At 42.6% G+C, this 229,097-nt stretch overlaps 4 protein-coding genes across 9 annotated transcripts; 2 read left to right on the top strand and 2 right to left on the bottom strand.

The window, feature by feature from the left end:
- Positions 1-5,541: 5,541 nt before the first annotated feature.
- Positions 5,542-21,295, bottom strand: mylipa (myosin regulatory light chain interacting protein a). The gene is made up of 7 exons (XM_046417043.1): positions 21,058-21,295; positions 19,589-19,779; positions 11,426-11,611; positions 9,887-10,084; positions 9,607-9,771; positions 8,132-8,555; positions 5,542-7,288 (listed from the first exon to the last, which is right to left on the bottom strand). Exons 1-7 carry the CDS (start codon positions 21,142-21,144, stop codon positions 7,088-7,090), a joined length of 1,452 nt encoding a protein of 483 aa, XP_046272999.1. The 5' UTR covers positions 21,145-21,295; the 3' UTR covers positions 5,542-7,087.
- A 116-nt stretch (positions 21,296-21,411) lies between these two features.
- On the top strand, positions 21,412-25,445 carry LOC124074296. 2 transcript variants are annotated; one of them, XM_046417045.1, is made up of 2 exons: positions 21,412-21,561; positions 24,035-25,445. In XM_046417045.1, the coding sequence occupies exon 2, from the start codon at positions 24,090-24,092 to the stop codon at positions 24,945-24,947; it is 858 nt and encodes a 285-aa protein (XP_046273001.1). In that variant the 5' UTR covers positions 21,412-21,561; positions 24,035-24,089; the 3' UTR covers positions 24,948-25,445. The 2 variants fall into 2 exon arrangements, with proteins under 2 accessions (XP_046273001.1, XP_046273000.1); XM_046417044.1 differs by having other exon boundaries at positions 24,032-25,444.
- Positions 25,446-32,390: 6,945 nt separating this feature from the next.
- dtnbp1b (dystrobrevin binding protein 1b) lies at positions 32,391-81,089 on the top strand. 4 transcript variants are annotated; one of them, XM_046417049.1, is made up of 6 exons: positions 32,391-32,520; positions 40,620-40,705; positions 40,910-41,113; positions 75,362-75,529; positions 78,707-78,850; positions 79,285-81,089. In XM_046417049.1, the coding sequence occupies exons 3-6, from the start codon at positions 41,110-41,112 to the stop codon at positions 79,608-79,610; spliced, it is 642 nt and encodes a 213-aa protein (XP_046273005.1). In that variant the 5' UTR covers positions 32,391-32,520; positions 40,620-40,705; positions 40,910-41,109; the 3' UTR covers positions 79,611-81,089. The 4 variants fall into 4 exon arrangements, with proteins under 4 accessions (XP_046273005.1, XP_046273004.1, XP_046273002.1 ...); XM_046417048.1 differs by lacking the exons at positions 32,391-32,520; positions 40,620-40,705; positions 40,910-41,113 and adding an exon at positions 53,673-54,043 and having other exon boundaries at positions 78,716-78,850; XM_046417046.1 differs by lacking the exons at positions 32,391-32,520; positions 40,620-40,705; positions 40,910-41,113 and adding an exon at positions 53,673-54,043.
- Positions 81,090-82,169: 1,080 nt separating this feature from the next.
- On the bottom strand, positions 82,170-185,307 carry jarid2b (jumonji, AT rich interactive domain 2b). 2 transcript variants are annotated; one of them, XM_046416676.1, is made up of 18 exons: positions 184,669-185,307; positions 136,425-136,548; positions 129,036-129,165; positions 114,921-115,144; positions 104,549-104,767; positions 99,245-99,489; positions 92,671-94,132; positions 90,786-91,357; positions 88,218-88,310; positions 87,816-87,934; positions 87,556-87,626; positions 87,321-87,435; positions 87,110-87,215; positions 86,786-86,968; positions 85,736-85,866; positions 85,396-85,582; positions 84,977-85,084; positions 82,170-84,751 (listed from the first exon to the last, which is right to left on the bottom strand). In XM_046416676.1, the coding sequence occupies exons 1-18, from the start codon at positions 184,711-184,713 to the stop codon at positions 84,515-84,517; spliced, it is 4,371 nt and encodes a 1,456-aa protein (XP_046272632.1). In that variant the 5' UTR covers positions 184,714-185,307; the 3' UTR covers positions 82,170-84,514. The 2 variants fall into 2 exon arrangements, with proteins under 2 accessions (XP_046272632.1, XP_046272633.1); XM_046416677.1 differs by lacking the exon at positions 184,669-185,307 and adding an exon at positions 175,906-177,324.
- Between the last annotated feature and the right edge of the window lie 43,790 nt (positions 185,308-229,097).

Here is a 229,097-nt window from a genome sequence, read left to right as displayed (position 1 = left end):
GTACACTTGTTTTTATATTTATCTTTGCTTGATCAAGTGTTTTCCTTTCAAATTGTTAGTGCATCTCTTGATCTGTGTTTTGCTAAATGTTACTGCTGTTTTGGATCAGAGTTTGATCCTAGAAAACCTAAACGGGCCAAGATGAAAGTGTAAAACTTTTAGTGTAAAAAATTAAATAAATACAGTACTATCTGTAACAAATACAAATTCTGACTAACAAGATAGTCCTGAAAACTAAAAAGTCATTATAAAGACATAACTGGCTGTTCAACCACATCCCAGAAGAATATGAATGTCAGTGGTTATGAGCAACTTGAAGAAAGTGCTTTCAAGTTATCGAGCAGTTAACTTTTAGTATGTCTGTCTGACTTTGTGTTATCATTTTCATAGCAGCAGATCAAAGGAACGATTCCAAAGTACTGTACATGAACATCAGTTTCTCAGCATTTATTTTTTACTGTTAGCACAAAGTGATACCAGTAGATGTCAGCACAGCTGAAGAAAGCAGCTGGTAAACAAAGAGCAGAATGAGCACCAGGGTCAAAGCTCTTCTTAAAGTGTTTCCTGGCAACAGGAGGTGCCTTTATGATATTTATGTGTCTGTCTGTCATTGCTTTTACAGCTCAGAGGGAAACATTGTTTTTAACCACAGTTTCTTTGCGTTCAGTCACCACAGGAAGCAGCTATTCCTGAAACCACAAATTTACGAAAAAGAACATTTTCTACATAAACATACTCTCATTTCCTGCCTTTTTTTTAGTGTTTGGCAGTGGATCCACAGGTATCTAACACTATTCTTCATGTGTCTGTGATCAGACTAGTCCCCAGGCAAAGCAGTTGCTGTAAACCCACTGCTCTTTAACCCCTTGTGCACGTCACACTGAACTCCTTTGATAAGAAGGTGCTGAATAAGGTTAGACTTTAAAGCCTTTTAAGGCAATAAAACTGATAAGAAAAGAACAGTCTGGTAACCTTGTGCACATCTTGTATCTCGTGTCGGCTTGACGCGGTCACAGCTGGAGTCACAGGTGTTCGTCTGAGTTGCACGATGAGTTAGGAAGTAGGTGAAAGAGCAGCAAGCCCCTTTTTCTGTATGGACATGCAGGTTTTATTGCTTGTATGGCATGAGTCACTCTCACTGCTCAAACCAACACACAGTATCTATAATGTTTAACTTTGTTTTCAGACTTGTCCTATACAAAAGTCTGGGGTTATTAAATGGATGTGAGTGCACCTTTTTAGTCCTTATCTCCACAGCTGTTGGACCTTTGGTAATTCATGGTTCCAAGATGATAAATCCCAATAAATCCTTTGCAGATCCACTGATGTTTCCTGTAGCACCGCGATTATGTTCACATTTGTGGATTTGAGCGAAATGTTGCCCACTGGTTGAATTTGCTTTTCCCACCATTACCCATAATTTGGCCAATACTTTGGTTTATGAGCAAATACCTGCAAAGCTGATTACATTCCCATCAGCTTCGCTTGTACTTAGTGTCTAGTGAATTCACAAATGTTACCATACAAACATGCAAAACTAACATGGTAAACATCAGCATGTTAGCATTTTCGCTGTGAGCATGTTACCAGGGCTGCATCAGCTTTTATATCAAAACACCATTGTGAGAATAGAGCTGCTAATATGTCTTTAGACTCTTAGTTTTGTTCATATGCACATATTTTTATTTATGCAACATTCACTGTGTCCGCAACTCATCCATCATGGAGATTTATACGCTTATAAAAAACACATTTTCTTACTCACAAGAAAATGCTATCTGGCAATGCAGATGTATTTCTTGCTGCATTTCATTAGCTAACCTGGACAAAGAAAATACACAGAGAACGTAGGGCCTTTGCTGTCTGTAGCAGCTCCAGACTTCACAATAACATGGTGAAGTGGACCTGCTAATGACAACATTCTCTGCATGGAGAACATTGTGTAGCCCAGCACTGGCATGCTGTTTACACTCATCTAAAACTTTTGAGAGAACACGGAGGCATGCACACACACACACACTCTATAGACCGTCTGACCCTGTATCCAGCAGCTGACGATGGCATCCAGAGGTGGGCTGCATTTGCCTTGAGGAAACTTATCTCAAAGACATTCAGAGGAGCTGTGTTTCCCCGTGTGTGTCATTGGGCTGAGCAGATGTGAAAACCACATGGCGGTGGGTGGGAGAGGTTGGTAAGAATCTTTGATGTTTTCTTTCTGGCATGAGTTGAAATGATAAGAACTTAAAAATTCTATTTGTTTTCCGTGTGAGCGGCTCAGGTGACGAGGATGAAGAGGAATCCTTTCCATCGGGGAATATGCGCTGCTTTGTGAGGTTTGCAGTGATGAACTAGAATTTGAAGCCAGGAGACAACGTTGAGCTAAATGTGCAGCGCTTCCTCTTTCTCAGAAGGCCCTGGATTCTGCCTGAGCTATACTTAAACAGACGTAAGTGTAAAAAATAACAATAATAGGCTCAAACTCCAGAGAAGGCCAAATGTCACTCTGACTTTAAGGAAAGCATGGCAAGCTTTCAGAGTCAGTGTGACATGCAGAGGAATGGAGCAGACTTGTTTATTTGTAGATCTGTTTTGCTTCATGCTCTCCTCTCCTTGGTGCCTTATAAGAACAATGTTATCCTGTTTATTAAAATAAATATTGTATAACTGGACTATAGGCTATATGCTTAGTTCTAAAGTATGTTATGTAAGTCATGAACGAGCTGGGGTTTCCACTAACTAACTGGATTATTTCCAGTATCGATTAAACTGGAGATTATTTTCACAAGTAAAGAATTTATCATTTCTTTTGTACAAAGTCATAACATTGTGATGAAATTTCCCACCAAAATGACAAATCGCTTATTTTATCCACAATCTCATCTTCATTTACTATCAGAAATGATAACGAGAAGCAGAAAATGCTTCCATTTCCGCAAGAAACTGGAACCAGCAAATATTTGTAATTTTTGCTTTAAAAAAATGCCTGACGTGATTAATCGATTATCAAAATAGTTTAGAATTAATTTTTCTTTCAATCAACTGACTGACTGACTGAGGGACTAAAACGAGCAGTCAGTAAGGGACAAAGCACAAGCTTGAGACGGCCGATGCCCTCATACTTTACATCACTCACTGCCGTCTGAAAAGGTAGAACTGAAAAATGAAATTTTGAGGCTCACTGTGTCCTAAATTGAACTCCCATTCTTTGAGCAGCAACACTGATGGCAGTTGTGCAGGCCAGTGGAAAACCTCTGTCTGGGATTGATAGTGCGTGTGAAGGAAATGCACTGTACAGGCCAATAAACACACGAGGAGCCATCTGTGCAAACTGTCCGATATGGATCTGAGATGACATTAAGATTAGGCTGACATTTCATAAATTCAAGCATTTATAGTACAACACTCTCCCTCTAGCCACAAATCATATCCCCCCTGAAACACCTCCCCATGTCTCTTTTGTCTGTGCTATAAATTATGCTCTTTCCCATTTTTTTTTCTATTCACAAGTAGCACAACCTTACCAGTAGTTCAGTTTTGAGAAACTCTGTATCCATCAGTATTAAAAATATACAATAACTCCCAGTGCATTATAGTGACAAGTGTCTGTTATCTTGATGGAAATGGGTCATGGAGCACACCTCCATTAGGTTTTATTGACTCTCACTCTTTTGCATTTGCAAAATAAAGCCAATAAAACCCGATACAGTGAAAAGAATGGCTTATGAATATTTCTGGCAGAACATGTGAAAATATGTGTGAATCTTCTGTGAGCTTCCTGGGTTTAAAAAGGAGATTTACATATTTTTCTCGAGAAGTGGTGAACCTCTCCTTTAATTGTTTCAACAAATCATTAAAAGGGTTGTAAATGTCACACATTCCGGGGGAGTTTTATTGAAATACAATTCCTGTAGAACATAAATATGCAACAGATTAGGCAAATCCACTAAGCCTTTTTAGTTTTCTCTTTCTATTATTCTGTGACACCAGCTCCACATGTCACCTCCCACTGCAAAATCCATATATTGTTGGAAATTTCTCAATAAAGGATTAATGCAGTTTTGGATTTAGTGTGACAAAAGAAAACATTGTCAGATTTTGTTTGCGTTTCAAAGAGCTTAACATCTCCGCAGTCTTTCCATTTATCACTGCTTTCTTGAGCCATGTATCACAGTACCATAAGCTAAAAATCCACCTTCTTCCTGACGTGACTGATAGTTTTCCTGTTTGAATGCTTCAACGACATGTCACTTTGTCGAGACAAAGCATCAGCCCTGTTTGTGGGTACATGTGCACAAATGTGATCTGTGCCAAGAATGCAGACAGTATCTTCAAAAACTGGTTGTCATTCAGCAGACAGCATGCATCACTGCTCTGAGACTGCAGCTTGTCCCCTTTATAGATCTTTTTCACTTTATTGCAGCCAGTATGGTTTGCAAGTTGGAAAAGAACAACACAATAACCAGCATCAGACAGAACAAAAAAGAATTACCTGTTGCTGGCTCCTTGGAGTCTTAATGAGAGCAAATAAAAAAATCAAGAGAAAAGGGGGACAAAAGACATTAGCGTTCTCATTCAGGAAGTCATGAAAAGACAGAGGGATTCAGAGAGGAAGAGATCAGTAAGGCAGACTAATCAATAGCCGCTGTACTTCAGTCTTATTTGCGGACTCCATAATCACAGTCCAGTGGAGCTTGTCATTTCTCATCGACTTAGAGAAGCTCTTTGCACCACAGACTGTGCAGCTCTCAAATTCCTTTTCCTTGTCTGACGATGACAAAAGACACGTTGACCTTTTCAGTGTACGATACACCTGGGGAGCAGAAGTGAGGACTTAAGTCATGGCAGGTAGTCACTCCACACAGGAGGCCAAAAACATTCTGCCCTTTTTCTTCTCACCATGTTTTCAGCTGATGTCTCCGAGGCCTGACTATTTCAAGACAGCAGGTTCATCTATTTACCTTGACAACTCTGTAAAAAGGACAAGTCTTGTGAATGGTGATAACAACTCTTCAATTTGAGAATTTATTATCTATCAGTAAATCTGGAACAGTAGCCTGAATGTCATAGTGTCGTGAGGGAGATGACTGGTCAGCCTAAACCAAGAGTTCCCAATGTTTTTGCTTGGTTATCTCTTTAAACCCCTCATCAAAAGGTCATGGCCTTAGTGGACATGATGTACCCTCTTCTGACATTGTTGGAGGGACTTTTGGTAAGGAGTGGTAAAAAAAAATCCCTCCAGTACAAGAAAAAGGCACAAATTTAAGGAAAGTAAAAAATAATTTCCCTGTTACTCATCCGGTGATGTATTTCATGGTCTTCAGGGGTTCCCAGGCTCCAGGTTGGGAACTAATGGCCTAGTGGATCCTCTTTACTCAGTGTACCAAGTAGCATTTTTTAAATTCGACATATAGCCCAGTCTATGAATTAGAATTCCTAAAACTGATTGAATTTTTGGTTTTACTTGTCTCCTCTAAATAGGGTGTCAAGTGTAAGTGCTTTCACATAACATACAGAATTCTATCATGTCCCACAAAACCAGAGTTTGTTTTTAAAAAACAACTTTATTAATACTTTCTCTTTTGCTAAAAACAGAATATATAAAAATTATTTAACTCTAAGAGTCATTTTACAGAGCATAGTGGCTTTTGCTTCAGAAAACAGAAACAAATCGCTACTTGTACAATGTGAAAAATAAAAGTACTTCCCCTGCAGTGACTTAGCTTAATGAGTCAGCATTAAAGAAATTAAGTTTTCCCAGAAAGTTTATAATAAACACTGTGTGTTGCTGCTACATTAAGGCCAAACTCTCTACAGGCATGTGGAAAACTTCCTTGGTAAAGTGACAATGTAGTTGCTGTTTTTTTTTTCTTTTTAAATACAGTTTTTGAAATTAAATAAAAAGTTGAAAATGAAAAGCTTTTCAAAAAAGCAAGCAAGTATTGCACGGACAGATCTCCTAGTACCCTTTAAAATATCAAAAGGAAAGCACTAGTACACCCAAGAGAAGAAATTTATAGCTGAGGTTTTCAGAGGAAGCTGCTGCTGTAAAAATATATAACCTTGTGGTTCTTTGTCTATTAGAAGAACATTTTGTGTTCTCAATTTCTAACTCTCTGTTGGCATGGAGATAGAAATGTAAAATGTGCAGCAGGCGAAGAAACCAGACTTGTTTTGGATGAGTGGCAGTTAATCAACAAGACCCGTTTTGAGGTGAAGGAGATTATGGGAGTGTCAGCATGATACTGCATTTCACGTTCCCGGTCACATTGCCGGTGGGCTGAAAGAGCCTCCATGGGCCCTGTTGGCCTGATCGCCTGGTGTGTCTTATTAGTATGCAGAGCTATACCCAGAGCAGCGCTGCTTAGCCTCAAAATAACCCCTAACTGACATGACAAACACAGAACATGAAAAAAAAACAAATGAGAAATCAAATATAAAAACAAAAGCATCTCACTCTGTTACACCATAAAATTCTCTGCTCAAATCAAAAACAGAATGTCAGAAAGTCTTTAAAAAAAGAAGAAAAAAGAAAAGCTCTTATGTACAGTGTTAAGCTATTCTCAAACACATACATTCATCATGTGGATATGGTTCGGGTTCTGTGGCCAGGAGCCTGATATGGAGCAAAGAAACAAAACAAAACAAAACCTAAACACACTCAAAGCATGGGTCAAAAAAAAAAAAAAAAAAACCAAAATGTTTCTATTCAGTATCAGGTCAACTGATGCAATAATTTAAATAAGAACTTAATCTAAAAATAATGTGGCAGGGGAGAAACTGTTTAAAACGTACAATATTTGGACAGAATGACACACATTCAATAGCAGTAATAACAGTACTCAGAATAGATCAAGACAAACTGATAGTCTTATGGGACAAAGTGAAAAAGCACACACAAACACACACACACACACACACACACACACCAGATGAGGGAGTGGTTTTGTCGATCTTTGATTATGCTCAGGAGTTTCTATAGGTTTGGTAGTTCAAGGAGTCCACGCAGACGGACGAGAAACGTTCCTTCTTCATGAAACCAGCTTTCAAGTGTTCATAGTAGAGTTTGATGGGTTCAGTGGAGTTGACTTTATGTGTGGTAGATCTTGTGGTCATACTCTGTGGCAGAGCGGCTACGAGAAGAAGCCATTTCTCTGTGGATGGGCGCAGGAATGCCGCTGCTACTTCGGTGCAGGTGGTTGTCAGTCAGCGTCAGGTTTAGCAGGCTGGTGCAGGTGGGCAGGTAGATGTGCTGCACGTGCTCCACATCCGACCGACACACCGGACACAGCTGAGGGAAAAGGGAGAAGTATTAAGCGCAGAGTTCCCACATTTCTGGTTGAGTGTGATACAAGGTCAATTATTGCTTTTAACCAAGAGGTGTCAAAGCCAGCAAAACAAAAAGGTGCAAGTCATGAGAATATGCAACCACAATCACATCGTACCACGGAAAGGAAACGTGCTCACTCATAAAATGAGCTGGGGAGAGTACAGCTGCTGTCACTCAGCTCATATGACCAACAGATCAGTAAAGATCAAGACAAATGAAGTCATGAACCAGTTGAATGGACAGCTACGTGTGAAAACTGTTTCCACACTCACGCTAAAAGCAGAGGAACTTCTCTTGTCTTAAGTTTCTACTGACTCATTCACTCGTCTATTATCTGGGCCACATTTCTTAGTTGAGTTAATGGAAGTAAGACTTGGCTGGCTGGTATAATCCCTTCATAACACACACACACACACACACACACACACACACACACAATCTGCTTTCACAAAGAAGGGCAACATTTAGCTGATTAAGTGGGGGGACAGTCAGGTCAGCAGAGTGTAAGCAAAGCTTTGGATATTGTTTAAAGGACCATAAAAAGGATCAGAAGTTATAACTTAAGTATAATTAAAGAGCTTTCAGTGTAGCTGGAGGCTTAAAGTAGGCTGAGGTTCTTTGAGTCAAGAACCAAACAGAAAACAAATCAATTGTTGCCCTGTCATCTAAACCACTTTTATAAAGCACTGCTTCTAAAGTCGTGTTGACATCAGCTTTTTCAGTACAGCAAAGGTCAGCAGCACTGCCATGTCTCATACCCACACACTGTGACTGATTTTCGCAATGGGTGAAGATGAGTCTCACCTGCAGCTGATTTGCGCAGGTCTGACAGCACACCATGTGGCCGCAGGGGCAGAACGCAGCATCTATCTCCTCCTCGCAGCACAGCATGCACAACAGAGCCTCTCTGAGCTTCTGCAGCCGCTCCTGCAGGGCTCGGCTCTGCTGGCAGCTGCCGCAGTCCAGCCCCTCGTCATGCTGCTCGTCTCCGCTTGGGGAGCGTGACGGAGAGGAGCGCTCGCCACTGCCGGATCGGGACATCAGGTCCACAACGCCGGAGTTGTAGAGGGCACGGCGGGCGTGGTCGTACACTTCCTTGGAGGTACGTCGGATGTCAAAAACGTACTTCTTGCCCAGGTTGATGTTTTCATTGAGGAAAAGAGAAGCTAGGTGGCCCTTAAAGTCTCTGCTGTACTGCATCATCACTGCATTAGTGACTGTGTCACACCTACAAATTAAAACAAGACATGATTACTAATGTCAGCAAAATCAGAGCATTATGATCCAACAACCTACCAATTCCAAAATTATTGGCAGCAAGACATCGACCTCTTCTTTCCCTCACTGTTGTGTTGTTTATTTATTTAATATCCCCCTACACTGCAGATTAAAGCTACACTTGATGTTCATCCTGCTGATGATGCCTCAGTCACCTGTGTGAGATAAGTACTGTTTCTCAGTAAGCAGGATGGTGTGCCTGACCACAAAAGTGCAAACTGTGAACTAAAAGCCATTCCTGAAACAAAAGGACGGGGCTGTCTTTTGTACTATTGTGACTGACTGAGAACAAATTCATCCATCATCCATTTGAATTGTCCAAGCTTGCTGCAAATTTGAGACACACAAACAAAACCACCCACACACTGTCTATGGAAAGGAAAAATGCTGTCTTTACCCAGTGAAGAATGTACTGTCCAATCTATGATCCCATCCTTGCTCATTTGGGTCAAGTACCTGTTTTTCAGTGGCTTTGTGTACCACTTTGCATGCAATTCTAGCATAATAAAGGGTTTAAACGAAACAGGAGCAACACCTATTGTGTTCAAATTTGGGAGAAAGAAGTTAGCTATTAAGTAAGCCAAGCAGAGCGCAACGACTCGCAGAACTGATTTAGGTCATGTTTGTTCATCATTTACTAGTTTTTGACGAAAGTGAACAATTAACTTTTATTTCACTAAAAACATGCTACATTGCATATGATGGTTGTTCAAAAGCAGGCCAGATTTGTGAATGACTTACAGCTGGGGAAAACACTGTTGACATTGACCCATATGGAAACACGGAACTCAAATGAGCAGCCGAGTTTAAAATTAATTTGAATTGCTGTCTTGTCTCAACGCACAAGGTGAGCTACCGTCTGTAGTCGACCACTAACTCTTCTCTAATAATTTAAAGCAGTATTGACTTGCAGCAGGTTATTAGATGGCTTGAATCCACTTTTATTAAAATCCAGTTGCACAGCTATATAACTGTAGTGTGTGTCTGTGTTTAGCTCTCACCTGTAGAAGGCGTGAGTCTCTGTGATGGCCCGGTACAGGCCACTGGCAGCCCGGTTACTGATGAGCTTGAACAGAAGCACCACACTGTCACTTGTGTCCTTGGTAACTGTCAGGTACACAGTCTTCCCAGACTGAGTGGCAATCTGGATGACTGGATAGCTTACTCTAAGATCAAAAAGAGAAGAAACAATTATATCTTCATCTCAACCTGTCGACTTCTACTGCAACATACCATCATGATAATAAGAAAATTCATTTGCAGATGTCGAGGCGAGCATACCTGTTGACTAGGCTGAAGTCCTCCTTGCAAATGGCGATGCCTTCAGGGCCGACTCCTATGGCAAGCCGCTGGCCATTTGCGTCGCGAGCCCAGTGCCACTCCACCCCATAATGCTCCAGAGAAGAGACTAGCTGCAGGGCCTGATACTCCACTGAGCCCTGGCTTGAACCGTCCAGAGCCTTGTGTCTGGATACGATGCTGCACAAGGGAAGAAACACAACCACGTAAGTTTATTTGGCTCCAAAGCTCAGACTAGAAATGACATTTTCTCACACAAACTTTATCATCAAGACGTTTTAACTCAAGAAATTGTGACGGCTGTATTATACAAGCAGGATAAACGCAGCTCTAGAGTGTGTTTTAGCTGTCAACCTCAGGCAGAAAGTGCTGATGTTAAACTGGGCCTTTTCTGACAACTCTACTTAGGAGCTTGATACTTTGGCAGCACAGCTGAGTGCTTCTTTACGCGAGTGAAGCCTGCTGCTTTCTACAGACTGCTGTAGAAAATGTCTAATGGCCCCTCTTGCTATTTATTTTAAATCACCGATTTTACTTGAGGTGGAGTATTGTACTGCTGCTGCATTTTAAGAAAAATATCGCCAAAAAGTGATTAACATTATGAAATCTGACCTACCTTTTACATTTATCTTGAGTAAAAGTTTTTGAACAGTACTTTCATTTGAATATAGTTTTCTAGTACTCATTCCACCTCTGCTAATAGCACATGTATATCATATTTATCCACAGTAGAGACATCATTCTATGAAATGTGTATAAAATAACTGTTGGGACATGTATGCACCTGCATATACAACAGGCTGGAGTGAATGTAGGTGTAGCAGAGAACAACAATGCTTGCTGGCTTCTGTACAGCAGATGAACAAAGAGTTTAATGTGGCAGGTTTGGCAGATGGGATTTGATAATGTATAATTTAGGAGTCTCAGTGTTTGGCGAACGGTGCCATGCGAACAACAAATGGTTCCAGGAGGTATTGATTAGAAAATGGAGACGCTGCAGTCTTGGATAAATTCCCAACAGATGCAGGTGGGACAGCGTGGTGTGGTGTTCGCATAATGGGACCCACTAAAGAACTTTGCAAGAGCGAAACCAACCCTCTTTTTGTTTACAGAGAAAACACCCATGATGTACAATGGATTCTGTTAGTGCAAACACATGCTACATGGTTTCCTGCCAGCCGCTCTGTTTGGCTGATCTTTGTTTGTGTGCATGTCAAACAGCCTACACAAACTGTGTCGCTGTGTGAGGTGTACTCATAGCTCAAGTCTGTGCACAGGCTACAACTGGCTATTACAGCAATTTTCAAATTCCCGTTATCTTGTGTAAACGAAATCAGCATCATTAGTGGCGGTTTGGGGTCGCGATTGGGTATTTGTTACGGTTAGATGTGGAAAGAACAAAGAGATTCTGGTTGAGTGCTTGAGAAAAGCAAAACAATAATGAAACAAACATTTTGCCTTACAATTAAACCATTTCAATCTCCTGCTGCTCTTGAAGCCTGTGTAAGGTTTACCATTTACCTGTCCATAGTAGCAGTGCTGGGCTCTTCCCCGCACAGCTCCGAGTACCAGTACTGGGCGGTGTTTTGGTTGTAGTCGCCGAACTCAGCCTGTGCCAGCAGTGCACTCAGCTCCTCTGCTTGTTCTGAGCCCATGCGTAGGTGACCGTTGTGGAGGTCCTCCTTCACGTGCATGAAAAAGATGTGCCTGATGGACAGAAAACACAACGTGTCAACTGGGAAAATTTTCAGCTTCCAATGTGTCTCAGTAGACAAAAACAAACAAAACATTTTTGTGCACCCCATTACAAACAGTGCCCACTTTCAGCTGACTTTTTCATGGAGTAAGGACGCCTGGAGCGCAAACAGCCCAGAGCAGGTGGTCAATGTAGGGATAGAATTTCACCACAGCACAAGCACAACAGGTGTTTTGTGTGTGTGTGCGCAGAAGAAGGAAAATGGCTGTGCCATTTGTTCAATAGCCACAATGACTCACTTTCTCTTTTTCAACCTCTTCCTCAAAACAAACTTCCTTCATGTGAGAATTCACCGGAGGAAGTGGATGTTGAGAGGGAACAGAGGGCATCAACAAGCACTTGAAGTATTTCTGCTGGCCACCACTGTGCTGTTGAAGTCTGAATGTTGAACACCACAATGTCACAATGACCAGCACCGTGCTCTGTGTGCATGAGTGTGATGATCACTGAACCAGATCATCACACTCAATATGCCCATTTATAGACAAACTGAGTTACCACTAATCTTGTTTTGCCTGACATTCCTCTTGTTGGAAGTAAAGTGAGTTTGTGAAGTGAGAGTTAATCTTTGATATTTCAAAGATTTATGGTGGACAAAAACCATTGTTGCTGTTTGGATTGAAGGATTAAATGAAAACACTGAGCTCTGGTGTGGCCAATGAAAACACCTAAATGCTCAAAAAAATAAGCCATGGCTGGTCCTTTCCATTGTTTTGACCAGAAGATGTGAAGAATCCTTTCTTCTGGCAGCATGACACAAGAGGAGTCACACGAGGAGTAACACCCTAACCGGTTCGATCCGAGCAGCATGAAGAGCGCTGAACTAAAGTAACCTGAACAGATCCTCTCTTGTGATGACCTATGGCACAGCAACCTTAAGGAGATTGTACATGCAACAGCCTGTTTGCAGTTTCCTGCTTCTGTCCAACAAGTCTGACAGCTTTCCACTGGTTAATGTTGTTGACTGGCTGGGATCCTGTTAATGTGCCTCATGACTCAATGTCTTTCTTTTTAAATGACTTTTCATTTTTTTTCTCCCATGCATTCCCTCATATTAGAAATACAATACAACTATTCCATTTTTGGTCTTCGCACATAGTTGACGCAAACACGGGCCATGCACGCTTCCTCTGTGATCACACACTGTATACTAAATATATTCCACAATTGACAATACCAGAAATGAAAGTATAAGTTTGGCATCCTGTGAAGAAAGAATTCTAGTGGTCCTGGGTATTCTGTGTTTCCATCCAATTCTGGTACAACAAAACAATCTTTAAAATTGAGTGTTTTAGTCTACCACATCCTGATGTGGTGTGGTAGACTAAAACCAGACTGTGCCTGAAACTGCTTGTTATTTTCACTTAGAAAATCTCCCTTGGGCTAGAGTTCTCTTTGAAGCATGATGCAAAGAGAGACATTTTTCATTTGTGCAAATCAGGTCAAACTGTGACTTGAGGATGTTTGAGAAGATTTAGAGGGACACTTTGATCGCAGGGAGGAGGCAGCACTCGTCTCCCCTTTATGGAGTTTACATGAACCCTTTGCATTTTGTTTAGGAGATGTCTAGTGGGAGCCACGGACGACATGGCACGGAGCTGGAGGGGTGACGCTTCCTCCATCGTCTTATGGGACCAAAGAATCCAGACGCTCAAGGGAGTAGCACATGACTGGTGGCAGAATATGCACACTTGTGTAAGGTAACTGCTGGCACAGTGTGCAATAACACAGACACACCTCATCCAACACACGGTGCTTCAGAAGAGAAGCAACAGTAGCGACAGGCAGCTGTGAGGCACACAAACAAAGTCGGCCTACACCGCCCTGATAAAGCCAGACCATAACAACGAACCCCTATAGCTGACTAGCCTCAGGCATAACAAACAGTGCTTTGATATGGTGTTAAACATCCCATTCCCTCCAACACACACAAACACTGCACTCTATTGTGTCAGGCCCAGCAGGCATCATGTGATGGAGCGCTGCTAGTTAGCTACCTGCCTGACACAAACAATAGGCCCGGCTTTTTATGACAGGGTGCCGACTAAAGGTTACTATAGGGCAAGCCGCGGAGGTTACTCTAGTTCATGCGGGGATTGGCAAAAGGTTACTGTCGGTCGCTGTTCCAGTGAGCAAGGCATTTAATATCTCAAACGTACCTCTGCACGTGTCCTGTCCTGTTAGTTTGGTGTTGTCACGCTGACACCAAGTCTTCTCTCAGGTTACTTACTCTGAATTTAACCTCAGCTGTTGTTCCATTTAACCAACCAACGATAACAATGCGGATCGTGGCATGCAACACTCAGCGAGACATCTGACTCGTGCATTCCTGGTGTTGTGGGAAGTGCACATGTGTAAACAGGTGTGCGTGCTTTGCTGAGCTCAAGCCAAAAATTCAATTATCATTTCGAAGAACACACAGCTCGCCCATAAGCCCAATAAGTGAACAGGTAACTATAGTTCACTCAAAGCTGTTCCTGACCGACCTCCCTGAGGCTGCATGAGAGGAGTCAGTTACGCACTCTGCCAAACCTGACAAAAACAGGACCTTAGTCACACATTACCAGGTGTGTTTTTATTTAGGGGGAAAGAAATACCTCTAAGCTTTGCCTCTAAATTAGCTTGTCAGACATTAGTCCTAAGATCACCAAAGACCAACACACATTTGCTATTCACACACAGTTGCATCAAAACAAAGTCATCTGCGAAGTGTGTTGCAGCCATCAGCACAGCGTCGCCTTGTTCCATATACACAGACTGAATGCCAGGAAGTCGGTGTCAAGACCAAAGTCTCCCGGCCTACTTTTACCATATTACATTGTATAAACCCTCATCATTGTTTGCCCTTCACAGAGATAACCCATAATCACAGCCATAAGAGGCTTACTCATTTGCAGTCATAATACCAACGTGAATGTTAACAGAAGGAGAAATAAAAACAGTGCTTCAAAACAGTGGTTAGGGAAGTGATCGTGTGGGGTGCTGCAGAAATGTGCAAATACTTGATTGCCTGGCTGGAATAATTCAATTAAAGCAGGCCTGAACTGAGAAATAATATTTGAAAACAGGTCACAGGCTACAGAGCTATGCTAAGGGGATGAGATAATAAGGTCTCCTGCCCAGTCCTGAAATATCCCAGAATGCTGTGTTTGTGTTTTAAGCAATTCAGTGTTGAACCATTTTGATCTTTATAGAATAAGACTCTTGTGCCGGAGGAAAATCAAACAAGAACTGGCATACTTTTTCTAGTACATGGAAGCTCATAACCAAGTCCACTAAACTTTCTCCGCTCAGTTCCGCCCCCTATAAAACCATTGTCTCATTTTAACGTTTTCTGCCTCAACCTCAGTGTCTACTCCCCCAGTAGCAGAATGTCAGCTCTACACAGAAGAACAAAACGTTCTCACTAGAGTGAAACCTAACACCTCTGCCTGGAGACTGCAGCTCATCCAGCCAATCACCAGTAGAGTTTCAGACCTCATCGGCTGTGCGCTCAACAATGTGGTTTGTGAGTCAAGCAACACACAATGCCAGGATCACTGTGCTGTAAGGTTACTATCTGTCAATGAACTATAGTAAACTTTGCTAAGCATCTTCTCTCAAGGTGTGGGCTGCATGGAAAGTCAGACACAGTTGCTTATTGTCGTTTTAATTGTGTAGTTTACCAGAAGGTTGCAAAAAATAACTATTTCAATTGCTAAATATAACACACTCTGCTCTGTGCACAGTTGGGCCGAAAGCTTTATAGCAATAAAACAAAGAAGCTGTTTGTATGCTGAACGCTGATGGTAAAATGGTGATTAAAGCCCAGGACTCACCCGAAGTTCAGTTCAGGCGCCAAACAAATATAACAAAGCGGTCATTCTTGAATAAGGGCTAATGTTGTGACTTCAAACAAGACAAACCAGGACTAAGTTATTCGAGTGAGCAACAAACTGCGAAGGAAAGAAACACACAGGGAAAGCGAAAGCATCTAATCACCGACAGTGAAGCACGCTGATGATAATTTGGGGTGGTGTATTTGAACATTTGAGGACCCACAGGCGTCCTGTGTGCTCTTTGGCTTGATTGTCTCCGTGGTCCGCCACACTGAGCTAGAAATGATAGCTGATGTGCGACCTGAATAAATTACCCCTAACGGTTTTTTGCAGAACATCCAGCTGAAGAGGCCGTGTAGGAACTTTGTCAGATACGTAATTCTCTTATCTCACTTTTCATGGGGGGGTTTTTTGTAAAAATTTACAAATACTGTAGTATATCACAGAAAGTAAACTTTTACTGTTAGCTGCTTCTTAATGTTGGCTGCTGTTTGATTATCTTTTTTTGTGACACTGTTGATTAAGGTGGGGAAAAAAAAAAAAAAAGAGGCAAACTTGTCTTAGAATTACTAAAGAGACATAAAGATTAAAATGATTAATTCCTAGTTAAATGTTGTTGGCTTGGCTTCTGGTTGGATTTAAGTTAAAAATGAGCTCGACACCAAAGGGGGGTAAACAGGTTAGCAAAGCCTCCAATAGCTGTGTGTATCCAGTGTTTTCCTGATCAGAATGTTAAATGCAAGGGCTAATGAAGGGGAAACATTCACATATTTAAACCAGAAACACCCCCTAGCAAGGGTTGGTTAATGATGCAGATAACACAGGCTGCTGTTCAGAGCCTTGGGTCAGGCTCCCTTAACCAATAAAAAGTGTTACTTCCCATAGTTGTGCAGCTACATCACATCAACTCAAGTTTTACACCTCAAACAAATAGGGCCTACGCCTTCATCGCATGCATTACAAAAAAAACCCCCAAAACTTTTAATGATTACATTGGGAACATTTTACTGACTGCAGGATATTAACCATACAATGAGCAGCCAGTATCCGCGCTCATTAATTACCATGAAAATGTTCCCATTTCAATATAAGATTTCCAGCACAAGTAGGCCCTGCAAAAGGGGAAGATGAATTAACACAAAGTACACAAATCGTCAGCTGCATGAACAGGCATGAACACCAGAGTGACCTGCTAGGCTTTACGTGGCAGCAGAGCAAACAGCAGCTTATATAAGCAGCTCTGTGCCTGCTCAGTTCAGCGCATGGTTATGTAATAAGGCCTATAAGATGGGCGTAGACAAAGAGGCCCACCCCGCTGCTCAGCTGAGAGTTGCGGTACCACAGAGGCCCCTTTGCTTTGTCCGTATGCTGCTGACAACATTTAGTCCAGCTCACACTCTGCCTGCTACTTAAGGAGCTACCGAGACACACTGTGTGGTTACAAAGCAAGAGTGCTGAGCGACTGACGGTTTCAATAACACGTTTGCTGTCTAACATTGTCTCTGATTTTTGTTTTTGACAGTAAATACAGCAAACATGATGTGTGGAGTGAATTGTTTTTACGTAGGCCGTGAGTAATAAAAATGTGCAACACAGGGAAGTTTTCTGTGTTTGCAACGATGAGGCGTGCCTGCAGGCAGAACAAGCTGAGCGGAGGATGTGGCAGAAAGTAGGTTAAAGGTGACGGCACAAGACATGAGTGAACTGGGACTCTGCCTCGTTCTTCAAGTGCTAATTTCACTCCAATTATGAACGTACTGGCTACAAGTTAGACATTTTAATTCAGAGTTTTAAAGTTGGGACCACCTTTACTCATACATAACATAAAATATACGTGACAGCAAATCACAGAAGTGCCAGATATGATTTCATAACCCTTCTACATGACGTTAGCAATTTCCCACAGCTGTGTGTTGGTCCCCAAAATGCCACCGCTGTGTACTGTCAACATCTCTCATCTCTAAACCTGACGCCAGTGTGTGTTCCCCCACTGCTTAAATTATATCACGGCTGAGCAGATGGATGGCATGAAGGCTGTGCAAAAAAAAAAAAATAAATTAAAATTAAGCATGTTGCTGTGTGCCATGTGTGAGTATTTATTAGCAGCAACCCCTCACGCCCTTGTCTGCCGTCTCACATCTTTATTTCACCTTTTTTTTCACAACCCCATGACCTCCACCTGACGCCAGCCATCTGTTGATAACCCCTGCTAATCTGGTGGAGGTCAGAGCGCAGGCAGCCAAGTGTCCTCCATGCTCACACTCCCACCCTGCTGTCTTTCACTTTCTTCTTCAAAAGGTTTGCCAAATATGGGCCAGAGTGGGGCGGGGGTGGGGGGTCGTGCAGAGCGATTGAGAAGGAGAGAGAGGAAGTGTGAGCAGGGACAGTTTATATCAGGCAGCGATAAAAATATGGCCAAATGGCAAAGCTGATATCTTTATATTGGATCAAGCACAGTGAAGGGAGGGAGTGAGAAGGTGGGGCTGTGGGTGAACTGGACAGCAACCGAGAGCTCAGCGGAATGCCAGACAAACTCAGGCCAAAGCAGATACATGTCAGTTTAATGAACAGCTCGAGTGGCGTGCTGCGTGTGTGTGTGTGTGTCTGCATGTGAGAGCTAGAGGGCAAGAGCAGCGTGGCGTAGCTTAAACCGACACCAAACAAATTTCCCCCCTCAAGTCTGCCTTCCCTCCACCATCCATGGCTCCTACCCCACAATATCAAACACTTGTGGCACCGCCTGGGGCGAATATAGCATCCACGGTATCACCCTAGACACTGTGTAAAACAAGTCTTTTGGACAGGTTCCGAGGGCTGCAAATGCACTTGCTATTTTTAACTTCAAACAAAACTGGGGCTGGGGAATACTGAGTCAGGATCTAGACTTGTCAAGGCTTGTTGCTTTGTTCTGACTCATGTTTTTTTGTTCCCATCTGCTGAAAGAGGAGACAGAGTGGGGGGTCAGAGTGACTCCAGTAACGCACTTGATTGAACGGGTTCTTTGCTGGTCATCGCGTCGAAAACATCACATTGTCACAAGAATTCCAGATGCTTTCAAAAAGTACTGAAAACCAGCTGCAACAGTGGCTCTCCAGGATGAGGAAACAAGTTGTTGTTTCTACTGTGGGGAAATTTCCCCAGAGACTAGAAGCCCTTGAAGGAATTCAGGGTGTTTACTCAGCAGGGACCAGGATCTAAATTAAAATCCAGGGACATTATTTTACCACCCAAAAAGTACTTTTGAAAAGTACAGAAACTTCACAGGTAAGGCTGCACTGAACATTTCTTGACTGGCTCAGTACTCGCAGCATTTTATTTCAGCCACCATCCTCAAAAATCAGTTTATATTTCATTCAACACATGCACACGCATATGATAGAAGGAATGACGACAAAGCACATCGATTGTTGTGCAATATAGTTACACATACAATTTTTCCAAACTCCAGTCGCCAGATTTGTCTGATATTGGCAGGGCTTTAGACCACAGTGGAAAAGCAGGCAGCAATGGCAAGAAAATGATTTTAGTTCCTGGGACTAAACATTCTGGGTAGAAATGCGATTTATCAGGGAAAACACCCTACACTGTCCTGTAACACAGTTTCCAAAGAGCATCTGCAGAATTGTTAAATGGAGGGCTGTGCTTTTTGTTCAGACAAAAATGGCCACAAACAATTGAAACAAAAAAGCACAACAAAAGTTATTTAGTGCTGAATGGAGGCAGTGACAGAGGGCCTGGCTGACACACAGAGGTCTCTGAGGGCAGGCACAGAGCAACCCACAGCCCCAGAGCTGCTGGATCACATTTCCTGCCTGGTGCTCAGCCAGAATGACCTATAATAACCCCGGAAGCTCCCAGCAAGAGGTTACTACAGGGCATTTCACTGGTATTGAAAGACAGCAATATGATTTAGCTCAGGTAGCTCACCAACAGTAGCCCCCCCCCTTATTTCTTGCCATAGGGAAAGGAAAGTTACTTATCTAATAAACTGATTTAATGTATGTGAACGTATTTGGTAGAGAATGTGTTATAAACAGGAAGTGACTGAATACAGCGATACTTGTTTAAATAGCCATAAACAAAGTTTTTTTTTTGAGTTGGTAAACATACCTCGTCTGTTCCTGCAGAATCAGATGAGGCTCCACAAAGAACTTGACGCGCAGCCTCAGTCGACAGGGCGCCAAATTATCCATCTGCTGGCAGATGCGGTTCCTCAGATTCAGCCACAGGTTCTCTCCTTTGCTGCCTGTGTACTGCAGCCCAAAGTAGTCCACTTCTATTATGCCCAACTTTCTGCAAACCTGGAGAGAGAGAAAAAAATTGGGTTGTAAAAGTGGATTTTGGACAAAGAAATTCAAAAGGACACCAAAACCAACTGTGTGGGGAAATGGTGAGCAAATTATTTAAACAGAGCAGGCTTCTTTTCTTTGAGTTGTGACGGCAGGCTAAAATGTTCTTGAATAGAACAATCCATGGCTATGGACTGCCAGAGGAGGGTGGCACAAATCAACAGAATTCCCTGACAGGAATTAATAGTGTTTCACAAGATCTGCGCGAGGCTACTATCAAAATACACAAAAACATATCAAAAACACTTTTCTTCTGAGGATTGTTGCTCCCCCGGCACTGCTCGAACACAGACTTAAAACCCATCAGTATCCTAAAGCTCACGATAAGATGAACTTGGAGGCTCTCCTGGGGTAAAAGAGGGCTAATCAAACCCACAATCCCACGCCCCCTCAGCGGCGGCGGCCAAAAGGTTAGTACACAACTTCTGGTGGACGTCTGCAGGGAGTCCGGAAGCTGAGATAAAACCCATTCATCATACCCATGGCAAGCTGGAGGATAGGCCATGCAAGTGAAATAACTTTGCATTTTGTTCGCGGAAAAAAACACTTGAGGCTACTGATGATAGAAAAAGTTCTCATGCCTCCCTGTTCGTGTCTTCTTTGAGGGGGGGGGAATCTAAACAACTTTATCTCATAGAAAGTTTCGGTTTGAACGGAGCGAGAGCGCTGCGAGCGTGCAAAGGCAGAAGAATGAACTCTAGTAACCTTGACAAAGCCATCTGCATCTGACTAATAAGCCATGTAGGTAGAGGCGCCCGCCAGCAATTCTAACACTATGGTGGCAAAACTTTTCTGCGTGGGAAATCGAGTCAAACATTTCGACAAAAAAACTGACATCTCGAGGATTCATTCTTACAAACAGATATGTCTTTTCCCTGCAACAGAACATTTTGTTTCCGCCGTCCCTAAGTGCAACACAGAAGCAGATGTGTCGATAGTTTCGTTGCTGTTGTGTTTACATGAAGTGAATATCGTGCCAAGCAGCAAGTAGAGTATATTCCTCGCCGTGTCGAGACTGGGATCAAATACTCTATTTACTATTTATACCCTATTTACCAGAATACTTGAGTCGCAAATAAGCGACGAGTCGTTTTAAGTTTAGGAAAAGTGGGCAATTTAAAGTTTTGCAAGACGAGCAGAACACTGTTGTCATGTCCGATCACGATCACCGTGTCTCGTACAGGTATCCTAATAACAAAACGTGATGTGTATTCCTCCACCACAGCCTACCTTATTCAGACAGTCTTCACCGTTCGCCTTCGCGTCAACTTCCACTTCCATCACCACCGAATCCGGACGGGTAACGTGACAGAGCATTTTGGCTGCGTCTTCTGTAAATCTTTGGTGTGCCACTCCTAAAATAACAAAACAATTCTCGAGCCCTCTTCAAACCCCCTACATCAAGCCTTCGTCACTTTCTCAGCCCCTCCACTCCGTGTGGCTGATCCGTAGCCACCAGCTGGAAGCTATATCAATGAAATACCATGAACGGTACCGCCTACACACAGCTGTCCAATCATGACCAGCTTCACATCATCGCTGCAAAATTACAACCAATCGGAAGTCGTGTTACATCCGCATGCTGTTCTGGCTCAAGCTTTCCTCCCGTGCCTGCAAGTGTGAGGAGTCCACTGCGCCCTCACCTGGCTCGCTTGATGTAGAGACCTAAAATGGCTTTCAACTCACCTGCTCCTAATGAATTAGACATTTTAGCGAACTTCAGCAGGCCTCGGGGTGAGTTTAATGGCTTGTATACGCTTCTCCTCTCGGTTTGTGTAAATAATGTATGGAGATACAGCCCAGAAATAGCCGTTAACGGGAATACATTCCGCCTTGCTAATCTGCTGTCCAAAGCTTTTATGTTTTTTTCATGATGGCGGCCCGGTTGTGTCTTCAACCGTTTCCTAAGTATACCTCATTGTGTAACACTTGGGCCAGCATATTGCTCTTTGTCCTCGAAGACACGTTTAAAAACTGAAGTGACACATTACTTTTTTTTTATTTAAGATGTACCATATCAAGGTCCAAGATGAAAGCAAATTTCCCGTCTTCAGGGTTGCTATGAAGTGTAATCTAATCATAATAAAACTGCAGTGATGAAGGTTGTTTGGCATCTTGACGCCCCGGACTACTAAAGTGTTGTTTGGCTCTGCCTTGGCAAGAGCCAATAATAATGAAATGTTTATTCAGTTTCATCTTTTTCATGACACCTACTCTGTAATAGTATAGTATTCAGCAACAGAGTGTTGTAATTTCCACAGTGGGAGACAGCCAACCCAGAAGACACTGCAGAAAACTGCACACTCCCATGCATACCCTACAGAGGCATGGTGTTGAGCCAAGCCCTGTGTTAGTCTGCCAGGGGACATTTTAGAGCTGAGGCTGGGTGCCTCTCTGTGTTTCTGTGCGTTCTTTCCACTGCACCCCTGACGTATCATCAGAGACTCCCATACAGCAGGACCCAGAAGGAGCTGCTAAGCACAGTCACCTCAGTTACTGTATTGATCCAAATTTTACATACAGCATGTGAGAGGGTGCCTCTGTTCTGCATGCCTCTTTGTCTTTATGTTGTTAATCAGCTTGTCAAGATAAGAAAAAAAAAAAACTGACAGACTGAGCTGAAATCATTTACAGGCAGCCTTGTTTTAGTCTGTAATAGTAAAAGGTCGGTGGTTTGTTCAAATTGATCAGGTTCTTAAATGTTACCTGTGGAGTTTGAGAGTTAAAGTAACTTTGATTGGTCAGTGGAGAGGTTGTGCATTTAATCGTTTATCGCATTCAGATATCAAAAACATTAGTGATTGTTTTTTAACCAAGCAGTGGTTAATGATTATGTAAATTTAGTGAGCGACAACAACTGTTAACAACTTCACTACTATGGCCTCATTCCCACGAAGAGAGGTGTGACATAGATACAAAATATACTGTACTAGACATAATTATAATTATACCAAGTTATACTCCAATCATAAACCTCTTTTATTTCTACCAACATGGCCCTCAAAGCTTTATTTTACATACTTTCACTTTCTTTAAGAGTAATTTGTCAGTCATTAGAGAAAAATCTGTGCCAGAATGTCAAACTAGTGTTTCCTAGTGTTGTGAAATGTTAATGTCCAAGAAAGTGCTCCCAAGCATTTCAAAGACTTTCTGTCCATCTCAGTGATATGCAGCCCCCTACGTACAATAATTGACAGATCTTATCAGCTGCAGTGAGTGTGTGTGATATGGTCAGCCAGCCTGGAGTCGGCAGCAGCTAGTGTCCTTCTGCCCTGCTGTGATGTAAGAAAGTGACAAGGCAGATGTGCACTCTGAGCAGCCCTTATTACCATAAATGGCAAGCAAGGATGATAGCGAGTGACCTGAGGTCCACTGTCGACGTGGGGTCGACAGAAACACACGCGCACATACACTCGTGTACTACCAGACATGGAGCACCTGCAGGTACGCAGTAGGTGGGAATCTGTTTTGTCTGTTTTGTCCCACAGCCCTCTGAAATACAACAGCAGGCATGCATGCAAGAGTAAACGGATACATGAACAACTGTCTGTGATTCAATGAAAAACATCTGTTTTGAATAATAATTTTATTTATACTAGATTTATACTGTATTTTGTAATATTTTTATTGGGCATACTATAGAGCAATGCTCATCCAATAATAACAGATTTCACAAATTTCTCTTGTTGCAACATTTATGGAATTTAATACGAAAAACGAATGAAACAAAAATAGCAAGAACAACTAGAATAAGGTGAATAGGAAAAAAGTGCTTTTATCTATTAAGAGTCCCTTCTTTCACATCTAGGTCAGTCTTTTGGGGTAGGGCATCTTTTTTTTTTACCATCTGTACTCACAAACACAGACCATTTGCAGACTCCTCATTTGTGGCTATGTATGACATCATGCAATGTGACATCACTTCCCTCTGAGGCAAGTCACCGCTCACTCGAATGGAGCGTGAACACATAGCCATGCAGGGGTTTGTGTGTGTGTGTGTGTGTGTGTGTGTGTGTGTGTGTTTGTGTGTGGGCACATGACATCACAGCGTCATCGCTGCCCATCCATAGCCAAAGCTGTGCCTCTTGAAGCAGAGATTATGTCAGAAAGTGCCATGCTAGCAGGGCTGCTGCGGCTGTTGTTGTTGTTATTTTAGATTTGATTACATTTCTTCCTTTGAATCTCTGTCTTGTAAACCTGTAAGAAGAGCAGCACTAGGCAGCTGACTGATTAGGCAAAAGCAAGGACCTGTTTGCTCAAGTATGAGGAAAGGCCAGAGGATGAGCAGCTCCTCTGAGTCCGAAGAGAATCAACGGCTGCAGTCAAAGGAAGATCAGCGGTCACCATGTGGATGCTCATCATCAGATGAAGAGTCATCGTCATGCTCAGATGTGGAGGCAGAACGTGTGATGAAAAGGAGCCAGAGGTTCAGCAGCTCTTTCAGCTTTGGAGAAGATCATCAGCCACAGTCAACGAATGAGCACAGAGAAGAACTGTTGTCCAAGAACTCTAATGGAGTACCCATCACTGAAGTGGTGGAGGCAGAATTGGCCGCGGAGCGTGTGCGATTGCAGGAGCGAGACACTTTTTGTGAAACAAATCAACCTCCAAGGCCAGGTTTATTCAGGCCTCAGGAATTATGGCTGGCTGTGACGAGATGTCTCTCCCTTCGATGGCCTCCTTGTCTGTCCATCAACAGACAAAGTAACGCCAAACTAGCATATCAAGTGGACCTCGACCAATCAGAGGACACGTGGTCATCCATCAGCTCCAGATCAACCAATGAGAGCTCTTCAAGTACATCTACTTTAAATGACAGAGATATAACACTGGCGAAACCTGAGGAAGAGGAAGTCAAAAACAGGGGGGTTAGAAGTGCTCCACCCCCTTGCCGTGGGGTTTCTCGTTCCTCCCCCAGATTGCCAAGAGTCAGACAAGCCACAGAGTCGATGTTAGCATCAGTGATCTTGGAGAAAGAAACATTCCTGAGGATAGAGTTGGTAGATTCAGGCGATGAGAAGGAAGATTTACGCTACCGGGCAGAATGGAGGCTGTCAGAGAGAACTAAGGAACTGGCAGAGGGAGTCTGGCTCTCTCGAAGCAAAAAATTGATGGATTGACCTGTTAAGTCAGACGTCTGGTTGCATTTGATGGAGTATTTTTTTTTAAAGACATATTATTCATCCATCCATCCAGTTAGATTGCTTGTTGCAACCATCAGTAAATTGGTTATTGTAATCATTTTGATCTTAGTTTGTGTGACTTCTGATTAGAAGTGGCCTAGATGTCAGTGAATAATAACTAAGATTGGTGTTGCATGATGGCTGTGTCAGCTGCCATGTCCTTGTAGAAACTGTGCTGATACAAATGCACTGACTGTAGCTGACTAATTAGAAAGGCTATTTTCAGAAACACAGTGCAGAGTTAATGTTTGTTTTTCTGCCTCTCTGGGTCTCTCAGAGAACATTTTATACATGGCTGGTTCCATGTGTGGGAGGCAAACGAGCCCTGATAGAACATGTCGTGTTTATGAATAAAAACCTTTTCTGTGATATGTTTCATTTTTAAAAAAAATAAGAATTAATACCGTGAGAAATGCAGGTGGATTGCATATAGTGATGTCGGAAAGGGCCACCCCCCATTGCCAACTCATGCTCAAATCTCCCCAGGCAGTTCTGTGTGAGGCAAAGTTGGTACATTTAATTTTGTTTTGTTTTGTCTGTATGCTTATGCCTCATGAACATTGGAGAATTTTAAGATAACATAAGAACTTTATTGATCCCGCAGGAAAATTGTTGAAATTTTACAGCAAAACAGGACTTATAGTCATTGTATATCAGAACAATAAAGGAAAAGCAATGTGTTTTCTATGTAGACCAGTGCAGCGCTGGTTCAAAAGGAGCCTGTTTGTAGGACGTCGATTGTTTGGCCTCTGGTTTTGCTAATTGCAGCTTTCTCTGCTCATCCAAACTACTTCACACTCAGCACTGACTGCATAGGGTCATCAAAACATTAACATTAAAACTCCAAGTAGCATTAACCAGTACCTCTGAGAGAAAGGGTCACCATGTTATAATGTGTACTTAACAATTAGGTTTCTATGAATTAATCTAATGCATGTTAAAAACACTTCTATAATATTTAAATATTTTAATCAGTCACCTAATCATCATCTAATTTCTTCATCACTGCTGTGTTATGATATTAACAATAACAGACCCTATTTGTTATACAGAAGTATTACAGTTAAGATCACTTACAAGTATATTTTTGGGCCAAGTAACTGAAATTATTTCAGTTAGTTAGTTTAAGCCATTTTCTCACCCACACATGGCTGTTTAATGTTACGTTACCATATCAGCAACAGTGCATGACTTTTAACATGCGGGGGCAATAAACAGACATTAGTGTTGTGGCTTCGGAGAGTGTCGCAGCCCACACTCGATTAGTCAGTTAGTCGACCCAAAGAAAATTAGTTGCCGACCGCCGTCTACTGTAAGCCATCATTGCCAGCTTTATGTTTTCTGTCTAATTTTTTCATATTAGAACATGGGATGTTAAATTGCACTAGAGTCTCAAGGATGCATGTCCTTGGGTCCCCAGCAATACATCTCTCAAGTGTGAAGTAGATGGGATAAACACTTCATGAGATATTTGGAGGACGTACAGACACACAGATGTCTTTTTTTTTCAACACAGATTAAGATTTCATGGTCAGTATGTGTGTGTTTTGTGTGTGTCTTTAGTAAATTCCTCTGACTTCATTTTAAAACTCAATTTGTGTCTCTGACAGCGTTTTTAATGCCTTTGGGGGTTGTTTGAGTAAGAACATTATTTAAATGTAGTTCATGTCTTCCAGAGTAGCTTCATTTCAAAATTGCTTCAACAGTCTGTCAGCAGTAGTGAATTTTAAGTGGAGTTTTTTTAATCAAAGCTCAAATCTAACAGCCTTTCGTTATGCCATTATGAGAAAAAAAAATTAATATAAAAAATTCTCAAATTCCTCAAATTCTGACCAGTCATCATGTGCAATATGACAACATTTCACAACAAGAGTTATTATTACTGCACAAACAGGAGCATCCCTCAGTGTTTCTATACATAGCTGTAACCTATTTTCAACATGCATGCCTAAGCTTAACTGTTAACATGACAGAGCTATGCATTAACAAAGGTAATGAGCAGGGTTATGTACAGTATGTGGAGAGAGCAGCTGTGCAATATGCAGTAGTAATTCATTTGATTGTGCTACTACAAGTACAAAGACATCATTCCAATTCCTCATTGCTAGTGCAGTACATGTTTTAATGCATCTCAAATGCTGTAACTGTAAGCTTATGTATTGTTATGGCTTTCCTGTAATGTTTACATTTCTGCCTCACTCACATCCTGTTTCCGTATACAAATTCATTCATTCATTCATTCCTTCTGACAGTACACCATTGCAAATGATACCTTATAACAAAACCCCGGCAACAATTTGTCCTGTCACTGAAACAAGTTTTCATTTTCTCAGTCTTGTCAAAAATTAATTTAAGTGCATAAAAATGGAGCGTATTTGTATGGGAGACCAGGCATGGGGTGTGGAGATAGTTGCTTGGCTTGACGACCAGCGCCAGTTACCCTCATCACTGTAATGAAGGATGCCAGGGGGGCTTTGTGAGGAGCAAATAGATGGGAGTTAAAACAAAAAGGCCTATTTGTAAGCTGGAAATATGAACTAATAATTACCCAGACTATTTTTTGGCTTGTTTAAGCCAGTCACTAATACATAATCTTTGGACTGGTTTTAAGGACACCATCAACTTGGTTGTGCTATTCATGATGTTATTCTGCTGTGACAGTGCATGAATTTCACTTATCCGTTGCTGCCTATTGAATCCCCATGTATGTAGCAAACTAATTTCAGTCATTATTTATACTCAATACCTGTCATATCGAAACATACTGAAGATGGAAAAAAAGAGAGGAAGGGAAAATGTGTACATATGTGAAAAGGATGAGAAAAAGCATGAACTCATGAGAAGTTTCATTCCTCAGGCCACCCAAACTGGCCACCCATCATCACCACAGTGTAACTTCTGAAGATTAGTTTATCAGCTTTAAATGATTTATGCATTGACGTGTCAATTAATTCAGGCAATTATTAGTTACTGTTACGTTTTGTCAGGTCCATTGTTCCTAGCTGATGAAGTTATATACTGTTAAAGCGATAGTTAATCCCTGGGGAGAAATCCATTTGCATTTAAATCATTTCAGAAATGTAGAAAGAAACTCTCAGCAGAGTTTTCAAGCTCCTGAAAACTGTAAACTGTGCTGGGAGGAACCGTCCCCAAAGATGGTTACATAACGGTGTGATGGGCTGCAAATCCCAGCAGAGGACACACGTTTCAGTTGCCTAAGGACAAATGTGACTCCATGAAATTTTGAGGTCTTAGGAGGTGAGCCAGACAGTAATTGCTTTATCTCCTTGGCCTTTCAGTTATATTCTGTTAGATTTAAAGTGTTTTAGAAAAGCCATTATGCTCTACCTCCAAATGTAATCCTAATGCTGCTCTTTAAATGCATTTAAACATAACACTTTATACCCTTCTTTAGTTTATCTAATGTCCAGAATGATTTTAATCTCAATGTGTATGGAAAAGCAAAGACTGACAACGATCTTACATACTCAGATATTTTAAATGTTTGCCTGGGACTCTGAAATCTGAACATCTGGAGAAAAGTAGATAGATAGTAGTAGAGGTAAATTAGAGCTATGATTGTGACTCAATTCCAGGCCCCAGTCCTGTCTGCATGGGAGTTTGTGTTAATATGAGTTTGGTGTAGTTTCCTTGCAGACATGCAAGTCAAATGGAGTAAACATTCAAATATTTTGCACATTGTATATATTTGTAAGGCCTGTAATGGATGAGTTATCATTTGTTGTGTTCTCCCTTGTACCATTCGGTGTAAACCAACCAGTGTTGTCCAGAGCGATTGTATTTTTCATACAGTTGTGCTAAGATTTCCTTCTAATTGCCAGTATTAGGTTCCACACGAGTACTGGGACACCTGACTATTACACCAGCAGGGACTTCAATGACAGTGCATTCTAAATACAGACGGATATAGACAGCTTTGCAGCTATAACAGCTTCCACTTTCTGTGGGAATCTTTGTCTGTTCCTGCAGTAGATCATTTGTGAGTTCAGGCGCTGATGCTCACAGTCTCCGTTCCAGTTAATCTCAAAGATGTTGGATGGGGTTGAGATCAGCTCCCCGTGTGGGCCAGTCAAGTCCTTCTACGCCAAATGCCATGTCTTTATGGACTTTGTTTTGTGCACTGAGGCACAGTCATGCTGGTAGAGAAAAGGGTCTTCCCCAAACTGGAAACAATGGAAGCATAGCATTGTCCAAAAGGTCTTGGTATACTGAAGCATTAAGATTTCCATTCACTGGAAGTAAGGGGCCGAGCCCAACCCATGAAAAACAGGACATATATGTCTGTATAGTGTTCCTACTGCATTTTCATACAGTGTTAGCATCATGGAACAAAACTATGAACTTTTCAGGAGAATGGAGACATTTTTGAAGTGGGAAATCACACGCTCGCATTCATAAAGATATAGGCTATATGTGCATGCATGCACATTTCTTCACTAGTATACGTCCAGGTATGCCATGCATGTGTATTCCTTAGGTTAATTTGAAGAGATTTAGTGGCTGATAATTCCCCATTTGCACCTTTTATATACATTTTTAACCAGCAAAAGCGTTTTCAGTTGTGTCAGTAAATGGAGGTTCACTGTTCTTCCTTTATGTATTATAGATTTATCTTATCATGTGCACTTGTGTGGAACAAAGTATGCAGATGGGTCTCAGCCTCAGGTGTGAGCTTGCTGAAGTAAAATAATACCAATAGTGTGACAGAGAGGCAAAGGGGACACTTGGCAAGATGAACACTTGACGATGATGAATTAGAGTTTGGAGTCGATAGTGTGTGTGTGTGTGCTTACATGTGTGATGTGTTTCTGAGGAGGACAGAAAAGAGTGTGATAGATGATTCCAGTGGGGCATTTGTGATGACGGCCAAGATTAGTCAGCCCTGGACACACACACGTACACACTCTCACCAGCAGGCTTTGCAGATGGCCAGATGTACTCTGGTGACATCACTGGCTATTTGGGATTCTTGTGAGACGTTTGTCCTTGTGCGTTCATAGTCTGAAGCATACTGACTCTATAGTAGGTGTAGGGGTGTGTGTGTGTGTGTGTGTGTGTGCACATGCTTACAAGTGATAAATGCCAATACGAAGGTGGCATTATGCTACAGCACAGGGCTCATTGACTGTGTGATGGATTGTTATCATGAGACTCTTCAGTATTCCCTCCTTGTCACTTGCACACACACACACACACGCACACACAGTCCTTTGACAGCTTGCCAGTAGTGTAGCATATAATAATTTCTGACTAAAGCTGCAAATATTAGTTGATTAACTAATTCGTCGATTGAAAGATCATTTGCCAACTATTTTGATAATTGACAATTTTAGTCATTTGTCAAGCAAAATTGTCAAACATTTGCTAATTTCAGCTTCCTAAGTGTGAGCATTTGCTGCATTTCTTTCTCATTTATGGTAGTAAGTGAAGAGTCTTTAGGTTTTGGACTATTGGTTGGACAACAGAAGTAATTTGAAGATGTCATTTGAAATCGCGCTGAACATTTTCCACAATATGACATTTTAAAGAATAAATGATGAATCTGCTGCAGTCGTTACCTGAACTTCCCTTGTCGGAGAAAGCTTTAGCTGCAGATTGTGTACCTCCAAGCCATACTGGATGTAACTGCTGAGTGGGATGGGTCTGAAATTTATAACTTTTGACAGTTTTTCTTATGTTTTGCTGCTTTGTCATTGTTGGTATCCACCTGCTAAGTAAGTGACCGAACATGAACTTAAGTGCAAACATATGATTGATTTTGAAATGGTCTATGATAAATATTTGTTAAAGTATGACAGTGTAATATGTAAGGGATTGCTCATGGTGATGAACCTTCATATTTAGATACAGTCTGAAGACATTTGTGGACTTAACATAGATGGTGATCTATATCTTTAGTAATTTTAACTAACATATAATGAAAACAATGTCAGCTATTCTCAGTTTAAGCGTTGAAAATCCCTTTGAGAATGATATTTTATGGTTCATAATAAGCCAAGCCATGATGATCAGTTCTGGTTAGTAACTCAAAGAAAGACTTTTTGTGTGTACTATTTACATTGATGTGCTTATGTGATCATTTACAGAGTTCTCTGTCAGCCAGTGGCCACAGTTTTCTTAGAAATGCCTCGAGAGGATTTGCAGTTTCACCACAAGTGGTAGTGAAAAATTAGCCATGTTACACGGTGATACTTCACATTGTTGGGGACATACATTGCTAGACATTACTGAACCTCTACACAAATGTTCCAAAATGCATGAAAAATAAATAATAATAATAATAATCTCTAGTTCATTGGCTTGGGCAGAACAATAATAATAGGACGCTGAAGAAGAGTTTGCAGTGAGAACTAACCTGACAGGTATTTGCTGTTACAAGAGTGTGTTATGTTATATGACAACGTGCAAAAATAAGTTAGCACAAGTAGAGAAGACTGCAAGTCAGCCAGCTGGCTCAGTAATGCCAGTTACTTGGTACTGTTAGTCGTACTTAGTACCTGACCATATGAGACAACAGCAGTAAAACCCCTGAGTGTGTTGAATTGAAGATCATTGCATTCATTTCTTATAATTTTCAACTCCTCTTTTTAAATCAAAGTTACACAGGCTCCATCTAATTAATTTTAGCAGAACAGCATGTCTTATCGAGTGTCCCCTATTAGAAGGCAGAAAAATTAATCATCTGTTTGTGTGAGGTTTCAAGACTTCTTTTCTTGCTGCACAGCTAAGAGGTCATACAGGAGGCTGCAGTCATTTATGTGAGAGAAGGTCAGCGTTCTGTGCTGCAGACACGGCTCATCTTGCATGTTTCAAACAAAATGCTCACATAGGTCTATATGTTGCCAAGCGTGATACCCACGTCACATCTGCATGTCTATGCTTTTGCTTGCCTCTGTGTGCTATTGCGTGGCTTCATCACCGTTGAATTTCAGCTCGGGCCTCTTTAAACATGTTCACATCTGCCTCACTGTACCCTGCTTTTGCATGCCTCAGTGAACAGTGCACAGTTCAGTGCATGTTACATGCACTGCCTGAGGGGAATTCTGGCATCCATGCTGAACACCTCTAACCCCAACCACGAATACAACATAACAGTGAGATGCATTCTTTTAGTGAGATATAAGAGCTAATGGAGTGGTGTTCAGTGTCATTACCTCTTTATGTACTAATATTTATTGTGTTTACAAGCGTTTTAAACATGGTTCATGTGATAAGTGAGGAGAAATGTGACTGTGGCTTTGAGCTTTGTGTGAGAGAGGGTGGATATTATTTTTAGGTGGAGTTGTGTAATGCCTTGTCTTTTTCATTAGGACTCCGAGGATCAAATGACATGAAGGACTGGAGTGATGGAACATGGAGAAGTGAACAGAGGAAAAAGACCAGATGGTGCCAGATAGCCTGACAGACTTTATCCACGTCATTTCATGGGTGGCTTTCTTCAAGGACATGGCCAACAGAGGTGCGGTCTGCAGAGAACAAGACTAGTAAGGTTAGTTTAACCTGGACTTTACAGTGTACATCCTAAATGAGGCTGTTTACAGAAGGTTCACTGTAGCTCATCACCCACCAGCGGGAGCGTTTGTTTGTCTGGTACAGCACAGTGCACTCTGGTTGTTGCAGGTTTTCTCCATTTTGAGCAAAAGGCATTACCACAATCATTTTCCTCTGTTTTCTCTGATCACATAGCACCAATTCCAAAAATATTTTTGTCCTTCTTCATAGTAGACAGCCAGATTTCATGAATTACTTCTGTTGGCTGGTGGTTCGCTATATACCAGCAATCACTGTAGCAGCTGCAATTACGTCATATTACTCCATTTTACTGAAATAAAGATGCTTTTGTGGAGTTGTCCCAAATATGAATGTTACAGCTCCAGACTGTGTATCTTAATCCTTTTGGGCAAGGAAGTGAAAGTGCTCCATTAAGTACTGAGATTGATGCAACCTTTTTGCAAACATTTCACTGAAGAAACTGGATGTTTTTATTTATTTTATACATGCTGTGTGTTACTCTTTTGCCTTGTTCAGTATGTAGCAGCAACCTGTTCTAGCTCACAAGGCCAGAACCATGAAAATACCGATTCAAACACAGACAAATGCTTGCTTAATGGTTACCCTGATTGTCTAGGTGACAGAAAGGTCAAGTTAAAGGATTGTCAGTGTCCAAAACACCTAACATGACAGTCATGCAATTTGTTTGATGCAGAAAGCATTGCATTTAAGCTACTTTATGAAGGATTAAACTTAATAAAAACAAAAGTGCACAAAGCCACTAATTCAGTTGTAGGCAGATACAGCACATCCTTTAACAGTATTAACAGAATTATTTGCACACTCGCTCAAACACCCACACACAAACTTACACTATCAGCTCAAACACTTTCTTGCTGATACAGTCTATTTGGAGACATGCAGCCTCACCCAGGTGTGCAGTTGAAAACGTCTAGTGTACGTTATCTCACTATCTGAGAAATACCTGCAATGCCACCAGAATAAATGGTCTGTCACAACGCCAAGTCACATTCTGTCAGCTAAGCAACGTCATGTGCAAAGCTGAGAAATGCCGGGGGCAGGCAAATCAATCCACATTTTGTGTTGTTCCCTGTGTGTTTTTGTCCACATATGACACTAATTGGAAAGCTTTGCTAAAACTTTCAGAAAAGCAGCGATCTGGTTGTTACAGAAGGTAAGAATGAACACTGTGAACTACAAAGATAGGTTTAAACATGCAGGAAAAAGTAAGGCAAGCTTTTTGCCATCTTCAAAAACGCATGCGACAGCTTTCATGAACTTATAAGAAAGCGAAATCTCCAAGAGATAGCAGGCTGGCTTTATCTCTAAATGCAGCCATGGTCCAGGCCCAAAGGCTCTGGGGGAAATCAGTCTCTAGTGTGTGTCTGTGTGTGTCGGTGCCACAAAGTCATTGTCAAAAGTTTTTCTTTCTGCTATCTCTTCGACGTGCTCTTCCTGTCTGCCTCTCTCTTGCTTCAATCAAACTAATCATTTTCCTTGTTAATTGCTTCTATACCCTGCAGAGCTGTCATGTCTCAGACAGACAGACTGTGAGCAGAATAGTGAGTTTCAAGATCTGATGTGTTTTGTGCTCCATCTCATTGAACCACCGAGTCTCATTCTCAGGACAGATCTGCTAATTTCTTCTTCACATTTAACTATAACCATTCCAAAACAGTGGCTCATGCTTTGGCATGGAAAAAAAAATATCTAGGTTTGAGTTATGTATCTTATTTTTTTAAAGCACAAAAAAGAAAGCTTTAAGCCCCTTGCAGGGTATTCAAATGTAAATTCTTTTGTTACATAACTCTCCCACTCATGTATATTGTCCGTGTGCAGTTATCTTTGACAGATAAGATGGTACTGTTGGCACACTGACAACTTCCATGTCATCAGTGACTTATGTAACATAATCTGAGGTCCAGCCATAGTCTCCTATCAATTTTAAATCCTGCTAAAAGGAGTTTGCATGATTGAGCAGGCAACTGTCCAAGATGTAGCATGCAATAAAGGCTTTTAATTATTAAATACTAGAAATTCACATAAGGTCTGGCTGCAATGCAAGCAGCTCTTTTTTTTAAATTTTTTTTTTTTTTTTTTTTTTTTTAGGAAGTGAGTCTCATCACTTTAAATAGTTACATAAATGCAACTGTTCTGTCTCAGCATCTCATTCCATCTCCTGGCAGAAATCCCCTTAGACTGCTTTTCACAAGAGATTTATTGATAAACAGAAATCCATAGACGCACATTAACTAAAGCTGGGACATTGTCAGCTCAGTGTGGATTATTATGACCGTTTGAATTGTGGAACACACAAATCACTGCCAAAATAGCATCATCTCTGAAATCTGCAGACAGCAGTGTTGCAGAAGCCAAAATTTCAGCTCTGACTGTGTGTGTTCTGTGTGTGACAGTCCCATATTCACTGCTGTTTCAAGGTCAACCAAATCAAGAAACTTTTGATTTTCACATACATACATCACACACTTGGCAGAGTTTTAGCCATTTGGCTGACACTGTTAGTTCAGTGTGTGAGCAGGTAACTGGTCAGTGTGTAGCCCAGGGAGCCTGTCACATCACATTAGTTGATGTCAGGATTAATCCCGAGACGTCTCAGTCACAGGTCTCAAATCAAAGCCGAGTCATCACTTTCTTTTCCGACAGACGGATCGAGAGATGGGCACACGTCTGCACAAGCACTGCCTTGAGACTGCGTAAGGTGCAAAGACACATGGGAAAATCTGTTCTATGGACCTCTGCCCTGCAGCCAAACAAGACATTGCTGTCATATCTCACCACTTTATCTATCATCCCTCTCTTGCCTCTTTTCACATGCCCTAAGTACTTCACAAGTGTGCTGTCAGCCCTGGCTTTGTTGTCTTTGGCTGTCCTCACAGATATTTGGAGCGCAGAATCAATTTAGGATAAGAGTTTTCTAATGCTGGCTGATGGGGGAGGAAAAGATGGTCAGGCAAGTATAGTTCAAAGCTGACAAGCTGTGTCTGGATATGCATTAAAGCTTATTTAGTGCTTTCTACGTCGCCTTGCCTTAGCATACATAGAGAGAGAGAGAGAGAAAGAGATGGCCAAGTATTCATGAGTGGATGAGCATCAGGGAGAAATGGAGCAGGAACTGGAAATAGGTGAGGCACTTAGTCTCCACACAGCTGTAAGACTTTTTTTTAAATCAGGCATTAATGTAATCTGGTTATGCTTACACACCTTTTTACACCAACAAACCATATCAGTTTGCTGATTAGTTAGCACACTGTGCCTTCAATGGTTATTTATTGGTCAAAATGACAGCAATCATCTTATTTTGAGGCACAGATCTGAAAAATAGTTAGCACTGACTTTGAGTATGTTTGTTCTCACCAGACAACAATCACATTCACTCCTTTCTTACATCCGATCGCAGAGCCTACCTTTTGTAGAGTAGTTCATACTTTACCAATAAGAAATGGGATGGTACAACACAGTTTACTCTCCTGTGCTAAAGGTCAGTGCTGTCAAGATGTTTTGCATTTGTTCAGCAGTGTGAATTTAAGTGTTTAAGTCTTTGCGAAAGCATTGTGCAAATTGATTTGCCTGAACAAGCAAATCCATTGAAAATAATTCATTTCAGTCCAACATTGTTACAAATGCAGGTATGACCCAGTTTTTAATGGTTCAGTCTCAAATGAGTAGGATTTTGTCTCTGGCTTTTACAGCCAATACACATTTTTTGCTGCAGCATCATTTGAACTTGTATTCTGTGCATCTTTTCACCTCAGTCGTTAATGGAAACACAGGCAATGCTTTGCTCCCAGTTGTGTGTCTTCATTTCCCAAGGAAGCTGAAAGTCTAGTCTGCAATGAAGCCAGTATAAACAAAGTATTGTTTTGTACATCAGTGGAGAGGAGGATGCTGCATCAATAATACAATATCTGCAAATTGACAGGAAACAGGGTTTTGCATCTGAGGAAGTGTATGTCTGATTTTTTTTTTTTTTTTTTAGAATGTAAATTAGAATAAAATAAGTAAACGAAAAAAGTACTGGCATTTATGATGCTGTAAAGATACTGAGCATTTAAATGCTGCCTTAGGTATTGCAGCTAGTCTTCATTAAGTGACGTTTTAATTAACTAAATATCTAATATGTGTGAATGAACGCAACTGTCTTTTTTTTTCCACATTTTGAACAGTAAATAATCAAAATGGCTTGTAAAGCCTGGATCATTCGCAGCATAGCGGGCTCTCTAAGAGGAAGGAAAAGGATACTACTGATCCCGCACTCAACACAAAGGAATAATGAAGTGGATAGAGAAATGATCTGCCCATGAAACACAAATTATGAAGTCCTGGGCAAGTGGATTTATTTTTCATTTATATCCCAGCCCCTCCAGATGTATTGCTGATGTACGTACATAACATCTTGATCATCCCATGATTGGAGAGGGGGACAGTAATTGTGCTGTGCCTGTCTGACTTGTTGTTGTTGGCTCAGGTTCAAATCAGACACACACATACACACACACACACACACACACCCACCCAGTGGATGTGACAGCTGCCAACACTGCTGCCCATAGGGCTATGTGATATGCAGTGTGGACTTCAACAAAGCATAAGGTCACATATCAATCTTCTCACATTGTGTTAAAATCCCACAGCACATCTCCCCTACGGGACACTATTGTTTAGCATATCACAGCTACACAGCTACAAATTATAGTGGACAGGCTATGCTAATTGGACAGCAATTAAAGACCAAATTAAGGAAGTGTCATGCAGCAGATAGTAAACACTCCTGGATTTTCAGACTGACAGCTGTATAACTGAACATGTTCAGGCTTAAAGGACTCGAAGGAGTCCTGCAAATGTACCAGTGATAGTAGTAAGTGATTAAAGAAAATTTAGGCATAAATAGACCATGGAATATTAAATAAAAAATTGATTGATAGCTGCTCTATCTACAGTTTACATAATTGCATTTTCTTCTATCATTTTCCACTATCTGTAAGATTATTTATTGAAGTATTCATATGCCTCTCCACTACGAAGCTCCACTGCATTGTGGGAAAAGATGGAAACACTGGTCCCAGGGAAGCCATGTGTCCTGCACATGATCCCTCTCAGAGCCACTGGAGCCTGCAGTCTTTACTTGACTGTATCGGGCACAAAAGCAGGAAACATTTTCGGTAGATCGTTCCATCCCAGAGCTAAACAGAGACAAAACCTCATTGTTCATTCACACTATAAATAACTTCAAGTCACCACAAGTTAATTTTTTTTCCAGTTTAATATTTACTACACATATATATATGTTGATACATATCATTATTTACGTATTGCAGTATTACTGGGAATCACACCATAGCTGTTGTGAGTTTACCGAATTGTGCCGCCTTGGGAAATTATTACGGCTGACTTGCCATAATATTTAATTCATGCTGATCTATAATCTGGAAACACAATTAAAATTCTATTCGGTGAAGCGCTTGCATTTCTTGACAGAACTGACCAAAAATTCATTAGCAGGCAACTTTCTGACATTAACACATCACTGGATTTGTAACCGCAACTGCAATTTAGGTCACGCTTTCTCATGATGAATAACTTCAACCTGTTAAATATTCTTTTTTTTTTTTTTGCTGTATTTGGAGGGGAAAAAAACCACTTCTGTCTCACCATCACTTCTTACGCATTTTGCCTAGAGTATCGAGTTCTGACAGCAGGCAGCAGTTCAGATGTTGTCTCTGTGAACTCCTAAAGTGAACTATTGCCATCGACATCTTTTTCTAGCAGCAGCAGCAGTAGTCCAAAATCTTTCTTGACGCCTTTTGCTGAGTATATAAGGCAGCTGTCACATTACTGAGCTTGCATCCCTGCTAGTACTGCGGAAAAGTTTTCTTTTCAAAACGAGAGTAATTGCAGCTGAGTGGGTAAACCTGCCCCACATTCCCCAGGATGAGCAGCAAACACAAGTGCTTTACGACATATATGGAGTAAGCTTCACTTTGGATCCGAGTTCACTGAGTCAGGAGGATATTTCTAGGTCAGTGAAACAGACAAGTAGTAGCATACATTTCAGATGTAGTGTAGATTTAACCCCTCTCGCAGAGATGGGGAGAACGTGTTATGCTTTATTTAGCCACATTATCTACCAGCTCATTGGAGCAATCTTGTCCTTGTTTCATGTTTCATCTCATATTCATGACTAAACCAACATGCCAGAGGTAAATATTTCATTCTGTAAATGAGGAATTCAGAATGAACTCTATTTTTAGCCAGGATGAATCAGTTAAACAGCGGAAACACTGTTCTTTAAAGCCAGCTCATGTTTAAATAAGTGTCTCGTGTTATTGGAAGAGTTCTTTGTGAATTTAAAAAGTTGCAGGTCACCACACTTTAAGTCTACCGTTGCCAAATTTACACTAACTAATGTGTTTTATTTGTACATGTGTTTGATCTGCCAGACATTTAAACATATCACATATTGAAATCAGACGGTAAATGTTTTGATTTCTTCATAATACTGCTGCAAAACTGCAGATGCAAGTACATTTTATGGAAATAGCAAGTATGTATTCTGCTAGCAGAAATCAAAAGCATATGGATTACTTGGTTTTATTTCCCAGGCGTAAACCACTGGACCCATCAATCTACCATCACTGACTTCTGTCATCCGAAAATGAATTGTAATTGATCCAGAAAGGGACCTGATTATTCTGGATAATAAACCTCTTTTAGAGAATATATGAGTGAGATAGAGAGACGCTGAGATGATGGTGTGATTGAAAACAGCAGGTTTTATTGAGCTACACTGCCCTCATCAGGGATCCAGAGCGAAGACCCGATCCTCTTATAATCGGAGGCTTGGCCTTCAGGCTGCACACCAGACAGACTGTGAGCAGTGTAGTGGCTGCTTACTTCAGCAGACCGCTTAGCTTGTATAGGTGGTAAACTTATTGACGCGAGTCTCACTGTAGTATGATCAATTCCAAAGAACTCAGGACTGTGCAGGTATCTTGAACAAACATTTATTGATCACTCCTCAGTTACAACAGGAAGTCCACATTAATGTCTCAGCTCGAACCACTATGGAACAGATGACATATCCATGATAATGCAAATAAAAATATAATCCTAACACATAATGAAATATTAATTTCTGTAGATGAATTCAAGTACACCATAGCCTTACATATGTGATGTTCTTAAATGGCTCTTACAAGCAGTATTCAAAGTATATGATGGGTAGAGCTTGTTGGGCATCCAAATGAAGTACAAAATGCTTTGTTCAGGGTCACAATATGGCTGAAGGAGTGTTTTGTGATGCTGAGCTGGATGTGCTTGGAAAATGTTGCCTATACAGGGGAGTCACCCTCTGCTCGTCACCCTCTGTGGCACGTTACAATAGATTTTAGCACATTTCGTGTTCTTCCTTCTGTCTTTGGATGTATTTGTTTGTTGTCCTTTTATTAAAATAACTTGGAAGAGAGTTATAACCTCCTGTATTGTGTTTTCACATTACAGAGGGTGCAGCTTAAAAATAAATTTGTAACCAAACACATAAAAGAAACACTGTAGGAGTATACATAAGATTTCAAAGATGAGATAAAATATTCCAAAGTAGACAAAATGGATCATTTTCGCTGAACTTTTTGCACCTTTGCTGCTGTAACCTGGTTAACCCCCCGCTTGCTACAACATAACACCACTAGATGGAGGCATTGATTCACTTATATCCAGTGAGCCAACATCATCTGAGTATTATCTGTTAGTTTCTATCATCAAACAGAGTTGAGCTTTTATATCCAATTCAAAAGATAAAACTAGATTACAGTCAGTGGGGGGTGTGTCAGGTTTGACACTCACTGAACTGCTCTAGTTTTATGTGTCCCAATCCAAAAGTATTGCTCAACATACCTAGAAAAATTATGATTACCACTTTGGGTGCAAGTCTTAGATCATGCAGGTAGTGTCTCAAATAATGTTCACATGTGAAATTAAAATGTCCATCCATCCATTCATTCATACTCTATCATTGCTTATCTTTTTTGTTTTTTTTTTTTTGCATGGTCATATGGGCAGGAGCCTGTCCCAGCTGATGTCAGGCGAGTGGTACACCCTGGACAGGTCGCCAGTTCAGTTACAACGTATTTGTATAATAATAAAAGGTGAGATTTCCATCTTTCTATGTTCAATGCAAGTCTTTGAAATTTTGCTCAAACCTTTAACCTCTCTTAACTGCCTTTTGAGTTCAAACAGTAATCCAGCCTGTATATAATTTACTTTAATAAACTTTAATAAAGTAAACTGAGCTTTACTAGGAAGATGAATAATGACAGGAGTCAAGGATAACAGGCCCTTTTCTATTCCAGCATGACTGTGCCCCGCTGCACAAAGCAAAGCTCCATAAAGACGTGGTTGGATGAGTTTGGTGTGGAAGAACTTGACTGGCCTGCACAGAGCCCTGACCTCAACCCCATCAACCCCTTTGGGATGAACCGCAATGGAGATTGCAAACCAGGCCTTTTTGTCCAACATCAGTGCTTGACCCCACAAAGGCTCTACTGCATGAATGGGTAAGACTTCATAATCTTGTGGAAAGCCTTCCCAGACGAGTGGAAGCCGTTATAGCTGCAAAGGGGGGGACCAACTACATATTAATGTCTATGTATTTAGAAAGGTGTAACGATGAGGTGTCCCAATACTTTTGTCTTTATAGTGTAGGTCTAGACCAGCAAAAAGAAAAGCTTTGCACATTGACAGAAGCACCGCCTTGACCTCTTTTGTCCACCCCTCCTGACTTGTATACCACACCATAGATGGTCTCCCACTTCCGTCTTTGTTCCCTTGTTTCTTTTAGAACCCCTGTGCCTGTTAGCATTACTCTGTGTGTGGTGCATTGTGTCTGATGCCCTGTGGAACAGTACATGCAGAGCTTTTCATTCAGATTGTGGCAGGCCAGTCTCAGTGGAATACACTGTGACAGACCCTCTCCGACTGAAGAAAAGATGGAGGCTGCTAGCATAGAAGAGCCCAAGGGACATTTTTTTTCCCCCCACTCGCTCCACTTTTTTCCTCCGTTTTCTTTTTGCTTGGTCATATTGCTCACACACTGCGGGAGTCTGTTGAATAGCACATTCTCTCCCAATACGGGAGTGTGCACACACACACACACACACACACACGCACGCACTCTCCTAATCTCCCTCTCTCTCTTGCTTTGAACACTGACTTTATCCCATCTGACTGAGTGAATCTTTATGCAGCCTCACAGTATGCATTACCATGGGGGTTGGTAATAGGAAAAAGTTGATTTCCCTATGAGCTTTCCACAGCAAAGGGTGGAGTGCGTGGGGAATATACTGCCTGTGGATGTAATGTTTCAATAAGTCAAAGAAGTGAATATGAGGATCTGATTCCATAGCTCCAACATCCTGCTTACTTTTTTCATTTCCCAATTCCCTTTTTCTGCTTGGGAATGAACCTATGGTATGGTATGGTTTGGTTTTGCCCGTCGTGTTCATAAATTTATCCCAGTGAATTAGGTTGAGAATAAATCTTTTCTTTTAGTTGCCAAATCATTTGTTCTTTGTCAGTTATTCAACTTCACTTCACCAGTCTGGAGGCAGTAAAAGGCAGAGCAGTTTTCTTCATCTGCTTGCTGTTTATGGGTTGCAAGTACTTTGCAAAATAGCAAATGATGAGGTGTTTTTCGCTTGTGTCTGGTAACATAGGATATTTAACTTCCCATAGCAAGATGTCACCAGCTGGTCTTTGAATTTCTAAGTAATTTTCAGGCCAGTGTGTAGCTGTATAACTACAAACCTACGTCTGAAAGTATTTTTTCTTACTTTAAACAAGTGAACAGCTCCCATTCAGTCTAAATGCAAACACGAGTCAAAAACACAGATGTGTCAGGCAAGAGACAAATAGAGCCTCATTATATATCATTAGCATACAGCAATAAATCACCATTTATTAGGCTGTCTTTGGATCAAATTGGATCAACTGTCAAAGCAACCGGAAATGAAGTGCAGCTGCCACCGAGTGTGGTGGAGGCATGGAGCTTCTTGTTGTGGGCAGCATCACATGTCACATACGTGAACAATGGCATGCATTTCACATGTGCTTCTGTCACGTTTAGGAGCACAAGCAGAGAGGCAAAAGTAAAACAGATTACTGTGACTTCAGTTTGGACGAAACTCACCGCCATTTCTAAATTCAGAGAGAGAAATGCGTATCTGCTGTACATTGGCGAGCCGGCCCACACTGTATGACTGAATTGTCCGCTGTCCATTGTACTGCATATATGAACTGCACCTGCCTGCACAAGACTATAATAGACAATTCTGTTGAAATGTTCAGTGCCTCAAAAGTTGTCAATTTTTTTCAAATATCAAACAGAAGATAGCTGCTCCAGTTTTAATTAACCTACTGCTACTTTAAAGATAAAAGTAATGTTACATAACATACCAAATCTTGTCAGGGGAGAATATCTGTATCTTAAATGTGTCTGGTGTAGTTCCAGCCGTGCTTTCTGGAAGAGCAAACATGCATGTAACGTATATGTTAATGGCAGAGCTGGGCCACCGAATGTATTGTGCTGTGGCCATGTACCACAAAACGGTAAAACTGCTCTGAGGCCACAGAGTCAGTCATGATCTAATCCTCATTTTGGCAGCTTTGCCCGAATGACAATGCTGGATTTCGAGACCGCAGCAGGGAAAGCTAATCATTCACTCAATTTTGTATTCACTCCACTATCTTCCCACAGTTGTCTCTCTTGCTATTTGCATCTTCTGTCAAGTGCTATTCTGCTCTCTTCTCAATCTCATTTAACAGTTGCAAGTTAAGTCATTGAAATTCATTCAAAGTTTTATTAATTTTAAAGCAAACATATCTTCAGTTTATGCTTTGGTACTGTTGAGCTTGTGAAAATTTGAATATACAAATTGATACACCATATTTTGGCATAAAATACCGCATTGTAGTGGTACATTTTGACACAAAATTTACTTCAATAATAAAGTAAGAATTTTATATTCTATGGATATGATGCTATTTTAAATATAGTTGAGGACCACCCTGGGCAATACAGAGAAGTTGCACTCTACAATTTGTTAATGTTAATGCACTGTGTTTTCTTTACACTAGATGTGGCTGTCCTTTGACTGTTTGTCATAAAATAGCCAGATAATGTGCAGGGTTTGTCACTACATTTAAGCTGACTGACCCAGTGATTTTTTTTTTGCATGTTTAGCCTTCCAAATGAAAATTTTACATGCTTGACATAACTGATATTTATCCAAAGTTTACCAGATTTTTGATTTTGGATGACAATTGGTGACAATTTATATTTGTGCAGCTAAGGGTTCCTATTCATCCTACTATGGTTTGAAAAACCATGCCTGTGAATAGGAATCAACTGTGAGCAGTGAAAAACAGTCTGCTTTTATTTTTGCCAAAGTTAACCTATGCAGCTATGTGTGACTTGAATACTGTGCAGTGCATTATGAAACTCTTGTTATGCAACCTCTGATAATAATAAAAGGGGACACAATGTCATTGTGATGGATCGTCTATTTCAGCAAGCCCAAAAGTCTCTGAATGTTACAAAGAAACACCTGTTCCAGTTGTTCAATTATCTGAGCTGAATAGGCCTATGCCGTCAGCTCCGCAGCAAGAGACTTTTCCATTCCTTAGACACACACAGCGTGTTCTTTGTTTTGTATGTGTGTCCAGGATGATAGTCCTGAACCTGATAGGGAAAGCAGGATACAACACCTTGTCTACCATTTCAGAGCCATTAGCCCAAGGCTTTCTGTACAAGTCATCCAGAACTGATGACATTAACTTCTAATCAAACATGTTCAGTGGCTGTGCAAGTCAGAAACCAATATAATAACAGAGGGAGAAGGAGAGAGCAGCTCAGACCAGACTGAGCAAACAGTTTCCTATTAGCTGTGTGCTGGAGGTCAGAATATTGTTTGGATAGCATCAAAGAGGCATCAGGTAGAACAAGTGGACTAATTACGTGAGCTTATCCTCACACTCTTCTTTTTAGTGAAAACCTTAAAATTTGCAGGAGGCCTCAAGGGCTTACTTTCGCAAAGCTCAGTGAGCTGTGGAATGAGAGTAATTACCAAATCAGCTTTTTCTTTTCTTGCTCCTTCGTGAAGAGACCTGGGACCTGTGTTAAAGAGCAAATTTTATGGTACGGCACAACGCTGTTTGGACTGTGATATTTGCGCTGATTTAATTAGCCTTCTTCAGGTTTTATCAGCCACCAGGACAAAGAATAAAATGCAGCAGCTCATGCATTTTTCATGAGCGGTAGTAATTGTCTCACATTATAGAGTCACGTTTCTCACTGTTATCTTTATATACTTGGGATAAATTCATGTGAATGGAAATAGCACTTTGTCTGCTGCGATCTGGACTGAGTTGCAGCCCTGTCTTGAAAGTCACCTCTCTAAGTTGAGCTAATATGGCAGTTTGGTTAATGATATGATATATTGTCAATCCTGTCAGCCTTTCTTTTAATTGGTTCTTTTGATAAATATAAAAACATTGGACGGAATTATGATGCTTGTACTGTCACCTGAGCTTTTCACATGATAACTGAACTGGTTTATTCTTATTTAATCAAATTAGTTAGTATAGTAGGTACTTAGTGGTGGCTGCACTGTGCCATCTAACATTGTTCCCACCAAAATTCTGAAATCTTCTCTAGGGGAGGAGACATAAACCAGCAGGCAGCTCTTGGGCCTCTTTTCAAAGGGAGGCAACACGAGGGGGGGAGGAAAAGCCGTCTAAAAAGCTGACTTTTTATGATCTAATGTAGTCTATCAAAAAGGCTCCCTGTGGCATGCAATAGGGAAGATTCAAAGTGATAACAAAGGCAGTGGCACAGGTCAGTCATTGCCTGTAGCAGTTGTGGTAGGTAGCAGAACATAGACATGAGAGGTCACTATACTTTAAAAACATGAGAGGGAGAAATTGTAGGGAGGTGTTGAGTGGGAGCAACTAGCATGTGAAACTTAAATATTCACTGGAAAACCACGAGGCCCAGAAGACACACACAAGTCACACAGAATCCAGGTCATCATCTTTTCGTTTAAGTGACCTCCCTATACACTAAAGCAGAAATATAAAACATAAAACAAATCTAAAAACTCTACCATAGCTTCTTTTCCAGACATACAGTGATGATGTAACTGAATGAACTCGGATCCGTTAATCAAACTTTTAGGCAAGTAGTCCTTGAATAAGGGACCAAAATGACTCAGACAAATGAAATGGTAAATACATATTGACGTTTTGAAGTATGTCTGATAAAGAACTTGCAACTCATACCTTTCAGCGGTTCAAAATCAAATGTCAGATCCTTTCTGATATAAAGTTAAAATTATGGTGCTGTAGAATAATGTCAACCATGACCAACTTTATGTTTCATGCCCCAAATCCTATAAAAGCCTTCTCAATACCCACTTCCCAGTCTATAGTACTGTTTGTAAAATGGCTACTGAAATATTGCTTTCTTGAACAGATTGTCATAAACAAACTGCCCCCACCCGCCCCTCCCACACACACACACACACACACACACACACACACACACACACACACACACACACATCCATTTCCCCCATTGCCTCATGGCTCATTTTCAATGGAAATAACGGAGGTTCATGATTAACATGGGAGCCATATTGCATCCTTAATGATTTCTGAGTTTGTGTCTCCTCGAATTGGCCGATGCCAGAACAGATGGCCCCGCGGGAGGAATCCAGACGCGCTCACTGTGCCTGTGACAACTTTGAAGAGTAAGTGTGTTTGCGTGAGTCAGTTAACGATGGAACATTTGTGTATATGAGAATGTGTGTTCACAGTGTGTATGTGTGTGTTTTTTCCCAACAATTTGCTCCTGTAGGCCATTGCTTCAAATCAGAACATGCTCATAGTCAGCCAGTGTGGTTATATAAGAATAGGAAAATTCATTGTGTTTGCAAGGTTTATGCTACGCCACTGTTAAAACTGTTTACCTTGGGTCTCGGGAGATTGCGTACACTGCTTGTCAGTTGAATTTTGCATCTACATCAAATGCAAGCGAAACTGGCACAGGGGTCTCTGTTCCATGTCCTGTACTTCTCTGTGTGCCGTCTGCTAGTAACATTCCTGTTTGACAGAAACAAAGTGTTGCACAACTTGTTGTTCTAGCTTGTCGACATGCCAGACATGATGATGACCAAAGCTAAAATGTTGAACTCTCTGAACATCTGTTGCTTACACCTATTTCTGACTTTCTGTCACATGCACACACTGGCATGTGTACACTGGCATGTGTTAAATTTCTATGTGCTGGTCACGTACTGCTCTCACTGGATAATAACGTAGTTCAGATCCAAGGCTTATGGGCAACAGTGCAATAAGTAAATGGATGCTGAATGAAGAAGGGAGACCTTTTAGAGGAGAGCAGGAGAGAGGGTTGTATAACACTAAACAGAACTTGTAAGGAAAGTGTTGATAGAATTGGCGTTGACATTCACAGAGTACATATCCAAACTCTGGAAAATTGTTAAAATTTGAGACTCTGAATCAAATATGACCTTGTCTCAGTCTTTGAAAACAACTTTGGTTTTTACATGCAGCATTGTAGTAATATTTTGTATCCCAAATGTGATCTGAATGGTAATGTGTATTAAGTCTCACATCGTTGTTTTATTTGAACTGTTTTTTATGGAGTGTATCAAGGTTCTCTCCTTGAGTTTTCCTTCTGTCATGGACTTTTCTGTCATTTGCGTATCCACTGTCCCTGTCTTGCGTGTTCCACCCACCTTTCCCTGGATCCAGTCCCTGTAGTCCATGCCAACCTTCCAGGCATCTCCTTAATAAATCCACTGTCTTTTTTATGTTTGACTTCACCAGCAATAAGATGCTCTGGGACTATGAACCAGCATAAAACTGCTCGTCTTTTGTGGTGATGTCAAAGAAAGAGTGATCCAACAGGGGGAAAAAACAAAAGAAAATAAAGAGAACTGCCCGAGGTGCAGAGTTGCCTGGCAACAACCTCCCACCTTTTTGTGAGTTAGCCTTCATCAGATTGCAGTGAGGACATTTAGAAACACAAGTTGGCTTGTGCACACTAGTGTTAGAAAGGAACAAAAGAAAGTAGAGGGGAAAATGTAAGTGACTGAGAATTTGATTGTCAGGTTTTGGCATATAGCACAGGCAAAGGCCTTCTGCATCTTGTCTCTTTATTTTTTTTCCCTTTATTTGACTGGATTTAACCTTATGGCATTTTACTGTGGCCTTTTTAAAATCTGAGGTGCATGAAGATGGATTCATCCAAGATGCATTGGACTGCCTTTTAAACCTCTTGCTTCTCCCCAGGGTGTCTTGTTGATTGCCTGTTAGCTTTCTTCCTGGAGCTGAAGGAAGGTAAACTCATCCCAGAGGCCTCTGGTTACTAGCTGAGGGTCAGTATACACTTGGGTCACAGACCCAGTGAGGATTCTCTCTCTATTTTCAAGTGGAGAAGAGGACCTAATAGTTCATACTAACTTGTCAATTTCCCCCACGGTCTCATGCAATTTATCATGTCATCAGCTACTCATTATTGGCCGACGCGGTGCCTGTCAGCAGAGTGAACGGTCGAGATTGCTCTTGGAGGTTGACGGCTGTATCGGAATCACAAATGGGTATTTGGGCCTGTGCTGATGAATAGGAGAGAGTCCAAGCGCCCAGGGAGGAAACGTTGCGGGGCCGCTTTAGTGCTAGGTGTCCTCCAAGGTCGTCTGGGCATGGCTTCTCTCCTGTATGCATCTCTGCTTTTCCTGCTGTTTTGCTTAATATAGAGGCTTCTTATACCAGGTGTATTTGGCTTCCTCTCACCCTTGTTTTTCTTTTTTCCCCTCCCTTAGAGGATCATAGGCTGTTGCTGTGCCCTAATACATTGGTGATCTGATTCATCTGTAATTATGACCCTTTTTTCTGTCTGCCACAAACAAACAAGCAACAAAGAAGCAAAACAATAAACCGCTTGTTAAGTATGCAGGTAAACATGTCACGTACAGTATGTCTTATCAGCTCTCTGTAAAGTGGGGTTAGATTGAATCATTAACTGAGCTGTTCTTTTCTGTAAATTTAGTTGTGCTATTGCTGAAGCTGTCAGTTTCTGTCTCATTCCTTACTACAAGGGTCGGCCAGCTATTAGTTCACCCATCCAGTTTCAAGTCCCATCAGGGTCATGGTGGCAACAGATCAAGCCGAACAGCTTTGATGGACTTGTCCACACTGATGTCCTCTAGCTCCCCCTGGTTATTCTCAGGGCAAAGGGGATGTGTAATCCCTGTGGTTCTGCCCCAGGGTTTCTTTTAGTTCAGTCTAATAAGAAGGCTTCTGGGAAGCACTAGGTGTATAAACCACATCAAGCTGATCCTTACAAGTATCGAGAAGCTGTGGCTTGATGCAGAAGTGCTTCAACGTTGGTGGACATCTCACTGTGACAAAAAGTTAGGTTTCCCTGTGGAGGAGTTTAAATATTGGTCACTAAATCTGTGGACATTACTGCACCTACTGTGGGCAATGTTTGTGACTGTAGATGTGTCATGTCATTCAGACTGAATTACAACTTGATATGTCAGCCTCCAAGTCTGAGGAAACAGGATTTCCTGACAGCTAAAATGTCTTACTTGGTACAAAGAACTACAGATGTGTCAACAAATATCAAAACAGCAGCTGTACAGCCGTTGTACATCTACATGCACTGTATAGACAAAAGTATTTGGAAACACCTTTTTATTATTGAATTCAGGTATGGTATGGGGCTGTTTTTCAGGGGTTAGGCTCAATTCCAGTGAAGGGAAATCTCAATGCTTCAGCAAAGCAAGACATTTTGGTCAATGCTATGCCTCCAACCCTGTGGCAACAGACTGGGGAAGGCCACACTTCACTCCAGCATGACTGTGGCCCAGCACAGATATGCTTGACAAAGACATGGCAGGATGAGTTTGGTGCAGAAGAACCTGACTGACCCACACAGAGCTCTGATCTCAACCCCATCCAATACCCCCGGCACAAACCTGGATCAGAGACCAAAAGCCCCCAAAATTGCATGGAAGACCTCCCCAGAAGAGTGAAAGCTGCCACAGCCGCAAAGGGGGGACCAATTCCACACCAGTGTCCATGCACTTAGAATGTGGTGCCACCAAAGTCCCTGTTGGTGTAATGGTCAGAGGTCCCAAGCTTTTGTCAATATAGTGCATGATTCAATGTTATGTCAATACTTTCTACTAAAAGAAGTTTTGCACTCTTTGTATCTCATCTGATAAATGGCGACAGCTATATAACACCACAAAATGCACTTATGTATGTACATATACTTAAATGTGTTTTGTTTTCAAGCATTATTCATCACCTTCCGGTTTCCTATGAGCATACGCTCTCTCAGTACTGTCCCATTTAATGTTTATACAGAGACAGTGATTATCCAGTTATTGATTCCACAGCTTTTTTACCAGGCAGCTCCAAGTGGGGCAGTAATGGGTGGTTAGGTGCTTTGTTTAAGGGCAGCTTAGTAGTAGCTGATGAAAGGAGGTATGGTTTTGTTTTGGGGTCATGTTCGCAACACAAAGTATCCTAAGGTCAAAAGTAGCGAAGTTGTTAAGTTTACGATACGTTAGTAAGGGGCCAGTAAATGCATTGATGGATATGTTTTAGTGGAACTTGCCTTGGGTTAATATGGAAAGATGAATGTTGTTATTTTGTATATTTTCTTAGAGTAGATTTGGCAAGTTCCCTTGGCAATTGTGTGACATCACTGGTCTGGCTACAGAGACCGGCAACTTTTGTTCAGCTTTTGGACAAATCAGTTGAAAAGTTTATGGATGGCCTGAAGGATTTGGCACATCTACTCACAGATTACATAAAACTGGATTGCAGGATGTCAGTTTCCAAGGCAACTGTATTTTGGTGTCTTTGCTCTCATTCTCATCTTTCAGTTTCTCTCTGTACACTTGGCAATTTTTGTCAATTGAGGGCTGTGTGTAATTGTAAGCTTTAGTAATGGTTGGTTAAGTGTCAAATGGAAAACATGGCTGTGATTTCACAGAAGGACATGAGAAAGTGGAAATGAGTTTTGTCTTTGTGCAGCAATAGAAAATGATGTGACTGATGCACAGCAAAGGATAGAAAAAGAGGAGGAGAAAAGGTTTTGTGCCATTTTATTTTGGCCTGTACTTCCCTCTCTCTCTCTCTCTCTCTCTCTCTCTCTCTCTCTCTCTCTCTCTCTCTCTCTCTCTCTCTCTCTCTCTCTCTCTCTCTCTCTCTCTCTTTTTCAATGCTACATAATAACTTGTCCAACAATTGTGTCACTCTCTGACTTAAAGAGGGGAGGTTTTAAAACTGAGATTGAAAGAAAATAGCTATTGTTCAGCAACTATGTTTACTGTTTACTATGCAACAATATTTACTGTGTGCACTGAAAACTGGCCAGTATTGGTTGCTGTTGTAATTCAGCTCTGAACACAACTGAAACATTTCCATTTTTAGCTGAGCACATGAATATTAATATAGTTACATAGTGGTTTAACAGTCTGATAGGAAAGTGGCATTTGTGGCGCTCATAGCACAGTATACACAATTTACATAAGTTACATATTCAAGTTTACAATACGGTGAAGTTCGTTTCCTCTGTACACCCTCATATTTTCACAGCATTGAGTGTGTTGTCTCGTTGCAAACATCCTCCATCTCCTTTGAGATGAACTTAAAAAATGTGAATGGTTGAGGAATGTTTGTGTTAGAGCAATTGGACTGTTTCAATTTTCACAGTCTCTTGGATATTTTAGTGAAGCATCAGCACAGCTGCTCTGAGTTCGTGTGTCAAGGGTCCTTTCCTCCACCTGGCTACACTGTAAACAGTAAGATGTGGTCAAAGATGCTACTAGATGGGACTATCACAAGGCAAGCAAATATGAATGGTTGCTCTCCAGGGAAATTAACTTGTCTCTCCCCTCGTAATTGTCAGGCAGAGCTTAAAGCGATTCCTTTAATGTAAGCACACATTGCCTTGGCTGTCTGGTCTACATTGTATTATCTTATGAATTAGGCTCAGTGACTGAAGAGAAATCAAATGCAATCTAATAAATCTTTTTGTTGGATGAGCAAAAGTTAGTTCCCATCCCATAGCTGATGAATCATGCATTTGCCCCCCACATCCTCGCAGGACAATCGTGGTTATATTACACTCCGGTTAATATTTTCATACTTTTTGGACCAAGGCATTTTTCATTAGTCAGTGATAAAGAGCGCTGGGGATAAATGTCCTTGGATGCATGCTGCCATCTCTCATGTTTCAGTAATTCTAAAGCAACTTAGTTATAACAGAAGTGCAGTGTCCTCTCCCACGTTCTTTGTGAGATTCAGATAATGAATGTGGGAAGTGTCATGGTCAGAAGGTGCTGTTCTTTATGAGAGATCTGTGAGAAAACCACAGTTAAACCTTGAAATGTCCACGTCTCACACAGCTACAGCACTGTTGAGCACACATACCAAAATCTCTGCAGGCTTTGGCAAGATGTTCAGCAGAGAGTCAGAAACTGTTTTCTAACATGCAACCTTTTCAGTGGTTCAGGTTTCAATATACTAAAAAAGCCAATAAGCCATACCAGCTGCGACACACCATTGTACTGAAAAATAACACTACTTGCTTAAATGTTTACTTAAGAAAATGTTTATTTAAAAAAAATACTTCTTGAAAAGCAGTTAAACAAGGCGGTCTCCAAGCAACATGTATTTGTGGTAATATTGTTCAGTAATATCTGAATTAATTGTTACCTCAAGTCCTATTTTAGGTGTTTTTCTCAGGCTGCTAATGTGAACTGAGGGCTCCAATTGTCTGTTTAATAATTTTTCTTCTTGTACCGCATGCTGTCATGTTCCGGAAGTCCATCCTGAAGTCCAGCCGGTGCACTTTCCACCCCTCCCACAGCTCATTCTGTGTGCGCAGTTATAATCGCCCATAGCTAATTAGGGAGCTTATGATATTTCCGTTGAGTTCTCTGCAGTGTGACTTGTGCAGCTGTACCCAAATGCTATTGATTGTTGCCGCTAGTGATTTGTATCTTATTTTTTCAGCACAGCAGCCCCTCGGCCAGTGAGGGCTATGATGTGCCATAAAGATGAAGGCTAAGGCTGACATTATGTGGATTTGGTTTGTGTGTTTGTGTGTGCTTAAGCTTGAGGCTTTAATTTCTCTTCAGAATGACTCACTACCATTTTTTTGACTTCTAAATAATGTGTTCTTTGATTGTTTATCTATTTTAGGCCTATTTTCTACTAATATTTCTCATTTACAAAATCAATAAAGCCAACATGCTTTATTCCGAAGCAAGAGACGTGTCTCTGTTGGTCCCCATCAATTGCACTTAACATGCATTGGAAAAGAGGGGGGCATCTCAGAGGGAAAAGGAGAGGGGAGGAGTTAGTGAAGGACAAGCGAGAAGGAGACAGAGCTAGGTGGGACTGTGATGCTCTTCACAGCGTCATGCTAATGAGGAGGATTATCATGTTCCCCCCTCAGGCAGTGGAGGCAGACCAAGTGGGTGTGGGCACAAGTGTTTCACTTTGGACTGTGTCATTTGTGTCTATGTATGGTCTTTGTGTGTGTGTGTGTGTGTGTGTGCACGATACAGAAACAAAATTTTAACCTTTTAACAACAATTCTGTTATGATGTTGACATCTTTACCCCGAGCCCACTTTATTAGGTACTCATGCCTGTTTATGAAAATAGCTTGCTCCTCCAGCCACTGAGTCATATAAACAAAGGAGGTTTATGAAGTACGCAGACTGGATTCAAAGGCATTCATGTATGTTCAAAGGTCAGAGGCAAACATTGTCATGGGTTACAGAAACATGCGACACCACACACACAAACTCATAATCATCTGTGCTCCCTATTTCCCTTCCTCCTTGCACACACCCTCTCTCCCTCCCCCCATCCTCCCCCTCCTACCTCACTCAGCAGCAGCCAGTGGTATGCTCCGCTTGTCTTCCCTCCTCTCCCTCTCTCTCTCTCTCTCTCGCTGTCTCTGCCTCTCTGTCTCCCCCTCTCTCTCTCTCCACTGTCAGCAGCAGTCAGACACTGGTGCAGCATCGCTCCATACACACACACACACACACACGTGTGCGCTTCGTGGGTGCGGAGCTCTCGAAAACGCTCTCCATTCGAGTGTGTCTAAGTGTGCGAGTGGATCTGCATGAGAATGTGCGCGTGAACGTTTCTGGAGCATCCTTTGTATGGAGGAGCATGTGTGTGGAGTGAGACACAGTGTGAGGATGTGTGGTGGGCAGGTGTTGTTGTGATCGGTGGAGTTTTCGGTGTAGCATTGTCGTACTGTTTTCCTCCCCCACCCTCCCATTTGGTTATCTTGTGAGGGCAAAAAGCATCCTGTGGGGATGTCCACCACGCCTGGTGCAACAGACGGGAGCCAAAGGAACTCTTGTAAGTGACTTTTATTTCCCCCCTTCTTTTGTATTTGGGAGTGGTGGTGTGTGTATATGCGTCTGTGTGTATATCAGCCTGTCAAACGTCTGTGTGGCATTTTTGGAAGCGAACTTCCTTTTGTTCATTCAAATAGTGGGTCTTTATTTTGATGGGAGTGCTGGCCAAGACAGAAGGAGGAGGACAAGTAGTTCAAGGCAAAAGAGCAACAAATACATTTTATTATTAATGTAGACATTGTGCAATAAAATACTCTTTTTAGTAGTATTAGTAATGTCAGGGTGTGCGTGTGTGTGTTTGTACAGCAGCGAGATGCCAAGAGTTTGATTGTGTAACACTGTATAGGGTTGTATGGTGTATATGTAAGGAAAGATGAAGTGCACAGCAGTTAAAGTAAAGAGGGATAATGTCTGCTTCTGTGTACACACTTGTACGTGTTTACGTGATGGTCGGAGAGCTCTGGTGGGTGTGTAATATGGGGGTGCATAAGTTTATATGTTTTCTGGAGCGCCTCCAGCTGTCGATCTGTTGGGAAAGGTGCTGCGCATCAATTGACAACCGAGCCAGCTGTGTCTTTTCAGAAAGAGGAAGAGATCAGATGACTTGCTGATGTCTCTCACTGCTGTTGAACTGATGAGTAATTCACAGCTTGTTTAACCGTAATCAGTGTTCAGTCCTATGCCTTTATTTCAGTTTTTCATTTTTGTCATGTTTTTATTTAGCTAGATGAATGACTGAATAAGAGTGAAACACTGTTCTGGCTTCCTCTTTAAGTGAGTGAGTTTACTTCTGCTTGTTCTGTGTATGAGGCAGTAACTTTGCAGGGATTATGATGAAGTAATGTGACCGTAACATTAGTGTAGTGTGAGTATCAGCTATTCAGTGGGTGAAGTGTGTGGGACTGCTCTGCGGTTTTAACGTTTGACTTCATCCTGGCCTTGGGCAGCACACACACACACACACACACACACACACACACACACACACACACACACACACACACACACACACCAACCTAATGATTACTGTACTGTAAGTGGGTGATTGATAAAATGATGTGACTCATTTTGACTCATCTGGGAGCTCAGTGGGCACGTACACTCAGAAAATCTCCCACTCACATATCCACAGACACACATACACGCACGCGTGCATGCACACGCAGTGACTGCCTTGACTGAGGCACAGATCACATCTGGGAAAATGGGTCTGCTTTTATTGCTTTCATTATTATTGCACCATCCCCCTCTTCTCGCTTTCATTCCCCTTCTCCTCTCTGTTATTTTCTGGATGTTACTTACTGCCCAGCCTTGCATGTGACTCGCCTAGAAACCTTTTGTGTGTCGGGGTGATGTGTTAACGATTACACACTGACACACCCACTCACAGTAGATGCATATTATGTGTTTATGACTGTTTTTTTAGTAATTAAATTATTGTGTGTTCACTTATTTGGCTGAGTAATACTGGTGCTTATTGTTGTATAACTCCCACATCACTCTCACATGTTCAGTTCTTGGCTGCTTTGCTTTGTACTCAACCAGTTTGTTCCTTGTCAAGACACATCCATCACATTACCTTCTTATAGAGCAATGCCTTCAAGTGGAAATATCAAGTGACCACAGGCTACGATCACTGATTTACAAACCATAATGTTACATAACCAAATTCAGCATCAAACAAGCCAGTAGTCTCAGCTAAACAACAGCTCTTAAGAAAAGAAAAATGAAGATTAATGTAGTTGAAGACTGCACAAATGAAGAAAGTGATGTAATCATGCAGAAGAATATTTTTTTGAAATTATTTTCCATTTTGTGAGTCCTGAATAGTCCTTTGCTGTTTAATGTCAAAGTAACATACCCAAACAACACCAGATTAGTTAAAATAATAATGATAATTTATGACATAAACTGATTAAAACATCAACTAAAAGGCTTATGGTGCTTATTTTGCTGCTTAAAATAGCAAAAAATAGGATATTGTAATTACGTAATCCTACACCTATTGATACAGAAATAGAGCACATTGTGCACTATTTATGGACTTGTGTTGAAAGCCATTCGTTTGTAAGTCATATTTTTAGATAAGACAGTAGTTTTGTTCTCTTTTGCAGCAGTCGACTCTGTGTTAATATGACGGGTGGAGCAGGGCTCTCGCTCCCTCTTAGTTTGTGTCCTCTGTAAAGAAGCAACAGCAGGCACCTGCCACTGAGATGGATGTGCTGTGTCATCACTTCTCCTGCCAAATGATGGCTTGCCTCACCTCTACTCTCCCCCTCCCTTCCTCCTCCCTCTGTCTCCACCTTTTTTTTTTCCTTCTTTCTTTTTTTTTCTGCTCCTGGTTGCTGTACACATCTGCTCTCTTCTCTGCTGGTGTCTCATCTGTTCCTTAATCTCCTCTCTTCTGCTTCCCACTGCACTCCTCCCCTCTTCTCCTCACCCCTCTCCTCTCATCCTTCTCTTCTCTGCACTCCTCCTGTCTGGTTTATCTGGGTTCACATGAAACTTTAATTGCATGTAAATCAAAGCGCTGCAGATGTGATTAGTCTTTTGTGCTGCTTTAATGAGTGTGGTCTGGACTATTGAAATATGGTACAGTAGCTGGATCTTGCTCCGTTTCTGATGGCTAAAGCCCATTTTATAATGACTATTAGCATTCACTTCTCATTATGATAAGAGACTGGCAAGAAGAGGAGAAGCAGGAAAGGTAGCAGGAGTTTCTGAGTTGTGACATTTAGCAGGTGGCAGCACAGAAGGTGTTTAAGTGTTTTATGTTCAACCAAATATTTGCTTGTGCTGAAAAGTTTAAACACTTACTGTAAGTGACACGGTTGCTGCCAAATGAAAATGTTTGAATCCTGTGTTGACTTTCCAATGTCTCCCGTGACTGAGAGTCGTGTGCGTGTGTGTGTGTGTGTGTGCGCGCCTGCGTGTATGGTTTAATCTGTGCATGCATACATTTCTACGTGCACCTCAATCTCATGTAAGCAAAATGAGGTCAGCTTGCTAATTAGCGTATTCAGACGTTGCTTGCATAGCATGTAAACACAGACGCCGTGTAAACCGTCTGTGTCTCAATTCGTTGTGCTCCCTTTGAAGCCGCCAAAATAGGGCTGGGAATGACGGCATTTATTGTCTTTAAAGATGGATTTTGATCCAGAGGTGAAAGAATTTGTGCTGTCAAAAGTTAAATTAAAGGGCAGAGGACGATTTGATTTTCACAAGGCCTAATAATCACATGTTTTTAACTTGACTGACTGCACTTTTTTGTGACAAGAAAAAGTATGTCTGTGGGCTACTCTTTTTATAGCATGCTGTGATTGTTGCCAAACTGATGCACGTGTGCAGTTGCATAAATGTCAAGTTGTGCACGTGGCCACAAAGATGCACACACAGTTGGTCACATGAGCAATAGCTACTTTTTTTTCTTTATTCAGGTTTTGATGACTCTAAGAGTCCAGCCATCCATTTATTCTGCTTTTATTACCCACTTATCTGTCAGGATTGCAGGTTTGCCAGCCATAGATCAGGAATTTTATTTTGGCGTTACACATTATGTCTCACTTTACTTCTAATATGTTATCACCTTTCCTGTCCTCTCTCTCTCTCTCTGTCTCTCTCTCTCTCTCTCTCTCTCTCTCTCTCTCTCTCTCTCTCTCTCCCCCCCCTCTAGCTTATTTTCCCTTCACTCTGTCTTGCCAGCAGTGTCCACCTGGTCTAACAGGTGTTGTTGGCAAACCCTGAGCTTTTTGTCTCCTCTTTTAACACTCATATTGTTTACTCAACTGTACCACCTCTTGGGTTTCCCAACAATCTTTGCACATCCTTGTTCAATTAGGTTAGGAGGAACAGTTTTGCAGCAGCAAGGCTTTTGGGATTCAGCGTGTTACAAAGAGTACCACAGAAGGAGAAAGAAAACGAGGAGACAAAAGGAGAAAGACTAAAAGAAAGCGGAAGATGAGGGGGTGGTAAAAGAGGGCACAAAAATGAGGAGAGGAGATGACATGAACAATGAACAGGGTAAGAGCAAAGAATAGGCAGCAGAGGAAGAAGATAGCAGTAGAGCAGAGGACGGGTAGAAAAGAGGAGGCATAGATAACAGGTTGAGGATGAAGGAGGGTGGGTGAAGAGACAGAGAATAATAGTAAGAGAATATTGGTAAAGGGGATGAATTAAAAAGACAGAGTCGAACCAAAAAGCACAGATAATGAAAAAGAATAATAAAGTGACATAAGAGAGTAAGGCAGGCCTCAACACTATCTGGCAGTCTGCTAATTGGTGGTGGTGGTGGTGGTGGTATGGGGGTTGCACAGTGATCACAGACTGCAGCAATGGAGATTCTCTATCCTCTACTATCTGGAAGACACTGTGTTTCATTCTTTTTTAAAAATAAATGACGGTAGAAGCTGAAAAACTAAGACCTCAACACAGACAATAGGTGCTGTAATCATTTCAGCTTTAACATATTGTTTTCAGTTTTGGGCTCCATGTGCTTAGTGAGTGAAGTGCAGTGATTAACATTTAATATAGGAGATATTCAGTACTGTTTTATATGTTCAATATGCTTGTGTCAAGTTTACTATATGATAGCAATTATTGTTTATTGTTTCGTGTTGTAACATGTAGACAGGGTATACAGTTGTACTGCAACTATTTGACTGTCTGTTGGTAAACCCCTACGAACAGCTTATTTTCCAATCATAGCTTAGTAACTGGGCACAGCAGACCTGTGAAAAGTGAAAATGTACTGTGAAATGTATGAACACACTGTGGAGATGGAGAGTGTTTCCTGCAACCTGTTAATCTTAGCCCTGAGAAAGATATCATGCATGTAACATTAAAAACTCGGCGTTTCCAACCATCCCAGAGAGCTAAAATTTGTTTAATTCGATAAATAGCTAAAATCTGAGAGCAACAGTTGTCATTTCAGGCGGTTAAATTGATGTTTGCCAGCTAACGAGAAGCCTTTCTACTATTATGATCTGAAATCTTTTTTTAATTTATTTCCAATTTTGATGGACAGACGATCAATCTGCCACCTGCTGTCATTTTAAATGCATAAGTGCTGTGCATGAACGGAAAGTGTGACAGGCACAGCAACAGAAACTAAAGTATCACCAGACGAGCTACGCTTTCCATCCATCTTTCCATTAATTTCATATAATGATGGAGGTGTAGAATCTGCACATTTTTTTTACACGTTTACATGTTACCCTTTTTTTTTCTTTCAGTATCACTGCTACAAATAAACTCCCACTGCTCATCACACTGACGAATTATATTCTGAGCTGTGCAGCACGACAAAAGAATAAATACTTGGACAGATCCACGAGGGGCGTAATGATTGTAATTAAAGGGACAATAGTGACTGGTATATAATTTTACACACAGCACTGTGGCAGTTGTTTAGTTTTCAGTGTGTGCCCCTGTTACTTGAGTGGTGAAGTAAGAGTCAGAGAGGTGAATGTGAATTTAAGTCTGTCAGATTATTTCAAACACCACCGTAACTGTGCCTGGGGATGATGTTAAACTAGGGGGCCAAGATGACAGACTGTCTTAAATCATATTGCACATGCTGGCATCCAAAAAATGTACTCACAAAGATATGTTCATACACAGATGAACAGAGACCACCGTGCATTCTTGTAAAGACAACTATCTGTCGAAGCACACAGTCTGTTTCATAGTCAAAAATTGAGCACATACGAGACAGATTTGAGAGAAAAACACAGATTATATCGTCTGTGTTTTTCTCTCAAATCTGGTCACAGATGGTTTAGAAATTGCATTTTCCATCCCTGAGTGATGTACCTCAGCAGGTGGGTTATCGCTTTTTTTTTCTCTCCTCTCCTCCCACTCCTCTGGGACATGGAGAAAGAGAGGATGGAGAAAGAAGTGTGGTGTGGTGTGGTCAGACAGCCAGAGAGCTGCTCTAATTAGGTCTGTGGTTGAACAGACAGTATTTACAGGCTCAGACAGAGAGGGAGTCTGTTAAAGGGAGTTTATGCTGTCAGTTCCTGCCAGTGGATGTTTTTATTTATTTATTTATTTATTTGCATTTGTGCTTCTGTCACCTTCATGCTTATGCAAGTGTTTGCATGTCTGAGTTTCTTTATTTTTGCTGTGTGCAGTGCAGTTTGTCTGCAGAGGCCATCAGTATCTCTGTGTTTCGCTGCTCAGACTCCTTTAGGCTTCTTTCCAAGGTTTTCTCCTGCCTTTACTCTCCCTCTGTCCTCCAGCCCCCTGCCTGCTGCCTTTATGTAAGAGTAAATAGCTCAGGTCAGCAGGAGACAGATAAACCCCTGGAGGACCTCTCATTTGGACTGGGGTCAAGGAACACATCTTTTCCCTCCTGTCTCTCTATCTCCCTGACTCCCCATGTCTGTGAACCTATCTACCTTACTCTGCAGAGAGGAGACTGTCAGGCCATGTGCACATACATACATGGGGATATCAGTGAATGAATCTGCTCTTGGTCTTTGCTGTGTGTTCGAAGATTTATAAGTGGTGTGTGAACGAACAAAAAGGAAAGGTTGCTGTGGTGGAAGAAAGGCTTTCCCGCTGTGCGCCAGGTGACTGTGTGTGTCCCAACTGAAAGTGTGAAACAAACAAACAAAGAAAAACAGCAGATGGATGCACAAAACTGAGCCCCCAATCAGGTGTTCTGTCCCACGGTGTGTTGCTATTGCTGAAACGTCCTCATACATAAATATTTCAGATACTCCGTGGAGATTGCTTATATAGCTGCCTATACAGTATGTGAAGGACACAACAATAACTACTAAACATTTCAGTATTAAATAATATATTAAATATTTTATAAAACAGTAACCTTTGTTCACATCTTTAAATAATGAAGAAGAAAGTCTGAGTTACAAGATTTCAGCCATAAAAAAGCCATTGTGTCAAAAATTACTTTTGATTTAGAAGTGAAATACACATAACATGGACATACAAGGGCAAAGCTATACATATTGTGGCGGCAGTACTGAACAACATGATCATGAAGCAGCATTTGTGCTCGAATGTCCCTTAACATGCAGTACCAAGTATGCTCTAAGGCATGAGAGAAAGAAAGGGAATAAAATAGGGTAGACGGGATATTATCAAAGAAAGGAGTACAGTACGGATTAAGACATGCCTAAGAGAGTGTGTGTGTGTGCGCACACATGCATGCAAGGGCACACTTTGACTGCAGATAAAGAAAAATGTGCAGTGACAATGATGACAAGTGGAGCCTGGCAAAACAAAGAGACGTTGCTGATGGCTTGTGATATCTCTGTAAGGGTTGAACAGAAAACACCCTTGAAATATTTAGGAGAAGACTGTTACGCTGATGAGAAGAACAAGCTCCCTGCTGGATGGTTCGATAGAACTTAAACTGTTGAGGTTTTTTACTTCAGTTTTCTGTTTAGTATCCCATCATTGCTGTGACACCTTCATGTAAATTACCGGAAGAGCTCAGAGTGCAGAAGTAACTAATGCAGGCCTGTCAACAACTGTCCAAGTAGACAATAACATTTTCCCATGGCAACCTCAGTTTGTGGAGCATCATCATGTTCATCTTGGCAGTGTGTTGTATGCACACATATATATATATATATATATATATATATATATATATATATATATGTATATATATATATGTAAACATTTTTCCAGACTTTAGGAATTTGATTTAGATTGTTATGTGACTACTGAAGCCTACTTGTTTTATTGTTAACTGTTGTGCTGGTATTTTACATACTTAACCTGAACATGACCTTCTTCACTGAACTGAAAATCTTCAACAACTGATTGGATACTTTCAATGGTTTTTCATGAGGGAATCACATTTGTATATTAATATAATAGATCCATTATCCCACTTGGCTGCCTCTTAACCTAAATCTGTCCATGCACTTTCCCAACTCCACCCATAGCTGGAGGCGTCCCTGTTGTTGTTGAGCCATGCAAGTGGGACATGAGGTTGCTAAGAAAAGGCTAGAGATGGCATTGTCCAAGAAAGAGATATAATCAAACACTGTAGACACAGAGAGAGCAACATTGTACCATCAGATGCCAAGACTGAGGCATAAAAAGTCATTGTAGTAATTTTTAAAACAAAAAAAGAGGAGGAAAAGTATATAATGGGGGCTTATCATTGAAAAACTGATGAGGAGTTTAATAAAAATGATGAAACATTGGATGGAGTCACTGTGATGTCACCCATAGGTTACTGAAGAGTCATATGTGGAGCTCAGTGACGGCTCTGGCTGTTTCCAACTAAGCACTGACAGACTCCACTTAACCTTCCAGTTAAATAATAAAAGAGGTGGAGTGTGGATGGAGTTGAGGCAAGCAATTGGAAGCCTGGTTATTGAAACATGCCCACCTCGCTCAATGCTATCGAGCTAGCTAAGACCAACAAGCTAGCTGTGTTCATAGATGAATGAGACGCTCCAGGCACTTTTTGTGTCTCTGTCCTCCAGATCTCACCAGCAGCTTACAGCAGCTGTCTGGCGCTTTACGGGGTTGCTCATTACCAGGCTGTAGCCATGTTTATTACTGCTGTAAAGCTGAGCTTTTTAACATGGAGGTCTATGGAGACCCCCATGTGGAGATCTTCCCGTGGAGCCACCCTCTTAACTACTTCTGAGTTTCAACTCCTTTGAGACTTTTGTAAACTTCAAAACTGAACTTTATGAAGTCATTAAAACATTGTGCAGAGATTTATTTTTAGGAACAGTTCACAGAAAAGTCAAAATGACTGTACATGACTTTATAGGACAGCAATAGCTATATAAGCAGTAACCATGGGAATAAAAATGTGGGATCTATGTGGTTTGTGAATGTGTTGTTCTCATCCATCTATCTTTTAAATATTAAAATATTAAAAAACATAAATCACACAGGTTGGCCATCTGACTCATTCCAGTTGATCCCCAACACATACATTTCTTGGCATCCAGCCCACTTGATTAAATTAACATCAAATAATAAAACATCACATTTCACATATGTCTGAACACCTGCTTGAGATTTTTACTCCGGTTCTACAAGACACCTTGCTTGTAAACTAATCTATCATTTATCAACTTCTCTAAATTAAAAGACCCGTGAACAGTTCTCGTACACATCCGTCCTGACCCTCAACATGAGTACTGATAAAAGATTGATCAAAGGGAACATGTGTGGGCCACAGCGCCGTTACCGCACTGTGTATAACAACACATGTTCTGTGCTGCGATGATGAGAGGCTCATGCACAAGGAGACCCATCTTGTTCTCAGGAATGTTTCACAGATAAACTCCAAGATTGTTAAACAAAAGACATTCCATCAAGTTATATTAGCTGCATTTGTGAAACATTTAATTTTGTCAAGGTTATTGAAACTGGCTCCACTCGAGACTTTGTGCAGCTCTTTCCAAGGAGAGTTTTACATTTTAATGCTTTTGTCATCCCACGATGTGCACACACTTCAGTGGTCTTATGCCCTGTTTTTGTGCTGTCTTTGTCATGCATGTGTAACCCTCACCGTGCTCTGCTGTCTCCCACTTGATTGTTCTTGTGTTACAGCACATGCTGTTCAAAGCAGGGGTTTTTTAATACCATATAGAGTATACTAACAAGTCGATGTGCCAACACCATGAACCTGATCTTTTAAAATTTGTTGTATAGTGAGTACTGCAGAGCTTAGTTATTATTCATCACATACAGTATACTGCATACACTCATTCTCTAGTCTACTTGTGTCAAAGCTTCTACAGTGTTGAGAGTTCAAATTTGGCTTCACAGGCTCATAGGCATGTCATCCTATGTCTCTATATCACTTTGTCTCTTCACTTTCCTCTGCTTAGTAAAATAAAGAAATAAAGGAGGGAGCAGATAGGTCAGTCTTGAGAGGTGTCTCCACTAAGAGCTTGCAGTGTGTTTTGCTGAGGTAAGACTGTATTTCTTGCTGTATAGGGAGAAAAGAGGAACATCCCTGCATAATACATCAAAGCCTGCATGAACCTTCTAGAAATGTAAAATCTCATGCAAAAAAAAAAAAAGAGAAATTGACGAAGTTGACCATTTTAACCATCCTACAATGTCCCATTGTGAAGAGCTTTTGCCTGTTCAGAATATCCCATCTGTCTGAGTTAGATTGCACAGAACACCTGAGGGCACATGTGCACTCTGATTTCCTTTTTCTGACTCTATTTGTTGTGTTTTTTTAGTCACCGTGGGGCCTTCTGGAGATTTTCACTGCTCCTTGTTGTGAGTATCAGATTGGCCATGTTTCCTAATTTAGAAGCTAACACAGTCATTACCACTCTACCCGTCGTTAAACAAGGAATCACCCTTATCGGTGTGAGTAAAGCTCCCTTCAAGGCAAGCAATTAACCTGTTAGAAAATGCCTCACATCTGCGCTTTTTCCTCTTCACCTCCTTCTCTAACCTCCTCGTTCAGCCCCTATTAACAGTTCACAGAAGTTTTGGTGATGTAAGCTTTTTTAATTGTCTCCGGGGGAACAGGGTAGTTTTTTTTAAATGACATAGCTGTGCTATATGTGCATATGGTTGAAGCCATTGTGAAGGTAATAAATTGTATCCAGCTCCGGTTTAGTTCGATTCCTCGTTGTCAAGTGCTTAGTGCACATTGGCTGAACGCTGATTTATTTGGCAGCCACAGGATTCCTTTTCTCCCATATTTATCTCTGAGCACAGGGAAGAGTATGGGAAATTTAATTTTTCATTATTCATTAAGACACATTTAATCCCTGTTTGAAAGGATTGGTTTAGCTGCATTTGAATGAAGCAGGGACTGGGACTGCAAAATTTCGATTAGCTCAAGAATTCAATTTCCACAAATTAGGTAACATCATTTATCACCCATGCCTCAAACATTAGTTACAGTAGGTACTCAGTATAAGAGTGTGTGGCATGTTCAGTATCCTTGGAAGAATCGCAGGGAGCAGCCACAGGCAGTCATCTAAGAGGCATCAGCAAACATGAAGAGGGTTCATGCTGGCAGAACATTTTGTTGGCAAAGGAAGAACGACGTTTTTGAGCAGATTGTACGAGGTGGGCAGTTTGACAGGCTTGCAAAGGGATGGCCGACCTCAGAGAACATGTAGACTTCCCCTCTCCTCCTCTTGCTCCTTGATGGATGGGCCCTCTGTTTGACATTGTTCTGTCAGTTGCTGTCAGATAAAGAAAACCTCCCTTTATCTCTCTGTCTTTGTCCCTGGTTATCAAGATGCAGGTTTAAGGCCACAGAATCGCATTAGACACAAGCGTTACGTTGCACAAATTCAATGTGACTTAAGATCACAAGGCTGCTACACTTTGTTTAATTAAATTTCGTCATTGTGAAGAGAACAGAACTGTTCTGTTTTCAGAAATTAATCATGTAATTGATTTGTATCATCTGTTTGTGTTACTTGATGATGATGATGATGATGACATGTATAGTCTGTTTGTTGTTGTAGATAAATTGAATATATACGACCAGTTTCCTGTTTGGTGTTAATGTACATTCATATAAGCAGCTAATGCATTGCCTGGATATGTTCCATAGTCTTTATCTCCTGTGCTGCTGACCTTTCTAACCATCTGGCCCCTGCTGGCGTAAACTTGTTTCCCCCAGCCTGTCTGTCATGTGCCTGCGTGCTAGCATATACATGTACTGTGTGCTTGATACACATTTAAAAAGGCTAGGTGCCTTGCAGCAATGGCAAACTTTTAAGGTAAATGTCAGCAGACAGGGTGAAAGAAAAAAAAAAGTTCACGTTGCTTCCATGGACGTACATTCGCTCACGTTCCCCTCTGCCGCCTGTGCTTCAGGCAGTTCTACCCAGAATATTTAGATTTTGAACTCATTCAGAACACAACAGGCAAACACGGCCACTCATCCCAGAGCTGAAAAGTATCAGTGCAGCCTCTGCAGAAACAAAACAGTTTTCATCTAAACTAAACATATTATCACTCTACTGTCACTGAGGTTTTGTTAAAAAAGGGAGGAATATCTCAAATCATTTCAAATCATTACACCTTTTCTCTCGCTTCCCTGCTGTGTCAAATCAGATTATAGCTGGCCAAATAAATGAATGCACCATGAGATTCAGGATGCAGTTATTGTCATGATAATATGTCTTATTATGTAACTATCGCTGTGTGTGTGTATTGTTAGAGGATTTAACAATTTTTTAAACAAAATCTTTAAATTATGTGTCCACTATTGCACAGGTTGGATATTTGGACAGATTTGACTTTCAAGACTTCATTTTTTCCTCACCTAAACTGTATTTACTTTCTACCTCATCGGGCCTAAACAACTGATATTGCTGCTGCTTTGATTACTTTGGAGTCGAAATGCTCTGTTAGCCTCCTGGGTTTTATCAAATCTGGCTTTAAGCTCTTTAGATGATACAGTCTGAGGCTGCAATTTAAATCCCCTGCAGTGCATTCACTGTAAAATTGCCAGAATCTCCCCAGTGTTCAGGCATCAGCAACATTAGAGCTGAGGAGAGGCCAGGGTAATATCGACGACCAGGAATGTGTTAGCACTGGGCTAATGAATGAAGGCGTCTCATATGGCAGTGAGTATGAAAACTTTAAAGTTGTCCACTAGTAGCATTGATTTCAGCTTGCATATTGGTCTTGGTTTCCAAACAAGCTCACTCAGGTTACAAGCCTCACACTTACAGATGTGACCTTCACCCCCTCACATCTAATTGGTACATTCCTAATCCCACTGTACAGCCTTCTGCTGTGAATGGTAAGGCTGCTAGCTGACACCTTTGATTTGCTGCAAGGCCAAGTCGTGACCCACCCACTCTGTGTGTGTGTCTGTGTGCCTGCACACATTTCAGCCCGTCCAAGCAATTTATGTCTTACTATCCATTTGCTGTTTTTGTGTGGCTAATTGACAGACAGTAAACCAGGTAAATAACAGTGGCAGCTTGTTGTTTTGACACATTAGTTAAATATGTAAGGAATTAATAGGATCACTCTGAGCTGTGTAATGGGCTATTACACTTTGTATGGGTTCTCCGAGGCTGTATGTTATCTTAGTTATAATAAGTTCTTATTTGTAATGAAAAATGTTCTGGTCCTCTGGTGATGCTCAGACTGGGAATGACTTAGCAGGAAGAAGCCCTCCCACTGAGCAGTTGCCTGGTTACATGTGTAGTTAGCAAAACTGATTTAATGTGCTTTTTCTCCCACACAAATTAGATGATGGTTACTGATGGAGAGAGAGAGAGAGAAGCTTCGATTTATCCAGTCATGAATCATGTGCACTAAACAAATATTTAGCAAACTGCTGACTTTTGTTCTTATACAAGTGCCCACATCTTTATCTTCAAAACACGGATTGAAGAATAAAGACTGTATGAAGTGCAACGTCTCCGCTCACTCTTTCCTGCAACACGCCGTTCCAGACAGATCTACGACTCAGTGCTGTGTGAGAATCCATCTTGTAATCAGCAGAATTTACACTAAATCTAAAACTCGACATGTTATTGCAGTATTCTGTGTATTTTACTGTATTAATTTCCTCTCGATGCGGCCCCTTTAGATACCCATCCTTCACTGTGGCGTCAGTACAAACACCCGTTTGATTACAAACCGATGAGGTTTCTGCACATTTGCCAGTTGTGAATGCATGACACATAGAAAGGTCAGCAGCACACGAGTAGGCCCAAATTCACTGTAAATGTTTGAAGTGTATGTCCTACAGACTTGTTTATAGTATAAGGAAGGACACTACTGGAGATAAGACGATGGGATATATTATAATTGAATTGGGAAGCTATTCCAGAGGTTTTATTTTATATTTTGTGGCTTTTATTTTTCACTTTCCCTAACACTTTGAGCTAAATAGAAACAACGAAATGGGCCAAACACAATCTTCCACCTTCGCAGACGTTTGTGAGTGATCGTGTGAGTGTTAGAACTCCAGCAGGTGATGTTTTGCAGCCTGCAAAAAGCTGGAGAGACTTCTTGTGAAGCTGCCACTGCTGCACTTCAACAAAGAGAGCAAAGGTGAAGACAGGCAGATGTTATCGACAGGAAAAGATAGACAGACCATGAATCAAGAACAGTATATGTAGAGCAAGCTTGAGTTGTGAATGTGTGCTGTGGGTGGTGTGTGTGCCTCAGAGCATGAAGATGATCGGTTTGGAGATTAAGTCAATGGAAGGCCGACAGAGTGTGTGTATGTGTGTGTTTGAGAGAGAGAGAGAGAGAGCAGCTTTACTTTACAATATCTGCAGCCGTTAAAAGTCATCACAAATTCAAGTACGCTGATAAATGGCTGGATGGTTGACTCTGGAGGGTACATTGTGAAAACCACACTTCGCATAAATAATGACTCACCGCTCCTCTGTTTTTCTGTGTAATGTGACTCGTCACCTGTGGACACCTAACTATGTCTCATTTGCACATACAAACACACGTTCATCCAATACACAGTTTCTGTATCGTGCATATTTTGTCACTAAGCAGACAAGTAATTTTGAGGGGTGTGTGGTGGAGACAAAGAAGCAATTGTGTGTGTGTGTGTGTGTGTGTGTGTTATTTACAGCATGGGGGCTGCCTTTGGCGGAAACCTGAGCACTTGAGAGACACAGCGAGGCGGACAGAATCTAAAAATACCAGGGCTGAGTGAGCAGGGCTTAAGAGGAAGAAGAAGATGAAGAAGAAGCAGTGGCTGTCTCCACTGTCAAGCCTGCCTCTTAGTCTTCAGGGCTTCACGCTGCTGTCTCAGAATGAAATATTAGGCCCTTATAAGCAAACGGAAACAAATCCATCTGAGACCAGACAGCTAATTTAAAGTGACGGGTAGAACAAGGAGGGGGGGGGACATGAAATGGCTATAATGAGATTGTGGATGGGGTCGTTGCGCATTAGTCAAAATATGACCAAAATAAAAACTAAGCCCATGATATTTAAACAATAATAATATCCAAGAGTGGATTTAAGGCAGCACAGCCCTTGACATCACATAATCATACAGCATCAGTGTTTAAAATTTTGTGACCTCTTCAGCCTCAACTTCAAGGTTACACCCTGTGGCCATTGTCCCTGTCGTTTAGTCCTCTTTCCCTATGAATGACACGCGGGTGAAAACTTTAACCCATTACGCATACTGACTCACCGCCCATCCCACTTCCTGCTTCTTCCTTCTCTGTGTACCTCCTGTCAGAGGTGGGACCGAGTCATTGCTTTGCGAGTCACAAGTAGGTCTCGGGTCTTACAAAACACAGAAGCCCCAAGTCAAGTCCAATTTCTTAAACTTTTTAAGTTTCAAGTCATCATTCGCTCTTCTAGCAATGCAAAAATATAAACTTTCCTATTTTAAACAACCTTTGTGGCCATTTGAGTGTAGATTTCAGATTGATTTAGATAGTAGATAGAATAGATTTCTGATTTCAGAAGTCTTCCTGCCTGTGTGTGCATGAAATTCTGTGTCAGACAGCAGAGAGGACAGAAGCATCGCTCCCGTAAATTAATGACACCAAAATACGGTGGAAACTCTCAGCAGAGTTTTTTTATTTCTTGGTTATTGTGGTACAAACGTCCACCCATGTGGCCTTCCAAGATTTACGCTTGTCTGGTGTTAAATTAGAGCCCATGGTGTTAGCGTTAATTGATTCAGGAAATGAAGGGGAATAATTGATTAGAGGCACAATTTTTAAAGAACATTCTTTTTAATCTATGGACTTGAGAGAGGGTATCAAGTATTTTAAAGTCAAAAGACTTAAGTCACAAGTCATTGCTGTTAAAGTCCGAGTCAAGTTGCATGTGTGTTTTGTATTTTTTCAAGTCTGACGTCAAATTTGTGACTTGAGTGTGAATCGAGTCCTAGTGAGGTGACTCGAGTCCACACGTCTGTCACTCATACACAAACAGCCTTAGAGGACCATGTTTAACACTGTGTGCACACACAGGTGCACAAACACTGGCTCTAGTCCAAGGCCTGTCGGCATTAAAGGCAAACTGGCCAGCAAGTCCACAGACGCTTTCATCTGTCCACCTGTCCGTCCATTCATTTGTCCACCAAGGCTTCAAACATAACCTTCCCTCTATTGGCACAGCCTGTGTTGCACCTGGTATGTGAAGTACACTACAAAGTGTAAATGACTGTGGACCAGGCTCAGCGGTGACTTGAACTGGCTGCCGATGACTCATAAAAGATGTATTTCCATTTGAAAAGGGAGCTGAGAGTGTTACTTGTTATTTATGGTAGTTTAAATTGAGTTTGCCATTGCTCTAACTCAGTATTTTTTATATCTAAGAAATCTTGCTAAACTGAACTCTGAAAGAGCTCTAATTACGATGAAATAAACGCTTGAAAATTCAGTTCACAAGGAGTCTTGAATGTCCTCAAAGAAATAAAATTAGTTCCTGTTTTCAAGTGAGCCCAAATTAGCATTGCATGTACAAAAGAGATGTGGTGGCCAAGCTTGTATGACAAACACTTAACAGTAAGACTTGCACTTTTGCTCTGCGAGCCAAGCTGTAAGAGAACTATTCCATTTAGTCAGATTTACAGCTTGAGTTGAATTCTTAAGAGCTGAATTAGCCTCGATGGCATGTTTCCTCTCTGCCTTTCAGCTGCAGCTCCAAGCTACTTCTCGCTATACAATAGCTGCAAATAAAGACGAGTACAGGCTGGTCTCTGCACTTCTATAAATGGACACACATTGAGATACCGCATGAAGCAGCGCTCACAGTTTTGCTTCCGTCACAGACATAAGCTCGCTCACTTGTAGAGAGCGAAGAGTGAAGCTCATCAGCAGGTAAAGGCGTCTCTGCTTGTTTTACGTCTGTATATGAAAGGGATACATTAAAAGATGCACACACAAGTGCATGATTGCCCACACATCTACATGAGCAAGCAAACAAACACACACACACACACACACACACATACACACCCTGAGTTACCAACCTGTTTCCTGTGGGTTCTGCTTCCTGCATTTGGAGAGCACATACCAGATCTTTTTCTACTCCTGAAAACAGATATGAGCGTAATTAAATTTGAAGTCTCATTTCATATCGATCCGTCCTCACAAATAGCCATATGAGCAAGCAGAACAAGATTATTTAATATAATTTATGTTTTGGTTTTTTTTTTTTATTTCCCCTGAGTTTTGGGTCACACAGTGAGGAGGTGAGAAGGAGAGCGGACAACACTTTGTGAGTACGTGTTTGTGTGCAGCTGCCTGCTGAGCGTCCGAGCAAAGGGGACATTATCACTTTTTTTGGGCTTGGATGATGATTGCGGGAACAGACGCAAGTACAAACTCAGGTAGTACACCAGGAATTTTCAGTTCTAGTGTTTCTTGTAGAAGTTTTTCAGTTTTCACTTTGGAAGCTGAAGTATTTCAGCTAATTCATTGCTGCAAACCTTCATTCATTTGGTCTCTTTTTGTCATGAAGGAAATTCCTGTTTGTGTTTATTTCAGAAGAGGTGGTGCTTCGGCTTTAGTTTGTGGCAGCTTATTCTACACGAGTGCCATTAAGAAACCTTTGTCTTTGTAATTGAACAAAATGATGTTATCTCATTGGACATCATCTGCTGTGACTAACGTGATTCAATTGCCTGAGCTCCTGTGAATCATCACCAGATGTGCACATCTGGGTGCACATGCATTCACCACTGTACGTATGGATCATGTCGCACAAGTTTGCAGGACATTTGTGAGGATGTGAATGCATTTACATGTGCTTCCACTTGAGTCTGAAGGTGCATCAGCATAAGTATGTGAAATGTGCAGCACAGCCTGCAAGGGTAAAATTTGTTGGACTTAATGACTTCTCAGTAAAGTCATCAGCACAAACTTAATCCTGCAGGCTGGATATGAGTAAGAGCTAAAAATAGTCCCTGTAGCTGGAGTAACGTGCGTAGCAGGATATGGTTGTCTGGTAGATGATAATGGAGAAAAGACTGAGAGGAGGACGGGAGAGGAAGGAGAGATTTGAGAGGAAAGAATTACACAAAAGGAAATTTGTACAACAGGTGGTTTTATGTTATGTTTATGTAAAGGAGCTTATAAAAATACTTAATGCTATAAAAATATCATCTCAGTATTTGAGGACAATACTGACATAAACATTGCTATCTATCTTAATATACTATCTAAATATTTAAAGGTTAAGAACTTTCTCTGGTTTAAAACAGTGTGGCATTTTTGCAAAAATGCCACACTGTTTTAATTGTTTTGTTTTGTTTCTTTATGTTTTAATCATTTGGGAAGCATTTGACATAAGCCATCTCCAACGTTGTTTCAGATAAATTGGCAGCATGTTCAACCAGCTTCACAACCACAGACCACATGTAACCACGCCAGCCCCTATCCACATCCGGATTTTTCACTAGTATGACTGTCTGAAACCAGCAACCCAACAGCTGGTGCAGCTGCTCATTGTCTAATAAATGTCTTTTTTCAAGATAAAACTGCACATTTGAGAGTTTCCTTTTATTGTGACCAGTCCACACACGTGTGCAGTAATCATGTTAGTTAATCATCTTGCTATGCCAGCATCTTGGCAAAGGATGAGTGCTCAATAACAGGGATTTGATCCAATTTATGCTTAAAATCTGTGAGAACAAAAACAAAAAGTGTTTATATTTTTATTCAGGGTAGATGGTCTCACAGCTGAAGTTAGTATTGGGTTGAGAATTTGAATAGATAGAGAGATTAAATAAAGACATGATCGTTAACGGTGTCTGTTCGCTCACCCTAATTATAACTAAACACGCCGCCCTTTTTTCCCCTCGCTCCCTCTCCATCTAACCCCACACAATGCTTGACAATCTGGACAAAGCTTCCCCGAGGCCCCTAATCTAATAGAGCAGTCTCAGCAAGACGTCCACACCCAAACACACACACATACACACCAGCCAACAGAGGGAGTGTAGGACAGAGTCAGGAGGGAAAGATGAGGGAGTGATGGAGACAAAAGAGGAGCAGTCAGATGAAGGAGATAAATTGGACACTGAGTGAAGAATGACAGAGAGGGAGAGAGGGAGCTATTCTGTACCAAGTCTCCCAGGGCTTTTGGTGTGATGTTTATCATGAGGGAGCTCTGATGGGACCTCATTGTTCCCTTCTTTGTGTGTGTGTGTGTGTGTGTGTGTGCGCACATGTTCCCTTCAGGGCTCAGCCTATTTTATCAGGACTGTGGTCTGTGTGAGGGTCCTCGCTCTGATCCTGCAGCAGAGTTAACACTCCTGAAGCAGTGTATTGATTTTGGAGGGCTGGTGGCATGGAGCAAAAACAGAGGACGGTGCCAAGCTGTGAGAGACAGGCGGTACAGCATGACTTGGAATGTAAAGGCAAACATAAGGAGGTGATGTTCAAATCACATCGGCATGTGAGCCAGCAGTTTGTTGCAGGAGAGAAGAGGTTCAGTCTTAACAATATGCATGAGGATCCAGTAGTTGTTTACCTGAGGACGAGGATACACTCACTTACAGACAAGTTAGAAATGTGCATTTTAAACCAGTTCATATTTTAGTGTGACTTTTGGCAGACTTGGAGTGTAAAGTTTGAATTATGTGTTGTTCTGTTCTGCTCCACGTTTTGTGTGACTTTCACCTGAATACCCAGTATTGCTTGTCAGTGTGTCAGTATTAACACACAGTGTGTTTACATCTGACTGAGCAGAAGTAAATATATGTCACAAATGAACGGTGTGCAGCTTTCAGGGCATACCTTGTTTACATGAAATGCTGTGAATCAACTCCCAGTGGCCTGTGTGGCAAAAACCAGTCAGAAGGTTCAGTCAGTGAAGGAGAGTATATGACATCCTGATTCCTTTTGTTGAAGACAGTAGAAACAAATGAACAGAAGTAAATTCAAATAGGCAAGACATCTTTTGGAACCCATCATTCCTTAAATTGGAGGTTTTTTGTTCCATATTAACCCTAGAACACTAACGTCGGGTGATTTTCACCCACACAATTTTGAAGTGATCGAATTTTACAACCAAATGAAGGGATGTGTTGATACTTTCGACCAAATGTGTGCTCAGTACAGCTGTGAAAGAAAAACCAAGAGGTGGCCACTGTGTGTCCTATATGGCATGATGAATGCTGGTGTGATAAACTGTATTTTATCCGAGATATTATATCGGGTAAAATATACCCAACGTTAGTGATGGTGTTACTAATTTTAACGTTAGTGTTCTAGGGTTAAACAAGGAAACAAGGATCTTGAATTTCCCTCGGGATCAATAAAGTATCTATCTATCTATCTAGGATCAAAGATGCAGGACACATAACACATTTTATACTTTGTGCTTGGACATCTGCCTCAGTAGTTAGTGTCACTGAATGGTCTTATATAATGTTGCCATCTATCAGAGGGAGACCAGAAAACTAGAGAGACAGCCTGTCAGAGACTCCAGGCTGCTGCCGTGCCCACACACACACACACACACACACACACACACACACACAGCATTTCTCAAGTCACAGGGCCATGCTTTCCATCACCCCGTCTCTTCAATATGCTTCTCCACCTCCCGCCCGATCCACACACACTGCCCAGATGACTTAAACCTCTAGGACAGGGCTGAGTGCTCTGTTCAGGCCAATCACAGTCTGTCCTTGTATGCTGCATAGACCAGTCAGAATGCTTGTCAAGGCCAGGCACATTTAAGAGTCCCTGTTCAGCATGTGATTCATCCCCTTATTTTCTATATGGATGTTTGCAAAAATAATTGTGCATTTTAAATAGGAGGAACTGCAAAGCCAAACATTCAGTATCTAACAGCCTAAACCCCTAATGGACGTTGAAGTCAGTGACCAAATAATAACTTAAGGACCGTGTAATCTTTAAATTCAAAGAGGAATACAACAAACACAGCAGTCAGTTGTTTTCCTAGACAGCAGTGAGCCTCCCTTTAAGGCCAATGGTTGCTGAGGATACACACCACAGGAGATGAGTCTTGGTTACTGAAGTGTGTGCAGCGCGGTGGGGTGGGGGTTACATACGTGAGACTTCAGTGATTATGGTCCCTCTCGTAACACACAGGGGACAGAGTATTGAGTTGCTGAGGGTGGGGTGAGTCACAGAGTGTGTTAGTTCTGTGGAGCACCAAGCCTGACGTTGTTCTGCTTCAGTGAAAATTGTCCCCAGCCTGATTTTCATTCATTTCAGAGTTTTGGTCGGAGAAATTTGTATCAAAGTAACTTCTATCTGTGTTCAAAATCAGTGCTTTCTACTTGCATGTCGCATGCCAGCAAGACAACAAAATTATGAAAAGATGTCGTTTTTTATTGCATTAATTTCCAGCTACTAACTGCAAACTTTCAAAACTTTTCTCTTTCTCCTAGTGGAACTAGAGGCAGAGCATGCACAGAGAGTGCCTGGGGCCGAACAGGGAGGAGTCCCGCCCCCCCAGGTTAAACTGAAAGAGAGGCAGAAGTTCTTTGAGGAGGCCTTCCAGCAGGACATGGAGCAGTACCTCTCTACTGGCTACCTGCAGATCGCTGAGAGAAGAGGTGAGAAGGAGGAGCGCTGAGGTCAGAAGTTCCTCACAGATCACAGTCATGCTCTTTGATGAGATTTAAACAGCTTGACGTGTTGCATTTCTTGTGGTAAATATTGAGCAGTTGAAATCTAGGATGTGGTGCCTGTAACTGATTCGAGGGTGAATGCAAAGCCATCCAGCATTCAAATGAATTAATTCCAGCATCCTGATATCATCGGCCAAAACCTTTACACGTCAGCTGCATATCACAAGATTGAACCATAATAGCTTTCTGCAGCGAGGTTCAGCTTTCTGTGTGCCTGTCGCTAAACACACAAGTAGAGCCATTACTTTGAAAAATGCCACCATATAAATGTAGTTTTCCACTGGGATTGGAACAGAATCCTGCTGCAGTTTACCCCATGTATTACTGCCAAAACCCTGTGCTAAAATACCCAAAGGATGTTCCGAAGTGAGGGACTGCATGAGATATGCACCATACACTGCAAGATGTATTGGACTGTACTGGCCTGGAGTTCATAATATGATTTTTCTTCTTCTTTTTGCTCATCTATCCTGCTCCCTTAATCTTTTGGAAGTAGCTTGTTAGAGAGGATTGTGGAGCAGTTAGGAAGGAGGAGAAACGGAGAGGAGAGAGAGAACGTGAGAGACTTTTCAACTTTTCACTGTCAGTCCTTTTTTTTTCCCCTAATGGACCTCCACAACAAAAACAATCCCCAAAGCCAGGTTTGACACAGCTCATTTTGCAAAGACTATACAGAATCTTGTGTCGCCTGCTTGCATTCGTGATTAAAAACAAAAAAAAAAAAGAGAGAGAGATTTTCATTTAGACATCACTTCAAATAATGTGCTTCGCAGTACAAAGGCAACCGTGTGGGCCAAACAACAGCGAAATTTGAATTACCGAGCCACAATTGCATTATTTGTAATCAGTTACAGAAGAGCCTCACATCATAACTCTGGTGAAACGCATCTGGAAAACGAGGCTACGGTGTGAGAGATGAATAGAACAAAGCACACTATGGCTCATTATCCTTCATGCTGCTACAAATCCCTACAGCAGGGTGGCGCCACTGAGGAGCAAAAGATGCAGCTGGAGACGCTGAGAGAGAGAGAGGGACAAGAGATACAGAAAAGAAACTGAAAGAAGACAGTCAAGAAAAAGAGAGAACAGGCTACAGATGCCATGAGCTTCTGAGCCATCAAAAGTCAGTCTCAAGGGTCTTATATACACACACACACACACACTCTGCAATCTCACTGCAGGCAAAAACAGACCTTCCCAGCAGGGGAACCTTTCAGGCAAGGTCACAGTAGAGCTAAAATGTTAGACGCAGTCACATGGAATTGATGTTCTCAACACAGTGCTTTCTGGACCAAGACTTTAACAACAGGCTGTAGTGTTGGTCCTTGTGTGTTTGTGTTTGTGTGTGTGTGTACACGTTTGTTTATTTTTGTTCGCATGCTGGAAGGACAGCTCCATTTGTGGCTGAAACCCAAACCAGCATCCTTCATACTGTTTTTTTTATGAGGCTGAATAGCTGCTACGTGGTGGTAATTGCGTGGCTGACAGGCGAGATATGGAAATGCACATGATGCAAAAGGGGCTGCACACTGAGAATTCATTAGCGAGCGTTAGACCGCAGTTCCTCTACATTGTGTCGCAGAAAACACCACTGCTGTCTCCACTGTGCTAGCAAGAGAGAGAGAGAGAGAGAGAGTGGGAAAAGTTTATACTACTGAAAACGTGTGCAAGAGAGATCTCGCATGTGTGTACATGTGTGTGCGTGTGTGCTGCTATTAAAACAACGGGAGAGGCTTTTGGGGCAGTCTCCACGGGAAATAACATCCCCCTTCTTTCTCTCTTTCTTCACTCTTCTGCTCTCCTTCCCTGTGCCGCCCTCCTCTGCTCTCCTCATTTCCTTGAGGTACGGTAGCCAATGGCATCTTCTCTCACTGCTGTGCGCCGGCCAGTCATCTCCCTCCTTCCTCTTGTGCTCGCAACTCTGCCTCCCCACCCTACCCAACTCCCTTCATCCATCACCACAGTGCACTGACTGGCTGTTTGTGACGCATGCAGCACTTCATGATAGTGAACCAGGGGGAAAACACACACCCCCCCCCTCGCAAGGTGGTGAATCCAGGACTGTGGTAGTCATTGTGTTAGCTGATGTGTAAGAGGAGTTCCCAAAGAATTTGCTCTATACTGTTTATTGAACCTCAAGAGTGGTTAGGGGTATTTTTTTAGGTAAACCTTCACTATGTGGCCCGATTGCATGGCAGAAAAAATACATCAAGAACGTAGAAGAGACTGAGACCAACCCGCTCAAAGAGTAATAGTAACAGGTGTGAGGGCTGAATCAATCACGAATAGAGCACTAGCTAAACGTTTAGGCAAATGAGAGAGTTTTAAGTTTAGATTTCAAGACCTCAGTAAGAGTCAAATCTTGTTATGTTGATAGGGGAGATTATTCCAGGGAAAAGGCCCTGCAGCCATCTGACTTCTTTTTAAGTCTGGGGGCAGATAGGAGCCTTCTCCAAACTGGCCTTGAAAATATCTCTTCCCAGTGCAATACCAATGTAAGTGATGGGAGGACAGTCCTTTAAAATTTTAGTTAATATGTATGTAATCTTTTTAGTATGAAATTCCTTCTTTGTGTTAGTAGCAGCTCAGTGAGGAAAAGATTGTCTATGGAAATACAAAGGGATGATTTTGCACTAAACTGATATTAACTTTGGAAGATACCCCCTCCTTTTGAGTGTTACAGACTGCTAAAGCTTCATGTTTGCTTTAGCTGAGCTGATTGTATCAGGACGGGATCTCAAGGAAGGATCAAAGCAACCATTTACTTTTTCCAAGTACACATGGGCGTTCGAGTGTTGAGATAAACTCTTGTACCTGTCCAATAATGATATTATAGGTCTTGCTTGTAGCCTCCATATTCAGCTGCCAATCCATCATTTGCTGTTAGGCTTTGGACCGCACGGTTAGCAGACTGTTCCACATACTCAGGCTTTACCCATTTCAAATGCCATCCATCTTGAATGTGCCCATTTGCTTATGTTTGGTAAATGTTGGAGCAAGACAAACACCTCAAAGTGCTGCTCTTCCTGGACTCAGCCCCTTGCTGCTGAATGCTTCAGTTTTGTGTGAGGCTAATATGTCCCTGTCTCATGTCGTGTCCAGAGCCAATAGGAAGCATGTCGTCCATGGAGGTGAATGTGGACATGCTGGAGCAGATGGATCTGATGGACATGTCTGACCACGAAGCCCTGGATGTGTTTCTGCACTCTGGGGGGGAAGACAACAGCGCTGCCTCACCTGTCACAGGTACGTATCTGACTTGGTTCCTTTAAATGATAATAACTCATGCAACACTTAGTCACTGAAGCAAAATACGTTTCTACAGCTTATACATATCAAAGAATTTGCTGAAGCAGAAGTGCGTGGCTCAGAAGATTGATAAGAAGAATGTTTAATGCACGAACACCATCTGTCCACATTTGCTTGGGAAAATTCTTGTGACAGTGAACAACCTACCGTCTCTAACTGACAGCTCATCATTATCTAAAAATAATTTGATGCAAGTAAATCTCTGCAGCTTATTTTATGTGTGTTATGTGTATCTATGAAGTAACTGCAACTGTGGACTGTGGATCTTATAGCGGCTTACTTAAACACCTACGCACATCCGCCCGACCTTTGCCCATATGTGGCTTTTTAAAACAAAGTCTGAATCCGTCTAAGTGACTGTTTCCTCCCAGGTCCAGACGTGGAGTCCTTCACCACGGAGATCAGTCTCCAGGTTCCCACTCAGGCTGAGCTACGCCACAAACTCTCTTCCCTGTCGTCCACCTGCACCGACTCAGCCAGCCAGGACACAGAGGCCGGGGAGGAGGAGGATGACGAGGAGGAGGAAGAGGCAGAGCAAGGAGGTGGCGTCGGAGGATCAGGGGGAGGCGGAGTCAGGAGAAGGCCCCCCGTGGTGGTGACCCTGGATGAAGAGGAGGTGCACCCCGACACGGCACTGGTGGACACGGTGGACCGAGAGGATCAGGGCAGTAAAGAGGAGAGCAGGCCGAAGGTTTGAGAAGAGATGAACTGGATTTTAACACAAACACAGAGCTGTGAAATCAAACTCAGATATACAACAACATTGGCTTCCTTCTCCAAATTCCTTTCATACGGAAGAGAATCATATGAAAGAAAATCCACTGAGATTGCACTAACTGCCACATGACCTTGCCTTAAAAGACCACTGATATGAGCTTTCAATTCTAATTGGGTCCTGTAAAATAGGTTTGAGGTTCGCGTTAGCATTAAAGCGGTCGTTTGGCTTAACATGCACATGAATATTCTGTTGCTGTGCTTGTGCATGTTGAGAACAGAAGAGGCCTGTTTCTGATAAGTGACAGAGAAGTATACACTAAAATCATCCATGTGCCCTCTTTGCTGTTCTTTGTTTTCATGCTCCAACACTGCGGCTGTTGTTATTATACTTTTGCAGAGTATAAATATATGATGGTGCTTTGTACTGTCATTCTTCGTAGTAAAGTAAAAGAAGATCACCAGCTCACTGTAGGCTACAAAAACAAAATGAGTTTGTGATAATCACTAAATAACTTATAATAACTAAACTAACTAAACAACTAACTTATTGGGGGAAGGGGGGATCTTACTTACATCTAGTGTTATCTAGACATGCAGATGTTTTTGGTTTTATTTCTCCTGGTTTTGACATGTCCATCATCATAGATATCTGCTGCTAAAACAATGGAGGTGAAAGGAAAATTGCTTAACGTCTTCAATAATAACATTTAAAAACTTCAACAGCAACTTGTCTTTCCAGAAAAAAAAACCTTCCAAGATATGCTTATTAACTGATAGACGTCACTGTCATAGGAACTGTTTCTTTGATAATATAAAACCTCGACTAATGAAGCCTATCACGTCTAGCGTCTAATTAGAGTGAACTGACCCTTCAGTAAATCAAAATATTTAGCAACAAAGCACATGACAAATGACCCGCGGGGGCACATGGATGAATTTTTTTTATGACATAGTGGATAAGCTGGAACCCCAAAGCTTGCTGCATTTCTTGAACTGTTTTACAAGCTAGATTCTGTAACATTTTAAATGTAAACTACCAATTAGATAATACTTTAGTGCCATTGGCTTTGTAAACATGACATAATAACTGGCAGGCACCTGGCAGTGGGTTATATACCCAGACAGTACTGTATAGTTGACGGACTGTTGGATCAGTGATTCAACACATACACATACACACACACACACACACACACACACACGAGAGTCACCCATTGCCATTCCTTCGACCAATAATATTTGGGTGAACATCTCTTCTTGAACGAGGACCAAATCCCTGTAAGGACTGTGTGCTATGCACTGGAGAACACCCAGAAAGCTTAACTGCATATATTCCGATTTTTTTTTTTTTTTTTTGTACAGAAATGTTGACATTTGTGTGATGTGTGTATTACTTCTTCCCTTTTTTCCTCCCCCGTCTACAATTTCTGACTTGTTCGTAATAAATGTTTCTCCCCCGGCATTGTTTAATTTTCATCTAAGCATTTCAGGAAGACGTTAAAGGATGAAATGTGAGCGGGTTTTAGGGTTTGAACATGTTAACAGCCCCTGTGTGCTCACTCCTGATTTACAGCCCTGCCTGAGCTCTTTACAGATGGAAAGCTAACCCGACGAGGGAACAAATAAATGGACAGAGTGAGTTCTGAGCGATGAGATACAGCAGTTTTTCTTCCCGGGGGGATGTTATTTTACGATGTATATGTTCTTTATTACAGTAAAATGTTTTTAACTGAAAAATAAGGAAAAGCAATACTAGTGTTATACTGAGAGTAAATGACATTTGAAGGGTGGATGTGTTGGCTCATTGTGAATCGTAAATTGCTGGTGTCGATGTGTGACAGTCACTTCAGTGCTGTATTTGTGTTTACCTAAAAGGGTCAATTCATCCAAACTCAACCAAAACTTACTTAAATCTTGTGGTATACATCCCACAATGCAACAGATAGTTTGGGAATCATCTGAAATGTGCTCACACCTTTTGAAAATGGAAAAACATCTAACTGTGATGCCTCTTTCCAAAAATGTCAGTTACTCCAGACAATCTACACTCAAAGAGTTAAAGCAAGGCGTCTGGACTTGTGAAGATTTGGCTTGAACAAGCCAATTCAAGCCAAATGTTCACAAGTCCAGACGCCTTGCTTTAACTCTTTGAGTGAATATGACCTGGATGACTGAGAATCTCCACAGATATGTTGACAATCTACAGGCCCTGCTGTTTAAATTGTAACAGTGATCTACCAAAATGTCAAAATGGCTAAGTTAAGCAACTGTCAATTAATTTATTGGTATCTATAAAACTGCTCCAAATTTCTCATTTTGTCTGAGCAAAAATGCAAAAAATATTCGACAGAGGACCTAGAAAACTCAAATATTGTTTCAGCTCGAGGGGTACCACTAGAGGTAAGTGAGAAAAGGGTGAAATGGCCCTTTTCTTAGTTATTTACACGTCTTACTAAACTCCACCAGATAAGTAGCTGTTGAAAACATTTCTTCTTGAAGTTGTGTACACAAATATAGACAGAAGCAAACTGGAAAGAAATGACAGTGAATTGTCGGTAAGTTTTTATTAAACCTTAAGTACAAACTGCAAAAGTAAAAAACTGTCAATATAACCAACATGAGAGTCTTTCCGAGTGGAGGGAAAGGCCGAGATGCGGCACTAATAAATTAAGTCAGAGACCCCACCGTGAGCAAGTAGTTTATACTGTAGAAAATGGAAGAAATAAACAAAAAGAGAAGTGAAAGCAAACCAAAAAAATCCCATCAGAATAAAATATATTGTAAGGCCATAAAAACTTGACAACCACTTTTTATTATGTTGAAAACACCCGACTTGGTATTTCATTAAATAGTCCTAAAACAGTTCAGTCTTCTGCGAGGGACGACAACCAACAAACTGGATTATAGGATTTTTCCTTGACAGTCACCACTGGCAAGCTCAGTGCAACATGAGTAGCTACTACATTTTTGTTGAATTTTCAGTAATGAAAATGTAAAAACCCATTTTTTTTTTTTGTGAACATATCTTTTTTTCCCTTTTCTTTAAAAAAGTAAAGCTAAACAAACAAAACTAGGTTGGGGGCAGTCATTGGCTACTCAATATCTTCTTTCTTAGTGATATAAGCAGCACTTAAAATTTTTATACACGTTTACCAGAGCAACCCTGTAAGCGTCAAACTCACACGGATGAAGAAAGGGAAATGTAAGGCTTTTTCTTCATCAAGCACTCTCCTCTGGAACTTTTCTCTCTTCTCTATTCCTTCTTTCCTTTCTCTCTTCCTTAACCCCAGAAAAAGGCTCAAGTATTTAAAGAAATTTACAGGATTATGTACAAAAAAAGTTGATGTTTTGTTTGTGTTGGACTTTTTCCTCTCTAAAAATCACTCATAATATATCTGGAAAAGGGAAAAAAATGCAAAAGCCAAAAAAAAAAAAAAAAAACCCAAACAAAAGAACAATTTAAAAAAAAAAAACAACAACAACAACAATTGGGATTTGATATTTCACATTTTACACTCTTTGACTAGTGGCTCTACTTGAGATAACACATCAGATCAACAAAAGTAAAAAAACACAAAATAATAATAATAATATAATATAATAATTAATGTTTACTGGTACAGATGAAACAAGAGGACTGGAAGAATGGAATGTTAACACGATTGCACATCTAGAACCAGAAAAGCCTGACAGCCTTTCCGCCCTGTGGGGTGGGGGCGCGTGAGCTAGCTGTTAGCCGTTAGCAGGCGCTAACCCCCAGATTTAAATTTTTGTGTTGTTATACAGTAATTATAACCAACAGCACCAATAAAATGGATCTCCTCGCTAAGTTTCAGGCACGGTTTTTTTCACTTGCTAGCGAAGGAGGGATCCCTCCATACTACCAGGAAGTGAGGTGAGCGAGGACCTTTCACAGGTCAAGCAGCTGTAGCTTTGCCCCCTCTCACGTCCACCAACGAACAGAAACATCCACAATGACGAAAATAAAATAAAATAAAATACACAGAAGACTTCTTGCAAAAAACCTAGCGAAAAACAAAGCTAAAATTCAAAATAGAACTTGAGAAAACATAGCCAACCAACAATAAACCAACATCATCTGTCTTTCAAGTTTTTACCTCGCATCACCACCCCCCCTTTCAAAAAAAAAAACCCCAAAAAACGACACAAAAGCTGCATCAAGAAAGAATAAAATCAATAAAAAAGGACTCCTCTTCCTCAAACCAAGGACAGAGAAACTTTGGGTAACTACTTGATGTCATTTTCATTTCAAAAACTGGGGAGAAAAAAAAAAGAAAAAAAAAGGCCGCCTTTTTATTTGTCCCATGTTCCCACAGCTGAGTGACGTATGATGAGCGGGGATGGGGTTCAGTCTCAGGGGCGAGATGAGGGCAGGAAAGAGTGATGCAAGAAGAAGGTAACAAATGTAACCCATTTCAGTTAAGGGAGGATGGGTGGTGGAAATAAAGGCTATAACAGGGCCCATCAAGTCTTCTTGCGAACGTTGCGCTTAATGCTTGTAATGTAAATGACGACTTAAGGAGGGACGTGGGGGGATTCTAAAATCATCCAGAATAAAAACAAATTCTTCTTTCACACTAGTGCAAAAAAGACATCTTTCTTTTTTCCTTTTTTATAAACAAGCCTGTCATTCTATGGGGGAGGGAGTGAATATTTTTTTTTTTAGAGAAAGGAGTGAGGTCAGGTGAGGGGATTTTCAAAGCTCAAAAACAATCGGTCTTAAACATTGGGCGGTAGAGGAGGGATTGATAATGACCCTGCTTAAGGTAAAAAGAAAAAATGGGGGAGGCTGGGAGGGCTAAGGGAGGGTGGGGGCAAGCGGTGGGCACAGCGCACCAGGCAAGGATGTCGAGGCATCCCCCCTCAGGACACAGCAGCGGCCTTGGGTATGTGGCTGGACGACAGGCGTGCCAGGGACACCTCCACGGTGGCACGCTTCCGGGGGCCTCGCTTAGCTGGCGATGCTTTGGCGGGACTTAAGCCATGGCAGGGGTCTCCTCCTCCTCCTCCTCCTCCTCTACTGACAACGACTCCTCCACCGCCACTGTTCTTCAACATGGCCCGGCCACACACCTGGTTCACCAAACTGTTGATTTGCTCCTGATTGGAAGGCAAAACAAAATACAGATTAAAAAAAAAAAAAAAAAAAAAAAAACACACACACATTTGTTCATGTTTTTTCACCTTCTCGCCCAGCTATAACACACAGCAGGAATCACAACATTGCCAGCACATGAACGCCGCTCATGTTGAACTCGAGCAGCGTAAACCTGGCCGATGTCTCCCCCGCCTGGACACAGCAGAAACAAAACAGCAGCGTCTCACCTCATCATATCGGTACATCATCTTAAGGCCTCTGCACGACTTGTGCTTCTCCACATAGCGCAGGGCACACTCCAGACAGAAGACCACATTGTCCGTCTCCTGAACCACCTGCAGACAGAAACGGAGACAGAGACATTACTGTGGAAACCAGACACTCGACGCAAAGTTCTCTCATTTCTGAGCTATTGAGAAACCTGATAAATCATTCAAAAGTCTTCCACTCTGACTGTAACAGTGTTGCATACATTACATTATTATGACATTCAATTTGAGAAATTCTTAAGTTTATTCAATTTCATCACTGCAGTTTAGATACTTTGAATGTAGCTAGTTTAGTTTCCATCATATGTGTCCAGACTATAGCATTTTAGAAGTGAATCCTTCACATTCTTAAGCTCCTGTGCTCTCTGCTTTCTCACCATGGACAGGTAGCAGAGATGCTGACAGATCTGGCAGCGTCTCTCTGAGGACTCCAGTGCCAGCCACTTCCCGCGGGGCTTCTTGCGTCCCTCACCGGGACCCAGGCTGCCGTCGTGGGTGCCGTAGCGGGCAGAGGAGAGCAAACCTGCTTTGTAAAGTTCCTGCCGTTGGCGAATCTCTATGTTCCTGTTGGACAAGAAAGATGCTCATTGTTATTCAAATCAAATAACACACAAAGAGATGGAAAACACAGTGTGATTATACCCTTAATGTCACATTCCTTAAGCCAATGATTAAAGAAGTTGTTATTTGCAGATAAAATTCAACACTGCATTCTACCTGAGGTCTTTGAGTAGGGTGGAGATGGTGGTGAGGAGAAGGCCATTGTCCCTCTTGGATTCAGCTGTGGCGATCTGGTACAGTAGCTTCTCCATGGAGAAGGGTTTGGCTATACGGCGACACTTCAGGTCCTGCACACAAAATTGTTGTGTCAATTTTTTTTAAAGTCTCCATATCAACAAGACAGCAGACCCCCCCCCCCCCCCATCTTCAATCATTTATTTCATTTCTTTTCATAGGTTTACACACATCCAAATACTGATTTTTTTTTTAACCAGGTGAAGAAAGAGAAAAGCAAGCTGACAATGCTGACAACATCCTTGTGGGTAAGAATGAAATTGTTTGCAGTGTAACCATGGAATCTGCAATTAGTGTTTCTTGATGGTTTCTCATTCTACGGCAAAATATGTTGGCCATTTGCACCACAACACAGAGCACTGTATGAATGTCATATTACCCTTGAGAACAATTGTTACTGCAGCTATGAATACGATGGCAATGCTTAAGGTATTCATACTTCCATCACCTTAACGCTCATAATGACAGTAAGGAGCATTTCCTTCTCCTCTATTACTACTATAATGAGGTCCAATGGTCCAAAGGCCTGTTCTTTTTAAAGTTAAAGGGAAAAAAAATGAATACACTCCCCAAGCAGACTTACAACTGCATTTACCTAAAGCTCAGCACTCTGACTGATTAGAGGATCAAGCTCTGGGTACTAAGTTCATTTATCTATTTTATTTTCAATTGTATCAACACAAATCAGAGCTTTAACTGCTACTGTCCACTGGGGGTCAGTGTTGTGAGGTCTTACAAAGCATGGGTGAAATAACATTTATGAAATATGCAACACGCAGACAAGATATTCATTACAAAGATGCATAAGCTACATTTTGATTTTACATTTACAGAAATTATTTTTATTCCTTATTGCACATTCTGATTTCTGCACACACAACACATTAATTAACTGATTAATAACTGAAGTGATCTGCCTGCCCAGATATCGATATCATATAGATACATATCATATAGATATCATATGCTGACCTTGGCGGCCTGGTACCCCAGGTTCATCCAGTGCGGTGTGGCAAAGTGCACCGTCTCTGAGACGCTGTAGCCACAGCACACTTTAGAGACAAAGGCACCGGGGTAGCAGACCACAAACTGGCCGCTCCGTTGGACTGTGCGGTAAACCTTGATGCCTTCGCGGCACAGCACCTCTGGAGAGATCTGGAAGATCAAGAGGGACGAGAGGGGGAGAAATAAAAAACTGTTACATTTCTTAACCTGCATATTTATGATAACGGTGTGACTTAACTTGTGATGAATACATGACAAATACATTTCAATTTGCAAACAGAAAACACTGACCATGATATTCTTCTCCAACATTTCTAGTCCTGGGGTGCCATTGGCCTGAAGCAGTGTATGGACCACCTTGTCCAGCTTAGCCTTCTCCTCAGCAGGGACAGAATACCTGCGGGACGATCAAACACAGATGAAGTATTTACATGTGAATTTGGTGTGATCACATGCACACTATGCCAGTGATGATAAGGAAGAGAGCCCTGTGCATACTTACCAAATGCAATCAGCACCAGTGTGTAAGTAATCAATATATGGAAGGCGATTTTGGTCTCGAGACCAGCATGAGGTAGAAAAGACCATGCCAATGTTAAGCCAGGGAATGGTCACCCCTGGGGAGACAGAAGGGTTTTAAAGGAAGAGAGACAGGAGCATAGATTATTACTCACTGAAAAGTACATAGTAACACTGTCAAAATCTAAAGAAGTGCTGGAGTCTTTACATGTCCTTACCAGGCACAGCACCCAGATGTCTTAGAATGGATCCAGAGTTATTGGGGAGGACGGTGAGGTTCCATCCATGTCTGAGGAGAACACAAGAGGAAATGGTTACTCCTACACTTGGGATACCAAAGAATACAGAGACATGATACCTCAAGGGCACATCAGTGGTCACACGAGTGGCCATCCGGTTAGAAGCTGAAATCTACAGTCTTGCAACAACGGCAGAAAACTTTGAAGTGAGTGTGCTGTCCGGTCTGTGAGTTACTTACTTTGAAAATGGTTCTGACTTTCCTGTAGGGAAACCGCTGCCATGTGTACTGGTGTCCACCTTCCCACAATGCACCGCCACGTGTCTGTCTCTCTGCTCCACAATCCTCCAGTACTCTTGCTGCAAGAACAAAAAAGGGAGGAATGCGGATCAGTGGAAGAATGTGGGAAGCAGGGTGCAGGTTTCAGGTGCGCCTCACGGTCAGTTATATCAGCTAACAAATTTTGCTGGCAGAGGTCTACGAGAAAGGGGATGACTAAGGTTTACGTAAACATTTGATCAACAGTTCTAACGTTTCATCTGGCAGCGAATAAATGTTTTATTGAGCGAAAATATCTAGCGTTAATGCAGAGAATCCAGTTTACATTCAGTACAAGATGTTCAACCATGTTAGCAAGCTAACCTCAACCTCAGCAGCTCCTGGCTCCTTGTTAAAGCACATAGTCATGGTGTTCCGGGCTATCCTGAAGAAGTTAGTCAAAGACACCGATTTCCCCTGCAACAAAAAGGCATCAAGCATAATGAGTCACAGCATATTAAGTGAGGGAACAAGAAAAAAAAACCTCAAAGTGTAACTCTATACATTTCTGGCTTTTGGGACCACATTTGTTTAAGTCCAAAAGTAGAACCATTACACTCAAAAAAAATGCACATAGTGCATGTGTGTGTATGTGTGCCTCTGTAAGGCTCAACCTTCTGCCATGGACACTCCTGCTACAGAGAACCTTTGAAGGTTATCATAAATCTGCTGGCCTCCGGGCCTGGAAATATACACACCCTGTCGAAACATGACCATGCAGATTCTTTTTCCTCACTGCGACAGTTTGTCTTTCTTTTCTTTTTATTTTTGTTTCCTTTATAGATGCCCAGATGTTTTCAAAAGTGAGTGACCTTATCGCAATTTCTAATACTACAGTGGCTACAGGGTAGTAAAATAATGCAGTTAAACAGTACTGTACAGTAGTGACCAAGTAAGCACTGACAAGAAGTTCTTTAGGCGAATCAGTAGCAGCACTTATCTGAGCCTTTCCTGCTGTAATTAGAGTTAATTATACCCCTGACATGCACTTTGTTCTCTCGATAGGAAAAGTGAAATATAACCTCCTCTTGGGGGCCACTTGTGATGAAATATGCATACAAATCTGAGCTGTGGAGAAAAGTGACGGGTCATATTTAGACAAATCAGTCCCGTCAGGGTGGTGACAGCCATTCACATGTCACAACGCTGAATGGTTCTTCTATAATTCAGAGGTCTGCGGACTGTGCCGGGTCAAGTCTGTTGACAATACATCAGCTATTCAGCAGGAGGTCATCTAGAAGAATATAGTTACTAAAGGAATTTGGAGGGACGGAGGGAAAAACATCAAATGGGAACCACATTTGAAATGGTTTGAGCATTGTGCAGCATGAGAGAGCCACCAACAACTTATTTACAGAAATAATTACCACTTCACACCATCAAGATGCTGCGGCATGACAAAAAAATGTGCACACAAGCTATTTCCAGATAAATATTGTATAACAACAATAAGTGCAACGTTTTTGCAATTGCTGGCCTTCGCATTGATTGATTGATTGGGGGTATTGATGCACTTGGGCTTGCCAGAGGCACTGGCAACAAGACTGGACATGACGAGACAAAAAAGACTGTCGGCAAGAGCACAGGAGACTTGGGCAAATAGCTAAGAGCAAGGAGCTAAAGGAGAGAAGCCATGGGGAGAGGGATGGATTAAAAGAGCCAAAAGGCTGGAGAGAGATGGAGAAGGCGGGGTTTGAAGGGGGCGGGACAGGGTGACGGGAAGGGCTGGTTCGGGGGCTGCCTTCTCTCTGACCTACATTTCAGCCAGCCAGAATCAACACAGCTGCCAGCAGACTGGGGAGGTGGGAATACATCTAATGTGCGTGAGTGCATACACATACACAAACACACACAAGCAGAAATACTGACCACCTTACCGCACACAGAGCTGCAAATGCATTTAATAAAACCACACGACCTACAAGGCACAAAGACTGCTGTCAAAAACCCTTTACAATGCAGCTACATGACACGTTTAAACGGCACGTAAACAGGTGTGCAAACCTCTCGTGTTTGCTTTTATAAACCGCAAACTACGAGTAGTTAATGGCACGATAATCTTGCAGAGGGAACTGATGAAGAATTTCAGTCGGCAGCAACATTCCCCCTAAGAGAGACCCAGTCGTAATACGTGGTGACAATGTATAGCACAGCTTTGCTCCCTTTGACGATAGCGTGCATATTTTGTCACTTAAGGCCTGGCACATTTTAAAACACTCAAATTTTAGTGGTGGTACTATGAAGGCTGTAGGTTGTTTACACCTCATGCGTGACGTTAGTCCTGATTCGGACAGCAGCGAGATGGAAGACATTTGGCCGAGCAATAATGAGGCCTTTAAACACCGCTCAGGCACTGACACCAAGTCACAAATAGTCTGGCAAACAAGACAACGCGCATATCGTTCTTGTTTTCAGTTCAGATATGCCATTAACAGATTGTTAGATGAAAGGACTAAAAACAACCTGATAATGGATGCTGACATCCTAATTCAACATGAAACAAATTATGACAGATGGCCCTTAAATATCACACCTTGTAACTTTAAATTTGCTGTCTTCTGTTTCAAAAAAAAATTAAGATGAATGCAATTTGTTGAGTGTCTGTGTGATGAGTCATCTTTTTGAGGATTAAAATGAACGCTTGGGCAACCACGGTTGAAGCGGAGGGCAGGGAGGAGCTAACATGCACAGTGCCACTGCTGAAGCAAAGATGGCTAACTGTAAGCTTCAAATGCTGTAATGAGGAACTCACGTAGTCAACAAGATTCAACACTGAACAGCACTTAATGACTTAAAATCAAAAAACATATGTTAGAAAAAAAAACTTACGTGCGCTTTGTCTGTATGCTTGAAATGTGTGGCATAAACACCAAATGTCTTCTTCATCCTCACCTTGTTAATACATTTGTGCTGGTCACTGAGAACTCCACTGTCCTCCTCCTCCTGCTGCTGCTGCTGCTGCTGCTGCTGCTGCTGCTCCTCTCCATGCTGCCTGTCCTCTTTGCCTTGTTTTTCCTGAGCGAAGAGCCGGCGCCGGCCCGCTTTGACCTGAGCCTCCAGCTCCTTCAGACGGTGATACACTCCATTAGTGCGGTGGTGCCCTGTGGCCCCTCCCACCATCCCACCTACGAGCCCATTTTTGGGCTCATAGCGTGGCAGCACCAGTGCACTAGGTGCTGAGGAGTCCGAGAGACCCTCCAGAGGGCCCCGGCGCATCTCCAGGTTCTTTTTCTCCTGCAGCACCTCAGCCAGCAGTCGGAGGCGCTCCTCGGCGCTAAGCGAGTCATAGGAGAGGATGTACTGGAGGTAAGCCTCCTGCAGCTTAGCCAGCCGGTCCTGCGCAGACTTGGGGATGCGCAGGAGATCGGCCAGCTTGGTCCACTTCTTCAGGTCCATCACCTGCTGCATGCCGCCCATGTCATTGATGAGCTGGAAAAAACGTGACAGGTCCACTTCACAGCCACCTGTGTGTAGCAGAAGGAAGAGAAAGTTCATTCAGGGAAAACATGATGAGTGAGCTTAGTGTGGTTAAATATAAAAACTGTGACAAGTTCCATTTGGACTCCATGTGTCTCTTGGGATCTCAGACACTAAAAATAAATCCAAGGTGAAGCTATTGTCATCTTCAAAAACTGAAAATTTAGCCACCCAGCAATGCTATGGATACACAGAGAAGCTGCTCATTTTAACTCTAAACTCAGGTTTTGGGGAGAAAAAAAGGACATAAAATCAAATCAAGTTGGCTGCCATCTTGGAGCATCTGTTCCTTTGGCTAAACATGCCATTTCATGCAAGCCAGTTCATTTTATTTGAAATGGCCAATTGAGCTATCACCTTTCAAAATGATCTGAACCGTCACAGTGCCAAATAGACATAAATTCTGCTAATGTAGAGCTGATCTGCTGGGCACAGTACAGGATGTCATTTGGAACCAGGGTATCGTGGCTGGCTGAAGTCATTCCACTGTGGCTCACCGGCTGCCAGGTCTCACTGGCTTACAGTTGCATACCAACTGTACTCAAACTGGGCTAATCTGAATACAGCTGTATAGAAAAGCAACAAACACAAGAGGAACTAGTGCAAAATTAATGAAATTCAACAAGCACATGTATGGTTGCATGGAGTGCATACATAGGCACATACGGGAAACTGAATCTTACAGTTCCTGTTTAAACCGGGGCTGTCTGAAGCCTCATAAAATGATGATGTCATTGTGAGAAATGGAAGGTGACATGACAGCCTGGCGGAAATGTTTTTGTGGCCCATCAGGCCCCTCACCAAGTTGTTCCACACTGTTATTGTCATCTATAAACAGGAAGATAAAATTGGGCGGAATGAAACTGAAGCTTTCAGAGCACCGCTGATACCAATGGAAATAGTAATATTTGTGATGTTTCCAAACTGGCTGCTTTTTTAATGGCTTTATAAAGCCTTGCACAAGTGACAAAACACCATTTACTGCAGGTAAACAGCAGTTGTTTTTAGTACATTTTGTACATTATGTTCCTTTGATGTACCATAACTGGTTTATCACTTAATTATCTTTACACTCACAAAAGGCTGCGACAGAGAAACAACCACAAGAGTAAACATGGCTGAGAGGAGGCCTCAGTTTGGAATAGAGTGTGGATTTAATTCACTTCTGTAAAATCGATAGTCCTGGTCCTCTGTTTCAGTCTGCAGGAAGGAACCTGTGGCTTATTGCTTAGTAAATTCAATCAATTCAGGAAGGGGTTTTGTTCACTAAATTGCTTCATGTATGGCATGGCTCACTTACCAATGACAGGTGGCTCATCCATGGTAATGCCCTGAGATTTGAGGTGCTTGCGGATGCAGGCCAGCCGCTGCACATTGGGGCCCCAGCGCCGACCCAGCATGTGGACCCTCTGCACCTGTGTGACAAAACGCATCTCCTCGCTCAGCTTGCACTCTGGCCGCCAGTCTGGTGGCGGGACCACACGGCACATCCCAGCCGCCTCGGCCTGTTCCCTCACTGCATCCAAATACACCAAGGGGTCCAAGAACTCCCGCGGCACTGGCCGGAAGACAGGGGCTTCACCGAGCGCTGCCCAGCCCTCTGGCCTGCTCCGCTGGCGCTCCCACTCCTTCTCCTGCTCGCGCTCTTTTTGGCGCGTCATCTCTTTCTCACGTTCCCACTCCTTATCACGGTCAGCAGGCCGCAAAGCTGCTGGTTTGAGCTGTCCAGGGTTGTTGGTCGAGGAAAGCAGAGAGGAGGTGGCGGAGGAGGACACAGAGGTTTGTTGGGGGTCTGAGGTAGTGCTGGCACAACTGGGGTTCTGTGGGTGATTCTGGCCTGATGAAGGGGAGGAAGAGGAGGAGCTCCGACCATGAGACCTGCTCTGCTGCTGCTGTGCTTGTCGAATCAACATCAGCTTGCCAGCCGATGCCCGCTTGGGTCGCTGGTTCACCGGCTCCGGATTGGCTGCTGGTGTAGAGGAAGTCTGATGAGGAGGGGGAGTAGGAGGTGGAAGTGGTGTTGCAGGTGGAGTTTGTTTAGGTGAGGGGGGTGTTTCTGTTTCATGTCCATTAGAAATAGGAGTGGTAGGGGTGGTGGTTTGTGTGGCAACTTTCTCTTGACTGGCCACCTTCTTGCTGCTGCTACGTGTCTCCAGAGGCGTGGGCTGAAGCTTCGCCTTCTTGGCCTCATTGCCAGTGGTTTTGGCTTTCTGCTCAACAACCCCTGTCCCCACTGAGTTGAGCACCACCTCCAGACGCCGCTTGGAGTTACGCAGTCCCTCTCGACCTGGGCACTCCCCCTGGCCCTGTTGGCGCTGGCACTGTCTGTGTCCATCCTCTTTGACCAGGGTGTTGTGTCGTTGCCCATTCAGCCTGCCGTTGAGGCGGGCGCCGGTAGCCACATTGTGCAGCCCATTGGATAGTAGCACCTGTTTGCGGGTTTTTGCATTGCTGTGGTGGGCTGGTGCCGCTGCTTTTCCTGAGTTGGCCAGCCCATTGCTGGCTGCTGGCTGGCTGTGCTGATTGTGATTGTTCGCTGACGATGGTGCCGAGGCGGCGCTGTTGTGTTTGTTGCTGCTGCTGAGTTTGGTTTTCTTGCCCAGTTCTTTCTGTTTGGCTTTGGTGTAGGTGACGTGGCCCTTGGACACGGTGGCTGTGTACTTCTTCACAGTTTTGGACGGCAGTCGGAAGTCGCGGCTCTTTTTGGCACCACCAACAGCTTGTGCCGAGCCTGCCCGCGTCAGCCCGTTCACTTTAGAGACCTGATGAAGAAAAGGTGGGAGAGGGAAGTACACATAAGATAAATAGGATGAACTGCTGTGGATCAATCATGTGTATGAAGTAATAAAAGTTTTTGCTGCCAGGGAAAAGGGGGTGGTCCTCTTTGATCATATCTCTCAATGTTATACATGTAAAAGTTACAAATATAATTACATCAGAAATAGTGAAAATTTCCCAAAATGAACACGCACAAATAAAATTCTACAATCTATGTGTGACCAGACACATGCAGGGGGTGTGGGCGCATCCACGCAATGCAGAGGACAAACTTCCAGATGCAAGTGCTGCCGTAAAACATTGACTGTCTTGATTACTACACTTTCATATGCAGTTTACTTTTGCAAACTGCACCTCAAAGTGTTCCCAACACAAAGGCTGAGATTTAGGAAAAGGATATGTGCAAACCAAAACCATGACATCCTGAGATAAACAACAGTTTGGAAAGGGTAGAAAAAAAAAAAGATGGTGGACATGTGAGGGAAAGGAGGGATGGTTCAATGGTTTCTGCTAGCAGATGGGCAGACAGTATGAGGTAGGAGGTGGGGTCACTGGAACGGAATAAAATCCCATCCGGGCACATAAAAACAGCCTTTTATTTCATGTGGGTTTTCTTAAACGCTATAATTCAATTTCTGTGCTATGAATAAAAGCCCAGCGTCTTCTGAGTGTGTGTGTGTGTGTGTGTGTGTGTGTGTGTGTGTATGTGTGCACGCGCACACAAGACAGAGAAAGAGAGTGCGTATGTATGTGCATGAACGTGTGTGAAGTCTCTGAGCCCCCCAGCTGTAGATCAGAGGTTTGGTCCAGTGGTGTCTGGTTCCACGGCTGGCTCACTGGCTACAGCTGTGGGTACTGATGGGTCAATACATGTTAAAATCCACTGGGTAAAATTATATTGTGTATGGGGACTTTGTCTAGCTATGTCTGTCTTTCACTCACTTCATTCCACTTATTTCCCCTGTATGCATTTCTCAGAATAACCACTTTATTCTTTTCCTGTCCCTTCCTCCTCATCTCAATGTTGTTTTCATGGCTCAGCTTCGGTGTTGCCCTGAGTTTCTCAGACCCCCTTCCTTCAGCCTCCCTTCTCCCTGATTGGCCTCTTTCTTAAAATACTCTAAAGGATGATTATTACTTATTTGGTTACATTTTATTTTCAGTACATTTTCTACATTTCTCAATACATTTTAAAGAGCAAATATGCTTTTCCTTCTATGTTTAAATGTTACATGCAAAGCAAGGGCATACAGACTGTGCATAAGCCACAATGGATCCCTGACTGCCATTACAAAACATAAATAAACTACATATGTAATCATCTTTCGCTGCCATTTATCTACATACAGTATGCGTGCGTCTTTCTGTTCAGACCAGCTGGAAGTGAATCACAGAAGAAAGAAAGGAGGAGAGATGGAGTTATCAATCACAGCCAGGGTGCCACAGGAGGGAGGTGACAGCCGGCCCATTGACAGGTTTGCCTTTGAAGGGCTCTGGTGTCACACTTGTGTGTGTGTGTGTATGTGTGTGCATGTGAGCATGCAATGTATTGTGTTTGTCTCAGGTGGCAGGGGGGTTGGAGGGCGTACACAAAGAGCAGGCCATTAAAAGATAAGAGGGGGACTGAAACCTAACCCTTCCTCCGTCAATCATCGGTCCCAACACACACACACACACTCACACACACACCTCCTCACAATGGAAAAAACACAAGGTGAGAAAGAGAGAGGGAGGAAATAAAAGGTGTTAGGGAGGAGTGAGGAAAGGAAGCAAGACTGAAAGAGAGAATTCAGCACCAACATGAGTGGATAAAGGAAGGCTGCGCAGCATGCCACTTGAAAAGCACAACTGTTTACGCATTACGTGCACTCCTCACAAATTAGTTGCAAACTCGGACACATAATCCCACAAAGTTCAAAGTTGACTTCAGTTTCACTGGCCAAAATATAAACAAAGTTCAGCGAAAAAGTTTAAGTTATGCTGAAATAGTAACCAAGTGCTAAAGCGGCGATTGCTCACTCAGAAAGCTACTATATTTGTCCTGCCACAGTTTGCTGACAAAGCGTTGAATCTGAGAGACACGTGTCATGCCCACTTCCTGCCACAAGAGGGCTCAGTGAACCAGCTCTGTTCACAGAGGGCTTGGCAAGTCTCCCTCACTTTTCTCTCTTTAATTATTTGGTCTGGTGAAAAAGGAGGATGGCAAGAGAGTGATGATCAGAGGACAAAATAATAGATGGGAGGTACTGGGGAAGGAAGGAGAAGAAAGAAAGAAATGTGTAAAAGAACATGGAAAGTCATGCTGGTAGCAGCCACTGACAGAGAGAATTCACAGAGAAATAAGAGGGACAATGAGTGGAACAAGAAAGACACAGCAGCCAATGGGAAAAAATAGAACACACACACTCACACACTAACAGACACACAGAGGCAAGCAGGTCTGGAGTGGATTTTGGTCGCATGTGAGCAGGGAAAGGGGAGGGGAGGAGAGGAGAGGAGAGGGGAGGGAGAGGGAGGTGGGTCTAGATGACATCATGTGTTGCTATAGCCCAGCTGAGGCCTGGCAGGAAGATTTTTAACAGGCAACATCTGCAAGAGCCGGCCCTGAGAAGAAGGAGGAGGGTGGAAAGCGAGTGAGAGAGGGACGGACAGACAGAGAAGGCCAGCCAGAGGATAGAAGAAGACAGGGGAAAGTTTAACCCTTGCAAAGCCCTGCTGACTGACAAAAGAATGGAGATGCAGAACGCGCTTGTGTGAATGCTGTGGCATTCTAGCATTGTTCTGTTCAGACCCATTTAGACACATCTGTAATATATAAGGGGACCATGAGAACTCTGATTGGTCAGCTTTAGCAATTTTTTGTTTGTTTGTTTGTTTGTTTTCTCCGATCTGTTTCATACAGTTATATAAAAGCTCAGTAATGTTTCTTTTTTGTCATCTAGCAAAAGCCATTTGCAACACAAACCTTCTGACCACGATGGCTCATAACGGCAGGAGAATGAAATCATGTAAACACTATAAATTTGGGAATATAATGAATGCGTGACACAGCTCGATAGCTGACGACACAAATCCATCAAACGTTACGGTGGTGCAATGACAATCAACGGGTTAAATCCTATGCTGAACTATAAATCAAATCCTATGCCGGAGTCATTTACGGCACGACTGCTAGAACACCTTGACAGCGAGGCATAAATCCGGCTTAAGCCTTCTTTCCCCTCTGCTGTCTTATTAGGGCACGATGTGATGCGGCCCTGGGCAGGTTGACTTTTAAGCAGCTAGAGAAAGGTCACTACGGCCTGGCACCATAACACACACACACACACACACACACACACACACACACACACACAGACAACCCCTTTCAGAAAGTAATGGGGAGAGATCGACACAGCAGCTGCTCATTCATTGGCTTGACAGGCGTGACAGGCAGAGAGAAGAACATCATGTAACCTTAAATGAGAATTAATTCTAATTGGTTTGTTTATTATTTTTTTTTGTAATGTCTTACATGTTATAGTACGATGACACAGGTTAACTGAGGATGGCTGAGGACAAACAGTTTAAGAAAGTGCCGAGTCCTTTTCAAATGATGCAGAGTCGGCTAAACGGTTTGGCCCTGGACAACCTCACCTGCGCTTGCTGGTGCGTGGAGCCGCTTTGCTGACATGCCCACTTTTGCTATTTAATTAGAACAGGTACAATCATATTATTTTACAAAAAAAGGTTATGTTATGGCGCATGTATTTTGTTGATACAAGTTGCTATTAAATTTGGGAGAACTGAATCACGATGAACTGAATTATGATAATGTCTTTACCCTCCGGTTTTACAAACACAACCTCTGGTTCATTTTACAGCTACATAATCACTTAACCTTTTATATGGCTTAGCCTGTATTTTCACAGTTGGTCGTGGGTATAAATGCGTGTGTCTAGGACGCTCATGGTTAACACACACACTGTTCATGCTAATTGAAGGGAGAGCAAGGAAATATAAAAAGGCACTAATCCTTCCAAATGATTGGAGCCATGTTGTCAAGGGCAAGATCCGTCTGTTGGACACAGGAACAGGGGGTAGGAAGAGAAAATGAGTGTGAAGAGAAAATGAGTGTGAGAGACAGAGAGAGCTGGTGATGTAACAAGAGAGAGGTGGAATGAGAGTGCAGAAGGCTAATGAAAATACACCGGATGAGAGAAGCCAAAAGAATAGAAGAAGAGCCATAGAACAAAGACTGCGGAGTGAGTGAGTCAGTGAGGATGAAGTTTGTCATGGCAGACAGTCATTCTCATTGAGATTCGCTACTGGTTTTACCAGACAATTCCAGCTGCTTTAAAAATGTGAAGGCATACGCCAGAGTCCACATTGGCATCATCAACAGCACATTACAACAACAACAACAACAGCGGCAACACTGACATTCAACGGGAAGGAAAAGGCAGGGGAGGAAATGGAAAAGACGGCAGAAAGGAAGCAAGCTGATGTGATCATAATAATGTTTTTTGATTGAAGCCAACTCTACTCCTTTCTCCTCTACTTTACGGGGTTTCTTGAAACCTGCTTAGTGCCACAGAGAGTGAGGCAGGCTTTCACAGCCCCTGGCCAGCGCTACTAAATATAGCTGCAGTCACGGCAGGCCAAAACACAATCATTACTCTCCCAGACACAATGGATGGAGAGGAGAGGAGAGGAGAAGGAAGAGCATGAAGAAAGCAAGGCAAGAACAAACCAGCAATAGGAAGAAAGTCCAGGAGGGAGGCAATAAAAGGCAAAGGAGTAGTAGGGAGAAATCATTGACAGGAAAATGAGGCGAGAGGATGTGGCAGATGGCTAAATGAAAAGGAGCGTCAAGAGAGGGGAGGATTTCAGATGGGCATAATAGCCCAACAAGCATGCCTCATCTCAAGCCTGTTAATACAGAATATTTTATGCTATTTTGAGTTATAACACAGCTCATGCAACCATTCACCTGCCAGTCTCCTACAGTCACATCTTCCAAGCTGCCCTTTTTCTTTAATGTGTGATATTTAGCATGTCACAGCTTTGTCATCTTATTGACATTCCAATACTGTGTGCTCCTGGCCATACGCTACCTGTTTGCGTAGCTCTTCAGCAGCTCTCCTCAGCGGCAGCCCGTTGGCTGAGCCTCGACCGCTGGCCAAGGCCTGCTGTTCCCTCGCATGCTCCCGTGCCTCCGCCCGCTCACTGCGCTCCCTCAGGAGGGGCGGAGGTGGAGGCGGAGGAGGTGGCAGTGGCGGGGCAGGCGCATCCCTGCCGTGAGTTCCCGCCTTGGGTCTTGGGCTCTCCCTGGTCCCTGCTTTACCATGGCTGTTAAACACTGGAGAAGAGACACAAAGGAATGAAAGGGGAGTTACTTTTTGTGATTAATTAACATGAGGAATGAGTGTAGTTTTCTCCTACATATTTTAACAGAACTACATGAAGTAACAATACTGCACTGAAAATTAGCTAACTGGGGGTAAACAGTCATGTCCTCATATACTTTCACAAACAGGCCTATTCCCCTTCGTTCGGCTCTGCCAGGAGTGCAGCAGCAGGACAGACTCTGCAGTAAAGCTCTGCATGATTCACTGCTGAGATTTAGGAATATATATGGAATATGTACACAATCTATTTATATAAATATATATATATTTGTTTTCACAAGTTCTGTAATCTAGTATAAACTCCTAATGTGCACAACAAGTCAAATTATATAAATAAAATAACAAATTAAGCCCCTGTAAAGAAAACAAGGCACTGTGGAAAGTTCCTATAAGGTAGCAAAGTATAAATACACTTAATAGGGCATATACTATGCTTTTTCAGGCTACCGTCTACCTATGCTGGGGCCAACATGTGGACATAGGTCTCAATGCATCCCATTCCCTCCCCAGTGGTGCAGAATGGCTTATAAACCCCTGGCACCAAACCACAACGACCAAGTGGAAAGCCCGCACAAACACTGGAGTGACAGGCTTTTGGCTGACTGAAAGCCCCCAATCAGTAAAATATGCATGATTTAAGTCCTGTATGAAAACGTCTTTATACTACATGTCAATGAATGAACCTGTTCAAAATGGACGCAGACTACATCAGTCCCCGGGGACGTTGCTAAATGAGTCAAATGGGAGCGAGGCAATTAACATACACATTCAACAGCTCTCTCTTCAGCCTTTATGAGGCTCAGTTTACAGTTTCAGGCGTCTTAAACAGGCAACGGGCTGTACAGAAAGAATGACAGGAGGCCACAGTAGACACACAGCATTTACAGTACATCACGTGATGCACAAAACACACAGCATACTCCATTGTTAGAAAACATGTATGTATGCATTTGTCAGCATCAGGGCATGTTCCTGTCTGCAAAAGCGCCTATACGTGAGCGTCCGCGGGTCTCCTGTGCTTCTGACTTAATGAAAAATGAGAGAAATCCTGACATTTTGAGAAGTGAGCTAAGCAAGAAACTGAGCCCAATAAAAGCTGTTTAATTTAGCTATGTCAACATGGCACACTGCCGGGTGAGAGAAAGAGAGAAGCGAGAGATGGAGCGCTGATGAATGGCCTGCAATGTAGGGCCTTCCCCTCCCTCTCTTTACCTCCCAGAATAAAATGTTTCTCACTCACTTTTGCCAGCTCTGTTTCCCCTTGTTCCTCAACTGCATCACCTTCCTCCTCCTCCTCCTCTCTAAGAGCCCATATAACACTGTTCCTGTTGGAGAGCGGCCCAAACTGCATATTAAAGTGTCACGTTGGACACCAATCTCAATACCGCAAAATGTACCGAAGTGTGTGTGTGTGTGTGTGTGTGTGTGTGCTTGAGAGCCGACACAGCATAAACACTGTCTCAACACAGGAGCAATGGCCCAGTCTTGACTCCGTGTGCAACGTCCGTTTTAGTGTCCTTAACCCCATCATCTCTACTGTCCTCCACAAAGTATCCCTGCCTGTTTGTCTCTTATCTGTTTATTTAGCATATCACAGCGAAGGCGCCAAGCTGCTTTGCAAACAGTGTCGTACAGGAGATAAGGACGGAGACTAAGCTGTCCTCGTGCACACAACAAGCCCAGATTCGTTCAAACAGGTTTCACTATCCTTCTGTTCGTGCAGCTGATACAGATACATGCACATGTGCAGCTCATGTTTCAAGCTACAGATGTTCTTGAAACAACAGGAGAAAAGTGTATGCAGCTCAGAGTGTGTGTCAGACGCTGTCAGCGAACTACACAAAGGCAGCACACATCTGTCAGAGTTCAGGGCAAGCAAACCTATGGACCTCTCTGCCTCAGCAGCTCTCTCTCTCTCTCTCTCTCTCTCTCTCTCTCTCTCTCTCTCCACATTCCACTTAAGAGGATGACAGAGGAAAGAGCTGAGCAAAGCATTCACCTTTTCTACAGACCAAGGAGGCAGGTCGAAAAGGAGATATGAGGGAGATAAGGAGATAACTATGAAATCCAGCCCTTGTTTCTTTGGGAAACGCCTGGCTGGAAGGATTGTATGTGTCGGAGGGAGAGCCTGTAGGTTGAAATTATTTTTTTATTCCTCTCTGAAAAAAACAAATAAAAAACTAACTAAAAAAAAAGAAGGTCCAATAGGTATATATAAAATAGGTATAATAAATACATAATGTGCCACCAATCTCCTTTTTATTAATTTCTATTCATGTCTGAGCCCTGATTTTGTTACTGATTTTTCCTAAAATCCAGTTTTATTCTTTGGGATAACAGAAAAAAAAAGATCTCTTGAAAAGATTTGCGCTGCATACTTTCGATGCTTATCAATGTTGGGATTATGAGTGGATTCCTCCTCATGGGCTCAATTGCATGCATGCACAAGTGTGTGTATGTGCATTCATCCACATGTCTATGTGCCCCAAGGAGTGTGCGCAGGCTGTCGCTGCATTTTTGTCTGTGTGTGTTGAGGGCCCCGGCCAGCTGTTGCAATGTGTGCATAAACACCTTGTTAGGGCTTAGCAAGTTAGGTGTTAATTGGGGTGGAAAGAGTCGATGTGCTGCTCTGCTATCCCATGTGAATTGCTCAGTCTCTGCAGTGGAAAACAAGAGCGCAAACTTTGGAAATTGCTCACGTTCATACACAAACACACACACACACACGTATACTGCTATGCTGTCTTCTGTCCCATGACTCATTCTGTGCTTCTGTTTGGCCCAGGTTTTTCTCTTCTTGCTGTTGCATTTCTCCATCCTTCATTCTCTCCGACTCTTTTTCCAAAATGGATCTTTCCATTCCTCACTAGCTATTCTGCTGGTGCATCATCCTTCACTCCTCTTCTTTTCCCATCATCCCCTTCTTTTCTCCCTCCCTCAGAGTGCCCTACATTTCTCTCCTCTTCACTCACTTTCATCCACGGCACACAACACTCCTGCGCCTCTTCTCTTTTGTTTTTCTCTCTCTCTTTTCTGTTAACTCCTCCTTCTCCTCAGACAGTAAACACAGGCAGGATGTCTGTGATCCATCTGAAGACATTCTGTCTTTCCCACAAAACTGCTCCTACACATGAACCACTGCATTTCCCATCTAGCTTATGGACTATGTAGGGAGGGGGTAAAACAGAGAGACAAAACAAGTACCGTATTTTCACGACTATAAGGCGCATATAAACGTCTTAGATTTTTTTCAAAATGTGCAGCGCGCCCTATCGTCCAGAGCGCCCTATCTGTGTGCGGACGTAGGTGAGAACCATGATGCTGCGGACGTGATAGAGAACATGGGTGCGTGATTTGTGTATAAAAGAACAGGTATGTGCTTTATGCAGAACATTGCTGTCTTAACAACCCTGAAAATGGCAAAGAGACACGCTTACGAAGCTCAGTTTAAGCTGAAGGCTATCAGCTACGCCGAGGAACACGGGAATCGAGCCGCCGCCAGAGAATATAAAATTAACGAATCAATGGTTCGCAAGTGGAGGAAGCTGGAGAACGAGCTGCGACAGGTGAAAAAAACGCAGCTGAGTTTCCGCGGACACAAGGCAAGGTGGCCAGAGCTGGAGGAAAGACTGGAGCAATGGATCGTCGAGCAAAGAGCGGGTGGGAGGAGCGTTTCGACGGTCACCATTCGGCTTAGAGCAGTAAAGTTAGCGGAGGAAATGAAAATTCAACATTTCCACGGAGGTCCGTCTTGGTGCTTCCGGTTCATGAAGCGGTGCCATTTCTCCATCCGGAGCAGGACGACGGTAGCGCAGCAGCGTCCGGCGGATTATTGTGAGAAGCTGGCGAACTTCCGCTCTTTCTGCAGCAGACACATCGCCGACAAAAACATCCAGCCGAGCCACATCACCAACATGGACGAGGTGCCGCTGACGTTCGACATCCCGGTGAGTCACACGGTGGAAAGGAAGGGAACCAGCACGGTAGCGATACGCACAACGGGGTACGAAAAGGCTTCGTTTACCGTTGTGCTCGGCTGCCATGCCAACGGACAGAAACTGCCGCCGATGGTGATTTTTAAGAGAAAGACTTTGCCTAAAGAGACGTTTCCAGCAGGCGTCATTATTAAGGCAAACGAAAAGGGCTGGATGGACGAGGAAATGATGAAGGATTGGCTGAGGCAGGTGTACGTACGGAGACCGGGTGGTTTTTTCCACACATCACAATCGCTGCTGGTTTGTGATTCCATGCGTGCCCATCTCACCGCCGACGTCAAAAAGCAAGTGAAGCAGATGAACGCTACGCTTGCTGTGATTCCGGGAGGTCTGACGAAGGAACTCCAACCGCTGGACATCGGCGTGAACCGGCCGTTCAAAGTGAGGCTGCGAGCGGCGTGGGAGCGGTGGATGACCGAAGGAGACCACAGTTTCACAAAGACTGGAAGGCAGCGCCGGGCGAGTTACGCCACAGTTTGTGACTGGATTGTAGCTGCTTGGGCTAATGTGTCTGCTGGCACTGTTGTTCGAGCTTTTGCTAAAGCCGGCATCATTTCTGGGGAGCCGCACGGCACGGACTCTGACTCTGACAGTGAGGAACGTGAACCTGCCATGTGTGATTTAGCGCAGCTGTTCAATTCCGACACAGAGGATGAGGACTTCAATGGGTTTGAGTGACTGTTACCGGTAATGTGCTTGTTTTAGTGTTGTTGTAATTAATACTTAAATAAAGCACAACCAAACTCAGTTTTGCTCCCGATCTATTTTTAAATATGCACGTGTGTGTTGTCAGGCGGGCGTACGTAGTATATGAATACACACAGGGGCGGACGTGTACGGTATATAAAACGTGTATATAAAACCCGCGCCCTATCTTCAGGTGCGCCATATCTGTGTGTTAAATACAATAATTGCACACATAACTGAGACTGCGCCTTTTCGTACGGTGCGCCTTTTCGTCGTGAAAATACGGTATGTTAGTCATATCATTTCCAAACTCTGGTCTGGTCCTCACCATGCCCGTTGAGCGGCTGCCTGGCGGGGAGCTTGCCCTTGCGGGGTGTCGAGTGGCAGGAGGAGGAGGCCGAGGCTTGGCTGCTGCTTCCCGCACCGTGAGAATGGTTCCCACCTCCGTTCCTCGCCTCCTCCTCCTCCTCGTCTGCCTCCTCCTCCAGGTCCTCCTCCTCCTGGGAGCTTCCGAAGTAGGCCATGTTGCTGGGCAGGGCTGATGAACCTGAGTGCAGAGGGGTGAAAGGAAAGGGGAGAGAGAGGGACACAGAGAGGGAAAATGAATAATAAAGAGGTAGGTTGGGAGGCGGAGGGAGGCACAAGAGAAAGGAAAAGGGGACAAAATGACAATCCGAAATAGCGATGAGGCTCTGTAAAACACAGCTTTACTGTGAATAAGGTCTGAGATATTATCCTATTTGACATTCCCCCCAGCTGTTTCCACGGATGGGGAAAAAAAAAATTTCTAATGTCGAACATTACAGATGAATCAAAATCAATATGTGAGTGGTGAAATATTAATGTAAAAATAGAAGTTGCTCAAGCGCCTGTGAATAATGGTGATTGTGCTGCTGTTTTTTCATCTGTCATTATCTCAGTTGGTGGCCTATTGATGCTTTGTAAACTGCTCTGCACACAGCAGACCCTATTGTTACATTCACACACACACACACACACACACACACACACACACACACACACACATCAAAAACGCACAAACATAATCAAGGACACGCACAGCACAATGTTGAAATGATTTGCAAGGTGATGACAGTTTTAGTCTAACAGCATTTATTCTGTGTTTGAACCAAGCGAAACCTCTATCATCTTCCTACATATGTATCTATGGATTTACCGTTTATTTACAGAGCTCGACCTGGTTTCTGGTTTTTGTCCTGCAAATGCTTCTTGTTAGAAAGTTTTGCAAAGACACAGCAAGACGTTAGCAGTAGTGGTGGTGGATCTAGCAGTATCAGAGGCTATATACAGTACAGGAGGAGTGGGAGGAGATGACTTGCAACATACTCTCATTCTCTCAGCCAGAACTAAAGGCAGAGCGCTGGGAGTATGGAACAGGCCATCTTTCCACAGATATTCTCAATGCTGACAGTTTTATTGAGACATATATACTGTACGTGTGCTCAAATATCTAACTCTGTAAAGGAGTTTTACTTAAGAAACCAGAGGAGTCACTGCTGAACTAATCCAAAATCTGCCGCTTTCATTCTTCCAGACGGGATTACTGTCAATCTCTCCTCCTATTGGAGAAAAAAACCTGACGATCTCGCCCTTTCCTCTTTATGTCACACTCAATCACTTTCATTGTCATCTCTGAGAAATCTAGCTCAGTACGTGCTGGAAGGAGGTAACTGTTGTTTGGCAGAGGATAGCCTGTAATGTTACCTCAGTTAGCTGAATGTAGACACACACACACTCACTCTCATAAAAAGGTCATAAAGCCCAAAGCTATGTTATTAAATCTCATAATGTTGCGCTCGTAAATCAGTGTGCAAACAGCTGGTTGAGTCATACAGATGCAGGAATAAAAAAAAAAAAAAAAAAAAGAAAACTGAGGCAGACCTGGAAACTGCAGCAGTAGTGACTGGCACTCGAAGTTCAGACAGAAATAGAAACACACACGCAGAGCTTTTTTTTGTTTTTTCATTTTGCTGCATCATTCCTCAGTGTGCTTTCAGAAACACCATCATGATAATCTTAGCAATATGTTGATCCATGCCACAAATGAAACAACCGACCAGGTGAACACTTCATTGCTTGTCAGTGTGTTTGTTTTTACATATAGCTTCTAATTTGACAACCTACAGGAGCCTTCCAACCTTGCACCACAGGTAGCCTTCTTCTTCAAAGTCCTGCTCCCCACTGGAGGCTCTATTTATAACCTCAAGAGGACTGACGCTGGGTTTTGTAATAAAAAACGAAGGCCTGTTTTGTTTCCTGAGCTCTGGCTGACGGCTGGAACGGGCTTTTGCGTGATACAATTGATTTTCTCCCTCATCTCTTACACTGGATTCATATGGAGCCATCTCTGCACGGCCAGCATGAAGAAGACATGAAGCATCCCTATAAATAGCTCCAGCATAGACACAACTTCTTTACTGGCAGACATGTACTGCTGAAAGATAAATGGAGGATGTATAAACACCTCCTCAGTCACAGAAGCCTGCGTATTTGCTTGCATGTGCCTGCGACTCAAAAAGGTGGGCGCAGTCTGCAAAATTTAATGAAATTGTTTGTTTTCAATTTGCACAATTATGTTTAGTTTTTTTTTACGGCCGTGTGTTTGTGATCGTTCATGTATAATTAAATGGAATTTGTGATTACACAACATCCTCATAGCTTTGATTAAATCTGGCTGTTTATGAGCAGGACTTTATAAACACCAGACGTTATAAATTTGTAAGTGCTTCAAAAAAAATAAATAAATAAAAAAATTGATAGCATAATATGAGCAACTACTGTGGTTTTTATTACCCCCTTTGAGGGACCACAGTGTTAAAACGGAACTGAGAAGCAATGCATGATTATATGTCAATTAAAATAAAGTTAATCCTCTGAAAATTGAGCTGAATTTAACTAGCCTGCATTAGGCTATAGTATTTAAAATGACAGAGAGTGAATTAAGAATTAGCCAAGCAAGTTATTTAATTAGCACTCTTGTTTTGGAGGGTGCTAAATACTTACAGTATCTTAGATTTAAGACACTCAATACATTATTAAATGACTTAATAAAAAATATGGGGATAATACAAGTACGATGGCACCAAAATTATTCAATTTTCTAACAGCCTTAAACAAGAGCTTTGTCTTACACAAGCCAGAAATTAGCAGCACAACTTATAGAGAATAAGCTCCATCATTAGCTCATCTGTGAATAACCTTATGTAACCCTGCCATTGCAACACGACACACAAACACATTTACACTATAGAGTGGACAAGGGAGCTCGGCTGTGACACACTAAACATTTGTAAGTGTACACGCAAGGCTACTCTCAGTACTTAAGTGACAGAGTTACTAAGCCTGGGCTTTTCTAATGACAAAGGAAAGGACACGGTGCAAGGCTTAACTGGTACTAACCAATACAACGCACACTGTTGCATACTGAAGGATCCTTCTTGAAACAGCCTACACTTCACAATGAACTAAGAAAATAAGAATAGAAAGATAAAGTCCTGGAGGGAACACTGAAGCGTGACAGCCAGAAAATCCCTCATCTACCAACAAACTGCTGTAAATTAACTTCTTAAGTGACGCTGATTTGATGGATTACTTTCTGCTTTTTTGTGATGAGAACATAAAATAATAAGCATACTGAAGTCATTATTCCAACTCTCCTTTCCGAAGCATAAGCTACGTCTTTGAGCACAGATTAATTCTCATTTTAAAGTGCACTAGCTGCTATTATTGGCCAGCCGGGGGACCTGTGGTTACCACATGTCACATTAAATCTATTTTGAAAGCTTAGTTTAAATTTCATACTCCTATCAAAGCCTTTCCAAACACTAAAAAATAGACCCTGGTAATAATACAGCTTGTTGTGCCTTGGATCACACTTTTCACACAGCAGCTCTGCCAGTTTCTAATTATCTCCTCAGAGAGCTGGAGAGAGAGAGAAAAAAAAAAAAAGAAAATCGGTAGTGGCAGCAGATTCACTGAACAGATAACAGTGGAGTTTTACCTGCCCTGTTTAACTTCTAAAGGAGGACTGTGGGACCAAAAGTTAGTGTTCAACAACACTGAAATATGGTTTTCATATATCAGTGGTGACCCACAAGGTGAAGGGGAGATTCTCACACCACGTCTGGTTAAAGAAGCCCTCATAACCCATGCCCAGTGTGTGCTTCTTGGCTTACAGCATCTGAAAACACAACTTTCTGGCTTTTAACCTGTAGATCAGGCCTCGTAGGTTGGGTGACCGTGGTTTACACATAACCTGAAACAATACGCAAAGTCTCACACATGCACCTAAAGACACACACACACACACACACAGCATCTCATTTATCTTGGCAACAGAGGTGACGCTCCTCTCTTAGACCAAACAAACACACCAGGGCGACACACTCACCGGCTCCAACAGCCTCTAATGACTTGCTTCATTTACTAAATGGATGTAATTTACCGGCCTGAACAGGGGTCAGGAGGCCAATGGCAAACAGACCACAGGGGTACACGGGGGTAAGAAATGGAGGGAAGAGTGTGTGTTTGTTTGGGAGTGCAGGGAGGTGAGGATGAACAAATGAAAATGGTCAAATACACGACTGTGTGTACCATTACAGTACTTCTGTCCTTCTGGGAACCATTTAAATGAGGTATGATCCAGGATTTTAAAATAAACATATTCTTTACAAAGTTCTCAGAGGCATATTAAGACAGCTGTTGAGATGGAGTAGAAACTGACAAGAGGAAGAGAGATGGACTGTGAAGGTGAGAAAGGAGACAGGAAGAAAATGCTTTTTTCTTGTGGGTTTTTCTGGGTTTCTATGGAGCTTGGTTGAAAACAAAGGCCAGAGAGCAGACAGACAGCGATGTAACAACAGCACAACTGTTTCCTCTAATAAATGTGTGAGACTGTGTAGAGAAGACAGAGCAGAAAAAGAAAGATGCACGGAGTCAGCCTGCCAAACGGATCCAGTTGTCCACTATTGACCACTGGCAACCCGTCTACTGCAGTGGCTGCAGTACCAGAAATCATGAATCCATTGGTCCCTGGAGAACACACACAAATACACACACATATGCGGTAAAAAAACAGAGCTCAGTCCTTCTTCAAGACCTCCAACAGGGTTTGAGCCCAATCCGCCAATTACATCGGCTTTTCATCCACCTCATTCCAACCGCAGACAAATCATAATTAGGTCTCAAAGAGTCTATTAGGATTGTCATTTTTAACAGGGCTCTTGGGCGGGTTTGGTGGGGGGGGGGGGATAATTACAAACCCCTTCTTTCTCTGGCTACCATTCTTTTGTCTCCCTAACTGGAACTGAAACAATGAGGACTATTTAAATAGTCAATCAGAAGTGTTTTTAGCTGCCATGGGGACGTGGACGTGGTGACACGGGGCAAAGCGTCACATGTGTGCACAGGAAGTACAAGTGCTGTCTTTAAAGCACAATCAGAAAGGAGGAACAATATGGGCTCTCTGCCATGGAGAGGAAAGTTATCTCCTACAGCTGAGCTCAGCCAAAACTCCTCCTCAGTCATTAGGGGAGGAACAGAGCGGGAAACCTGCTAAAAATAAACAATTCAATGCTTTTCTACTGCCAGCAGATGACTTTGCCTTTCTGTTTTTTCTTCTGCTGTCACAGTCAATGTCACAAACATGCCGGGAAACAGCGAACACGAGAAAGCAGGAGATCTTCATATGCCTCATCAGACATGCGTCCAGACGTTAAAGCTTAATTTTAAGAAGTCTTAATCAACAACATTCTGAACGAAACACATCGTTTTTTCCAGAGTTGATGATGGAAATAGGTAGAGAGTGAGCATTTGCGTTTCCCTCCTATACTCACACCTCAACATCGACTGAGCGATGCTCAAGCAACGCTAGAATGGAGACAGAAGTGTTTAACATGAAGTGTTTAAACGAAATCCTAAACTTCAATGCGCATAATAGCATTGTGCCAGAAAAAGGGAGAAAATCACAGCCAATCAGAGACGGAGCCCATAATTATCTCAAATCCGCAGATACTGCAGAGTCATTTGACACAGGAACAAATGCTGATTGTACCCTTTCCCACTGACAGCAAAAAATAGATGTTAGTGTGTGTTAGTGGATATTTTGTCCAGTGTGAAAGGGGCATGAGAAAGGATTAGGGATTACATCCCCAATCAACATTCCTTGATGTCAGCAAAGTCATTAAGATCATAAACAGTGGTTCTGCTCTTGGAGGAGAACGCAGAACAAGTCAGCGTTGCACTAACAACTCCTGGCCAGCATCATGAGCAACTCGAGAGTCACAGCTCTACTCAAACAGTTTCCAAGCTTTAATCAAACAGCAGTTAGACATGAGAGAGAGAAAAGTACCTTCTCCCTGAGGGAAATTCAGTTGTCACAGCAGCAAAGCACTTGAGAGACACACAAGAAGCTGTCGCACTTGAAATCCTAATCTCAACAGTGAAAATGTGCTTATAGTTAAGCAAGATCCTCAGACAAAAAATACCATCCAACCAAATCAAGTCTGACAATCTAGCTACAAGGATAGAGTTTCAAAGTACAATTCTCAAAACTGTCTCTTCTTAAAAACCAGATGTGACAGGATCCCATTTGTCTCAAACGTGTAATCACATACTAAGTATCTGAGGTCTTTGGTTCACTGGGTCAGGGCTGGGAGATTATGTAAGCAGAGCAGGGAAACTGGCCTCGCTGAACCTGAGAGAGGCACCACATGCACTGGGGCTGAGCGGCAAGGGAGAAGGCCCAGAGGGCAACGCGGTAAACACAGCAGTGCACACATACACAGCATAGTGACACGCTGATCTATGCACACACTCCTGGAACTTTGTCTTACGCAAGAGACAAATTTCCAGGAGTGTGTGTGCAGACAGTTATTCATTTACAGCCTAATCTATTCTTATCTCATCTATGTCAATGCGTACACTGTGCATGTGTGTGTGTGCGTGCGTGCGTATGCATGTGTGTGCCTATGAACAACCTTCAGTAAATAACTTGAACAAATTCCACAAAACAAACAATTCCTCATATTGTCAAATGCTTTAAAGATGAAGGCTTGCACAACAATCATTCCTGAAACAGCTCTTCAGTGTGAATCTACCATACTTGATTTTGCTCTCAGTGCTGCCCCCACCCTGCCAACAGCAGCACTACACCCTCTGGGTTACCAGAGGCAGACAGAGCCAGAGGCAGACTGTCTGGCTACCACCCAAATGGCTTTCTCCATGGATATAAACAGCCCAACTACAGGCCTGGACCACACATAAACACCATTCTGAGAACACAGGCAAAGACTGAGCACTCAGCTTATGTGCAAGGGTGTGTGTGTGTGTGTCTGCAAAAGATGAGCAGTGAGATAAAGACAGAATATAGTCCCTAGACAGTGTGGGTGGTGAGTGTACATAGTGTACATCCTTCTATACAGTAGAAATCCTGTTTTTCCACTTCTCTGTCCGGGTTACTCCCACGTTGCATCAGAATAATCAGACATCCCACCTCACTACCCCCCTGATAAATTAAAAATACATTTTCCTAAGACATAGCAACATCGCTGCCACCAGTGCAAATTAAAATCCCATAAGAATAAGATGTTGTCACTTACAACAAACTGGATGCAAAGGTACACGAGTAACAGGCAGGATGATGGAAAACTGAGTTGTGACTTCACAATATGGGGGCCTCTTTTTCTTTTTCTCGCTGCTAACTTTGCCACTTCAAACCCTTCAGGTTTTAACTGCTTTTATGTAGCTGTCAGAATGAGTGATGGATGGAAGCCTTTGGGGTGGATGTGTAATGTTTACCAGATAAGAAAAGCAAACACTGCAGTGGGTGTGGGGGTGTGTGTTTACATACTGAACATTTGACCTGGGACGAATCCCAGATATCTCCACTGATAGGGTATCTGGTTAGAAATGTTGCTAAAAGTCCTTTTAGAACTTCAAAATTTGAGTCAAAATCAAATAGAAAAGAAAGAGAATTGTGGAGATCACGGATCTGAGATTTCCATAATAAAGCTAGAGATCCTGTCAGAGGTATTTTCGTAGCACACATGAAGCAGCATAGTGTGTGTGTGTGTGTGTGTGTGTGTGTGCATGGTGGTCAGATCACCAGACACGCGTATCAGAATCTCAAAGGGGATTGGGGGTTTCAGACGATTTCAAAGACTTGAGTTCCTTTGACAAGATTAACCAGGTTAACACGGTCGTCCTCACGGGCTGCGTCTTGTCCTGTGGCCTGAATGTTGTGCGTGTGCAAACACACACACACACACACATAATGGCAAGCAACACATGAAATAAGCAGGACAGGCTACATCAGTGGTGAGCGTGGATTTGCAATCATGCACACGCTTGAACGCACACACTAAGAGATGCACAACCTCAAGGGCTGTGCTGACATTCTCCCATGTCCCTCGCTTGGTAAGGGTCCCTGCATATGGGTCATATGAGAGGCCAAGGGGAAAAACAGAGCAGAAGAAGCCCTGCACAGGAAAATGTCATCCTCGCAGCATGGGTAGTGGAGACACACACACACACACACACGTACACGCGCACACGCAGCTAAACCGAGTCTATAAATACAACAGTAGAGCAGGGAGCGGCAGAGTGGAAAAAGCCCAGTGGAAAACCATTCAATCGTTAGCTTAGCAACCTAGCTCTAAAATTAGCATTGGTAGCGCAGCAGAGTACAGCAGATCTTACACACACAAACAGACTAGAAATCCGCTTGCAAAGCATCATTGCTAACCTTAATTATAACAAGAGAAAGCAGCAAAACCAGACCGGACCAGCCATCTACACCTCATTAAGATAGCACTCCAAATGTAAGAGAGGGGTAAGCTTAGCACCCAGACCCCAGAATTATCTCAACTTCAAAGTATATGGGCCTATGTAACACACATTAGTCTATGTAACACCTTGGCCTATATATGCAAATCAAAGCCCCCCTCACTGAAATCTTCAGCCAGTTTTAGCAACCTCCAATTATACGTTCCTGAATGAGCCCTGAAAGGTTAAAACGACATTCCATAATGGGAGTATTCTCATCAGAATAGCAACCTATAGCCACCACGTACCAACATACTTGAATCTAAATTTGCCTCTCATGAGGCTTTAGCCTATTTTGTAAGAGGGGCAGAGGTTAATCATGATAACAGTAAATTAATCTGAAGCGAGGAGGGTTTTTGTCTTCCAAATGAGTTAATTCTGAATGTGAGGACACGTTTAAGAAAAGGTGAGAGGGATATTTAACAAAGGGTAACATTAAGATGGCGAAGAAAAGTCACGTAACAACCAAGGTTGTTTGAGAAAAAGGTGTTAAACTTTATTTTATTATTCAGGCCTTGACTGTGTCACTCGCTCTCCTTTCATATTTCATGTGAGAAAAGGGACGACTCAAGACCATCACGAATGGAGGGTAAAGCTTATGATTAATTCAAGTGTCAAAGGGTCATACTTCTTTAGCTCTAATGCACAAATCTAATTATACACGGGATGTGTAGTCAAAACTGTTATTGTTCTAATCAACAACTCACATGTAAATTACCATGGACCTTGGTCTTGAAAGTAAGCAGAACTTTCGAGCTTTAAGCAGAAACTTTTTGCAGCGTCCTGGCAGTGGACAAGCCTTCTCTGTTTGCTGGCCAGCAGAGCACAGATTATAAGTAACATGAATCCTTCATTAACTTCAGAGGGAAAGAAAACAGGACTCTGATGAAGTGTGAGCTAAGTCCATTTATTATAGATTTTTAGCTTTTTGCTAAGCAGTGTCCCTTTTTTGGCAAGGTAAAAGTCTAAGCACTTGTTTCTGTTTTTGGTGTCACAATCTATATCCTTGGATCCAAAGAGTACCTGTTTCTTGCTTCCTGCATTTGTGAAGCAGCACTCCTTAGCTAATCCACTAGCATCTATCTTCTCTACACAGAACAGGACTTGTTTAGGCGGGCAGTGTATATGGATGTGTGCCCGTTTATATCCCAAATAATTTTCTCTGTTTAGACACCCCCAATAAACAATGTTGATGTGTGTGGCACAGGAGAGCTCGCACGCACACACACACACACACACACACCTCTAACTCTGATGCTAATTACCCTGCCGTGGCTTTTACAGTTCATTTGACATCAAAAGGTGCAACATAGTGTCAATGAACCTATGTAGTGTTTGTAGTGTTGGGTGGGTGTGACTGTGTGAGAACTAAATGCACGAACAGCTGCTGTGGTAGAAGCTGATGAGCAAGGTGTTAAAGAGACAGAGCTGCTGAAAGGTAGGAGGGAGAGATGTGTAAACTGATGAAATGCAGGATTATCTCAGCCTTGGGCAAGTACTCAGTTATTTGTAGTTTGTGTGCGTGTGGTTTTGTGTGTGTACAAGTGGGTGGAGGGCGATAAAAACTTCACTTCACCAAACTTAATACTCTTGAATTGCTTATTTATGACTCTTTATGTGCAAGTGTGTGTCTCTATAATAAAGAGCAGGGCAAAGTGTTTAGGTTTCCCTTTAGACCTTTATATGAGAACTGCGTCTACTGTGTGACAGGTCGGTTAGACCTGTATAAAATCCTCTAATATTACAGCAAGGCATATCTGCAGCTTTCTTGTTCAACAAAATCCCTCCACATCTACCTCTGTTTGCAGGTGTGCATGTAATTATGTCTCCATCTGTTCCGTTCCGCTGCATTTTACCTCTGAGGCAGAGGAAGGTGAGGAAGTCCTCCGTCTTAGGCTTGCGTCTGGACAAGTCCTGAATGGAAGAGGACAGGGACGAGGAGGAGAGCGATGAGAGGGATGTGGAGGGCACAGTGGCCAGGCCGGTGTTCAGGCTACCTGGGTCAGCCACTTTGACGGGAGTAGTGCTGGGTGAGTTGGGCTGTGACTGGGCAAACTTCCTCTGGGCCTGGAGCCGAGGTCTGAGAGAAGAACAAGAAGATGAGACAGTGAGTCAATGATATGTAGTATTACTGTGACACCTGCTTCAGATAATAATAATAATAAGTTAAAATATTTGGTCAGATTTTACACCCTAAGCACTGAATCAAATACAATCATACATCAAACCACATAAAAGTACACATGCAGAACAGTGTAGTTACAGCAGACTTTGTATACCCAGTATATGTTGAGTACTAGTACCTCATATGGGGTACTGATGTCACTCATCCTCATGCATCTCAGAAAAAATTAAGCAGTTACGGTCTGCTGCTTGTCAGAAACACAGCACAGCAAAGCACAACCAGACATACACAACTTAGGTAGGCCCTATAGGTAGAGCTGCAATGATTAATTAATTAATTAATTAATCAATTAGCTGATTGAAAGAAAATTGCTTGACAACTATTTTGAGAATCAATTCATCGTTTCAAGCAAGTCATTTCTTAGTTCCAGCTCCTTAAATGTGAGGATTTGCTGTTTTTCCTTCTGTCATTCGTGAAAGGTACAATTAATCCAGTAATTGTTCCAATAATCTGCAGATCAGGTCACAGCACTGAGTGAAAGATAATTAAGGTGTTTCAAATGCAAAAGCAGCAATGGCAGATTACAATAACCAGATAAACAAGAATCGTCCGCAAAAACAACCACAAGCTGCCAGAGAACAGCTTAAGTTTCTTCATCTCGCCATCTTTCTTTCATCATTTTTTCTCGTTTATTTCTGCCTTTCCCATGTGGTGCACAAAACCTCTGAGATGTCTCTCTCATTTTTCTCTCTGCTTGTCTCTTTTCTCTCTTTATTTCACAGTGGGTGTCAGTGAAAACGAAGGAAGGAGGAGAATATTAAAGAAGAGAATGTCTGAGAGAAAGCGATGGACTTACTTGTCACACCCGCCTCCCTCATACACAAGAGACACACAACTGGGTTTAGACACTCACTCACTCACTCACACACACACGGCACATGCAACCACACATACACAAACGATAATAGCCCAAGACTTTCAGGGGTCACATGAACTAGCAAGTGGCCTCAATCGATTAGTGCAGCTGTGTGTGCATGCGTGCGTGTGTGTGTGTGTGTGTGTGTGTGATCTACGCTAGAAATGTTGAGAAGCGGCAATAGAGGCAATGTGATATCCTGGTATTATTTGTCAATTTGCCACGGAGCAGACTGAAGTAAGGGAAGATAGGATCATGTCTGGAGAACACCCACAATGCATTTGGCTCACGGAAAAGGTGCAGAGTTCCGATTACACTTCAATCAGGGAACAGCACGGTGTCAAAACGTGTCAATTTCCTGCCGTGACATGGGTGTAAGCTCAATATGGGAGAAATTGAGAGATGATTGCACGCACGTTGTCAGATTGCTGCATTTGGACCCAATGTGGGAGAAAACTGAACAAACAACTGTTCAAACACGGCCACTTTGTTTACAGTCAAAACACTACGAAAGCACATTTTAGAAGCTGAAACAGAATTAAGTGGCTTTGACTTTTAATTACCACACTTATTATTTAAAGCATTTAGTCTCCAAACAAATGTGGCAATTAGAAGTTTAATGACTAATTTTACTGAATATCAGGGATTACAGATTTGCCTTATTAAATATTCACGTAAAGACTAGGTTCGTACAGGACGTATTGTTTTCCCCTGGTATTACAGAACAAAGAACGTGACGATTCAATAGGCAGAACAGCACAATGGGGACAGGTGTCACTTCACGCAAGGCTGTGATTTGCTTGCAAAAGAAGGAGGAAAAAAGATTGAGGGCAAGAAAGCAGCACATGCATGAAAGACCCGAGATACAACCAAAGGATGGAGAGAGACAGAAAAGAGAAAAACTGACAGATAAAGACAGAGGCTGAATTTTGCTGAGGTTGGCAACCAGTTTAGATGGATGAATTGCTTCAAAGAGAGGGGAAAGGACAAGGAATAAGATGGGACATGACAAAGAGAGGCGAGCATATGGAGAAGGAAGTAAAATTATTTTTTTAAAAAAAATGAGAAAACGGAAGAAGAGAAAACAATCAATGGACCAATGAAAAATCGAAACTCATTCAAGGCCAGTTACACACAGTGTGATAAACACTCTTTGTTTCTCACACCAGCACTGTGTCCTCTAGGCTGGCCCTTTGTTGTTGTCTGACTGGAGGGACTGCACATGTACAGAGATGCAAACAAACACACACAAAACATACACCCACACACAGATTAAAGACACATATACACACTTATATTCTTGCCTGCCCAGCATCAAGTCTGTCCTTATAAAACATTTACCTTTTTTGGTCTGCACGCATACCACATGAAAACTTTAGTTGGGATCACTAGGGATGGAGAGTGTGGGGCATACTGACAGAGAGAAGTACAGAAAAGGATGAATCCAAAGCCAGAAAGTGAGATGAAGTGATGGAGGAGAGGGGAGGAAGGGCCTCTGGGTGGGTAATGTGCAATGTGTGTGGAAGCGGGGAGGATGGCGTGACTGCAAGACTGGGCGAGATGTGGTGAGACGGGAGGAGAGGGGAAGGAGACAGAGAGAGAGAGAGACACACACACACAGTACACACAGATATACTGCAATCACAGTTACTGTGCCGCCTTTAACCACTAAATCCATTTTGACATACACAAAAAGTATTGGGACACCTGGCGCACAGACAGACACTTAACGCAACATGAAAAAAGATCACTCGTATTACAATAAAAAAAGTTGACACAACTTCAGATCAAGTGCAGGGAATTTAAACAATTTAATTTAAAAACAGGTTTTCGCTGGTTTGTTTTGTACGGTGTTGTATTAAATTTTTTTTATGACATTTCTACAGAACAGTTTTGTTTTTATTGCAAAGCTTTAATAAAACGAGTCAGCTTCACCGTCTGTTTGCTATAAAGTCTGTTACCTAAAGCACCTGTCCAAACAACACAGAGCCAAGAAGTGTTTCCATCTCTCGCTTTATATCACAGCACAGCCTATAATTTGTACTACTTCTTATTATAATTGGTATTTACCATCTACATTACTACCAGTGGAATTGCTTAAGGAGGCACCGCATTGGCTACATGTACTGTGCTGTGTTTTACAAGAATAAAACTTCAAAAATTATTTACAGAACAGTTTATTGAAGCGTTTTCCCCTGCACTCCCTGTCTCGCTGTTGGGCCAGCCTCTCTTTCATGTTCAAGTGCATTCTTTGTTCAGCTGTGGTCTTTCCTTTCCAATGGAAGCCTAATTCACTCCCTTCTTTCTTTCACCCACGCTTCTCTTCTAGTTGAAATTTGAATGAATATAGAAAAGCTTGTAGTGTTAAGGGTGCGTGTGCTGTGTGAGTACATGTGTCCTTGTAGACTTTAATGGACCTTGAAGGGACAACTGTTACACGCAAACACAAAACCTCACACTGCCTCAGCTTTATTTGACTAGGGATTTTAAATTAGGAAAATTTTAATGCTTTTACATAGACATTACCATGGTCATGTGTCAGCACCTGCGGCCACTTGAACCTGTCCCACCACCTAATAAGTTCAATCGTCTACAATTCAATTCTGCAAGAGGAGGAAGCAGCGTAGACTAAGCTGTGCAACAAACACTTTCTTTTAAGTAGTAAACACAGAAGAGACTGAGTTCTATACAAAAGCCTCTTCAGTAAGCTAAACCCTTGATAGTTTTATCACTCAAGCCTTAGATGGTCAATTTTCTATTTAACTGCATAAAAAGATAGAAAGAGGGAAGGGCTGACACACACACACCAAAGAAAAATAGGCAGTATGACAATACAATCCCAAAGCCACTGAAGAAACATTTGTGGTTACAGTCACAGTAACAGGTAACAAACACAGATCTGCCTCAAAGATGATGTGAGAACGCAGGACTTGGCAGTGGACCCAAAGGCAGAAGAACGGATGAATGAAACCACATCACACTCCGTTATGAAAGCCACAACTGCAGTAACTGATTATTTTAAAGATGACAGACAGGCCTCTTCTTCGGAAACACTGCTCAGGTGGCAAAACAGAATTACTGTTATTATAACTGTCGAGGCTGGCAGGAAATTAGAGCATGAAAAAAATAAAACCCAATTATAATAACATTTATTTAACAAAGTCAACCAGATTCCTCAGAAATTAAGCTCCATCCCTAAAGTTTTGCAAATATGTCAACGATGAGCCACATCTCTTTAGCTGTAATGAATGCCGAGACAACTGAGTATGCATGAAAAAGGCCTGAGTGTAGCTGACACACACTTTTGGTCCCACAGACCAGGTAAATATTGAGAAATCAGCATGGGAACAATTTGCAATGACATGCCTACTTTGTAAGGTCTGAGTCGTAACATGAGCCTCTGATTTAGCCCTCTGTCTGCCCAGCGGAGGGCTGCCTGGGTGTGCGTGTGTGTGTGTGAAAGTCAAGGTACACCATGTTCCCATGCATGCTGAACTACAGAAACTCATTGATACAGTACCATAGCAGGTAAGTGAGGCTTGATTGAAGGAGAATGAGAGGAGAGCTGGAGAGCCACGGGGAGGGAAAAGAGGAAACCGAGATCCAACGGAGGGAGAAAAAGCAAAGAGATTACAGCAGGATGTCCCCATTCATCCCTTTCTAATCCACCTTTCATCCATCCCTTCCTCCCTCCATCCCTTCCTGCTACCCCCCCAGCCATCTACCCTTCAAATGGCTGCTCTAATGTCTAATATTACACATGCCACAGTAGCTGCTAGAGCATTGATTATCTCTGAGACAGACAGACTGAGAAAATTTTGATGATCCTGTCAGCCAGCAGTCCCGGGAAAGGAGACGACAAGGAGGAAGAAGAAAGGGAGAGGATAAAGGGCCGTTTATGACTTGTCTCTCACTCACAAAATGAAGTAAGATGAAAAAAGGGAAGGAGGTGGCGATGAAGGGACATAAAGACTGGGACACAGATAAAGATGAGCTACAGCTGGCTTACTGTAATTTACTCAACCAAAGCCAGAACACGGATGCAGACAGTTGATCCTGAGCACAGACGTGCACAGAGGAGCCTGTCAATCAAAGACTTTCAAGCTCTCTTCGTCAGGCTCCATCTTATCGACACCTTTCCAGCGATGGTCGTTTCCATGGGAACTGCTGTGACGGCAAGACAATGTGGTCATCTCGACTTGTGCTTCAAAGGCGGTTGCGAGCACCCACTCTTCTCCCTGCTGAAGTGTCACTGAGCAAGACTCCTCACCAGCTTAAATGACCACACACTCATCTCTGACCCTCTCACACAAGTCAACAAAACGTGAATGTCTCCATCACACACAGTCAATAACCTCCAACCCCATCTGGATCCTCGCACTACTTTACTGTCAGCCAAAGCACATCAGCAGGGTGCAGAGTGCAAATAACTAGATGACTAAGCACATATGCACGTTTGTTTGTGTGTAGCGAGCTGACGAGGCTGATTTATTAAATCACACGTCAACTCATTTTGTGCATAAAACACTTATCATAGATGCGAGGGAAGAATGCCATTTGGGCAGGACTGATTGTCGAAGGCTCTCTTTTGCATGTTTGATTTATTGAATAAGCTGCTGGCTCAGCCTATCAGCATCCTTCGATTCTTTACATAAATCAAATAATGATGAATACAAGTGCAATTTGGAACAGGGGAGGGAACAAACAATGTGACGTGAACTGAGACAACGATGTGTTGTCTTTAACTGTTCAAGCTTGAGAAAACATTTTTATTTGGCAATTGTGTTAATGGGTGAAGATTTCCATCCTTAAATGAGTTATGAGACTGAATGACTGAACACCTGAATGTGTGGGAAGGAATTTAATCTGGAGTGTGTCTGTGGTCCTGAGGTCACACACTGTGCACTGTATGCTTTCTAGACGATGTCTTGGCTGTTATGTGTGGCAGCTGCCGTGTGGTTTGGTTTCAGACCTTTGCTATGCCATTGTAACCCGATAGTTGGATGAGACTGGCCAGTGAAACAGGAGCTAGTAGTCCCTGAGTTGATTTGGGCAAATGTGTTAGCATCTGACTTTTAAAGCACTCAGTACAGTGAAGATCTTTGGACGCAAGCAGTCCCCAGCAATGCCAAACATGCAATATTAATTGGCAAATAATTGTTTACCTTAATTGCATCTATTCCAAAACCCCCAATCATGCTAACAGAAAGAGAATAGGAACAAGAAAAACTGAGAGCAATGAAAATGGCATGGAAATGGCAAGGAAAGCATGCATAAAAGGCAAGCTTAAAGTGTGAAAGAGTCTTGTAAAAATAAATAAATAAATTAAAAAAAAGCAATTAAATGAGCTAATTATTCTCTGTACTGAACTCACATGTACTTGTCAGACTGTGGAAATGTGCAACACAAATAAAGTATGTAAGTTTATTAATGTCTGAATGGCTGTATATTTGTAAAATTTAAACAAGCTTCATTAATTAGAACTGTTTGTGGATTCAGTAAATACATCCTCACCAGTTTAAGTAATCCTCAAGATGTGACCGGGGACCTTGGGGACACCCCGTAGCTCACCTGGTAGAGACCCTGGCAGCGGCCTCGGGCTCCACTCTGGCCTGCGGTGCTTAGCTACATGCTCTCTCCTGTTCCCCCCCCTGCCCTCCTTCCCGTCACATCATCAGCTTTGTTATCAAAAGCTCAATAGTAATGATAATCATATATTTCAGACACTGAAGAGCTGAATAATATTTCTCAGCCTTTTACAGAAATATGGCACATGCGAATCAAGCTGTGCGTCTTAAGCTTGTCCAAAGGTCTGATAGATGTTGGCATGAGGGTGTGCTTGAGTCAGGCTTGGTGTTCCCTCCCATGGTAAAGGTTATTGTGTGAGGAGAATAGCGCTGATCCAGAGTCTGTACCTTGGGGGCTGTATTAATTGGCTCCAGATGGCCCACACGGTCCTGATAAAAGACTACCTCACTGCAGCTGGCTCTGGGAGACAGTGTGCATGTGCGTGTGCATGTATGTGTACTTAGTCCATTTTGTCCCGCATGAATGTTTATATGCAGGGATTAAGCATCACAAAATGTGTTTGTGTTTTGTCCCTGCCTGCTGATCTATCTACATTTATTTCTGTGTGTGTTGCCTGACAGTCTGTTCAGATCAACTCTATCAGCAGATAAACGAGTGTGTACGCAGTGACGACGCTAACTGACGTCATATGTTTGTGTGAATGTGAGCATTAAAGCATGTATATGAAAGAGACAGTGCTATACAGCTACAATGTTTTAGCACAGCCACCAAACCTTCCTTGTATTGCAACCACATCTCTGCACCACAATCGCTAATTCACTCTAGTTTTACACCTTCAAGACCTCCACGTGTATCAAATTAAGAAAATTAATAAGCTGACCTTTACAGATATTACTTCTTAGCCCACAGGGAGCAACTACCAGGGCTGATAGTGCATGATGATATATTCAGAGCAGTTTGCCAGCACGAGGCCTAAAATGGATGATGTGTGGTCAGTGTAAACTGTCGTAACTGCACACTCAACCTTACTCATCATGTTTATTGCTTTTCTATCTCCGTGCATGTGGGAGAAGGACAGCACTGCAGTGGACTGACCCACTGAACTCGTGACTTTCACATATGCAAACAGCCCCTGCACAGAGCCCAGTCACATATACTACGAGCATGTGCACATCCAACACAAATAAACACCATCATTAGTCAGTAAGCCAAGGCTGCTGGGAGGACAAATATGCACACAGTAGTCTACTGGAACAGGCCTTAATAACCATGACAGTAATACATAAACTGCAGTATTTCTGTGTATTTTTGCCAGCATGTGGTTATTAACACCCAACTGTTTTGTGTTGACATAAATATAAATGTGAGAATGTTATTCAGACTTGTGATAGCGTGTCTGTCTGTCTCTTAGCTGGGACAACTATATTCTTCATGCAGTGACAATACAGCTCTTATTCATTTAAGATTAAAGATATATCAGGGCCTGTGTGTATATTTAAATATAACCTTGGCTTTTCTCACCCCCGCCTTTTTGTTTGAATGAAAACAAGCAGAGGAGAGATGGCCTGATAGGCAGATGTGTGGAGAAAAGACATCTTGACGATAGATCAAGCTTAGTGGTATTTCTGTGAATATATAAATGCTATATGAGGTCAGATGGAAGTCAGCTATTGCCCCCTTTGTCTTAAACGTGCTTATGTACAAAAGTTACATTACACTTAAGTTAAATGCCATAAAATTAACCTCTAAACATCAATACAATTGAATCCAGATGCCAAAAGTTTTGAATTTGTGGCAAAATACAGAATAGATAGGGAAAAAATGAAAAGTTAAAAGTTACTTCCTGCTCTGCTTCCTTTTCACTCATGAAAAGAAAGAAAAGATAAAACACTGCACTTAAATGTAGGCTTTGTTAGCAGTCAAGGTTCACTGCTCAGGGCTATTTGCCCACAACCCCCCCCCACCCTAACCCCCACCCCAACCCACTCCTTCACAACACAGGCTGAACTCAAACTCTATGACCTCGGACCTTGCAGTCCTCTTTAAATCACCCCTGGGAGAGGCTGACCACAGCCAGGTTAGGTCAATAAACATAAGAGATGGTTCTGCATGTGCTTAGCAATCAGTCTAATTAAGCCAGAGTCCTGGAAGTAGACCTTGAGTGGACTCGAGGCCTTGGGCTGGAAAGACACAGAAGACCGCTCAAACAAAAGATCTGGGACAAGTCGAAGACAGTGGGGCACAGTTAAACGAAGTTCCAACAGGAAAGCAGTTTTCTCTGTTATTTTCATAATTTGTAGTTTAAGATATCTCAGTATGGTGAGGTGCAGCTATAGAACAACTACTATCCAACTACAGACTTTCAAGAAACTGAAGAGCATACAGGCATGGCGAGCTACGTGCTAAACAGACACATGCACTCGTGCACACAAAGACAAACACACACGGCTCTTCAAAATGACCAATCTCTCGCTGGTGCGTTTTCAATTTACAGAAGATGCCCGCGTTGAGATGACAAGACTGACCCTTCCAGTGGGTCGCTACACTCGGCAATAGAGCATCTCTTGTTCCATTCTGAAACATTTTCCTTTTGACACACACACACACACAGCCTCCAAAAGAGCTCTGGCTTTAAAAGCACAGCAAGGCATAAAGTTGCTTGCTTTTGGCTTATGCAGCAACATTTAAATCCAATACTTTCTTGCTTTTACTGGAACACATAACTTGACGCACTGAGGTTGTGGTTCTCACTGAGAGGCGTCATCTCAAAATGAAATATTCTTAGAAAGTTATATATAATTTTTAATATACTAATACAGAATTTTGAGTCATCTTAACAGCTTGGCTTACAAGGCTTCTGTGACTGGCAGCACCAGTTGCTCCAGATACAAGAATAGCAGTGTGAAGTAAATCCCATGAACCATTTAGATTTTGTTGCATTATGCCATAAGAAGCACCAAGCAAACCAGCTGCAACATGGTTAATCTGTACAACAATCGCAGTGCTAGCACTCGTATTTGACAGTGATTACGGGAGTGAGTTTGTGCATTGACTGACATTATGCACTGTGGCGGATGGTTAATACTCCTTCACCCTGCCATTTCAGCAGAGCGGAAGGCTTTCATAAAGCTGCGGCGACAACGAGAGCAGAGTTTAGAGGAGATTTTGGAGACTGACATGCTGATATGCAGGGGTGAATCACTGACAGGCCGACAGAGACAGAGTCAGACAGATAAACAAAGAGTGAGACAGTTTAAACTGGAGTAAGCACAGACACAAAACCCAAATGTAGTTGAATGTAGTAGAAAGTTTCTCTGGGTTTTTAAAGACACACAAAGCCACATAAGATGCCATTTTAATTGACTGGTTAAAAGCTCAGTGGACAATAAATGTATGGTTATTTGTTAGTGACTGCGAGTACTCCACTGTGCATGAATACAACATTAGGTGTCAGTAGTGCAGCTATGGGTTACATTACATATAGTGTTCCCTCACAACATCACCTTAAGTAAATCAATAGACACAGTATGGCCTTCTATTAACACACACTTTTATAGTGTGCATGTGCAGGCCTGCATGCATGTGATCCATCATAAATGCAAATGGCGATTATGCATTACTGACAAGAGCCACTGGTTACGCTAATGTATGTGTGTGTGTGTGTGTGTGTGTGTGTGTACACACTTGGCATTCATTAAGTCGAAACAAAACAAGCGGCAGCAGCTGAGTGTGTGAGTGTGTGTCTTGGCTGAGACAACAGAGAGAACAGATTCAAAGAGAGCCAAAAGTGGGGTTCAGTGAAGGGAGGGGAAAAAAGCAAAAGAGGGACAGAGAAAGAGAAGGCAGAAATTAAGTTAAGCAGTCTGTTTAAGAGGGCCACTCAACTTCTGATCCACACACACTTTACTCCACCCTCTCACACTGCTTCATAAGGTTTTTTTAAACTCACACACAGATGAACTAACAGCTGAGTTGCTGAGGGCTGCGAAAACATCTTGTAAGCACTGATCAGGTGAACTGAAATATGATGCATTGTGATCTAACTTGTCTGACTCTGATTTTATCCAAGACTCTAATCATCTTAAACCACTTTAAAAAAAATTAGAGGCTACAAATGCTGACAATATTAATAAAGTTTCACTTAAATCAAATCCAGAAACTCGGTGCCTACGCGTGCCAAAACATACACCATCAAACCACAAACATGTCCTGATCATGAAGAAGAAAACCACACGGCAGTCCTGTTTAGATTGTAGCCATGAGAGCAGAAATACTGAGTGAAAACACCAAGGCATGAGTTACTCATTTAATTTCTGACTTTACAAGATGGTGACTAAATGCCAAAATTATGACAGCTTACTGAAGAGCCCTCTGTAACAGAAGCATGTTGTTGACTAAACTTGAGACTTCCTGCGCAGAGCAACACAAAAGCAGTCAATTCAACTGCAAAAACTTCTAAGCCAAACAGGCTTTACAAAAGGATACCTGCAGCACTAACCAAGACAACAACTTTAAAAGCCTACTGTGGGACTTGTCTTGATACCTTAGTCACTTACAAATACACAGACACGCTTCAACCTAAATCAAAAGCGGGAGAGGAACAGAGGTGCAGGAACAGAACTAGGTCAGTAAACCATGGCAGCGGCAACGAGACCGTGCTGGGTTGTAAATATAAGTTTGTGTGTGTGGGTGCAGGGCCCAGTTTTGGCAGGTGAGCCCTTTTTGGAGAATATGGTCGGAGAGGGCTACAATGAGCTGGCGTGTTTGAGGGGATGTGCTGCCAGTCTCCTCCACCAATCTCAGGAGCATGGGAAGGCAAACACAGAGTTGATCTCAAAGACTTCTAAAGGGGAGCCGCTTCCTGCCAAAAATCACTCGCACCTGTCCTTCTGTCTCTGCCTCCCTGCCCCCGCCTCCCTCTACTGCTCCTCCCAGTCTTTGCCTTCTCCGTCTACCCTCTATCCCTTCATCCTCTCTCCACAGTGTGAAACTTTTTTTTTTTCTTCACTCGAAATTGGAACCAGCTACGCCATTGCTCCTCCTCTTCTGTTTTGGTTGGTGCCAGGTGTAAAAGCTCCTGGCATCATCTCAGTTAGTCCTGTTCAGGAACAGTGGAGGGCAGCCATGCCAGGGCACTGGAGTCATCCTTCACACATAACGCACGTGCGCGCACGCACATGCACTCGCGCGCACACACACACACACACACACACAATAACCTTTCAAGAGGGCATGAGGCATTGCCAAGTATTGGCTAGGCTTGTGTTTCATTAGCATCAGATAGAGAGCCTTTCTTCATTCAGTCCTGCTGTGTGGGTGTGTGTATGTGTGTATGTGTGTGTGTGTGTGTGTGTGTGTGTGTGTGTGTGTGTGTGTATAGTGGACTAATAAAAACCACGGATCAGGCTGGCCTCTAACTGAACTCAACACACAGGACTACAGGCCAGAAGGGCAAGAGAGAATTAAAGTGTGAGAGTGTCCTTGTTAGAAGTTATTCCTTCAGCGCTTTTCTTCCCCTGACGGTACAGAGTAGAGAGTCTATGCTTTGTTATAATAATATAAGCCACAGGGTCGCTTGCTTTAAATCCAACACTTTCTGTTGTTGTCAATCAGGCAGTCTCCAAGACTATTATTCTGTCAGGTGTGCAATCTTATCTCATTCATCGTGGCTGACTTCAAAATCACCTGTTAGCAGGAATATTTTTTTTCTTTGTGCGGGGAAAAAAGAATTCAAGTGTGCGAGACTTTTTAAACCTCTGAAACAGTCTCTTGAAAAACTATTCATTTCTTATCAGTTGCTTCAGAGGTCCACTCCTCTTGTAGTGACCGAACTCAGATTTGGATGTTACAGTATCGAATGACAGCAAGGAAGACTTAGGCAGGTGCTTGACACGCAGTGAATGGAGCCTGTATGGGCTGCTCATTACAGAAGGACATCTGCTGCCGTCCGGCCCCCAGACTCCGCCCCTAGCTCCACACTGATGCTTTGATGCCCTGTCAGTGTGTGTGTGTGTGTGTGTGTGTGTGTGTGTGTGTGTGTGTGAGTGTGTGAGAGACATCAGCGGCAGAACAAAACACCACACAGGCATGCACCCACGCTCACAAACACACTCACTCACACACACACACACACACACACACACACCTGCCACCTCCAGTAGACAGAATATAAAGTGGGAGTGAGAATAAAAATACCAGTAAAAGGTTTATGGCTGCTGGTTTGCAACACAAAAAAATTAAGCATAAAAATTTAAAGCATTGTGTGCTGTATTGTGTGTGTGTGTGTGTGTGTGTGTGTGTGTGTGTGCATGTGGTGATTTTGTGGCAGAGAAAAACATCACATCAGCCATTTTAATCTGCTGTACACTCTGTAGAGTGTGATTATTTGTAAATCATATTTTCCAGCTTGTGATTTCAAAACCTGCTTCATTTTGAATGCATTCAAAACATCACACATGTTGTTTTATTCCAGTTTCCAAGAACTTTTGTCTAAGACTGAGAGGGAGCAGGAAAATTACTCTATATATTATATACACTATATTTTTTTACTGATGGAATCCATCTTAAAAATTCACTCATGATGTAAACACTTTCTGTTAAAAATAAATAAATAAATAAATTTAGGCCGGCCAGAATGAACAGCTTACTGTACTCAAAGCGACAACTTCTATTTTAAAATGATTAATGTGGAAAAGCATGGCAAAGTTCCTTTTAACAGCTAATTATAAATGACTGAAATGGCATTTGCGTTAAAAGATGAGGGGGCGTGCTCATTAAGAGACCTCAGCGCCCTTTACAGGGTGGCACTATTTACACTTCTCTGTTGACTGTCACCGTCTATTACAGGACTAATGGGCAAGTTGCTGTTGTCAAGACCGAAGGGAGAGAAATGAGGAAGAGAGTGCATAAACTTAGTTCATAAATCGATGCAAATGACAAAGAACGAGCGACTTTTACCAGTTGATGCTGTTAGAGAAGACACATGGGAAGTATGTGGAAACAGAGAGAATGAATTACACAGAGAGAAAGCGAGAAAACGAGAAACATAAAGAGTGTGTGGGTGTGTGTGTGTGTGTAAACATCATAGGGAACTTGAAAGCTGCTGGTATCATGTGACAGCCTCTTAACCCTCAAAGTTCAGGAAATTCATCACAGTTAAGCCATGCTTGCAGTTGGTAACATGTGCGCAATGAATCTGGTCACGCCCGCAACCTCACACACACACACACACACACATACACACACACACACGTAGCAACAGCAGCAGCCTTTGATATAAACTCACATATAGACACCAACAGGCTCACCGTTCTACACCAATACTAGATTCATGGCTCTTAAGCTCTTTGACGCCCCATTGACTCACAAACAGGATTACACACACATAAACACCAGTCTCACCTTTTCTTTGCAGGCCCATCCTCACAGTACTTGCTGCCATCCAGGCCCTGAGAGCGCAAGGACCCATCTTCTTTATGGCTGCCCTTTGACCCAGAGCCATTCAGCTGCCCATTGGCTAGGAGAGAAGCACCTGAGGAGAGAAGCACCGAAAGGGTTACCGGCAAATAATTTTACTGACTGCAGAGTCTGCTATGGTCCTTTGTGGATGTTTTATGATCCAGGGCAGCTTAATAGTGCATAGCTCAAGTCTTGATGGAACAAACTATGTTTTCATATGACAGTGTTAATAAAGCTTTCTGTTTTTGATTTGATGCAGTGGCATGGGCCTGACGTCAGAGCTAATACATTTCCTTGGATAAGATTATGGTGGGTCTGCTTTTATCTGACAATGCACAGGACACAGAAAACAAAAGAAAGCAAAAGAGAAGTTAATAAACACAGAGAGGACACAATTTACCCAAGAATCTCAGACAAATACACAGAGATCCTGAGCCGAAAGCATCCGCAGTCAATGCGAGAACAATGACACGCTGTGTATGCAGCAAAAGCCCATCACATCACATACTGTCACAAGCTTTGCAGCATCATGGAGGCTGGTTTAGGAGTCAAGAGAGAAAGTTACTTATTCATATTTCTGTCCACATTTTTCTTGCTGAATGCAACTACTCTTCTCTGCTGCCATACATGATATGTGCCCTCTGACAAAGGATTAAATTATAGCAAAACAAAACAAACCAAAGGCAGTGAGCGAAGTGAACAGATATTGCTGGACGTGACATTCTTAGTAAGCCAAATTGACAGAGTCCTAATTAAATATTTAGCAAGCAAGTCAGACAAACAAAATAAGCCCCCAGACAGATTCTTAAATCAAAAGCAACAACAGGCACTTAGAATTCAAATTAGGTCAAACAGAGGAGTGGAAGTCAATGGTAATTAAGGGGGACAACCAAATTAAACAGATATTGCAAAGCTTGATTTCCTCATGGGCAGTTCTTGCAATTCTTGGAATGTGTCTCACAGAAGTGACTGATTCAACAAAAGTGTGTGCAAACTTATCAGGCAAACAATCGAGGAAGTTCAAAGCTTTCCAAGGCTTATTACAAAAAGAAGAATGCTGGAGCTGCCAAGCAGACCGACTGGAGACGGAGGGGCAATCGCATGTTTAAAACTGCTCTGCTGTTGCCAGGCTGAAATACCACTCTGCACAGCTGAATGCTTAAGATTTATATCAGTGTGTGAGTAATGCAGCTATCAAACACTTGACACTGACAATGATTATTCACATTTTATCCGTTTTGACAAGTATTCATGCCTGACTGGACTTCGGTGGGAATGTTGTTGTTAAATTATTCACGTTCATTTTGCAAAAACAAATGATGACTCACTTAACATCCAAGCTGTAGGTGGTTTGCTTAACCAAGAGCGTTGCTGTCACAAACCTTTCACCTGGTATGTTAATTTCTCATTGGCTAAGGAGAGCCTTTGTTTATTGCACAAGCAGTGAAAATTCCATTTGACTGATGCTTTGGAGGGATATGTCACTCAACCTGCACCGCAAACTCTTAATAGTGGGTGTCAAAAAGAAAATAAATTAAGATAATAACGACAGTGGAGCATGGGTCAGGATAAGAGCCAACTTGAATGATATCCTCTTAGAGAGGAGGCTACTGTTGAACAAGCCCAGGCACTGTGTCACCTGAGGAAGATGGCACAGGCAGGGGAGTAGAAAGATCAAATGACAGTGTAGGAGACAGGATGAAGATGAGCAGTTGTGCAGCAGGTAAAAAAGCGTTTTCAAACGTATGATTTAACTGAGATTTATAAATGTGCTTTGGGCTGAATGAGCACACACACAGAGTGACTTTCTCTTTATTGCACAGAACACACAGGCTTGTTGGTTTTCCCTCACACACGCAGGGCAGGTCAGTACCTGAAAGAGGAGGTACAGTCATCAGACACACATCGCTGCGGTCAGAGAGTTAACAAGCGCCGGCGTGATGAGTAAGCTTGTTGCATTGCTGTCAATGCTTTATGTTGGCGTTGGAGAGTCTGTAAGTCTATAGGACAGGATGAATCACTTCCTTGCAATGTCTTGGTTAGCACGAAGGTCTTACATCCGTATGTCTTTAATCAATGAAGAGTTTCACTCTGAACACTTTGAAGTTTCCCCTTTCAAGGTAAAGCAGAGGCCAAATGGAAACAAAAAAAAAAAAACTTGTGTGAAAGTTTTTGTACTCTACTCTATACTTATTTTTCTACTTTTGCATAGATTTTTTAGATATTTTTCAGCATTTAATTTGTGACCATGAATATGATGTGTGGGAACTGATAAAAGTTAAGGAAGTACAAAGAATTTTATCAGAACCCAGTGAAAGTTGCACCAGAAGAGAAAAAAAATGAAATAGCTCATTAACTTTAATTGTAATCAGAAAATGAGTGATGCGTGATGTCCCCACAGAACGCAAACAAACAGGCAGAGGCCCAGCTCTCCGCCCCTTCTTCTTCGCTTCTCTGCTCCCTCCCGTCCATTCCTCCAAAGACTTGTTTGACATATGCTGGTTGCACATGAGTGCCCATCTGAAGGGTAGAGCTGGGAATCTTGGGAAGGCAGAGGGCCGGGGACGAGCGAAGGTGGAGGACAGAGGCATGGGATGGGATGGCGCAGAGGTGGAAAGAAATGCTAGTGTGTCATTCCAATAGCTCCGATGGTGTGGGGGTGATCTAATCAGATTTATGCGTGCTTAACTAAGCCCATCGCCTTGCTATGTTCACCTCAAAGAAGTCTCAAGGGAGCAGGAGGGAGTGAGCAGAGGTACATAGCGTAACATGGCATATCAGAGGGCTGAGAGGAGCCTATTAGAGTGAATCACAGTAATAAGTGGAACTATAGCAGAGTAGTCATGCCATAAGAACAAATCACTGGGGGGGGCAGAGGGTGCCTCGTAATAGGTTCTTGATTACACTGAAAAACACAGGCTGAATGTGAAAATGACTGTGATGCCATACTTTGGGGTCTGGGAACAACATAGGAGCTGTGAATATAGCTTTGATCAAAAGCTTTTTTTTGTTGTTTCTTGGTTAGCAGATGTATGGTAGCAATCTGACTTTTGAATTCCTTCCCACAAATCCTCATAAATTCTGTACAATTTGTAGTCTAAATTCTAATGTTATACATGACTACAATCGCTCTTTCCCTCTTGTAAACAAGGGCACTAAAAACTCTATTTCATGCACTTTGCTCAAGAAATCCTCTGTGCCTGTATACAATTAAAACTGCGGGATAATATAAAAAGAAACAATGGGCAGTTTTATTTTTGGGAAACTCCCCGTAGTATCCATTCCCAGGCGTTTTTTTCAGAGTAGAAGCAGATACTAAAAATGCCTGCCTGGCGAGAGGGTTTCAAATGGCTCCAAATGCATTGCTCTTCCTTCCAAAATTGGACGTAACAGCACTGCATGACACTTACCACAAGCCAGAACAAAAGCATACAGCAATGTGCAGTTCAGAAACATGGCATCTGCTTTGTGAAATTCAAGGCTGTAAATCTAAAGCTTCAAAGAGAAAGATGAGGTATTGTAAAGGCTTGAGCTTTTGTGTACAAAGAGCGTGCAAGGACAGAATAGATTACCAAAACTCTGCCTCTTTGGGCTTCTGTGATTCTCTTATTCCCCACCTCCCCACCGTATCCTTTTCTCTGCTGTTACTCAAGACAGAGAATGGAGGGGCCCACACAGTGCTGTTGCTGCCACTCTGGCCGTGCAATGGGCTGACGGCATGGGAAATACAGAAAGACAGCAGAGTGACAGCAGAGCGAGTGCTGGAGGAAAAGGGGACGGCGTGCAATAAAACGAGTAGGGACGGCAGGTCCTGAGACGTCCAGACAGACTGGGAGAAAGAGAGGTAGCAGTCAGAGAAAGGGGCAAACAGGGAGCCCTCTCTTCAGCTCACATTGGTTTTTTGGCAAGCTGCCAGCTCCTTCATCAATAGCACTCAGGGAAATGGAGAGGGAGAAAAGGAAAGGATGGGGAGATGAGAGTTATGGACGAGTATAGCGGAGGGAGATGACGAGCTAAGGAGGCACAGAAGAAGATGCAGCTTCGGCGATGCTGCGATGGGAAAGGTAAGGTGAAAAAAAGATGGAGGAAAAGGACAGAACGGTGGAAATGGATGAAAAAATGAAATAAGAGAGAGGGAAGGCTTGGGTGACAGACACTATAAGTAGTTAAAACAGATGGAGGAATGACAAAGAGGAAAACTGGGAGATGGAGAGAAAAATGGAGCCAGAGAGGGATGGAGGAAATGAGGGGGGAGAAAGAGGCTATGGTGAGGAGGACGGGGGTGTGGAGATACATAATCGAGGAGATTGAGCAGCGGGAGGGAGAAAGGAGACAGGCGCTTGTGGAGAGGACTGTAACCAGAGTCCTATTGATGTGTAATAAAACCCTGCATCCGGGGAGAGACAACAGGAAGGACGGTCGGATGGAGGGAGATGGGGATGAGAATAGGAGAGGAAGAAGAAGAAGAAGAATGTGGCTGTGATGGAGTGGGACAAGGGAACAAGCAGAAGCCAGGACGCAGGAGGGCATAATGTCATTTGTTAAATAATGCAGGCAGGGAGTGGGAGAAGCAGGAAGTGTGATGGACATGGAGATGGATGGCTGCCAAAAGAAAGAGGTAAAATGGCTGGGGAGATGGCATAATTGCTGGCTATGGGCAGGGAGAAGGCTGGGTGGGTAAAAAGACAGACTGACACACACAGACACACATACAGCTGACTGACGGACTGCCACACCCCCTTTAAAACAGATAGCCACTGCTGCCGCATGATGAAGCAGGAGGGAAGGGGAGGTTGGGGATGAATGGATGTATGTGGGAAGCCCCCCTCGCCGGGCATCAGTCTGGGGAGGGGGGTAAATGATGTTTCATGAGGGCTTAATTCAGGTATTGCTTCAGCCTTCAGTCAGATGACAGCTATTTTCCAAAATGGTGGATGCTTATGTCAAAATATACTGAAGAGACCACAGGATCAGATCCTGTGTGTCAGTTTCAACTAACAATTTCTTAAGCATTATTTCAAAAATAATAAACAATAATAAAAAGAATTGTTAGTTGCGGACTTACTCTTAATTATTTTTTGCAAAATATAAAAAATGACATTATAAGATACTGAAAAATGCTCATCATATTTTTCCATGCAAAATTCTAAATTACTGAATTTGAAATGATGAAATCTAACTCACATTCAAGAAGCTGAAACCAGAAAACGTTTTGCTTAAGCAATTGTACAATAAAATTTCTTAACTTTCTGACAAACAATCCATTAACTGACTAATCATTTAGATTAGTCAGTTACCCATCCATGACCCATCCATATAATCCATCATCCTTCTTTAACTTTATCAATTACCTATCTAATGATCATGTGCATGCACGCTTTGGCGCTCCAAAATGGCTGATAGTTTCACAATAATGCCTGTGTGAGGCTGAAAAGTGTGGCACATGTCTGGCTCCAACATAAGCCCAGACCCTCTAACCCATAGTCCTCTAAAACAGCAGGGGCTGCCCATTCAGGATGTAGCACACGCTGAGTGTGATCCTCCAAAATGGCTGACAGATTCACCATCACGTCTATGTGAGACGGGAAACTGTGCCACTCGTACAACCTCCAAAGCCTTGCTAACCCACGGTGCTCTAAAACAGCAGGGCCTGTCTATTCAGCCCGGCTCCCTTTTGTGTCAGCGCGGGCTGCTGTCGTTACCCCCGGCACGACGGGCCGCCGACGCTTTCTAATGAGTCATTTTTATTCAGGCGATAAGGTCAGCTACCCGCGGCGGCTTAAAAGGCCCCGAGGAGCTCTGGAGTGGCAGCTATGAGATGCCAGACAGACACACTGAGATACACTAGCTACAGGGAGGGGGGCTCTTGGCACAGACGCAAAGAGGAGAAATGAAGGCGTGGAAAAATATATAATAAAGAAAACATGAGAAAAATCTGGAAATAAAAAAAAAAAAACGGCAGGTATAAAAGATAAGCTACATTTCAAAAGAGACTTCCCTCCTGTCTGTCTGCCTGTCTGTCTACTTTCCCGCCTGGCTGGATGACTTTCCTTTCTTTTCGGTGTCTGGGTTGTGTTAATGTCAGCTGAGAATAGCTTCTGAGGCACGTGTGAAGTTCAAATCTCCGCTGTTGGCTGGCTGAGGGCTTTTTTGTGTGGGAGCACCAGTGTCAAACAAAGACATGGTGGCTTGGTTAAAAACAAGCTGTTCATTCCCCGCACCCCCACCCCCACTCCACGTTCTCACTCTTCTTGTGTTTTACAGGTTTACATGGCACTACTGTTACTGTGGCCAGGTCCCACCTGGAAGCTAACTAAGCACCTTCAGCTGTTTTAATCTGTACACCAAGGTGAGTCTAAGTGTCCAAGCTGAAAAAGAATAACACTTTTACATGTTTTTCTCATGTGTCACGTGTCTCACTTTGGTAGATGTCATCAGATTCCTTTTGATTGATGCATAAACGAGATTTGAAAGTGAATAGGAAATACTTTCAGTTCAAGGGTTCCTTTAAGAATGTGACACTGAACGTGCACAGCAAAAGACTACAGCCCACTGCCCACTGACACTCAACAAAATGCAAAGTAGAGTCCTTGATCATCTGGTCTCATTGTATTCTCTCCATTTTAAGTGAAATCAGGTTCCGTCGTCAAAAAGAAAAGCTTAGCCTTCACATACAAACAGACTAATAAAACCGTCGACTACAATTAAATGAAAGAAGAGCTAGACTGAGACGCTAATGTCAGCCAAGCCAGATTAAATTGGCAACGCCGACGTTCACGCCACAAAATGCTAGTGCTGCACTTTCTTTTCTTCTTTCATTTTGGCAAATCAGAGTGAAAGTTTTCAACATGTCAAATTACTACATTTCAAGATATCCTTTAATTGCTGTAGGCCTGTTTACAGCACACTGTAAGAGATATGATTCATTTATTCCATTTAAAGTCTTTGCAAAGTTCTCATTTTGGCTAAACACAGATTGCCAAGCACTGTATGGCTGACAAATATGTCATGCATTCAGTCTAAACTGATGTCCACTTTGGGGAAAAAGAAAAAGTTAAATTAAACCTTAGACTGGCGTGCAGCATGTTGAAACTTCTGATTTAACTTGATGTGGCAGAATTTTATATTCTAACTTGTTTTTGTATTCCAGTGGTTTGAACAAATCTGGAAGTGAATGAGGTCAGTTTACAATGTTTTGTTATTTACCAGGTGGTACTGAATACACAAAATTATCAAAATACCACACTGGGGTGAAGCTGGCAGCTATCTGTATCAGTAAAAATACACAAGTGGGAGGACGGGATACACGGTGGGACATGGATACGAACTTACCATTGGAGTTTGTGGTTCCGTCATCCAGCTGCCGTTTCTGTGCACTCCTAAACTCCTTTAGAGAGAGGTAAAGCACCTTCCGCATAACCCGCTCCTCCGACCATGGAATCCCATCACTGTCATCCTGTGGAAACATCCAAAGAAAGAGAATGGATCAGTCGCTACTAACTACTGTCACAGGCAGAACCCGTAATTATCATGTTATATTTGGAAAAATCAAAGCCGTCAGACTAACAACATACAATCCACACAGGCTGCAGCTTTGCGACTTGGACTGTTGTTTGTGATTAGCTTTTGTCTTTGTATCTGCTCTCAGACAACAGCATGACCATAAAGGCATGACTTACAGGCCAGTTGTGTCGAGGGGCCTGGAACAAAATCTTAAAAGTCAGCAGAGCCTGTCCATTTTCATCATCTACAGCCAATTAGGAGTTACTCTGTCGCTTGAAAAAAATAATTATTTACATCAAAAACTGCATCCAAGTAGCACTTTAGCCATCTGAGGAATGTGGAATTGATTTTTTTTTTTATTATTATTTTCTAGTATTTGCATTCCATGTGGAAATGCATGAAAAGTTATGACAGCTTGAGTAAAAAGAAACAGACAACAAAGTTTTTGTAGAACAGGGAATCTCCTTACATATTGTTCCGGTTGCCATTTCTCGCAACATCGTGACATTAGCATGACACAAAATTAGCATAACATAGCATTAGCTTGCAGCAGGACACAGGGCAACAACATTAGCATTAGAATGCACGAAGGACTGCATCTCCACCACAATGCCATGATAGCAGAGCGTTATGGTGATGAATAGGTAGGAAGCAAATGAAAAAAGCATCATGGGACCGCGAGTTCATGTGGTGCTAATCTCTCCCAAGGAGACCGAGACAGAAGATGTTATTGTCGAAGAGGTCATCAGAAGTCACACACACACACACACACCACGTCCTTTTCCAAGACATGGCCATGTTTTTCCCTGCCAGTTTCAATCGAAGCAACAAACACACAATAGCAGAATGTGAAGCCCGTCAAAGCTGCAATTTATTCCAAACACTTTGTTGCACATACTGAGAATTTTAATAGCTTAATAGAAAAACATTTCACTACAACAAGCATTATTAAAAGGGTCTTTAGTGAGTGTCCAACAGCAAATCCCACCCCCACCCCCCCACACACACACACACACACCCACCCACCTTGCTCCCTTATACTCATTGCTCTGGCAGCTGTGTTTGATGTCGAACAACACTAATGACTAAAGGAAATGAGATTAGGACATGAGCAACAACAAAGAGGTATTAATAAATAATGGAAACTGGAAATAGCTTTTTCTCTAGTCAAGTCATGGGGTGAGTGGATTTCAGCTGTTAAGTTTGAGAAGAAAAAAAAACACGCTTTGTCTGCGAAAAGCTTAATGTATGCTAATTATTTGAATTTAAAAAAAAAAAAGAAAGAAGAAGAAATGTTTCTGATCCTGTCGGCTCATCCCAGCGAGTGCACTTCCTTCCGTCTGAGTCAAACATACTGCATGAAGCAGACGTGAGAGGCAGCGCGTGTGGGAGCATCCAGTTTGACTCAGATCATTTGAGTTGGCTCGGCTAAGTGGCTGGTGGGCATCACGGTGACATCAGCGCAGGCGGTATTAAAAACTCTCCACTTCACACGAAAATAAATCACTCTGAGATGTTTTATCGCTGTTGTAAAGGCAAGATAACAGTCACAGCATTCCATTAAGAAGAGCTCTTAAATATATACGTTTAAAAACGGAAGAATTCAGACGACTGTGGCTGGCGTAACACAGAAGCTGAGTCTGTGTGTCGGCCTGTCTGACTTTGTGAAAGGGAGAAAGTTAATCTCATCCTAATATTATGCAGCCTCCCACAGTCAGTGAATAAAATGCTACTGAAATGACTGCTGCTCACAAATGCCCTTTGAGTGCCGTGCAACCCTGGGTTCAGTATGCTCTATTCACACTCATTCAAACACACAGGGTACCAGAGATGTTGCGATGGATAAAAACCTGCCTTCTGATCAGCGCAGCTTATAACCGACGGCTAATTATAGCAGCAATGACAACAGAGTGAGTGCAAATGTGAATGTGGTTGCTTCAAAGTTTAGGAGTTCAGGACGCTAAGTTGCATTTCATAGTTCACCATTTAAAGTCAGATCAACTTTATGCCACTGCTTCCTGTCGTGACACTACTACTGTGTAGTAGTGAATTCAACTTCATTCAAATTTAGCAGAGTAATTTTTAGTGGATTAATTAAAATCCACAAGTTGGTTCACGGCACACCAGGTTGCATGAAGAAATTGGCTAATATGGTTTATTATTATCGTCTCCATGTGTTTGAAAACTTTCCGTAATTAGAACAAAACTAAAACGGCCTCATTCACTCACTTGATTCATTTCACAACTCATAATATTTTTTGACAGTATTGACAACACCTAAAATTTTGCTTGTTTATCATGCTTTCGTGGGGTTTTTGTGTGTGCGTGTGTGTGTTTGTCTTCAGCAGATAAAAATAAGCTTTTGCAGAGCATTGTTTTGATTTCCTGGGTCTGCTCAGGGGCCTTGGAGATGAGGCCTCAGCTGGAGGCAGGGGGGGGGGCAAGATTAAAAGCTGGGTGTCTCCACATGATGGAGCTGATGGGTGACAGCCAGTCACATCTTTCTGCATACAGTGCACATGCTGGCACGTACACGTACACACACACACACACATACACTTGTGAGTAGACCATTCAGTGCACTGATGGTTTGCAGCCTCTGACAGAGGTTGATGGGGTGTGTTTTGTGTGTAGTGTGCAGCCCCTCATTACACTGTCGCACACCAGCGCGTGCGTGAATGTGCGTGTGCGCACACATACACACCAGAAAGAAAGGTAGTGGTGAAAGTATTCAATTATGCCATTTTCTCCTGTAGTTAATGTCATCTAATCCATTCTATGTGTGTGTATGTGTGTGTGTGTGTGTGTGTGGGGTGTGTGTGTGTGTGTGTGTGTGTGTGTAAAAGCCTGCCAGGTAAGCACCAATTACCTAGACAGCTCACTGGCACTCTTTCCCTCCTGGTGTGTCACAAGGCCAAATGTACAGTGACACACACATAGCACTGGCAGTATCTCATGGCTGCAAACACTCTCACACATAAAGCTTGTGTGTGCTGAGACACACTCACAGCTGTACTGAGCGGGGAGAAAAACCTTCCCTACAAAACCTGACCTTAGTTCATCTGCATTTCTTTTTCACTCACTTTCTCTCTGGTTTTCTCACAGTCGTTGGCAGCGTGCCACAGATGTTTCCTGTGCTGTGTAAACATAGCAACAACAACAACAAAAAAAAAAAAAGCTGAGTGACTTTTCATCAGCTGTGGGCGGGGGTGTTAAAGCTCAGCTCTATTACAACTGCTGTACCTTGAAAGCTCACTAATACTTCATAACTTCAGACCATCGGGTAAATGGGTTTTCACAACCTTTGCTGAGCGGTAGGTTAACTGTTTGCCTGTCTGGAGAACTGGTTTGTTTCAGGCCCAGGCTGCTTCCACTGGATTTTCAGTCACAAAAGCCAGCTCCTGCCTGTGTTGGCGCGTTTTCCAAAATAAAGAAGTGATGGACTGCAATAGCATGCAAACTCTCTCCTAATACGTTCACACTGCCCGCCACAGGGTGTGTAGAGCATGACAGAGGAAGGGAAACTCAAATGAGCAATAAAACCAAATTGTGTTGCATCTCCATTTCTCAGTCAGACACTGTACTGTGTGTGTGTGTGTGTGTGTGTGTGTGTGTGTGTGTGTGTGTGTGTGCGTGTGTGTGTGTGTGTGTGTGAGGTATTGCCAGAGCTCTTTAGAGACAGCTCTTACACAGAGCAATGCCAGCAGAGCGCAAGCTGGCACTGACACACACATCCACACCCCGACCAGCTCCCATCAGACTGGTGGAATTCCACTAATGAGCGCAGGGACCTGTGTGTGTGTGTGTGTGTGTGTGTGTGTGTGTGTGTGTAACCAAGTGATGGAGTCAGGAACATGTGTGCCTGCTGTCACCCGGCAACCAACCCCAATCCCATCTCTGGAATATGCAGGTAATCCGACCTGCAAAAATATGCAAAACCTTTCAGGTGTCCATAGGGATGCTGTGCTTGAAAAGTACGCCTTCCTCTCTCATTTGGACTCCCTGTCTCACACACACACACACACACACACACACACACACACCAGCTGCACACCAGGCAGTGCTTGATAGCAGAAGTATAGCAACATAACACCTTTCACGCTGGGCTTCTTTGAACACGTTACCCCAATAAACTTCTCCAAATGACTAAATCCAAGAGGAGGAAATTTAACTTGAGACACACCAGAGATGCTAATTCTGACATTCCTGACATTATTCTGAAGCACAACAGTCATCTCCAGCTAGTCTGGGTTTATTTTTTAACTTAACCAGAATTTTTTTTGCTCTAAAATTATACTAAGATTGTACTGAAATAAGCACATTTATTTTTATGAGTGTCAAAAAAGATCAAGGGAATAAATACCCCACCCCCAGCTAGAAGGACATTTATGAACAACACAAGTGAACAAATAACTGAATTTTGAAAACAGTTCCAGGAATTGAGCAAACATCAAATTAAAAGAAAAAAAGCTTGCAGTTTTTTGCCAAAGAGAAAGAGTCAAGAGTCTGAGCAGGATTAATCTATCACTGCATCTGTCTCTGTTCCATCTAACTGGATGAAAAGTGGAGCTGGTTCCACTTCATAACCCCGGCCTTACTCAACAATCTTCTCTGTGCGGCAGGCAAATCCAATAACTGAGCGAGTTGATGAGGGAACAAGTGGATTGCACTGGCCATGTGTAATAGTGGATGCTACTGTAACAGGCACATGGATGTAGTATTAGATACGGGAGCAGTAGCAGCTGGTCAGTCCACCACTTAGCCCCCCCCCCAAAAAAAGTAGACCTCGTTAAGACTTTCTGAAGTTTACTTTTAAATATCTGAAATATATATGAATCATTTTGACGAGATGGTGGCTATTAACAGGTATAATCTACAATAAGTATGTAGATTAAAAATGTTCTATACTGTCTGAAGTTAGCAACAGCTCACGTTTCCAGCATGGAGCACAACAATCTTCGCCCATCTGCTCTCGCTCTAAGCTGTACCTGTGCAGTTCGCTCGTCTCCAGCACGAGAGATAGGAGCTTGTTGGGGCCTACTTTTTCGTGGTGCATCTGACATAAAATATGTCAGAATGAAAAATACTCTCATAGTGGCAGTGTTTCTCAGCAGCACTGGGCTTTGTCAACTTCAGACAGTAGCTATAAAAGGGCTAAATGTTTTGTTTTGTACAATATTTTTAATTGCAATAGTGCTTCAGATCTATCAGTCACATTTGTTTCTTCATATATTTGCATACCCCACTGCAGATGTGCAGTGTGTGTGTCCATTTTTTTCAGTGGGAAACGCGCACGGTGCCTTTAAGAGAGTCGCAGAGCCTCTGTGTTGTGCTCTGGGTCTGTGTGTACGAGTGTGACAGAAAGCCAACGCTAACGTCAGCTCTGCAGCTCAGACATGCCAGTGCTGACTGTACAGGAGAGGGGGAAAGCACCGATCAAAAAACCAGAATGAAATCAGTTTTCTTATGTTTGACTGCAAAGGTTGCAGTTTTTATTCATTAACTAACTATCCAATATATCGATTTTATAACGTCCAACACTAATACTACACAAACTCACGCATTCACATTTCTTTTGAGAGTCGAATAAAACATTCAAGTGAAAGCATGTATGCATAAACGCACATGGGAATCTGCATATACGTACATTTGTGTGTGTGTGTATGTGCGCGCGCGTGCTCACTAGCAGTTCTAAAAATAGCGCTGCGCCGCTGCCGACTGTGTGGATGTCACGGCAGAGGAATGTGGGCCACACGCCAGCTGCGATCTGCTCTTCAAAAAGGGCCCGAAAACTGTTATTCCAACACACATTTCGCTTTTGAAGAGGGACGGAGAGATGGATGGACGGATGGATGGGGAAGAAATGTTATTTTAACAAAGCTTGGGTTACTGTATCCAGTAGTCAGGACAGTCTTTACCCTACTGCTTTTCCCTTCCCTTTCTCCTTCCATATCTTGATCTTTCTTTTCCAGTCTTTCACCAACACGTGGGCCCCAGATGACTGGCTGCAGGGATATGGCTGCTCAGGGTTCGCATGCGGTGCAGATGACGGCGATAACAATTATTTCATTCCCAAATACATCACTCTAACCTTTCTTAGGGTCATGAACACACCATTTGCAGATTAAAAACATTGAAGGCATGTTGATTACGACCCTGTGGAGAAACAAAAACAACTGCAAAGCATTGAAGAAATCCCAGACAAGAGCAGCAAGAGGTCCTAATTATACTACCACAATAATGGAGGGCTCTTCAAAGCAATCTTGTGAGTGAAATATGCAAATGCAAATAAGAGTATCTCGGCAGCGTGTCTGAGAAGATGTGACTCATTAAAAAACTTTGACTGGAAATTTGGAAACTGACAGTAAAGCCCACTACCCACTTGATGTAAATGTTGGTTATTGTTTCCCTCAAAAGCACCTGGGCACCAACTGACAGCATGTGACAAATGCCTTTTAGCAGTTCTAACAGCGTGATTTGCAAATAGCCGGGGCGGTCGCTAAAACCAGGCTGACATTTTCTCAAGCGTGAAGCACGTGTTTGTTCCGAAAAAACTCACATTCCAATCCTAACTACATCCTGGTCCTGATGTCCCTTATGGCTTCAAGGAGACCGGATGCTTAGCTCAGCTTGGAGCTCAGAGAATAGGCAAATGGAACAAGGTTGTGGGGTTGCCAGGGAGAAGAGGCCCTATATAATCGCTTCATTACACCACAAGCTCACTGCATTGGAATGTGTGTCTGCGTGTGTGCGTAGCCACAGGGCCTTCCCTTTAAGATAGCCATGCTGGGATAGCCCCAGCGTTTAGACTAAAGGGCTCCAGTGCATTTAATTCTGCAAGAGAGGAGAAGATGAGATGAATGCTACCAGGGCTGAAGGTACCTCCTGCAATCGTGTAAACGACTTAAACCACAGTTTTTCCATAAACAGAAATGCCACTCAACAAAGCATTCTTGAGGAACAATATAAAAGAACAATAAAAAAAAATAACCTCACAGAGGTTTACTGAAAAAGAGCCATTCATAAACAGCTGACATGCAACCAGGGAATAAATAAAATATGTCCACATTCCCCTCTATTTCCTTCCTATACCTTCACATGCAGAGATAAAGGTTTCTCCCTCAGAATAATGCCGTCAGTTTGCAGCTTGGGCGAGATGGTCTCTCCCGCTGAGCTCAGTGTCATACACACACACACACACACACACACACACACACACACACACACACAAACCACCTGCGTCTGAACTGTCAGTCACATCAGCTGTCTGCATTTGCACACTCATGTACGCACACACAGTCTGAACCTACCTGAGCATACCTAAGCATACCCAGCGCCATTCAGCCCTGTCGAGCATATGACGCTATCAGGCTGGTAAAAAAAAAAAAAAAAAAAAAAGTAGAGCAGAGAGAGACAAACAAACAGAGAGACAGACAGACAGAGAGAGAGACAGACAGACAGAGAGCTTTTAAATACAGACTGTGACCGAGTTTATTTTGACTGAAAGAAAAAAATGTCACAGTGCTTTGAAGAGCCTGTGTGTTTGTGTGTGCGTGCGCGCATGAGAGCAGGAGACTCAAATGGCTGCATAATAAAAGGTTTAAATTGACTGGGTTGCCCACCCACACTGGCTATGTGACCAACTGACCCCCTGTTCTGACCCTTAACCCTAAAACAAACACACACACATACACATACTCTGGTGGAAACCTCCACCAAAAATAAATTCTCCAACCAGTCAAGTTGTACTTCATGAATTTGTTTAGTATTGTTTGCTGACAAGGTGCGATTTTAGACAAATGAAGGAAAAGCTGCTCAGTTGTCAGGTTGAAAACCCCAGTGGTCTGACCTTTCTCTCAAACGAACATCCCTGGACCGGCCCATCACCAAAATGTAATCAGTTGATTAGTTAGGCCATCTTAGACACGCGTTTATAACAGTCAATATTAATTTTTGTTGGCAAAAACTTGAAAACCAACTGAAAGAAAGATAAAAAAAAAAAAAAAAAAGAAACCCAGAATAATCAGGAGATGTATAAACCGCTCACTAATCCGTACAACTGGTTTGTTTATCACATTCCTGGAACGCTGACTGTTATAGCAGGATTGACAGATTATAAAACAGAACGGGGAAGGAGTTTAGCTTCCGGTCTCAGTGCATACATGGCACACAGCACCAGAGGAGCATTAAGAGTCGGGGCTCAAAGCAACTGTTTTCTGTTCGTTCGGTGTCATGACGCCAAGACAGGGCGGCGGAATTGTTGTTGGGGGAATTTTAAGTGTCTCTCAGAAAGTGTAATGTTAAAGCTACGCCGTGATATCAGCTTTGCTGCGGCGTCTCTGTCAGTTTCACAGCCCTGTTGCCATGGTTTTTAGGGCTCAGTTGAGGAAAATTCGTCATATTCTTAAGTTACGTTTGGCAGGCTGAGAGTGTGGACTATTCATGCAGAGGACTGGGCCACGTCTGGTCGTACAATACACAAAAATACAGGTCTTACTGTAGAAATGTGTGTTAAAACCTAGTATAAAGCTATTCTTGTGTGTGTGTGTGTGTGTGTGTGCACGTGATGTGACAGGTTGCATAACAAATGGCTCTCATTCAATAATAACAGCCTCATTCAACACCCTTGCCCTCCAACTCTGTCACAATATCATTTTCACTTTGGCTACTTGCCGGTAAGCAGACATTTGACTCAATCCCCCGCACTGCGGGCAAACGCACACCAACGCGGTCTCACAAGCTGCGTTCACGTGGGCCGCGAGTTCTGATCGACGTGCCGTCATTTATCACAGTCGTGGCGGCGATCGCTCCTACACCTCCCTGCTATTCCCTCGGGAGGCCTTGGAAGACCCCGCTGCTGATCCCGCTTAACGGAGCTGCACTTCTAGTTTTCTCTCCCCCACACACAGAAATGCGAGATACAACTTCTAACATCAACAGCAATAGTTTATTTACTTAGATTCATACGGTCAAAAGAATATGCTCCTCATGTGACACCATGTGTCTCTGGAGATTATGAAAATCCTTTCACGTCGCAAACACAAAGTCCCATCAGGTCACTTATCATTTAGACTGATGTAAAATTGTAATCCTATATGTCCAAATGTACTGTGTAAAACCTCACAATGTGTAAGAAATATCTGCGCTGCCAAGTTATTTTGTAGCTCTTTGTACGTATTTATTTATATGATGAAAACATATTTTGTCAAGCAAACTGCCCGCAGCTGTGGCAGTGCTAATGGACAATCCTTTAAGCAATTTTCTGTTGTTATTATAGTAGTAGTTATTATCAAACTAACTACTATGGGCATGCAGGGGTTGATGTCACTTTTTAGTTCATGTAATAAAACAAAGATGCATTTATTTCATATAACAGCAGTGATATGTTACAAGACATTAGGCTACAGCTCTTCCTGCCTTGTACTGAAATGTGAGGAATGACTTCTAACATCCAAGTATTTCCTTCGCGATTAATTAAGTTCTATCTTATCTTATCTTATATTGGCCTTTAAATGCAGCAGTGCTTGACACATCCTCTTGAATTTAAGGAGTGTTGGTTCAATCATGAGAAACATCTTAAAATGTTATGAGACCCAACATAATGTGATAAATACTTAATGAAGAGGTGTGTGTGCATACATCCACACACACTGTTTTACAGCATATGCTAGCTATGTAACAGTGTTTAAACAAGTCGTGCCACTGAACTGAAGCCCTCCCACTCCCACAAACACGAAGAGGGGACAGGAAGGCAGAAACAGGAAACCAAGTAACCTCATTAGCCTCGTCCGTTGTCTGACAGGAACACCCTGCAGGCTGGCAGGCTTATACACGTGTACAGAGAACCACTGGCCTCTGGTCAGTTTATACAGCATCTGTCTGCTGCTACTACAGGGAGATGCCATTTGTATGGAAGCAAGCTGGTGCGAGAACGACGCCTGAGGGGGTCTTCTAGAGAGCCTCCCTGTTAGCCTTGGACAGTCAGACTCATCAAAAAGACTGCAGGATTACATCTGGATTCCAGTTAGGTAAGGCTGTAAACAATCAGACAGGAAGAAGCACACAAGCACCATCACACACGCGCACACAGGCACCCCTGCACAACAACAACAACTCACAGCCTGAGGCTTTAGACTCATTTACCCTTGCAGAACTTTGCACAAGCTCAGACAAGCTGCTTTACTAGAAGGACTCATTAATTCCCCTTTCCACAACCAGGACATAAAAAGATATTGAGCGTGTGAAAAAGGCCACCACTTGCCCGCACAAGTGAGGAGCTAAATGGCTGCGTATTGCAAGACACGAGTTAGATAACGCAAATGAGGACATCTGTGAAAAAAAGAAGCCACTTCAGAAGCATCCTGCGCTCTGCGTAGGGATGCCTAAAATGTTGTCTGTGAGGATGTCTCTGTTTAATCGCAGCAAACGCAGAGGAAAAGAAAAACAGATGGGCTCCTCCACCTCCCCATGTCATCTCTCCCACCCTACTTGCGTTGCTTTCAACCAAAACCGGTTCAACCTGTGTACGGTCATTTTTAAGATACACTGAATGGCCAAGTCTGTTGATTTGAGTGCGATTAAATCTTTGGAAGATCAATAAAGGCTCTCTAGTAGTAGTCTTGGCCTCTTTTTGTGGCTGCAAAAAATGTCCCCCCAACTCTCTCCCACGTGCACACTTTTCCTACACAAACAATTTTCCCCAATCTGATCTACTTGGGCCTGCATTGTAACAATTTACAAAAGCAGCTATGTGGGTAATATAAGCCACATTTACTTTAAACGCTAGCAAGGTTTTGTTTGGGACCCAGGATTTCCTTTTTTAAGCAATGTCACACACTGCCAGTGCTTTAGTGGTTTTGACAGCAGTTTCAAGGGCCTTAGGCTCAATCAATACAAAAATCACCTTAACGTGTTTTAAACTAAATTATAATAAACACACTTTATGGTTTTGGAGGGATAAAACATGGGATAAAATGTCCTACTTTTTCCTAATAAACAGAAAACAAAACAGAGAATAAATAATGTTTAAAATGTTTTTTGGATCTTGCTGGGTGTTGGCCTGTCGTCTATGTTACATCCTTATGCTCTCAGTCTGACACAAAGCACCACAGACATAACATATTGATGAAATGTTATGTTAGGTGTGTGTACATTGGATCCTCTGCAACCCTCTCAGTAACACTTACCATAACTGTATTATAGGAGATACAATAATACAGCATGAGACTGTGGTTTAATGCAAACACATGTGAGGCTAATTACACAGCAGTAAAAGAAAACAGCCTTGACAGAGTGACGTCGTCAAGAAAAGTGTAAGAAGCAAATGGAAGGCTCTTAAAGCACCACTCCATTACTGGATCCTCCACTCCCTCTTTGTCTCACATAAGACAGCCAATGCACTGTCCACTTTTGTTTATTGAGATGGATGATCAGCCTCCAGTGGCCAGGATCCATACATTCACACTGAATCATATATACATGCATACACACACACACATACACAAAGGTTTAATAGGAGTCTAACAGGAAAAAGGCAGTGTAGACGGGAAAACAGAAGACAGAAGAGAAGACAGAAGAGCACAGTGGCTCCTGTGTGGCCGCTCTGGGCCTGGTGCCGATTGGCAGTGGTTGGCATCACCCCCTCTGCAGCTGGTGGCAATATTAACCCGCTTACTGGCAGACGGCTGGTGGGGGCACACGGGCAACAGCTAGCCGGGCTGGAGGTGCGGTAGCGCGCTGTGTATCTGTGTGTGTGTGTGTGTCCCGAGATGCCCTCTGTTGGCCCTGATGTGTGTGCACACTTGTTTTAAGGGTAAGTCTGACTCTTTGTGCATGCAACTATTCACACATGCATTGGGTGAGTGTGTGCGTGTGTGTGAGTCTGCATGCAGCTGCTTGCAGTGGTAGATGGCGTGAGGATAAACACCATAAACAAACCAAACCGAGCCGTGATGAGAACATGACAAAATATTGGCTCCTGCTCCTAAATCCCATTTGAAAATACAGTGAGAAGCCCAGGCCTGTGGACAACCTTGGACTGGAATAGAACTACTAAAAGTTCAGGCTCTCGAGCTCTCCCCAATCCAGAGTAATGTGTTTTTCACAACTGAACTGACAGCTCTGTGTGACTGCAGGCTGCATATGGATTGTATCAAACAGGGATGTGAAAATATGTCTTTAATACATAGAAAACAGTGTCATTGACAAGATTCCTGTCTGGTAACTCAACAAAAGTAAATGTGTCTCTGACAGCTCTAACATTTGCACAGCAAGATAAAAAGTGAAATTAAATTTAGTATGCTCGACTCTTCTTGGGAAAATACTGTGTGAATGATAATGTGTTTTGGCCTGACATCAATGCATCAGTGATGCAATTAATGTAATAACACTGGAAAAAAAAAATCTATGCTAGGTCAAAGCAAAGAGACCCATTTTCCATTAGAGTGACTGGGGCTGATGACAGCAACAGCAGAGTAGCTTGTACAGACCATGTAAGGTCAAGTCTCTCTCTGGCTGACAATCTCACTAACAAGCACGTCACAACACAACTGTCTTTCTGCACTGTACACACACACACACACACACACAGGTATACCCACACATATATAGGCTGCCTCTGAAGGACTTAAAAGCTTACACTATACAAGTGCTTGCCTGGATCATTATAGGCAGACTGTGTACTGTTCTGTGCACATACACACATAGCCGGGGCCAAGAAGTGCATATCCATCCCTTCTCCTCATAGCTGTTTCTGACGAGGCAGGCAACCCCATCAGCGTGCACATCTGAATGCATGTGCATGTGCATGTACAATTTGTGGGTTGCTAATTATATGCCTTCAAATGTAGCTTACATATGAATAAAAAAAAAAATCATCTGAGTCAAAGAAGCATGAGCCAGGAAACCGAACCTCCTCCATGTCATCATTTTCAACTGCCACCGCCTTCAAAATGCAGCTCATCCTGCAAGAAAGCTGAATGTCTGCACCCAGGAACATAATACAAACTAGACTAATTCAGAATATATGTCAAGTGTTTGTTGAAAAGAACGGGTACTCGGAAGCTGAAATATTTTTGATGACAAGCAATTAACAAAATTTTTTTTCGCATAACTTGCCAGTCAAATGAGACCATTCCAACAAAGCAATAATTAGGTAACATAACTATTATTTCATAGACAACATGATTATTTCCCAGTCTCCCATTGCTTAACAGGAGCAAAAATTAATCAAACTGTTGTGAAGAAGCCACAAATATCACTTGGGTGACAAGTTAATTACCCAGTTTAACAAAGCAAATAATTACCCTCCGGCTCTGGGTCTACTGAACTATTTTCCTTATGGAAATGAGACTCCATGTGCACACAGAGACTTGCTTTGCATGGTGGGGAGCTGACGTCAGCAGAGTTGTTCAGAGAAGAGCTATGTGAAGGCTCTGGGGTGGGTCAATAGTTAAGGCCTGTTATTACTTTGTTGTCTCTCCTGGTCATTGAGGTAATTCAATATCAAAGGAGAGAGGGGAGGGTGTGTGTGTGTGTGTGTGTGTGTGTGTGTGTGCACCTCGTAAAGCTCTTTTGTTTCGTCTGGCTCAGCCTTTGAGGAATGTGAGATACGTGTTTCTCACCTCATCTTAAACGTGCCAGTGTGCACATGTCATTTATCTTGAGCAAACACATTCACGCACACAAGAGTATACACACATGCAATGAAAAGTCTACCATTATAATCCCAAGCCTACATGTGCTGGCACTGGTCATAAACTACAGGGGCCACAGAAAACATATGTCAGACATGGCACACTTGTCGGGAGCCAAAACGGCTTTCATATAGGTGCAAACACTTCACAATGTAAGCCATGTATACATAGACACAGAGAGTGTTTTGTTCTGTTTTGTGGCCTCTGCAATCTCAGATACATAACAGTGAGTTTTTCCTTAGAAACAACAAAAACCAGCCTATGTCTTCTTAGTTATAAGTTGTATGGAAATAATTCAGCAAGTGGGCTAAGGTGTACCAGAGCCAAAAAAAAAAAAAATCTCATGAACTAAGTACTGACAAAATTACCAAAAACAGCCAATAAAGTTCAGTGAAACTCCAAGGAATCTCTAATATGAACATTGAGAGGTAAAAATATGTAAGCACGCACACAGACACATGTACACACAAACACCTAAAATCTTTTTATTTACTGCACCATTTAAAAGGCTAAGCTTGTCCACAGGCAAAGTGCTAGACAAGTTCTCTGTAATAAATCCATAACCGTCCATGGGGTAATGGAAAATGCAACCTTTACAGCACAACCTCTTATTCACGGTCCCTCTTGTTGCTTCACTCTCTTTATTTCAGACCAGATGCATTCTGTTTATTTACCCCGACACCATGGCCCAATTTAGCTCAAATGAGGGAAATTAAATCAGGCCTTGTGAAATCGCTACACTTCCCAGCCCTCGTTTCGTCCATTAAATTGTCATTGTTGGCCAACCATTTACGAGACACAGCAAAACAAATGTAACGTTCAAGGAGCGGAGCAGAAAGCCAGAGGACGTGGCGGAAATTGCAGCACACTGGGCGGGAGGTGGGGTACATGGGCTAAATTAGAAATCATTTGTTGAAACATTCAGTGAGATGGATCACAGAGTTTTTAGCTGTAAAAGTGGGTCAAGCAGGTATAGAGTGCAAACGGGGAAAACTTTAATGTGGACCGAGAGGGGAGGAAATGGGAAACGTAAGAACGCAGCTGTATTTATGTTTTATAATACATAAAGGTGCATGTATACATTGAAAAACACAAATAATATGAGGAAAATACTGATTAACACACACATACAATAACAAAAAAAAACACAAACAGAAACAAAACCAGCTAATTTTTTAGGCAACATACGGTTAAATCTCCACGTCGACCTGATGTCCTGTGCCTTTCCACACAGAAGTCCAGCTAAAGGTCAACGGTCGGGGGCAAGCAGGTGGCCGGAAAGGGTCAAAGTTGACCTCCCAGATGACACATCAGTGGGTGTGTGTAAGCCACTCTGCTCAAAGGACCCGTCAATCACAGTCACTTATTCACTATGCCTCCATCTCTGCTGGCCTCAGGGATCCAGCTTGCTATTTCTCTCCAGCCTCTTTACCCCCAACCAGAGCCAGATAAGGGCCTCTTTACATGACAAAGTGCTGTGGAAGACCCAGGCAGAGAAAAGAAAGAGGTTCCTTTCAGTTGCCGGTGGGGAGCAAATCCTCTGCCCACAAGAGGTTATGGTCACATGGTTCTAATTTAAAACTCAAAGGTGAAATGGGAACTTCGGCTTCCCTGGCCCTACATCATATCAAGTATCTTGCACCACCTTGATCTCAAATTAAAGTTAAGCTGCCATGGCCATGATGTCCCAGATCGCTGCTTTTAATCTTTAAAGCTTTGAAAATAATGTCCTAAAAGCTATTCTTTCATTTCTTTCCTTTCCAGCCAGTCACGACATAATAAGCACTCTTTTAAAGTCAGACTTTGTCACTGGAACAGCAAGCATTCTGCACACTAGAAACCAATTAGACAGGGCTGTTCTGAATGCTAAAACTCAGAGCCACTCTTCGGCATGTGTTACAACTTTAGCTCGCAGCTGTAAGCTCACTCACCTCACTCTGAACCTCACCCTTGCTAATGATGTGCAACGTGCTAAAGTTATCGCTGTTTAAAAGAAACAAGAGGACAGAAGTAAACCATTTCCCTTTTGTCTCCAAATGAGCGCAGAATCAGAGAGATGTTTTGGCAAGTGAAAGTGAACGTTTCTGAAAGAGAGAAACATGATGTGTAAAGGGGGAAGCCTGGTTTCCATGGCTTACAAAAACTGGCAGACAAGCAAGGCGTCTGTTATGAGCAGAATTTGAGAGAGGGGAAAAAAAGAGAAATATTAGTACAGGGAAGACAGAGGATTTAGGGTTTGATTTTGTTTTGAGTCTGAGTTGGAGAAACTCCCGATCAAGCCATCTGCCCGTGTGAAAGGAATCGGAGGAGTCAAGACAATTTCTGCCAGCCAAAGGAAAAAAAAGAAAAGAGAAAAAGAAGGGGTGCCACCGGGGAGTTGGTAGGAGGAAGGGAGGGAGGGAGGGAGGACAGGTAGGCATTGTGTCTCGAGTTCCCCTTTCTATTCATTCACCCTGGTTCGTTTTTGGCCTCTTGGGGGGAGGGTAACTGAAGAGGGTGTTAGAAATGTCTTGCCGCTTGGAAGCTGTCATCTGCAGATTGAGGGAAGTTTAAGTTTAGCATGTTAAAGCAGAGTGCAGCACATTTGCAGCTGAACGCACGCTGCCACAATGTTCAAAGGCCGCAGCAATGCCAGCACAGACAATGGCACCGTAGAGAGACGTTGATTATTCTGTAGCATTAAATAAAAGGCCGCCGAATTCCTGTACGTGTGCAGCGTCCACACACTCATCTGGTTTCTCTGACAGAAGTTCAATCTACACCGTAAGAAAAATAAATACTTGCAATTGTACAGAGTTGGTAAAATGGTGACTGCTGAGCACTGGGGGCGGGGGGTTATTTAATTTGAGTCGAGGTGAAGGTATGATGACAGGTTGTCCCAGAGGCCCGCTGGTATATCTCCTTGGGGAAGTAGATTTTATACAACACCCTCCCCTCATTCTCAACCATATTTCACATGGACTTTTCAACTGCGTGAAAATCTTCATCCATCAATGACAGCAAGGCAAAATAAACAATCATACCGTAGATCAATCACTGTCTGTTTAATGCTGTTGCAGTGCCAAGGCTGCAAGGTGGGGAGGTTTAACGCAGAGACGCGGCGGCATGTGTGCTCACATGCGTTCACGGTGTGTTTGTGTGCAATGTGCATATTGTTTTTGAGCGGGTGAGCAAGAGGACGCTAAACAACACAAAGCAGACACCATTTCTGTCTGTGACTTTGACTCTGAGCTCTGTGGCCATGGAATCTAACCCAACAACCACACTGTTGCCTCACTGTTGGCAACATGTGGCGAACCCCGCACTGCACAAGACATTATCTTTTTCGCATTTTGTGATCCGACACATTCATCTAAGCTTCGTCTCAAAGCATCTGTTTTTAAACTTTTCCACCATTTCTGAAGGCGTCAAACAAAGGTTATATTCAAATCTAGACTCTGCCGGCCAGTACAGAGAAATTTTTGACATCCATTAACAGGCAGAGGTGAAACATTAAACACGTCTGTAAATATGGCCGCAGAGAAGTGCATCAGGTCCTGTGCTGATAGCAGTGCTGCCAGTACAGATGCTGCCTTTAATCTAAACCTCAGATCTGGGCTCTCTACCGCCGTGTCTGCTTTAGAACCAAAGTCTACCGTCCGTCATCACCTGGCCTTCCCTCCTCTCATCTAACACTTCATAAAGACCATTCATCCCACTATCCTTTCATCTGTCTATACCAGGGGCCTCGTTAATCCTTCTCTCCATCCTGACCATGCACCACTCGACTGGACTGGGACAAACTTCAAAGAGAGAGAGACAGAGAGACAGAGAGCGAGAGAGAGAGAGAGAGAGAGGGTGGGTGGGCAGCTGTGTTGTGCTTGGCCTACACCACAAAGCCTTTCGAGGACAAGGGCCCACACACACACGCACACACACACACACACAGCTACAATTCAACTGAATCACAATAACACACACATAAATACATTATATTACTATGGACTACTACCAGTCAGAGCTATCGGATGAGAGGGACGGTGCCCTGTTTAACCAAATGGAATAGAATTACTACATGCTGCCCCAAACTCAGATGAAGAGAAATTAACAGGACTGGCACACAGTGTGCTGAACTAATTCCCAGCCCCATATGGGCTCCAATGAGCCTAGGAAGCACACTAACAGAGAGAGAGAGAGAGAGGCAGGGGTGTGATAGACAAGCCCCAGCTAAAAGTGACAGTCTGTGTTGGAAACAGACTCACACACATGCATCAAATGACACGCACACACACACACACACACACACACACACACATCGCTGCTGACAGCTAAGGGAGTCTGACATGACTGCCATTGCCACTGGTGGATGTATGTTTATTTTATTAACCTGCCACAGACTTGTTGGGAGGGGGAGAGGGAAAAGAAGGAGGAAAAACCAAATGTCTGTTTGCACACTGTGGCCTGTGAATGCCCATATAACATGAAATGGCTCCATTTACCCGACACGTTTTAGGTTATATGCCAATCTGTATTTCTTATGATTTTTAAAAAGGTTTTCTTTCTTCAGAGCCTAAGTGGCTACATCAAGTGTATGTTTTTCCCCATCGGAAAGTGTTTTAGACTGACATTTTACTTTGTGTCTGACTGTGACCTACTGTGTCCAGATAAAAACATGTTACAACTGAGGCCTGGCTTAACTGTTGTGTAACAAAAGAATAAAACGATGGAAGCAAACAGAATATGGCGCACAACTGGGAATCATTTTGCCAATATGTTTCCTTTGCTCCTTTCAGATGCGACACTTTTAAGTTTTGTAGCGTGCTCTTCAAAGTCCACAATCCAAACACCAAGTTTCTCAGGCAGTTTCTGACAAAGAAGGTTACAAGAATCATATCAACTGACCATGACTTCTCACAAGATAACAGACTTACGCGGAAACAAGCCACGCCTGCATCACCTGTTCATCTAGCGGAACCTCATCTACAGATTCGCAGTATCGACCGTAACTGCCTCACTTATCACTGGACAGGCTGGTAACCGACACCCAGCCATGTATGGCACACACTGTCTTGATACTGGCCAGCCCTGCTCTGCTTCTTGTTGATGTTGGCTCCTTTTCTGGCAAGATTCCACATAGAGGTTTTTTTTTTTTTAAAAAAAAAAAAGGAGCGCGTATGAGCTTGTGCCCCACAGCACTGTAACTCCTAATTGATTCATGTACTTTAATAAAAAGCTCAAACTTCACCCAGCCTGGAGAAATGCACCTGTCACATAAGATCAGCAGATGAAAAACAGAGAACGTGGGGCTTTAAAAAGAAAAAAAAAAAGAAAGGATAAAAAGGACCATGCGCCACAGCTACCAAAACACACAGCAAAAGAGCAGCACAAAGCGCGTGGCTCGGAGGACAGACAGTTGCAGCTGATGTGGGTCTGCACGAGAAAAGTGTGTCTGCAGAAAAACTGAGCTGAGGTCAGAGAGGAGAGAAGGAGTGTGTGTGTGGATCTTTGTGAGCCGTGTGTGGGTCAGCTGTTGCTCTTGGCCCGGTTTACCCGCACAGCCTGATGGCTTCACGGCACAGTGACACCCTGTACTCACGTACCCATTTCTCTCTTTCTTTCGCAAAACGTCATGATATAAGGAGTCATTCAGTGCGACAACAGCAGAAACACTCTCAAATTGTGAGGGGAAAAGGCTCCTTTTAATATGCTGAGTCAAAAAAAGAAAAAAAAATAGAAACAAAAACCACTTCTGGCTGACTAACTTAGACCATTAAGAGAGCTTTTCCATCTTAACACAAACACCTTTCCAAGAAATAAGGTACCATCAGTATAAGTACCTTTAATTGTGCCCAACGTACCATTTAAACCAAAGTTCGTGTTTTCACGTCTGGAGTCGAGCTGCATGATTTACAGAGCTCTCATAAAATGTGCCATTTAATTTAAGCCGATGTTCTGTTAGAAAACGCTCACAATCGTTTTCCTGTATTAGCTCAGTGAGGAGCCATCGACGGTTTTATTTCTTCTCTGTCGTTTATAACTGGGGATTGTAAAAAGAAAAAAAAGGAGGGAGTGAGTAAGAGGGGGAACACAGCAGAGAAGCAGAGGAAATACAGGGGCATAATTGCACGCCACTTGCAATCAACTTCAATTCTGCTTTTGTGCTGCTTAAAAAACAGAGAGAAAAAACGTGCTAAAGACATCAGAAATATGGAATCAAATCAACATTCTTCATTCAATTTTTTCAGCACCACTGCCACCCTTATTTCTTCTTCTTTTTTATTTTTTGTGTTGGAGTAGTTGCCAACTTACATTAAAGGCAGGATTAAAAACGAGAAGGGCCAGAGCAGTTAAAACAAAAAGAAAATTAGTTTATAAAGGATATAAAAAAGACTTTTTCACATTTTCGTGTGGTGGCTTGGGGTATTATGGGTGAGTGAAAGCCTCACTCTTTGCAAGGCTTCCACCATATTCTCAATATCGAAAATTACAAGGACAGTGAAATAATGGCAGGCTCTCATTTGAGTACAGCTCCCTGCCTCCTGTCCCGAAATTATTCAGACCTGGTATTAATAGATTTGATGGGTACAAGGCTAGACGTTGGAAACTTGACATAGCACTGCTTCTCTACACTATTCTGCTGATGTTGTCTGGGAAAAACTTAAGATGTTCGTTCCGTTTTAACACCCAGCAGAAACGTTCTGCATGAAAACGTTGCATTTATCTTAATACTGACTTTTTAAATGGAGGTCGTCTTGGAACAATTGACATAAAGCAATTCCTACACATAAAGAACAACTTCAACTGTGAGTTACAATCAAATACTAATTAATGCAAATCAAAAGAAAATGTCAAGATGTCACATTTTCATCAGTAATTAAACATTTTGCCGTAACACATTAGCCCTGACTATTCAAAACATATTACAACCGCTGTTTGAAAGAGGCCCAATTAGGAGAGTGTTAAAAACTACAACACAAGGGGCGTTCTCTGAGCCCAGACAAGGCAGCCAGAGACTTGTTTGCCAAATAACAAATGCTTGTTCAATTACTTTCACCTGCCAAAGAAAGGTCATAAATATTGCTGTAGGCAGGCAAAGCTGGCTAGGGAACAGCCTGAAGCTCTTAGGCCAAACAGGCTTCGTTGGCCTTCACAGCGTCTGGTTGTTTCTCCTCACCCTTTCTAAGCCTGAAAACATACCCTTGTTCATCTGACTGCACTCCGCTTTGCCTCTCCTTCTGGCTGACAACAAAAGCACATACTTCCTTCTACCTGCAGTAAAAGAACGGATCAACATGATCAAGTTGTTCAAGGCAATTTGAAATGCAGCTAAATTTCCATCTCTTGCCAAAGCCCTCGCCACTACATTTGGCCCCTGGATTCAGGAGACACACAGGGGGAAATCCAGCTGCACAACTTCCTGTCCAAATGGTCCAAAAATACGTACACTCTCACACACACACACTCAAAGTCTGCCAGCCTGGCGCCTGCTGCCAGAGGTAAGAGTGAAGAAGCAGAGGAAAAGGGAGAAGAGGAGCTAGACAAACAGAACATCCAGGAGGCGCCGCCACAAAGGGCTCTGAAGTGAGGTCATCTTTTTTTCCCCTGGATGTCATTTTTAACCATATCTCAGTCGGCCCCACCTTCCTTTAATGCCCTCCGTCTATTCCCACTCAGCACATCAAGATAATAGCAGCTAAATATAAGACAATTCCTGATAAGGCTCTGCTTAAGGAGAAGCCTACTACCACTACCACTATGACCACCACCCGTGGGGGGCCTGGGCTGCTTAATGAGATTTGGGAAATGCTGGAGGCAATGAATGAGCTGTGAAGCCAAAGCGACCAACCATTTTGGTTTCAATAAACCTCTTTCACTTTTGAAAATTTTAGCCTTGGGTTCTTGATAAATGAAGTGTCGAGCAGCCCTGGTGGCATTTCGTGTGTGGCAGAAAAAAGAAATATTCAGCAAATTTAGAAATTAACCTTCTTCGGAGCAGGCTCTTGCTTCAGGATTTTTAAAGGTCATGTAAATCACGTGGTCAACATAGCACTTGCAGTAGAATTTTGGAACCATTTTCAGATTTGTTCAACACAACAGATGCTCTTCTCATCACATGAATTTGACAGCAATTTTACTTAATTTCAGACTGATACTCATCATATTGATACTCAAATGAAAAAGGTAACGAGGCCTTGTGAAGCAACCCACGCAAACACAAGTATATACACATGATGCTGAGAGCTCAGGGCCTCTTGTGGGTAAAGTGGCCGCTATGCTTCATTAAGCACGCTGCGATTCCCCTGGCCATGCTACGTTTACCCAATTTAGACAGGAAATGACAATGTTTTAACATTGCTGAGCAGAGGTAAAGAGGGGTGTTGAGAGGAGAGAAAGGCAGAGACCATGCCCCCGTGGAGGAGGTGGGGGGGGGGGGGGGGGGGGGGGGTGAACAGACTATAAGTGAGACAGATTAGATTAAGAATGTAGGGAATGATCTATCATAAAGAGGGCATCTGGTAAAGTCAATTAGTGAAACAGTACACAGCAGAGGTGCGCAGACAAGAACTCCAGCTAGGCATTACCTCAGCTACAGTAGCAAAGAGGGGAAGTTGGGTTGGAGAAAAAGTTAAAGAGAGACAGGAAGACAAAGGAAACAGCATGCGGGAAGCAGGTACACAGGCCTAATCACATTAACACTGACTGGAGGAAGAATGGAGGGAAGTTGGAGGGAGCGGAGAGCTGTAAGACAAACCTATATTGGAAATCAAGTCTCGTTCTGAGAGCTAAAAGGTCAGTGTGGTCACAGCATGCATGTGTGTGTGTGTGAGTGTGTTTGTGTACTTAACAGGTGGAGGCCACTGGAGACCCCAAGGCCTGCAAAGTAGGAAAGAGGTCGATAGTGCATTACTGAGACAGAGAGAGCTGCTGCTGTGTGTGTGTAAGTACAAGGTGTGTGTTCATTTGTACTCTGCAGCAGCAAGTATCTCCACTGGGAGTCGACACCCGTCTGCATCAGAGTGTGTATGCACGGGTTTAGCGGGAGCGGCTGAATGAATAGCCAAGCTAAACAGCCCTCAGAGTGGCTTCAGGTGATATTTGTACATTGACACAATTTCCCAAAAATACTCAATCTAGTTAAAATAAGGAACCAAAGAACATTCCTTTGAGATACAGACACATAATCTCACAGCTTCAGTGTGCTTGTCGTTGCTCTGGCAGACATTACATCATGAGGCGTGGCCTGAGAATGATCTGGGAACAGTTCTCACATTCGTGTCCGGCCCTTGTCCAAATCCCAAATTCCCATCCTTCCACTTCAGCATAAACAACAAACCACATGGATTAAGCTGCAAAGTGAAGTTGCGCTAATGAAGCCGATCTGGAGAATGTTGCAATTAAACCCTCATTTACTTGCACAGAACATGCATTTCATTGATTTGATTACGATATTAAAAATGGAAAAAGACGAGTGGAAAATGAAGCGTGTGTGTGTGTGTGTGTGTGTGTTTGGGGGGGTGAGAAAGCAGAGGAGACAGAGATGTGTGGGAGTGTATTCACACACTGACTGGCAGCCCTGCTGAGGGCTAGCAGGAGGTGCGCACGCACACACTTATTCGCGCAAGCACGCTTGCACACATGCAGAGTGGGCCAAGGCATCTGTGCTGGAGACCTGTGTGAGTCAGGCTGACGAGATGACAAGCAGGCAGACAGAGAGGAAGAAAGACAGGAATCAGGCCTGAGTCAGGGAGAAGTGATCTTGATGTGCAGCCAGTAAATGTGGCTTCACAACAGAGATGCACAAGTACATAACTTGTCAGACAGATACACTCACTGAAACATACACACACACAGTGTGTAACAGCAGAAAGTCAATACTGTAGCAACAGCAGATTTATCCTTTCAATAAAGTATTAGTTCGTGCACTTGTACACCTCAATGCACCACACTTGGGACCATCTCCCCCTACAACACAGCAAGACATAAAATAGATGCAGAAACACACAGGGATGGCTCACCCTGAAATTCTGTACTTTACTGGTTTATTTCATAAGATCTTTTGGCATCGCTATAAACGGCTTTATATCATGTGGCACAGTATGAGTTACAGCTGTAAATTTGGGCAGCAGCTGCACGTTTGCCATTCTATACCCAGACATGTCATGGTCCCATTCTCTGCTACACAATCTGTGTCTTGTAAAAAGCTGAGCAACTTTCTTTCCTCAAAGCGAACTATTTTCAATAGCTACTTGATTTGTTATCTTTTAAAGAACCCAATTTAAGAGGACACCACAAACTCCCCTGTAAGTCCGAATGAGGGCGATCCAAACATTTTACATTCCAAAGCCAACAGAAAGCTTTAAAATAATCCTCCCTCGATACACTCAAAAGCTCCCCTGCCTGCTATAAATCCTTATAAGAACATCAGCGTTTCCGTGTCCGAGCGTAAACTGCATTCCAGCGCTGCCCTCGCACTGTCCCCAGTCTAAAAAGATGGAATACACACTGGTTCTGGCTGTGGTCATCAGTCTTCATTTACATTTACTCCACAGTATGGAATCTGTGTCAAGATATCAGATCTTATTCTTGCAGTCGTCTGTTAGAAAGGCCATATGCCTTCAGTGAATAGCTGGAAATCTCCCTTCACTACCAGCCTGGCCTGATGAAACAGATTTCCTCAGGCTATCATCCAAAGGCCAGACATCATCTCCCTTCATGCCCCGCAGACACAAATGCATTCTCACACATACCGACACAACTTCCTCAACCAAACTCTGTGACCCTTTGTTTAATCATCAGTCATGTGCAGGGGGTGGGGGGGTGGGGTTTACTAGCCAGGATCAAAGCAAGCTCAAAGACGGACCTAAATAACCGGATGAGCATGGTCGGGTGAGAGCGGTTTAAGTGCTGGGGGGTTGTGGGTGCGTGAATAAGGAAGACAAGCAGAGCAAGCCAGCGACAGAGAGTCCAGCTCACTAGTTTAAACCCAAGGCTGTCTGCACACTGTCATAAAAACTCTTCATATGGCGTCCCAACCACATTAAACCCTCTCGATTTATAGGCCGGTCACTTTATTGGGTCTCCAAAATGACTCCAGCCAAAAGTGCTCTTAATGAAACATGGCAGTTCAGTGGGAGAGACCAATGCAATGCACACACTCATGTATGTCGCTGGTGAGTAAGACGAGGCTGTGCTTTGATACGGCTGAGAGAAACACTAGTCTGGAAAATGAGAGGTGCAGCCCATTTGAAATCTTTCCAAAAGCGGATTAGTAGTTGGTGGCATCCCTGTCGTCACGTCTGACACAAAGTGTTTCTGTGACAAGCTACAAGAGGCAGATGCATTCTGAACCACAAATGAGATTTTGATGTTCACCACAGACCAAGCTATTACAATCTGTTTAATATCACCAAAAAACATCTTGGGCTGTGTATCGTCCTTTTCCTGTTTTGTTCACTGTGGTGCACCCACCTAAACATGGGCCTTTTAAGGCCATAATTACTGTCTTTCTTAAGCTTGGAAACTGTATACTCAAGAGGATGGGTCAAACCACAATGACAAACCACAGAGCTAATAATAATGAAAACAGAAAACACATTTAACCAAAGCCAGAGTTTCGTGTTCTTCTCCAAAAGAACTTTCTGTCTGGGCACGTCACACATACTTACCCATTACGTCATCGGCCCGTGCCCTGTGAGACAAGTCTGGGAAATACCTTAAGGGGTTCCTCGTATCTGTCTCAGGAAAATGACACTACTACAAAAACCACAACAAAGTCTTCAGCACGGATAAGCGGCACAGGAGTCGCTGTTCACATGCAGGAAATCATTTAGCTGACTCAAATGTGTGTCACAGTGACTTGGTGCAGTGACCCGCTCCAGTTATAAAGAAAATCACACACAGAAAGTGACTTACTGTGATGCAAGGGCCAGGGAAAGGGAGAACATCAGGGCGGTATGGAAGGTAGCAGAGGTGAATACAGGTCTGAGTCAGAATCCCCTGAATCACTCTTTCATGTCAGCGTCATTATTTAATGAAACCCAGGGGAGGTTTCTCATGAGAAAATGTTTGTGTGCACAAGGAAGGCAGGGTATGCTGCAATCAGCAAAACAGACTTGAGAGCAGTTTTGAGTGTTGTGGGGGAAAAAAAAACTGTGCTCACCGTGGCTGCGTGGGCATGTTGTCATTAAGCTTTGAGAAATAGAGTCGATTGGTTTTTGTGCAGGAAAAAAAGATGTTCCATTGGTCATGCATGTTGCTGCCAGCTCTTCAAAGCTGCCCTCATTGCTTCAGCATTAAGACCAAGCAAAAACTGCAGTAGTCACAATAAGCTAAAAAAAAATCTGTCTCCAGCTGCATGAAAGCATCTAGAGAACCAGAGACATCTTGGATGCAATCGAATACTTCCTTTGCAAATCTATCCTGTCCTCCCCCAACACTGTGGAAAAAAAAAAAGATTTGAATTCTTGATTTAACCCAGCAATGACCCCAACTTCCTTGTGATTGTTGTCTTCCTTATCGGAGGAGGAAACTTGCCTCTCAGTTCTTCCTTATATCTTCTTCTTCACTGTAATCAAGACGCTTTTTCTCTCTTTCCCTCTCTCTATCTCTCTCACCCACCCACAGAAGCTGGAAAAGTGCCAGAGCGTCGAGGAGTACATTCCAGCAGGCTAGAGCACATTTAGGGCTTCATATGATCACTTGAATGGATATTCCGCTCAAAGGTCACTTTGCCTTGGCCTTGACTTCAGACCGTTTCTGAAAAGCATGTAAAGACAATGAAATGTGTGCTCGTGCGAGTTTCGGCATGGGTATCCTTATCTCGGCTGAGCAGGAGGAACGAGTTAAAAATGATTTGCGGTGCATTTATCCTGCCCTAAAAGCTTCACACCCATTTGCCCATTTGTGTACACGCACACTTCTGTTTTTTTGCCCCAGACAAAGGATCACTGAAAGCAATCAATCATAGCATGACACTGAGGAAAAGTGTTCACATTCTTCTCTGCAGAAACTAATCAATCTTAATCTATTGTGTCCCTTTTGTTTCACATTGAGCGAGAGAAAAGTTAATCAATAGAAGAAAACTGTGCTGCAGCGACAATGACGTGGCATTAGGTGTGTGTGTGTTGACACACTGACGTTGAGGCCTACTCTGACATTCCTGGGAATCCTGAGGCTAAGCATTTGGTTTGACCTGAGAAACCTGACAGTGGAGAGGAAGAGAAGCAGAGAAAAAGTATTTCACAAGACAGCAAGAGCCGCAAGAGATTTAAAAAAAAAAAAAAAGAATACCAGCACATAAACAAACTCTCTGACATATTGGCATCGGGGTCGTATCACTGAGCTCGGTGTAATGTTGCGATGCCGAGTATGAACTCCACATGCCCTCTGAGTTGGGGGTAAGGCGGAGCCGAGGGGTGAGGGGGGGGCACTCTGGCCCTTTAAAACCACATCTCCCAGGAGGCTCTTGGGATTTATTGACCACAGGGCCAGTCTGGGAGTCTGGAGCTAACACAGTCTCTAACCAGACACACAGGGATTTTAAAAAAGCAGAATTAGTACAGGGAAAGCCATAGGGGAGTGACTGTGTGTGAAGGGTCTATGGGAGCTGGAGACAGCATCTCCACACAGCGGAAGATGGGCCAGAGAACTGCCACCCCAAACATCCGTTATTTAGGGAACAGCCATTGATCTCTCACTTTCTCCCTCCCTTCCTCTCTCTACATCTGTTCCCTCTCTCCCTGTCCCTCACACCTGCTCCCCCTCTCTCACCTCCTCCCCTCTATTCTCCTTTTGCCCACCACTTATTCTGCCTTTCCTCCTCTCACTCCCTGCCTCTCCCTTCTCTCCTTTGCCAAACTACGTCAGTCAGCAGCTCGGCCTTCAGGCACAAAAAAAATAAATAAATCACTCTTCACTGAATTAAAAGTGCTGTTTTTTCCTTGCCTTCCTCAGTCTCAGTCCCCCCCCCCCCGTAAGTGCTGGGCCTGTGCAGCGAGGGAGCTGAATCGACCCCGGCTAGCCTGATAGCCACACAAACTGAATACACAACATGAAAACGGTCCTAGTTTTTTTTCCCCCTCCTCTCTTCTACTTCCCAAGATTGTTTTCCCACACAATCAATTCCCTTGCGTTTCAGCAGAAAGATGTGAATCGCAGGAGACCTGTGTTTTTTCACCATAATTCACCATGTGGGAGACTTAGGAATTTTGACGATTGTCAGGGTTTCCCCGCACTTTGCAATCACTCACTTTTTGGGTCGTCTTTCCCACTGAAAGAGCGTGGGGGAGGGATGTTATCCTGTCAAAAAGATCCAAGAATTCACTGTGTGAGCACTGAGTACAGTGAGGACACAGTGAGGAGAGAGGCCGGTACACTGAAGCCATTGTAAGTCAGCCAGCCACCCACACGTGGTGCTAGGCTAGCAGATACACTCTCATGACTGGAGGGACAAGAGCTGAATCCCAAATCCACATCATACTAAACACTATTAACTATACACAGCTTCAGCATGCCGTTTCATAGCTGTTAGTACCCAAAATACGTCAAAGCACCTTGCTATAAAATGGATGTCAATCAAGCGGTGACTCTGGTATACAGCTGCCAATTAACATGATTTTCCAAAGCTGTGACAGATTGTGCACTGCTTCCTGAGACAATAGTGTTCAACAACAGTGCACTCAAAAACTAGTCAAATTTAGCATGCACAGTTTCAACAGCTGTCTTTTTCAATTGTCATTTCTCCTATGAATGTACCACATACTAAACCCAAGTTTAGGACTAGTGTGTTTTATGAAACTGGGTTACAGCAGAACAGAACTCAATATCCTTCAGTTAAACTATGATCCGGCTCTTTAAATAGTCAGACCAAGAAGCCAGTCTTGTAGCATCGCCTGTGTTTTGCCTTTAGCGCTTAGTCAAAAGTGTAGGGCTTTTGTGGTGCTTTTCATAATATCAGTACAGCTCATCATAATGGAGGAGTATGTGTGAGCGTGTCGCTTTGCATCATCTCAGCTTTGCTCGTCACGATGGAGGAGTATGTGTCAGTGCATTTACGCGCATACTCGCTGGCGCGAGGTCACATCCGCCACTTTCCTGGTAAAGTGAAAAGCTCCTGTGTCGATGGAAAGCCTATACAGTGAGAGCAAATCTGGCCTGCCACTGCAAACAAACGCTACTCCCCCGCTCGCACAAGCCTACACGTACTGCCACTCACTTTGTCTCGCATACACAAACACGAGTTCTCTGAAATCTGCAAGACATAATGATGTGGTTTGCTATATAGACCCAGCATGGTGCCATTTCTCTTTTGTTATACAGGGATAAGTGGGATCAAAGACAGTAACACCACTGGGGCAAATGTCAGGTTCTGTTACCAACTACAGCTGTAAAACACTGTGACCATGTAACAGCAGTGTGTGGTTAAAGTCACATTGTGTGAAGCTAACTGACTGGAGATCTGCGCCAATGGGGATCAAAACAAAAGTTACGTGGAATCGAATTCCTGGCAAGCACGTGTAGCACCAGATAGCTGAGTTTAAAGTCATGAAAACAAACAAAAAAAAAAAACACAGAGGTGACTTAACGAAGATGTTCCCCTCTCTAAGCGCTTGATGTTTGTTGGTGATGGAGGCTTTTCTTGCAAGTTTTGTCATAATGAAACTAATCTCAAATGTTCCTGTCAATATAAAGCTGAAGAGGTGGTGGTGCAGGGAAAAGTGTAAAAATGATGACGGTGATTTAAAAAAATATCTGGAAATGTTTCGTACAACAACACTTGACTGACTGTAGGCATTCAAATTAAAACACGCCTAGACTAAGGACACCTCGCAAAATGTTCTCTGATATTTAAAGTAACAGTATTTCGCAGGACCAAACAACAGGATGCCAAGCAGGAGGCCCCTGCTCTATCCCTGAGGAAACCCTGTGCATGTTTGCATAGCAGGCATCTCTCCCGCTGGTTTGAATAATTAACTTGGGGCCTGTTTATCCTCTGGGCTTATTCAGAGTTGCTGGACCATCGACTCACCCCTTTTAATTCCTTCAGGTTTTGGCTAGAGACGGGGAAACAGTTCTGGCTCTTAAGGGACAGCACTTAAACACACCACACACACACACACTTTCTCCTCTTCAGGGTGTGAAAGTTTGTGGTTTGTGGCAGCCAAGTCATTTCAGAAAGAAAACAAAAGAGAAAAGATTCCTTTGCAAGACAAGATGATGTACAGTTTCTCTGATGTGTTCCCAATTACCCAAAACACGGGGATTTCTGCTTCTTTTCTGTGTATGTGTTTTTAAGTGATGGGTGTAGGCACAGAGTATAATACAGATATGATGAGACATCTGTATAAGCAAGAGTGACAGTAAAGGGAAACTTTATAGTTATGAAAACAGTCACAACGTAAAGGAACATGCTGCATTATTTTAATCACTTTCTATATGTTTACCTACCTGATACGTGTTACTTACTCTGCATCAGACTGAAAGACACTGTGTTGCCACTTTTCGGTAGCCTTATACAAACAAAAACTAGTGGTAAATGTAGTTAGCCAAAACAAGTACTGATAATGTATATTCAAAGTTTTCCTGAGCTGAAATCGCTAAGAGGGGGGAGTAAAGAGTCTCAATGAAACGCCTGCATTTCCGAATCAATGTTTTATTGACGTGACTGGTAGCAAGCAGCAGTTTTTATTGTATTTGGCAGGCCATTGATTTGAACACACGCTGATCTCTCGGCTCATCTATATTCATTTGGACGCTTAAGGCATCTTAAAGGGACCAAGGCAGAAAGAGCACTAGTGGTCAAAAATAAAAAATATATAAAAAAAAATAAAACTGTTCTTGCTCTCTCAACTGTTCTTAACATTTTCAGAATCACTTGCTGGAATACTCACAGGGTGTTAACATTTAACAGCATGATGTCAACATGCATCATTACTATGTGTGTGTGTGTGCGTTCATTCAACCAACACCATACCAAGGCAGGAGATGAGTCAGTATCTAAAAGAAAACTGATTTAAGACAGAAACTTATTGTGCTTCTATACTACAGAGAGAGCTTGCACATTTCCAACTTGAAGTGTGTCTGCTTGTGTATACATTTTGAATTTTGTAATGCCTTTACAATTTCTGCTAAATATGCAAACGTAATTCAACAAAATGCAGCTCTTGTATAGTGTACAACATACCCCAAGGACATAGCTCAGCAGCCATTACAGAGCAGTCTCCAGCTCTGGTTTCACTTCCCATTAGCCATTCAGAGCCATGACAATACCCATGGGGAAACAGTGCAGCATTGGCTTTTCCCCTCTGCCAAAGCTCTCGCATTAGTCAGTTCTCTCTCTATATAAACCCAACCAGCTCATCCAGAAGTCCCACATTTTGCAAGACGATACTTTTTTTTTTTTTAACTATATCTCGCTAAAATTAATTTTCCTAACTTTCTCTTCCCTTATTAAGGGGAAGGGCACAAGGCAGTCAACCTCCAACCTTTAGCGAACTCAGGGAGGCATCATCAAGGCCACAGAGGTCATATCTGGAGATGGAATCATGCTACATACAATATTACATATATCAGAGAGTTAGATGTCGCATTAAGTGGTGAGAACTGCGTATCAAAGAATTCATTCCACAAAATGTAACCTGCAATCTGGTAAACAATTTTGTGACTGATATGTGGAAGTTCAAACTTGCACATAGTAAAATAGCACTGTGATTTGACTGCGCTGCCACAGTCTTATACTTGCACTGGATCCCTGTCCCAGAGGCCAAGTCAGCTGTACCTTACTTCCACCCTGATCCCCTGTCCTTCTTCCCCCACCACCAGTCCCAGATTACCCATCAATCCCATTTTATTTCACTGGCTCAGACAGCCCACCAATCACATGGCAGGATGGGAAGGAATATGATAGTGGATTGGCTCGTGGGGGGGTTGAGGGGTGGAGCAGCTCAGCCATCCCCTAACAACAGCAGCGTGCTGTGAAATGAGTGAGTGAGCATGAGAGACAGCAAACTCGCTCGTCAAATCTCTCTCCCTCTAGTGTTTAGCTCTTCCTCTCGAGTTCTTTACTTGCCTCTTACGCCAGTGCCCCTCTGTCTTTCTCCAGTCTTCCACTCTCAAAAATAGTACTCCCACCGCCTCCCACCCTCAGATGTCAGTCTGCATATGACTGCAGACGCTCTAGCTCACAGCAAAACTGAACAGAGTCGTGCCGGGGCTTCAACCATCACACACACACACACAAAATTACACACAGTTGCCTGACGTTGTAGGAGCCGGGGGAGGTCAGGCTGGTTCCTGGCGGAAGGAAACAAATTACACACTGTGCTACACATGCCCACACACTCACATGTAAGTGCATATGTGCACGCAAACATGCATGGGCTTGCACAAATGCACAAGCGGCTCAGCTCGGGTTGAATGAGGTCTTTTTGCTGACCTACTTCTTTCCTGTCACTCAGCACTGGGCACACTCGCACCCAGCATCAACTCTGCAATAAAGCTATTTGCATGATGTGACTGTTTAGGATCAAGAGGGGCTCTAAAACTCCCAGAACCCCCCCTCTTTAGACTATATGTGTAAATATCCAGCTAGAGCCTTTAGCATCCATCTCATCTGTTTCTTTGTGCATGTGAGAATACCAGAATTAGAGTAAAATTCACGCAGGCGCCTTTCATGCCTTCAGATATCCAATATGAATGTGAAAATTTCATCACAGCTTTGGACAGCTCACCACATTCAGACCGCTTTTGACCAAACATGACGTTGACATGCTTTCTCTGCTGCCTTACTGAAAGCAACTCCTTTCAGAAGAAGAAAACGTTTGCTCAATACAGATTCCACTACCGTCCAGTCAAGATAAGCAATTCTTGCATGACACTAACAAACTTCTACACAAAGGTTCTGTTATTCAGATCTCTCATCAGCAAAGAAAGCCCCTGGACTGTAGTTACACTTCTTTCTGTTGAGGAAGTCCTGGATGGACAGAAATTTGAAAGTTGTCTCACATTACACTTTCAGGAATGCAGGCCATGTGCAGAGTTATTTGGATGGACGCTCTGCACTAGAAGCCGGTTAAATGCCGAATTTGAGGTGGTTTCCAGATAAAACCTGATATATATCAAGGCTAAATCAATACAGTGTAACATTGCCATGGCAGCTGTGGTGTGTGTGTTTTTTTTTTTTTTAATGGCACTGTGGTTTGCCACGGTCATGGATGCATAGCTGGTTGATCTTAACTGTTTGTGCCATAACACCTGCAGCTAAAACAGGTGAATGAGAGGGGAAAAGAGGTGCTTCCCAGACACACAAAAGGCCTTATCATGGGCCTCCAACCATTACACATACACACAGCACACAATGCAGGAAGCCCACAGAGGGGGAAGCATGTGCCCATTGTCATGGGGTCTCACGAGCCCCCCTGCTCTTTCAGCCCTGACAATAGCTGCATTGATAACACCTACTAGCTAGGGAGATACAAAAGGACAGGGATAAGGCACAGAAAAGGGACAAAGAGAAATGGAAGGAAAAAGGGATCGCAGTCTGTCAATGGATATCCTTTCACTTCCTTGTCGTGCAGAATATTTTTCACCTCATACGGAATGCAAAGTCTTGTGTGAGAGCAACTTTTTTTTATCCTCTCATCAAACCAAAAAATAAAAATCTAGCCCTTAAAATAGCCGAGTTGTGGTGAGATGAACAGGAAAAAAGAAAGCAGTGAAGGTAGACAGAACTGGATAACCTTGCACTGGCAATCAGCCAGCCAGCCAGCCAGCCAGCCATTTAGTCAGTCAGCTGATGGGTGAGGTCGGGCTTGCTTAGAATAAACTCCACCAGTGAGTGACAACCACCTTCATAAATCAATCAATTTGACAAGTTACTCACAAATCAACACCCTCATTTATGGAAATCATATACAAACCCGCTGTCGAGCACTAGATGCATTTACAAGGGACTGATCCAATTCTCCCGCAAGATCATTTGGTGTTCTTGCAGTGCAGGCAAGCTTTTCACTAACAAGGTGAGAAAATGATAAATTGCATTGGCTTTGAGATCAGCAATTTAGGCAAATCCAGATGTTTCTCACTAAAGAAGTAGGAGCATTGAACAAATGGTAAAAGTAGCCAACACAGAAACATTGAAAACTGTGCCTGAATCCCTACTGAAATATTCTACTCTTTACAGAAGCAGAAGTTGGAGGAAAATGTGTTTAAACATAGAGCTTTAGAATTTTGCAACCACAGCCTTGGCTAGAAATTCCAGGCCTCATGTCAACAGCTCGCTGCAGGCCTGAAACAATAAATATCTAATCCCTGTCATGTTACAGGGCCCCTGTGCAGCTCTGGGCCCCCTAAATCGATCAGGTTTCCCTCCTCCTCACAAAGTGTCGCTCCCCATGACATAAGTGAAAGGAGTAATCAATGGCACGTAGCATGTGCTGCAGATGCAATATCAAGACAAATGAATAAAAGATTTAGTACTGCACAAGGGTTTATACAGTTTGAGCAGAGGGATGACAGACATATGCTCAGTGTCGTACTGTAATTCTCATGACATGTGGTGAGCGTGCAGAGTTCTGCATTCAGTAGAACATGACAAAGACAAAAAGGCAAACTGCGGCAAAGCCACAGTGGATTTGTGCACGGTCAACAGGAGGAAATGGCAGAGATGCTCAGCACACAAGCAGCTTCATTTCCCATTACATCACCTTGGCCAGTAGCTCCACTCTAGATGATATGCACAAGGCTAAATCGCTCTGCTCCCGTGCACACTCATTCAGGGTCAACAAGTCTTACCTGGGTAAACAAGAATTGCTTCCTCACAGTTGCATTTCTTCAGAATTACGTTGACTAATAAAAACACAGTTACACCCAACCACCGTAGTTTCAACATGGGTAAACCAAGATTAGTGTCATGAATTCAGTATCTGGTCACAATCTCCCCCTAAAGTTTACCTTTGACCCTTAGTCTTCACGTTATGCTATTAGGCATGTGCAATTGTCACAATTAGCACATGACTCCTTGAGGTATAGCCAACAAGTGTGTGACCTTGACCTTTGACCATCAACTTCTGATCACGTCATCCTTGAGCCCAAGCAGACATTTGGACCAGATGCAATGAATGTCTCTTCAGGCATTCCTGAGATAAAGCCTCAGAATGCATCCAGCCATGGCTGCACCCGCATGGAGGCACAGAAACACACTGATCATCTCAACAGCTTCTTGTATTTTCTGATACCACAAAGAGGGGTCTCCGTTAACCTTATAAACAAGCCCTTGATGTGTCACTTTTAACTACACTAATTCAATGCAGCGGATACACCACACAATTCCCTTGCTCCAGTTCCAACAGGATGGATCAGGAGAGATGGAACGTTATATAAGCCAAAGCCGAAGTCAAGACAGAGATTAAAAATTCAATATAGGCCAAGCCACTCGATATCACAACAATCATATTTCAACCGTGCTAATCAAATTCACGAGCGTGACCTCTGGGGTATATTAAATGTGTATAAAACATCTGTCATTTCTCAAATGTTTTGCAGGGGAGATATCCATCTACCCTGGTAAATACGGCATAAAAAGGTGAGCCAGCAGCAGCGGCAGTAGCTACAACAAATTCGCTCCCCATAAAAATGAGCAGTGGGTAGATTTCAGCGTGGAGCTTGCCAGAACCACAGGAGGGAGACTAAATGATTATGTTACAACAACACCGCTCCAGCTCTCCGAAAACAACAATCACGATCTAGGTAGGACATTGCGGCCCGAGTAAAATTAAAGGGGAGAGGGAGCGAGACAGACTGAGGGAGGGAGAGTGGGAGACCGATTTTATGGAGATCATCAGGGGTTGCAAGTCTGCGAGTGTGCCACAGAGCAAGCAGAGTCAAGGAAGTACCCTGCTCGGAAATTCATACATCCTTTCTATGAGTTAACAAAAAGAGAAGGCAAGAGAGAGATAAGCTCCCTCTATGTCCAAGTAGCTATGACAGACTGATCCTGTGCAGAATGCGACCCGTCAATCAAACTCTGCTGGAGCCTTTTCAACAAGCCAAAGTTTAAACCCCAAATGACAACACTTCCTCTCAACATACACTGCTGCGCCACTGGGGACGAAAGAAAAACTATGCCAGTGATGTGACCTTTAAAAGGTTAACCGGCAGCAGACTGAACCTAATGCAGATTGTCAGGGAGATAAGATTACCAGTTAGGGTTTTGGTTAATGGAAGCCACCACAGCCCTCCATCTACAGCTGACAGGAAAGGCAGCACCAGGACTTGACCACAGTCACACCCAAACCCCCACATCCGCATCGTCTGTGAGTACATCAGTGATGTGAGTTCAACCTGTCTAGACAGTCAAACACGAGTCGGTATCTACGGTGCTTTGATTAAGGATGACGCTTCAGTGTTACAGATGGTTAAATAACATTACAGCAAGTTCCTGACCTGTGTAGACCGTTGCAGATCAGTCTTTCAACTGCAACAAAAATCAATCTGTTATGTAAGATCTACAGAAATGGGTAAGTTGTGCTGAGTGTACATTCACTTGACAGTTCATATTCTTTGCTCCTTTGTGAAAAGACAGATGGAAGATCTATTGACCAAAGCAAAATGTGGCTTTTCCGGCTCAATTTCCAAAAGAGCGAGTGAGATGTCTGCATTTGATTTACACAACCATATCTCGTGTTTCACAGAAAAAGACAAGATTTAAAACCAGATTTCACTTGTCCATACGGAAAAAGAAAATTACAAAGGAAGCCTTGAGTGATAAGACCGTTTTTAGCTTACAAAATAGGGCTGCAGATAGCAGAGTTAGGACAGCTGCAAGACATTCTGGTGAGAGCCAAGCTGCTGTTGCTCGATACATAAACAAACTTTTTAATGAGATGCAAAATATGTGAGATTAAAAGGGCCAAACAAAAGCAGAGACGGCTCGAACTGTTCACAAATGTTAGTCAGGATCCCTGACAATATCAAACTGTTAGTGTGTGGAGAAATTCCAATTCTCAAACAACATCAAACAAGTACTGAGCCTCACACTGAAGTACACTTAATCTACAGTACAGCACAACTGCTCATTTACAACTCACCTAGACCTCATAGTGCTACATCCAAAGCCTATTTTCTCTGTATTCTGCTGTGTCCAACATCTTAAGCCTTTTTAAAGCCTCTGTGTGTGTGTGTGCGCGCGCTGCTGTATGACTGCAGATTACACTGTAGCCAGAGAACGTTATGAAACAAAGCCAGGGCTTAGGCAAGGGACTTCCTCTTCTTAGGGAGTTGTAGTGGAGGCCCAGGAGTCCATTCCCTGGCACAACCGCTGGCACAAAAAAGACAAGAGGCAATTAAGAAATGATTTTCACCTCACAGCTTGGGATAAAACCCTCATACCTCACCCCACCTCTTGCTCCACTCACTACACTATTGCACACAAAGGCAAAATCTCTGAGGCCTAAAGGGGCCCACAGAAAAAAGGGGGGGCATTGAGACCAACAGAATACAGAGAGCGAAGAAGTGAGAGACGACAAGAAAAGACGGACTGCAAGAACTGCGAGACAAGATAGAGGAAAGACTGTGTGCAGCAGCAGCAGTGGTACAGGAAACGTAGATGAGTGGAAAGCAAGAGTGTAAAAAAGAAGTGATGGTGGTGGAACAGTGGGGAAGGGGAACGAAGGTGATGCACGAGGGGCGATTAGAGGGCGTAAGTGTAGGTAGCTTGGAAAGAGAGAGACGGAGAGAACATCACTGGTAATTGACCTCAGGGGGAGTCTGATAGGACATAAATGTATTTGTGAAGAAGAAAGGAAGAGGTGGCTCACAAGAAAACAAAATGATAATATCGGTCTTTCAGATAAATCTATTAATGTTGTTGTCAGTACAGAAAAAAAAATCTGAAAGACTGTGTTAGAGTTTCATACAATTTCAAATGCAGTTATCAATGATTTATCAGGCAATAATGAGTCAAACCACTAGCTCATCAGTGCAACTGCAGCCCACCCTGATTGCTCAGTCTTACTGGTTGTGCGTTTTCCTGTAAAGACTGGCCATTTTAATTCTAAGAGTATTTTCCAACCTGTATGAATATGACTGGCTGATCTTGTGTCTACAGGTAATCCTTTATTGTGCTAACAACACACATGGTTTACCTCTTCAATACAGGAATATGCATGGCGGGTTTGTGTACTTAAAGGGTCAAATCACCTGGATCGTATTTTTCACAAAACATATCACATGCCTGTGCTGGTATCAAACCATGCACATGGTTTTATGCGCTGAGGTTTAACAGTCCAAGCAGCACGATACCACAAAGGGAAGGAGAAAATAATGTGATACATGGTGAACTAACGTAATTTACTTTCAAGCTGTCTGGAGCCAGCTAAGATGCACAAGACGTTCAGACTGTGCCACATAAAGATACGAGTCACAGCTACTGTAATCACTTCTGCTTTACAGACATTACAAACAACAAGAAACACATTGTTGGGATCAACTATCATCACAGAAGACAACAGACGTACATCTACATCTGTGTGTGAACAACACACAAACTGAATTCACATATCACCTCTCAGCCTCAGAAAGACAAACAGGAATTGAACACAGAATTACAAACAACTGTGATATGAGTGACAGTATGAGTAATATGAAATTCCATTCTTGATTTCAGTGCCTGGATGGTGGGGGTGTTTTTGTCAAACTGAGAATGTCTGCCGATAATGGTAAAATAACTGATCCACTGTCAGGAAATTGTGAAACATTACCTGTTCCTTACAACTACTGAAATTTACTGCCCAGACATCACAACAGCTGGGTAAAAAACAGATGACTAAATAAGGTAGCTTTGTCAGAAATGGACTTTTTCTTTGCTCTGAACAGGCTCTACAAATGATTATCCAAAATAAAATGGATGTTTTCTTTTTTCTTATTAATTTTACCATATGCTTAAATGCCCCACTTCAGTCTTTGGAAAAAAATTGAAGTCTTAAATTTGTACTTTTATAGAGGAAAAAAAAACACTCTCACAGAGGATACCAACTTTTGTACCTAAAATTTCCCTTCTCAACTACATTTTCTCAGTTTCACAGCTACACACTTGATTTCTCCGAGTCACATGATTGCAAGACAGATCTAGTGACTTCCCCTGAATGCAGTCAGGAACCAGATGCTCCAACAACAATCTAACTTTACTCTTCATATAGTTCCACACCCTCATGTGCAAGCTCTGAGACAAAGAGGAAGAGATGTTTGACCTGCTCAGAAACCTTGCCAACGTGTCAGCTTCTATAGAAATGTGGAGGTGGGTGGTATAAGACACACACAGACATACACAAGAGAAGACAGACGGGGGGGAATATACCATCTAGTCACCATGGTAACTTGCTGCTAGTTGACTTACAAATGATGTTTTCCCAAAGATTGTTTCAATTTTATTCCTAAGTGCGAAACAACACCAGCATTACTCATTTCAAATGTGTGAAAGTGAGCGTCAGGCTTGGATTCAACCAGTGGTTATCTCATTTCCTATCCACATTCTCAAACAATTAAATCTAAAAACAGCAAAGGCTCACGCCAGCCTTTGTGCTTTTGCAGGAGCTGCACTTTGTACAGAGTTACTTTGACAGAGATCAGTACACAGGCCTCACCTTCACTGCCGTCACTGTGGATATTCCACTTGAGATGGTGCCTAATTTGATTATTTCTATCCTCTTGGGATTTCTTCTCCTTGACAATCACAGGTTGTGATTTCCAGGGCTGGCCCTCTCCCCCTCGGGCCTTGTGATGTTTGATCCAGGGCCAGGGGAGGCCAGCCAGACATTCAGCCCCGACTCTGGCGCCCTTCCCTCAGTCTACCATGCACTCTAGCTCCCTGCTGTGAGGCCTGGAGGAAATCATGCAGCCCGGAGAAATATAAAAGCCTGCATCTATTGAGCAGAGGTTAAGAACAGGGGAACAATACCTTTGACTCACACTCTGCTTCTCTCTGTGGAGAAAACTTAAAAAGCACCTACTGCCTCCAAAAAAAAAAGAAAAAAAAATCAATAGACATAAAAATAAAAGAAAAATCAATATCCCTGTACCGACTTGTCGTTCGTACTGTTTTTCATGCTGCTTTTCATTTATGAGAATCAGAATAAGAACAACCTAAAGGACAATCCCAAAGTGCTTCACGTAACAAGATCACAACAAATAAACATTTAATACAAATTTAACATTTACAGTAAAAAATGTTTGTTAAAGACATTAAAACACTGAAAATGTGACCAATGGTTCTTCAAATCAATTTTTTTTTGCAAAGGCATTACACCAAGGACAAGATTTACCAAGAACAAAATGACAGCCCCAGAGGGCCAGATTATGCATGTGCATGCATGTTAGTTTGTCGGGGCGTGTGTGTCTCTGGCATGGTGGTGTTGGAGGGGGTTAATTCACACAGCTGTGTAAGATCAAACTGGAGAGGATTCCAAAGTTTCCTTTGGCAGACTAAATCAAAACAAAACGGATGGAAGAATGCGAGATGCCGACTGAGTGGGAGACTGAGGAGAGCTGCAAAAACTGCCAACAAGCTAATCACGTCGCTAAGCAGTCTGATCTTTCAAGCAAATGATTATCACATGCAAACACACACACTCGGTAAAATTAAGACTGAGTGCACAGATGAGAGAACGGATCCTGTCGATCACGCACCGGCTCCTCCTCTGCAACTGCAAGGCAATCTCCCCCCACTTCTTCTGTCCTCTCTCGAGCGCTATCCCACAGAAAGCTCCCGATGCCTCCTTCCTCTCTTTGTAGCTGCGCTGAGTAATAGAGCGAACGAGTTGAGAGGGAGGAGGTGAGAGAGACAGAGTGGAAGAGAGGGGAAAAAAATCCACTCAGTAGTCTATTACAAGACAAAAATGGGAGGGGGGGGGTAATGCGTTTCTCATGGTGGTTGGATGAGGGGGGGTGTAGGACAGACGCAAAGAATGCGTATATATTGAGCTGTGAATCAAATAAACCGTTTATTCTGCCTCTCACAGCCCTCAACCGCCCACCACCTCATCCCTCCCGTTTTCTCCCGCTAACACGGGAATCGGCAAATCCGACGACTCACCGGCAACACGGATACTCTTCCACCAGCCGTGCATCAGCATTAAAACATGCCCTTGTCCATTCCCCAAATACATTTTGGCAGGTGGAACTGGTACAGGTGAGGGTCAGAAGCAGCTAACACCTTTTCTGTCTCATAAATCAGTCAAAAAAAAGGAAAAACAAAGCACAAGATGTCCTATTCTGCCTCGAACCAATAAGCTTTGTATAAAACTTTTTTACAACACAACACCTTCACCACATCTTTAAAAAAACATTTTTTTTTTTATTCAGTAGGGGCTGAAAAGTAGAGATTAGGCAGCAACAGTGGTCACCCAGCCACTTTGCTTCACTGGCTCATTACTCCCTGGGTTTTGAGGGGTGGGGGGTCTGCCATCCTGAATTAAGGCCTCCCTCGCAAGGGACCAAATGCTCGGTGAAAAGGGTTGCATTCGAGAGCGCTTTAACAGAAGGGAGGTCACTGTTCCACAACTAACCATGCATGCTGGAGAGCCACAAATGGCTGTCATGAAAAAAAGAGAGATAATGATAGTCAAATATAAAAAAAAAAGAAAAGTTATCACAGGAAAATACCCTCATGAGAGATTAAATGAGAGCAATTCATCGGCCAAGGCAGCGCTGTGCCAAAGAGGACCCGAATAGAGTGGCCAGTGGCTTGCTGGCAGGAGGAAACAAACTGCTCCATCATAAAAAGAATGATTAATGGATTGTTGCACTTGATATAAGGCTTGTGAGAATGTAATACATAACAAGAGCAGTTATGAATGCACACCGAATGGCAAAACTGATTCCCAGACTGAAATCTGATGACACTGTACATCCAACTATAGTTACAGAAAACATGATCAGCGCACAGCATTTTTTTTTTTTAGAAAGACCACCGGCAGAAAGCCTCAAGATTTTCTAATCTTAGCATCACAGTGGAGACATTTTATGATGTTGCCTGCAGAGGCTTACTGGCATATATGTTTGACAATGAAACTGTGGTATTCCGGGCAGAAAGAGAGGGGGTAATGGAGGATCGATACTGACTGAGCCTCTGCTCTGTTGCTTCATCCCCCGAGGCTTAATTCACTGGACGTGTAAAGACGACAGTGTCACAATAGGGGATCAGATGGGATTGACCACAGGATGAAAATTTAAGGAGTGTTTATTAAACTGATGTAGCTGAGATGAAGAGTGGGGTGAGGGTGAGCGGAGATTGGTCAAGAGGTTGTCTAAGAGATGTACATGACGGTCATTAAAAGCTAATGCCAGTCTAAGCTGCGAAAAGCTTGGCGATTCAAAAACGAATGAAAAAAATGGATGAAAAACAACATAATGCCTCCTATTTCAGCTTACGGAGCTTAAAGGGAAGCCCAGGGCTAAGCTGAAACTTGAACTAGAAACAAAGGCACCTGATGATTTGTAAAATATCTTTTGTGGATTTTTCTAAAAATATAATGCAATGCCAAAGCATGGTAAATGAAAAACAACATCTGATAAATTGTTTTTTTCTTTCTACTATTATGAAATGTCCTTGATGGGCCCCCATAAAGCCTGCAAGGCCAAACCAAAGACAAAGGTAAAGTGTTGATTCAGCTTCATAGGGATCCTGAACGGATAAGCTGTGGCAACCACTCACTCATTCTCTCTCTCTCCCTCACACACACACACACACACACACACGCATGCATGAGTGAGCATGTGTGTTCACATATACAGATACGCACACTCACACACACACACACAGCCTCTCAGGGCCTGACCAGCTGTCTCTCTACCCCCATCTCCATCCAAACCCACAGGAGCAGGAGGATATAAATCACTCGGCAGAATGAAGACACGCACGGAGGGAACGCACATGGTGTACGTGAGAGACACACACACACACACACACACACACACACACACACACACACACACACGCCCCCGCCTGCATTGGCTGTCCACAACTGCACTGTGTCCAACCCCGCCTTGTGTCCAGCTATTGGAGCATATGCTGTAAACACACCTACAAAGGTCTATGTACACATTGCTCCTGACAGAAACACACAAATCCTATGACAAAGACAGTCACACCCAGTTTTACTCTGTAATAACCTACACTGCTGATATCCATAAGACATCTTGCAAGACTGGCCTTAAAACTGGTTTATCTCACCTACTGACTGCAGGTATGCACCTACAGATCTTTAACTGTATGTGTGTGTGTGCGTGTCCTGGTGCCAGAAAAGAGTCAGAGTTTGTGCTCAATGTCAGCAGCTGATAAGAGAAAAGGTCATATTGCATAACAGGAGTTTGTGCCGTGTGTGTGACATAACGATGTAGAGAACAGACGCCAGAGAAGAAGCGGGAGGCACAGACAGTAAAGGGTAAACAGGGAGGGAGTCTGCATTTATGCTGGAGAAAAAAGCTGAGTGGTGATGCATTTGGCTGCTGAACATCCATCGCCAGTCCAAATTGAAGCAGGCAGCTCACGAGTGCCTGTAATGATGCAGTAAACTCTCTGTTGGCGAAGGCAACTTTATTTAAAGGGGGAAAAAAAAGAGCTCCCTTCTCCTCATTTCATCACTTAATAAATACATAAATAAATAAGGCTGAATTTAAAAAGGCAGGGCTCGCCAACGTCGCTCCCAAAAATTTTTCTGGCAGCGCTTGTCGAGTGTACAGGCCCTGCGAGAGGAAAGATGAGACCAAGGGGACGTGAGGCAGTGCCTGCAGCGCAGGAAGGACTACTTCTTTAACGCTCAGGCAGGTGAAGGCAAGCGTTTCAGTTACTTTCCATTGTGTGTAAATTGCTGGCAATCCACATGAGGATTTCTTAATATTCTTGGCAGTTACTTTCATGCCATGCTGATACAGTTTGGCAACGTAATCAAAGTAACCTTACTTTGATGTTTCCCCATTGGTAGGTTAGAAAAAAAAAATGATGATGGTGATGTTACTCCCAAATTAAAAAGTCTTATCCCCTGTAGCCTTTTGCTTAAAGCTTTCTCTGCCACATCCTGCTGCTGGGTTCAAACTCATCGCTTTACATTCTGCACGTAATTCACGCAATAATTGTCTTGCCTAAAAGAGACTCACTCTGACAAAATGAGCAAGCACATATGGTAAGCACTTTCAACTTTCACCGAAGGGCCTTTCACAGGTGCCACGTGGAACGAAACCACAGCGAGCGTGGTCAAATAAACAGGCAGTAAAACGTTGCTTTTGCCACAGTACACTTTGGTTTGCCCTGGTAGCCATAGTGACGGAGAGGTTGCAAAGTGAACCCTGCCATGTTACACACGTGAGGAGAAGGGAGCTTATGAAAGAATAATTTGCATTGAAACACAAGGTTAAATGAAGCGCATTGAGACTCAGGCACGGTGAAAAAACAACCCTGTGACCCTCTCTTCATGGTCCTACACGGAGGCCCACATTTCATTTGGACAGCCCAAGAACGAGAGAGCGAGACAGAGACAGAGAGACAGGGAGATAAAGAGAGGAAAAGGAGGAGAGGAGGGGGAGAGTCTGTGCCTTTGCACTCCCCACTCTGCCCCCGCTCTCTATTTTTGTTTCCTCTTTTTGTGCACGCTCAACACACACACTCACAGTGCAATGGATTTTCAACTTGGCCCTCATCAGTTGTGCGCCTGATGAAACAAACACTGACAGCCTCTTTACATTTGTAAAGGCCCCTGCAGCAGCTGTGCTTGTCCCACACACACCATGCGTGCACACAAACACGCACTCACTCACACACACACACACACACACACAGCCTTTGAATGAGAGGCCTAGCCCCAGCTGGGGCCTACAGGAAGAGCCGACTCCGCACAAAATGGCCCTGGCTGCATTGAACTGCACTCCGTCGTGCTCTCCTGCTATTCTCACTTACAAGCACGCACACACACACACACAGACACAGTATGTGTCATGTTTCGTTAGACAGAACAACACTGCCGCACATTAGCGCTCGCTACCTCAGTCATTACACAGCACCAACCCTAAACCGCTACCTTGAAAAGGTACATTTGAAAAACGCCTTTTTTTAAAAAAAAATAGTCCCAACAGGAATGCAGAGAGACATTATGCTCACTTGCAAATGCAGTGTCACTCAACCTGATATTACTGACAAAGCAATCTTTGTGTGTAGGGGACAAAAACATGTAGGACTTATCTTTTTGGTTCTGTCCATATTGAACATTTGTAGCAGTAAAAGGTAATTGCCTTGTTTGCTCATCCCACTTTTTCAATCATTTTATGACTGAAATTTTAATATCAGTTGCAGATAGTGGGTGTTTGTTGGGCGCAGAGGGTGGGGTGGAGGGGTAACAACTCACACTCGTGTTTCAGGGGAAATGGTTAAGCCAAGCATGTATAATTGTCTTACGCTAATTAGGAGGGGGTAGGCAAGGGGGGATGGGTAAATCAGTAGGGGCCAAGAGTCCCGTCTCAAAGCTTGGGAGGGGGGATTTGGGGATCTGGACTTCTCCAGGTTGTTGTATAAATTTGTGAGTCTTATTTGGTCCGGGTCAGACTTTATGCATTAACTGCAGCTGCTGAAAACACATGACAGATGTGACACACATGCACATGTACAGAGGACAAGAACATGCACCCTGCAGTCGAGAATGCAGACAAACTAATTCCACAGTCCTGCTGTTGCTCTTGTGAATACTAAGTTATGAAAAACCAAAATTTAACAAAAAAAAAAAAAAAAAAAAAATCCCATCCAATTTTAGAGTGTGTGACACCACTGGTCACTGCTGTCTGGCTCAATTTTAAGTACAGACTTTTGTTTCAGTTAGTCATCATTCTGTGGCACGTCCTATTTCCTCAATTCAGCAGGAGATGTAGAAACAACTTCACAAAAGCCAAAACTTTGTTTTCTTTGCAACTCACTATTTCAAAGCGCTAAACAGTTGTCAAGTTTATACTTTAAATGTAACTCCATCAATTTAGTCACTGGAAGGGAAAAGTCACTCTCAGGGATGAATATTTGAAAAGTCACCTCTGACTATGTCAAAAGGACTCTATGGGATGTTAAACACTATTACAGAATATATTTAGTCCAAATATGATGTGCAAGAGAGCAGGCTGCAATTTACCATGATAGATTTACTTTCTCGGTCATTTTGGGGTGACTCACATTTGTGTTACTTTCCAGCAAATAAATGTTGATGCATTTCAACACAGTGTGTTACTGGAGATGATCTGTGAGAAACTTACGCTGCCATAAGGAGACATACAGATGTGTCAGAATGACATTATTTTCTATAGGGAGTTGTTCCTTTCCAGCAAGAAAACCGTATGCAACTGGCCGAACCATAGAAACTAAACTGAAAGTTGTAAATAAACTTGTCATATCCATTTTCTCACACATTTACCAGGACATGTTCAGTTATTATGAGGCCAAAACCTGAAAAATGGGCCCCACCACGCAGACTATCACAGGCACAAACACTCAGCCTGTGTTTAAATCGATTGCACATTAAATGCATTTAACTCTGCACTTGAAATAAACGGGCAAAATCCCCAGTTGAATTAAGCTGCATGCAAGAATGCATGCAAACAAACCTCTTTGTACTCAGCCTAATTGTTCGCTTGCTCCTACAAACCTGTTGCTCAGTTTGGGCCTTTTGCTGTATCTATTTCCTTTCAGCTCAAAATAAATGTGGCAAATCGTCCCGTTTTCGGTGCATTCAGCGCACTTAAACACACGTTTTAAAGCCACTCCACGTGTTGTTTGGACTGGGGCTGGGGGGGAGGGAGGGAGGAGGAGGAGGGGGGAGTTCGCTCTGCTGACTCCAGTGTTACCAGACATGATATGCCTCGTGTAATCAAACGCTATAACGTGTGCATCAGGCGAGTGACGATAACTCACTCACAACAGCCGCCTAGAAAGAAATACATACAAGAAGTGCATCAAACTTTAAAGCCCAGACACAAGAGGCCCGACGTAGTCGTCATAAGCAACGATGGTAACTTAGTCTGGTGATAAGCTGAGCCACTCATTTTTATTTTTTTTTTACAACATTAAAAGTCTTTGTTTCATTCATGAAGACGTTCACCAGACCCAAGGCTAACCCACGTCTGCATTTCTTTTTAACCAAGCTCGGGCTTAACTAGTTTATATCGCAGCCTCTTCCACACAAATTCACCACTGTTACTCGCAAAAAGAAAATGGTTGCTTCTTGGTATCGCTTCATACATGAGCCTCTGCAATGCGACTGAACACAGCCTCTTTAAAAAAGACTGACTCGTTCAGAAACACTGGGCTCAACCACGTCGACCAGCCAACGTGCAGTTTAATGTGGATTCGGTTGCTGGAGGACGATACCCAAACGCTTGTAAGCTAATCCCCGGCGGTACTGCAAATAAAAAAAATGGAGTTATCCCTCAGCGGGCTGCTGCAATATCTGCCCGTTCACAGAGGTCACACGGAGACCTGCAAAATGACTGGGACCCTGGCGGACTTAACGTGTACATGGGGAGGGGACTAATAGCGAAGACAACCGCATAACAACAAGCCCAACGGGGTCCACACGCCGTTTCAAGTGCTGGAAATTGGACGAATATGCTGAATCGCATGACCCCCTTTCCTCTCGCTCTCCCTCACTCTTCATGGAGAAAATTAAAGAACCACAACAGTCCGCGAAACATGTCGGTTTGGCCAGACCTTTCAGCACACAAAACCCCCCCAAAAAAATAAAATAAACGGGACACAACGCTATCCTGAACATAAAGTGCATACATGAGCTGCAGCTTAAGGATGAGTGTACATTCACAAGGTGCGAGCTCAGTCTAAAGCGGAGATAAAACGCTCAGCATGGGACGAAATGGAAGCCGAAATAGCTGAGCCATGGCCGACAGGCTAGTCTCCACGGCTGTGAATAGGAAGAAATGGGCAGCGAACAAAAGCCTTTTCTGGAAACACTTTGCCAAGACGTTCAATTTAAAACCTTTTATAGCTTTATCACGTAGCCAAGCCGCACCGTGCATCACCCCATCACGCGTTAAATCGACTCAAAATGAGCGAAGCAAACCACCCCAAAGCAGCCGATGTTCAAATAGCCTAAAACATGTCTGATGTCGAAGAAACGCCGCAACACAGACACTGAATAAACATTGCTGTCTGTTTTAATAAAACCATACACTCGCTGACACGGTGAGGTAACTTACAGACGTTACCTTTTAAAGCACATTTGACCCAAATAGTACACAAGCTGCCCGATGGTAACCTTCACAGTCCGTGATGAAAGTTTATGCATTTTCATCGAGCCGAGCCAGGCAAACTTGAATAGAGCAATCGCATTTGGGAGGAAATAAGGCAAAGGTGTGCTTTTACTTACGTATTTCTTTTGAATGATATTCCTCTTAGGTCTTTCCTTGCTCATTATGCAATCCCCCAAAATGTTTGGCTATAGAGAGAATGGCCACATGAATTTCTTTCTTTGACTCTCGCCTCTCCCGGAGCACCACCAAATGACGATTTAAATCCCCGGCTCTGTAGGAAAGGCTTGCTGGCTTTTGCAGAATCCTCCTTCGGTGTTTCCCCCCTTAAACTACTCGGATATAAATCCCAGAATTCAAGAGTCGACGACGAACACAGACGGACTGAAGCCAAACTCACTTAGGGATAACATAGTCAAAACAAATGCACAACAATAAGTTCCATTCGCCAAAACAGCTCGGCTTCTCGTCTCTGCGCACTCGCTCCCGGCTCTTTTCAAATGCATGAATATACTTGAGGTGATGTCAACAAGTTACATCTTGTTGTGAGGTGACAGCGCGACGAGAAATGAATAAATAAAATGAAAAATAAAACGTTAGGTGTCACGTCTTTTCTAGCCGGAGCCTGCGGTCGACGAGAGAGCTCTCCAGCGGCACTGCTCTGCTGAGTGTGAGCAGCTCCTTTCTTCCCCAGCTCCAGCCTCTCAGCCTATCACATCCTCCACCATTCAGCGGCAACTTCAAAATCTCCACGAAGACAACCCCGAACACGAAACGCTGCCAAATAACCCTTTGGCGTGTTCATTCGTGGATTTATAGTGTGCTTGTGGCGATTGAAGTGGTGGGTTTTTAATGATTTGGTACTCTTGTAACATTAGTTTTGGGTCTTCGTGTTTCTGTGGCGTTTCAAGGAGACACGAGTGGTCACATGTGAGTTTATGCTTCCACATTCATGGTAGTTAATCATGAATGTTATCCTAATATTCCCATAGAGATAATGTGCCCATAATCTGAAGTGAACGAGAAGTGATCTTAGATGACTTGTTTGTAAATTTCCCATCGTGATCTTATGAGGAACTGTCACACATTTTTGATGTGTAGTATTTATGGTGATGTCTGTTAGGTTAAAAAACAGGAACTCCTAGATGAGGCGAGGGAACTAAAAGAAAAAAGAAAAAAAAAGTGGTGATTCACAAATTTATATGTAAATGACAGAGCCCAACCCCCACTTTCCCCACAGCACCCACTCAAAGGTAGAGATTAAAGCGCATCTTAATAAAATGCTGGGCTTTCAAGAACCCTTTTGTTATAACTTAGCATGTGGAGAATCAGCTGTAGGTGCAGAATCAGATGAAAGCGGTAGTTTAGGGGTTTGGGTGTTGTATGATGTATTTATTCAGTCAGTCATGTTACCTACAGTAAATGGCAGTCAGCATGCTTGAATTTGGAAAACTGAGAGTAGTACCAACATGGAAGTTATGAAAAGTTCTGCTGTAGCCAGCGTCAGCAGCAAAATGTATTGTAGCTACTCAAAACAATTAAATGTCATTCACTGTGGAGACCAAATGATACCTTTATGAACGAGAGTATACGGAAGAAGAACTTTTGCAGTTGGAGACCGAGCAGGCCGAAAGAACGAGAGAGTAAATGTATGTGGGAACTGCAGTTCTTTCGTGGTTGTTTGGTCCTTTCATTAATATTTAGTGCTAACTTATATGACAGCATTACAGTACTTAGCGTCCATGCTGGTACTCTTGTCTGTTTTTCCAAACTGGAGCCATGATAACTGCCATCCACTTAACACAATGACTATGGGTAAGGGTCTCATACAACTCCACTAAACTAACTGCTCCTCCAAACTAGTGCTTTAAGCTCTTTCCTCTGGAGCCCCACGCACAAACACCCGGGGGTGTGTGCACCCCACTTTATGAATCACTCTTTAAAACAAACAAGCTCTCACCTCTAAATATGGGTTTTCCATGTTGATACCCCAGCTCAGTCACACACCTCCAACCCCCTGTTTCACCATGTATTCACACAATCTCTAACAATAAAACAAAGTGATTGTAGGGACACATTATTGACCCTGTATGCTTATATTTATATACGTAAATGGAGTGAACATTTTCAGATTTGAAAGCTTACACAAAAAAAAACAAACATTTGAGAAAATGTCTATCTGAATTCATGCATATTTGTCCAGGTAATATTCATAGTTTTGTGTTATCCACTCTGCTATGACTGTTGACTGACCGGGTGTTCTCATCCCCCTCACTAGAAGTGGGCTCGCTGTGTCATTATTCTAATACACTGAGTGGGACGGTTGCTCTGTATGAACCCAGGAGGTAGTTAAGAAGTGTGTGTGTGTGTGTGTGAGAGAGAGAGAGAGTTTGTGTATTAAAAAGACATGGATACGGTTGTAGCCTCGTCTCCAAGATAAGACTTTGCAGAAAACTCTAACTGTAGAATCACTTTTCTTTGTGAGCTGTACAGTATTTACACTTTTAACCCATCATTATTCAGCTGTGACCTGGATTGGTTAACTAAAGCCTGCACTGGAGTTGTCACTTGGTCCAGTACTTCAGGCCAGAGTGAAATATCTCAAAAACTCAGTGTCAATCAGTTTGATTGTCAGGAAAACTTTCCACACCTTTTGTGGTCTCTGGAGAATGAGTCCTGTGATGATGTGGTGATCCCCTTTATTTGTGGATGTGGAACTTTGCGAAGGGGTAGGACAGCATGTCGTGTGAACTAACTCTGATCGAGTATCCATCCGGGCCTCACAACTACAAGCAACTTTGAGTCTTCGTGTCATTATACCTGCATGTTTTTGCACTGTGGGAGGAAACCACTGCACAATCACAAGAATCCATGCAATCATGCTGATTTCATTATCATTCATGTAACGAGGAAAAGCTATCGATTCCCCTTCCGTGTTTGATGTGGATTTAGCATAAGGCTCCAAATGATCAAAGCACCAAACTTGCCCATGAATGCATGAACAAAGACACCAAATCAATAGCTGACGGGTCAATAATTCCAAGTGTGCAATGACATAATATTTATGTTGCCCCCCGTTAAGTCACGCTGTACATGATATATAAACAGAATAGGAAAGAAATATTGAACAATATGGACAGATGCATGAATGTAAAGGTTTAGAGAAGGGATAGGGGTATGTGTTCTAAATATATGTTGATCATATGAATTCTCATCCTTTATTTTCAGGTAAATCTATGGAATGTACAGAAAAGACTGTAAATCTTTACACTACCTTTATATGTGGACATTATATTCTTTTAGTCCCCTAATCAATGATGTCTTGTCTTCTGACCGTGTCAGCAGGCTATTTTGAGACGAGGCTGCCTTTAGCCTCCATCGCCCTGCGCTCTCAGGGGCTTTACTAGGGTCCTCTGCCCTGCTGGTGCTGACATTTAGGCCCACATGAATCAATGAGACAAGCTGTGGAGGGATGTCTGAATTGCACAGCGGTCCCCCTTCGCGGGTCACATTTATCCCACGTCATGTACAGACAGAGGGGTTGCAGGTTCTTTTAGCCTGACTTCCCCATGTGCAGTAATGGGACTTCCACATTTGTTTTTCTCTGCTCTGTCAAAACCAAAATCATGTTGCTTATGTTGTCACAATTTCCAAATGTATATCAAAATTCTTTAATGCATAAGGGGAGTGTGTGTGTACAGTCTTGTGAAGTAAGTGCATCATGGCCGCTTGATGCTCGAAACCTGTTAGATGTTGGTTGAATGCAGGAAAGGATTAGTTGACTGATGATTATCCATAATTTATGCAAGTAAAAGCACAAGCACAGTTTTTAGTGCTCCTTGTGCTTTTACTTGAAAATGTTTGTGTCCGTGTTTTTGTGTGTGTCCTTGAAGGGACAGCAGGTTTCCGAAGTGTTTGGACAGCCTGTATAAATGGCAGAGACATTTACACCAATGGGTTTAGGAGTGTATGTGTGTGTTTGTGTGCTTGTGTGTGTTTGTGTGTCTATACGTGTGTGTGTGATGGAGAAGGCCAGGGATTGATTAGAGCTTTCACTCTCAATGTGGTTAATTGCCCAGTGAGGCTTAGCAGACGGTGCTGGCTAGATTGATGTCCGATAGCCAAGAGGAGGGGGAGTCGGGGTGTGTTTGTGTGTGTGCGTGTGTGCTTTGGAGGAAGGGTGGGGGGCCTTGATTTGCTGGGCAGCATGGATGGGACGTGCGGTGGGTGGGGTGGTGGTGGGGCAACGAATCCCAAATTAATGTTGAATGACTGAATGGTTAAATATTGCACACTGTGGAAAAAAACCCAAAGGAGTTTCCTTTAAAAGAAAGGGAAAAAAATCAAGCAATTGTAATCGCATCTGCTGAAAAGAAAAGAAGATGCACTGAAAGAAAGAAAGGAAAATACTCAGCCATGTCACCTTTTGTTTTGCTACCCTGCTAATTAAAAGGGTTTGGTTTCTTCAAGGAATCGACTAATTTATTCAGCCTTGTACAACACTGGGTTGACCAAACTAGATGAAAGTTTGTAGTTCCTTTATGCATAAACAGAATAGGGCAAAATAGGAAAAACAGAGAAAAGTGTAACAGCTTGAGTTGGAGCTGGGCTGTCATGGTGGAGCGAACCCTGCCTCCATTTCGGAGGAAGCCTCCTTTGGGTTTAGTTCAACAATGACCTGATGTTTTCATCTCTCCTCAGTTCCCCTGCGCTCACTTAGTCTGTGTTTCATTCTGGCACTGAATCAAGCTTAACTTCTTGTTCATCTTTCTCTCTGTTTAAGTAGATATCAGTGAGCTTTTGCCAGAATTACTACAACAGCTCAAACAGAAGAAGCTTTTAATCCTGCAATCTAAAGTTCCTAGATCTTCACGTGCTTCTTTAAATGTTGCAGTGTAATAGAATAAGATATCAAATGGAGATGAAAGGCATTTGCTCCCCGGTGTTCACAGGAGGAATAGTGTATGCCACTCCTGATTTTTATTCTTCTGCATTATCGTCTGCAGGGTCATAAAATGATGTTTATTGTTCAATAAGAGGGTTAGGGAAGTATGTGCAGGGCGGGTTGGAGCTAACATGCTGAGCGTGATACCAGTGGACAGCAACAAGCGAGCCACAGGGTTGGTGGGGGGTTGGGTGAATAAGGAAGCAGTAAAATCAGGGCTTCTACAGCTCTCTTCTTCACGCAGGCCGTTAAAACTCTGTTAAAACTCCAAGCAACACGAGAACCAAGAAAGCCAAATAAGTTTTACCTTGCAAGAACTGTAGCTAATCCAGATCATCTAACTGTGAGCCTGTTTTTGGTATAAACAAAATATTTAACCTACTGATGATCATTTTGGTGGTATTAAATAAATACAAGAGACCTGTCTATGAAAAACCAACAACAAGGTTATCGCTGTAAACAAAATATTTGTTTCCCAAAATAAATTCTGTCCACTGTTGAGTTGAAACATAAGAAATAGAAAAAAAAATCTGCTTGTGCTGTGCCCTTATAGGGAAGCTTCATGATGGCAGAGGAAAAAAAAATATCTTGTCTTATTTTTAGGTTTTTTGTAGTTCTATTTCAGTTTAATAAAAATCTAAAACTAGATTAATTTTAATAGCTAACTTGAATTTAAAGTTTGTATGTCTGTTTGAAGCTCATGATTAACACATTGGGCAGCTGTTTTGCTTATGAAGTAAGTTCTGTTTGAGAGGTTTGTTTGTTTATTTATTTATTCATTTATTTATTTGTTTTGCAGTGCTTTGTGCTTACCCTGGTACTGATGATGGTAGATAGACTGGAGGTCATGGTGGCTTTGAATTACTCGGCTGAAATTTGAGTCCTATAAGAACTCTCATTAAAGTGAGGTTAACCTTCTCCACAGCCACCCCCACCTCTCTCTTTCCACTGCTCAGGGACTCGTTGAGATCACAAACACAATTTATTTTTCGACACCCCCCCCCCCCCCACGGCACACACACACACACACACACACACACACACAGATGCACACCTCCCTTTCTGTGGGGACTTAAGAGTCCCCACTCTACTACCATGGATAATTGGACACCTTCAGCAGGAGAAATCCCCTGCAGAAACAAAACAGGCACCAGCCGTGTAGACTCGTATGAGGTTTGTCAAACATAAGCACAACAGTGAGGATGAGACAGAGACAGAGGCTCGTCTGAACCTTAGCTACAAGTTAGATTTGAAAAATGCCTTTGACGGGGCTTCTCTCTGATTCAATTCACACAATAAATGCCTCACTTCCTGAGTTTTGGTGGCTGTTTTGTGGTACGGGAGGATCAACAGGAGGAATATCCACACCCCAAGGCTCCACGGTGAAGTTGTCCTCAGGGCAAGTAACTAAGATCAACACAGTCTTCACTGTGCCCTAAGTTGACCCATCTGGAAGCTAAATGCAAAACTGCCTTCAGATCAGAGCCAAGGGATGACTTGCCCTTATTTCTGCCCTCAAGGCTGTTGTTGTGTTTCACTAATGAGGCAGATCTCCCCAAGCTCACCTGGCAAGCGCACGTCTAAGCTGGTAAACTGCAGACTCTGAGAACAAACAGATGATATGAAAATGCTCTGGCTATTGTTCTATATTGTTAAAACTGTCTCACTGCTTGTCAGGTCAGTCACCACATCAAAGTTTTCACGAGTTTGTCTTTGTAAGCACCCATTACACATTGTGGTGACGTTGTCTCAGTGATGCCAAGGTTCAAGGAAGTCAGGAACATGTTTCCCATGGTGGAAGAGGCAGTTATAGAAAAACAAGCTGATTTCCCATTTTAAAAAAAAACAAAAAACAAAACCAACTGACCAAAGAACTTCCCTTTTCTTATTTTAATTCCTGCTTCTGTTTTGTTTCACATGTGCAGTGTTTTGAAATTTAATAACATGACCATGTGGCCCTCATTAATAAGTGATCTTTCCGCCATCTGTATTTACTCATCAAGTCCATGTTAAGTCCAGTTTCTCCATTCAGTTTACCATCATTCACTACTCCTGTTCCCCGTTCTCACCTAAAACCAGTCTGGACTGGAGTACGGTGTGGATGAGTAGCTAAGCATGAATCACTCATGAGGAACAAGCGGCGTTGTAGCGTTGCCAAGTCCCTTGTGTGTATCTAGCCACACAGAGAGTAATAGCATTCAGCCACAAAGGTTCTATAGCCCAGGAGTGACTGGCTGACTCATGTGGGTCAAGACCTGCCACAGGTGGGGGATCCTAGGCTGAATAACCTCCCCCCACCCAGCAGTAGGCAGCCACAGCCTCTGTGCCCCTTTTCACCCACCCGGGACACCTGCACTGGACACAAAAGCCATCCCTCTCCAATTCTTTGAGGGCATGAGCAGAGAGGGGAAAATGACGTGGGGAAGACTAGAACAGGGGAGAAAGAAACAGGGTTGGATGGGTCGCGGTGGGGGCTGCCTCGATCGTAGCCATGCGGAAACAAAGTAACACAAACTCGAGCCACAGCAGGGGAACAGCTGGAGCACACAGGGATAGCAGTCTGGGTGGTCTGAGAGTGAGAGGAGAAAGAGAGGGTGTGAGCCTGCAAGAGAAATGAGCGAGAATGAAAGACGCAGAGAGTCTTTGGGCTGAGATAGAGATATTGAAAAATAGAGGCTATTAAAGGGAGGCAGAATGGAAAAAGAAAAAGGTAGAAGGTAAAAACAGCTGAGGAAAAGCAGCTTCTTGTGGGTTTCCCCTTTATCCCTGTAATTATGACGAGTCGATGCACATCAATATCTAATTATTTGAAGAAACCCTTCCACCAATGGCCCCATTAGAAGCAATTCAAGCGCAGGAGAAGCCACTTTTGTGCAAAAACAAATTACAGTATATCTGAAATCAGTTGCAGACGTCTTGAACAACAGCACAAGATGGGATGATAATTATGATAAGTCTGATATTTTTTTTTCCTTTTTCTCAGAAAGAAGAGATTAGTATTCCCACAAACCAAATACAGTAGCAAATGAAACAGCAAGTCTCATAATCAAACAGTTTCACAACCTTTGTCCACCTTTCACGGTGACCATTTTAAAAGTGTTTTAATGCAGCTGCTGTTATCAGAACATTTTAATTAATCCTTTGGCATTACCAAAGTTAGAGTGCTGGTTATTAGGAAATCATTTGATAACCCCGTTAACAAAAGAGAAACATTCGCTTGTGAGCCCATATCCCTGCTCTTTTCCATACAAGGCTTATCACACCAGCATGGTTTGCATGATAAAAAAAAAAAGAAGGTAAGTCACGCACATTTGCATATCCCCTGGGTGCTTGGTGTAATTTAGCTACATATGTCCCTTCCCTAATAGGCTGGAGTTGGCTTAACGTGAGGCTTGTGTTTTTGGATGCCACCTTGCTTGATTGTCTATTCGGATTCACAGCTCTGCTCTGATTTGCAAATGAAAGGCACGTAATTGTACTTGAGCTAACTGAATAACTATAGGTTCTTTTTTAAAAAAAAAAAAGAAACAAAAAAAGAGGGGTTATATGAGAAGGAAAAATGTGATTCTTTCTATGCTGGTTTCAAGCTTGTCGTCACTGAGTGCAATCTTCTCCATGGGATATCATTCACATTGCAGTAGTCCTTGAATATGGTGAAAAATGCAGTGAAAAATGCAGTGAATGTCTGTGAGGTTGGCCCAATTACTTACATGTGCTAACTCTACCAATTCAGTCCATATCACATTCCACCATTCATGATGTTGTTAATCTGCACGTTTCCCATGGTAATACAAAATATATCTGAGTCAAACAAATGGAAATGTATTCATGTATTCGCTTATTCTGCACTAAGTTTGACATTCTCCTTTCAAATTCCTCAGAGGCTCACACAACATTAGCAGGACTGATACATGACCAACCACAAGCTACCAACTGAGGACCTACTTTGTTCCTGGTCATAGTCTGCTGCTTATCTCCTATATTTGACTACCATAATTTGCCTCTCAAATCCTCCACTGTATGATGTGAAAGCTGCCTATATCTGAAAATGCATATCCCACTGATGCAAAGGAGTCTCATGTGTGTTAATCCCAACTTGTTATCCATGACATCAAATCCAATTTATCCAGATTTAACATCAATTTTCAGTTCAACAGAGAGGAAAAGCACCGGGAATATGAATTAATGTTATTATTTTTTAAAAATCTAAATTATAACCCAGCCACTCCTGCAAAACGCTCGCCACTTTTCTCTCTCCCTGATATTAAACAAGATTAGGACTGCTAAAAGGTTAATGAGATTCCCTTCTTTTGAGCAAACTGTGCCTTATTTCTCCCTTTCAGAGGAAGCCATAAACATCCTCCCTGTAATAAGGAACGGCGATTATGCCGATGATATTAATTATCATTACTTTCAATTACTGCACCCAGCCAGGCCCTGTCAGTTATGAGGGCAGCTCCCTGTGGAGGAGGCGCCACCCGCCGTCGTACATTCATTAGATGAGCCGGGTGATTGTGCGACTCTCTGTCTCTCTCCTTCTCCATCTCTGTCTTTCTTCTTCTCTTTCTTTCTCTCCATGTAGCCTTTGTTTCATTCTTTCTGTTTTTCTCTGCCCTCTCTGTTCCTATAATCAGTGTAGACGAGCCCTAAGAAGATCTGGATCCTGTCAAGGGTAGGCCAATGAATGAATGAGGTGAGGGGGAAGTTAATTGTGGATGGGCTGTGTGGGAATCCATGGCACAGATTGTCGATCCCTCAGTTTTCTCTCTCTCTCTCTCCCATTCCCTCTCTTAATCTTGTTGTTTTGTCTCTCTCCCTTTCCACTCTCACTCCTGACATGAAACATCCATTTCCGCCCCATGAAATATGGAAAGGGCCCTCATGAATTGTTTACAGGTTAGCAGCATGCATGCCAATAGCGGCTGGGGGACAGGCTCAGGTTTTCAGGCAGGCTGTAGTGGGTGAAGGGTGGTGATAGCAGGGAGGACCTGCCCCAACAAATGTGCTCGTAAACCTGTAGAATCTGATTATCCTGGCCTGCAGCCCATTGTGACGGAGTTTTTTTTGTAGAATTCACTATTGTTACAAATAAATAGTTATGGTGTATGTTACATATAAATGTTCATTTTATCAGGCTTGAGCGATAATGTTGGACACAAAAATCGATAATAAATGTGAGTCCTTTCCGACATCTTTCATCTGTAAACTTTTCTTCAACCTACTTCTATCCTTTTATCTGAGTGATAAAATCGTGATGATGTGAGCCACAGCGGCACTGTGGTTAGCACTGTTGCCTCATAGCAAGAGGGTTCCAGGTTCGAATCCCGGTCTGGCCCCTTCTATGTGGAGTTTGCATGTTCTCCCTGTGCCTGCGTGGGTTTTCTCCGGGTTCTCCGGCTTCCTCCCACAATACCAAAAACATGCACATCAGGTTAATTGGCTACTCTACATTGCCCCTAGGTGTGAGTGTGAGAGTGTGTGGTTGTCTGTCTTTGTGTGTTGGCCCTGCGATTGACTGGCGACCAGTCCAGGGTGAACCCCACCTTTCGCCCGTAGTCAGCTGGGATAGGCTCCAGCTCCCCTGCGACCCTGACAGATAAGCGGTATAGAAAATGGATGGATGGATGTGAGCCACATTTTTACATGGCTGAATACCACTTTGAGGTGGACATGCGAACAAATTCAGCAGCACCCAAAATGATGTGTTAAATGGAAGATGGACAGCACAATACCCAAGTCTTAATATATGTTTTCTTCAAATGTGCACTTAAAAATGAATTTGAATTCTCCTTTTGTTTCTGAAAGGGAATATAAACTAAATCACAAGCCAAGGACATTGGCATTATCACTCCACCACACTCAAATTCTTCCTGCCTGTCCAGTGTGGGAATCAAACCAGCGACCTTCTGATCACAAGCCGGTGGCGGCTGTGGTGCTGGTCAAGATAGGGCTAGAAATAGCGCTGATTATGATTATGATTGAGTCTCTTTATAAACTTTGGATCATTCATTCATTCATTTTCTATACAGCTTATGCGTCAGAGTCGCGGGGACTTTGGGGTCATAGCCAATGTTTTTTCATTTACAGTATGCCCTTTAAAATCTTACTGTCAAAAACCGAATATTAAAAACAAAAACAAAACAAAAAAAAGGTGCTTACTTGCACAAATATCTCACTCATCAAATTAGGAGCAACAATTTTGTCTGGCATAAAAATTCTTATCCAGTGGAGAACACTAATGAAACCAAATAAGTATAAACACCAAGGATATACGGTGTATACTGATTTTGTTTTGTTTTGTTATAGCAGAAGCAAAATCGGTTCAGTTAGAGGTAAATTGCCGAGCTTGTACTCTAACTACCCTTACAGCATAATGTTCACCTCATAAATGTCCCTGAGAAATCGAGAAGAAAGTAAGACAAAGTGGCATAAGTGCTGTAATGTGATCGGTCAGATGGCTCAGGATATTTATTTGGTTAGTCTCACCGGACAAAATGTGGCCTGTTGAGTTGGTTAATTTCCTCCTGATGAGCTTGTAGATCACGTCAGCGTTGCACCACGGGGATATGAAGGATGGATCTGGAAGCATCAATTAAGATGTACTTCGGTGAGGGTTTTATCAGTTGTGGCTTTTTTTTTTCCTCGGGCCTAATAGCTGCTGATTGATAGAGATGAACTTGAGCACGAGGGGTGTGCATTTCAGATGGACAGATAGAGCATTTTGAGGGTTTGCTGACTAAAGTGCTTTACTGCAGCTTGTGCACTTGTGGTTGTAATGGAGTGCTTGGGAGCCACACCGCTTGAGAGATTGTGTGGATATATTATTAATCTGTTCCCTGTCCCATTGCTGTATAACACTGAACTATAGGCCTGCTGTGGCGCCATCATCCCTTTATCTGTCTCTTCCTCCCCGTCTCCTTCAGTCTCTTTCAGCCTCTGTCCTCTCGCCTGTCTTTGTCACTCAAACTCCTTCTCTGGGGGAAGGAGTTGGAGCTAGAAGAAGGGAGGAAGAGATGATCAGATCAATATTCCTCTCAGGAAATAGACTTCCTCTCTCTGACTCTCTCCCCTGCTGCCTCTGTCTGTATTTTGTATAGCTGGCTTGTCTGACCACATCATGGCCAATTTCACAAGCAAGATAAGCCGTCTTATTCAACATGTTGCTGAGTGTGTGACAAACTCAACACTCAGTTCCCATACAGTGGGTGGAGAAAAAGTGATAGAGATAAAGAAAGTAGCAGTTGTGGTTGTGAAAGAGGAACAGAGTGGACATATGTTTGTCAGTGTCATTACGAAATTATTTTGAAGTTACATGGTGATAGCTGCCTCACAAAGCCTTTTGTCCTGCCATATTGGACTGCTCTCTGGTCAGTCACAACAGAGATCACCTACTAAAATTACCAGCCCCTGTACTGCGTCTTTCGGTGAGCTACAGCATAAACCATGACGGATCTTTGTGAACCAATCCACCAGTTTTCCTAATAAGCATTTATTGTAAAACAAAAACTGAAAAATGCACTTCAGTATATCAACTTAGTCCAGTGAATTGCCTGCTGGACATATTGTTCTGCCAGTCAAAATCTATTTTTTTTCCTTTGCAACCCGGTAGCTCAGCTGGTAGAGTGAATGCCATGTGTCTTGGGAGATTCTTTGCCCCAGCAGCCTGAGTTTGAATCCAGCCTGAGGCCTTTTGCTGCATGTCATCGCCTCTCTCTCCCCTGCCTTTCCTGCCTTTCTACAGCTGTCACTATGACAAAAAAAAAGCAGACATTTTTGCCAAAATAATTTTGTTTCACGTAGGCACCTAACACAGGACACATTTTTAGCTGGATGGAATTGGAGACAAGTTAAAGGAATAATTGAAAAGCATTAAAGAAAAATAAAAGGCGCGACAGGCTGGACTCAAATCGAACCTGGAACAAATCTGAACAAGATCAGACACGACAGCAAAGCTACGGCGCTGTGGAGACATTGTGTTTATTTCTTACCAGAATGGCACATCACCTTTAACACAGCTCACCGGTTGTGAACATTGTTCGATTACAATCACGTTTTCCTCTTCGCAGAGCGCTATGAATTCTCTCTCTGTTCTGGATCTTTCACTTCTCTCTGGCTGCAGAGCCGTTTCCAGATTCCGAGGTGAGTATTAATTTACTGTCAAGAGCTGTTCTATGTTTTGACTGTTGAGGCGATGAAGCTGCAACCACAAATTGTGTCAGCTGGAACACCACGCGGATGTCAGGGGCGGTAATGGCTCCTAAACTGCATTAGTATTATATCATGGAAGCATGTCGTTTGTCAGATGTTTGTGGTGTAAGGTCACTGGGAAATGACCTAAATGATCACAGGGAATCTCTGTTGCAGATTATTTCCCACACAGGGTGGTTTCACCACCACTGTGTGTGTGTGTGTGTGTGTGTGTGTGTGTAAATACAGTAGTGAGAGAAGAGGAAGAGATTGTGTGTAGCAACAGGAAAGGTGGGTGGTGTGGAAGATACTGTAGTTGTGCGTCTGTGTGTTTCCACTGCAGCCATGAACTGTCTCACTCTCACTCACACACACACACACACACATGCACACATGTTTTTCCTCTATCTTACAGACCTGTTACCTAGAGATTAGCTTCCCCACAGAGGGGTGTGGCTGTGTCGTTGACCACTGTCCAATCAGGCGTGACCTAGCAGTGACAAGCAGCCAACCAGCACACCCAGATCCCACTGGTCTGCCAAGGGGGCGTCACATGATGGGACCAACTGTCACCACACATGGTCTCTTTCTCTCTCAAATCTGCCCGTTTGTGTCGGAGAAACAATCCATCCATTTATCCTTGTTATGTGGGGGGGTTTGCTTTTTTCCCTTTTTTTCTGTTTTTTGGATTTCATTCAAACCTATCCTTCCCCTTGTTAGGAAGTAGACTTCAAGAGGAGCCAAATCATCGTCTTCCTTTTGTATCCCGCATGTACTTTTTGTGTGTTCACAATGTTAAGGACACACATTGTTCAATCTGCAGATCCCGGAGCTGCACAAACTCACCTGATGGCAATGGATCTTGCCAGAACTCCAACAGTCTAGTAGAAAAAAAAGGTAAAAACGAGAGGACTTCCCATCCTTTTTTTCTTCTCAAAATTGAGAACACACTGTGTTCTTCACATAAAAAGATTTCCACAGGTGCACAAACATCATCACGTTCTTTGTAACAGCTTACACTGACCCGTCTGATGACTTTGCTTTTTTGTACCTACAGCACCTGGCCATTTTCAGCTTCACTTGATCCTAAATACAGAGATTCTGTACTGGATACACACACTACATTAACTCTTCTGCAACAACAAACACCTTGTTTGTTTTGGACATAAGTCAGTCAGATCACTTCAGATAAAATATCACTATTATCTTTGTTCCAACTCACACAGCCAGCTGTTTGCAACAAAAGGTCCTTTGTGGTTTCTTTAACATCACCTCTCCTGATCTTTGTTTGCTTGATTTACTGCAGGGTTAGATTGTGGTCACTGAGGATTATATTCATGCTTTGCATCATGCACAGGTTGAATGTACACAAAACTCGCTGAAGGAGTAGTTCTTGGTGTTGAAATCACAGTGTTCTTATAGTAAGTTCTACAGAATGTGACAGTGTTTTTCCTCAATAAAAGCACAGTCTTTTATACTCCCTTCATAGTGTCCTTCACATGTCTCTACTAGCCGGCTGGAAGTTATCCTGCAATGCACTTAATGTTTGATTTGCTCAAGGTAATTTGCTTGCAACTCTGTCTCTCTGTCTCAGCACTCTATGTCTCCCTCTGGAAATGATTAGGGTTGTTGGGGCAGCCTGGAACCATTACTGATGTACACTGATGAAGTCCCATTTGTTTGAAGTGCGAGCACTCTGTCTAAGCTCTTGTGCGGATGTGTGTATGTGTGTGAATGAGCAAGCCTGCGTACATCTGTGCATCCCTGTGTGTGAAAGCTCCCTCTCCTTTCCTTTCTCCCTCAGCCAAGCCCACACCACTAAAAACTCATTGCAGAGAGGAACTGGAAATAAACTTGTGAGGAAACCCGATCCCTTTGAAGTGTCAGGCTCATAGTTCAAACCGTTGCTGGTCATCAAATATATGTCATCCAGCCCCAATTTACGTATACAACGCTTTCCTTGGCAGCGGACGTGTTTCCCCATTGTTGTGCGGCCCCCATGCTTTGACAAGATAAGATAGCAGCTTTTTCCTGTCTCTGACATTAGTTTAGCCACAAAACGTCAGTCGAGAAGAGCCAGGTTACTGGTTCAGGGGATAATTACTTAGATGTCTCTACACATGTTGTTGGCTTTTGGGCAAATGATCAGAATCTGGAGTACATTGTCCAAATGTTGATGTGATTGTTCTTTCAAACAAAGAGCCATAGCCTTTACTGAAAATCTGTTTTAGATTTTTGGCTGGTGGGTAAAAGCTGAAAGTGGCCTTTCTCATTTGTACTTGAGGACAGCTGTGTACTCTCTGGTAATGTGAAACATTTATCGTTGAACTTCAAATATTCTGGATGTGTGAAAAGAAAGGAAATGCCCCTTGTAGAATATAACTCAAACCAGGGTTTCAAATGTTAAAGGATCCAATTCTCCAAGAAAAAAAAAATCCATGGATTTGCAATCACACAAAAATTTCAAATGAAGCACCATACTGGTTGTATCAAATCAAAACCTAAGCAACAGCCACTAAATGCATTTACATTACTCTCTATATTACTTTTCACTGTTGGGAAGTAATGGAGTCAGCCATTTAAACGCTGGATTCACAATGTCTACCTATGCACAAGGGATTCACAGGCAACAATGCACACACGTAACCCAATGCTTTACAATTGTATTTTATGACTAGCAACCTCACTGTTTACTGTTCACTCCTCTAACTAGTTTGTTCAGTCTGTACAAAAACCACCACCAAGTTTGAAAGCGTGACATTGTGGTTTTATGGGGGTTAATGTGACCACTGACTGTTTATTAGCTTGGTTGCAGAGAGATTGGAGTTTTCACCGGTTGCTTGGTAGCCTCACAGTGACTCCAGGAGGTCACTGTCCCGGACTGATAAATTGTCTGTTACATAACTCCCTATAAAGCACAATGTGTCATTTTCATATATATATTAACAAGCTCTTACCTAACTTATTGTCAGTTATGTGTTCTTTGTACTGTTGAGCGTTTATTTAGAAAACTCTGGCTGCATTCAAATCTGCTCCAGTAAACACTACTTTTAGAATGCAAAAAACAATCTTCTTCCATTTTCCCTTTTTTGTTTGTATTCTGGGTTTGATTATCTAACACCATCACTCATAAACAGAGTCATTTTAAAGCTTCTTCTTCTTCGACTTAAAAAAAGAAAGAAAAAGAAAACAGCAGTTGTTCAGTATAATGGATTAACATGGATCCCAAACAAGTATCAAGACATTTAATTCAAGGTTTAAGTCAGTGATAATGTAAGTTACATGTGATTTGTTTTAACTATTGAAGCTTGGACCTCTGGTTCATTTCCAAACAGACTACTGTTTTATTCTGCCAGGCCAGGTTAATTATTTTTATACAACGTAATATGAAGCGAGCAAAGTGCGGGAAAAAAAACTGAATGAGGATTGTGATAATTTTCTCATTGTTGTCTTGTCATCTCCTAACAAAGCCAGTGTGGGCGAGGCAGAGCGAAGGGTTATTTAAAGGAGACCCAAGGATGTCCTCACTAATGGATGATGCACTTTACTCACCAGCGCACAATACTGTACACTTCTATTTAAATTCAAATTACGCCATTTGAGGTTCAGCGTGACTGTGTGTGGGTGTCGAGGGAGGGCCACGGTAAGTCCCTTTTGTAGTGTTTATTGTCGACAATGAGGTTGAACCCCTCTTAAAATACAAGACAAAGACACAGAGGTGCTGGGAGGCAGGAAACAGCTCACCACTTCGCTTCCATTTCCTTCAGCGTACACACACAAACACACGCACTCTCTGCTAATTACATGCACTACCACTATACAGTACATGCAGTGCCCTAATTGTGGAATCACAAGTGGCTCTGGCCATAAATAGATTGACTTATTATGAGAGGAACATGTCAGTGTCGATTATAGTGTCTGTAGCTATTAAAAGACTAAGCTCCGCATGATCAGTATGTGGCATCTGTCAAATGTTGCTTCTTTCTCGTATTTCAGGGTCTTTCTTTGATTTGAGAGAGTGAAATGCTTTGAGACACGTCTAAAAACGCACGTCTTTGTTTAAAGGCGCGTCCGCACAAGGTAAGTGGTGTGAAGGTATGTAACAGTGTAAAGCAGAGCGTTGAGGAACAAACGCATGTATGCTCAAACAAAGAGTATAAAAAAATCAGTTTAAACCGAGCAGCTTTCTTGATTGGTCAAACACAAATTTTTTTTTTTTTAGTCAACATCTGTTAAAGCTTGGATATGCCTTGGTGGCCTTGTGAATGATGGACGGGTGAATAATTTTTGAACCCAGGATCATTGGATTAGAGAGAACATTAAAGATTAATGCTGTGATTTGTAAAATGGTTGTAAGATGCTTAAGTCATTAAAGAAACACACACACACACACACACACACACACATAGAGGCACATATAATAATGTAACAGGACTAGAGGTCTAGAAATGCAGCAGATCAGAATCAAAATTCCTTTATTTATCCCAGAGGGGAAATTCTTTATTCAAGCCTTTTAGATCAAGCCTGATACAAATTATCCTACTCGTTAAATTAAACGCATCATTTAAAAACCTAGCGTGGTAACTGAAAAAAAAACACAGTCATAAAGTTGAGCACAAGGCTGCTTTTGGAATCGAATGAAGAGATGTGGAGGTACATGGTTTTCACAAGACATTGACAGAACGTCTGATGATCTACTACGACCAAAATAAAATGAGAGAGAAGCTTTCAAAATACAAAGTCTGGATCACAAACTGCAGCAGAGATGCTCCTGAAGATAGTCAGCTTTTTTCCGTCTCTCTAACAAAGACAGAAGCCAATAGAGGATTATCGCTGCTGTGAGAACAAAATTGGAACAAACTTTTTCTCCACCAGCAGACTGCACCAGCCTGGTATATTATCTGTGTGTAGTGGCGGTGAGCCTGGTGAGCTCCTAATGATAGCTTTGCCCTTCGCCACAGACTAAATCAAGGCTTGCTGGGTAAACCATCTCAGTGTGACCACTTAACCCCTGTCTGCCCTCCTGCCGCCAACACTAAAAAATTTTATGTATTTATATGCAAATGTGAGGGGACCACCTGACTGCCATGTATGCAGGCATCCTTCACTTCACTAGCCAGCCGCCACAAATCTCCTCTGAAAATAGCTCCCAGAGATTCTATTTCCTGTGCTAAAACAGTCTCAATGTTACAATAATAACATGACATTATTATATCAGACTAAGAGGTTTGTAAATCGAGCTTTCTGTTTGCTCCTCTCGCCGCTGCTCCATGCTCATTTCCCTTGCAGAAGAGCTTCTCTTTTTTCTGCTCATTCTGTCATTTTTTTTTTTTGTCACTTTGCTCCCACATCACTTTTGGTATTTTCTGTTGCTCCTATTAAACACTGGGAAATATCATTTGGAGCTATTTGTACCAGTTCCCTCATTTGTCATTCCAGCAAGCTGCAAGCCAAGACTACAGAGATTCACCCCCACCCCCTCAAAAAAAGTCTAGATTATCCTCTGAGTGTTTTGAAACATCCATCTAACACGTCTGGAGACGCACCAAACTCAGGGCCTCAATTTGTCTCCATAATGTGCAACTGTCAGCACTTCACAACCCTGTAAAAGAGACACCGAAGAGGCTTGCCCCTTATAACTCCGGGGCTTTGAGAGTGGCATTAGTGCAGCTGTGGAGATGTGTGTGTGTGTTTTTGTGTGTCTGAGTCTGTGTGCACGTGGCGCCGCAGGGCTCCAGGTGTGTTCACCTGCCTGCCATTCACATCCCTTGAAGGAGAACGGAGCAGAGGCAAAGCACTCAGGATGCCCAGAGATCAAGTTACACTTCTTTCTCTCTCTCTCTCTCTGTTTCTCATCATTCACACAAATACACACACACACACACACACACTCTCAGTCATGTTTCCATCATTTCTGGGGACATTACCCAGACTTACATTAATTTCCTGGAGGCTTAACCACAGCATAACCATAACAATAAACATTACTTGCCTGATCATAATCCTAACCTTAACCTAACCTTAAAACAACTCTCCACCCTAATATTTAATGAGCTACATTATGGGGACTTGCATTTTGTCCACATAAGTAAGGTGGGCCTATACAATGTGACTGTGTAAAAAGATTTTTGTCCCCACAACTACAGGAATATGCACACACACACACACACAACCATCATAGAAGAATGCTGCAGGTTCATGATCCATGAAATGGGGAGTAAGGGCTTGAGGCCAGTGTGAAAGCTGTGGAGAGGAAGGGAGCAGCATGATTGATGGCGAGGGTGAGGAAATGGTGCAGGTAGTGTTACAGGTAAGACCAGGGAGGAGATATGGTCCCTGAAGTCGGTGAAGAGAATCAAACTTTCATATGGCGAAAAGGCGAAAAAAGACAAGCACACCCAATAAAGGAAATTAGAGTAAAATATCAAGTGGTCTGTGGAGGTTGCAGAAGAGTGAAGGGTGGCGTCACAGAGAAACTGAGCAAGCACATGACTGAATGTGTGCCAGCTTAGGCTGCGGTGGCTGAAGCCTTTCATGGAAGCATAGAAACTGAAAGGATGAAAACAACGATGCTGAGCGTTGGGTTTGAAACGTGTTCTGCTGACAAACGTTGAGTTTTCACGGAAGTTTGAGCCTCTAGCACCTCATCTGCAGCATCAGTCTGCTCATGTCTGTGCTTTTAGGTTTCAGTTTGCTCAAGCTGCGGAACAGAGTGATCTTATTTAGAAGCAGAGTTAGTCTGGATAATTTGATTTCCTCTGTGAAGTTACTGCTGCTGTCAGATACAACTGCAGCAATCAAAGTCCTAATATTGCTCTTTAAATCAGGTTTACAACAACTTTTGTGTGTTAGTAAAAATGGTCTGCTGCTACAATCACATCGGATGTGTCAAACAAACAAACAAAAAAATAAAACCCCAAATCAGAAAATCAACAATGATCAAAGCGGAAGAAAAATAGAAAAAAAAAATCAAATAACAAAAGGAGGACTGAGGTGGGGGAAGGGCTCTCATGTAAATCTGACCTAAGTATAAACATTGCATTTTCCAAGACCGCAATTTCCTGTTTTCCCAGGCGATTAGAGTGAAATGTAAGCCTGGAGGAGTCACAGCACGGTCATGTTTCCTCCTGCGCTTTAAAGGGGCTGGAAGAAGAGAGCCGAGGAGGGCCGAACTGCTCTGAGCTCAACCGAGCCAAAATTTACATATGTGTGTTGCTGCTAAGTACATCCTGAGCACATTGTTTCACTTAACTCACTCCACGTGTTGCAGTGTGTATTATCTAGCTGCTAGGGCCTGTGTGCTCCCACATTTGCAAGAATTCTCATGAAAGCTTTTGGCCAACTTCTACTGATAAATTCATTACACCTGCTGAAAAATAATATGGGATGACTTAATGGATAAATGAGGAGCGTTACTGTGCCTTTTAAATTTTATTCAAAACAAATAAGTGCCCACCAGTGTGTTAGCAAACAATTAGAAATATTTTTTTCTTTATTTAAGTGAATATTTAAGCTCCTTCTCGTCTTCAGGTCTAAAAGCAAGGCATTTAAAACCATACTTTAATCTGAAATGATACGACTGCATTGGCTATGCTCACACTGGAATTCTCCAGGGAACCTTAATATCTAACATTGATGTGTAAACGACTGGACCCATGTTGTGTGTGGTGTTGAGCCGTATTACATCACGCCAAACTTTTCAGTGTTCAAACCAAGAGAACTCCATCATTTTATTTAACATGTGTGTTCTTCTGGTTGTTGCTCTTCTTGGTAGTTGCTGTTCTTCTTCCGGGATAACAAGGCAAATGGCAGATGATTTGTCATGTAGTGAGAAAGGAAGTCTCACTGCCTGAGTCGGGTCGGATAAGATTTCAGTTGGCAACAGTGATTGTTTCACAATGAAAACAACTACTCCCATGATCCCACGCTACTTCATGTATCACACATATAGAGGTAATGTGAGGGTTTCCATAATCGCAGCATGATGAAATCAACCTTGTGTAACTTGAAGCGACTGCACTGACCTACTTCCATGGACCACGTTTCTGTCCTAAGCATAAGAAAACCATGCTTGTCCTCCATTTTTCAGGGAAAACCCACCATCCACTGCCATCTCTACAAGTTTCTGTGATGATGTAACCTTTACCTAATTCAATCTGATCCATTTGGAAGTCAGGTTATTATCCACCCACGTTATCCACACAGGAAAATTGCAACACTCCCACTAAAAGGATTCATTTGTTATTCAAATTCTTCTTTTTTTCCCCTTTTTTCTGTTTCGGCAACCATCAGGGACTAGCTGACGGTTGTGAAGACTTTACAGTTTTTGGTGTAAAGTAGTCTCGTTATCAATATAATGAGACTTTGGGAAATTCCTTCCACCTTCAGTAACTCAACCATCCCTAGCAATATTAAAATGATCTATGAGGAAATGAAAAAGTCTACAAAAAGATGATGTGACTGGTGCACAAACATGTTTTTACATGTGCCTTGCTTTCAGTTAGCATTGAATCAGCCATTAGTCCCATATTAGACGGTAAACCAACAATAAAGCCAAAGCATTTTACTGTAAACTGTGCTTTGAATCATACATACTCTTCCATTCTCAAAGAATTCATCTCTATTCTTGTCCATTCGAACAGAGCTAAATGTGCCTTTCACATTGGTAGGCGACATCTGGCACGCAACAAAGCATACACCTGACATTGTGGGATAACCTGACTGGTAAACCAGCCCACAGGATGAGTCAGTGAGCCCTGACTAAATGTGTGGTTTTCACCCAATGAATGTGTCACTCCTCTTTACTTCGAGCCTTTTCACCGGCGACAATATGCTGTCAGAGCGACACAATGAGACGTCGGAAGAGGAAACTTTAGTCACTAAGTGTGTTGGAGATGAGGCTCGATGAGCATTTTCTCATCCAATTTACAGTAATAACTCACTACTTGGTAAAGGCAGTAAATGATGGTGTGCTATCTCAGTCTGGTTTTTAATATCAGCATTTCACGCCGAGATAAAAGGACATTTGGAAGTCCTCAGAGACGCCGTTATCTGATCTGCGCCTTTATTGGAGTTTCTCTGCTGCCTCCCTGTCTCGTTTTGCCCCTCTTTATCTCTCTCATTTCATCTGTCTCCCTCTTTTCTCTCCATCTCTGCCTTTTCTTCTGCGGTGTTCGCGAGTCCTATCCATGAACCTGCTTCTTTTATTCTTTCTCTTACTCTATTTCAACCGTTGATCACACCTTTTACGGACTGTTTCTTAGTTTATTCCTGTTTATTCCTGACTGATTCCTCTTCTTCTTCTTCTTCGGCAACTTTTCCTCCTACTTCTTTATATAAAAAAATAAACCTTCAAAGAGAACAGAGGAAGTTAAGAAAGAGGAAAGAGACAGGAGGAGAGAAAGTGAAAGCAGAGTTGTGAGGTTGCCTCGAAAGAGTGTGCCATGTTGCCCCCTTCACCTCCCTCTTTCCCCCCTTCAGTCTCCCTCCTCAATCCTTGTCCCTCCTCCCCATCTTGCCTCCCTGGTGTTTATTGCCACTGGTGCGTGTTTTTGTGCCTGTGTTTGTGCATGAGTGTCTTTTTGTGTGTGTGTCCATGCACAAGGGACGGAAACCCCGAGAGTTGGCCCCATGACAAGTGACCCCCTTCTTCTCCCCAGCTCCCCGTAGCAGAAACCATCAAGAAAAGCAGACAGTGCCGCGCACAAAAAAAGAGAAAAGGAAAAAAAAGAAAGGGAGACGAAGAACAGAGCAGAAAAAGAGGGCGAAGGGAAGGAGGGCAAGCCCAGCTGTAAGCAACACAATGCGAACGAGAGCTTGGCAGAGGCTCAAAGCTGCTCCGAACGAGTGCCTCTCACTAACCCTCCCGAACTCCTCCAGCCCTCCCTGACAAATTAAAAGCGTTTGGTGCTGTAAAGAGTGGGGGAAAGAGGGAGGGAAGACGGGGGAGGAGAAAAGAGAGGTGGGGGAACGAGGCAGGAGACGGGATAGGGAGAGGGGACACGGGCAGGATTAGGAATTAATGCGTTTCTGCACCAGCTTAATCCTAATGATTACACCAAAATAAATACAACTCAGATGTTTTTTTTCCTTAGTTTTCCATTTGATGTTGGTGACAGATGCCCAGGGGGAAAGGCAGAAAGAGCAGGTCTCCAATCTGAATGGCCCAGTGCTTTCTTCCCAAACACGTGCCAAATGTATTTCTATTCATTTCATTGTTCAAATACAGTATGTCCCTTGTCTGTTCGGTTTAAAGAGAGAAATGAAAATTAAGCGTGAAGGAATAAAAGATCGGAGTGAAAGGAGAAAGGTGTGAGCTTGTGTGTGAGTGTTGTGTAGGATACAAAAAGAGTGGGCATGCAAAGGTACAGAGGATCAACAGATACCAGTGAATCACAGTTTGGATATTTCACACACCCACAGCCAAACACATACAGACTTGCACACACACACACACACCTACAACAGTCACGCCAAGCTGCTCACACAGGAGGAAGCCTCAAGTAAAGTGAACCACAGATGAACCCAACCACAACCTGGCGCTCAACCTGACATCAGCACTTCCATCCTCAAGCCTGTAACCATAAAACATGAAAACAAACCATATTCAGAGAGGAAGGCATTGATCTTGTTAACGACATTCCACATTTGGAGCTTATCCCTCGCTGTCGATACTTCTACATCCTTCAAAAAAACACATGTAGGCTCACATCTGTGGGGCATCTTTCTGAGATCTTTAGCTGCGTTTTTGCTGTCCCATAGCAACAGCTGTGGCTGTGAAAACTGCAAGCATGTGTGTTTTAGAAATACTCAAAGTACATGCAAGAAGAAGTTAAGAGTTTTGTCTTGCAGAAAAGCACATACTGACCGTTACACCCGGTTTGAGGACCTTTTAAACAAAATAAACAAACTGAACTGAACAAAAGGCACGGCACGACAATTCTGCTTAAAAAATTAGATGAGCTTTCATAAGGATCTGTTAAAGAGGCAGATGACAGAATTTTGCAGTTTTTCCTAAAATGATCCTGGACCCAGCCAGCAAAAGACTGGACTCCGCATTACTCTCAAAATTACACTGATGACGCCAAACAGGAAAAAGGCCCAAAAAAGTGAGTCTAAGGACATATCCAAGCAGGTTAATGAACTGAAATGAGGACAAGCTGTGGAGGGAGAGCAGATGGATTACCTAGAGAATCACTGTAGGAGAAATAATCTTGTGATTAATGGACTTGGACAGGATAAAGCTGATGAAACCTGGGCTGACGGAGCCTGAAGTACAAGAATCCACAAAGCTCGAGCTGGAAAGTTCAGTGTTGACAGTTAAAGGCCGAGATCAGTGGTGATCAAACTGTTGCATTTTAAGGACAAACAGCAAATCCTGGCCAGGACATAATACCAGAAGTACACCTCAGTTTACATCAGGGAGGACTTTTCTGAATGAGTGAGGAAGACAAGAGTTGAACGAGTATCCACAATGAAGGAGCTTAGAGCAAAAAGATATTATAATATCATCAGCTCCGACCACCGAATTGTGAGGCCAAGGGGCAGTGACTGAGCAGAGAGAGGGCGCCCAGTCATATACACCGTGTGTCGGATCATTGGGTGGTGTGAACTGGAAAAAACCATGGTCCTAAATCCACTGAATAAAAGCACAGCGAATAGCTCATATTGAAGCGAGGAGTTCAAGAAATAAAAGGAATGGTGTCAGGAATGGTGAAAATATCGATGTCTCAGAAACACCCATAGATCGAGGTAGCCATACCAGACATGACATGTACAGAAATGATAGAAATCATATCAGGACTCTCACTACACAAATATTATGGTGAAGATCTGTCTAAACTAAGAATCAAGCTGCAAGGCTCACACTGCCCTGTCCGTTAGGTGTGAGGCCATACCAGTCTTTCAGGGCTCAGAGTACTGGATAGGCTGGCATGTATTTAATGAACTTCTTGCTTTATATTAGTTACAGTGAACAACAAATTTTTCTCTGCTTACAAAAGAATTATGAGATAGAAACAGTCACAGCATCAGGCAGGTTACTAGGAGGGGTACTGTTTTTTTGTTTTTTAAAAAATGTGTAGATCTACAGATCTGTAGAGCCATCAAAATAAGTTCCCAATTATTATCAATGAAACAGCCAGTAAGGCAAGTTTTAGAAAACTACTACAAAACACATTGACCCAAATAACACAACCTTGATGTGCTGTGACGTTCAGTTTTTTTTAATTTAAATTTCACTTGTCTTGATGATGTCAAGATGTTCTTATTGAGACTTTTTAAATGTGGTATAAGTCTTGTTCCGCAGGAATTGCATTTGTCAAAAAGACTTGCTTATTGTTTCGTCACTTTTCCAGCTGCGATGCTATAGAAGTTCTACGCAGATGTTGGAATATTTGGACGCATTTCCTGGGTGGCATGAGGTTGAATAAATGGAAAATTCTCCAGTGAATGTGATCAAATCATTGCTGTAATCAGTTTGATTTAGATTGCTTGCAAAAATGTTGTTTTTATTTCAGTTAACCACTTTTAAAACAGTTGTCTGGCTGCCTTTTTGGGCTAAATTTGACTTATTAGATTAGATAACGTCTAATTAATCAGGTCTGAATAAACTAGATAAGAGCCGAATAACCTGAACTAGTTTTAATTTATTAAATTTGCCACAATGGATTAAATTGAACATGTGGTTTGGGCTCCGACTGTGTTAGTCAGGAGATTTTTCTGCGGTGTTACCTTGAAAAGGTTCAGCTTGTCTGGAGTTTCTAGGAATTGAAAATAGGCCACTGGAACAAGATGTCCACCCCTCAAACATCTGAGAAAGAGGCCCAGCTCCACCCAGCACATCCCTCTCCTCTTGCCCTTCTTTTTCTTTTTACCACAACGTGAAAGGGAATACCCAGCCCCAGCGAGACGGCCCCACATTCCTCCATTACAGATGACAAGCCGCTCCCCCGCTTCCCCCATCACAGCGACCCTAAACCCAGGCCTGTCAACTATGCAGCCTGCTGTTTCAAATGCTTCAGGTTTCACCCGTGGAAAATTCAACTTTGGCAAGGCATCAGATTCAACCCCCACTCCTCAAATTCTGCACACACACTGGAGTGTACACTCGAGTGCCTATGCTTTGCCTTTCTCTGTCCCTCTTCCCTTGTTGAAATCCTTCCAAAATCCATCTGAGGTGTCATGATTGATGGCAGCGAGTGTCCATCTTCACTTGCTCCAATTAGGTCAGTGGCTCCAGTGAGGCACAACAACCCGCCGTCAGTCCCGTCCAGCTTTGTCTTCTCAGACCAGGTGGTGAATGGTGTCTGTTTAGCAAACTTTCTGTGTTTTGTCTCCAGAAATGCAGTACATCGTGACTTCTTAGCGCGATGGGGGTGGGCAAATGCAGCATCGGCAGGGAGCTAAGGATCTACAGTCCAATCAATCAACATTGTCATGTTTAGTCTGTACTTGTCTTTCACTAGAGGAGGGTTGTCTGCTGCTGTTCTGGAGGGAGACGTGTACGCCAGCTTTTTTGACGTCCTTGGAGAGTTGAGGAGAAGTTATTTCAAGATTAACGATGAAGATTTCCTCAACTCAGATAGTGGCAGGGGGGAAAAAAGCTGTCTGCATGTTCAGACTTATTATCCCCACACATAAAACGATCATTTACATATGTGCAACATGACTGTGGCTGTAAATAACTGTGAATCTATGAGGGCATTTAGTCTCATCAGCATGTAGCAGCAATTCGGAAGAGTAGCTGTGTGCAGTCACTTCAAGTTAAGACAGCAAATGATTAAATTAAGAAAAGAAGAAAGGAAAGGGAAGTAATGTCACATCCTGATGGGTCCTATTATAATGGAGCCAAATGCACTTTGGTTTTATGTTGCTCTTTTATGATCACATGCAAGCACAGCTAGAGTAAAGCATGCACAAGAAAATGACATGACAGATACCATCTGACCGAGTAGCATGAATGCAATTAGAGAATTTACTGAGGTGATGAAATTGGACAGCAAATACACTTTCGTTGCACATACTTTATTTTATTTATACCTCAAATTGAGTGCATTTTTTCCCTCAATGTTTTCTCAAGCTTGATCCACATTTAACTTCCATAACAATAACAAGGTAGGTAAAATAGTAATGTCTTCCTTTGCACCAACAATGATCTGAAAAGCAATTCCTGAAATCCACCTTGCTGTAGGGTCCTTGAACAGGACACTAAATCCCTACCAGCTCACTTTAAAACGATCAATAAAACATCCATTACTTTGTTATTCCTGTTTCTTTTGTCACAAAATTAATGACATTTCCCACTCCCTGTTGTTGTAGCTTGATGAGAGAGGACAAATGTTTGCTCACAATTCTACGGATTTACACCTGACTCACAACCTTGACCACATGTCATCCTCTTTATCTCCCATCATCCTCATTTTTCTCCACTGTACACAACGTAATAAGTAAAAAATGCCATAAAATTCCTCATCCATCTTTCATGCCATGAGGGGTGGGTCTCGCAGGTCGCCCGAGGACACATCCATTCATTAAGCCCCTCCACCACAGAGGAGGAATTGGACTGCGGGCTCCCAAGTGCATCACCATGTCACCTTGAACAAATCCAGATGATTAAGTGACAAGCACTCCCACGTGAGGACGCTTTATTTCCCAGGAAACACCAACGCTTCCTCTCCTATCCAATTTTCAAGATGCAAATCTTGAAATGTTGTGTTGAGTAAGAAAAGCATGCCCTCCTCTCTCCCTCTCTCTCTCTCTCTTTCTGTCTTTTTCTCCATCTTTCTTTCCCCTGCCATGTAAGCAGTACTAATTGCCTTTCATAATTAGCCCAGTGACAATAATTGTCGAACTGATAAAGTTGAGTGCTGTGTGCGTGTATGAAGTCACTCTTCCCAGCTCTCCTTGTTCTTCCTCATGTGCCTCCAGATAAAGTGGGTCATCAATGAATTGCCCCATATTTAGATCACACAAGGACAATTCCTACACACGTTTCCTGGCAAATTTTCACATTGTTTCTCTGCTCCCCGGCTTATTTTTTAGGGAAAGGGGTGGGGAAGTGTGTGAGTGTATGTGTGCATGTGTGAAGGGGGTGCTTATTTTGTAAGATGCATCCCGCCAATGAAGCTTCTGCAACCTCACTGACAGAAGCTGCCATGTAAATTTGGGGAAAGCAAGACAAGGAAGAGTTTTAATTAGCCTGGTTAAGTAGGCGCTTGCAAAGCCGCCGGGGCTCACCAGGGGGATTACGACAGATTTATTTAGCCAAGGCTGCAGGAGACGCTGCGATATGATATATTCCAACAGCAACAATAGCTCTGTAATCAGGCTCCAACCCCAGAACCCCAGCTAATCTATTCCTGTGTCTCAAAACGAGCACTCATTTTATTCCCTCTCATCTAGAAGTCAAGAGTTTTGTTATTTCTTTATTTTTTTCACTCCTTCACCAGTCCCCTCCTCTCCCTCCTCACTCACTGCGTTCAACCCTTGTGGGCAATTTAGCGAGGCACTCAGACATGCTAACACAATCAACAATCAGGTCGTTTGCTCTCTCTAATAGGCACTCTGGTTTTCAGTAAAAGAAGCTGTATTGTTTATTTGATTGTGTTCACCGGGGAGAGTCCGCTGGGGAAGTATTTGTTACACGTGGAAGGCGGAGGTGGGGCTGCACCGGCAAAGAATTGTTGTCTTTGTTTTGGAGAGACTACTACAGGAAGTATGAACATTGAGGCACAATGCAAAACCACAATAAAGTTGCTCTCAATTCAAAGCCATGTATTCAGAGCTTAGTGTCATTTGGGATGCTTGTGGTACACTTGTTGAGAGAGTATGGAGTTGAGTCCCTTCGACTTGAAAAGAGAATGGCTTTTTAGTTTATTGTTGTTGCACAAAAAACAGTCGAAATATGGAGTTTTATTGAGATATGAATTCAGTAAAGAACATTTCTAGTGAAGCACTCACAATGAATGTATTTTTTCGAAACAATAATAACTGCAACTTAACATTGCATTCAGCAGATGAAAAACAGAATTGTGTTTTTGATGCTCTGAATAAAAGGGCAATTTGCATCGAGGCTATGAGAAGATGTTGACTTCTTTATGCCTTCTGATGTACAACAAAGTCAAACAGCAACAGAGGAAAAAAAAAAAAAACAATGTGATGTTTCCCTGTGGTGAAGCCTCACCACAGAAAATCAAATAGAAAGACCAAAATGTGTAAGAAGACAAACTAGTTTGGATGAAAGATATGCTTGCAAAAGCAGACCACGAGGGAATTCGACAGGCCTGTTGTTTCCCTTTTTTTTTTTTTTTTTTGACATGTTGTCACCTGTCCAAATACCCATCAAAACCATATGGGACCACACACACACACACACACACACACACAGAGTCATGACAGGAAGAGCTATACACAGTAATTATTGACAACACATAACACCTGTTTCTATTCCGCATGGGTAGAGCACTCAGAAAACCCAAATGAGACATGATATTTATCCTGAAAGGCTTTAGAAGACCAAGGCACACACTCAACTAATTGCAGTCTATATACAATATGTCAGTATAATGGTATATGGATCTGTTTCGGTATCGAACAGGTCTTAGTTGTGCAGAAATCTGGGGATTTTAAAATGTTAGAAGTAGCAATATTTGTTATAAATCAGTGTGTCACTTGTTTTCTCGTTTTGTGACAGACTTAGCAAGTTCTCACATTGAGCTAAAGTTTGTGTGATTAATGCAACAGTGTGTAGTTGTGTAGTTGTGGTTGTTAATGTGTGCAGTGAAGGCTCTGGGCAGTGTGTCACTTTCTGACTAATAGTTACATTCAGAAAAACAGGATCAGGTGACACGTTTTGGATCCAGTGATGGCTTTTTGCTGTAGTCGCAGGCTACAAGTAAAATACAAACTAAGAGGAAAATTCTCACACACACATTCAAAAGCTACTCTGTCTTGTCACACTCTAAGCAATTAGATCCAACACACACTCAGAAACCACACACCAAGTGCCGTGTCATTCATGGGCAGTTGGCCAGGTGTTGCGAGAGAAAGACATGAAATCTGTCTTTTGGACTCCCAAGTAGGAAGCAAGAAAAATCTTTTATAGCATATGTGAAGAGTAAGCAACTTTCACTGGCATGACTGGGCCCTTATGTTTGGATTCCTTTTTCCATTGTGTATTAATATACAAATATCTGAGGAGTAATTGGCACATCCTGTCCGCTGACTGCTCCTCAAAGCTGACTGAAAACAGAGCACAACAGAATTAATACACTGCAAAGCACTGAAAAATCATTTGAGGTAATGTTTATACTCTGTTAAAAGCCACCATATTAACACACGCACACACACACACACACACACACACACAGCAAACACATGTACATGGATGGCAGGCCACAACACAGACGTGCTCCTGGGAGAATAGTCAAGCTCTGCAGGCAGACCTCATCCTCTTCAAACAAGCCACAAAGGAAAACATGAGCTTAAAGTAAACAGGAGGCAGACAGAGGGAGGGGGGGGTACAAGACAACCACAATTTAACTACACTGTGATGCACTGTATATGTGTTTCTGTATGTGTGTGTGTCAAGATCTGTCCATCTTTATCCCTCTTTTGTATGTTCCAACTTAATATACCAGGGAGTTTTACGTGTGTGTGTGTGTGTGTGTGTGTGTGTGTGAAGGTGTTTGTGCCCATGCATGTGCGCCTGGCACCATGTGTGTGCGAGTGACTCAGCTCACCACAACCTCCCACACACACATGCACACACACCACTCTCCCACATCGCTGATGATAGAGCACCTTTAATGGACCGGTGGTTGAGTGTGACTGTTTTTTTGTTGTTTATCCGAGTATTTAAATGAATGAAATACAGAAAGTGAGAGAGAAAGAGAAAGAGAGAGAAAGAAGAGGCCGTTCTGTCTCTCTGTTCTCATCATGCATTGTGATTCAGCCGGCGTTGGTGATGTCAACAGGAAAACGTGACTGTGGGCAGACTGGTCTAACACGCCCCCCACGCTCCGATGCCTCATTTACTCACAGGCCTCATTTCATCACAGCTGCCCACCCCAGAAAAACTCCTGCTCCCTCCTCCCCTTCCGACGTCAAACACCTCAAGCCGTGTGATAAATGGCAGCTGGACAAGGCTTTGACCATATGAAGCACTTTCTTGATCTAAAAAAATTCATTTTCGTCATAGTTGCATATGCATACGCTGCAAAATAATGCACTGAGGTGATTTATCAAAATGATGAAGCTGGAGGAAAACAGCTGTTGTGTTTGTGAAGATTCCAGCAGATTTCCAGCAGATATTTAAAAAGGTTGAAATTGTTCCATTTTATTAGGATCTCTTTTTTCCCCCACAACATATCAAGGCTTTCTTTGGGCTATTTGTGGAAATCGAGGGGGGAAGCAGGGGGAAAAGGCATATTTGACATAAGGGAAAAAAAGAAACGGGACAGACTGAACGTACTCAGAGGGAAACTTACAAATTAGCCTCCGCCGAGGATTCTGACATGCTTCCCCGAAATGAAAGGCCATGACAATTAGCATGAACCTCCCGTCCCGGCTCAGCCGTCTGCCAAGCCAAGCTGAACTTGAGGGGGCGCAGGCATTTTCTCACTGTTTTAACATTCTCCCTTTTCATTTTAATTAACACCTCAGTTACTCGGGGTGTTTGGGTTTCCTCAGAGGGAGCGTGCAGGAGCCTGTTTTTTCTCCTGGAAGATAGTCACACCTGTTCAGTCAGCAGGTGTTCCAGTCATCTCTGCTGAAGAGAAAAAAAAAAAAGAGAAAGAAATTCCAGAAATAGGAAGCATAGGAATCTGAGACTCAGGTGATTTGATCAGAAATTATAGGAATGCATTAAATGTAAATATGCTGTATAAATCTAGTTTATTTTGCAATTTTCCACCATCTGAACCTTTTGATTTTGCCCTAAATTCAAGCAGTTTTTGCCCATATTTGAGAATTTTTTTTTCTCTGTCTATAGCAGGCAGCAAAACAAGTCAACACCATTGTCAGGTACATTAGCTATTCAGTTATTCTCTTTTTTCTTCCTCACAGAATGCTTGAGTGTCTGCATTTGAATATCGACCAGGACTGTCACACAGCTTTCAGGTGAGCGCACAAGCAGAAATATACAACCCAATAACAGTCCTTGGCAGCTGCTGTATTTTTCTTTTGTTTTCCGAAGTAGATATGAACGCATATTTTCCAGTGCTAACTCTCGCACGATATCATTTCACGTCAAAGGACTTGTATTGTGTTCATTAATCTACCTCACTTGACAGTTATTTGGTCCAAATTTGATTTGCGGCTGTTGGTTTTGATCACGGCTGTATTGGGAATGATTTGAAAGCATTACGGCCTCTCTTGAATCCGTAATGAATTTATTGCACCTTTATGGAATATTGCAGTGACAGGATTTGTGTGCTTTAATATTCTGTCTACAGTCATATACTGGGGAGAAGATGATGTGGATGTTAAAACCTGGGCTTTTTTCCTGTCTTTCTTCCATTTTCTCTTTACTTTTTAGTGTATGTCATTTTAATCTATTTCATGTTATCTATCTATCTATCTATCCTTATTCTCTTGTTGGTATATCTTCTAAGGCCTCTCCCCCTCCTTAATCCCATAAAATGTCTCTCACTGTTCAGGCGAGTCCTCCTCCCTCTCCCAATTAGACATATGAAATCATCCTTGGCGTATCAATTGGTGACTTTTACACCCATTAATTTGCCATAATTATTTCATTTCAGATTGATCTGACTACGCCATCGCAGATGGTGTGCGCACAGAAGCCCCGTTCCCTCTACTGATCAAAGGGAGTCATTTTAATTGGAGCCTTTTCAACGCTAATTGTTCTCTCTGTTGTAAATCAGTGTCTGTTAGTCTCAGCAGGTCTTTGTTAGCAAATTGTCTTGGCACTTTTCTTGTTTCATCTTGGATTGAGTTTTATTGCATTGCATAACTGTGTGATTGACTGTGATGATTGTGACGTGCAATCAGAGAATTTGAGAATTTAATCTCACTACCTGTCAGTTGTTTTTGCTCTGGTTAAAACAATACTGATGGCATATTTAAGGTATGTTCAGGTATATGGTGATGTTATTGATAGCTGTACTGTTTGATCCATCCACTGAAGAAATATATCTCTTAAACGGGACCACAGCTAAAACTCAAGACTCAAGGCCAAGACATATAAATCAAGAAGAAAGTTTTATTTAAGGTATAAGTAAATTATTTCAGTTATTATGTATAATTTGCAATTCAAAGCTGTTCACTTGTCCGCAGAGAGCAGATGTGGTTGAGTGAACTAAACAGTAAATGAAGAGAGAGAAAAGCAGGTACTGCAAACCAGAGGCATAAACACAGCTGTGCATGAACCTCCAGATTTTGTGTGAATACCATCGAAGTGTAGGTTTCATCCTGTCCCTGTGTGCCTCTGCTCAGCCTGCCTGCCTGAGTGCAGCTCACACAGACCTGCATCTCTTCATTACAGACAGAGAGATGGAGACAGCGAACTTTGTTGCTCCATTTTATCGAGTCTCAACCTTTGCTTTGAGTCAGGGACTAGCCATTGGCTTTTTGTCCAAAGTGCCAGCCAACAAAAACAGCACCTGCTTTTGCATGTCCATCAGTAGCCCATTAACCCATGTCTGGTGGAGCAGACTCTTTAAAATCACCAGAATGTGGCTGGCTCAAAGCCTCTCCTCTATCGGCCCTGTTGACGTATGGAGATAAATGGACTCTGGCCTGCATTGTCCTGCCGACACGCCCACATTCAGTTTCATTGGCCCTGGTGACAGGCCAGTGGGGGCAGATGCAAATGAGATAGAGCATTCAGCTGTAGGGAACACCTCCAAAAAATCTTATTTATTTATTTATTTTTGTATTTATCAACCATGCTCTGTGAACTCTGTTTTCTTCTGGTCAGTTTTTGGCTCTATGCGAGGAGAGACGTCTTTAGCCCTGAAGGTGGTTTGTAAGCAGACACAAAATGTTCTTGTTTGTGTCTTGCATGAGCAATTCCTGACCTGTGACCTTCCCTAAAGGGAGTGGGTGAAGCTTTTCAGGTTTGGGATTAGGTTGGGGGTTGGTTGACCGCTGGGCCGAAAGCAGGAAGTGTAAGCCGATACACATCAGACCTCATTTAGATCTGAAGCGACGAATTTTCATGCATGACCGCAATAAGAGCTCTGCACTTCATATACACTTGGTAAGGCCATAGATCATTAAAGCAGAAATAATCCAGCAGTCTGACTTTTGAGCCTGTAAGACACAAGTAAAAATCCATCCCTTCAGCACAGCTGTTCAAGCGGGCATTTGATCCATGTGTATTCACAGCAAGTTAGCATACATATATGTATCCGTGAACAAGTAAAGGCGTCTTTGTGCATGTATATGTCTCTGGGAATGTAAAAGACTTTTCAGTTCTAATGTATTAGCAGGAGAGAGTGGTTTTTGGAAATCCCAGTTGGCTAGTTGGTATTTCTGTTACTATGAGAGCTCAAATAAGTGAAATCTAATAGGCTTTCTCTCCCAGAGGACTATTGAGCAAGACTCAACAGATTAAGACCTGTTGACTGATGGCACGTTAAACTGCAGTGCCATTACACTCCCAGTTTCTCCAGATAAGTGTTCCAAAATGATACCGCAGAAAGGGTGGAAGAAAAACAATGACAGAAGAAGCTGATTCATTTTTGCTTGAGCTACCTGGTGTGTCTTTAAATGTTTTGGTCAGGCCAACACTTTGGTCCAGACTGGAATATGTGTTGAAGATTAAATTAATATCTTGTATAAGAAGAAGAATCAAGAATCAACTTTTATTGGCAGTATATATATATTTTTACATACACATACTGATTTTGACTACTGCATTTATCCCATCCTTAGTTGAACACACACATGCAACACCCGGCAAATTACATGCAGTGAAACACACACAGGAGCAGTGGGCAGCATCAAGCGCCCGGGGAGCATACTAGGGGGTTAAGTGCCTTGCTCAAGGGCACATCAGCCGGCTAATGAAGTGGGGGGAGCATTTTTCGCATTAATCACTCCACCACACCCAAATTTTTCCTGCTTCTCCAACCTCTGGGCCACGGCTGCCCCCAATACGTGTATTCAAGATGAATCTGTGAACTGACATTTTTGTCGAATGAATTGTAAAAACTTGGTGATGTTCTAATTCTAAAATGACCAGAGGGTCACAGTTTCATTTTGTCAGGGAAACATCTACTGTATGGATTGGCACAAATTTTTGTGCAGACAGGCATGGTCTCCACAGGATGAATTCTAATAACTTTGATTTCTTTTGCTACATATTCCATTTTAAGCTCTAAATATTGATTAGATATATAAAATGTTTGCCAACACTGTATGAACTATAAATGATTATTCAGAGACATCAGAAATCAAAAATATTTTTGATTGCCATTTTTTACCAATATTTTACAGCAGAGCTACTTATTTAATTGTAATAATTTTAAGAATTGTAATACAGTCACTTCCTCTCATAGTCCAGTCCCATATTCCCAGATCCCATTATCAAAACCAGACATATAATTTTACTCATATTTAGATTTATTTAAGACAATAAATCAAAATATTTAGAGATACTTTAGCGTAATTTACATTGCTTTGCAGAGGCACATAGGAATTCATGTCTTTACATCAGGCTGTTTCACAGACTTAAAAAAAGTAGTGAAATGCCTTCTAGTAAAGTGGCAGCAGATTCCTGTCTTACCCCCTACAGTGGTCTAACTTCCCCTCAGGGCTGAGATCCCTATATGTTCGGGCCCCTGTCTCACTTAAGCGGCATTCATCAATTCAGGCCTCCTCTGTTGCCATAGAATGTGTAAGCACACGGATATCGACCGTCTGAGATGTAGTTCTGCCAATGGAGTGACGGACAAAAGATGAAGTAGCTGCTGTGTGTGTGTGTGTGTGTGTGTGTGTGCATGTGTGCTGGATATTCCCCAGGCCACAGTCATTATCCTCGCACGATGTGGACTGTATTTTTATCAGGCTGTGAATGCTGCATGTTTCATACAGGCGTGTTACAGGAAACCACGAGTCAATGATCATGCCATACATGGAAACCAACTGAGCTTCCCTGACTCTACATCAAAGGCTGCATTGACTCTTGTAAAATCTTTCCACATCTGGTTGAGCTTACAGCCAACTGTAAAGACAGATTTTCAGCAGTCAGCTGTGAAGAAAAGATGATGGTATAAGAGAAAGACAATCGTTTGTTAAAAAAAAATAACAACCAGATGAACTCTTCTGTGCATGGAGATTGAAAAGGAACTACTAAAGGAACTACTTTTTAACAATAACACATGAAAGAAAAAGAGTGCAGTTATTAAAAAACAAAAATGTAATGTATCTAACAAACATCAAAAATCTGATGCCCGATTTTAAGAGAGATAGTATGCAGAAGAGATGATAGATGTACAAAAGCTTCAGGATTCAGTTAGGAAAGCACAAGCACAGACTTTTTGTCCCTGTTTTTGTGGATGAAAACATAAATCTCTCCTTAAATGGACTGGAGCAGAAACACCATCATGAGACGCCTGATTCTGTGTTTTGGCTTCATCAAGTGGCAGCAAACACCAAGATGTATGGATGAGAGGCCCTGTAAAGACGCCATGCCAATTCCCTAAATGGTTAAGTGCCCCAAGTGCCAGTTTGCCTGGCACCCAGACAACTGGCACAGTGTGGTGGTCTTCTGAATTACATTACTCACAGTGAGGAAAAGTACAAGTGCCTGACACAGAGTCCATTTCCTTTCAAATTATTGTTCTCAGTTTGACAGTACAGACAGGAGAGCTTGTGTTTTAATGGCCTTGATAAATCTGGTTGGGTCCCATTAAGCCAAATTTAGGCTTGTCAAAATTCAAACAAAAGGGAGAAAATACAGAAATGTGTACAAACTGTTTCATTACCCCTGAATATTTTGGCAAAAATAGCTGTGACTGTTCTATTTCATACTCAGTATCATTATGTTGAGTTCTTGCACACAACTCCATCAAGCTTCAATCTTAAATCACACAGCTGCCGAGCACATAAAAAAGAGCTCAAAAATGGAATAATATACAGTAAGGTAAGATGAGGGGATAATTCAGCCTTTGTCTCAGCTTTTACAGTCCCTGCACTGCAAATACTGAGCAACTATCCAATGTAATAATCTCATATTTAGATTCAATTCGATATAAATGGATTATCTAATGTTTTCTAAGAGACTCTTTGACTTCATTCCAATAAATGTTGCTTGTCTGGTCCAGATAAGCAACTTTGTATTTATTTGAGTTATTTTTTAACTAGACATAGTCGGGATATGTCTGTAAAACATCCACTCCTAGGCTAGAAGACGTGATGAGGTGATGAGGACACTAAATGAAAAAAGGAAGTTTTGAATCAGATTTCCCGGGACACTTAGAATGGTGTAGGTAAATAAAAGAGAGCCAGTCCACTTGTGCAAGAAATTACAATTGGATTGATGCCCAAAATCCAAAACATTTTCACTGGCCTACACCGGCCGTGGCGTACAAGTCCTCTATCATGCATACCTGAGAGTGTTTGAGGGTGGGATGCCAGTGAAGGATCATGTCCTTTTTCTCACAGAAGTGACAGAGGCAGAGTGAGTTGGTATCTAAACCTCTCCATGTCTTGTTTCCTTCAGGTGAAACTCACTCACTGACAGGTGTGAGGAAGCAGCTGGCGTCTCTGTGCGACAGGTAGCTGTCAACACCTTCCACATGCCAACTGGAGTTAACAGTGACAAATAATGGTGAGCACAGGTAACTTACCACAGAAAAGGAAGGGCTGTATTACCAGAGCACGGAGAGAAACAGAATTAGTTATAGTCTATTACATGACCATAACAAAAAATATTATTGATCATATGTTCTTGTGGTGAAGCCGGACAGTTTTTCACTGAGGTGGACAGGATGGAGCAGTGTTCTTCTTGGGGAGGCAGAGAAATCACTCTTATATGAACAGGAGAATGCAGTGCTATGAGAATGCATTAAAATGAAACAGTAGTAGCTCTCAATGGGTGTGTGTGTGTGTGTGTGCCTAAAACCAGGTGTGTTGGTGGATGTACAATGGTTCAGCATAAAAAAAACCCCCATAAATGTCAGGGAGAAAAATGTCCCAAAAAGTAGATTACAACTGGGGTGGCCAACCCGTTGTGGTCACACCTTACTGCACCCTAAATCCATGTTTGATCTTCTTCTTAGTATAAGTGTGAATTTATAAAAGAGACATGTTGGGCCCATGTTTGGCAGGCATCTTGCGAGCCTCATTAGCAGAGCAGCCTTAAATGAAGTTGAAGAGAGTTTCCTCTTCTCTGTGTCTTTCCTGTCACAGACAGGCAGAGGCTCACAGATGGTCAGTTGCACATCATTAGGAAGCCTGGACTGCTAGCTTAGCTGTAACGATCAACCCACTCTAGCCCACAGCTGGATCCTGGTGAGTGTGTGTGTGTGTGTGTGTGTGTGTGTGTGTGTGTAATCCACAGGTGCACAAGCCCGCTGTGGACGGAAAAGAGAGCATTAGCCCGCGGCCACAGGGGCAGGCAGAAAGAGGGGCAGGGCAAGGCTGTTTCAAATGCAAATGGTCTGCCCTGTTCCTCACAAAAACTTTCTCCTGTGGCACCGCTTGTAAAATATAGCACCCTATGGCTTCATTCAAAGATACACCCACTAACCAGGGGCTGTAGAACCACATGGCCCCCTGAAACCACTCAAGCACATCATGAAGAAAAGTGAGCTGTTTTTCAACAATACTACTCAGTGAATACACTGAGGCGTATTAGCCAAGCAAGGGTTTTATGTTTTACCCTTTGGGCTATGTTGTTGTAACTTTTAACTATATAATGATTCCTCTTTCCCCTTGTGATTATTTTTCTATACTTTATTCTGGACATTTAAAAGCTATAAAAACAATTACAAAAATGTAGGCGATTAATACAGCTTTAAACAACAGTGCAAACATTATCAAGCAATTCGCAGCCTCATGGATAAGCAAAATAGAAAGTTTTGAGGCACTTTGAAGAGACTAAGTGCATCTGCATCTGCTTAGATTAACAGTTAGAGATTGAAGGTTACAAGAGTTCAGTGCAGCAAAAAGGAAAACGGTTGATGATATCTAATGCTGGGAGATACATAAACTTTGTGGCAGTAACTTCAGGTCATTTTTCACTGTGTGCATTAAAACATTTCCATACAGATTTGTTAAATGTTGCTTGCGTTCAGATCAGAACCATATTTTAATTACACCCTTGAGAGAAAAACTGCCTTTTCCCTAATGACTGTCTAATCTCTTCCCCACTTTCCAAACTTGCCAAATCTAACTTTCCCTTCAAACTTTGTAGGTTCAGATGTTGTATCATTACTCAAGCACTAGTGTGACTTCCCAACATTTAGCACTCAGTGGGAAGTCTGAGGAGTGTTTATACATCTGTTATGACTATCATAGCAGCCTGATGGCCAACAGGCTTTTTGAAAACTGCCGTTGTTTTTAGGACTCCCTCGACGTGTCGCTCACTGATAAATAAACTAAGGGAATTGTTATGCTATAGGCATGACTGAAGTACGCTCACATACACAAACATGCCCTTTGCACGCACACAAACATGAATAGGAACACATTTCGTTCGATGCTCCCTCTGAGTTTTATCACATGATACGATATCATAAAATGTTAGTGTTCTAAGGAAATAATTTTGATGATGTTTTATGCTTTCTATGACTTACTGATATATAAATTGTGTGTGTGTGTAGGCTATGAATTATGTTCTACACAGCCCACAGCAGCACAGAACTATGAACGATAAGCTCACACACACACAAGTACATACACCCACACACACACACACACACACATACACACACACTCAGTCGTGTTTTCATCACTTTTGGGGACATTACATAGACTTACATTCATTTCCTGGAGGCTTAACCCTCACCTAACCATAACAGTAAACATCACTTGCCTGATCTTAACCCTAACCTTAACCTAACCCTAACCTAACCTTAAAGCAACACTTCCCCTAATATTTAACGACGTTACGTTGTGGAGACTTGAGTTTTGTTTCCATAAGTAGGGCGGATCCCCACAATGTGACTGTGTAAACAGATTTTTGTCCCCACAGCTACAGGAATACGCATCCCTACATACACACTCCACACAAACACACACACACACACACACATGCACACTGGAGCCTTTGGCAGCAGCATTATGACTGCCATGAGACAGAGAGACCGGAGAGTTGGTGGATTTTCCCAGCATGCACTGAGAGAAGAGGCCAGGAAGACACTGATGGAACAAACAGATGCTTCAAATCTATCTATCTATCTATCTATCTATCTATCTGTCTGTCTGTCTGTCTGTCTGTCTGTCTGTCTGTCTGTCTGCCTGCCTGCCTGTCTGTCTGTCTGTCTGCCTGTTTGTCTTCCTGTCTGCCTGCCTGTCTGTCTATGGCTCATAGATTGTTTGTTGTCTTACTGGTCATTTGATGGATGGTTCATATCATTTGATGGACAAACCAGTCGTGCAAACTGGAGGTGTGGAGACACGATTAGCTGCTGGTTTTAGTTGTCTTGTTTACACATAGTGTTTTCATAGCTGGTTTGCTAACATTACTTGTAATGCTACATTCAAGACTCACCTGGATTGGTTCTTAGCTTGTGAAGGGACAGGACTTCATGTGATTAATCAAGCTGTTGATGGGTGAGTAAATACCTCCAAACAATTGGCTGGTTACTTCTTAAATCAGGATGATGTAACATGTGGAGGATTGTTGAGGCTTTGTTTAAAATGCACCTCTGACACACTGGCTAACAAAAAAAAAATCCTTTGCCAGTAGTTAGTAAAGCATTTGCTTTTTGTCATGTGTAAATTAATTTTTTTTCAAGTAACCTGTCCAACACTGGTTTCAATATAAGATTAATCTTATATATTCTCTCCTAAAATAAACCCTACAGAGTGTCACGCTTCGTATCATCAAGGAACAAACTGTAAACTACATGAGTCGGTTTGTTAATTATGTGCACGTCATACACGAGTAAGTAAAAAGAAGGCATTAAAGTGCTTTGACTGTATGAGTGTGGGGATCTCAAGAGCACAGAGAACTGTATGTAGGAGGAGTGGCAAGGCCGGAGATCGGTGCCCCTGAGTTATAGACTGAAGAGATGGCATTTCAGTCCATGAAAAATGAAGAGGAGAAGCTCTGACTGAAGAGTAAGGGGCCTCATTATGTTAAGAGAGGCTCTAATGTAGTGTGCAGACAGGTCGATGACACATTTCAAGTTCAGTGCTCTTCAAATTTGCTCTTGAGAAGCTTTGCCTCCGTATCTGAATGTAACGTTATCGGCTCTCTCATGTTTATTTTCCCTTCAATCTACACTTCTTGGTGTGTCCACTACAGATGCTTCAACAAATAATTATTAATTTTTGCATTCAAGGAGTTTGTTTTTACTGGATATTGCCCTTAACTCAGCAAGGAATAGGTGAGGGACAGGTCTGAGTAAAATGTTGTGAGGTGCTTTAATTAAAATTACTTGGATATAATTAGAAATGGCCTAGATCTTGATCACTCCAATTAGACACCTGCAGCAGACAACACACTGTATATTTGTCTCACAAGTGATGTCAACTGTCTTCATGTTTGACCTTTCCAGCACACCTGCCTCTAATGAGGCACTAATTAAGAGTCCCATTAGGATCAGAGAGCTTACAATTAATAGGTCCTTAAATGCAAAGATTTAAGTCTCTGGTGGAACGTTAAGACGCTCAGCAGTCATTGTTGAAGTCAAAATGTCAGCTTATAATAACAGGGAAAAGGCTCTGTCTAACACTGGAATGTCTGTAATTGGAATGAAAACTTAATCAGTATGATCGAGCAATTTTCCACAGTAGACATTTGGAAAAGTACAGGTGTTACTAATGACGTTAAAAATGAATCTGTTTTATCAGTGACTTGAAGTGCTGAAGTGTTTTACAGTGCTCAAACATGCAGTAACAGATTTTTTAGTATTTCACTTACTATGGAGCAATGTTATTAACCTGTAGATGTGCTTCTGTCCACCTGATGAATTTGTATCCAGTAGCCTCTCTCTTTCAGCTCTGTTTTTGGTCTCTACCACCTGCTGAGGGGAATATCTCTTTTGTTAATAAATGCTCAACTATGTTCACGAGTGACTCACTAACTGCGTCTGTCTGCCACATTTGGTTTTTAGAGCTTTTTGTTGAAAACAGTTGCCTGCGGTGGGCAGAAGTGCCGCTATGAGAGCAGTGGCAGCGAACCAAAACGGTAAAGTTGCGGTCCAGACAGCAAAACAATGAACTGAAACTCAATGTACAACTCCTGAAAGCTGAGGGGAGCTCTGTACAGGTTCTCTGCAGGTTCATCACCACAAGCATCTCCAAAGCTGCTTTAAATATGGGATGTTTACGTCACATACAGAAACATTTGACCAATAGAGTAAATCTGACTATATTCTTTTAAACTGCTGTTAAATTGTAACTAGGATTACGACAAAGATCAATTCAAAGATACACTAAAAAGTATTGGGGCACATTGCATTCTAAATGCATGGACAGCTTTGCAGCTAACAGCTTCCACTCTTCTGGAAAGGCTTTCCACAAGCTTTTGGAGAATTTCTGCGGAAATTTTTGCCCAAAGATATTATGAGATCAGGCGCTGATGTCAGACGAAAAGGCCTGGGTTGCAGTCTCCCTTCCATTTCATCTCAAAGGTGGTGGATGGGGTTGAGGTCAGAGCTCTGTGCAGGCCAGTTAAGTTCTTCCACACCAAACTCATCCAGCCATGTCTTTATGGAGCTTTGCTTTGTGCACTGGGGCACAGTCATACCGGAATAGAAAAGGGTCTTCCCCAAACTGTTGCCACAGAGTTGGAAGCATAGCATTGTCCAAAATGTCCTGGTGTGCTGAAGCATTAAGATTTCCCTTCACTGGAAGTAAGGGGCCGAGCCCAACCCCTGAAAAACAGCCTGATAAAGAAAAATCTGATGGTGTACTAATGCTCACATCGCCATGGTGCTCTGTCGGAAGTGGTGATACCATATGATCACTTGAACTTCACTGAGCATTATGTGGTGGCTTAAATATGTGAGAAGGTGAAATTAAAGGGGAGGAATTGAGACAGAATGTGTGCTTGGAGGGGTTTGTGTGTGTGTGTGAACAGTTACAGTATTGTGTGTATTATGTCTGCACCAACATGTTTCCTTAAGCCTGAATGCCTGAATACATCTCCATATCTGATATTGACTTTTCTTGGGCTCACTGACCCCTGCCTGGATAAGCCACAGTATCCTTGCACCCAAATATCGGGTCAAACATTGACATTTTCTTCTTATGCATGACTAGAAAAAAATGTGCACAGTAAAATCCTCCTCCCAGCCATACCAGTCGAAAACAGAATAAGTTTTGTTCTCCCCCCAATCATTAGCAGATAAAGCCCCTCTTTCTTGCCCTTTAATCAAACAGGCAATGGCTTGACATGGCTGGTTAGCTCCTCAATAGAGTGCTCATTGTGCCTGCGCTGAAGAGCTATAGAGGGTTTGTCTGCGAGCAAATCATGGGATCACTGGATGTGCATTCCTCCTTCCCTCCCCCCATCCCTGCCTCTTTCTCCCTCCATCTCTCATCTCCTTTGAAAATCATCATGTTGAAGAGTTGTGTATTTATCGCCAATCTGCATTCAGGCACAGGCAAGGTGGAACAAAGTGAGAACAAACGTGACGACAAACAGGCCAAGTTGAAAGAATGCAAATGTTTTTCAAATGTTTATCGACTGATTGCAGACATTTTTTGGAGGCTATCGCAGTTTGTACACCTTAATCCAGGTCAAACAAGTCTGATTTGCCACTTTTAAGGTAGTGCCCCCCTCCCCAAGAAAAACCCTTTTAGTCTTTCTGCCCCTGGCTCAGGTTCATGGCAAGACTGCCTATACTCCCCACACACCAGTCAGGGTAGAGAATAAGAGGCCCTTCGTGCTTGCTGTCTAGTATGTGATGAACCCTCAGGGGCCACCGCTCACGAGAATTGTACTTTGTCGTTTTTTTTATTTTGTTTTTTTTTTTTCTTCTTCTCTTTTTATGGCTGCTCTTGAGGCAGATGTGCTCAGCTCAATTCAGACGCAGCTGCAGATGAAGAGGAGGAATATCGGGGGGCAAAGCCCAGTGAGATGGAGGAAAGGATGAGGACCTAAGGGGAGGAAAGACAGCTTGTGAAGGAAATAAGAAAAAGCAGATGAGAGAAACAATGAAAACCGAGCTGGTGAGAGACAAAAATAACAAAGACATGAGTTGCAGAACATATAGAGTCAAGTGAGGGAGTGTTTAAAGGTGAGAGAACAAAAGAGGTGGAATGCGTGAGAAG

The sequence above is a fragment of the Scatophagus argus genome, chromosome 17, assembly GCF_020382885.2.
Source record: "Scatophagus argus isolate fScaArg1 chromosome 17, fScaArg1.pri, whole genome shotgun sequence".
NCBI lineage: Eukaryota > Metazoa > Chordata > Actinopteri > Scatophagidae > Scatophagus > Scatophagus argus.
Note: the sequence above shows the minus strand (reverse complement) of the source record. Positions and strands in the feature narration are given on the sequence as shown.

Coding starts and splice junctions, on each gene's coding strand:
- dtnbp1b (XM_046417046.1), top strand. CDS start 53,998: ATGTCCACCACGCCTGGTGCAACAGACGGGAGCCAAAGGAACTCTT. Junction 54,044..75,361: donor CGGGAGCCAAAGGAACTCTT/GTAAGTGACTTT, acceptor TCTTTCTCCTAG/TGGAACTAGAGGCAGAGCAT. Junction 75,530..78,706: donor GCAGATCGCTGAGAGAAGAG/GTGAGAAGGAGG, acceptor TGTCGTGTCCAG/AGCCAATAGGAAGCATGTCG.
- mylipa (XM_046417043.1), bottom strand. CDS start 21,144: ATGCTCTGTCACGTTACCCGTCCGGATTCGGTGGTGATGGAAGTGGAA. Junction 11,612..19,588: donor ATTCTGCAGGAACAGACGAG/GTATGTTTACCA, acceptor TCTGTCCATCAG/GCACATCTTTTTCATGCACG. Junction 7,289..8,131: donor CCTGCGCAAATCAGCTGCAG/GTGAGACTCATC, acceptor CTTTTCCCTCAG/CTGTGTCCGGTGTGTCGGTC.
- jarid2b (XM_046416676.1), bottom strand. CDS start 184,713: ATGAGCAAGGAAAGACCTAAGAGGAATATCATTCAAAAGAAATAC. Junction 136,549..184,668: donor ATATCATTCAAAAGAAATAC/GTAAGTAAAAGC, acceptor ATGTTTCCACAG/GATGACAGTGATGGGATTCC. Junction 85,583..85,735: donor ACCCTACTCAAAGACCTCAG/GTAGAATGCAGT, acceptor CTTGTCCAACAG/GAACATAGAGATTCGCCAAC.
- LOC124074296 (XM_046417045.1), top strand. CDS start 24,090: ATGAGGAAAGGCCAGAGGATGAGCAGCTCCTCTGAGTCCGAAGAGAAT.